The sequence below is a fragment of the Engystomops pustulosus genome, chromosome 9 (assembly GCF_040894005.1).
Source record: "Engystomops pustulosus chromosome 9, aEngPut4.maternal, whole genome shotgun sequence".
NCBI classification, from domain to species: Eukaryota; Metazoa; Chordata; class Amphibia; order Anura; family Leptodactylidae; genus Engystomops; species Engystomops pustulosus.
This window is the reverse complement of record NC_092419.1, coordinates 104,196,035-104,419,211: the sequence shown is the minus strand read 5'-3', so window position 1 is coordinate 104,419,211 and position 223,177 is coordinate 104,196,035. Positions and strand designations below refer to the sequence as shown.

Genomic DNA, 223,177 nt, shown 5'->3' with positions numbered 1-223,177 from the left:
CTGTTATGGGGGCACTGTGGATATCACTGTTATGGGGGCACTGTGGATGTCACTGTTATGGGGGCACTGTGGAGGTCACTGTTATGGGGGTGCTGTGGATGTCACTGTTATGGGGGCACTGTGGGTATCACTGCTATGGGGGCACTGTGGAAGTCACTGTTATGGGGGCACTGTGGGTATCACTGTTATGGGGGCACTGTGGATATCACTGTTATGGGGGCACTGTGGATGTCACTGTTATGGGGGGCTGTGTCTGTCACTGTTATGGGGGTGCTGTGGGTATCACTGTTATGGGGGCGCTCTGTCTGTCACTGTTATGGGGGTGCTGTGGAAGTCACTGTTATGGGGGCGCTCTGTCTGTCACTGTTATGGGGGCGCTGTGGAAGTCACTGTTATGGGGGCGCCCTGTCTGTCACTGTTATGGGGGTGCTGTGGATGTCACTGTTATGGGGGCACTGTGGGTATCACTGTTATGGGGGCACTGTGGATGTCACTGTTATGGGGGCACTCTGTCTATCACTGTTATGGGAGCGCTGTGGATATCACTGTTATGGGGGCGCTGTGGGTGTCACTGTTATGGGGGCACTCTGTCTATCACTGTTATGGGAGCGCTGTGGATATCACTGTTATGGGGGCGCTGTGGGTATCACTGTTATGGGGGCACTCTGTCCCTGTTATGGGGGCACTGTGGGTGTCACTGTTATGGGGGCACTGTGGGTATCACTGTTATGGGGGCACTGTGGGTATCACTGTTATGGGGGCACTGTAGGTATCACTGCTATGGGGGCACTGTGGAGGTCACTGCCATGGGGGCACTGTGGAGGTCACTGTTATGGGGGCGCTGTGGAGGTCACTGTTATGGGGGCATTGTGGAGGTCACTGTTATGGGGGTGCTGTGCCTGTCACTGTTATGGGGGTGCTGTGGAAGTCACTGTTATGGGGGCGCTCTGTCTGTCACTGTTATGGGGGATGTGGGTGTCAGTGTTATGGGGGCACTGTGGGTATCACTGTTATGGGGGTAGCTGTGGATGTCACTGTTATGGGGGCACTGTGGGTATCACTGTTATGGGGGCACTGTGGATATCACTGTTATGGGGGCACTGTGGATGTCACTGTTATGGGGGGCTGTGTCTGTCACTGTTATGGGGGTGCTGTGGGTATCACTGTTATGGGGGCGCTCTGTCTGTCACTGTTATGGGGGTGCTGTGGAAGTCACTGTTATGGGGGCGCTCTGTCTGTCACTGTTATGGGGGTGCTGTGGATGTCACTGTTATGGGGGCACTGTGGGTATCACTGTTATGGGGGCACTGTGGATGTCACTGTTATGGGGGCACTCTGTCTATCACTGTTATGGGAGCGCTGTGGATATCACTGTTATGAGGACGCTCTGTCTCTCACTTATGGGGGCACTCTGTCCCTGTTATGGGGGCACTGTGGGTGTCACTGTTATGGGGGCACTGTGGGTATCACTGTTATGGGGGCACTGTGGGTATCACTGTTATGGGGGCACTGTAGGTATCACTGCTATGGGGGCACTGTGGAGGTCACTGTTATGGGTGCGCTGGGGAGGTCACTGTTATGGCGGCGCTGTGGATGTCACTGTTATGGGGGCACTGTGGATGTCACTGTTATGGGGGCGCTGTGGAGGTCACTGTTATGGGGACGCTGTGGATGTCACTGTTATGGGGACGCTGTGGATGTCACTGTTATGGGGACGCTGTGGAGGTCACTGTTATGGGGGCGCTGTGGAGGTCACTGTTATGGGGACGCTGTGGAGGTCACTGTTATGGGGACGCTGTGGATGTCACTGTTATGGGGGCGCTGTGGAGGTCACTGTTATGGGGGCGCTGGGGAGGTCACTGTTATGGGGGCGCTGGGGAGGTCACTGTTATGGGGACGCTGTGGAGGTCACTGTTATGGGGACGCTGTGGAAGTCACTGTTATGGGGGCGCTGTGGATGTCACTGTTATGGGGGCACTGTGGAGGTCACTGTTATGGGGACGCTGTGGAGGTCACTGTTATGGGGGCACTGTGGAAGTCACTGTTATGGGGGTGCTGTGGATGTCACTGTTATGGGGGCACTGTGGAGGTCACTGTTATGGGGGCGCTGTGGATGTCACTGTTATGGGGAGCACTGGGGATGTCACTGTTATGGGGGCACTGGGGATGTCACTGTTATGGGGGCGCTGTGGAGGTCACTGTTATGGGGGCACTGTGGAAGTCACTGTTATGGGGGCACTGTGGATGTCACTGTTATGGGGGCACTGTGGAGGTCACTGTTATGGGGGCGCTGTGGATGTCACTGTTATGGGGGCACTGTGGAGGTCACTGTTATGGAGACGCTGTGGAGGTCACTGTTATGGGGGCACTGTGGATATCACTGTTATGGGGGTGCTGTGGATGTCACTGTTATGGGGGCACTGTGGAGGTCACTGTTATGGGGGCGCTGTGGAGGTCACTGTTATGGGGGCGCTGTGGATCTCACTGTTATGGGGGTGCTGTGGAGGTCACTGTTATGGGGGCACTGTGGAGGTCACTGTTATGGGGGCGCTGTGGATGTCACTGTTATGGGGGCGCTGTGGATGTCACTGTTATGGGGGTGCTGTGGAGGTCACTGTTATGGGGGCGCTGTGGAGGTCACTGTTATGGGGGCACTGTGGAAGTCACTGTTATGGGGGCGCTGTGGAGGTCACTGTTATGGGGGCGCTGTGGGTATCACTGTTATGGGGGTAGCTGTGGAGGTCACTGTTATGGGGGCACTGTGGGTATCACTGTTATGGGGGTAGCTGTGATACTTACTGGGGTGGCTGTAGCTATTACTGTATCTGAGCTGTTGTACCTTTCCCTACTTTGGGAGCCCTGGGGGTCATTTATCATTAGGCTCCTTGGGACAGTTCTACGTCTTTTGAGCTCCACTGCCATCAGATTGATTAAAGTTATTTGATAAATCTCTTCTGATACTATGGGGGTTGTTTGTCAGAGCCGCATAAAAAGTCCCAAAATTTTATGAAATATTAAAATAAATACTATTAATATTTGAGCAATGTGTCTTATGAATATAAAATATAAGGCTTTGTTCTCTGACCCGATCACAAGTGCAGACCAACTCCTCCTCCCCTCTCACAGCAGAAGTCTCAGACATAGGCACAGATACTGCAGCAGCATCCCCCTCCTCCCCATCTTCTATATACGATTAACATTATATCATAGAACCCAATCTTTCTCCATTGCTTTTAAAGTGTCATTTTTTTGGCCATTTCTCCCTCCTGACTTCATGGAACAGCCTGGTATATCCGCCCTGGCACAGTATATGTATGAATGGCGCTATTTTCTGGCACTGTACTACTTACATCCTCCGCACTAATAAACCACTGAAATTCCTACTTGTCAGTTGTCATGGAGACCAGTTTAGAACAATGCGAGCACCACGTCCCCTTGTAGAAGAAATTATAGATTATATTGGGTGATGGGTTCTATTTATAATGTAACCAGTCCCTGCGATATTGGTGCTACACCTGACATGTTCTTTCCCACTAAATAAGTGTGACCTGGGTTCGAGTCCTTGTCCAACTTGATCTGACTACGACTACGTATGCGATTCCAGGTTAGGACGTGGTAGGCCATTGTTGATCTGACTACGACTACGTATGCGATTCCAGGTTAGGACGTGGTGGGCCATTGTTGATCTGACTACGACTACGTATGCGATTCCAGGTTAGGACGTGGTGGGCCATTGTTGATCTGACTACGACTACGTATGCGATTCCAGGTTAGGACGTGGTGGGCCATTGTTGATCTGACTACGACTACGTATGCGAATCCAGGTTAGGACGTTTTGGGTCATTGTTGATCTGACTACGACTACGTATGCGATTCCAGGTTAGGACATTTTGGGTCATTGTTGATCTGACTACGACTACGTATGTGATTCCAGGTTAGGACGTGGTGGGCCATTGTTGATCTGACTACGACTACGTATGCGATTCCAAGTTAGGACGTGGTGGGTCATTGTTGATCTGACTACGACTACGTATGCGATTCCATGTTAGGACGTTTTGGGTCATTGTTGATCTGACTACGACTACGTATGCGATTCCAGGTTAGGTTGTGTTGGGTCATTGTTGATCTGACTACGACTACGTATGCGATTCCAGGTTAGGATGTGGTGGGTCATTGTTGATCTGACTACGACTACGTATGGGATTCCAGGTTAGGTTGTGTTGGGTCATTGTTGATCTGACTAAGACTACGCATGCGATTCCAGGTTAGGACGTGGTGGGTCATTGTTGATCTGACTACGACTACGCATGCGATTCCAGGTTAGGACGTGGTGGGTCATTGTTGATCTGACTACGACTACATATGCGATTCCAGGTTAGGATGTGATGGGTCATTGTTGATCTGACTACGACTACGTATGCGATTCCAGGTTAGGACGTGGTAGGTCATTGTTGATCTGACTACGACTACATATGGGATTCCAGGATATGACGTGGTGGGTCATTGTTGATCTGACTACGACTACATATGCGATTCCAGGATAGGCTGTCCTTATAGCATAGCACTCTATAGTAGGATAGCTCTGGATCAGTGCCAGAGACTGCTCTATATGTAATCGCCCAGGTATCTTATGGATGTCGTGTAATTTGCTCCGAAGCCGTTGAACCTGAGTAACCTTTGATTGTAACAATGTCAGGTTTTGTTTGCTGAAGTTCAGGAAACTTCTCCAGGTGTAATGTCAGGACTGTAGGGCGTGTGTTACCTCAGAGGAGTCTTATATGACACTGAAGTGACTATAATTTAAAATGGTTTTACTCTGCCATACACAATCCGTATTTTTATTTTCATGGGGGGGGGGGGGGGGGCAGTGACCTGTCAGGTTCTGACGTTTTATAGATGCAACTGTTCTGTACAGTCTATAATGTTGATATGTGTGTGATGTATAAACAGTTTATGAGAAGTTTTTAGGGGTGAGGAGGTGTACGGCTGGGGGAGGAGGTGTAGGGCTGGGGGAGGAGGTGTAGGGCTGGGGGAGGAGGTGTAGGTGTGGGTGAGGAGGTGTACGGCTGGGGGAGGAGGTGTAGGGCTGGGGGAGGAGGTGTAGGGCTGGGGGAGGAGGTGTAGGGCTGGGTGAGGAGGTGTAGGTGTGGGTGAGGAGGTGTAGGGATAGGTGAGGAGGTGTAGGGCTGGGTGAGGAGGTGAAGGTGTGGGTGAGGTGGTGTAGGGTTGGGTGAGGAGGTGTAGGTGTGGGTGAGGAGGTGTAGAGCTGGGTGAGGAGGTGTAGGTGTGGGTGAGGAGGTGTAGGGCTGGGTGAGGAGGAGTAGTGCTGGGTGAAAAGGTGTGGGTGAGGTGGTGTAGGGCTGGGTGAGGAGGTGTAGGGCTGGGTGAGGAGGTGTAGGTGTGGGTGAGGAGGTGTAGGTGTGGGTGAGGAGGTGTAGGGCTGGGTGAGGAGGTGTAGGTGTGGGTGAGGAGGTGTAAGGCTGGGTGAGGATGTGTAGGTGTGGGGGAGGAGGTGTAGGGCTGGGTGAGGAGGTGTAGGGCTGGGGGAGGAGGTGTAGGTGTGGGTGAGGTGGTGTAGGGCTGGGTGAGGAGGTGTAGGTGTGGGTGAGGAGGTGTAAGTCTGGGTGAGGAGGTGTAGGTGTGGGTGAGGAGGTGTAGGTGTGGGTGAGGAGGTGTAAGGCTGGGTGAAGAGGTGTAGGTGTGGGTGAGGAGGAGTAGGGCTGGGTGAGGAGGTGTAGGTGTGGGTGAGGAGGTGTAGGGCTGGGTGAGGAGGTGTAGGTGTGGGGGAGGAGGTGTAGGGCTGGATGAAGAGGTGTAGGTGTGCGTGAGGAGGTGTAGGGCTGGGGGAGGAGGTGTAGGTGTGGGTGAGGTGGTGTAGGGCTGGGTGAGGAGGTGTAGGTGTGGGTGAGGAGGTGTAGGGCTGGGTGAGGAGGTGTAGGTGTGGGTGAGGTGGTGTAGGGCTGGGTGAGGAGGAGTACGGCTGGGTGAGGAGGTGTAGGGCGGGGTGAGGAGGTGTAGGGCTAGGTGAGGAGGTGTAGGTGTGGGTGAGGAGGTGTAGGGCTGGGTGAGGCGGCGTAGGTGTGGGTGAGGAGGTGTAGGGCTAGGTGAGGAGGTGTAGGTGTGGGTGAGGAGGTGTAGGGCTAGGTGAGGAGTTGTAGGTGTGGGTGAGGAGGTGTAGGGCTAGGTGAGGAGGTGTAGGGCTAGGTGAGGAGGTGTAGGTGTGGGTGAGGTGGTGTAGGGCTGGGTGAGGAGGTGTAGGGCTGGGTGAAGAGGTGTAGGGCTGGGTGAAGAGGCGCAGGTGTGGGTGAGGAGGTGTAGGGCTGGGTGAAGAGGCGTAGGACAGGGTTAGGAGGCGTAGGGCTGGGTGAAGAGGCGTAGGGCTGGATGAAGAGGCGTAGTTGTGGGTGAGGAGGTGTAGGGCTGGACGAAGAGGTATACGGCAGAAAATCCTACTGATGCCCTGGTCTAGGGGGGAAATTATTACATCTCTATGAACGTTGAATGCAGCTACACACTGTATGTGACAGGATTTCCCTGCGCTCTATAGATTCTGGCTACAGAAGATGACATGAGTGCGGAGCTGGGAGGATGAATGGAGGCGCAGAGCCCCCCGCTGTGCTGAGCTTGTACAGAGCCGGAGGCCGGGGCACACAATAGCACCATGCTATAGCGGAGACCTGCTCATGTACTGTGCGGCACATACCAAGTCAGCACTGCCACATCAAAGCAATCTACCCCCCACCCCACAATATGGCCGCCCTATCCATCTTTCGATATTAAAACTGTTTTTCTCATCAAAAAAATCCTGATTGTTTCCATGGAGACTTTGTATCTGCTCGCCGACTACTCCATCCTGTTCCCTAGCAACCATCCCCATCTCTTTAGCAACCGCATCACTTGATGGACCACTACACATTAGCCATGAAAATATGAAATTTTCCTAAATTGCAACCCCCCCCCCCCCTAGTCCTGACCTAGTTCTATTCTTATACATATGGGAAGGTTTGTATAGTGAAAGCTTTATTAATCACAGAGATGACAGGAGGACGTTGTGATGATAACACGGGGCCCCTATATTCCCCTGGCCCCTCTGCTACATCGCTGCATTACCTCCCTTATAGAATTTGCACATGACAGGATTTGCCATCACTTTATGATCAGTGACCTCCGGGCTTGTGGTCCTTGTCTGTACAGCGGGGCAGAAACTCCAAACACAACCTGCAATACCATGTATGGGGGCTGGGGGCGCTGCTGTGCAGATGCAGGGAATGGCAGAGCTGTACCGGTGCTACTGAACCTGTATCATCAGGTCCCACACATCACTGTATTAATATACCACTACTAGTATACTAATATTCATACACAGCAGAGCTGAGTGTGTCACCCGGCTCATTTCTGGTCTATCTGGTGATGGGGGTAGATCCCATTAACCCATCATCACCAATGTCTTATCTCAGCGGATTATTACAGTGCACAAGGACACATTCAGCTCTGCTGCATCTCCAGCCGCTATATCCTGTCCATGTACAGGAAGCCCTGACCTGTGTCTTACATGTGACAGGTGAAGGATCCGGCGTGTGCAGGGAGCGGCCGCACCTCTCACCTAGTCACTGACTACTTCACTCCATAACACTTGTCTCCCCCCGATATCTGCTGCCGCATGTCACCCAATGGAAACAAGGTGATTAACAAGCGTACGAGACACAAAGATAAGAATAGCCCACAAATCTGCCCAAAAATAACTACAAATATACAATTCTTCATTAACATGCAATACATGAATAATACATCTAATATCACTACTACCCTATATCAAAGTATAAGAAACCCACCAGAGGGGGAATAAATATCCCCCCAGGATCAGTCCATAATGATCACAGTAAGGTCCAGGCGACAAAACAAGCAAAATGATACAATAAAAGGTGAATGATATATATATACATATATATGTATTCACAAACCTGACACTTGGAAGACACAACACACAAACCTAGTATAGTCCCTGTGTCCTGTAATGTGCAGGACTGTAGGGACTTGTAAACTTAGCCCAAAATATTCAGGCTCTTGACCTGGAAATTTTAAATCCTCCAAAATTAAACCAGCCATCAATGGACACCACACCATGTTTCTTCTTGTGGGTATGTGGGGGGGCCACAACATTTATTTTTAGAGAAACAATGAATTAATTAAATAACCAATAGAAAAAATGCAAAATAGTTGGAACAAAATTCATGCCCATCCGGGCCCTTCGCTTCTTCTTGAGCAAAAACCTTTCACCCGAATGGCGTCAGACGTCATGTGGGCACCTTCATCTCGCCTTCGGGCATGTGAAAATCCGCCAATGCTGTGACATCTGAAAGGAAGACAGAAAGAACAGCCAGAAACCGGAAAACCACCTGTAAACGAAAATTAACCTGAGGGCAAGGGTGGGTGGGCGACTTCACACCGCTCGGTCCTGAGGGCAGAAGGAAAGAGGTACCTCCACATGCCCCCAATGCTTTTAAACCACGGAAGAAGGGGCCAATCGCCTTTTTAGCCGCCTTCTGCACCATCACCGGAAATCCCCTACAGTCTCTCTTCTCTATGCGATTTGGGGCTAATGATGTCTAGTAATCCCAGCTAGGTCCACAGAACACCCTACAAGAATATGGTAGAACACTACACCAGAACCAGCGGGGAGACCGGAGACCAAAGCTGGTGAGGGTGGGAGAGACCCAAAGTGGATATTGTATTTCTTGGAGTTTCTTAATGCGAAGTCGCCTGATCCTGTATGTGACATCATGTGATCCTGTATGTGACATCATGTGCTCCTGTATGTGACATCATGTGATCCTGTATGTGACATCATGTGCTCCTGTATGTGACATCATGTGCTCCTGTATGTGACATCATGTGATCCTGTATGTGACATCATGTGCTCCTGTATGTGACATCATGTGATCCTGTATGTGACATCATGTGATCCTGTATGTGACATCATGTGCTCCTGTATGTGACATCATGTGATCCTGTATGTGACATCATGTGCTCCTGTATGTGACATCATGTGATCCTGTATGTGACATCATGTGATCCTGTATGTGACATCATGTGCTCCTGTATGTGACATCATGTGCTCCTGTATGTGACATCATGTGATCCTGTATGTGACATCAGGTGATCCTGTATATGACATCATGTGATCCTGTATGTGACATCATGTGCTCCTGTATGTGACATCATGTGATCCTGTATGTGACATCATGTGATAATGTATGTGACATCATGTGATCCTGTATGTGATATCATGTGCTCCTGTATGTGACATCATGTGCTCCTGTATGTGACATCATGTGATCCTGTATGTGACATCATGTGATAATGTATGTGACATCATGTGCTCCTGTATGTGACATCAGGTGATCCTGTATGTGATATCATGTGATCCTGTATGTGACATCATGTGATCCTGTATGTGACATCATGTGATCCTGTATATGACATCATGTGATCCTGTATATGACATCATGTGATCCTGTATGTGACATCATGTGATCCTGTATTGGGTTTAGATCATGACTCTGGTCCTCCCCATTTTATTGTGTCAATGTTTTCTGTTTCAAGGAACTGCTTTACCCATTTTGCTGTTTGATGGGGGCTTTGTCCTGCATAAAAATTGTTGGCTGATTGAGACATGAACATCAGGAAGTAACCACGTGTTGTTGAAGAAGGTTCTGATACTTTCAGTCACTCGGCCATATAGCTGTATGAGATGTCCAACCCCTGCTGCAGAAAACATTCCCCAAACGAGGACACTTCCTCCACCTCCTTTCACTGACTTCTTTACACACTTTAGGTTCAGACTTTCCCCATTTCGTTGACAAACTTAATGGGGCACATTTACTTACCTGGTCCTGTCGCGATCAGACGAGGATTCGGGTGCCTGCATTCCTGCATTCGTCGCTTCTGCCCCGAGGTCGGCCGGAGTTCACCTTCTTCTTCTTGGCGCATCTGAGTGCTGATCTTGCGACACAAATCCTTTTTTAAATTCCGCTGTTTGTCCGAATCCGTCGAGTTGTCCCGCGGCCACGCCCCCCGATTTCTGTCGCATGTAAGCCGGCGCCGATGCGACACAATCCAATCGCGTGCGCCAAAAACCCGGGGCAATTCGGTGCAAAACAGTAATAAATGAAACTTTCTGAACTGTGGGGCTCTTCTCCTGTGTCCACACAACATGAGTGGAGCCTTCGGATTCTTTCTGGTAGTGAGAGGTTTGATCACTGCAGTCGGCTACACTGTATAATGAGACAGATCCGTACTCTGTCCAGCAATTACCCCGGGAGGTCCTCCGCATTATTACACGCACCTTTTGTCCCTATTTCTCTCCTACAAAAGTTGGGAGGTAAGAACTGTCCCCTTCTCCTGTGGCCATTACAGGTTGTGGTACGTGTAGTCACATAAACATTTTAATTAGCAAATTCCTACCCTAATGCCCCTCACACTGTACAATGCCCCTTCCTGTGCCCCTCACACTGTACAATGCCCCTTCCTGTGCCCTCACGCTGTACAATGCCCCTTCCTGTGCCCCTCACACTGTACAATGCCCCTCCCTGTGCCCTCACGCTGTACAATGCCCCTTCCTGTGCCCTCACGCTGTACAATGCCCCTCCCTGTACCCCTCACACTGTACAATGCCCCTTCCTGTGCCCCTCACCCTGTACAATGCCCCTACCTGTGCCCCTCACACTGTACAATGCCCCTACCTGTGCCCCTCACGCTGTACAATGCCCCTCACGCTGTACAATGCCCCTTCCTGTGCCCCTCACCCTGTACAATGCCCCTTCCTGTGCCCCTCACCCTGTACAATGCCCCTTCCTGTGCCCTCACGCTGTACAATGCCCCTTCCTGTGCCCCTCACACTGTACAATGCCCCTCACACTGTACAATGCCCCTTCCTGTGCCCTCACGCTGTACAATGCCCCTTCCTGTGCCCCTCACACTGTACAATGCCCCTTCCTGTGCCCCTCACACTGTACAATGCCCCTTCCTGTGCCCTCACGCTGTACAATGCCCCTTCCTGTGCCCCTCACACTGTACAATGCCCCTCCCTGTGCCCTCACGCTGTACAATGCCCCTTCCTGTGCCCCTCACACTGTACAATGCCCCTTCCTGTGCCCCTCACACTGTACAATGCCCCTTCCTGTGCCCTCACGCTGTACAATGCCCCTTCCTGTGCCCCTCACACTGTACAATGCCCCTTCCTGTGCCCCTCACACTGTACAATGCCCCTTCCTGTGCCCTCATGCTGTACAATGCCCCTTCCTGTGCCCTCACGCTGTACAATGCCCCTTCCTGTGCCCTCACGCTGTACAATGCCCCTTCCTGTGCCCCTCACACTGTACAATGCCCCTTCCTGTGCCCTCACGCTGTACAATGCCCCTTCCTGTGCCCTCACGCTGTACAATGCCCCTTCCTGTGCCCCTCACGCTGTACAATGCCCCTTCCTGTGCCCCTCACGCTGTACAATGCCCCTTCCTGTGCCCTCACACTGTACAATGCCCCTTCCTGTGCCCCTCACCCTGTACAATGCCCCTACCTGTGCCCCTCACGCTGTACAATGCCCCTACCTGTGCCCCTCACGCTGTACAATGCCCCTCACGCTGTACGATGCCCCTTCCTGTGCCCCTCACCCTGTACCATGCCCCTTCCTGTGCCCCTCACCCTGTACCATGCCCCTTCCTGTGCCCTCACGCTGTACAATGCCCCTTCCTGTGCCCCTCACCCTGTACAATGCCCCTTCCTGTGCCCCTCACGCTGTACAATGCCCCTTCCTGTGCCCCTCACGCTGTGCAATGCCCCTACCTGTGCCCCTCACGCTGTACAATTCCCCTTCCTGTGCCCTCACGCTGTACAATGCCCCTTACGCTGTACGATGCCCCTTCCTGTGCCCCTCACCCTGTACAATGCCCCTTCCTGTGCCCCTCACCCTGTACATTGCCCCTTCCTGTGCTCCTCACGCTGTACAATGCCCCTTCCTGTGCCCCTCACCCTGTACCATGCCCCTTCCTGTGCTCCTCACGCTGTACAATGCCCCTTCCTGTGCCCCTCACCCTGTACAATGCCCCTACCTGTGCCCCTCACGCTGTACAATGCCCCTCACGCTGTACGATGCCCCTTCCTGTGCCCCTCACCCTGTACCATGCCCCTTCCTGTGCCCCTCACCCTGTACAATGCCCCTATCTGTGCCCCTCACGCTGTACAATGCCCCTCACGCTGTACGATGCCCCTTCCTGTGCCCCTCACCCTGTACCATGCCCCTTCCTGTGCCCCTCACCCTGTACCATGCCCCTTCCTGTGCCCCTCACCCTGTACAATGCCCCTTCCTGTGCCCCTCACGCTGTACAATGCCCCTTCCTGTGCCCCTCACGCTGTGCAATGCCCCTACCTGTGCCCCTCACGCTGTACAATGCCCCTTCCTGTGCCCCTCACGCTGTACAATGCCCCTTCCTGTGCCCCTCACGCTGTGCAATGCCCCTACCTGTGCCCCTCACGCTGTACAATGCCCCTTCCTGTGCCCTCACGCTGTACAATGCCCCTTACGCTGTACGATGCCCCTTCCTGTGCCCCTCACCCTGTACAATGCCCCTTCCTGTGCCCCTCACCCTGTACATTGCCCCTTCCTGTGCTCCTCACGCTGTACAATGCCCCTTCCTGTGCCCTCACGCTGTACAAGGCCCCTTCCTGTGCCCCTCACCCTGTACAATGCCCCTTCCTGTGCTCCTCACGCTGTACAATGCCCCTACCTGTGCCCCTCACGCTGTACAATGCCCCTTCCTGTGCCCCTCACGCTGTACAATTCCCCTTCCTGTGGCCCTCACACTGTACGATGCCCCTTCCTGTGCCCCTCACGCTGTACAATGCCCCTTCCTGTGCTCCTCACGCTGTACAATGCCCCTACCTGTGCCCCTCACGCTGTATAATGCCCCTTCCTGTGCCCCTCACGCTGTACAATTCCCCTTCCTGTGGCCCTCACACTGTACAATGCCCCTTCCTGTGCCCCTCACCCTGTACAATGCCCCTTCCTGTGCCCCTCACGCTGTACGATGCCCCTTCCTGTGCCCCTCACGCTGTACAATGCCCCTTCCTGTGCCCCTCACCCTGTACAATGCCCCTACCTGTGCCCCTCACACTGTACAATGCCCCTCACACTGTACAATGCCCCTTCCTGTGCCCCTCACGCTGTACAATGCCCCTTCCTGTGCCCCTCACCCTGTACAAGGCCCCTACCTGTGCCCCTCACGCTGTACAATGCCCCTTCCTGTGCCCTCATGCTGTACAATGCCCCTACCTGTGCCCCTCACGCTGTACAATGCCCCTTCCTGTGCCCCTCACCCTGTACCATGCCCCTTCCTGTGCCCTCACGCTGTTCAATGCCCCTTCCTGTGCCCCTCACCCTGTACCATGCCCCTTCCTGTGCCCCTCACACTGTACAATGCCCCTTCCTGTCTGTGTATAAGCTGCTGCTCCTGCTGTTCCCGCACTCTTCCCGCCAGGCGGCGCCTCCCCCCGGTCACGTGGTGCGGCTGGTAGTCGGAGCACGTAGCGCAGGTGCCGGTTGCCATGGAGGCGGCGCCGCTGCGGTTACTGTGGAGACGGCAGGTATAAGAGGGCGGGGCGGGGGCGGGGCTGTCAGTCAGGTGTCGGCAGGTGATGGAGTCGGTGCCGCGCTCTCTGCTGGCGCTGTCCGCCCTGTGCGCGCTGGGGGCCGGGGCCGGGGCTCTGCTGCTGCCCCTCCTGCCTCTCCTGCCCCGGGCCCCGCTCCTGGCCGCGCTGCTGCTGCCGCTCCTGTGCTGGGGCTGGCGGGCGCTGTCCCGGCCTCTGGAGCTACTGCGGAGCCCGGACGATGTGGGCTACATCCCGGAGCCCGGCCGCAGCCGCGCACACACCGCCAACATGGTGCGGAGGAGGCGCAAGAAGGGAGACCTACCCCCGGTGTACCCCAACGGCTGGTACCAGGTGCTGGACACCCACCTGCTGCCGCCCGGGGCCGTGCACAACACCTCGCTGTGCGGTAAGTACTGCCCAGAGCAGTGTCAGCCGGGGGTGCATGTGTGTAATACAGGCGAGGAGGGGTGGCCGGGGGTGCATGTGTGTAGTACAGAGGAGGAGGGTGCAGGTGGTGTCCCAGGTGTGCATGTGTGTAGTACAGAGGAGGGTGCAGGTGGTGTCCTGGGTGTGCATGTGTGTAGTACAGAGGAGGAGGGTGCAGGTGGTGTGCATGTGTGTAGCACAGAGCAGGAGGGTGCATGTGTGTAGCACAGAGCAGGAGGGTGCATGTGTGTAGCACAGAGCAGGAGGGTGCATGTGTGTAGCACAGAGGAGGAGGGTGCAGGTGGTGTCCCGGGTGTGCATGTGTGTAGTACAGAGGAGGAGGGTGCAGGTGGTGTCCCGGGTGTGCATGTGTGTAGTACAGAGGAGGAGGGTGCAGGTGGTGTCCCGGGTGTGCATGTGTGTAGTACAGAGGAGGAGGGTGCAGGTGGTGTCCCGGGTGTGCATGTGTGTAGTACAGAGGAGGAGGGTGCAGGTGGTGTCCCGGGTGTGCATGTGTGTAGTACAGAGGAGGAGGGTGCAGGTGGTGTCCCGGGTGTGCATGTGTGTAGTACAGAGGAGGAGGGTGCAGGTGGTGTCCCGGGTGTGCATGTGTGTAGTACAGAGGAGGAGGGTGCAGGTGGTGTCCCGGGTGTGCATGTGTGTAGTACAGAGGAGGAGGGTGCAGGTGGTGTCCCGGGTGTGCATGTGTGTAGTACAGAGGAGGAGGGTGCAGGTGGTGTCCCGGGTGTGCATGTGTGTAGTACAGAGGAGGAGGGTGCAGGTGGTGTCCCGGGTGTGCATGTGTGTAGTACAGAGGAGGAGGGTGCAGGTGGTGTCCCGGGTGTGCATGTGTGTAGTACAGAGGAGGAGGGTGCAGGTGGTGTCCCGGGTGTGCATGTGTGTAGTACAGAGGAGGAGGGTGCAGGTGGTGTCCCGGGTGTGCATGTGTGTAGTACAGAGGAGGAGGGTGCAGGTGGTGTCCCGGGTGTGCATGTGTGTAGTACAGAGGAGGAGGGTGCAGGTGGTGTCCCGGGTGTGCATGTGTGTAGTACAGAGGAGGAGGGTGCAGGTGGTGTCCCGGGTGTGCATGTGTGTAGTACAGAGGAGGGTGGTGCAGGTGGTGTCCCGGGTGTGCATGTGTGTAGTACAGAGGAGGAGGAGGGTGCAGGTGGTGTCCCGGGTGTGCATGTGTGTAGTACAGAGGAGGAGGAGGGTGCAGGTGGTGTCCCGGGTGTGCATGTGTGTAGTACAGAGGAGGGTGGTGCAGGTGGTGTCCCGGGTGTGCATGTGTGTAGTACAGAGGAGGAGGGTGCAGGTGGTGTCCCGGGTGTGCATGTGTGTAGTACAGAGGAGGAGGGTGCAGGTGGTGTCCCGGGTGTGCATGTGTGTAGTACAGAGGAGGAGGGTGCAGGTGGTGTCCCGGGTGTGCATGTGTGTAGTACAGAGGAGGAGGGTGCAGGTGGTGTCCCGGGTGTGCATGTGTGTAGTACAGAGGAGGAGGGTGCAGGTGGTGTCCCGGGTGTGCATGTGTGTAGTACAGAGGAGGAGGGTGCAGGTGGTGTCCCGGGTGTGCATGTGTGTAGTACACACCGCCAACATGGTGCGGAGGAGGCGCAATAAGGGAGACCTACCCCCGGTGTACCCCAACGGCTGCTACCAGGTGCTGGACACCCACCTGCTGCCGCCCGGGGCCGTGCACAACACCTCGCTGTGCGGTAAGTACTGCCCAGAGCAGTGTCAGCCGGGGGTGCATGTGTGTAATACAGGCGAGGAGGGGTGGCCGGGGGTGCATGTGTGTAGTACAGAGGAGGAGGGTGCAGGTGGTGTGCGTGTGTGTAGTACAGAGGAGGAGGGTGCAGGTGGTGTCCCGGGTGTGCATGTGTGTAGTACAGAGGAGGGTGCAGGTGGTGTCCCAGGTGTGCATGTGTGTAGTACAGAGGAGGGTGCAGGTGGTGTCCCGGGTGTGCATGTGTGTAGTACAGAGGAGGAGGGTGCAGGTGGTGTGCATGTGTGTAGCACAGAGCAGGAGGGTGCATGTGTGTAGCACAGAGGAGGAGGGTGCAGGTGGTGTCCCGGGTGTGCATGTGTGTAGCACAGAGGAGGAGGGTGCAGGTGGTGTCCCGGGTGTGCATGTGTGTAGCACAGAGGAGGAGGGTGCAGGTGGTGTCCCGGGTGTGCATGTGTGTAGCACAGAGGAGGAGGGTGCAGGTGGTGTCCCGGGTGTGCATGTGTGTAGCACAGAGGAGGAGGGTGCAGGTGGTGTCCCGGGTGTGCATGTGTGTAGCACAGAGGAGGAGGGTGCAGGTGGTGTCCCGGGTGTGCATGTGTGTAGCACAGAGGAGGAGGGTGCAGGTGGTGTCCCGGGTGTGCATGTGTGTAGCACAGAGGAGGAGGGTGCAGGTGGTGTCCCGGGTGTGCATGTGTGTAGTACAGAGGAGGAGGGTGCAGGTGGTGTCCCGGGTGTGCATGTGTGTAGTACAGAGGAGGAGGGTGCAGGTGGTGTCCCGGGTGTGCATGTGTGTAGTACAGAGGAGGAGGGTGCAGGTGGTGTCCCGGGTGTGCATGTGTGTAGTACAGAGGAGGAGGGTGCAGGGGGTGTCCCGGGTGTGCATGTGTGTAGTACAGAGGAGGAGGGTGCAGGGGGTGTCCCGGGTGTGCATGTGTGTAGTACAGAGGAGGAGGGTGCAGGTGGTGTCCCGGGTGTGCATGTGTTTAGTACAGGGGAGGAGGGTGCAGGGGGTGTGCATGTGTGTAGTACAGAGGAGGAGGGTGCATCCAGTGTGCATGTGTGTAGTACAGAGCAGGAGGGTGCGTCCGCCGTCCCGGGTGTGCATGTGTGTAGTACAGAGGAGGAGGGTGCGTCCGCCGCACCGGGTGTGCATGTGTGTAGTACCGAGGAGGAGGGTGCGTCCGCCGCACCGGGTGTGCATGTGTGTAGTACCGAGGAGGAGGGTGCGTCCGCCGCAACGGGTGTGCATGTGTGTACTACCGAGGAGGAGGGTGCGTCCGCCGCACCGGGTGTGCATGTGTGTAGTACAGAGGAGGAGGGTGCAGGTGGTGTCCCTGGGGTGCATGTGTGTAGTACAGAGGAGGAGGGTGCATCCGCCGCATTACTCTGTTATATCTATTTAGCTGTAGAACTGGCATCAGGGAGGAGCCGGGGCGAGTGTTTGGACCGGGGCTCGGTGTAGCAGAGTGGAGTTTGCTGGGTACATTAGCAGGTTTGTGCAGGAGACACAGTGGTTAGGAGTTTGCTGGTTGGGTGCAGGTAGCAGCTGATCTCGGTATGACACAGATGTAGCAGAGCTGAGTTGTGGGCGGGTCTATATAATGGTCACTATGAGATGTGCTGGACGCGGCGACCGGTCAGACGGTCATTACAGGAGTCGTTGCCTAAGAGACGGGATCCAGATGTGAAGATAACGGAGTAACTGACCGGTGTAGCAGAGTGGGGTGTGTCACCTGCGCAGCCTCAGCACTACTACATCCAGAATGGGTCCATCACCTGCACTCTGGGTATAAACTGGCATATAAGTAGTTAAAGGGGTCCAAGAGTTGTTTTGGGGGTTTGTGTGATGCTAGAGTGTTCCCAAGTCTTGGGTGGGGGTGCATGTTATGTAAGGTGGGAGTGGTGCCCCCTGCCTGTGCTGGGTGTGAGGGTCCGGTCAGGGTGGGAGTGGTGCCCCCTGCCTGTGCTGGGTGTGAGGGTCCGCTCAGGGTGGGAGCGCTGCCCCCTGCCTGTGCTGGGTGTGAGGGTCCGCTCAGGGTGGGAGCGCTGCCCCCTGCCTGTGCTGGGTGTGAGGGTCCGCTCAGGGTGGGAGCGCTGCCCCCTGCCTGTGCTGGGTGTGAGGGTCCGCTCAGGGTGGGAGCGCTGCCCCCTGCCTGTGCTGGGTGTGAGGGTCCGCTCAGGGTGGGAGCGCTGCCCCCTGCCTGTGCTGGGTGTGAGGGTCCGCTCAGGGTGGGAGCGCTGCCCCCTGCCTGTGCTGGGTGTGAGGGTCCGCTCAGGGTGGGAGCGCTGCCCCCTGCCTGTGCTGGGTGTGAGGGTCCGCTCAGGGTGGGAGCGCTGCCCCCTGCCTGTGCTGGGTGTCAGGGTCCGCTCAGGGTGGGATTGCTGCCCCCTGCCTGTGCTGGGTGTCAGGGTCCGGTCAGGGTGGGAGCGGTGCCCCCTGCCTGTGCTGGGTGTGAGGGTCCGCTCAGGGTGGGATTGCTGCCCCCTGCCTGTGCTTTGTGTCAGGGTCCGGTCAGGGTGGGAGCGCTGCCCCCTGCCTGTGCTGGTTGTGAGGGTCCGGTCAGGGTGGGAGCGCTGCCCCCTGCCTGTGCTGGGTGTGAGGGTCCGGTCAGGGTGGGAGCGCTGCCCCCTGCCTGTGCTGGGTGTGAGGGTCCGCTCAGGGTGGGAGCGCTGCCCCCTGCCTGTGCTGGGTGTGAGGGTCCGGTCAGGGTGGGAGCGCTGCCCCCTGCCTGTGCTGGGTGTGAGGGTTCAGTCAGGGTGGGAGCGCTGCCCCCTGCCTGTGCTGGGTGTGAGGGTCCGCTCAGGGTGGGAGCGCTGCCCCCTGCCTGTGCTTTGTGTCAGGGTCCGCTCACGGTGGGATTGCTGCCCCCTGCCTGTGCTTTGTGTCAGGGTCCGGTCAGGGTGGGATTGCTGCCCCCTGCCTGTGCTGGGTGTGAGGGTCCGGTCAGGGTGGGAGCGCTGCCCCCTGCCTGTGCTGGGTGTGAGGGTCCGGTCAGGGTGGGAGCGCTGCCCCCTGCCTGTGCTGGGTGTGAGGGTCCGGTCAGGGTGGGAGCGCTGCCCCCTGCCTGTGCTGGGTGTGAAGGTCCGGGCAGGGTGGGAGCGCTGCCCCCTGCCTGTGCTGGGTGTGGGGGTCTGCTCAGGGTGGGATTGCTGCCCCTTGCCTGTGCTTTGTGTCAGGGTCCGGGCAGGGTGGGAGCGCTGCCCCCTGCCTGTGCTGGGTGTGACGGTCCGGGCAGGGTGGGAGCGCTGCCCCCTGCCTGTGCTGGGTGTGAGGGTCCGGGCAGGGTGGGAGCGCTGCCCCCTGCCTGTGCTGGGTGTGAGGGTCCGGGCAGGGTGGGAGCGCTGCCCCTTGCCTGTGCTGGGTGTGAGGGTCCGCTCAGGGTGGGATTGCTGCCCCCTGCCTGTGCTTTGTGTCAGGGTCCGGTCAGGGTGGGATTGCTGCCCCCTGCCTGTGCTGGGTGTGAGGGTCCGCTCAGGGTGGGAGCGCTGCCCCCTGCCTGTGCTGGGTGTGAGGGTCCGGTCAGGGTGGGAGCGCTGCCCCCTGCCTGTGCTGGGTGTGAGGGTCCGGTCAGGGTGGGAGCGCTGCCCCTTGCCTGTGCTGGGTGTGAGGGTCCGGGCAGGGTGGGAGCGCTGCCCCCTGCCTGTGCTGGGTGTGACGGTCCGGGCAGGGTGGGAGCGGTGCCCCCTGCCTGTGCTGGGTGTGAGGGTCCGCGCAGGGTGGGAGCGCTGCCCCTTGCCTGTGCTGGGTGTGAGGGTCCGCTCAGGGTGGGAGCGCTGCCCCTTGCCTGTGCTGGGTGTGAGGGTCCGGTCAGGGTGGGAGCGGTGCCCCCTGCCTGTGCTGGGTGTGACGGTCCGGGCAGGGTGGGAGCACTGCCCCTTGCCTGTGCTGGGTGTGAGGGTCCGCTCAGGGTGGGAGCGGTGCCCCCTGCCTGTGTTGGGTGTGAGGGTCCGCTCAGGGTGGGATCTCCCATTATAGTAACCTTTGTCCCACTCGTTCCTGCAGAACCTGTTCCTGGATGTCTCAGGAATGTCGGGTTGCTGCAGTTTATTCTGCGCTGAGGTCTCGTATCTGGTGGAACCAGTTTGTGTTGGGTGGGAGGGTGGTCGCTGGAGGTACCTACCCTGGGGCAGTGGTAGCTTGGAGAGAACTCTTGTAGTCCCCCTATATACACTCAGCAGTGAGGTCCGGTGCCCTCCATGGTGCTGGCGCTGACCTCCAGCCCTCTGACCTGTATAATGATGCAAAGTGAACTTCAGCACCGGCGGGTAAACACCTCCGTCTGCAGTCACAGGATCTGTGCCAACCACACCCGGCGCTGTGCACTGCAGGACATGGCATATATGTACCTGCCACGTCTGGGGGTGCACATGTGCCTCTGCATGGCAGAGCTGGTACTTGGGGGCAGAAGATAAGTGACCCGCTGACCTCTACACGGAGGGCTTCATGACTGACTCCTACCACTAGGGGTATGGAGCCGACCCTTAAGGGAGGTAGTGGGAAGGATCAGTGGTGTATCCTCACACATGCACCCTCAGCTTAGCTGTGTCTGCCCTGCTGGCACCCACCTCGCCTCCGCTCTGACCTACCTACACCTGACCCTGTGCTGAGGAGATGGAGGGGGCAGATCTCATCTCAGCTTCACTTGTGGAATATTTGGCATCAGGCCCCATCACCTGCCTGGTGTGGTCTGTGGGTGACCACCCAGAAGGGGGCGCTGTCCTCTTGGTATGCACTGCTCTCATTCCAGTTATTGCCCCCCATGAGCTGTACAGCGCTGTGGAATATGGCGGTGCCATAGAAATAGTTTTGATGGCATCTTGTGTCCTGATTAGTCGATGTGCTTGTCTTGCAGGTGAGCAGCTGGCCGTGTACCGCACCTTGGAAGGCAAAGTATACGCTGTGGACGCCTACTGCCCTCACCTGGGCGCCAATCTGGCTGTGGGAGGCAGGGTGGTCGGCGACTGCATTGAATGCCCCTTCCATGGCTGGCAGTTCCGGGGCGAGGATGGCAAGTGTGCCAGGATACCCTATGCTGAGAAAGGTAAGACCCCCCCCCCCACTGACAGACGTGTGGCCACTACGTGAGTAGACGGCCTGTGCACACATCTTTCTATTAAAGGGGAGGTCCTCCTCCATAGAGATGCTGGTTTCGGGTGCGTGCTCTGTAGTGGGGGCGCGGCGGTCCCCGGGTCGGGTGCGTGCTCTGTAGTGGGGGCGCGGCGGCCCCTGGGTCGGGTGCGCGCTCTGTAGTGGGGGCGTGGCGGCCCCCGGGTCAGGTACATGCTATCATGATGGCTTCATGGTGCCATGTCCTGACCGCTTCCGTCTTCTCACAGTCCCAGAATTCGCCAAGGTGAAGACGTGGCCGTCCTGCGAGACTAACGGCATGGTGTTTGTCTGGTATCACTGCGATGGCATCGAGCCGACCTGGAGCGTCCCGGAGCAGGAGGAGATCACCAGCAAGGAGTGGATCTACAGGGGGCGCACCGAGCACTACATCAACGCTCACATCGAGGTGAGGAATGTCCCCTGCACCGGCTCTGCTATGTCCCCGCTCTAGGAATGCGGAGCAACTTTTGTGTTGGTTCATGGATGTGAAATTGGTTGAGAACTGAGAGCAATTGATGGTGTTAGGACGCAGAAGGCAGGTTTGGGGACGACTGGGAAGTCCTGGTGTTCCTGGTCTCCAGTGGTCAGTGACCCTCATCTATCCTCTGATCACAGGAGATCCCCGAGAACGCAGCAGACATCGCCCACCTCGCCTTCCTCCATGAGCCCGGATTACTGAGTGGTGTGGACCTCCGATACACAAAGTCCGGGATCTGGGATTTCTTCAAGCACACGTGGAAGGTGAGAGGGGATAAGGGAGCGGTCATATTGTTGTAGTGATACCATAGGGACCCTGTCTGTACGGGAGGTCATCACAGAGTTTGCTGATTCCAGGTGCGGTGGGAGCCAGAGCCGCCCCCCAACAAGCACTGCTCCCAGATGTTCGTGCAGCACGCCTCGCTGGTCTTCGGGAAACACTTCTCCCTGCTGGATGTGGACGTCGTCGCCCGCCAGGTAAGATCTGTAGATCCACGGGGGGAGGGGGGGGGGGGGTTGATTGTATTTGGCATCTGAATATGGCAGCCTCTGAGGAGCCCTTGGGTTCCCCTATTAGGTTACAGGTTGGGTCAATCCTGCAGCCTCTGCAGATGACTCTTCTATGGCTCTCGGGGCCCGGCAGCAGCTCTCGCCCTCTTACAGTCATACGGCTACGGCCTGACGTGACTTCTCTGTTGGTCATGGGTTGAGGTTTTAAGGTCGCTGCATCCAAGATGATTGTAGGAGGAGAGCAGGTATCATGTGTCCCCCATAGCGCCCTCCTCTGGCTTGTTGCTCACAGCTTGTCCATCCCTTCGGCAGGTCGGTCCTGGTATCGTGCTCCTGCAGTTCTGTCATTCCTTCCTGGGTCGGGGGATGATCGTGCATTGTGTGACACCGGTGGAGCCGCTGCTGCAGAGGGTATCGCACAGCATCTACTACCAGAGGAATATCCCTGCCATTGTGCCCAAGTTCATCCTGAAGGCAGAGTGCATCCAGGTAGGTGATGGTGCTGGTGGCCATGGACCCGGGAGAGAGGAAGACATAGAACCTAAGTTGTCGTCTCGGTTTCAGTTTGAGCGCGACGTGATGATCTGGAACAACAAGAAATACATCTCCAAGCCGCTGCTGGTGAAGGAGGATGCCGCCATCCAGAAGCACCGCCGCTGGTATTCCCAGTTCTACAGCGAGAACAGTCCCAAACTGAACTTCCAAGAGGACGGATTGGATTGGTGAAAACGTATTAAAAAGCAAACAATGTGACAGGCGGCAGAGTGCGATGTGACCTATTTATTGTTTTTACATGAAGCTTAAAGACTTCTGCACTGTACACACCACCACTAGGGGGCGCACCAGCGTGGACACACTATTGCAATCCTTAGTGGGCGGCTTTTTGTGCCTGGAAGGCTTTTTTCCTTTTGCTCAAAGTGCCTTGTATCTTGTAATGTGTGGAACAAAGACCACGTCTTCCTCCAGTACTACTGCAATGTGCCACAGGGGGGGCGCTTCCTGGTCTGCGATGCTCCCAATAAACAAGCACTGGACTGAAGTATTGTGGGTAACAGACATTACCAAGCATCAATCGGTTCAGACTGGAAACTACTTTAATGTAGGGGCGGGGAGTGGGGCCAGGAGGCCACACCCCTGAGGAACTCTAGGAATGTACACTGATGGAGGATAGCACTAGGGGTGGGTTTTTTTTTTTAATTCAATTAGGATTAATTTGTGCCATACATCAAAATGTGCCTTGTCTTCTCTTTTTTACTTGTTGTAAATATTTATTATGTGGTTGAAATATAAGCAAGGACTATGCAGGGGGCGGAGTCAGTCTCCTTGACTGGATCAGGACTAATCCCAATAGGAAAACACGGATTGTGTCCTGGAGTCGCCGCTCCACTCAACAATAAAGACTGTTTTAAATCTGACCAATGTGATTTCACTATAGATGATTGGAGGGATAGTCCGGATGTTACGGCAGGCTCCTACAGAGCCCATCCTGATGGTGACACAGAAAAGGGTGTGAAAGTAATAAGAGGTAAAGCAAAATATCCAATATAATAACATGATGCAGTCCCTGCACGAGGGAGGGAGATGTAATAATCAGCAAAAGTTCTATAAAAGTCATTATTTGTATCCACACACTAAAAATACAATGTCCTCCTAGAGGGGGCGGGGCGCTGTGCTGGAAGAAAAGTTTTAATTGGCAGCGGCTTTGTTACATTTTGTTGCCAGTTATAGGCGATGATTTTGTGATTATTTGCAATATCAGACAATCCCTATGTAATGGGCAGGAAGTCTCCTCTGTGTATAAATGTTTTGAAGTGTCCAAAGCCTCCGGCAGCAGGTTGTCTGATTGATGGCCAGAAAGAGAAGTCTGTGATTTCTAGAGTTTTGTACCTTTTACAACCTCACAAACTCCTTGTAGTCCCCCAGGTAGGTTGGTCACACCCGAAAGAGAAATGCAAGAGAGAAAAGGATAATGAGAGAATCTCCATGGGTAATTGTTTCATCACTTCAGCAGGAATTGTTTGCCAATTCATCAACAGGTAAGGATTTGTCTCATATGTTGTCTCAACTTTTAAGAACGTTTGAAATGAAAGCCGACTCTGCAGATTTCCCTCTACTGAGAGCACGTGGAGTGGACAGAGAAGGGTCCACAGAGTATTTTAGTGATGATAATAAGTTAAACTTATTTGGATCTGATGGGAAACATTGTTTGCACAATGACTTACATTTAGTAAAGTGTTTGCACCCGTTTTCTGTCTGACTTTGCAGTGAAAAGTGTGAGCCGCAGTATGTAAAGAAATCAGTGAAAGGGGCTGGAGGAAGTGTCATGGTTTGGGAAATGCTTTCTGCAGCTATTTGGTAGAGTGGATGCAAGTTTGTATCAGAACCTTCTTCAACAACATGTGGTTCCTCCCTCAATAAGCAGTACAATGGCCCCAGTCACACAGTAACAAAGTTCTGGTAAAGACTGGAAGAAGAGCGGAGCAGATCCCAGCAGAGAGACTAGTGAGGTCCTGTGCTCTCCCTTCTGATTAGTGACTGCTGGGACCTGCAGAAAATGTCATTATTATCCTTCTCGGTGCTCCAGTCATCGCTGTTCTCTAATAATCATCACATTTTCTGCAGATTAAAGTTTTCTGTTGATTCTTTGGTAATTGTGTAATATTCTAGAGACCTGGTGACCCCTTCCACATCAAATGTTCAGCAATGGAGATGACCTATTCCTGAGTATCAGGTGATCAGACCTTGTGCTACAAATCTCATCTTCAGTGAATAATGTTGACAAATTAAAAAAAATAAAAAATTCCCTGGCAATGATAGAACAGGTTTTAGTAAAATATTACTCATCGGGATATGAGGTTGCCAAAATTTAATTTGAAATAATATTTGTATTTCATCGTATTATAACATTTTTAACAAACATTTATTTCACAATTTTTGTCCAAAAAAATGTTCCTCTCCCCCTCCCCCCCCCTTCGGTGCAGTATTGCTCGCGGGTCACATTCTGTCTGCACCACAAAAAAAAAAAATTTGTAAAACCGTACCTCCCCCCCCCCCACGTGTACAGTGGGTGGAGTCACAAGCATCGGCGCGGCCGGACGTCGCCTGTAGAAAAATATTGTGTCACTAAAAAAAAGTATAAAGAAACGCACACGAGCGGAATAGAGAAATATCACAGCAAACGCAAAGGGTTAAGAAAAATCCGGTAATACCTGTAGAAAATCCGCGGCGAGGTCCGGAATCGACTCCCACTCTTTACAACCACTTTATCTTTTTTTTTTTTTTCATCCTTGAGAAATTCCTTCACATTAAACTTTATTAACATTTGGATACAATTTAAACAACAAAAGTAAAAAAATAAAACTATTTTTCTTAGTCTTTCTTTCTTCACCCCCCCCCCCTGCACTTCTATCTATGTAGTATCTTCCCTCAGGTTTAGTACAGGGGATGAATATTTACAGGTTCCCTCTATATCATGGAGTCACCAATGGAGAGTCAGGTGGGCGATGCCAGTGCACTGCGATGCTATAGGAGAGTTGGGGGGAGGGGTCAGATCACCATGATGCCATAGAGTTAGGGGAAAGGGTCAGAGCACTGTAATGCCATAGGAGACACAGGGGGAGGGGGTCAGAGAATCGTGATGCTATAGTATAGTCGGGGGGGGGGGGGGGTCAGTGCACAGTCATGCCATAGGAGAGTCAGGGGGGAGGGGTCAGAGCATTGTGATGCTACAGGAGGGAAGGGTCAGAGCACTGTGATGCCATAGGAGAGTCAGGGGGAGGGGTCAGAGCATTGTGATGCTACAGGAGGGAGGGGTCAGAGCACTGTGATGCCATAGGAGTCAGGGGGAGGGGTCAGAGCATTGTGATGCCATAGGAGAGTCAGGGGGAGGGGTCAGAGCACTGTGATTACATGGAGTTATTCTGTACTCAGGTTGTAGCGAAGTGTAAGAAAATGTGGTTTCTTTTTCAAGTTAAAGCTCAGCAGTAAATTCACATCAAGTTCTGGGAATTTAGAAAGAAATATTTCGGCCTCTCTGTGGTGCCCTTAGAGGGGGCCGTACAGAACCAGAGAGAAGAGGGTCCCTGTGCTGGGGGTGACACCACCTCCATGTCCTCCTCTGTGCGGCTGCTCTGGCACAGGCTTGGATTATTTATTATATATTGCATTTATGTGTCTATCACTTTATACAGTTTTAGTAAATATTTTTTATCTTTCTATAATGTACTGACATTTCCATAGGTTTATATACATTTCTACAAAAGAACCTGTCAGCAGCTATGACCATGCAGAGTGCAGCCAGTGTTATGTATTGTCCCTGCAGAGATGTGTAATCAGACCGCTGTGTATGTTGTTAGTAGCAGCAGGACTGTGAAATATGGATTTATATTCATATATTTGGGGACATGTCCTCCTCACACTGCTGTGCTCCGCAGCCCCTAATCTGTGTTCTGAGGGGCTGCTACAGTTTTTACTGAAAAGGGGACAAGCTATGTAACAGTTCAATGCAGGGAGTACAGAGCACAGCAGTGTGAGGATAGGCCACCAGTACAATCCTGGAATACAAATCCATATTTCACAGTCCTGCTGCTACTTACAACATACACATCTCTCCAGGGACAATACCTGACACTGGCTATATGGTGACGCCTGCTGACAGGTTCCCTTTAGTCCAGTACATGGAGACAGGGAATCAGTACAAGAAACAACAAACTTGTATTTTAATGACAACAAAGAGAACGTGTGACTGTGAGGTAAATACAAAGTAGATTCATCAAACGGTTTGTAATCAACTAAAAATACCCCAAAAATTGTATCCAGGTTTTTTTTTCCCTAAGAAAAGACGGGCCGGGCCCTTTGGTTCCATATAATCATCAGCTTTGGTTCTATCAGTTCTGGGGGAAAAGTAACATTTGGCTGAATGTGCAGAAGAAATTGTAAAACCAGAAACTGCTAAAATATGTAAAACATTCATCCTACAGGGACCGGCGCCGCAGTGTGTAATACCGGACACGGCCACTACTACACGTACAGCGCCGTACAGTAACTAGTGACGAGTAATACCGGACACGGCCACTACTACACGTACAGCGCCGTACAGTAACTAGTGACCCAGTAATACCGGACACGGCCACTACTACACGTACAGCGCCGTACAGTAACTAGTGACCCAGTAATACCGGACACGGCCACTACTACACGTACAGCGCCGTACAGTAACTAGTGACCCAGTAATACCGGACACGGCCACTACTACACGTACAGCGCCGTACAGTAACTAGTGACCCAGTAATACCGGACACGGCCACTACTACACGTACAGCGCCGTACAGTAACTAGTGACCCAGTAATACCGGACACGGCCACTACTACACGTACAGCGCCGTACAGTAACTAGTGACCCAGTAATACCGGACACGGCCACTACTACACGTACAGCGCCGTACAGTAACTAGTGACCCAGTAATACCGGACACGGCCACTACTACACGTACAGCGCCGTACAGTAACTAGTGACGAGTAATACCGGACACGGCCACTACCACACATACAGCGCCGTACAGTAACTAGTGACCCAGTAATACCGGACACGGCCACTACTACACGTACAGCGCCGTACAGTAACTAGTGACGAGTAATACCGGACACGGCCACTACCACACGTACAGCGCCGTACAGTAACTAGTGACCCAGTAATACCGGACACGGCCACTACTACACGTACAGCGCCGTACAGTAACTAGTGACCCAGTAATACCGGACACGGCCACTACTACACGTACAGCGCCGTACAGTAACTAGTGACCCAGTAATACCGGACACGGCCACTACTACACGTACAGCGCCGTACAGTAACTAGTGACCCAGTAATACCGGACACGGCCACTACTACACGTACAGCGCCGTACAGTAACTAGTGACCCAGTAATACCGGACACGGCCACTACTACACGTACAGCGCCGTACAGTAACTAGTGACGAGTAATACCGGACACGGCCACTACCACACGTACAGCGCCGTACAGTAACTAGTGACCCAGTAATACCGGACACGGCCACTACTACACGTACAGCGCCGTACAGTAACTAGTGACGAGTAATACCGGACACGGCCACTACCACACGTACAGCGCCGTACAGTAACTAGTGACCCAGTAATACCGGACACGGCCACTACTACACGTACAGCGCCGTACAGTAACTAGTGACGAGTAATACCGGACACGGCCACTACCACACGTACAGCGCCGTACAGTAACTAGTGACCCAGTAATACTGGACACGGCCACTACTACACGTACAGCGCCGTACAGTAACTAGTGACGAGTAATACCGGACACGGCCACTACCACACGTACAGCGCCGTACAGTAACTAGTGACCCAGTAATACCGGACACGGCCACTACTACACGTACAGCGCCGTACAGTAACTAGTGACCCAGTAGTACCGGACACGGCCACTACTACACGTACAGCGCCGTACAGTAACTAGTGACCCAGTAGTACCGGACACGGCCACTACTACACGTACAGCGCCGTACAGTAACTAGTGACCCAGTAATACCGGACACGGCCACTACTACACGTACAGCAACTAGTGACGAGTAATACCGGACACGGCCACTACCACGCGTACAGCGCCGTACAGTAACTAGTGACGAGTAATACCGGACACGGCCACTAGGAGTCAGAGCCGCTCCCATCCGATACCAACCATCAGATTCCTAACTTTTTGGTTCATCTTTAAAATATCTTAACATTTACATAACTGGGTTGAGCCGGATTTCTAGTGGGGAGAGGCTGACGCGGCTCTTGTGTGGGGACAACCCGAGCTGTCAAGGCGATCGCTTAAAAAGAAAAGAAAATATTAATAATATGGAGAGCGCCTTTAAGCTGGGATCTGATAGATTTATGATGGATAAAGTCCGAGGTCAGTAAACGTCTGCTTTATTAGGTGCAAATAATCAGTGGTACTGAGCCCCTCCCCACAGGAAACGGTACATGAGGTAACAACTTACCCCCGGCGAGGGGAGGGGGCTACTAGAGGTAGTGTCAGATGTGCAGCACTACTGAGGTGGGATGTGCTATTACAGTGGTGGTGCTGGTGGGGGGGGGACTATGGAGTGAACGGGTTAATAAGAGATGGGTTAGAGAAAAACCAGCGCCTCCCGTGCTCACAGACTGTATGCGGTATTTACTTCAATGGAGTCAGCTGCAGTACCAGAAACAACCTGAGGACAGGCGGGGGCGCCGCTTCTGGAAGAAGTCGTCTTGTACAATCTCTTTTTGTCCAGGATTTTGATACCCGCAGGTCAAGTCATCAAATATCTGATCCGTCGGGGTCCATCACCCGACCCCCACATAAGCAGAGGGAAGTGGCCGTGTGCTGTAACAAATGAAGTGCCTGTAGTTACAGGGCCCAGCCACTAGGAGGCATCTCTGACTGGGTCCGGGTGTTGGCTCCGACCACTGATCACATATTGATAAGCCGGACCTGTATTTTTACCAAGTATCTGCAATACCACACACGGCCTATACACCAGGGGGGCGCGGTTTAGATTCCAAAACTTTTTTTTTTTTTTTTAAATATAGTCCTGGAAATCCCCTTTAAGTGAAAACAAATCCCCAACAGTCCTACAGCCCTTCCCTGGCAGGCGAGTGCCCCCCGCCGCGCCATATTGTGCTACAGTGATCGTGTATATTGCACCGACATTCAGACCTTTACATTCCAGACCATTCAGAAAAAAAAAATATACAATTCTAAAAGTTAATGTTTTTGTTTCAGGAAACGGGAGCTGCAACGTGGGAGGTAACAGGACAGTCTATACAGTAGTCTAAAAAAATACAAGGACCAGACTGGGGAACTGAGAGAAGTTTTTTTTTTCTCGTTTTTTATCCTCACAGTTTCGTGTCCCCTTCTGGTTTTTATCTCCTTCCGCCGATAATTATTATTTTTTATACACCATGTCTGATAATAAGGCCCTGCCAAAAAACGTGAAAAATAAATAGTTACTATATGTAGAGAAAAAAAAACAAAAAAAAAACCAAACTGGATCTTCAAGTGACTTTGGAGTCAGCTGCCGGGAGAGAACAGTCGCCATCGTCCGTGGGAAATCCAGAAAATCCTAAAACACAAAGCACTTGGTTCCTAGCGTTTTCCTTGTTGAGGTCCACAGTGTTTTCAGCATAAAATCCTTTGTCATTCACTACATTTTTTTTGGAACAGTGTTTTAAAAGTAGTCCAACCCGAAAACCACGGGCGCCTCAGAGCATGTTGGACTTGAGGAACATGACTCTGTTCATGTCTTCGGGGCTGAGCAGTCTCTTGCGCTTGATTAGTAATGTCTGTTCGCACATGTTGACGCACTCGCTCCGCGCCCCCACCGCGGGCACCGCCAGCAGCCAGAAGGCCAGCTTGGAGAGGTGCATGTGTTTTTGGGAAACGGACGACCAGTACTGGAAGAGGTCTGGAGTCACTGGGAAGAGAGGTTCCTGTAGATAGTCGTAGACTTCGCTCTTCCCCAGCCGATCCTCTTCCTGCACTTTGGTGGGGTCGGTGGATTGTCTCGGTTTTTTGGCTGGAGCTTCGAACTCTATCTCCTCGACCCCGTCCCTGACCTCGTGGATGAGTTCGCAGACCTTACTGATGATCTCCTCGTGCTGATACGGAGGAACGGGTCGGAGCTTCTGCTGAGGGTCCAAAATCATGGCGACTTTGTGTGCAGACTCCACCTTAAAGTTCTCCTTCAGGGCCTCGAGGAAGAGGTGGCAGAGCTTGCTGATGACCCCGGCGTCGTTGGCCTTGGAGGTGAAGAGCTTCTCCAGCCTCACGTAGGTGGGAAGGACCAGCTGGAGGGTCGGCTTGCGCTCGTTGCTGAGCTCGATAACCGCTTGCTTCACCGGGGCCAAGATGGCGGCTAGGTTACTCAGTAGATGCTTGTTGAGGTTCTGGATGATGTTGAGTTTTTTCGCCCGGCTGTAAAATTCACAGATTTGCTCGTAGCGCTCGTGAACGAGCAGCAGGGAGTCTGTGACCGAGTTCCAGCACGGGGGAGGAGAGCTCTCCTCCAAGGAGCCGAAGGTCTCCCGAGCAATCCCGCTGGAGCCCGCCAGCTCCTCGGTGACGTTGAGCAGCTCGATGACCTCGTGCATGTTCCGCGCCTGCAGCGTGCGCTTGTTCAATACGCTTTGTACCACGGAGTTCAAGGAGCAGGCGGAGCAGCGCAAGCAGGTCCCGACCTTGGAGAAAGCGGAAGAGTTGACCTTGCAGTCGGTTACGTAAACTGTCCTGATCTCCGACATGACAAACTCGGAGAGGACGTTCTGCACCCACTGGTGGATGAGGTCGCCGCTGTCTCTACTATCCACGTCCTTAATGCCCAGCACGTAGCGCTTTATCACATTGCCCTCCGCCTGATACGCGGTGAGGATGTAACACGAGTCAGGACCTACGCTCTGCGAGTGGCAGGTGACCCCTATGCCCAGGCAGATGTTGCTTCCCAGGGCGCAGGTCACCTTCACTTTGACCTGGTTGTACATCCGTGGCAGATGCTTCAGCGCCAGAGTGTTCATGTTACCCAGGATCTCATTGACAGAGAATGAGCCGTAGCGGGCGCCGGTGTCCACCAGGGTCTGCGCCAGCTTCAGGAAGTCCTTGCCATTGACCACGCTCAGAGCTCCCAGGTCGGCACACATGACCCGCAGGAGCCTTTCCGCAATGTGTTGCCGCTCCTTCTCGGGGATGGAGTTGTTCACGGCCGGCACCGGGGCAGAAGACGCTGCGGCTGCTGGAAGATGAAGAAGGAACAAGGGTCATGTGATGCCAGACACTGGAGGTCACACTACAAGAAGGCAACACCTACCACTACACACCTATTTAGGGGGCAAGACATGAATAGGGGGTCCTAACGACAAATACGGCTGTAATAACCATAAGGTAGAGCTCCAGGTCCGAGACCGACCCATCTACTAAACCAACAGGATCTCATTTATAACCATGTAACAGCGAACTGAAGCAATGCTGCACCCACAGGACCTGCAGGTCCACATGTGTATAACCCCGGGGGCTCCCGAAGTCCTGCCTGGGAGTTATAGGCCACGCCCTGACCCACTGATGTGCAGGAAGGAGCAGAGGGTGTGTCTAAGTTTTAGATGTCCAGTGCTGAACAGAGGGTATGTCTATAAGTTACAGGCCACACCCCTCACCACCGATGTCCACGGCATCCGCAAGGCAATCCACAGGGCACGCCCCCCTCTCCCCTCATGGCCATCCACAGGGCACGCCCCCCTCTCCCCTCATGGCCATCCACAGGGCACGCCCCCCTCTCCCCTCATGGCCATCCACAGGGCACGCCCCCCTCTCCCCTCATGGCCATCCACAGGGCACGCCCCCAGTTCCCTGATCCTATAAGAATACATGATCACATATGGCGCACGTACTGTTATTCGTGTTGTTTCTTTGGGGTTGGGTCTTCCAGTTCTCCTCTGTGGGCGGCAGTGACCGGGCCTGGGTGGTTGGGATGTTATTCTCATTGTCAGCTGAAGAGAAGGAAAGGAGAGAAATAATTGGAATGAAAAATTTATTCTTAAGAGAAGATTTGCAGGTAATCGGGTTATTGGAGCCACAGACCCCAGGATAAACAAAGCCACCACAGAGATGATAAGGCGGAGGAAGGCGTGAGATGTCCTGCCACAAGCCGTCCTGGTGTTATAGATCCTCTCCACCAGAATGTATACCAGGAAAATCTGATTAATAAAGCCAGATCAGATGACCCCGCCCCCTGCTCAGGGTAAGGAGGCCCCGCCCTCTTCTCTGCCATATTAATCAGATTTTACCATACATAAGGGAGGAGCAGAAAGCCGGGATGTACAAGTACAAGCAAATGACAAGGAATCTGCAAGTATCTCACCAGCATGGGACTGCATGTGCTCCAGGAGATTGTTGTAAAACTGGAACTGAATCCCGCATGCCCCACAAGTGTACGGTTCTGCGAGAAAACAATTTGGGGGTTTCAAAAAGAATTCTCACAATGCAACGCCCTTATATCGGTCACAGACGAGAGTCTCCCAATCGTTATCCAACATGGTGGGAAGGCCCCTTGAAACACCCTTGTTTCTCTGAAGACTCCGGGATGTGCCAGACATCGGGGAGTCCTGTATGAGAGCTGACACCATCTACACAACCAGTCACACCTAAGTCATGTCCTCACAGGCTTCACCTGTGCCTTCAGAGCTTGTCTGCGCGTCTCTTCCCATACACCATGTGCTTCATACCTACCTGCACAGCACCAGGGGTCGCCATGTGGACATCCAACACCTGCACCTTATCAGTGGAGACCTGTGAGGCCCCATACACATCAGGGACAGGGGCCCGGCTGACAGTACACTGAGGTGCATGCAGGGGCCAACACTTCAATGCTGAATGTTTACATTGTAACCTAAATTCTATACATTTTTGCCTTTGTCCTTTTCACTAGTAATGAAAATTTGGGTTTGTTTCATCGTTATTTCATGTTGTCTTAGTCTGGTTTCTGCTTTTGGCTCTTCTGCCCTTCAGGTCCCCACAAAACCAATGTCCATAATCTCTATTTACCTTCTCCCTTTATTGGGTTCCCCCATCAGACTGCTGACGAGAAGGGGGGGGGGGGGGGGGATCAGTAAGGTGTTACACAGGTTCGGAATTACAATGGTAGCAGCCGCTATGGGGCCCGCAGTGTCAGGGGGCCCCATCATCCAGCCCTAAAGAATGAAGGATGTGCACCATTATATATATTATGCTGCACATTGTACAAATATGTGATGTATATATGACGTATGGTTTGTATATACTCTATGTGTGTATATATGCTGTACATCTGTATATGGCACTGTCGCTATATACTGTATATGTGTGTATGGTGTGTGCTGTATGCGTGTATATGTGATGTGTATATGCTCTATATGAGTGTGTATGTGTGTGTGAGTGAAGAACTATATGTTTATGTATATAGGTATATAAATGTGTATATATCCAGAAGTCTGCTATGGGCCCTGCCGCTCCTAGTTACGTCCCTGTGTGTATGACAGGAGGACGCCTTTTCTTCTGCATGGGCAATATATAATAGATGGGTGGACGTATGTGACCGGTCATATCACCGGCATGACCTACCTATGAAATCTATGGTGGTGCAGCTGAGGACGCCTGTGATGTGCCTGGAGACACGGGAGAATCAGCGCTATTATGCAATGTTATACTTGGCTGCTGACGGTTATCTGGGGGGGTTGATCCTATCTCCTAATTCTGGGAAGAGCAATTATATGAGCAGCCTGGGGGTAGCGCTCTAATATAGAGAGATAAGAGCGATAAGCCCAGGGTCATACAGGTATAGCTGACAGATAACTTCATGTCATGTGACCGCGAGCCTGTGCCAGGACGATCATGTGATCGCCATGAGGTGGCACAGCACCCGCCTCATCCTCCATTACCAGCAGAGGACAGGCCGGCATAAGATGTACATTGTCTGGTGTAAGAGGAGGCCACGCGGATGGCACCAGGGCGCTGCACCTACCTTCTACTTTACTGCTCTTCTCCTCCTTCACAGACTTGTTGTTGGTTTCTTCCTTAATTTTCATTTTCTTCTTCCACCCTTTGCCTTTAATATGAAAAAAATGTGAATTTTACACAAAAACGTATGGACAGAGACTCGTACACAGACGTCTGGGGCATCGGAGGGGCTGGACACGGGATACAGGCAGACACTGACCTTGCATGAGCGGGAAGGAGCTGGAGGTCATAGGACTGGTGGCTTCTGAAATGACAAGTGACATTACACATCATGTCCATCATCAGGGATCAGATCCCACCCAGGGGGGGGGCCAGGACCACCCAGGCCAGGCAACTGTAGAGATTACAACTTATTACACAGCTGGGACAATGAAGCCTTGGGGTCAGGACGTAACATCCAGCCTATAGATGGTGAGGACCCTCTAAGGACTGATAATTCCTGGTGAGCGGGTCGATGTGGAGCCAGGGAGCGCCCATCCCTCCACCTGCATCCGCTATCAATATCCAGGGGTTATAGATTAACTAGCACCCGCACCCCCACCCTCCGGGAGAGCACAGGTTACTGGGTGATACTGGCTGGATAGATCACGGTCACTCATATGTGTCTGTGGAGCTCCATCCGGTGGCAGTCCCTGGTATAGCAGTACATGTATGTGTGGTGTCTTACCCTTCTGCCAGTTAGTCAGGCTGCTGCCTCCGGCGCTGCCACCCACCATGTCCGACATCCCTGCGTGTGTCCGACTGGAGCCGGCTGCTGGAAGAATGTAGAGGAGTTCACATCTGCACACGGGGCTCCTTGCATCACTATTATTTTTGATGAACTATATGGTAAGACACTGGGATACAACTGGTGCCGGAAGAGTCAGCAGTCAGCGTCATGAAGCCAACACCTCCGGCCCAGCTGGGATTAGGAACCGTAATACTCTATTAGTGGCGTCTTACAGCAGAATAGTGAATGCAGCTCTGGAGGTGTCTGATGCCACTCACCGCTCGAGTGCTGCGAGTTGCTATTGGTCTCCTCGTAGTTGTTGGGCGGTTTCCCTTCTACATCCTGGCTGAATGCACTTTCTACAAAAAGAGAAAAAAATAAAGAAAGTTGTCATGTGGATAACCCCCATCATCCTCTACTGATCAATCTCAGCACCGGGGGAGGGGCGCTTGAATTCTTGGTAATAACAAAGCCCCCTATAGAAATGTCTTAATTGTAGGTATTAGGAAATTCCGGTAGGGGGCTCCTGCACCCCACAAAGGGTCCACAGGGCCAAACAGTTTCTTTATGCCAGCAGCCACCACTAGGGGGAGCCCGCTGCATACACTACACACTGGGGGTCATTTACTAAGGACCCGATTCGCGTTTTCCCGACGTGTTACCCGAATATTTCCGATTTGCGCCTTTTTCCCCTGTATTGCAAAACCCGACGGATTCGAAAAAACACCGCATTTAAAAAAAGAAATGTGTCGCTTGAGACGCGCTTACCCTCACTTGGTCCGGCCCGGTGAACTCCAGCGCGTTTAGATGCTTTTCAGTGCAGCAGCGCCACCTGGTGGACGGCGGAGGAACTATCTTGATGAATCCCTGTGCAGAGAACGCGCCGCTGGATCGCGAACGGACCGGGTAAGTAAATCTGCCCCATTGTATACCAGAAGCTCCTTAGCTCCCCCTGGTGGTGACATTTCATACCAGAGACAAGGAGCCTGCTAGAGCCTCCAGGTGTAAGATGCAATGTGCACATGGGGTGTCACATAAGCTGTCCCTGCACTTGTGATCTGCATACAGCGCCCCCTAACAGAGGGTAAGGTAACTGCAGGTGCATCCTCTGCATAGAGGTTGATGATTATACTCACTGATCGGGGTGTGCAGAGCCACGTGCTCCTGGTACGGGGTGTAATATTTGTACTGCTTCCCGCAGAACTCGCACATGTAATTACCGGTTTCTACAGAAGACAAAAAAACAGCGATGATTCCACATCACTTCCAATACAGGCGTCACATCCTCCGATCACATCCAGAGCTGCCCCAGCTAGCCTCCAGCACAGGTCTAAGATGTGTAAGACATGACCCCCTTAAGAACTCTGCTGGGACCCCGGCTACATAGAAACCAACTGCAGCGCCTCCACAGGTGAAAGGAAGCATGACACGTATCCAATGGCTTTCTGTGTATGTGGGGTCCTCCAGAGAGAGGGGGTCCTGTGTATATTCTCATCAGGTGCTGCACACCGATAGGAGACCTCAGACCTAAAACTGGAAGCCACTTACCCAGCAACAGTCACAACATATCTGCCATGCACAGCATAGGAGGGGCCTGCTGCCGGAGTCCCAGCACAGAAGAATGAGGGTCCTGTGTTCCCCATTCACAAGGTCTATGAGGGCGAGGACTTTGCTCCATTATCTCTGGAGGTGCTGGGACCCACAATTCTGTGTTGTGGGATCCAAACCCAGATGAGAGTCTCTGGAGGAGCCGACATGTGTCCATTACACAGACCACGGAGAATATAAAGTTATATAGACATGGAGATCCAGATAGAAGACGTCCCCTCATTTTACAGAACTGACGATGGGCAAACTAGGGCACAATTCACATCTGACCAAAGGAGGGAAGAAAAGCAGGAAATGTTCAAAGTAGGGACAAGTGTGTGTGTCTTATGGCTCTCACAGCACAGGGTGATAACTGCAGCTGCATCCCCCACCTTGGTGTACAGGACACATGCAGCTCCTCATTCTCTCTGGTGCACAGGACATATGCAGCTCCATCCCCCTCCTCCCTCTCACTGGAGTACAGGACACATGCAGCTGCATCCCCTCCTCCCTCTCACTGGAGTACAGGACACATGCAGCTGCATCCCCTCCTCCCTCTCACTGGAGTACAGGATACATGCAGCTGCAACCCCCTCCTCCCTCTCACTGGAGTACAGGACACATGCAGCTGCATCCCCCTCCTCCCTGGTGTACAGGACACATGCAGCTGCATCCCCCTCCTTCCTGGTGTACAGGACACATAAAGCTGCATCCCCCTCCTCCCTGGTGTACAGGACACATGCAGCTGCATCTCCCTCCTCCCTCTTATTTTAAACCCAATGTATTTTATGAGATGGATAGCAATAGATGTCAAGGAACAGAAAGAAAGCAAAAGGGTCCTCTCTCCCTGGTGCATAGGACACATGCAGCTGCATCCACCTCCTCCCTGGTGTACAGGACACATGCAGCTGCATCCCCCCTCTCTCCCTGGTGCATAGGACACATGCAGCTGCATCCACCTCCTCCCTGGTGTACAGGACACATGCAGCTGCATCCCCCCTCTCTCCCTGGTGCATAGGACACATGCAGCTGCACCCCCCTCCTCCCTGGTGTACAGGACACATGCAGCTGCATCCCCCTCCTCCCTGGTGTACAGGACACATGCAGCTGCATCCCCCCTCTCTCCCTGGTGCATAGGACACATGCAGCTGCATCCCCCTCCTCCCTGGTGTACAGGACAGATGCAACTCCATCCCCCTCCTCCCTCTCACTGGAGTACAGGACACATGCAGCTGCATCCACCTCCTCCCTGGTGTACAGGACACATGCAGCTACATCCCCCTCCTCCTTGGTGTACAGGACACATGCAGCTGCATCTCCCTCCTCCCTCTTATATGAAACCCAATGTATTTTATGAGATGGATAGCAATAGATGTCAAGGAACAGAAAGAAAGCAAAAGGGAGGATATTCCACAACATATACAGAGTTGCCAGATTTTATACATTCATTCTAGTTATATATAGATACACTGATTGGTGTGCATGTTGTATACAGAGGGCTCCTCCAGTGTGGGTGATATCTATAGGTCCTGTCTATGTATCTATATGACACATGGTCGCCTTCTGAGTTATACAAGCCCCTACCAGTAACATACTATATAGGTTTGTATATATACACACTTATAGGTTTAAAGGGGACGTCCTCAACAGAAAGAAAGGAAATAAAAACACACAAGAAATGAAATAAAAAGTATCTGCATGTGTCCTGCGCTGAACTCCACAGCCTGAGCATGACCTCTATACACAGGGAATAGGGACAGTAAGTAGAATCACTGACTGGTGGGAATCATACTTGGACCCAGTTTGACACATGGCTCTAGGTCCTCTTCTTTTATGTCCCCTGACGTTACCATCATATGGATATAGGTGTCTAAAAAAACAAACAAAAAAGAAAACTGATGAAGAAAATAAAAAAAAAAAAATTATAAAAAAATATAAAATACAGAATGAACTTGACTCCCCCCTCCCCCCGTCTTTAGGCAGAGGATTACAGAACTGCAGATGTCAGCAGCCCTCGTCACAGCACACGCTCTGTGTGTATGAGGCCTTAGTATTCCCACACACTTCTCCTGACGGCCACAAGATGTCAGCAGAGAGATTGTATCTGTGTATATTTCTGTAGCTCTTCCTCATGTGGGGAACAGACTCCTATAGGACGCCCCATAGCACTCTGAGGGGGATCAACCATTTCATAGGGGTCACCTAAGACTGTAGGGGATATGTTATCCAAAGGATCTAGGGACCCTGACACCGCTCCCCTCCATGTAACTGAATAATCTAATGGACATGTGTCTTAAAGATCAGGAGAGCGGCGCTGTGCAGTTATACCTGTGCGCGTCATCTGCCAGCGTCATTACACAGGGGAATGGAGAGACACAGAAGCCAGGAGAGGCTGTGGGAGCGTCAGCAGGTAAGTATTTGTGACTGCTAGCTATTGCAGGACGAGCAACGGGGGGCGGGGCAGGCGCTGCGACTACCGGGGGCAGGCGCTGCGACTACTGAGGGCTGCGACTACCGGGGGCAGTCACGGCACTGCGACTACCGGGGGCAGTCACGGCACTGCGACTACCGGGGGCAGGCACGGCACTGCGACTACCGGGGGCAGGCACGGCACTGCGACTACCGGGGGCAGGCACGGCACTGCGACTACCGGGGGCAGGCACGGCACTGCGACTACCGGGGGCAGGCACGGCACTGCGACTACCGGGGGCAGGCACGGCACTGCGACTACCGGGGGCAGGCACGGCACTGCGACTACCGGGGGCAGGCACGGCACTGCGACTACCGGGGGCAGGCACGGCACTGCGACTACCGGGGGCAGGCACGGCACTGCGACTACCGGGGGCAGGCACGGCACTGCGACTACCTGGGGCAGGCACGGCACTGCAACTACCTGGGGCAGGCACGGCACTGCAACTACCGGGGGCAGGCACGGCACTGCGACTACTGGGGATCACTGTGACTACGATTCATAGCAGGAGCAGAATTACAGTTTAGTAACAACGAAGATAAATGTATGGTTGGGGGTCGCCATAACATGAGGATCTGTATAAAAGGGCTTCAACATTAGGAGAACCACTGATCTAGGGCTCTGATCAATCACCCTTCTAGTTCCTCCCCTGCTTACAGCTAAATGGAGATGAAACCTACTTGAGACACAATACATGAAGATGATGAGATGGGGCCGATATATATGTAACAGCACAAGGACAAAGACACTTCACAACAGAAAAATCCGGAGCAAGTGGGAAAATAATAGCAGAAAAATCCTGGATTCTGTGCAGCAGAAAAAAAAAATATATACATTTAAATGCCGTATATATAATGCACCGGACAACAAAACATTATAGACATTGAGAAAAAGAAATGTGCTGCAAAACGAAAGATTATAAAATGTGTCAAACTAAACCTCAGGAAAAGAAAAAAAAAAAAAAACAAGGAAAAACTGTAATGGAAAAAAAAAGGGAACTGGACAAAAAAAATTATTGCAATATTATTATACAATATAATAATACAAAAAAAACCCCCAAAAAACTGTAACTGCAGCACAGAATAAAGACAAAAACCGAGATGCGTCGCTAAATAAAAGTTGTAAAGAAAAAAAACTGTAGAAATGTTCTCCCTGATATATAGACACAAACTATGTACACTCACCGGCCACTTTATTAGGACACCTGTCCAACTGCTTGTTAACACTTAATTTCTAATCAGCCAATCACATGGCGGCAACTCAGTGCATTTAGGCATGTAGACATGCTCAAGACAATCTCCTGCAGTTCTCCCGAGCATCAGTATGGGGAAGAAAGGTGATTTGAGTGCCTTTGAACGTGGCATGGTTGTTGGTGCCAGAAGGGCTGGTCTGAGTATTTCAGAAACTGCTGATCTACTGGGATTTTCACGCACAACCATCTCTAGTGTTTACAGAGAATGGTCCGAAAAAGAAAAAACATCCAGTGAGCGGCACTTCTGTGGGCGGAAATGCCTTGTTGATGCCAGAGGTCAGAGGAGAATGGGCAGACTGGTTCGAGCTGATAGAAAGGCAACAGTGACTCAAATCGCCACCCGTTACAACCAAGGTAGGCAGAAGAGCATCTCTGAACGCACAGTACGTTGAACTTTGAGGCAGATGGGCTACAGCAGCAGAAGACCACACCGGGTTCCACTCCTTTCAGCTAAGAACAGGAAACTGAGGCTACAATTTGCACAAGCTCATCGAAATTGGACAGTAGAAGATTGGAAAAACGTTGCCTGGTCTGATGAGTCTCGATTTCTGCTGCGACATTCGGATGGTAGGGTCAGAATTTGGTACAACAACATGAAAGCACGGATCCATCCTGCCTTGTATCAGCGGGTCAGGCTGGTGGTGGTGGTGTCATGGATCCATCCTGCCTTGTATCAGCGGCTCAGGCTGGTGGTGGTGGTGTCATGGATCCATCCTGCCTTGTATCAGCGGCTCAGGCTGGTGGTGGTGGTGTCATGGATCCATCCTGCCTTGTATCAGCGGCTCAGGCTGGTGGTGGTGGGGTCATGGATCCATCCTGCCTTGTATCAGCGGGTCAGGCTGGTGGTGGTGGTGTCATGAATCCATCCTGCCTTGTATCAGCGGGTCAGGCTGGTGGTGCTGGTGTCATGGATCCATCCTGCCTTGTATCAGCGGGTCAGGCTGGTGGTGGTGGTGTCATGGATCCATCCTGCCTTGTATCAGCGGGTCAGGCTGGTGGTGCTGGTGTCATGGATCCATCCTGTCTTGTATCAGCGGGTCAGGCTGGTGGTGGTGGTGTCATGGTGTGGGAAGTATTTTCTTGGCACTCTTTGGGCCCCTTGGTACATCGCCACAGCCTACCTGAGTATTGTTGCTGACCATGTCCATCCCTTTATGAGCACAATGTACCCTGTAACATCTGATGGCTACTTTCAGCAGGATAATGCGCCATGTCATAAAGCTGGAAGCATCTCAGACTGGTTTCTTGAACATGACAATGAGGTCACTGGACACAAATGGCCTCCACAGTCACCAGATCTCAATCCAATAGAGCATCTTTGGGATGTGGTGGAACGGGAGATTCGCATCATGGATGTGCAGCCGACAAATCTGCGGCAACTGTGTGATGCCATCATGTCACTATGGACCAAAATCTCTGAGGAGCTTCCAGCACCTTGTTGTATCTATGCCACGAAGAATTGAGGCAGTTCTGAAGGCAAAAGGGGGTCCAACCCGTTACTAGCATGGTGTACCTAATAAAGTGGCCTGTGAGTGGATATAATGACCCCCCTAAGTCGTGCTGTGTGGTCACCATGGAAACGGAATGTTTTCGATACATTTTAAAGGTCTCCCATCAAAATGCATCCTGATAAACGCGGGACATTACTCATGGATCCTGTTGTATCTCCTTATTGGTGTTATCCGTGGCCTCCTTTTCGAATTATGAGCCTGAGGGGCTACTGGGGTGTCATTAGAGCCCATCTGTGTTGTAGCTTCATGGGCTGTTACACTGTTTCAATTCCCCCTTGGTCCTCCAGCCCCTTTGTGCTGCAGCTTTACAGACTGTTACACTGTGCAGGAGCACAGTGTAATGGTCTGTGAAGCTGCAGCACAAAGCGGCCATGGTAGCAGCCCCAGATCCCTTTTGGCTCATTAGCATAATGATAAAAGTTGATTTTAGAAGGAAGGAGAGGCCACGGATAACACACATAAGAAGATACCACAGTCACAGTGCCTGGATCTATGGGTATTGTCCCTGTGGAGAAAAGCAGGCAGCACTGCAGTGTCCAAATCCAACTAAAGGTGAGTTTTTTTTCATGTGTGACACACCTCACCTTTTACTGGATGTGGATACTGCAGAGTTGTCTGCTCTTCTACACATATATACTCAAGGCCTTGCTGGGACCACTAGGGGGCAGAGCTGTACACAAGTGTACGCAGGCCGCCCTCTAGTGGTGACAGTAGGCAGAGGAGAAGGATTTACATCACAGTGCACTCACTATCAGAGACATACAACTGGTAGGCGGGGCAGTCATTGAGTAGGACCGCCCACTGGACTCCTGAAACTAGAATGAAGTTCAGTTACACTTTAGATTTCCAGGAGGGAATGTTCCCTTTAAGGTATAATAATGTAAGAATTGGGAGGTGAGAGGGCTATGAGGACCTCCTACCTCTGAGCGCTGGATACTTACCATCCACGGCATGTAAGTCTCTGTGCTCCTGGAAACAGCTGTAATATTTGTACTTTTTGCCACAGACGTCGCACGTGTAGCGAAAGTTGTCTGCAAGAATGAAAATATGTATATGCTAGCACGGTCAGATGAATGACGGGACAGGCGCACAACAACATAGCGAGAGACAGGCGGGGGGAGGAGCCTAGCACCGTGCTTAACCCTGCCCCCAATCATGTGACTTAAAGGGGAACTAGAGAAAAGGAGAGGTCTAGTGCCCCCCCACTGGTCCATGCAATGGTATAGAAAAACTCACAAGTAGTTTGTCCGTAAATATGGCCGCCACTGCCAGGGAGCTGAACCTATGGCGGTCATAGTGGTTGTCACCATTGAAGGTCAGAGGGGAAAGGGATTTATACGCATGAGGAGACATGGCATGAGATGAAGCAAGCGGATACAGTACATGTAATATTACACAGGATGGCGCCGTCTACACCTCATATACATATACACACATACACACTATCACAGGGCCTTGCAGAATCAGGAGCACTCAGGATCAGTACAGGATAAGTAATGTCATGTATGTACACAGTGACTGCACCAGCAGCAGAATAGTGAGTGCAGCTCTGGTGTACAATACAGGATGTAACTCAGGATCAGTACAGGATAAGTAATGTCATGTATGTACACAATGACTGCACCAGCAGCAGAATAGTGAGTGCAGCTCTGGGGTATAATACAGGATGTAACTCAGGATCAGTACATGATAAGTAATGTCATGTATGTACACAGTGACTGCACCAGCAGCAGAATAGTGAGTGCAGCTCTGGAGTATAACACAGGATAAGTAATGTCATGTATGTACACAGTGACTGCACCAGCAGCAGAATAGTGAGTGCAGCTCTGGGGTATAATACAGGATGTAACTCAGGATCAGTACAGGATAAGTAATGTCATGTATGTACACAGTGACTGCACCAGCAGCAGAATAGTTCGTGCTGGCTCATTCCGCTGTGAACTGCTGACGGGTGTGGTTGTCTGTGGCTGAGCTCCTGCACCACCTGGTGGAAGACCAATCCACCCAGGCCTGCTCTCTCCTCCCCAGGGAGGGAGTGGGTTTTCTGGGATGAGTGAACCAGGCAAATCCCAGGCTTCTGCCTCTCGGACCAGGCCGGCGGGGGGCAGGAAAAGCCAGATACCGGCCAACATGGAGGGGGTGAGAAGATCTGCCCGGACCCAAGGACGCAGCGATGTGACCTCGGCTGCCACCCCCAAGACCCAGGGAAGCCGCAAGGTCTCCGGAACACAGAAGATCAAGGCAAGTAACATCAGCCTGAGTGCTCCTCCTGGAAAGCTGAGTGACTGTGCGGGAAAGTTGGGTGGTTCAGCTGGAAAGCTGGGTGCTCACGGAGGTGTGCAAAAAGCATGGGGAGACCTTAAGACCCGGGAGTCTGCTACCATCTATGGCTCCCGGATTGCTGAGCACCTCCGTGAGTACGAGGAAGCTGGCAAGGCGATGAATAGGCTCCAGGAGGAGATACGCGAGACCTTGGCCCTAGCGGGGGTGGCTACACAGAAGAAAAAGTCTGATCTTCTTAACACCATTGACAGACTAAAAGCCGAGGTCACCGCTCTGCAGGAAAAACGACGGTTGATCCGGGAGCACAGCGGTCCGTTCAGGGAAAAGTTGGAGAACGACGCCAGATTTGAGGAGATGCGCCAGGAGAAGCTGAGAAAGCTGAAGGGGCTTCAGATCCAGGCGGATGAAGGCGATGATGAGGAGGAGGAGGAAGACCTGCCGTGTCCGTCTGGTGGCCTGCGCCAACACCAGCAGGCCTCGCACGACAGGCTGCCTGCAGAGCAAGCGCCATTACCATCAGGCTGCGGCTCTGCCAACCTGGAGGAGGAAAGTGATGACAGCGGCCAGGGGGGGGCGCTAATGGCTCAGATCCGTCAGCTTGAGTCCCCAGTTCACCTCCAGAACTTCTCCTTCGGCGATGATATGCCAGATGACGACCTAAAGAGAAAGAAGAGAGCCAGGAAGATCAAGGCGTCTCAGGAGGTGAATCTGGTGTTTCGTCCCCTCCCTGTTCCCTCCGGGCGGGCAGCAGTGCCAGCCTGTCGTGTAGGCCCCGTTACCCAGCCCAGCACGAATCCTGCAGTGGACTCGGTGCCAGGGTGCGGGGAGATTGCAAAGCCACGTTCCATCATGGCGCAGAGCACCAGCCTTGTTTGTAGTAGCAAGGATGGTGCAGGGAAGGCATCGGCCCGAAAGACCGGACAGTGAGGGCGATCCAGCAGGTCCTGGTACTGTGCGCTGCCCCCCAGTGGGGGGGGGGTGGCCCGGTGCCAGGGGCAGTGGCGGTGGCTCCTGTGGCCCCTAGCGCTGTGGCTGTTGCTTGCTCCGGTAAGCAGCGGCAGTGTGATGGGGCTGCTGGGGCTTGTGGTGCAGCGCCTCCCAAGCGTCCTGTGCAGCCTGCAGGAAAGGGCACAGGAAAAATATTATTTTGCATTGGGTCATCAGACCCAGGAGATGGTAACAAGAGACTTTCCGGACTTCATAAAGATAAGAGACCTCATGCATCTAGTGAGCAGCGGTGCACAAACATTAAAATAGCTGGTCAACAAGGGGTTAATGCCAATGAGGCAGAGGGCACAAGTAAGATCGGGGTTGGAGCTGCCTCTTCTCAGGCTGTATCAGCTATGGAGGTGGCTCTACCCCCAGTGTCCAGTGACGCCGAGGCAACCCCAGGTCCTCCTGGCCCAGCTGGTGTGAGTGATGCAGGGAAGCGAGGCAGTAATGTACATAGTGTGGTGAATGTGGGGGTGGTGAATGGTGATGGGGGGGATCCTGGTAGGAGTGCTGGTCCATCTGCACCCCCAGTGGTGGCCACTCCCATAAGGAGCTATGCGAGTGTCACCGCTGGGGCAAGTGGGGTTAACTCCTTGTCTCCTGACTCTGGGAATAGCGTTTTGCAAAGGCGTCTTCTGGAGGCTCTCAGGAGAGGGGAAAAGTCAATCACTGTAGAGGGAAGAGAGGTTGATCTGTCCTTCTGGACAGACAGGCATGGCCTGGCAGCCTTCCAAGAGAAAAGGGGGGGAGAGACTGTATGGTCTTTACCCACAACTGGGCCCGGAGCTGCCCGTAGGAATGTGGTTCGTCTTCGCTGGAGGGGCAGTGACGCATGCCCACCCAGGTCAAGGGTGGTGGAGCTCCTCCTGAAGATGAACTTCAGGGCTAGTGACATCTTTGCCCTGATACACCCTTATGGTACTCCGGAGTTCGATGTCAGCTTTGTCCGGCCGGAGGGCTTAGAGCTCTTCTGGTCGAATTATGAGCTGGCAAAGAACGAGCCTGGCTGGCGAGACTTTGCTGTGCAAGCAGTGTCTCGCCAAAACACAGTCAAGAAGGTGACCGTTTTGACCCGTAACGAGTCACTTTCTTGCATGGACATCATGACTTGGCTCAGTCGTTATGGTGAGGTTGTACAGGTACCTCAGAAAAACCGTGATGAATTTGGCATTTGGTCTGGAGCCTGGACCTTCATGATGAAGTTGAAGTGTTCAGGCGGCACAGTCGCCCACATTCCTTCTTCAGCCTTTCTTGGGCGGGACAGAATCCTGATTTTCTACCAGGGGCAGCCGAAGGTCTGTCACAGGTGCGGTGACCCCACACACTTTAGCGCCAGCTGCCAAGTGCAGAAGTGCGCTTTGTGTGGTGGGCTAGGTCATCTCGCTGCATCCTGTAAGGACATTAGGTGTAACCTGTGTGGTGAGCTCGGTCACCCTTTCAGCCGTTGTCCTCGCTCCTTTGCCAATGCGGTTGTGACCCCAGTGGAGGAGAGCCATGAGGTTGCTTCTGTTGGGGAAGGTACCAGCAGAGGTGGAGGAGCTGAGGGGCCTGTGAAGAAAAGCAAGAATAAGTCACCTTCTCAGTTAAGGCGGCTTGAAGCCAGACAAAAAGGGAGAGACCTGGGGAAGCCTCAGGTTGCTGGGGTGACCCTTGGTCCTTCCTCAGAGGCTGGTCTTGCTACTGAGGCCCTGAGGGATGATGAGTTGGATGAGGAGGTCAGGAGGATGGAGCGCGAGAAAGGTGCCATGTCCTCCACGTCCTCCCATTATGAGAGTATGGATGAGGATAACAGGATTTGGCTAGAAAATAAGCGCAAGCAGAAAAAGAAAAAACGCGGCCGATCTAAGGTACCTAAGGAAGGGAAAACTTCCTCCCCTCTGGTTGAGCTTTCCAACCGGTTCCTCACCCTCGATAAGATCGCCTCCTCGGAAGGAGAGGCTGAGGGTGGGGTTCTGGAGGTGGCGGCGGAGCAGCCTGCAGGGGGCGCCGAGTCTCTATCCTCTGGGGATGCTGGGTCCTCAGAGTGGGAGACTGACTCAGAGTCAGGAGACAAGGACGAAGGAGAGGGTGGTCCGGGTGGGTCCTTGGGGGCCAGTAATAACATGGACACCTCGATTTCATTAAAGAGAAGTTGCCCCAATTCTGAAGGGAAAAGGGAAAAGGCATCATCTTCAGAGGACAGTAGGGGGAAGGGAAATAGTAAGAAAAAAGCCGTCTAACTCAATCACTCATGATGGCGGCACCCACTCCGTTGACGCTGGCGTCCATTAATGTCGCCAGCATTAAATCTGATGCGGCTAGATTTGCGGCCTTTGATTTTCTCGGCCGTGTTGAAGCCGACATTTTATTTTTGCAGGAGACCAGGCTGCCAGATTTGGCGGCCGTGTTTAAAGCTAAGAGGGAATGGAGACACGGGCCTTCCTATTGGTCTCTTGCGGCCGAGCCGTATAGCGGAGTGGCGGTACTATTTACCGCACTGGTAGAATGCCGACGAGTTATTGAGTTAGAAATGGGGAGGTGCCTGATCCTGGATGTCCTCATGAAGGGACAAGAACTTCGCCTAATTAACATCTATGGTCCCCAGTCCAAGTGGGACAGGAAGTGTCTCTTTATGAGGATCAAGCCCTACCTTTTTACAAGTCGGCAGGTGGTCTTTGGAGGGGACTTCAATGCTGTCACGAGGTCCCAGGATAGGGGAGGTTCCAGAGACAAGCTGGCTTATGATAGCGTCGCTCTTAATAGCATAGCCAGTGAGGCTCGCCTGGTGGATGTCCACATCCGGCACACCCCAGGTCACACGGGGTTCACCTATTATAGGGGTAGCTGCAGGTCTAGAATAGACAGGTTTTATTTAAAGGAGGAAGCCATTTCTTCAGCAGTGTCCGTTGTTGAGGTGGAGTTCTCCGACCACTGTTTAATTTTGTTTTCTCTGAATGTTACAGAGACCCCCCGGATGGGAAGAGGCTACTGGAAGCTCAATTCGTCTCTCCTGGAAGAAGCGGAGATCAGACAATCCTTTGAGGACTTTCTTCAGAGCCAGGTACCATTGCTGGGCCTTTGTAGCAGTAAGTCAGAGTGGTGGGAGATGCTCAAGAAAAGGGTGGCGAGATTCTTCCGCCAGCTCTCGAGCCTCAGGAGCCTGGACAGGTACCGCCTGTATCAGGGCCTGAGGAGGAAACTCGAGCATCTCGTCTCGACTGGGGGTAGTCGTGAGGACATCTCCAGAGTGAAATCCTTGCTGAAGAGGTGTCAGTACGATAGACACGCATCTTTGGTTTTTGAGAGGGATTACGGGAAGTACCGCTCGCCCGACCCTTACAGGAACTGCAAGATGTCAGTGAATGGTAAAGTTGTCACAGGACTGGTTGACAGTACGGGATCCCTGAAAAGGTCCAGATCGGGGATCCTGGAGGTCGTCAGATCCTTCTACTCGCACCTCTTGGGCAGGAAGGATCTAGATCGGGATGTGATGTCGGCTTTCCTGGCAGAAACTGTCCCTGAGCCAGGAGTAGACCCCTCTCTTGATGTTTTGACAGAGATGATCAGGGAAGAGGAAGTCAGCCGGGCGATTGAAGGGCTCGCCCTCAAGAAATCGCCAGGTCCGGATGGCTTAACATCTGAGTTCTATAAGACCTTTAAGGACGCCTTGGTTCCCCTCTTGACTGAGGTATTCAATGAGTGTCTTTCCTCGGGCGCTCTGCCGAAGTCAATGAGGAGGTCTGCCCTGATCATTCTGTCAAAGGGTAAGGACCGATCTCGTATTGAGAACTGGCGTCCCATAGCGCTTCTCAATACGGACAGAAAGGTTTTGGCAAAGGTGCTGTTTAATCGGCTGGTGCAGTTTGCGCCCCGGCTCCTTTCAGGGACCCAGCACTGCTCTGTTCCAGGCCGCAGTACATTTAGTGCTGTGCTTTGTGTCCAGGAGGCAGTGGAGCAGGGCAGGGCTGGTAACTGGAAGGGGTACTTGCTGTCCTTGGATCAGGCAAACGCGTTTGATCGGGTTAGCCACGAGTACCTCTGGTCTGTCCTTCTGAGGTATGGCCTGCCGGGGGAGTTTGTCAATTGGCTAAAGGTTTTGTATGCAGGGGCAGAGAGTTTCCCGCTTGTGAACGGTTGGATTGGCCGCTCTTTTGAGGTTGGGTCTGGTGTTCGCCAGGGTTGTCCTCTGAGCCCACTTTTATACGTGTTCGCGATTGACCCATTCCTTAGGAGGGTTGATCGTGGGCCGTTGGTGGGAGTCGGGATGGACCAGGCGGCACCGGAAGCCACTCTAAGGGTGGTAGCGTATGCTGATGATGTCACCCTTTTCGTGTCCTCGGGAGGGGAGGCGCAATGGGTGATGTCAGAGGTTGACCGCTACTCAGAGGCTTCTGGGTCCAAGATCAACCGGGATAAGTGTGAGAGTCTCTGGCTGGGAGAGGGGGATCCAGGGTTTGATCTCCCGGACACTCTTCCAGGGCCCCAAGATTCTGCCAAAGTTCTCGGCATCGAATTTGGCCAGGGGGATTACCCCATGCAAAACTGGGATGGCAGGCTTAAGATCGCCGCCCAGAAGGTGGACCAGTGGAAGGGTTGGTCTTTGACCCTCAGGGAAAGGGTGAACTTGATTAAAACTTACCTGCTCCCATTGCTGATATATCTGGGCAGTGTGTGCATGTTGCCAGAACCCCTCTGGACTCGGGTCTACAGTCTGTTCTTCCAGCTGTTATGGGGGAATAGGCTGAACCTAATCAAGAGGGAGGTTACTTACCGCACGAGGAGACAAGGAGGGTTGTGTATGGTCAACCCTGTGGTGTTCCTAGTGAATACCTTTCTTAAGATCAATGTAGCAAACCTCTGGAAAGAGAGGGCTCCTCCGTGGGTATACTCCTGCAGGGGATGGTTTTGGCCTTTCTTCCAGGAATGGGAGACAGGAGGGCGAGTGAAGGATCTTCGTACACCGCATGGGCATCTTCCGGCTTACGCTACCCCGGTTCTGAAGGTGATTCGCCGGTGGGGTCTGGGAATGTGGGAGATCAGGACCATGTCAAGGAAAGTCCTTGACAAAAGGGTTCTGTTGACCCATTTCCAGAAGCCTCTGGCCCTCAGGGATTGCCCAAGTCGGGATCTGGGGGTGGGTTTAGGTCTTTTGAATTCCATCAGGATCCCCTTGAAGTTTTGGGACTTGACTTGGCGCTGCTTCCATGGAAAGCTGTGTGTGAGGGACAATCTGAAGTGTAGGAGCTCTGAGGAAAGGGGTTGTCCCCGGGAGGAGTGCGGTGGCCTGCTGGAGAGCATGGACCACTTCCTGCTTCAGTGCCCCTTTAACACAGAGGTGTACAACCGGGTGGGCGCTTCCATCCATTGGCCCGGGTTGGCCGGTCTCTCCTATGCGGAGTGGGCCTATGGAGCATTCAGAGGCCTGGGTGCCCGGGACCGCTGCACGTTATTCCTAGTCAGTCTAGTGGTCAGGTACCACACGTGGAACGCACGGTGTTTAGTATCGACGCAGCGTAAAATCCTCCCTGTGGATGATGTGGTTAGGAACATTCTGGGTGACCTGGTGAAGGTGCGCTCTCTGGAGTATGAGAGGCTGGGCACGGGGAGGGCCTCTCTCCTTTGGAGGGGGTTCTCCTTTAGTGTCCCTTAGTCTGTCATCTCCACTCCTGGTGTTGGGGCTGATGCTGCACAGTAGATTTTTGTTTTGTATCTGAGCGTGTAGTGATGTTGGGCTTGCAGGCGCCGAACCTGGGCTTTATGTGGTTTGGTTTTGTTATGTTGATTTGTTTAATGTGTTTGTATCTTGTGTACAGTGTGTATATAGTTATATGTAGTTATAGTTCTTGTGTATATAGGCTGGTTGGTTTTGGGGTGTTGGTGTTAGGGTGTTAGGTTGGGAGGGGGGTGGACGGGATTTGGCTATACGATCCTGGGCACTGGTCTGGACTATATAGCGCAAACTTTGGACGTTAGACCAGTGTCTGGGGGGAGGGTGATGGGCGTGGGATTTAGTTAGTTATATTTAATGTTTTTATTTCCTGTTTTATGTCTTTTTTTTGTTGTGTATTCTTTAGTTATTTATGGGAAAAAAAAAATATATATATATATATAAAAAAAAAAAAAAAAAAAAATTATTTAAAAAAAAAAAAAAAAATTAGGTGGTGGGACTGTGTGAGGGTTTTGGTTGTTCTCATGCTGAGTGTGTGGTGTGTGTGGCTGGGCCAGGAGGTTTTGTAAGTTTATTTTCGATTATATTTGTTCTTTTGTAATTCTTTTGCCAGAAGTTATGGCTTCATTTATGTTTATTGTTGTTATGTTTTTCATTTTTATATAAAATAAAAGATTTACAGGATGTAACTCAGGATCAGTACAGGATAAGTAATGTAATGTAAGTACACAGTGACTGCACCAGCAGCAGAATAGTGAGTGCAGCTCTGGAGTATAATACAGGATGTAACTCAGGATCAGTACAGGATAAGTAATGTCATGTATGTACACAGTGACTGCACCAGCAGCAGAATAGTGAGTGCTGGCTCATTCCGCTGTGAACTGCTGACGGGTGTGGTTGTTGCTGCTGAGCTCCTGCACCACCTGGTGGAAGACCAATCCACCCAGGCCTGCTCTCTCCTCCCCAGGGAGGGAGTGGGTTTTCTGGGATGAGTGAACCAGGCAAATCCCAGGCTTCTGCCTCTCGGACCAGGCCGGCGGGGGGCAGGAAAAGCCAGATACCGGCCAACATGGAGGGGGTGAGAAGATCTGCCCGAACCCAAGGACGCAGCGATGTGACCTCGGCTGCCACCCCCAAGACCCAGGGAAGCCGCAAGGTCTCCGGAACACAGAAGATCAAGGCAAGTAACATCAGCCTGAGTGCTCCTCCTGGAAAGCTGAGTGACTGTGCGGGAAAGTTGGGTGGTTCAGCTGGAAAGCTGGGTGCTCACGGAGGTGTGCAAAAAGCATGGGGAGACCTTAAGACCCGGGAGTCTGCTACCATCTATGGCTCCCGGATTGCTGAGCACCTCCGTGAGTACGAGGAAGCTGGCAAGGCGCTGAATAGGCTCCAGGAGGAGATACGCGAGACCTTGGCCCTAGCGGGGGTGGCTACTAAGAAGAAGAAGTCTGATCTTCTTAACACCATTGACAGACTTAAAGCCGAGGTCACCGCTCTGCAGGAAAAACGACGGTTGATCCGGGAGCACAGCGGTCCGTTCAGGGAAAAGTTGGAGAACGACGCCAGATTTGATGATATGCGCCAGGAGAAGCTGAGAAAGCTGAAGGGGCTTCAGATCCAGGCGGATGAAGGCGATGGCGATGATGAGGAGGATGAGGAAGACCTGCCGTGTCCGTCTGGTGGCCTGCACCAACACCAGCAGGCCTCGCACGACAGGCTGCCTGCAGAGCAAGCGCCATTACCATCAGGCTGCGGCTCTGCCAACCTGGAGGAGGAAAGTGATGACAGCGGTCAGGGGGGGGCGCTAATGGCTCAGATCCGTCAGCTTGAGTCCCCAGTTCACCTCCAGAACTTCTCCTTCGGCGATGATATGCCAGATGACGACCTAAAGAGAAAGAAGAGACCCAGGAAGATCAAGGCGTCTCAGGAGGTGAATCTGGTGTTTCGTCCCCTCCCTGTTCCCTCCGGGCGGGCAGCAGTGCCAGCCTGTCGTGTAGGCCCCGTTACCCAGCCCAGCACGAATCCTGCAGTGGACTCGGTGCCAGGGTGCGGGGAGATTGCAAAGCCACGTTCCATCATGGCGCAGAGCACCAGCCTTGTTTGTAGTAGCAAGAATGGTGCAGGGAAGGCATCGGCCGAAAGGCCGGACAGTGAGGGCGATCCAGCAGGTCCTGGTACTGTGCGCTGCCCCCCAGTGGGGGGGGGGGGGGGGCTGGCCCTGTGCCAGGGGCAGTGGCGGTGGCTCCTGTGGCCCCTAGCGCTGTGGCTGTTGCTTGCTCCGGTAAGCAGCGGCAGTGTGATGGGGCTGCTGGGGCTTGTGGTGCAGCGCCTCCCAAGCGTCCTGTGCAGCCTGCAGGAAAGGGCACAGGAAAAATATTATTTTGCATTGGATCATCAGACCCAGGAGATGGTAACAAGAGACTTTCCGGACTTCATAAAGATAAGAGACCTCATGCATCTAGTGAGCAGCGGTGCACAAACATTAAAATAGATGGTCAACAAGGGGTTAATGCCAATGAGGCAGAGGGCACAAGTAAGATCGGGGTTGGAGCTGCCTCTTCTCAGGCTGTATCAGCTATGGAGGTGGCTCTACCCCCAGTGTCCAGTGACGCCGAGGCAACCCCAGGTCCTCCTGGCCCAGCTGGTGTGAGTGATGCAGGGAAGCGAGGCAGTAATGCACATAGTGTGGTGAATGTGGGGGTGGTGAATGGTGCTGAGGGGGATCCTGGTGTGAGTGCTGGTCCATCTGCACCCCCAGTGGTGGCCGCTCCCATAAGGAGCTATGCGAGTGTCACCGCTGGGGCAAGTGGGGTTAACTCCTTGTCTCCTGACTCTGGGAATAGCGTTTTGCAAAGGCGTCTTCTGGAGGCTCTCAGGAGAGGGGAAAAGTCAATCAATGTAGAGGGGAGAGAGGTTGATCTGTCCTTCTGGACAGACAGGCATGGCCTGGCAGCCTTCCAAGAGAAAAGGGGGGGAGAGACTGTATGGTCTTTACCCACAACCGGGCCCGGAGCTGCCCGTAGGAATGTGGTTCGTCTTCGCTGGAGGGGCAGTGACGTATGCCCACCCAGGTCAAGGGTGGTGGAGCTCCTCCTGAAGATGAACTTCAGGGCTAGTGACATCTTTGCCCTGATACATCCTTATGGTACTCCGGAGTTCGATGTCAGCTTTGTTCGGCCGGAGGGCCTAGAGCTCTTCTGGTCGAATTATGAGCTGGCAAAGAACGAGCCTGGCTGGCGAGACTTTGCTGTGCAAGCAGTGTCTCGCCAAAACACAGTCAAGAAGGTGACCGTTTTGACCCGTAACGAGTCACTTTCTTGCATGGACATCATGACTTGGCTCAGTCGTTATGGTGAGGTTGTACAGGTACCTCAGAAAAACCGCGATGAATTTGGCATTTGGTCTGGAGCCTGGACCTTCATGATGAAGTTGAAGTGTTCAGGCGGCACAGTCGCCCACATTCCTTCTTCAGCCTTTCTTGGGCGGAACAGAATCCTGATTTTCTACCAGGGGCAGCCGAAGGTCTGTCACAGGTGCGGTAACCCCACACACTTTAGCGCCAGCTGCCAAGTGCAGAAGTGCGCTTTGTGTGGTGGGCTAGGTCATCTCGCTGCATCCTGTAAGGACATTAGGTGTAACCTGTGTGGTGAGCTCGGTCACCCTTTCAGCCGTTGTCCTCGCTCCTTTGCCAATGCGGTTGTGACCCCAGTGGAGGAGAGCCATGAGGTTGCTTCTGCTGGGGAAGGTACCAGCAGAGGTGGAGGAGCTGAGGGGCCTGTGAAGAAAAGCAAGAATAAGTCACCTTCTCAGTTGAGGCGGCTTGAAGCCAGACAAAAAGGGAGAGAACTGGGGAAGCCTCAGGTTGCTGGGGTGACCCTTGGTCCTTCCTCAGAGGCTGGTCTTGCTACTGAGGCCCTGAGGGATGATGAGTTGGATGAGGAGGTCAGGAGGATGGAGCGCGAGAAAGGTGCCATGTCCTCCACGTCCTCCCATTATGAGAGTATGGATGAGGATAACAGGATTTGGCTAGAAAATAAGCGCAAGCAGAAAAAGAAAAAACGCGGCCGATCTAAGGTACCTAAGGAAGGGAAAACTTCCTCCCCTCTGGTTGAGCTTTCCAACCAGTTCCTCACCCTCGATGAGATCGCCTCCTCGGAAGGAGAGGCTGAGGGTGGGGTTCTGGAGGTGGCGGCGGAGCAGCCTGCAGGGGGCGCCGAGTCTCTATCCTCTGGGGATGCTGGGTCCTCAGAGTGGGAGACTGACTCAGAGTCAGGAGACAAGGACGAAGGAGAGGGTGGTCCGGGTGGGTCCTTGGGGGCCAGTAATAACATGGACACCTCAATTTCATTAAAGAGAAGTTGCCCCAATTCTGAAGGGAAAAGGGAAAAGGCATCATCTTCAGAGGACAGTAGGGGGAAGGGAAATAGTAAGAAAAAATCCGTCTAACTCAATCACTCATGATGGCGGCACCCACTCCGTTGACGCTGGCGTCCATTAATGTCGCCAGCATTAAGTCTGATGCGGCTAGATTTGCGGCCTTTGATTTTCTCGGCCGTGTTGAAGCCGACATTTTATTTTTGCAGGAGACCAGGCTGCCAGATTTGGCGGCCGTGTTTAAAGCTAAGAGGGAATGGAGACATGGGCCTCCCTATTGGTCTCTTGCGGCCGAGCCGTATAGCGGAGTGGCGGTCCTTTTTACCGCACCGGTAGAATGCCGACGAGTTATTGAGTTAGAAATGGGGAGGTGCCTGATCCTGGATGTCCTCATGAAGGGACAAGAACTGCGCCTAATTAACATCTATGGTCCCCAGTCCAAGTGGGACAGGAAGTGTCTCTTTATGAGGATCAAGCCCTACCTTTTTACAAGTCGGCAGGTGGTCTTTGGAGGGGACTTCAATGCTGTCACGAGGTCCCAGGATAGGGGAGGTTCCAGAGACAAGCTGACTTATGATAGAGTCGCTCTTAATAGCATAGCTAGTGAGGCTCGCCTGGTGGATGTCCACATCCGGCACACCCCAGGCCACGCGGGGTTCACCTATTATAGGGGTAGCTGCAGGTCTAGAATAGACAGGTTTTATTTAAAGGAGGAAGCCATTTCTTCAGCAGTGTCTGTTGTTGAGGTGGAGTTCTCCGACCACTGTCTAATTTTGTTTTCTCTGAATGTTACAGAGACCCCCCGGATGGGAAGAGGCTACTGGAAGCTCAATTCGTCTCTCCTGGAAGAAGCAGAGATAAGACAATCCTTTGAGGACTTTCTTCAGAGCCAGGTACCATTGCTGGGCCTTTGTAGCAGTAAGTCAGAGTGGTGGGAGATGCTCAAGAAAAGGGTGGCGAGATTCTTCCGCCAGCTCTCGAGCCTCAGGAGCCTGGACAGGTACCGCCTGTATCAGGGCCTGAGGAGGAAACTCGAGCATCTCGTCTCGACTGGGGGTAGTCGTGAGGACATCTCCAGAGTGAAATCCTTGCTGAAGAGGTGTCAGTACGATAGACACGCATCTTTGGTTTTTGAGAGGGATTACGGGAAATACCGCTCGCCCGACCCTTACAGGAACTGCAAGATGTCAGTGAGTAGTAAAGTTGTCACAGGACTGGTTGACAGTACGGAATCCCTGAAAAGGTCCAGATCAGGGATTCTGGAGGTCGTCAGATCCTTCTACTCGCACCTCTTGGGCAGGAAGGATCTAGATCGGGATGTGATGTCGGCTTTCCTGGCTGAAACTGTCCCTGAGCCAGGAGTAGACCCCTCTCTTGATGTTTTGACAGAGATGATCAGGGAAGAGGAAGTCAGCCGGGCGATTGAAGGGCTCGCCCTCAAGAAATCGCCAGGTCCGGATGGCTTAACATCTGAGTTTTATAAGACCTTTAAGGACGCCTTGGTTCCCCTCTTGACTGAGGTATTCAATGAGTGTCTTTCCTCGGGCGCTCTGCCGAAGTCAATGGGGAGGTCAGCCCTGATCATCCTGTCAAAGGGTAAGGACCGATCTCGTGTTGAGAACTGGCGTCCCATAGCGCTTCTCAATACGGACAGAAAGGTTTTGGCAAAGGTGCTGTTTAATCGGCTGGTGCAGTTTGCGCCCCAGCTCCTTTCGGGGACCCAGCACTGCTCTGTTCCAGGCCGCAGTACATTTAGTGCTGTGCTTTGTGTCCGGGAGGCAGTGGAGCAGGGCAGGGCTGGTAACTGGAAGGGGTACTTGCTGTCCTTGGATCAGGCAAAAGCGTTTGATCGGGTTAACCACGAGTACCTCTGGTCTGTCCTTCTGAGGTATGGCCTGCCGGGGGAGTTTGTCAATTGGCTGAAAGTTTTGTACGCAGGGGCAGAGAGTTTCCCACTTGTGAACGGTTGGATTGGCCGCTCTTTTGAGGTCGGGTCTGGTGTTCGCCAGGGTTGTCCTCTGAACCCACTTTTATACGTGTTCGCGATTGACCCATTCCTTAGGAGGGTTGATCGTGGGCCGTTGGTGGGAGTCGGGATGGACCAGGCGGCACCAGAAGCCACTCTAAGGGTGGTAGCGTATGCCGATGATGTCACCGTTTTTGTGTCCTCGAGAGGGGAGGCGCAATGGGTGATGTCAGAGGTTGACCGCTACTCAGAGGCTTCTGGGTCCAAGATCAACCGGGATAAGTGTGAGAGTCTCTGGCTGGGAGAGGGGGATCCAGGCTTTGATCTCCCGGACACTCTTCCAGGGCCCCAAGACTCTGCCAAAGTTCTAGGCATCGAATTTGGCCAGGGGGATTACCCCATGCAAAACTGGGACGGCAGGCTTAAGATCGCCGCTCAGAGGGTGGACCAGTGGAAGGGTTGGTCTTTGACCCTCAGAGAAAGGGTTAACCTGATCAAAACTTACCTGCTCCCATTGCTGATATATCTGGGCAGTGTGTGCATGTTGCCAGAACCCCTCTGGACTCGGGTCTACAGTCTGTTCTTCCAGCTGTTATGGGGGAATAGGCTGAACCTAATCAAGAGGGAGGTTACTTACCGCACGAGGAGACAAGGAGGGTTATGTATGGTCAACCCTGTGGTATTCCTAGTGAATACCTTTCTTAAGATCAATGTAACAAACCTCTGGAAAGAGAGGGCTCCTCCGTGGGTATACTCCTGCAGGGGATGGTTTAGGCCTTTCTTCCAGGAATGGGAGACAGGAGGGCAAGTGAAGGATCTTCGTACACCGCATGGGCATCTTCCGGCTTACGCTACCCCGGTTCTGAAGGTGATTCGCCGGTGGGGTCTGGGAATGTGGGAGATCAGGACCATGTCGAGGAAACTCCTTGACAAAAGGGTTCTGTTGACCCGTTTCCAGAAGCCTCTGGCCCTTAGGGATTGCCCAAGTCGGGATCTGGGGGTGGGTTTGAGTTTATTGAATTCCATCAGGATCCCCTTGAAGTTTTGGGACTTGACTTGGCGCTGCTTCCATGGAAAGCTGTGTGTGAGGGACAATCTGAAGTGTAGGAGCTCTGAGGAAAGGGGTTGTCCCCGGGAGGAGTGCGGCGGCCTGCTGGAGAGCATGGACCACTTCCTGCTTCAGTGCCCCTTTAACACAGAGGTGTACAACCGGGTGGGCGCTTCCATCCATTGGCCCGGGTTGGCCGGTCTCTCCTATGCGGAGTGGGCCTATGGAGCATTCAGAGGCCTGGGTGGCCGGGACCGATGCACGTTATTCCTAGTCAGCCTAGTGGTCAGGTACCACACGTGGAACGCACGGTGTTTAGTATCGACGCAGCGTAAAATCCTCCCGGTGGATGAGGTGGTTAGGAACATTCTGGGTGACCTGGTGAAGGTGCGCTCTCTGGAGTATGAGAGGCTGGGCACGGGGAGGGCCTCTCTCCTTTGGAGGGGGTTCTCCTTTAGTGTCCCTTAGTCTGTCATCTCCGCTCCTGGTGTTGGGCTGAAGCTGACACTGTAGATTTTTGTTTTGTGTCCTGAGGTTATAGTGATGTGGGGCTTGCAGGCGCCGAACCTGGGCTTTATGTGGTTTTGATATATGTTGATATGTTTAATGTGTTTGTATCTTGTGTACAGTGTGTATATAGTTATATGTAGTTATAGTTCTTGTGTATATAGGTTGGTTGGTTTTGGGGTGTTGGTGTTAGGGTGTTAGGTTGGGAGGGGGGTGGACGGGACTTGGACTGTACGATCCTGGGCACTGGTCTGGACTATATAACGCGAACTTTGGACGTTAGACCAGTGTCTGGGTGGGAGGGTGATGGGCGTGGGATTTAGTTAGTTATATTTTATGTTATTTAATGTTATTAATGTTATTTCCGTTATATTCATTGTTATTTCTGTGTTTATTTATTGTTTATTTATTTATGTGTAGTTTGCTGTGTATTTCGATATTAAAAAAAAAAAAAAAAAAAAAAAAATTTAGGTGGTGGGACTGGGTGAAGGTTTTGGTTGTTTTCATGCTGAGTGTGTGTGGCTGGGCCAGGAGGTTTTGTAAGTTTATTTTCGTTTATATTTGTTCTTTTGTAATTCTTTTGCCAGAAGTTATGGCTTTATTTATGTTTATTATTGTAATGTTTTTCACTTTTATATAAAATAAAAGATTTACAGGATGTAACTCAGGATCAGTACAGGATAAGTAATGTCATGTATGTACACAGTGACTGCACCAGCAGCAGAATAGTGAGTGCAGCTCTGGGGTATAATACAGGATGTAACTCAGGATCAGTACAGGATAAGTAATGTCATGTATGTACACAGTGACTGCACCAGCAGCAGAATAGTGAGTGCAGCTCTGGAGTATAATACAGGATGTAACTCAGGATCAGTACAGGATAAGTAATGTCATGTATGTACACAGTGACTGCACCAGCAGCAGAATAGTGAGTGCAGCTCTGGAGTATAATACAGGATGTAACTCAGGGTCAGTACAGGATAAGTAATGTCATGTATGTACACAGTGACTGCACCAGCAGCAGAATAATGAGTGCATCTCTGGAGTATAATACAGGGTGTAACTCAGGATCAGTACAGGATAAGTAATGTCATGTATGTACACAGTGACTGCACCAGCAGCAGAATAGTGAGTGCAGCTCTGGGGTATAATACAGGATGTAACTCAGGATCAGTACAGGATAAGTAATGTCATGTATGTACACAGTGACTGCACCAGCAGCAGATAGTGAGTGCATCTCTGGAGCTCGTTACATCGTTAAGCTCTGTCTGTTGCTGTGAGAGGCTGTGTGCTGCTGCTGCTCTGAGCTCCAGGAATAATCCACCTCCACCTGGGGCCTGCTCTCTCCCTTCCCAGGGAGGGGGTGGGTTTCCAGGCATGAGCCAGAGCGGCAAGCCCCAGGCTCCTGCTTCCCGGGCCAGGCCGGCGGGGGGCAGGGGTAGCCAGGAACCGGCCAGTGCTATGGAGGACTCAGGGGTGAGACGTTCCACCAGGAGTCGTAGTAATACTGCTCCTGCTCCCCCTGAGTCCGGTGTGAGGCGGCGCAGCAAGAACCTGGATATCCATGATGGTGCGGGTGAGAGCGGTCCTTCCGGGGCTGGAGCTATGAAGCGGAGTGCTCACAGAGGTAAGGCTGACCATGCGGGGGGAGGCTGGGCGGTGCAGGGACCCCGGGAGTCTTTGTCCACCTATGCCTCCCGGGTCCAGAGCCACCTCTGTGAGTACGAAGAGGCGACCAAGACCATCAGGAGGCTCCGGGAGGAGCTGCGATGTGCCCGCGCCAGGGCAAACACAGCGCCAAAGAAGCGCAAGACGGAGGTTAAAGGAGAGATTAATCACCTAAAGGCAGAGATTGACAAGCTGACAAAAAGAAAGACCTTTATTTGTGATAACAGCGGACCGTTTAAGGAAAAACTGATTAATGATGACCGATTTGCTCAGATGGCTGATACCAGAGAGCAAAGGCTGATGGGGTTGCAGCCTGTGAGCCAGGTGGAGGAGGAGGATGATGATGATGATAACGAGCAGCAGTTCCCACCTGGCGGCCTGCAGGAAGATCAGCAGGCCTCGTGCAGTGGGCCCCCTGCAGGACAGCCAGCAGTAACACCTCGCTCGGGGGAGGACAGTGACACCGGCAGCCAGGGAGGGGCGCTCATGGCGGAGATCCGGCTGCTCGAGTCCCCAGTGCGCATGCAGAACTTTTCGTTTGGTGATGAACTCCCAGAGGAAGCCGCTGGGGGGAGCAGCCGGAGGAAGAGTAAGAAGACCAGGCCAAAGCAGCAAGAAGAGGTACGTTTCATCTTTACCCCCCTCCCTGTACACCCCCCCGGGCAAAGCGCAGGGTCAGCTCACTGTGCAAGCCCTGCTACCCAAACCCCCCCGAGTTCTGCAGTGGACCCGGTGCAAAGGTGCAGGGAGATTACAGGTGTGACATCTGATGTGGCGATGGGCTCCGTCTCTGTTTGTGGTAACAGTGGGGGAGCAGGGGAGGCATCGGCCGCAAGGCCGGACAGTAAGGGCAGCTCGGATGTGGCGATACCAACAAAATCCGGTGCTGTGGTGCGTCCCCCAGTGGGAGGGGGGGATAGCCCGGCACTGGTGGCAGCTTCCGGTGCCTCGGTGCCTCTTCGTGCCTCGGCGCCTCTTCATGCTGTCGCTGCTGATCACTTGGTTATGGGGCGGCGTCAGTGTGGAGGGGTCGCTGAGGCTGAGAGCTCAGGACCTCCCAAACAGAAAGTACTGTTTTGTGTCGGTGTTGGGGATAATGATAATTCTGTGCAGACCGGAGATCAGCGGCGCCTCACACCGGCTAAAGAGCAGCGGCGATTGTTTCCAAGCCCCAGGAAAAGCAAAATAACATCTGCTACCGATGATGCGGAGGGCACAAGTGTGACAAGAGTTGGGGTCCCCTTTGGGCGATGCTCTGCGAGGGGACCCCCGTCCCTTGTGCCCGAAGATGCGGAGGTGGTCATGTCCCCTGATGTTGGTGCTGGTCCAGCCAGTGTGAGTGGTGTCAGTAATGTTGTGGTGGCTGGTGTGAGTGGAGTGAGTGGTGCAGAACCGTTACCAGTTATGGGAGTGAGTGATGGAGTGACTGGTGGTGCGAGTGGCATGGAGGTGGGTAGTATTAATGTGGTGGGTGCAGGGGTTGGTCCGGTTGCTCCCCCAGTGGCGGCCCCTATTAAGAGCTATGCCAGTGTCGCTGCTGGGGGAAGTAGGGTTCCATCATCCTCGTCTCTGGGCTCTGGGGACGGCTTTTTGCAACGGCGCCTCCTGCAGGCCTTACAGAAGGGAGAAAGGACGACCAATGTAGCGGGGCAGGAGGTTGATTTGTCGTTTTGGATAGAGAGGCACGGCCTGTCTGCCTTCCGAGAGCAAAGAGGCAGGGAGACATCATGGTCGCTCCCGACAACCGGGCCGGGTGCTAACCGTAGGAATGTGGTCCGTCTTCGGTGGCGTGGCAGTGATGTGTGTCCCCCTCGGGCACGGGTAGTTGAGCTGCTGCTGAAGATGGACTTCAAGGCGGCTGACATATTTGCCTTGATCCATCCCTATGGTACATCTGAGTTTGATATCAGCTTTGTTCGGCCGGAAGGGCTTGAGCTCTTCTGGTCCAACTATGAGCTGAGATACAACGAGCCCGAGTGGCGGGACTTTGCTGTGCAAGCAGTGTCCCGCCAGAGCGAACTCAAGAAAGTGACCGTTCTTACCCGTAACGAATCACTATCTTGCTTTGACATCATGACCTGGATGAATCGTTATGGAGAGGTACTGGGAGTACCCGAGAAAAATAGAGATGAGTATGGTATCTGGTCAGGGGCCTGGACCTTCATGGTGAAGTTGAGGCGTTCAGGTAACTCAGTCGCCCACATCCCTTCATCAGCCTTCCTGGGGAGGGATCGGATCCTGATCTTCTACCGGGGGCAGCCTAAGCTGTGTCACAGGTGCGGTGACCCCACACATTTCAGCGCAAACTGCACCGTGCAGAAGTGTGCGTTGTGTGGGGGTGTCGGCCATCTCGCTGCATCCTGTACAGGGCAGATTAGGTGTAACCTGTGTGGTGATCTCGGTCACCCATACAGTCGTTGTCCTCTTTCCTTCGCTAATGCGGGCTCGACCTCAGCGGATGAAAGCCATGAGGCTGAATTTGCTGGGGAGGGGACTAGCAAAGGCGGAGGAATGGAGGGGCCAGGGAAGAAAGACAGGAAAAAGACGCCAGCCCAGCTAAGGCGTCTAGAGAAGCGTCAACAGGAGAGAGAGCGGGGGGAGTCTCGGGCTGCTGGGACAACCTCTGGCGCTCTCCTGGAGACCTCACCTGTCGCTGAGGCCCCAGGGGATGATGTACTGGATGAGGAGGTCAGGAGGATCGAGAGAGAGGAAGGTGCCACGTCCTCAGACTCCTCCCATTATGAGAGTATGGACGAGGATAATAGGGCGTGGCTAGAGGAAAAGCGTAAGCGTGGCGCCAAAAAGAAGAAAAAGGGTAAAAAGAAGGGAGGTGTAAGATCTTCTCCCACCCTGACTAAGGTACCCAAGGAAGGAGCAACCGACCCCCCGCTGGTCGAACTTTCAAATCGATTCCTGGCCCTGGATGGAGCCTCTCCTGCCGATGGAGGGGCTGAGGGTGAAGGGCCAGAGGTGGCGGAGCCTGCAGGGGGTGCCGAGTCTCCCCCTGGGGAGTCAGGGTCCTCAGGAGGGGAGACTGGCCCAGAGTCTGGAGACGAGGATGAGGGGGCAGGTCCTGGATCTGCCCCTGAAGCATCAGAGGTGCGGGAGATGGACACCACAATATGTCTAAAAAGGGGGTGTTCATTTCCCGAGGGTGGTGGTAAGATGGGTAAAAAGAAAGCCGTCTAACTCAATCACTCATGATGGCGGCACCCACTCCGTTGACGCTGGTGTCCATTAATGTCGCCAGCATTAAGTCTGATGCGGCTAGATTTGCGGCCTTTGATTTTCTCGGCCGTGTTGAAGCCGACATTTTATTTTTGCAGGAGACCAGGCTGCCGGATTTGGCGGCCGTGTTTAAAGCTAAGAGGGAATGGAGACACGGGCCTTCCTACTGGTCTCTTGCGGCCGAGCCGTATAGCGGAGTGGCGGTCCTTTTTACCGCGCCGGTAGAATGCCGACGAGTTATTGAGTTAGAAATGGGGAGGTGCCTGATCCTTGATGTCCTCATGAAGGGACAAGAACTTCGCCTAATTAACATCTATGGTCCCCAGTCCAAGTGGGACAGGAAGTGTCTCTTTATGAGGATCAAGCCCTACCTTTTTACAAGTCGGCAGGTGGTCTTTGGAGGGGACTTCAATGCTGTCACGAGGTCCCAGGATAGGGGAGGTTCCAGAGACAAGCTGACTTATGATGGCGTCGCTCTTAATAGCATAGCCAGTGAGGCTCGCCTGGTGGATGTCCACATCCGGCACACCCCAGGCCACGCGGGGTTCACCTATTATAGGGGTAGCTGCAGGTCTAGAATAGACAGGTTTTATTTAAAGGAGGAAGCCATTTCTTCAGCAGTGTCCGTTGTTGAGGTGGAGTTCTCCGACCACTGTCTAATTTTGTTTTCTCTGAATGTTACAGAGACCCCCCGGATGGGAAGAGGCTACTGGAAGCTCAATTCGTCTCTCCTGGAAGAAGCGGAGATCAGACAATCCTTTGAGGACTTTCTTCAGAGCCAGGTACCATTGCTGGGCCTTTGTAGCAGTAAGTCAGAGTGGTGGGAGATGCTCAAGAAAAGGGTGGCGAGATTCTTCCGCCAGCTCTCGAGCCTCAGGAGCCTGGACAGGTACCGCCTGTATCAGGGCCTGAGGAGGAAACTCGAGCATCTCGTCTCGACTGGAGGTAGTCGTGAGGACATCTCCCGAGTGAAATCCTTGCTGAAGAGGTGTCAGTACGATAGACACGCATCTTTGGTTTTTGAGAGGGATTACGGGAAATACCGCTCGCCCGACCCTTACAGAAACTGCAAGATGTCAGTGAGTAGTAAAGTTGTCACAGGACTGGTTGACAGTACGGGATCCCTGAAAAGGTCCAGATCAGGGATTCTGGAGGTCGTCAGATCCTTCTACTCGCACCTCTTGGGCAGGAGGGATCTAGATCGGGATGTGATGTCGGCTTTCCTGGCTGAAACTGTCCCTGAGCCAGGAGTAGACCCCTCTCTTGATGTTTTGACAGAGATGATCAGGGAAGAGGAAGTCAGCCTGGCGATTGAAGGGCTCGCCCTCAAGAAATCGCCAGGTCCGGATGGCTTAACATCTGAGTTTTATAAGACCTTTAAGGACGCCTTGGTTCCCCTCTTGACTGAGGTATTCAATGAGTGTCTTTCCTCGGGCACTCTGCCGAAGTCAATGAGGAGGTCTGCCCTGATCATCCTGTCAAAGGGTAAGGACCGATCTCTTATTGAGAACTGGCGTCCCATAACGCTTCTCAATACGGACAGAAAGGTTTTGGCAAAGGTGCTGTTTAATCGGCTGGTGCAGCTTGCGCCCCGGCTCCTTTCGGGGACCCAGCACTGCTCTGTTCCAGGCCGCAGTACATTTAGTGCTGTGCTTTGTGTCCGGGAGGCAGTGGAGCAGGGCAGGGCTGGTAACTGGAAGGGGTACTTGCTGTCCTTGGATCAGGCAAAAGCGTTTGATCGGGTTGACCACGAGTACCTCTGGTCTGTCCTTCTGAGGTATGGCCTGCCGGGGGAGTTTGTCAATTGGCTGAAAGTTTTGTACGCAGGGGCAGAGAGTTTCCCGCTTGTGAACGGTTGGATTGGCCGCTCTTTTGAGGTCGGGTCTGGTGTTCGCCAGGGTTGTCCTCTGAGCCCACTTTTATACGTGTTCGCGATTGACCCATTCCTTAGGAGGGTTGATCGTGGGCCGTTGGTGGGAGTCGGGATGGATCGGGCAGCACCGGAAGCCACTCTAAGGGTGGTAGCGTATGCTGATGATGTCACCGTTTTCGTGTCCTCGGGAGGGGAGGCGCAATGGGTGATGTCAGAGGTTGACCGCTACTCAGAGGCTTCTGGGTCCAAGATCAACCGGGATAAGTGTGAGAGTCTCTGGCTGGGAGAGGGAGGTCCAGGCTTTGATCTCCCGGACACTCTTCCAGGGCCCCAGGACTCTGCCAAAGTTCTCGGCATCGAATTTGGCCAGGGGGATTACCCCATGCAAAACTGGGACGGCAGGCTTAAGATCGCCGCTCAGAAGGTGGACCAGTGGAAGGGTTGGTCTTTGACCCTCAGAGAAAGGGTTAACCTGATTAAAACCTACATGCTCCCATTGCTGATATATCTGGGCAGTGTGTGCATGTTGCCAGAACCCCTCTGGACTCGGGTCTACAGTCTGTTCTTCCAGCTGTTATGGGGGAATAGGCTGAACCTTATCAAGAGGGAGGTTACTTACCGCACGAGGAGACAAGGAGGGTTGTGTATGGTCAACCCTGTGGTGTTCCTAGTGAATACCTTTCTTAAGATCAATGTAGCAAACCTCTGGAAAGAGAGGGCTCCTCCGTGGGTATACTCCTGTAGGGGATGGTTTCGGCCTTTCTTCCAGGAATGGGAGACAGGAGGGCAAGTGAAGGATCTCCGTACACCGCATGGGCATCTTCCGGCTTACGCTACCCCGGTTCTGAAGGTGATTCGCCGGTGGGGTCTGGGAATGTGGGAGATCAGGACCATGTCGAGGAAGCTCCTTGACAAGAGGGTTCTGTTGACCCATTTCCAGAAGCCTCTGGCCCTCAGGGATTGCCCAAGTCGGGATCTGGGGGTGGGTTTGAGTTTATTGAATTCCATCAGGATCCCCTTGAAGTTTTGGGACGTGACTTGGCGCTGCTTCCATGGAAAGCTGTGTGTGAGGGACAATCTGAAGTGTAGGAGCTCTGAGGAAAGGGGTTGTCCCCGGGAGGAGTGCGGTGGCCTGCTGGAGAGCATGGACCACTTCCTGCTTCAGTGCCCCTTTAACACAGAGGTGTACAACCGGGTGGGCGCTTCCATCCATTGGCCCGGGTTGGCCGGTCTCTCCTATGCGGAGTGGGCCTATGGAGCATTCAGAGGCCTGGGTGGCCGTGACCGCTGCACGTTATTCTTAGTTAGTCTAGTGGTCAGGTACCACACGTGGAACGCACGGTGTTTAGTATCGACGCAGCGTAAAATCCTCCCGGTGGATGAGGTGGTTAGGAACATTCTGGGTGACCTGGTGAAGGTGCGCTCTCTGGAGTATGAGAGGCTGGGCACGGGGAGGGCCTCTCTCCTTTGGAGGGGGTTCTCCTTTAGTGTTCCTTAGTCTGTCATCTCCTCTCCTGGTGTTGGGCTGATGCTGCACTGTAGATTTTTGTTTTGTGTTCTGAGGTTATAGTGATGTTGGGCTTGCAGGCGCCGAACCTGGGCTTTATGTGGTTTGTATTTATGTTGTTCAGGTTTTATTTGTATTCTGTTTTCTTTATGTTATGTTGTATATATTGTATATATTGTATATAGTGGGGTTTGGGACACAGTGTTAGGTTGGGAGGGGGGTGATGGTGGTGGGACTTATGAACGACCCTGGGCACTGGTCTGGACTACTTAACGCAAACTTTGGACGTTAGACCAGTGTCTGGGGGGAAGGGGAGGGTGCGGGCGAGGGATTTAGTTTAGTGTAGTGTTGTGTGTATTTGTTATTATATATTTAAAAAAAAAAAAAAAAAAAAAAAAAAAAAAAAACACGGGTGTGGGGTGGTTTGTTATTAGAGGGTGTGGGGTGGGTTTATGTATATTTATAGTCATTTATGTTTATTTGTGGGTGTGGCTTGTCTTATTGTTTATTGGTTTAGGTTGTGATAATCGGTTGGGTGGGGGTTGTGGTATTTGGTGTTATTCATTTCGGTGTATTGTAAGTTATTGTTTTGCTAGGAGTGAATGTGGCTGGACCAGCAGGTAAGATTGTATATATTGTATATTATGTTTGGTTTGTATTGTTATGTTTTTTACTTTTATATAAAATAAAAGATCTACAGGATGTAACTCAGGATCAGTACAGGATAAGTAATGTCATGTATGTACACAGTGACTGTACCAGCAGCAGAATAGTGAGTGCAGCTCTGGGGTATAATACAGGATGTAACTCAGGATCAGTACAGGATAAGTAATGTCAGGTATGTACACAGTGACTGCACCAGCAGCAGAATAGTGAGTGCAGCTCTGGGGTATAATACAGGATGTAACTCAGGATCAGTACAGGATAAGTAATGTCATGTATGTACACAGTGACTGCACCAGCAGCAGAATAGTGAGTGCAGCTCTGGAGTATAATACAGGATGTAACTCAGGATCAGTACAGGATAAGTAATGTCATGTATGTACACAGTGACTGCACCAGCAGCAGAATAGTGAGTGCAGCTCTGGGGTATAATACTGGATGTAACTCAGGAGCAGTACAGGATAAGTAATGTCATGTATGTACACAATGACTGCACCAGCAGCAGAATAGTGAGTGCAGCTCTGGGGTATAATACAGGATGTAACTCAGGATCAGTACAGGATAAGTAATGTCATGTAAGTACACAGTGACTGCACCAGCAGCAGAATAGTGAGTGCAGCCCTGGAGTATAATACAGGATGTAACTCAGGATCAGTACAGGATAAGTAATGTCATGTAAGTACACAGTGACTGCACCAGCAGCAGAATAGTGAGTGCAGCTCTGGGGTATAATACAGGATGTAACTCAGGATCAGTACAGGATAAGTAATGTCATGTAAGTACACAGTGACTGCACCAGCAGCAGAATAGTGAGTGCAGCTCTAGAGATTAAATACTATTACAAAAATAATAAAACAAAGTAAAAATAAAATTGCCATGAATAAATATATAGTAAATTGCCTCTAACATTGTTTATGATTATAAGTGTGACCTTTTTTTGCCCATTCGTAGAATTCAGTTTTGTAAAATGAGGACCATTCTGATTACAGATGCCGGAGTATTTTTAAGCATAGAACATCATCATCGGTTTTATCTAATTGGGAATCATTGACTTCTGGTATCATAGAAAGGAGAATTTTCTCTTTGCAACAGCATCAGGCTTGTGGTTCTGGGAGCTACAGGAGATACAGACAGATAGTTGGGAATATAAGCTGCAGTTAAAGATCCAATTCCTGCCTTTTATTTACCTGTCCTTATTTCTGTATCTCCTCATTCCGTAGCTCATAGGACCACAAGCCTGATGCCATTTGAAAGAGAAAATTGTCTTCTTTAATCTAGTACAAGAACCAAGGTTAAAGCTGCTACAGAACGCAAGATATAGGGGTCTAAAGTGTCGCTCCCCTTTAGCACCTGATGAACAACTGAACCCAAAATGTTTCAACATTTTGACACCAAAAGTTCTAGTGTGTGGTGCACACTGTATAGTATAGTATATTATATACACAGTACATACACAGTACAGTATATACACAGTACATACACAATACAGTATATACACAGTACACCAGTGACCAGTCCAGTACACTCCAATGTAGAGAGTCCGAAGACCCCAGCAGCTGTACACATTACAAAACATTACCCCCACCAGAGGAGGAAGGGTATATAGGTATATACTTACTTCCCTGTGCAGCGCCCTCTACAGATGCAGCTTCATTGTCTAAAGGTAATGTAACACAAAACATTAATGTACAATTAAAAATAGACTGAATTATACATTACGTGCATTCACTGTGTGGGGAGAGGGATAACATAATAAAATACACGCTGCAGTACTGTGACTGACCACTAGGGGAGCTGTATATATACAATTCTCTATGAGAAGGTTAATCTTCTATATGTGGCTGCAGTACTGCCGCTGACCACATGAGGCGCCCCCCCAGTGTTGTGTCCTTGTATGTATCCTGCTGGGATGTATCTTCCGATGCGGCGGCCATAGGTGATCGCTGTGAAGACGTCTTTAGGAAGCGTCTGAGAGCGCGTCTTCATCTGCCGCCTCAAAGTGTGGATCTTAAAGCAATCTATTAGCGGGTTTGAAGATAATCTTTTTGATGTAGCGAGGTCCATTAATAATCTAAGAGATTCCAATAAAGCGTCTCTCTCATCCCGCTGAAGTCTGGGGCCTGATCGGCTCCTCTCATCACTATCCCCCCCCCCCCTCCGCTTTTATCTCATTATTGGGAGATGGGATTTAATTACACATTTTAATCACTGCGTATCGTGTGCGCCTTCACAACACAACGTCCCCGCTCCTGGGGGGCACCACGTATCCTACAATGGGGGGCCGCCATAATAATAATCCCCCTAATACCTATAATCAATACATTGATCCCTGGTGGTCTGGGGTATAAGAAGGATTAGTACATTGATCCCTGGTGGTCTGGGGTATAAGAAGGATTAATACATTGATCCCTGGTGGTCTGGGGTATAAGAAGGATTAATACATTGATCCCTGGTGGTCTGGGGTATAAGAAGGATTAATACATTGATCCCTGGTGGTCTGGGGTATAAGAAGGATTAATACATTGATCCCTGGTGGTCTGGGGTATAAGAAGGATTAATACATTGATCCCTGGTGGTCTGGGGTATAAGAAGGATTAATACATTGATCCCTGGTGGTCTGGGGTATAAGAAGGATTAATACATTGATCCCTGGTGGTCTGGGGTATAAGGATTAATACATTGATCCCTGGTGGTGTCTGGGCTGTACAAGGAGTGGATTATTTCAGCTATGAATATGATTGGTGAAGCATAGCCCCGCCTCTGAGATCCCCATGGCTCCGCCCCTTCCTGCTATCCTCTGTAATTATGTGTGCAGATAACGAGCGGTGGGTGACTTTCTTGTGACCTCCAGCATGAAGACGCCTGATATTTACCTATATGCGCCCGCACGTGTGTCTGGAAGCAGTTGTAGTATTTGTACTTTTTCCGACAAATTCCACATTCGTAAGAACCTGGAAGTTTGAGAAACAAGAGAATATAAGGAAAGGGATATTCTGGATCAGCAGCCGGCGACCCCTCTGAGCATGGACTGCTCCAGCTCCGGATCCCCCCCCTCACCTGGAGAAGATGTGCTGATCCTGGGAGGGATGTTCCGGGGGCGGCTGCCACTGCTCCACGAGGCGTCCCTGCTCATGGCCGCCGCTTGTCTCTCCGGAGAGTCTTTACCTGACGAGGAAATAAAATCACAGACATTTGGTCCCTCAGCCGGGGAGGTCCTGGACCCAAAAGTAAATCTGGTCCTTGCTATAGTGGAAACAAAGGCCCAACAAGTGTGGTCGCCGGTCCACTCACCAATATTCTGCTGGTTCCGGTTCTCCCCAATGACCACGCAGATTTCGGCAGGCACCTCCTCGGCGCCATCTTCCATCTTGTTCTTGGCGGCGTTCTTGGCCTTCTGTTTCCACAGCACCGGCTGGAGAACCTCCTCCGCCTTCTCTTTTTTGACGGTCACATCTTGCGTACTCATTGTCCACGATCTTTGGAATGGGATCTGATAGTGCGGTTCTCCCGCCCTGGACCGCACGCTCCCTGGAAACACAGAGGAGGATCCGGATTAGGAGGGAAGGAGAACTTTACATAACTTCTGGGGGTGGAGGAGAACGTGGCGGCTGTCAGAATCTGTGCCACCAGTGATGTGGCTTTAGGGTCAAAGTTTTGACCATTCCCTAAGCCATAGAAGTCATTGGCCACTCCTGACCCCTCTAGCTATACCCTTCTTTCCCCAGTCTTCTCCCTTACCCAAGGAGATGCTTGATCCTCGAGTGGTCACTCCCAACCAACTACGGTGAGGGGACAAAAGACCAGAGGGACACCAAAGCGGAATGTTTATACTGGGACCAAGAGTCTTTAGCCATGTCCCTGCGTGTCGCTCCTGTCCATGCCCAGTCTACCCGAGCTTGAGCAGTGACTGGAGACATCAGCCATGTTTTACCAATCATATACAACCCCTTTGAGGTATTTCCGCTCATACTTTTCACATTTCTGGGCCAGAGGTAAGTGATGAAACCTCAGGTAATGATGTGGTCGGCTAATAATGAAGGCGCGGCCTGTGATGGCCATAACTAATAACCACGACCTGGTATCAAGAAGAAGGTCTAACCCGTTAGTTGTTTGCCCTCTAACTCCTACTGTAGATGAAAGGTCGTCTCCTCAATTAAGTGACGTGAAGGTGGGATCACCAGGTCGCGCAGGTTCGGCTGTGCGACCTGGACACATAACAGCCAATCCGTCAAACTGATGCCCCTAATTACGAGCCATGGCCATGTCCCCCGGCCAATCATAGCCATAGCCAGTAGCTAGGGACCTCAACTTGACAGATTGTGTCCAGATCCTGCAGCCGAACCCAAATGTCTGGTCCACTCATCTCTAACCATAAAGCTACAAAGAGAGCCCAACCCTCTGGAGGACTCATAACAATTTATCGGCTGGGGGGGGGGGGGTGTCTATATGATGTGTAGACGTTCTGTCGTTGACCCCTTCAGTAAATCCATTTTGTTTTACTCTTTTCCCAACCCCCAACAAACAACTATAAACAGTGGGTGAATCCAGAAGGAAGTGTTCAGTATCCCTGCAGCACCCCCGCAGGTGAGATGAAGTATTACAAAAGGTCTTATTACAAGGGTTTCTCAGACCGTAATAATAATAAAAAAAAAAAATCTAAAAAAGTTAGAATGGATAAAAAAAAATTGTAAAGAGTCCCTTAAAGGTGCATTCGAAATTCTCTTCTACCAGGTCCCTCTGCACATGGAAAAAATTAGTGAAACGTGCCTCAGATACATTTGAGTGAGATCCAGAATTAGGGACAGATCGTGTCTATAATACATCTCAATGGGATCGATGTTGGGCCATTGAGGTACCAATGCCTAATTTTTTGGGGGTGACATATTTTAGAACTTTGTAACATTCTTCTTTATATGGGGAGGCACAGATGATACCCCAGAGGTAACACAATGAAGCTTGAGAGCACCTCCTTCTAGATGATCCCATATTAGGGAGAGACCTCCTCTAAAAACGTACCTCCACGTCTCTGCAGGATTGGGGAAGGCTGCGGGCGGACAGGAGTCCCTACGTCATTAGAGCGGCCATATTTGTAATTAAAGAAGGCTCAGATCCCTTAAAATATCCTTCCTCATTAAGGGGGCAGTAGGGTGAAATGTCTTAAAATAGGTTCTTGGTAATGGAGAATATGGATAAGGTCTAAAAAACGAATGTTGTGACCCCATTAAAACATTCCAGTCATAACCTGCCATAAAAACACTCGTCTCAATCTTGTCTACTCATGAAGACCCCTAAATAAGTACAGTATTTTCCGGACTATAAGGAGTATAAGGCGCACCATCAATAAATGCCTGCTAAAATGTCTAGGTTCATATATAAGGCACACTGGACTATAAGGCGCACCGGATTATAAGGCTGAATGATCAGCAGCGGGCAGACCTGTGCACAGCTCAAGGCAGCTGTTGTCTGTAAGTACGGTTCATGTATAAGGCGCACTGGACTAGAAGAAAAATACGGTAATAAATAAAAAATACAAGAGCGGCACAATCTTCCCGTTCCCTTATAGCGCCCTGCGGTGTCTGTCGCTTCCGGAGCCCATTTAGGAATCTAGTCATTATTCCGTACACAATGGAATATTCAGACGCGGACACCAATGATTTCTAGTGGAAAAAATTTCAAAGAGCTGGAGGGAATTTTCCACTGATGTATATTTCTGTCAATTTAATTTTTTTTTTCCATTTCTAGAAGTTCCAGTCTAGGAGGGAAAAAAAAAAAACAGCAGCAGCAGCACGGAAAAATTTGGATGAAATATTTTGCATGAGCAAACGACTCAAAAAAAAAAAAATATATTATATGATATGTGGTTAAGAAAATCGTATGCAAATGATATAAAAAAAAAATTGTAAAGAACAGATCAGGTTTTTTTAAAATTTATTTATAGAGGAGTCAGTTTTCAAAAAACGTAAAGTAGGACATCGAAAATACAACTAAACCGCTTTGATATTAGACTTTAAATTACCATGTATACTCGAGTATAAGCCTAGTTTTTCAGCACAAAAAAATGTGCTGAAAACCCAAACTCGGCTTATACTCGAGTTAAAAAAAATAGGTTTTACCAGGTTTTTGTGGCAAAATTAGGGGCTTCGGCTTATATTTGGGTCGGCATATACTCGAGTATATACGGTAATTCAAAGGAGAAATAAACTTTTTACAATATTTGCCAAGTCAATTGTTTTCCTTTTGTAAAGTTTTCTGCAAAAAAAAAAAAAAACCCTCAAAACTAAAAGATAACAACATATAGAACATTTTGTTCTTGTGATGATCATATTTTCTTTATTGATTTTATATGTTCAAATTATTAGGAAATTAAAATAAAAAAATTTCCATTTATTGCAATACTAATACTTTACGGAAAAATTTTTTTAAAAAATATTTTTATAAATTATATTTTATTTTTAAATTATATTATAAAAAAAATTTAGTCAGTAAAGCCTCCATGTAAGGAGCCCAAGTATATAAAAAAAAAACCATTTATATGCAAAATATTCCCCTCCCCCGAAAAAAAAAAATTCTGAAAAAGAACAGATGCATTAAAAAAAAAAAAAAAATCTATAAAACTAATGTAATTTTCCTAAAGGCCACCCCACCCCCTTGCCCATTGTCCGCTAATTTCTCCCAGTGTTGTGATGATAATATATGCGCGGTGTGAAGCGTGGGGAGGGGGTGGGGGGAAAGGTCGCCTATTTTCTTTGCGCATTTTAATAATCCTAATTAATTTAGATTGGAACATATCATTATTTCTCCGGTATGAATATTTATAAAACTCTATGGAGAAAAGATAAGGAGCGATCAGTCACCTAGGAGGAGAGGCTGGAGAGAAAAATAATACAAAAATACCTACCTAATTCATAAGAAGAATCCCCAGCCCAGCTCAGAATACTGTATACATGACCTACGACCCGCCATCCAGGTACAGGCCACCACACGTATACTCAGTCAGGCTCCTCCCCTTTGCATCGCTAGTATTTTACTTCCTGTAGTGTCTCAGCCAATCCAGGCGCATCATGAATAAAGTGGCAGTTACCAGAGCGGCTGCTTCTGCACCACAAAAGGACACCATCCAGGGGCGTAACTAGGAGAGACAGGGCCCCGGAGCGGATTTCTTATTGGGGCCCCCGACCCCCTTAGAAAATATACATTCATATACACACATTTCTATACCTATACCCACACATTTGTGCACTGGTATATACATTTATACACTATCACAGTAGCTGCTGACCACATGGGGGAGGTACACAGCAGGAATAAGAGATGAGTGATCCCTATTCCTGTCATTGTGCTCTCCCCTCCCTCTCCCCCAACATTTCTTATCTGAGCTGTTGATTCATGCTGTATACTGTGGGAGAGGTGCAATGTGCATACTATGGTGCACATCCTCCATTCTCTAGTGTGGCAGGGTGGAGGCCGGGCCCCCTGACACTGCAGGCCCCATAGCAGCCGCTAATGCTGTAGTTACACCCCTGACCACATCAATGATAGTACTTCCAAGCCTCCCCATACCGTACTACAGAGTTATATGGATGACTCCAAGTGAATACAATACAGGTCTTAAAGGCATTAAAGGAAATCTATTTAGCATCTTTAATGGCAATCCCTTTAAAGGAAATCAGAATCCATCCTGATAACCCAGGGACATTACTCATAGATCCAGGCACCGGGACTGTGGTATCTTCTTAAACCTGTTACCCATGACCTCCTTCCTTCCTTCCAAAATCAACTGTTATTATGCTAATGAGTGGCAGCTGCACAGGATGTTATAGTATACAGGAGCGCTTCCCCCTCCCACTGTGTGAGATTACATTAGTCAGAAGGAGGGGGCAGTGCTGCGGGACAGACAGTGTAACAACCTGTGAAGCTACAGCATATAGGGTCTCTGGTAACGCCCCCAGCAACCCTTCAAGCTAATTAGCATAATATTAAAAGTTGATTTTAGAAGGATGGAGACCATGGATAATAAATATAAGCAGATACCACAGTCCCGGTGCCTGGATCTATGAGTAATGTCCCGGGTTTATCAGGACGGATTCTGATGGGAGATTTTATTTGAAGGGGTTTGTGATGGGGGAAGTTGGTAGACTAAACACACACACAAAAAAAGAAAAAAAAAATAGAACACATATATACCCCACTCTGGCTCCAGCAGGAATTTGGCACAGGGTCAGGGGCCCCACTTCATCCAATGAGTGGTCTCCTTAGACCAAGGGACAACACAGGAAGTGAAGTCCCCAGGAAAAATGGAAGCAAGATCCAGAATCCAAGGAGGCCATTTATTGGATAAAGCGGGTCCCATGAACCCCACAGAACTTCGGATCTGGTGCAAAGCTTGAAAACAGAAGCACCAGGACGACATTGAAATCAGGATCTAACGCAGGGCAAGTATACAGAATTTTTTCGGACCGGAGTATAAGGCGCACCATCAATAAATGCCTGCTAAAACGTCTAGGTTCATATATAAGGCGCACCGGATTATAACTATGTATCACCAGCAGGTGGCAGACCTGTGCACAGTTCAAGGCAGCTGTTGTCTGTAAGTACGGTTCATATATAAGGAGCACTGGACTATAAGGCGCACTTTTGATTTCTGAGAAAATCAAAGGATTTTTAGTGCACCTTATAGTCCGAAAAATACGGTATGTCATTTTTTTTTTTGTCCCCTGGACCAGTTGTGGGTTTTCCATCTTCATGTTTCAGCACACAGTGGGAGGGGGAAGTGCTCATTGTAACAGCCAGTGGATCTGTAGCACGGAGGGGATCTGGTAACACCCCAGGAGTCTTTCAGGCTCATTAGCAAAATATTAAAATTTAAATCTCCTTTAAAAATAGGGTGGTCTCACAGATACAAGCCTGATGATACTACTAAGGACACAGGGACATGATAGAGGGACGCCCTTACTAAACCAGAAACAAGAACATTTCATTCCTACTGACTCACTCCAGGTAACTCCTCTTAAAAACAAAATTTTATACCATAAACAAAACATTTCCTGTTGCAAATTTACAAGTCAGATATCATACGAAGAGGCGCATTTTTCTATGACAGCAATTATTTTATCCTTTTTTTTTTTTTCTTTTATAATTTCCTTTTTTTCACCTTTAAAAATATATATATAAAAATAAATGTAAAAAAACCTGCATGTAAAAATTGCGCCCGCATCACAAATTCATGTAACGAAAAGAAACGGGTCTGCTACAATTTTTTTTCCTCCTCGCCGATGATTCTTACAGAATAAAACCTTTTTTAATTTAAATGCTAATGCACTGAATTAAATTTTAATAACAGAGGAAATTGAAAAGCCGAGCAGGAATATTGGAAATAAATCCAGGCAGAAACAGCAGAAATTAAAAATTCTACTATGTGGGATGACGGCTGTTAAGCTATTTTATAGGATTACATTTTTTTTTTTCATTTTTGAAAGCAGAAGAAAAAAAAAAAAAAAACCCGGGATCTTGCTGACTGCGGAGTATTAAATCCACGGAGCGGTGATTTATTATACTCCCCTCCCAGGGGAACAGGGCCTCTCTTTCATGTTGAAATATTTCATAAATTTCAAGACAGCATAAATTCTTAATTTAGAGTTATAGAGGTCACATTTAATGTACTCATGAAATTCAGAAATATTAAAGGAATATCAACCATGGAAGATTCAGGGGAAGATTTCCCATAAAAAAAAATAAAAATTACCCGCACAAAGCCATTTACATATATTTATTGGATATTTACGGAAACCTAATTTTAGTGTTTGCCAAAATTAAGTAAAATTGGAATCGTCTATTTTGCGTCTTTAATGGAAATCTCCCATCAGGATAATCCAGGGACATTACTCATAGATCCAGATCTTATATTTCTTATCCATGGCCTCCTTCCTTCTAAAATCAAACGTTAACAATTGTGTTTATGAGGCTGAAGGGCTTCTGGGAGGTGTTACCAGAGCCCCTCTGTGCTGCAGCTTCACAGGCTGTTACACTTTCTCCCCCTCTGCTTCCTCAGCACATCCTCCTCCTCCCTGTACCCGGATGTAAAATTACTGCAGCAGAGGAAGTTTCAGCAAACAGTGATAGGGTGCTCCTGCACACTGTAACAGCATGTGAAGCTATAGCATGGAGGGGCTCTGATTAACACCCCCAGGAACCTTTCAGGTTCATAAGCACAATTTTAAAAGTTGATTTTAAAAGGAAGAAGGCCACGGATAACAAATATATTCCGATTGTAGATGATTTCCTTTAATACCGTATATACTCGAGTATAAGCCGACCCAAGTATAAGCCGAGGCCCCTAATTTTACCACAAAAACCTGGGAAAACCTATTGACTCAAGTATAAGTCGAGGGTAGAAAATGCATTGGTCAGAGCCTCCCCAGTGTATAACCTGCCGGACCCTGCCCCATAGTATATAGCCGCGCCTGCCCCCCATTACATAGCCAGCCCCTGTCCCAGTATATAGCCAGCAGCGGGGGAAGCCAGAAAGGTGAGTTTTGATATATATTTTTTTTTACTTGAGTATAAGCCGAGTTTGGGTTTTCAGCACATTTTTTGCACAGAAAAACTAGGCTTATACTCGAGTACATATGATACTTTTTTTTTTTTTTTTTATACATGCAACCAATCAATAAGAACTGTAACAATTTGACGGAACGAGTTGCAGGAAACTGCAGTTTTATGGTCACCAATATAGACCAGTCTGTGATAACTTGAAAGCCCTGATGCCCCTTTTAGTTGAGATGAATGTGGCTGCACTTTATGTACATGCTCAGCAGTGAAGCTCCTCCTCTACAGATCAGAGGAATAAGGCACTGGGAAGGAATGACCACATTAATCTCAGCACTGCTAGAGCGACCAGGAAAACAGCCCTGGTTAGAGCCACGATTGGCTGATGCAGTCATGTGGGTAAACGGGAAAATCGCCGTTGCAGACATGTGGTACTGGAGTTATCTTTTGCCATTTGGTCTTGACTTTGACCAGAATTCACTGGCCCCAGACAGACTCTACCGTCAATGAGGGTCGGTCAGGAGCAGATAAAGCCACAAATGAGTCTAAACTCCCCAAACATCAAGTTCCCAGGTTTTGAAGACCTTCACATCTTCTGCAGATCTTCTACTACAATCCAGGGGTCGGAGACCACAACGTTAGAGGCAGAACTAGATGTTTGTACAGGCAGTCCCCGGGTTACATACAAGATAGGTTCTGTAGGTTTGTTCTTAAGTTGAGTTTGTATGCAAGTCGGAACTGTATATTTTATCATTGTAACCCCAGTCAAAAATGTTTTGGTCTCTGTGACAATTGGATTTTAAAAATGTTGGGTTGTCATAAGGATTATCAATAAAGCTTCATTACAGACGCCTGTGATATCTGTTACAGCTGATTATTGTATCCTAGGACTAAAGTACAGTAAATTACCAATATCCAGAGGTCCGTTTGTAACTAGGGGTCGCCTGTAAGTCAGGTGTTCTTAAGTAGGGGACCGCCTGTACAGTAAAAGTTTCCCTGGATGAATCAAGAATCAGTTTACAGATCAATATAAATCAAAACAACATAACAAAATGTAAAAAAAAATAAAAAAAAAAATACTGTAAATGAATTTGAAAAACTTGTTAATTTTTAGTAGATTTTTTTTTAGGGGATTTTTTATGGCTTTTAATGAAGCTCTTGTCTGCCGCCGCCGCCTCGCTCCCTCTGACAAGAATGATAGGAATTTTAGCTTTGGATGCCAAAGGGAACAAAATTTAAAAAAAATACAAAATCTGACATTTGTAGAATACTGGTAGGATCCAGGCGCCCGCCGCCGGCGCACAGTCCGCATTTTTATTTGCTAAATTCCTTTCAAACAGCAAATTCCTCAAAAGCACAAAAAAAAAAAAAAAACCTTCAAAAAGTTCAAGAATGTGCGAGAAAGAGAAAAATCTGGAGGAAATAAGTGAAATACTGTCTGGAGGGTCAGGGCTGAAACAAGGACTACTCACCCCATCATCCTCCCTCCTGGCACTGTGTGGGCAATATTTTTTTTTTTTCTCAACTGAGAAAATTTGTGATAATTTTATTATTTTTTTTTACCTTCCCTGTTTAAAGTTTTTTTTTTTTTTTTCCAGAAGGAGAGCACGGATCACAGATTTTTATCATCCCTTGAAGTAGTATCAAGTCCATAAGCTCAGAGACGGTCGATGCCGGCAAATTTCGGTGGGTTGAGGTGACAATTTATTGGAAATTTGGCCCATATTGGAAAATAAAGGGAGCAAGGAGGTTGAGATTGAGGAAAACAGAGGAAGTGGGCGCTCTATCCTTCATTTGAAGAGGGTCCCAGTGGTTAGACCCCCCCAGCACCCCGGCATTTCCAGGGCTGTTCTTGAGAAGTCAGTGAATATCAGATTAGTCGGAGGTCTGCCAATAAGTTTTGGTAGTGGTCAGAGTCCCGTGTGATCACTGTCGGGGGTTACAGAACCAAGCACTGGGCTGTACCGTCAATTCCGATGAATTCGATTTTGAGGGCCTACCCTAAGAGAATGGCCATTTCTTTATTATTCCTGGTCAGAACGGACAGATCCCTTCCCCCCTCCCCCTCTGACTGCATCCACCTAATAGTGTTGACTCCCGTAGTCCTCGCTATGCAAACAGCTGCCTGTCAAACACCAAAATCTTCCTGTCAGAGTGAAATGTGGGTCAGCTCATCCCTTGGGCTCATCAGATCTTTATTAATAGCAATGATACCTGCATTATTTTTAGACTAGGCCCCGGCCATACACTGAACCGTCACCCACCTACTCCAGCGCGGAGAGATCGCCTGCTACCTGCTACAACCAATAATGTTAAAATATGTTACCCGTTCTACTCTATATGAAAAACCACAATATCTTTTCGACTGACGGACCAAAAATGTAGCAAAAACTCTGGAGTTGAGTTAAGTTCCTCTTGGGGGATCCTCATCTATGCAGCGTCTCCTGCTCTGGAGGAATTCACAACATATTGATTTGAGTGGATATATTGTAATACCTTATTTCCCCTGCGGGGGCACTGTAGGAAAATTGAACTGTTCCTGCTATCTTCAAATGGCAAATGGTACAGGGACCCCGGTATAGTCTTCTATGTGCGGTGTTCATTTTTTAAGTAGATGCTCTGAGGTCTACGATTACCTGGGCCTCATATTTCCCCGTGTACGAGCTGTAATAATAAAATATCCTCAGAATCTCCCGACATATCAGGTCATCTTACTGTGACACCAGAATAGATGAACTCTTCACCTCCAGCTCCAAAATTAGCCCTGAAGTCTTAGGAGGGGAGATTACCCTGCATCCAGCACGACAGCGGCAGTAGAGTAACTCCGTCTTCTGTCACCGACGTAAACTCCGGAAATACCGGGGAACAGAAGGACAAAGAAATTGTACAAAATTGTGTAATCCATCCCAAAGGAACATTGGAAGTGTCTCTGAACAGAGTGGATCAAAAAAGTTTTTCCCCTACATGAGAGTGAGATCATTAAAGCATGTTCAGTGGTGGTCTGTCAACCTGAGAGGACCACCCAAAATTAGATTGCCAAAAATTGTCCTTTTTAAGAGGATGCCAAGTAGTAGGTTCTAAAGAAGTAGCCAGTATTAGAACTCAGAGGTTAGGGACAGGCCCGAGGAAATCTGGTGGTGCCATATGGTGAAAAATACAGAATATCAACCTATGTCATAGTCAACTGACCACGAAGCTTCTTCATGAAAAGTAAAAATATAACCCAGTCATGGAGCATCTCCCACGGACCAGATTTAACACGATGGATGACATGGTGGGGATGACTAGCGACCACACTCCAACTCACATATACAGTAGGTGGGTGAATTATTTTTTTACCTCTAGGGACTATGTTTAAGGGCAGAAAAGAAATCTCTATCACCATTCCCGGCACGAACATGACACCCATTCTCCCAATCACACAGCTGGCTGGAAACTGCCTACCAAGATCACATTGGAAGTAAACTTGGAAGCAAATCTCCAATGAATCCTAGGATTATTTACAGGAGGCAAAAATCTGGAAGGCTCCGGCCCAGAGCCGTGTCCCAAAACACAATAATCCCCTCAAAACAAATATTTAACCACTAGTGTTTCCTCTCTGGGCTGGTGACTAGAGATGGGCGAATCGATACTAACGAATCGGAATTCGTTCCGTATTTCACGAAAACGTCGATTCGGCACGAACCCAAAAGTTTTCCGGTGATTCTAGAGCTCAAAGTTTCTCTTTTCCTCTTTATTAGTAAATGGCCGCGAGCACAACGTGTTACATGGGGCAGAAAATTCTGGGAAGAAGAATGGAACACCCCCGATCACATGTACAGATCTGTAAGCCAATCAGAGACCGGCAGGCTTATGTGATGTCACAGCCCTATAAAAACAGACGGCCATTTCCAATCTCGGCATTTCACACTGCATGTGCCGTCTCTAGCGTCCAGCTGCTTGTACTCAGGAGCTGCTGGAGTGATTTTTGCTCCAATTCCAGGTTGTCCGTTTTGGGGGATCAGTATACCCCAAATTTCAGTTCCTTTTTTCGTTGATGAAGTTAATAGCAAGAAATCCGTGTCAAATCCACATAGTTGCTGGAGTGATTTTTGCTCAAAGTCCAGGGTGTCCGTTTTGGGGGATCTGTATACCGCAAATTCAATAGTTTTTTGTTGCTAAAGTTGATATCAAGAAATCCGTGTCAACGCACAGGTCGCAGAACAGTAAGGGAACTTTGCAGCAGGCGTGACTTTGTGAGGGCAGAAATGCCGGTGTCATCTAGCGGCAGTGTGTTGATCAACGTCCCAAAGGTTGTCGATTGGTTGAGTAGGTCATCCACTTCCTCCCAAATGACATCTGACAACCCCAGCCAAGAGTCCATGGGTTCGTCAGATACAACCCTTAGTTGGCATGGCCCAGTAGCAGGTCAGCAGCGCTCACCTGTCCTCAACCAGCCTCTGTCCTGTTCATTTCCCTCAGCCAGAGAGCTACTAGGTGGTCTGGGCTAAGCGCCACTATACCGCGAGGACAAAGTCTTTGAAGACAGTCAGCAGCTGCTTGGCAGTGAAGAGGTGGGGCAGACATCCGCTGCTTCGTGCAGTAGGCGGGAAAGTAGAGATTTGGAGAGTGGCACGGGAGGTTATGTTGCACTTGCAAGTAGTCGGGCTGTGCATACTGAGACCATTGAGGAGGATAGCAGTAACAGGGAAACACAAATTGGCACAGCTTTCATGTTTATCCATCAGTGGAAAAAAAAAGATTTGCCCCTTGAGTAGTGGAATCTTCTACTGATCTTAGCAATTCTACCATGAATATAACCAAAGAAAAAAACAGGCAAAGACATAATATTTTCAGTGAAATTGTAATGAATGATTCATGTAGCGCCTGTAATCTTCAGTAGGAGATTTTTTAAAATTCAAATTAATGTAAATTCAAATTTTTCAATTCCGTATTTGAATAACTGGATGTGAACACCCGTAGCACCTTTAGCTACAGTGAGAGGAAAAGTCTTTGGTTTTCCCATTGTTTTTTTTTATTCCTATGTTGAAATCAACATGATTAAATGGATTAAATTCCCTAAGTTTGGAGGACTTAATGCGCAGCTTCCTTCACCCGCCTAGTGAGGAGGGTAGCCGCCGCCAGCAGCAGCAGGGCATGGAGCAGACCCTGCACCAGCAGGTGGTGGCCTACTTGGTGGTGGCACTTTACCACCCCCGGTAGAGGATCCCATGGACTACTGGGCAGCCAAACTTGATGCGTGCCCGCAACTTGTGGAGTTTGCAGTAGAGAAGCTGTCCTGCCCGGCCAGTAGTGTGGCATCAGAGTGGGTGTTCAGTGCGGCGGGGGCCATCGTTACGCCAAGGAGAACCCGCTTGTCCACCCGTAATGTGGAGGGACTTGATGTCAAGATGAATCAGGCTTGGATTGGCCAAGATTACAACACAAATGCATCAGATTAGATCAGCCATGACGCCTCCCTCAAACGTTGAGAAATGAGTCTGGATTCTAACTGATTCGTCATGATTCGGGTCAAATCAAATTTTTTCAGAAAAAAAAACTCGGTGAATCGAATTTTTGAAAAATGCGCCCATCTCTACTGGTGACTACTGGACGGGAATATCCTCAACTATAGTCAACTCTGTAGGGTCTATTGGGACACAACCAAAGGGCATGGAGGGAAAGAAGGTATTAACTGACCAGGACTCTGATCATTATTGCAGTCGAAAATTTACTCCCCTTTAAAAAAAAGTCAACGTGTCCAGTTCTGGTTTCTCCCGATATTTGCCAATAGGGAACAATTGGGAGCCACCTTCAATCAGAAACTAAAATTTGAGGATAGATGTGGCATACCTGGTGCCCTCACCTCTGTTCGGGGCCTACCTTGCTAGTCAAATGGCGTTTAGTTTTTAGTAAGGAGGGTCGCTTTAAGAATCTGACACCATATTACGAACTTGATACATCTAAGATAAGAAAACATCCACGATATGAAAACATTACCGAATCTTTGGAAAAAACTAAAAAAAAAAAAAAAGCAAAATGAAAAAAACCCCCTCCAGATTCTAATTGTACTTGTTCCTGTAATGTCACTAATGTGCAGCTGAGAAAACCCATTTATATGCAAATAAAGAGCTTGTAAAGGACAAGACAGGAATATTCTGAATGTTGCCAAATCATTTGTAAACAATTTCCAAAATGTGCGAGATTGCAGCGCACAGAAAGCCGCTGCGCGCTCTACACAACAGCTGTCAAGTACGCTCCCAGATCCACACCGCTGATGTCTCTTTTGTCACAAGTGCTCCGAGTTGCGACGCAGGAATAGACACAGTAATGCGGCGGACGATGGAGGCGCTGACAGAATTATTCAGAGTGAGAAACTAATCAGCTCCCCACACGGCCCACCCCCACCTCTGCTAGGAGGGGCACGGATACACAGCGATGGACGCAACCTTCATCGGAAAGTGAGGAGACGGCGTACTCTTCGGACTGTGCTACGAGATGGTCAGTGGTAGCGTGGAAAGAGGATTGGGATGTAACTATAAGCGTAATACAGTAGATCAGTAATAAGGCTATGGAGCCAAATCTATCGCAGTGCCGTATGGGGCCCAAAGGGTCTTGTTGGTAGCCCACCATTGACTGTGCCTGTAAGCAGTTGCCCATCGGTCTATATGGAAGATGGCACCAGGTGGTTTATTGGGTTTCATGAGAACAGTAACTAGAGGCCCTTTGGGCTGAATAGAGGCACTAACTTACGGCACAGCCAATGGTGGGCTACCAAGAAGACCTTTTGGGCTCCATACTGCGATAGATTTGGCTCTATAGCCTTATAATACTGATAATATCTACCACTTGCTCTCCATATGGCAGCCATTACTCTATGTATTATGCCAGTAGTTGAGGTCACATCCCATTCTGTTTGCACTATGGCAAACACATTAGGTTGGTGACCTTTTTGTCTGCTGGGTGGACAACCCCTGGCTAATGCTTGTCCACTTAGAAGACAAAAAGGTCACCAACCTAATGTGTTTGCCATTCTACCCAATAAGCCAATAGTAGCTACCATCAAACCCAATGTGCCATATGTAAGGGACCCATGGCCTTTTGGCTCTCCATCAGGTCTCCTATTAGGCCTAATGGGCTCAAGTGACAACCTAGACAGTCCAAAGGATGAATCCTTTTGACTTTAAGGCGGAGATTTATCAGTGCATGTTTTCTGGCGTACAAGCCCTGAAATAATCCCCGTTACTGGTGGGACCTGGCATAGGGTTACACAAGGCGCAACCACCCAGCCAAATACATTAGTAGGTCATTAGTAGGGAACATAATAAATGTCATCCTATAAGTTTGTCCACACTGATCCATCCTAATATTTCCAAATGCCCACATTTAAGATGGGTTACTAAAAAATTCCCACAATATCTGTCCACGGTAAAACGGCTTATACATGAGTTTTATTTTGTTCAGCTACTGAAGAGCATCCAGATCTGACAGCAACTAGTCTTGGTCCACATCAAGGTCCAATCGTGTGACACTTTAGTAGGCCATTGCTAACTGGATATAATGGGCAGCCGGTGTGGACCCAATGGGGCTCATTTACTAAGGGTCCGCGGACCGCAATTCTGTCGGGTTTCCCGAATAATTCCTTTTTGCGCCGAATTTCCCCCGGGTTTTTGGCGCACGCAATTTGATTGTGGCGCATCGGCCCCGGCTTGCATGCGTCACCAATCCATGGGGGGGGGGGGGGGGGCGTCTGGTGCCGTCGGACAACCCGACTGATTCAGACAAATTGCGGAATTTAAAAATTAGATTGTGTCGCAAGATCAAGCACATACATGCACCAGGAAGGAGAAGGTGAACTCCGGCGGATCTCAGCGCAGCAGCGTCACATGAAGGAAATTGGACCTTAGTGAATCGCGGCAGACCTGAATCCTCGTCGGACAACGCACTGCTGGGATCGCGACAGGACCGGGTAAGTAAATCTGCCCCAATGTGTTACCAAACCAGTTTCACTTCGGGCTTCTCTTCAGGGAAACCAGAAGAGACTACAAGGCCACTACGTCTGGTAGTCCCGAATTTGTTGCTACCTAGCATGAGCGTGACACATGGTGCAGGAACGTGGCACAGAGGGTAAGGTATAGAAGGGCTCTGTGGGAAATCCAAGGTCATAGCAGGCAGAACTTATCTCATAGATCTGGGCAACAAGAGACACATCTATCACCAAAGACAAGATTCCAACTTGCCTAATCCGTATCCTCCGAGTCACGGGTCACATTAGATGGTTGGCCAAGGTCAACCCAATTTCCTCTGAAGTGTACGGAGAGTTGACTGCCAGCTTGATACTTATAAGTCTAATCTTCTTCACTACTTGACTTCTGCATCCTCACCACCAGATACTACACGCCCTCGCCTCCCACTCGCCCTCATCTTGCTATTACTGGAGACTGCAGCTCCGTTCCCGGGGAAGAAAAAAAAATAAAAAATCTGGGTCGTCAATTTGCATTTGTGTTTCTGCGGTAATGATATTTGTGTCCGGCTGCCTTATTCTTAGGCTGTGAAAATAATTAATGATGGTCGTAAGACGAGCGTTGAATGGCAGTCACGGCTCGCCGCCGCCACGAGGAAACCTCAAGAGGTAATTTTGAGATGCGGCTTTTAAAAGTGCACCTGTCAACGCGAAATAATATTTTCTCATTTAATACTGTAAAAAACAGTCCGTGCATCAACCCACAAATAGCTATTGCTATAAAAAAAAAAAAAAATCTTTCCTCGTGCAATGTCCAATCGGTAACTTTGAGGCAGACGGAGAGGATGAATAATACCACTTTCCATGTTGATGCAAATTTTAAAAAAAAAAAAGAGAAAAAATGAGATTTTTAACTAAAAACTAAACAAAAAAAAAATGCAAATATCGATCTAAAAATTTAAAAGAACACCATAAATAAAACAAAATAAAAATTGCAATTTTTTTTTATATCCAACAATAGAAAAAAGTAAATACAAATTTAAAATAATTTGTTGATCCAGAAGTAAAACAAATAAATAATTGTGGCACACAAATGTGAGACCTCCACTGAAAAGCAAGTTAGGCCCTATCCCGTGGATAGCACCCAACTTTTCTTTGTGGGAAAACCCCTGTAAGGTTCTCAAGGTTTGAAATAAATTTAAAAAAAAACACTTCCCTTCCCTGCAATTCCTTATCGCTCATTGGGGGTCATTTACTAAGGGCCCGATTCGCGGTTTACCGACGTGTTACCCAAATATTTCCGCCGACTTCCCCTGAATTGATTCAGCACTCAGCCCGGCTCGGTGTATTCCAGTGCGCCACCCGGTGGACGTCGGAGGAACTGCCTTAATAAATCCCGGCCAGACCCGAATCCACCGCAGAGAACGCGCTGCTGGATCGCGAATGGGCCGGGTAAGTAAATCTGCCCCATTGGTCTATTGCACTGCTTCTTCTCCTCTGTATACTGGGGTATGCTGTCACATGACTATAGCAGCCAATCACAGTGGCAAAAAGTTCCCATCACTGGAAAACTTTTGAAATAGATAAAAAAATTCTGAAAAAAAATTATTGTTGGAAAAAAAAACCTTCTGTTGGGATAAAAAAAAAAATTAAAAAAAGTAAGGAAATAAAAACGTAGAATTAGCAGGGAAGGGTTCTGAAATAAAAAAAAACACGAAAAAACTATGGAGCAGTCAGGAAAATGAAGAAAAAAAAATTCCCTGCATCTAAATAATGAGGGACTCTGGTGCCCACTCACAAGACCCCGGCACCGGAGGCCGAGCCGTATAATACTGCACCTCAGGGAACAGGGGGCGGCACCGGCAATATATTCATAAGCAGGTTTTTTTTTTTAATGAAAAAGTTTTAACTGCCAAGTGAAAATTAAATTTAGATGTTTTTTTAAGTTAGTTTCTCAGAAATTTGAGCAAGAACCAAAAATATATAGACACTGACATTACACATGGATGGCGTCCAGATCAGAAAATGAATCATCTATGTAACAACATGAGAAGAGATGAGGTTATCCTGAGGATTCACACAGACCCCCGGTCTCATCCCCCCTATATACAAATATATATACGACGGGTTGTCCAGTGAAAACAATCCACAGGACATGGGCTAACTTGCGGATTGGTGAGGGTCTCAGTGATGGGACTGCCATAGATCACAAGAAGGAGGCTTATGTTGAATCCCGGTTGTACCCCGAAGAATGGAGCAGCCGGTCTAACATGCGCCCTGCGCTCGGCTATGCACATCACCGCCATAGAGATGAAGAGATCGGCAGGGTATATATGCCCGACTGGCTGCTCTATTCATTCATATTTAGTACAATGGACCCTTATCACTGAGAGCCCGCCAAATCAGCATGTACGGCACAATGACAGGGGTGGGGTGGGATGGAGGAGTGTACGGCACAATGACAGGGGTGGGGTGGGATGGAGGCGTGTACGGCACAATGAGAGGGGTGCGGTGGGATGGAGGCGTGTACGGCACAATGACAGGGGTGCGGTGGGATGGAGGCGTGTACGGCACAATGACAGGGGAGGGGTGGGATGGAGGAGTGTACGGCACAATGACAGGGGTGGGGTGGGATGGAGGAGTGTACGGCACAATGACAGGGGAGGGGTGGGATGGAGGAGTGTACGGCACAATGACAGGGGAGGGGTGGGATGGAGGAGTGTACGGCACAATGACAGGGGAGGGGTGGGATGGAGGAGTGTACGGCACAATGACAGGGGTGGGGTGGGATGGAGGAGTGTACGGCACAATGACAGGGGAGGGGTGGGATGGAGGAGTGTACGGCACAATGACAGGGGTGGGGTGGGATGGAGGCGTGTACGGCACAATGACAGAGGTGGGGTGGGATGGAGAGATGTATGGCACAATGAGAGGGGTGGGGTGGGATGGAGGAGTATACGGCACAATGACAGGGGAGGGGTGGGATGGAGGCGTGTACGGCACAATGACAGGGGTGCAGTGGGATGGAGGTGTGTACGGCACAATGACAGGGGGGGGTGGGATGGAGGCATGTACGGCACAATGACAGGGGTGGGGTGGGATGGAGGCGTGTACGGCACAATGACAGGGGTGGGGTGGGATGGAGGCGTGTACGGCACAATGACAGGGGTGGGGTGGGACGGAGGCGTGTACGGCACAATGACACGGGTGGGGTGGGACGGAGGCGTGTACGGCACAATGACAGGGGTGGGGTGGGACGGAGGCATGTACGGCACAATGACAGGGGTGGGGTGGGACGGAGGAGTGTACGGCACAATGACAGGGGTAGGGTGGGATGGAGGCGTGTACGGCACAATGACAGGGGTAGGGTGGGATGGAGGCGTGTACGGCACAATGACAGGGGTAGGGTGGGATGGAGGCGTGTACGGCACAATGACAGGGGTGGGGTGGGATGGAGGCGTGTACGGCACAATGACAGGGGTGGGGTGGGATGGAGGAGTGTACGGCACAATGACAGGGGAGGGGTGGGGTGGAGGCGTGTACGGCACAATGACAGGGGTGCGGTGGGATGGAGGCGTGTACGGCACAATGACAGCGGTGCGGTGGGATGGAGGAGTGTACGGCACAATGACAGGGGTGGGTGGGATGGAGACGTGTACCGCACAATGACAGGGGTGGGTGGGATGGAGGAGTGTACGGCACAATGACAGGGGTGGGATGGAGGCGTGCACGGCACAATGACAGGGGTGGGTGGGGTGGTGGAGTGTACGGCACAATGACAGGGGTGGGGTGCGATGGAGAGATGTATGGCACAATGACAGGCGTCATGTGGAAAACTGTGGGACAGCCTCTGCCCTACAGCTCCAATAAATGGAAAACTTTGTGGCTACAGGTTAGGGAGGGCCCTTTCCTTCTCCAATATGACTGGAGGGAATGGCGGAGGAGTCTGGGATGGAAGAACTAGAATGGACATCGTCCTCTCTAACACTTCTGGCTGAATGGGCAAAAATTCCCAGTTACACCGGAGGCAGATCGGCACAAATGGTCCGGCCCATGGATTTCATCTTGAGGGGTAAAAATCTCATTATCTAAAAGCAAAGATACAACCCAATAAAATGTGAGCAGAGAATGCAATCTATACACCAATCCCAATTAATCTACACCGAGGAAAGTCCCATCCAGAAATCTCCAACAATTAACTTAAAAGTATCCGATTCCTATGGCCGCGCGCCTCGGATCAATGCTATCAATATAAATTAAAGCGCCATCAATAAAGCTGCGGGTTAGCGGCGGTGGCAGCATCATCCGTCGTTGCTACACGGGTATTGATCATTGTTCTTTGTTTCTAGTAACTGGTTAAAGGCTATTGATCCTCCTCCGTACAATCCCAACGCTCTCTTCCGGGGTCATTAAGTGGCTCTCATTCTTTCTGTATTACCAGCTCCGGATAAATTGGGAGATTAGTTACACAAAACACTGGAGAAGATTTAAGAGAATGTGAAGCCGCTGGCTAAAAACAAGGAAAATAAAAATGTAAACACTCGGAGCGGCATGATGTTGGAAACTTTTTGAAATCCCGATTTGTCAGAGCGAACACTGGATCATCTAGACGGATGCCGTCCATCCAAGGGGGCCACACATTCAACAGAATAGTCAAGGCCGTATCCAACTTTCATGTACCGGGAATCTGGACATGAATCTTCAGCATGGATACACATGAAAGCGAAATTACTACAAGTTTCAACAATGTTACAATAAAATGGGGTTACTTTGTCTCCCTCTCGTAAATGAGCATTGTGCAATCTCATACACTCGCTGATTCGGGTCATCTGCGGCTTATTTTTACCCTCTTCGTTGGGGCCATGGTACTCAACAATCCTCCAAAAGAGTTCGACACCAGGACTCTCACCGAATGAAGCCTTAAAACTGTCAAAAATGTGGCGATTTTGACCACATGGAGCCTAAGTGGCATGTTGGAGGAAGCAGATACTTCTACAGAGGGAAGGATAAGAGGCTACAAGCTGCTCCAAGACTACAAGTTGCCCATTCACTACATGAACAATACATTGTGCATCCTTGCAAATCTGTGTTTAGGGCAGAAGACCCATTTAAATCAAATTCTGGGCTAATGACAAATGATTCTGCCCGGAGAAATTATACATTCCTTAGGAGAATATGGATGGATTTCCCTAATATAGATCATCAGCGAAGAGTGAGAGACAATCGGGTAGATGGTTTGGTCACACCACGATCAGCATAAATTTAGTAAAACGTTTAAGGATATCGAGTCTGTTTCCTTCTAAAAGGTTCTGTAAAAGAAAACCCGGCTTTTTTTTTTTTTTTCTTTTTTTTTTTTTTACTTTTAACCATAATTTTTTATTAAGCATTACAAAAAATACAAAAGAGCATTTAGTCCTATGCAATACATTATACCTTATATTACAATAAATCCAAAAACGTTTAGTCTTATGCAGTACAGCATTATTTTACCCTTCTGTGTTACCACAATAAATACATACAGACTAAGTAGCTCCCATATATTGCACAGGGAAAAAATGTTTGTTTATTATATTTTTCTTTTTTCCCTCCCCTTCCTAGAGTTATTAACCCTTCATAATATGGTAGTCAACTAAAGGGATACACTCCCATATCATACAGCGTTATTTTAAATCTCCAGGTTGCTACCCATATGTACATATATAATATGCTCACAATCCCAAAACCTACCCCCCTCCCCACCCCACCCTCCCCTAGAGAGGAGCCGAAGGAGAGAGAGAGAAAAAAAAAAAAAAAAAAAAAAAAAAAAAAAAAAATTTAATTCCATCTTTCCCATCTTCTATTCCATCTCTTATAACTGCCTACCTCTGAGGAGCAGATTTTTTCATATTGCTTAATTCTAAGGGTCAGGTTATACCAATATTCCATTGTTGGAGCTTCTTTACCTCCCCACTTCCTCGCTATGCACACACAAGCTATGTGCATCACCCTCCTAACTGTGTCTCTGTCCCTCTGTTCCAAATTTAATTCATCGGTGAGCCCCAGGATAGAGACGAGTAATGTTGGTTCGAGCCGCACTCGAAGGACTCTCTCAACCTTCCTGTATACTGCTTCCCAATATTGGCTAACCTTAGGGCAATTCCATAATACATGCACGAAATCAGCATTCCGTTGTTGACATTTTCCACAACACGCATCCCCCCTATATTTCATTTTAACCAAATCCTTCGGTGCAAAATATAACCTATGTACTATATTGTGTTGTATTATCTTATGGTTCCAATTAAAGGAACATGTTGCTATGTGCTTTACAACCTGTACCCACCTTCCCTCTACTATTGGTCCTAGGCTGACTTCCCATTTTGTCCTAGAACTATGTGTCATACCCCTAGTGTAACTCTTAATGATATACCTGTAAATCTTCGTGATCAACTTATTTGTACTACTTGCTGTGTGCAGGTAATCGATACATTCGTGACTCTCAATTTTCATGTTCCTCTGCTCGTTCACTCGAGCTAAGGCATGTGCTACCTGAAGATATTTTAAAAAGTCCCCTTTACCTAAGTGAAACAAATTCTGCAATTCATAAAATGTCTTCATCTTACCCTCTACCCAGATTTGGGGGATATGACGGACCCCCCGTCTTATCCAGAAGTGAGGGTCCGGTAAGCCCCAGAGACTGGGCAGATTCCGGTTAAACCATAATGGTGTATCCATTAACAAGCCCCTAACTTTCAATAATTGCTTTAAAGCCTCCCATGATCTGTGCGCTAAATTACAAGTTACCAGCCCCTTAAACCGAGGCTGCAAAAAATAACCGCTTTCCAGTGTCTCAAAAATTGTGATCATTCTACCTTCAGTAAGTTTCACCATACACTCATATAGCCTGTTCTTTTCCCATCCTATTAACCTACTGATCTGTGCCGAAATAAAATAGCCGAAGATGAAGGGTAACCCAAACCCCCCTTCTCCCATCGGTTTGTATAGGTGGATTAGTTTCATTCTGACTTTCTTTCGTCCCCATACCAAATCGTTTATTAAGGAATTAATTAACCTAAAGAAGGAGTCTGGTATCCACATAGGGCTGGCCGACAGGACAAATAGTAATCTGGGGAGCAGGATCATCTTAACCAGACTGATTCTGTCCGCCCTCGATAGGGGGAGTCTACACCAGACGAACACATTCTCTCTTATAGCTTTAATAAGGGGTAGCAAATTCATCTGTACAAATTCATCCAACTGTGCCGAGATTCTGATCCCTAGATACATCAGGGAGTCCTCACTGATCTTAAATCTATTTGGGTCGATAAACCTAGTAACATTCTTATCAAGGGGAAGAAGCTGAGTCTTTCCCCAGTTGATTTGTAGACCTGACCATTCCCCATATTCCTCAATAACCTCCATCACCTTTGGAATGGAGGTGGGGGATTCTCTAAGGTACAATATAATGTCATCTGCATATAGACATACTTTATCGTCTACCCCCCCACATCCTCCTCCCACTATCCCCTTATCCTCTCTTATTCGAATAGCTAGTGGCTCTATAAATAGAGCAAACAGCAGGGGCGACAGCGGACACCCCTGCCTAGTGCCCCTAGTCAACTCAAAGCCGCTCGATTCCTTGCCATTCAGAACAATTTTGGCTCTAGGGGCTTCATACAGGCACCGAACCCACCGGATGAACCCTGGACCGAACCCAAATTGTTCCAATACTTTCCAGAGAAACCTCCACTCCACCCTGTCGAACGCTTTAACTGCGTCCAGAGCCAGGATGGAGCGGAGGTCTCCCTTCCCCAGTTCGATGGCGGCGTAAAGTCTCTGCAGACAGTCCCCTACTTTCCTCCCTGGGATGAAGCCATTCTGATCCCCATGAATCAGAGTGGTGATTACTTTCCCCAATCTAGTGGCCAGCAGTTTTGCCAATATTTTAAAATCAGTGTTAAGCAGGGATATAGGCCTATACGACCCCATATCCAATGTATCCTTCCCTTTCTTGGGGATCAGAACCATATTGGCTTCAGACATGCTATTAGATACCTTCCCTTGCTTAAAAATTTCCTCATACAGTCCCAGTAATCCAGATAAACAAATCTCAGGGTTCCTCCTGTAGAAGCTAAATGGGAGGCCGTCTGACCCCGGGGCTGTATCCCGGCTACAGTTTCGAACTGTCTCTTTCAGCTCTACTAATGAGATAGGGGTGTCCAGGAAATCCTTCTGGGAGTCTGACAATTTGGGGAAATGGATTCCTTTTAAATAGCTTTCCATTCCCTCCTCTATACCGGAGTCAGATGATCTATATATCTCTGAGTAAAATTGGGCGAACTGTTGCACTATCTGCTCCGTATCTTTTCTGGTTACCCCATCTACCCCCCTCACTGCACTCACATAGTTGTTCTTCTTGGGGTCCTGGATCTTATTTGCTAGGAATCGACCGGGTTTCCCCCCTTCCACAAACCCTTTCTGGCCTCTGAAAAAGGATCTATGTTGGGCCTTATTGCTCAAAAGAGCTTGATAGTCTTGTTGTGCACGTAATGTTCTCCTTCTATTCTCCTCTGTTGGAGCTTCTACAAGTTCCTTCTCTAATTCCGCAAGTTTCTGTTTATGTAACTCCTCCTGCCTGTGGAACTTCGACCTCGCTAGCCATATCGCTTTTCGATAGATACCCCGGACAAAGGCCTTAAAGGTGTCCCATACCACCAGCCTATTATCCTCTTTTCCGTTCTTTACCCAAAACTCTTCCATCTCCCTTTTAAGGTCTAGCTGTCCCTCCAAGACCACCAACCAGTGCGGGTTAAGTCTAAAGGATCTGACTGGTTCTTCTTTTCCTTTGATTGTGACCACAATTGGTGAATGGTCTGAGAGTATAATGGGCTCATAAACGACTTTGTGCACCAATGGAATACATAACTGATTTGCCAAACATAGATCAATTCTGGATAGTGAACCATATGATTTACTCATACAGGAGTACACCCTCCTCTGGCCGCACCTACTCCTCCATACATCCAGCCACCCTAGTTCTGCACAGAAGGATGCTAACCGGGATCCCCGGGTCTGGCTCGGGGTTTCCTGCTTCTGCCCACTTAATCTATCCAACTTGGGATCCAGTATCGCATTGAAGTCCCCAATAACCAAAACTGGAGTCTCCTCTCTATCCGAGATAAACTTTACTAGATCACCCAGAATGGTTATGGAGAAAGGGGGAGGAATATAGACAAAGGCCAGGATAACTCTTCGTCCCTCCAAAACTCCATACAGAAATACATACCGGCCCTGTTGATCAATCAGCTTCCCCAACAGAGAGAAGTTAATCTTTTGATGGATTAATACCGTCACCCCTCTAGAATAATTATTCCCAAATGAGTGAAACTCAAAACCCGCCCATCTCTTCTTAACTCTGTTAACTGTATCTTTGGTGAGATGGGTTTCAAGTAAGCATATCATCGCAGGGAGATGTTTCTGTATTAGATCAAATATTGCGCACCTTTTCATTCGGTCACTCAACCCTCGGATATTCCATGACATGATTCTTACCGCCATTTAACCAAGATAAAAATAAAAATTAAAAAAAATTTAAAAAAAAAAAAAAAAAAAAAAAAAAAAAAGGGAGGATATAAACCAACAAAAACAGTTTCCTCCGGCTCCCCTCTCCCCCCCCCCCTCTCCTCCCCCACCCCCCCCCCTTTCCCCTCCCTCCTCCCCCCCCCCCTTCTTCTCCCCCGTAGCCTACCCTTAATCTATACGTAGACCTCTTCGACTCCCTGCGCCATCCTCCCCCAACCCCGCCCCCTCCCAATATCTCAGGTTATCATCGACACCGATATAGCCCTTAGGCTCTCATCGTATTTCAGGAGGTTTCCACCCCCTGGGCTTCTAGCCATTCCGACACTTCTTCCGGACTATCAAAAAACCAGGTTCTATCCTTAAAAATGACTCTCATCTTAGCTGGAAATAGGACTGAGAATTTGATATTGGCTTCCGACAATCTTTTCTTAACTCCCTTGTAACTTGCTCTCAACCTCTGAGTTTCTCTTGCATAGTCTGGGTATATAGATACCCGCACCCCATTTACCATTAATGGTGACTTCTCCCGAGCCTTACGAATGATTGTGTCCCTATCCTGGGAGTTAAAGATTTTTACTAGGATAGCTCTGGGGGGACCCCCTTGTATACCTTTCTTAAAGGGGACTCTATGCGCCCTCTCTAACCCAAAGAAGGGGGAGAAGTTTTCACGTCCCCACAATCCCTCCAACCATTCCGTCATCTCCTGTACCATGTCTGTCCCCTTTTCTCCCTCCGGGTATCCCACTATCCTGATATTACTCCTCCTGGAGCGGTTCTCCAGGTCGGTAACTTTGTCTTTTAGGGATTTGTTGTCTCTTTTCAGGTCCTCTAGCGAAGCCTTTACGCCTCTTACTTCTTGTTCTAATAGTTTGAGTCCCTTTTCTGTGTTTTTAAACTGACCTCTCAGCTTATTCACCTCTTCCTTTACCACAGAAATCTCTGCCAGGGCCCCTCCCATTTGTTCGTTCAGGGAGTCCACTGTATTTTTTAGTTCTTTTACTGTGGAGAGTATCTCAGTCAAAATACCACTGGTGTCCTGGGCTGTCTCAGCATCCTGTGGAGCTGAGTGCTCTGATCCCGAGACACCAGGGTTATCCTCTATCGCTTTCCTATCGCCCTTCTCTTTTCCTGAAGGTTTTACAGGCGATGCCTTCCACATTTTTTCCAGCCCCGTGGACTTACGGGCGCTATTTTTAGGCGGCATCTCTCTTTCCCTTTCTCTCCTATGCTCCCTAGTCTGACTTCTAGTATGCAGTGTTGGTTCTAATAAACTCTAACTGTTATACCCCTGCTTACTCTATATCAAATAAATTGATCCCAAACCGGTAACAGTATAGATACACGCTCTTACGGGTTTTTTTTTTTTCCTTTTTTTTTTATCCTTTTCTTCCCTTTTTCCTTTTTAAATTCCAAGAGAACCAGGGGGGGGATTTAAGACTCACTCAGCAATGGATGTCCCCGTATTCCCTATTATTATGCAGTTAAACACTCAATCCCCTTGTTTAAGCCAAGGGGAGTGTAGAAAACAAGAAAAATTTATTCAGCTCCACATAACCCTAAAGTATAAAGCTTCCACCCAGAGACCTAGTCAGCAGCCTCTGAAGATACCAGCATCAAATCGCGTTATATTTAAGAGTGACGATTAACATAGAGAGGCAGGGGGTAGAATCGGAAGTAAACTCATACAATGATCACAAGGAGAAAATATATCACTTTGGTACAACAGCAAACAGCATCAGTCCAATACCCGTCTTCCTTCCCTTTTTTCCCCTTATGCCCCCCGGTCAGGCTTCTGGTACACGGTGTTAGTTCTCATATACTTTTAACTATTATGGCCCTGCTTAATCTATAACACAAAAAAAGGCCCTTGGCGATATTGCCGTTAGTGCAACGTTTTACAGTTCAAGCTCCTTCAGGACCAGACCCAGCCCACCGATTAGGGGGATCCGTCAGCTAGTCCGTCTGTCACAGCTGACCGTCGACACAAAGACTGGAAGGGGGATTTATTTGAAGCATGCGGTCTTGACTCAGGCCATAGGCGCCCAAGGAGATGAAAGAGGAGAGAGTCTTATCGCTGCGGTGTAAGCAGGTGAGTCAGCGAAAAGTGACGAGCCAATACCCTTCACACCCTCAAAGCGATGTTTCTTTATAGGCGTTTTAACTCAAAAGCTCTTTCTACCAGTGTTAACCAAGTCAGCAACCCCAATATCAGATCTAGGAGCTCTTGAATATAGCGGTTAGCACAAGACGGAGCAAGGATAGATGTTAATTGTTAATTGTTAATACAAAAGACACGTAAGCGATCAATCGGTTGGAGGGTCTCCACTGCTTAACAAAATGTCACTTTGTAAGTCAAATCTCCACTATTACCGAACACCTATATTAGTTCATGCCTTCCGAGGGGTTAATAAAGGAATAAAGATGCTGTAGCATAAAGGAAAAAATTGCGAAGCAAGCAGGAGATGGCAGATAGCAGATAGCAGTTAGTTGAGGCTAGGGCAAGAGCAGGGGGGCAACATACAGTCAGACGATCTCACCAATCCTCCTCACGACATCCCTGCAGGTCTTCCACGTAGAGAAATATTCCGGGAACCGTGCCATGTCGGCTCCCAACTCCCGTAGTAGTGCCTAGCAGGGTCTGTGCATATAGCCGAGGATCTTTTCTTGCTTTTCTTGCTCCCCGCTGCTCACCGGGTGTTCTCCTACCCCTCCTGGCTTCCTGCCCAGCTGTGGTGCCGCAATCCCTCGGTGCCGGTAAACTCCATTAGCTCCCACAGGTGGCGGTAAACTCCATTAGCTCCCACAGGTAGCGGCTCTCACCTCTCACGTCATGCGAGGAACAGTCGGTGGGGATAAGAAAAAGAAAAAAAATAAACCGGTGGAGCAGTGAAGCTTTCGGGGAGTTATAGTCGGCTGACCCACCGGCAATACGGTATAGGAAAAGCTGGGACTCAAGACGTTCCGATGCGGGTACTTGCTAGTCTCGAGTGCCGGAGACAGCTTAGTCGCAGGACCGCCAAACCTCCATCAGATTACGGGCGGGAGCGCTTGGCTGGGGGAGGAGCGTCGCGGCGTGCTTCCTCACATCGCGGCGTCCGCGCCTCTCGAAAACCCGGCTTTTTACGTCATATTAAAGATAAGGATCTCATCTTTCAGATCGCCTCAGGCTTGTGGTTCTATGAGCTACAGAACCGGAGATACAGGCAGCTAAATACATAGTTGGAAATGTGAGCTGCCGATAATGATGCCGTTTCCACCTATTAACTGCCTGGATGTCCAGTTCTGTAGCTCCCAGAACCATAATCCTGATGTGATCTGAAAGATGAGATTCTTATCTTTAATATGACACAACAAGCTTGTTTCTAGGTGCTATGGAACAAAAAAAGAAAAGGATTTCTGAAGTGACCCCGACCGCTAAACTGGACTTATCTCATGTGAAAATGAATTGAGAAGGGTTATATTTGCTCGACTTTGGAGGCGATTTTTTTTAATAGGCAAACGAGTGATATTTCTCATAAAAGAGGGAATTCTAGAAAGGACATTACATATTCTACCAGAGGGGGTACACTAGTTTAGTGAAGTAAAACCTGGTGACAGTTTCAATGCTTCACAGTAAGTAAAGAAGTTCTTGTACAACTCCTGACATACTGGAAGTTGTAGTTTCGTAACAGTTTTAAATTCACCGATTCGTGAATTACCAATCCTAAAATCTTATTAGTAAACAAACTAAAAATGTAATAATTATCAGAAAAAATTTTATCAGAGGAAGAGGCATCGACCTATAAATAGCTGGAAATAATAATTCTTTATTTATATAGTGCACACAGATTACGCAGCGCTGCACAAAGCATGTCATATTGGTCCCTGTCCCCATGGGGCTCACAATCTAATCCCCCTACCAGTATGTTTTGGAGTGTGGGAGGAAACCGGAGGACCGGATGAAACCCACACAAACACACAGAGAACATACAAACTCTTTGCAGATGTTGACCTGGGTGGGACTAGAACCCAGGACCCCGGCGCTGCAAGTCAGAAGTGCTACCCAATCAGCCACCGTGCTGCCCAGATGTAGGCTTTTTGGGGAATCATTTTGGACATCCTCCTGCTCAAGTAAATTGATGACAAGCCCAATTCATGACAAAACCGGCATGAAATTTTACACCTTGTTGCCCAAGATGGGATGTTGTAGAAAACATATGCTTTTACAGATGATCTTGATGTATTTTCCCCTCTCCTCCACTTTGAATAATGATTAGTAATGATACTAAGTAGAAAAATAATAAATCGGAGTGTTCTCTGACTACGACTACAAGTGAACTCATTCCGATTCTCTGCTTCCCCTCCCTGCTGGAGCAAAATGAAACCAAAGATTTCAAGAGTTTCTGTCTAAAGCCTCATAAAAGAGCGATATAGGGCGAGGATTTACAGGTTTACTGCGCTTTTATGTAATATATGGAGGGAGCACATAAAAGAGAGGTTTGATGTGCGTGACCATAAGTTACAGGCAAATTTTTCCAATTATGTATTTTTCAATTAAATTTCTATGTTTTCTTCAAAACAGATTCCGACGAACGTATCATAAAAAAAAGGCATTTTAAAAACCATTAGTGAATAAAGGACCTTGGATTTGACCTCTCTGTAAAAGGAAAGGTCTTCTTAAACTGCTCATATACTACATGGACCCCATATATTAACGCTCACTCATGGCAAGTTAACATACGGTGTCCTGGAGGGTCCATTCATTAAACATACGGTGTCCTGGAGGGTCAATTCATTACCCAGACGGCTCATTGATATCAATAGGAGACGATGTAATGCTTCATTTATCCTGGGGTTGCGCTACAGAGAATCTGATCACCCACATCCATGTTATCTTTGCTCCTCACTTCTATCTAGAGCCACAAATTTTTTGGGTACAATCTAGCTAGGACTTGTAGTCCCCCACCCCCCCCCCCGATGCTGCATTTCCTCGGTTTCTCTGCAGTAAAAGGCCACAACTGCATAAATGAATTTTTAAAGCTATAACCCACAATCCTTGGCTTTTGTGATTAAGGAGATGAAAGATTGGTTTGTCTTCTCAAGCAATTTTTTTTTTTTTTTTTTTTAGCATAAAATTGCAAATATAATTATCTGTGACGGGGTCAAGTCCTGTTCCAATCAGTCTGTTCTACTAAGAGTCTGCAATGGTACGAAAATACTAAATTACCTGGTGGCGTCGGAAAAAAAAAAAATCTCAGCACTAGACGAAATACAGAAAAATGTAACTGGAGGAAAAATTTTAAAAAGCCAAAAAAATAATAATAAAAATGTATTATTTCAAAATGCCTTTATATCTTTGCAACAGGCCATAAAGTGAGATTAGTCTTCCGCACTATTTAGGAGCTTTAAAAGGAAATTTACCATTAAAATCCATTGTGATAAACCTTCCTTCATTTCAGTTCCGTACATCCCAAAGAAGTCAATGGGAAGGTATAAAATACGGGCTATATACGTGCAGCATATGGCTGTGCACCGTAAGCTGCCGTATATACGTGTAGTATCCAGAACCAGTGGGAGGAGCATTCAGTCAGCCAGCCAATAGCCATCCATCCATCATCTGCCAGCCCACTGTATTTTATACGGATACAGTGCAATAAGTTTCCATACTATTTATCAGGATCAGAGTTAGTGGATCCTCTGGACCACCGAGGGCGATGACGTAAGCCGACAACTGGGACCGGACTCTAAGTGGTACCCAGTTTTCACCAGAGCCCGCCGCAAAGCAGGGTGGATATGGCGTGGTACCACAAGTCGTTCCACAGACGCAACCTCGTGGTCAGGGACAGGCAGGAGTTCGAGACAGGCAGCACAGGTTCGGAGTCGGACACATAGCGATAGGTCAGGACAGGCAGCACAGAATCAGAGTCAGGAATGGAATCGAGGTCACAACGGGAAATCTGAATAAACGCAGACAGCTTGGAATACAGCCTACTCTCAGGCATAGAAGCACAAAGATCCGGCAGGGAACGTAGAAAGGGGCTGGAATTTATTAGGGCAATTAGTGGCGCGCTGGCCCTTTAAATTTTACATAGCTCGGCCATTACAAAGATCGCCACTGGGGCCGGGACAGGTGAGACCAGACGCTGGGACACAAGGAGTTACACGGGTGCGCCTGGGATATGGGTCGCAGGGGTACTCATGACACTATTGCACTACGTCCCGTATTCACGGCCAGAATACAGCAGTATACACAGAACAGAAAAGGTCATACGCTGCGGTGCACGAGTCCTTACTTCAGCTGCTACATCAGAAGTAACCCATGGACAGGTGCAATGCAATTTCTGATGGGGGGGGGGGGGGGAAAGGGGGTCATTTACTAAGGGCCCGAATCGCGTTTTTTTCGTAGGGTTTCCTGAAATTTACCGATTTGTAACGAATTGCCCCGGGTTTTTGGCGAATGCGATGGAAATCGGGGGGTGTGGCCATGGGAAAACCTGACAGATTCGGAAAAACCGCCGTATTAAAAAAAATTTTAAAATGTGTCGCTCGACACGCGCTTACCTGCACCCAGGATAGCCTGGTGAACTCCAGTGAACTCCGACGGACTTCAGCGCAGCAGCGACACCTGGTGGACATCAGGCACACTACCTTAGTGAATCGTCGGAAGACCCGAATCAGCGTCAGAGAACGCGCCGCTGGATCACGAATGGACCGGGTAAGTAAATCTGCCCCAATGTGTTTTTCAGATTCTGGACAAACCTTTTAAAAAGCTTTTAACTGTATAAAAAGGTGAAAATTTCACACACACAAATGCACAAAAAACGTGGGGTAAGAAAAATCCCCTTACAAAATAAAAGTTCCCCAGAAATTTAAGACTGGGAGTAAAAAAAACTGCAAAACTTACAACTATATAAAAAGGTCAAAATCGCACATACACACACACAAAAAAAATTCCCCTAAAATATTAGACTGGGTGTAAGAAATACTGTAATTAAGGAAAAGTTATGTCCATTCATAACGACAGATCTGGTGCTGCAGCGAATAAATAAATACTATTCATTTTTAATATATTAAAATAAAAAAGTTAGTTAAAAAAAAAAAGAAAATTCTGAAAATTCTGAATTTTGGTTACTTTTTTTAAGACGGCTGCCTGCAGCGTGCCAGAGGCCATAAACACTGAGGGTCTATCAACCTTAAAGCCAAAATAATGCAGGTTTTTTCAGAGCGGATCCCCTTTCAGTTCCTCGCAGGGGCCTGGGGAGTCTTAGCAGCTTGTGTAGGACTTGCTCCGGTGCCTGGTCTCCAGCCAAGTTTACACATATTCCAAACTTAACATTTTTATTTTCCATGACAATTTTGTATATTAATCCCGGGTGCAGCACAATGGAGCCTTTGAAACGCCGACGCACGGCTCTCGACCTGATCTATTTCTGTCGTGGAATTGTTCGGGATCTGTGCCACCTAGGAGGTGACTGCGCGGAGACGAGAAGGCGGAATGTGGCAACTCGGGAGAAAGGAATTCAGAATGGAATTGTTGGAAAAACTTTTGCCGGGGTTACCCGCTCTGGGGTCTCCAGTGCTACCGTTACCCGCTCTGGGGTCTCCAGTGCTACCGTTACCCGCTCTGGGGTCTCCAGTGCTACCGTTACCCGCTCTGGGGACTCCAGTGCTACCGTTACCCGCTCTGGGGACTCCAGTGCTACCGTTACCCGCTCTGGGGACTCCAGTGCTACCGTTACCCGCTCTGGGGACTCCAGTGCTACCGTTACCCGCTCTGGGGACTCCAGTGCTACCGTTACCCGCTCTGGGGACTCCAGTGCTACCGTTACCCGCTCTGGGGACTCCAGTGCTACCGTTACCCGCTCTGGGGACTCCAGTGCTACCGTTACCCGCTCTGGGCTCTCCAGTGCTACCGTTACCCGCTCTGGGCTCTCCAGTGCTACCGTTACCCGCTCTGGGCTCTCCAGTGCTACCGTTACCCGCTCTGGGCTCTCCAGTGCTACCGTTACCCGCTCTGGGCTCTCCAGTGCTACCGTTACCCGCTCTGGGCTCTCCAGTGCTACCGTTACCCGCTCTGGGCTCTCCAGTGCTACCGTTACCCGCTCTGGGGACTCCAGTGCTACCGTTACCTAACAATATGGCCTGGTACTGTTAAATGTTGCTCACTCTTTGCCTAAATCCTTAGATCAGAAGCATAGATTTAGAATTTCGGAAATTTCTGAATTTTTATAACTTACTGGGGCTTATTTACTAAGGGTCCCGCGGCCGCATTTCAGACTTTTCGAGGATCGCGGCGCTGGAACAGGCATTTAGAAGGGGATTGTGTCGCACACGATCGGATTTTGACGCATCGGCTTTCATGCGACAGAAATGGGGGGCGGGCCGTTGGACGATCCGACTGATTCGGACTGAGGGCGGGATTTAACATTTAAATTGTGTCGCAAGATCAAGTACTTACATGCACCAGGAAGAAGAAGGTGAACTCCAGCGAACCTGAGCGTGGAAGCAACACACGATTTTAGTGAATCGTGCCAGAGTCCATGATCAGTAGACAACGCACAGCTGGGATCACAACAAGACCGAGTAAATAAATGTGCCCCGTTATGTTTGTGGAGTCAATCCATTGTAACACGACTCCACAAAAATGGCCACAGCCTTGGTCTGAACTAAACCTTAGCATGGGGGCATAGATGATAAGACAGAGGAGAACCCAAATGTAAGGATACCATAGCATGGGTGAGGGCAAAAGGTAAACAGGGGTAAGTCAGGAGTCAGGGGTACAGACGGGAGGTCAGAGCAGGTACATACAGGAAAAAGTGCGGTGAAGCCAAAGCCATCGCCAAGAAACGGAACCCAGGATCGGAGAGAAGAAGCCAGGACAAAAAAACCCCCCAAAAAACTGGGTCAAATCAGACAATAGCAGAATGCACATCGTTGAGGAGCCTCTCTGTTTGGGGGGTGGAGGTGTCATAGAGATTGGAGGGAACACATTGGAAATGGGGGTACTGGCCCTTTAAATATTTAGACTTGGCTCCTGCACCTTAGGGCCCAGGGGCCGCTCTATCTGCTGTAGTCCTGAAACCTTAGAATAAGTCACAACACAAATGGGTCAGTGCTTTTAAAATAGAACAATATTTACGAAATTTACAAATTTCTTGTTTTACTTTCAAATTTAATGGAATTTTTTTTTTTTTCCAGAAACCATTTCCTTTTTCTGAGAATGTATATTAGGCAACTGTATAAATATCCCCTCTCGTTACACAGAATATATATCATTTCAGGCCACATTTTGGCACGCGTCTGCCCTGCGCCGGATGAGAATTTATTAGAGCGTTATTTTCCCGAAATAGTTTTCTATAAAATCCCAGAGCGAGATTTATTTCCTCTGGATTGAGCTGACAACGTGATAAAACCCTGATATTTGTCTTATTAGGGGGGCAAAAAAATTCTATTTGTGAAAGATTTAAGGCATGAAGGGGAATTCTTGAGAAAACCATAAAACTCTTCCGCTATCAGTCAGAGGAGCGACGATCTGCAGGCTCATCATCCGCAGGAGAACCTTCGGAATCTGGAAGGAATTCCAATAAAAACAAGCAGAAAAATTCCAATAAAAACTGGAAGGTTATGTACTGAAATTACAAAAATGTAGTTAAAAGTTTGTCGCTCGGCTTTGGAATTTCTTATAATGAGATATACAAAGAAAGACTTTGTTTGCGAAACTTATAACTTGTTCAAAAGAATTTCTCGAGAGAAATAAAAAAAAATAATAAATTTTAGCTTTTAACTATTCTATCAACTTGTTCAACTCCATTTCTTACTTTTACTGTAGCTTTACTTTGCTGACAAACCTGTGGTCATAAACTTTGGTCACATAGTCTGCTGCAATACCAGGCACTGACCCTACACAAGATATGGCACAAATTTTGGTGAGCAGTGATTGCATATGCGCGAAGATTCCGTGGCCGCCGGGGTGCGCGTGGAGGGGTCCCGTGGCCGCTGGGGTGCACGTGGAGGGGTCCCGTGGCCGCTGGGGTGCACGTGGAGGGGTCCCGTGGCCGCTGGGGTGCACGTGGAGGGGTCCCGTGGTCGCCGGGGTGCGCGTGGAGGGGTCTGGCTATATACTAGGGGCAGGCTATATACTAGGGGGCAGGGGGCTGGCTATATACTAGGGGGCAGGCTATATACTAGGGGGCAGGGGGCTGGCTATATACTAGGGGCAGGCTATATACTAGGGAACCAGGGGGCTGGCTATATACTAGGGGGCAGGCTATATACTAGGGGGCTGGCTATATACTAGGGACAGGCTATATACTAGGGGGAAGGGGGCTGGCTATATACTAGGGGGCTGGCTATATACTAGGGGGCAGGCTATATACTAGGGGCAGGCTATATACTAGGGGCAGGCTATATACTAGGGGCAGGCTATATACTAGGGGCAGGCTATATACTAGGGGCAGGCTATATACTAGGGGACCAGGGGGCTGGCTATATACTAGGGGCAGGCTATATACTAGGGGACAGGCTATATACTAGGGGACAGGGGGCTGGCTATATGCTAGGGGAAGGCTATATACTAGGGGAGCAGGCTATATACTAGGGGAGCAGGCTATATACTAGGGGAGCAGGGGGCTGGCCATATACTGCTAGCTATATACTAGGGTGCTGGCTATATAATTGGGGGCGAAAGGGAATGACTAGCTATATACTGGCTGTGACCGATGCATTTGCCGCCCTTTCCTTTCAATGTTTTTGTGGCAAAATTAGGGGCCTCGGCTTATATTTGGATCGACTTTTACTATAATATATATACGGTAAGTCCTGAATCACCCCCGTCTTTATAGTGCGGTCATTAAGAAGTTAAAATACAAAAGTTGCCGATACTAAAACTAAAATTGATCAAAGATAAAAACTGTATAAATGAGGCATCACCGTAATCAGAGTGGCCCAGAGAATACAGACAAAATATTATTTTTTTGTTACGGTGAGTGGTCAAAAAAAAAAAAAAAAATTTAAAAATCTAAAAGTCTAAATGAATGTATTTTTTAAAATCTACAGTTTCTAAATCGCACGTCCATTTTGTTTTAACCCCCTGTGAAACAGTTAAAAAAAGTTAACAGACTTTGTAAAAGTAGTTTTATAAATGGGGTCATTTATAGGGTGTTACTATTATTAAGGCCTCTCAAAGTCACCTGAAAGCCAAGTTGTCCCTCAAAACAGGAGTTTTGGTTTTTTTTATGCAAATGAGAAAGAAGAAAAAACTCAACTAAAGTTCTAAGCCTCAAAACATCCTACAAAAATGAGAGGATAAAAAAAAAAAAAAAAAAAAAAAAAATTTGGGTGCTCTGACCATCTTCATGGAAAGCAGAACATTTTAAACTTTGAAAATGAAGAATTTTTAACAAATTTCCGGGTTTTTTTTTTTGGTTTTCAGAACGAAACACAAAACTTATCACTAAAGCCTTTCCACCAACGCCAAGTGCAATGTGTTACCGGAAAATAATCTCCAAATCGTCAGGATGGGCTTCAGCGTCCTGAAGTTATAACCATCGTGACTCAGGGCAGATTCTAACAATGGCCTGTGGTCATTGAGCTAAACACAAGCGAGAAGGAGGAAAGCGGCTCTCACCGGTGTGTGAAAAATCCTTTACTATGTACAGATAGTGCAGGGCTTGGCCATGGGCCGTTTCGCACCACCTAGCGCTTTCTCAAGCCGTTGACCTTTAAAGGGAACCTGTCACCAGGGCCCTCATTGTCAATAAACACAGGTTACAGAAACCCATTATACCTGCAGTGCACATCTGCCTTTCTGCCTTCTCTAAGCATTTGCATTACTATATAATTGTGTGTTACCTTACCTTGCTCCCTGACAGAATCATCTGTGTAGTCCCAGGGGTTGGGCTTTGGTTTGGATGCATTCCAAAAAACAACACGTGACTTGTCTGTGTTATTCACTCCTCAGCTCTCAGCCCCCACTTTTGTGCTCCTGCACAGCTCCTCCCTCCTGCTCATTCACAGAGGTCACAGCCTGGCAAGCTGACATCACTGGGAGAGGGAGGAGCTCTACAGGAGCCCAAAGGTGGGGCCTAACAGCTGAGGAGTCTGCAGCACAGACATGTCACATGTTGTTTTTTAAAATGCATCCAAATCAAAGCCCAGCCCCTGGGACTACACAGAGGATTCTGTCAGGGTGCAAGGTAAGTTATAACACACAATTATATTGTAATGAAAATGCTTAGAGAGAGCAGAAAGACTTAGTGAAAATGAGGTCCCTGGTGACAGGTTCCCTTTAAGCTAAAAACAAGCGCTTAACAAGGGGTTAAACCCAGCAATAAGAATCTGACTTGAGGTATTGCTTATTGGAAACCCCCACACAAAAAAACCCAAGAAATATGCCGCACCTCCACTGACCCAATTCTCTTAAAAAGCTGAGGCTCGGAGACAGTCGTGGGGGAGATGTATCAAGATTGAATTTTCTCTTCTCCTTTCTCTACTAAACACGATAAAAAAGATGTAAATGCAAAATGAGGACATTACCGGTCCCTTCCGAAACCAAAAAGACTCCTCTGCCAGGTTTGCATTTGGGTTTTTGGGTTCAGGGCCCAGTTTCATAATATGGGTGACATTTATACCAAGGAAAGGATGGGGGGTGGGGGGGGGGGTTATAAAATAATAATAAAAATACATATTTTAGAATCCTGCATATTGTCAATATTTGTGTGGTTGGTGCATTTATCAGACAGAAACTTTTGGATGTTCATGTGCCATTGGGCGAGGGGCGTCCTGACCCGGGGAGCGAGGAGCTCTGACCGTCACATCCAACACAGCGATGAACCCTTAAAGGGGATTACACAAAGAACACACAAGGGGCCCTTTAAGGAATGTTCTCAAAAACTCGACAGGGGAAGTTCCTCAGTGACAATTCTGATGAAATCTGGAAAATTCCAGAGAAAATATTTCTGCAAACAATTTCGAGACTTTAAAAAAAAAAAAAATGAATATTTTTGGCAATTACGTTATCACGAGTCAGAAGAAAGGCGCCATTCATCGGGGACTCGCCGCAGACTATATAATGTACACAGAGATTCGCTTTTCGAACAAATTTTCTTAGATTGACTCATCTCCTGAAATACTCTGCGCTGCTGGACGTCCAGCTCTTTGGTCATAGTGCGGCTTTTGCATTCTCTGCTCATCTCCTGAAATACTCTGCGCTGCTGGACGTCCAGCTCTTTGGTCATAGTGCGGCTTTTGCATTCTCTGCTCATCTCCTGAAATACTCTGTGCTGCTGGACGTCCAGCTCTTTGGTCATAGTGCGGCTTTTGCATTCTCTGCTCATCTCCTGAAATACTCTGTGCTGCTGGACGTCCAGCTCTTTGGTCATAGTGCGGCTTTTCCATTCTCTGCTCATCTCCTGAAATACTCTGCGCTGCTGGACGTCCAGCTCTTTGGTCATAGTGCGGCTTTTGCATTCTCTGCTCATCTCCTGAAATACTCTGCGCTGCTGGACGTCCAGCTCTTTGGTCATAGTGCGGCTTTTGCATTCTCTGCTCATCTCCTGAAATACTCTGTGCTGCTGGACGTCCAGCTCTTTGGTCATAGTGCGGCTTTTGCATTCTCTGCTCATCTCCTGAAATACTCTGTGCTGCTGGACGTCCAGCTCTTTGGTCATAGTGCGGCTTTTGCATTCTCTGCTCATCTCCTGAAATACTCTGCGCTGCTGGACGTCCAGCTCTTTGGTCATAGTGCGGCTTTTGCATTCTCTGCTCATCTCCTGAAATACTCTGCGCTGCTGGACGTCCAGCTCTTTGGTCATAGTGCGGCTTTTGCATTCTCTGCTCATCTCCTGAAATACTCTGCGCTGCTGGACGTCCAGCTCTTTGGTCATAGTGCGGCTTTTGCATTCTCTGCTCATCTCCTGAAATACTCTGCGCTGCTGGACGTCCAGCTCTTTGGTCATAGTGCGGCTTTTGCATTCTCTGCTCATCTCCTGAAATACTCTGTGCTGCTGGACGTCCAGCTCTTTGGTCATAGTGCGGCTTTTCCATTCTCTGCTCATCTCCTGAAATACTCTGCGCTGCTGGACGTCCAGCTCTTTGGTCATAGTGCGGCTTTTCCATTCTCTGCTCATCTCCTGAAATACTCTGCGCTGCTGGACGTCCAGCTCTTTGGTCATAGTGCGGCTTTTCCATTCTCTGCTCATCTCCTGAAATACTCTGCGCTGCTGGACGTCCAGCTCTTTGGTCATAGTGCGGCTTTTCCATTCTCTGCTCATCTCCTGAAATACTCTGCGCTGCTGGACGTCCAGCTCTTTGGTCATAGTGCGGCTTTTGCATTCTCTGCTCATCTCCTGAAATACTCTGCGCTGCTGGACGTCCAGCTCTTTGGTCATAGTGCGGCTTTTCCATTCTCTGCTCATCTCCTGAAATACTCTGTGCTGCTGGACGTCCAGCTCTTTGGTCATAGTGCGGCTTTTCCATTCTCTGCTCATCTCCTGAAATACTCTGCGCTGCTGGACGTCCAGCTCTTTGGTCATAGTGCGGCTTTTGCATTCTCTGCTCATCTCCTGAAATACTCTGTGCTGCTGGACGTCCAGCTCTTTGGTCATAGTGCGGCTTTTCCATTCTCTGCTCATCTCCTGAAATACTCTGTGCTGCTGGACGTCCAGCTCTTTGGTCATAGTGCGGCTTTTGCATTCTCTGCTCATCTCCTGAAATACTCTGCGCTGCTGGACGTCCAGCTCTTTGGTCATAGTGCGGCTTTTCCATTCTCTGCTCATCTCCTGAAATACTCTGCGCTGCTGGACGTCCAGCTCTTTGGTCATAGTGCGGCTTTTCCATTCTCTGCTCATCTCCTGAAATACTCTGCGCTGCTGGACGTCCAGCTCTTTGGTCATAGTGCGGCTTTTGCATTCTCTGCTCATCTCCTGAAATACTCTGCGCTGCTGGACGTCCAGCTCTTTGGTCATAGTGCGGCTTTTGCATTCTCTGCTCATCTCCTGAAATACTCTGTGCTGCTGGACGTCCAGCTCTTTGGTCATAGTGCGGCTTTTCCATTCTCTGCTCATCTCCTGAAATACTCTGCGCTGCTGGACGTCCAGCTCTTTGGTCATAGTGCGGCTTTTGCATTCTCTGCTCATCTCCTGAAATACTCTGCGCTGCTGGACGTCCAGCTCTTTGGTCATAGTGCGGCTTTTGCATTCTCTGCTCATCTCCTGAAATACTCTGCGCTGCTGGACGTCCAGCTCTTTGGTCATAGTGCGGCTCTTGCATTCTCTGCTCATCTCCTGAAATACTCTGCGCTGCTGGACATCCAGCTCTTTGGTCATAGTGCGGCTTTTCCATTCTCTGCTCATCTCCTGAAATACTCTGCGCTGCTGGACGTCCAGCTCTTTGGTCATAGTGCGGCTTTTGCATTCTCTGCTCATCTCCTGAAATACTCTGTGCTGCTGGACGTCCAGCTCTTTGGTCATAGTGCGGCTTTTGCATTCTCTGCTCATCTCCTGAAATACTCTGTGCTGCTGGACGTCCAGCTCTTTGGTCATAGTGCGGCTTTTGCATTCTCTGCTCATCTCCTGAAATACTCTGTGCTGCTGGACGTCCAGCTCTTTGGTCATAGTGCGGCTTTTGCATTCTCTGCTCATCTCCTGAAATACTCTGTGCTGCTGGACGTCCAGCTCTTTGGTCATAGTGCGGCTTTTGCATTCTCTGCTCATCTCCTGAAATACTCTGTGCTGCTGGACGTCCAGCTCTTTGGTCATAGTGCGGCTTTTGCATTCTCTGCTCATCTCCTGAAATACTCTGTGCTGCTGCTGCTCGGTCGCTCAGGTCTGATCAGTCTGTGATCTTTCACCTATCATCATAGGCATGAACAAGCTACTAACGCATCCATCTGCTGAAGTACTCTGCGCTGCTGTTGGTCTGATTAGTCTGTGATATAACACATACTCATCTTTAATGAGTATGACCCGGACATATTGCTGGGTGAACAGAAAATACGGCAAATTGACGCCCCTAGCTACTAGCCATGGCTATGACTGGCCAGGCCCAGCAGCCAATATGGCCGCCAATATGTCCGGATCAGACGGCCTAACCCAAATGCTGAACCCGACCATCGGTTCCGTTCATCTCTACTTATAGTTACGTGAATGACCAAGTCCACAACATGTATTTCTATTCTATTTATACATGTATTTCTATTCCTGAAATACTCTGTGCTGCCAAATCAAATGTTCCATAAAATAAGATAAATGTAAAAAAAAAAAATAATAAAAAATAAAAAAAATATTCAGCTATTGCCATAAAAATAAAATAACAAAACAGTCCTGACACCGATCCAGCACTGGAGCTTCCACAGGTCTATGTTAATAAGCGGGAAGACATGTGACCGCTGCAGCCAATCAGTGTCCTCTGCAGTCATGACATCACTGCTCAGTAACAGGAGCCATTTTTTTCCTTGTTTCCTTAATTAGGGTTTAAAAAAAAAAAAAAAAAAAAAAAATTACAAAATAAATAAAAAGTTATCTCAGTCGTGTCACATGTGGGACGCTCTCTCTCTCCCGTACATAAGGAAAGATAGAATACACTATGAGAGAATTATGGGTTAATGTGGGGGGGGGGTCCCCTATTCAGGACCCATATCTATTAGGGGGGGGGGGGGGGGTGTTACCACAGCTTCTCTGTGCAGTTGCAATGTGCATGAGAAGTGTAACTGCGGTCAATTAGCATAATTGTAAAAGTTGATTTTAGAGGGAAGGAGCCCATGGAAGTGCTGACAGACCAGGGAGAGACTGTGTAACAATCTGTGAAGCCAGATCACTGATGGGCTCTGGTAACGCCCCCAGGAGGCCATCTAGTGTGATCTATGAGTAAGGCCTCTTCCACACTAGCGTTGCGTTTCACGTCAGGGTGCAATGCGTGAAAAACTGACGTTTTTGGCTGCGTTTTTGTTCCATTTTTCCTTGGAGTAATTAGCGTTTTTGCGTTTTTCACGCGCGCGTTGTTAGCGTTTTTTTGCGTTTTCGGCGCATTTTTCACGCGCGATTCAATGGGAGACTCGAGCATTTTTCAAAGGGACCATGGTTTGGGATTAAAATGTGTTATTTAATTGAAAAATAATGTCTTCTGATAAGTTAGCAGATGTATGCAAACATCTGCAATCTATTCTTCACTGTTCCGCGCGTATATTATCTCCCGACAATTTAGCAGATGTGAAGAACAGTGAAGAATAGAATAAAAACAGTGAACACAGTGAACACAGTGAACACAGGATCATTTAAGAGAAAAACACAGTGCAGAACACAGTGCAGAATAGATTACAGATGTTCGGCACATCTGCTTACTTGTCGGGAGATACGCGCGGAACGGTGCGCCCAAAATAGCATGTGAAGAACAATATATATGTGTGAAGAACACATTGCAGATGTTTAAATACATCTGCAATGTGTTCTTCACACACATATATATTGTTCTTCACATGCTATTTTGGGCGCGCCGTTCCGCGCGTATCTCCCGACAAGTAAGCAGATGTGCCGAACATCTGTAATCTATTCTGCACTTTGTTCTGCACTGTGTTTTTCTCTTAAATGATCCTGTGGTCACTGTGTTCAATGTTTTTATTCTATTCTTCACTGTTCTTCACTGTGTTTTTTTAATTAAATGCTCGATCGCGAGCAGGGGAAATAATGTTATTCTGGTCACCTAGCAACCCTTACGTTTAAAACGCATTGCACTCGCATTGCACTTGCAATGATTGCGAGTGCAATGCGTTCTTGATGCATCTCCATAGACTTGAATGGGGCGTGAAAAACGCGCGTGACCCGCAAAAATAGAGCATGCTGCGATTTTGACGCGCGTAAAAACGAACGCAAGCACGCGCGTTAAAACCAACACTAATGAAGAAAGACCCATCGAATACAATGGGACAGAGTGCAATGCAAGTTCTGCGCGTCAAATGCACGCGCAGAACTCGCGCGTGAAAAACGCCAGTGTGGAAGGGGCTTAAGTGTTTCATTCTGATGGCTTATTTTCATTTCAATAAGAAAGCCCTACGCAATTCCTTATTTTACCTGGGAGGGCGCTGCAGGAAATCTAAACACCTGCTGCAGGATTTCCCACAGATCACAAACGATCGCTGGGAATGATCATTAGGAGGAACTTAATAATGAAGCTGTGGATACGGCTTCATGCACAATTTCAGGGGACCCATAACGTTACTGGTAAACGCGTACAAATAATTTAGCAACGTTTTTGTTAATCACAACCTACAAATTTTCAGTCGGGACGTGACAAGGCCGAGTAGATTTAGATCCAACCATTCCGGTGCATACAACTATTTGCAGAGCGAAAAAAATTTTTTTTTGTAATTTTGACTTAAAACTAAAAATAAGTCCAAAAAAATTTTTATGCATATGATAAAATAGATAAACAGCGCCTCTAGTGGTCAGGAGGTTGGTTTCTCACCAGGTCAAAGAGCTAACAAAAAAAATGCCCCTAGTGGTCAGGCAATATCCTGAAACCTGGGCCTGAGCCCCTCGAATAAATACACAAAGTTATAGACATTACGGCCCCGTCCTCCAATGTGTTAACAGCCACAATCCTCCGGGGAATCTGGGACTTGTTAACTTTCACACTCCAAGGCGGAAATTAGGGAGTAATCCAAGTGGAATTTCCCTGAACCAATGGAATTTATTATTTTAGCAAATTTGGGGATTTTTTTTTTAACAGTTTATTCCATGTTCAACTGAGTGAATTTTACTGAATTAATTGAAAAAAAAAAAAAAAAAAAAAAAAACATGACTCCTCACAAAACAACATGGTAATTTTCCCTTCAGAAAGTGGTTTGACCCATGTTTAAAAATAAATGTTTTTGAATGAATTTAAAAAAACAACAAAAAAACATTCATTTCGTTAACATTTGCCTAATTAAGTTTCGACAGGCGGCGTTACCGAGGGCGACGTGATTGACGGCAAATCAATGGATTCAAATAAACATAGAAAAACATGGCAGATGGCGGCTCCCGGAGGAGCAGGTGACAGGGGAACATCTGAAAGCGCAAAAATGGTAAAACAAACAAAAAATAGTAAGGATGAAAAAAACTTTACATCACGTAAAATGTTTTTGGCTTCTTTTTTTTTTTTAAATAAAGTTTTAATAAAGTTGCGCATCACCAACACGATCACGACTTTATACCCATAAGTGAAAAAAAAAATTTTGGAGTAGGGGACGAGGAACTGCACCCAACAGCAAAAGTGCAACCAAACTACAGAGGACGCGGGAAGATTTTCCATGAGAAATTGAAAAAAAAAAATAAAATAAATGAAATATATATTTATATATACAAGTCTGTAAGTCAGGTGTCCTTAAGTAGGGGACTGCCTGTGTGTATATATACCGGTATGTGTGAATGTATAATATATATTATACACACACATACCTGTATATATATATATATATATATATATATATATACACACACACGGTCCCCTACTTAAGGACACCTGACTTACAGACATCCCCTAGTTACAGACAGACCTCTCTGCCCTCTGTGACCCCCACACACAGATACATATAAATAAATATAATAAGAAAAGTGGCAAACAATCCAAAGTCCAGAACCACTGTATCTTTACATAATGTAAGACATAAAAAAAATAAAATAAAAAAAAATTCCTAGCTTGCATAGTTTACATTCAAAGGCAGCAAACAGATATAGAAGATATAGAAGCAAAAAAAAATAAAAAAAATTCAGTCTAACAGATCACATAAAACTATGTAACTGGCAATAAAATAAAAAAAAATGTTTAAAAAAAAATTAAAAACACTAAAACTTGAAAAGTATATGAAAAAAAAAAGATTGCCTGCCAGATTACGCAATGACGTTGATAGTTTAGGATGATTTTAATAAAATAAAAATAAATTAAAAAAATAGAAAACACGTAAAACACTAAAATTTGAAATATATATCAAAATGAAAAAAAAAAACCAAACAAACAAAAAAAAAAACACTCCTTCCCCTGCAGATGATGCGAGGACATCAACCAATTAAAGCTGAATACAACACGACAGGTTCGGTGAAATAGAAGATATTGTGACTGCACGGCATGCGGGGGGAAAAAAAAAAATAAAAAAAAAAATAAATTCTCAATCGACAGCAGAATCAATGTCGATGACACCAGATATAAATCTCCACAACAACTAAACCCAAAAGAAAAGCAAAAAAAAGCAAAAGGATTTAAAAAGGAAAAAAAAAATGACATCACAAAAAGAGAACAGAATCAGCCCAATGCTTTCCCACTTGCAAAATTGAATTCCAATATTTTTTTTTTTTTTAATTTTATTATTTTTTCCTCAGGGTGTTGCCCCCTGCCAGGAGGCTGAGGCTTCCCCCCTGACTCTCTGGTCGTCACCTCGGACACATCACCCTGAGACATCATTTAGCTGCACTTCAATCTTTTATTTTTTTGCAGAAATAATTGAAAATTTTCTGATTTTCTGTGACCAGAAAAAAAAAAAAAAACTACTGCATCGCATCCACATTTCTCACAGCCCTGACAACCTGGGAATCAAGGGCTTTGCATAAAAAATAAAAATATAAAATAAACATAGAACAAATAAATATTTAATAAGTAAAAAAAAAAAAAAATAGGATTTTTTTTAGTTATTAATTTTCGGAATAATCAGGGGGGCAGGGTGGTAGAGTGTGTCTGTGGGGGGGGGGGGGGTCCAGATTCCCAGCACTGGGCATGGGACACACCCTCTCCTCTGCAAAAAAAAAAAAAAAAAAAAATTCTGGAAATGGAAGTTTTGTGAAATTTGCTAGTAATTTCTTGCAGGCAGAGAATTGTTGATTTCCGCCTCTCTCTCTCTCTCTGTGCAGGCTAGGGGGGGCACTGCTCCTGTAGGTGGCGCTGTTTTAATGAAATAAATCAGAAAAAAAAAATTGGTAAAAAAAAAAATTTGAGAGAGAGAAATATGAGGCCTGGGCCTGGCGGAGGGTGCGGGGGCCCGGGGCCGGCATTGGGGGGCGCTATACACACATGTTACATGCACAATCTATCGGAATGGACACAATTAAATTTTTTTTTTTTTTTGCAAAATGCAAAAAATATGTAAAGCAAAAAAAAAAATCTCCGGGGGGGGGGGGGCAGTGCCCGGAGAAGACTGCAGGGGGGCATTGTTTTCCCTGCAGAGACCCCCATAGTCCACAGCTGTGCTGCCCCCTCCCCATGTCCCCGGCAGCAGTGCACACGGGGCGGCTCTTACCTGCGGCTATGGCCGGGGCTGCGGGGCTGTGGCGGCCGCTGGATGCGATGACTCCCGGCTCCTGGAAGCCGCGGCCCGGGAGAGTTGAGCGGATCGGCTGAAGGGGGAGGAGTCTGCGAGGAGGCGGGGGGAGGAGCAGGGGGAGGAGCTCATACACTGCATGTCACCAGCTACTGCGCCCTGTATGTGCCATGTAACATGCGGTGTACACCACAGCTACAGGTGATGTGCAGTATATACTGGTGATGTACAGTATATACAGGTGATGTGCAGTATATAAAGGTGATGTACAGTATATGCAGGTGATGTGCAGTATATACAGGTGATGTACAGTATATACAGGTGATGTGCAGTATATACAGGTGATGTGCAGTATATACAGGTGAGGTACAGGAGACAGGTGATGTATAGGAGACAGGTGATGTGCAGTATATACAGGTGATGTGCAGTATATACAGGTGATGTACAGTATATACAAGATACACAGGTGATGTGCAGTATATACAGGTGATGTACAGTATATACAGGTGATGTACTGTATATACAAGATATACAGGAGATGTACAGTATATACAAGATATACAGGAGATGTGCAGTATATACAAGATACACAGGTGATGTGCAGTATATACAAGATATACAGGAGATGTACAGTATATACAGGTGATGTGCAGTATATAAAGGTGATGTACAGTATATGCAGGTGATGTGCAGTATATACAGGTGATGTACAGTATATACAGGTGATGTGCAGTATATACAGGTGATGTACAGGAGACAGGTGATGTAGAGGAGACAGGTGATGTGCAGTATATACAGGTGATGTGCAGTATATACAGGTGATGTACAGTATATACAAGATACACAGGTGATGTGCAGTATATACAGGTGATGTACAGTATATACAGGTAATGTACTGTATATACAAGATATACAGGAGATGTACAGTATATACAAGATATACAGGAGATGTACATTATGTAAAGGTGATGTACAGTATATACAAGATATACAGGAGATGTACAGTATATACAGGTGATGTACAGTATATACAAGATATACAGGTGATGTACAGTATATACAAGATATACAGGTGATGTACAGTATGTACAGGTGATGTACAGTATATACAAGATATACAGGTGATGTACAGTATGTACAGGTGATGTACAGTATATACAAGATATACAGGTGATGTACAGTATATACAAGATACACAGGTGATGTGCAGTATGTACAGGTGATGTACAGTATATACAAGATATACAGGTGATGTACAGTATATACAAGATATACAGGAGATGTACAGTATATACAGGTGATGTACAGTATATACAAGATATACAGGTGATGTACAGTATATACAGGAGATGTACAGTATATACAGGAGATGTACAGTATATACAGGTGATGTACAGGAGATGTAGAGTATATACAGGAGATGTACAGTATATACAGGTGATGTACTGTATATGCAAGATATACAGGAGATGTACAGTATATACAGGAGATGTACAGTATATACAGGTGATGTACAGTATATACAAGATATACAGGAGATGTACAGTATATACAAGATATACAGGAGATGTACAGTATGTACAGGTGATGTACAGTATATACAAGATATACAGGTGATGTACAGTATATACAAGATATACAGGAGATGTACAGTATATACAGGTGGTGTACAGTATATACAAGATACACAGGTGATGTGCAGTATATACAGGTGATGTACAGTATATACAAGATATACAGGAGATGTACAGTATGTACAGGTGATGTACAGTATATACAAGATATACAGGAGATGTACAGTATGTACAGGTGATGTACAGTATATACAGGTGATGTACTGTATATACAAGATATACAGGAGATGTACAGTATATACAAGATATACAGGAGATGTGCAGTATATACAAGATACACAGGTGATGTGCAGTATATACAAGATATACAGGAGATGTACAGTATATACAGGTGATGTGCAGTATATAAAGGTGATGTACAGTATATGCAGGTGATGTGCAGTATATACAGGTGATGTTCAGTATATACAGGTGATGTGCAGTATATACAGGTGATGTACAGGAGACAGGTGATGTAGAGGAGACAGGTGATGTGCAGTATATACAGGTGATGTGCAGTATATACAGGTGATGTACAGTATATACAAGATACACAGGTGATGTGCAGTATATACAGGTGATGTACAGTATATACAGGTGATGTACTGTATATACAAGATATACAGGAGATGTACAGTATATACAAGATATACAGGAGATGTACATTATGTAAAGGTGATGTACAGTATATACAAGATATACAGGAGATGTACAGTATATACAGGTGATGTACAGTATATACAAGATATACAGGTGATGTACAGTATATACAAGATATACAGGTGATGTACAGTATGTACAGGTGATGTACAGTATATACAAGATATACAGGTGATGTACAGTATGTACAGGTGATGTACAGTATATACAAGATATACAGGTGATGTACAGTATGTACAGGTGATGTACAGTATATACAAGATATACAGGTGATGTACAGTATATACAGGTGATGTGCAGTATATACAGGTGATGTACAGTATGTACAGGTGATGTACAGTATATACAAGATATACAGGTGATGTACAGTATATACAAGATACACAGGTGATGTGCAGTATGTACAGGTGATGTACAGTATATACAAGATATACAGGTGATGTACAGTATATACAAGATATGCAGGAGATGTACAGTATGTACAGGTGATGTACAGTATATACAAGATATACAGGAGATGTACAGTATATACAGGTGATGTACAGTATATACAAGATATACAGGTGATGTACAGTATATACAGGAGATGTACAGTATATACAGGAGATGTACAGTATATACAGGTGATGTACAGGAGATGTACAGTATATACAGGAGATGTACAGTATATACAGGTGATGTACTGTATATGCAAGATATACAGGAGATGTACAGTATATACAGGTGATGTACAGTATATACAAGATATACAGGAGATGTACAGTATATACAAGACATACAGGAGATGTACAGTATGTACAGGTGATGTACAGTATATACAAGATATACAGGTGATGTACAGTATATACAAGATATACAGGAGATGTACAGTATATACAGGTGGTGTACAGTATATACAAGATACACAGGTGATGTGCAGTATATACAGGTGATGTACAGTATATACAAGATATACAGGTGATGTACAGTATATACAAGATATACAGGAGATGTACAGTATGTACAGGTGATGTACAGTATATACAAGATATACAGGAGATGTACAGTATATACAGGTGATGTACAGGAGATGTACAGTATATACAGGAGATGTACAGTATGTACAGGTGATGTACAGTATATACAAGATACACAGATGTACAGTATATACAAGATATACAGGAGATGTACAGTATGTACAGGTGATGTACAGTATATACAAGATATACAGGTGATGTACAGTATATACAAGATATACAGGAGATGTACAGTATATACAGGTGGTGTACAGTATATACAAGATACACAGGTGATGTGCAGTATATACAGGTGATGTACAGTATATACAAGATATACAGGTGATGTACAGTATATACAAGATATACAGGAGATGTACAGTATGTACAGGTGATGTACAGTATATACAGGTGATGTACAGGAGATGTACAGTATATACAGGAGATGTACAGTATGTACAGGTGATGTACAGTATATACAAGATACACAGATGTACAGTATATACAAGATATACAGGAGATGTACAGTATGTACAGGTGATGTACAGTATATACAAGATATACAGGTGATGTACAGTATATACAGGTGATGTACAGGAGATGTACAGTATATACAGGAGATGTACAGTATGTACAGGTGATGTACAGTATATACAGGTGATGTACAGTATATACAAGATACACAGATGTACAGTATATACAAGATATACAGGAGATGTACAGTATATACAAGATATACAGGAGATGTACGGTATATACAGGTGATGTACAGTATATACAAGATATACAGGTGATGATAGGTGTGATGTACAGGATACAGGTGATGTACAGGTGTGATGTACAGGATACAGGAGATGATGGGTGTGATGTACAGGATACAGGTGATGATAGGTGTGATGTACAGGATACAGGTGATGTACAGGATACAGGAGATGATGGGTGTGATGTACAGGATGCAGGAGATGATAGGTGTGATGTACAGGATACAGGTGATGTACAGGATACAGGAGATGATAGGTGTGATGTACAGGATACAGGTGATGATGGGTGTGATGTACAGGATACAGGAGATGATAGGTGTGATGTACAGGATACAGGAGATGATAGGTGTGATGTACAGGATACAGGAGATGATAGGTGTGATGTACAGGATATAGGTGATGATGGGTGTGATGTACAGGATACAGGAGATGATGGGTGTGATGTACAGGATACAGGAGATGATAGGTGTGATGTACAGGATACAGGAGATGTACAGGATACAGGAGATGATAGGTGTGATGTACAGGATACAGGAGATGATAGGTGTGATGTACAGGATACAGGAGATGATGGGTGTGATGTACAGGATATAGGTGATGATGGGTGTGATGTACAGGATACAGGAGATGATGGGTGTGATGTACAGGATACAGGTGATGTACAGGATATAGGTGATGATGGGTGTGATGTACAGGATACAGGAGATGATAGGTGTGATGTACAGGATACAGGTGATGTACAGGATACAGGAGATGATGGGTGTGATGTACAGAATACAGGAGATGATGGGTGTGATGTACAGGATATAGGTGATGATGGGTGTGATGTACAGGATACAGGAGATGATAGGTGTGATGTACAGGATACAGGTGATGTACAGGATACAGGAGATGATAGGTGTTATGTACAGGATACAGGAGATGATGGGTGTGATGTACAGGATATAGGTGATGATGGGTGTGATGTACAGGATATAGGTGATGATAGGTGTGAAGTACAGGATACAGGAGATGTACAGGATACAGGAGATGTACAGGATACAGGAGATGATGGGTGTGATGTACAGGATACAGGAGATGATAGGTGTGATGTACAGGATACATGAGATGATGGGTGTGATGTACAGGATATAGGTGATGATAGGTGTGAAGTACAGGATACAGGTGGTGACAGAGGTGATGTACAGGATACTGGTGATGTACAGGATACAGGAGATGATGGGTGTGATGTACAGGATACAGGAGATGATGGGTGTGATGTACAGGATACAGGTGATGTACAGGATACAGGTGATGTACAGGATATAGGTGATGATGGGTGTGATGTACAGGATACAGGAGATGATAGGTGTGATGTACAGGATACAGGTGATGATAGGTGTGATGTACAGGATACAGGTGATGTACAGGATACAGGAGATGATAGGTGTGATGTACAGGATACAGGTGATGTACAGGATACAGGAGATGATAGGTGTGATGTACAGGATACAGGTGATGTAAAGGATACAGGTGATGATGGGTGTGATGTACAGGATACAGGAGATGATAGGTGTGATGTACAGGATACAGGTGATGTACAGGATACAGGAGATGATAGGTGTGATGTACAGGATACAGGAGATGATAGGTGTGATGTACAGGATACAGGAGATGATGGGTGTGATGTACAGGATATAGGTGATGATAGGTGTGAAGTACAGGATACAGGTGGTGACAGAGGTGATGTACAGGATACTGGTGATGTACAGGATACAGGAGATGATGGGTGTGATGTACAGGATACAGGAGATGATGGGTGTGATGTACAGGATACAGGTGATGTACAGGATACAGGTGATGTACAGGATATAGGTGATGATGGGTGTGATGTACAGGATACAGGAGATGATAGGTGTGATGTACAGGATACAGGTGATGTACAGGATACTGGTGATGTACAGGATACAGGAGATGATGGGTGTGATGTACAGGATACAGGAGATGATGGGTGTGATGTACAGGATACAGGTGATGTACAGGATACAGGTGATGTACAGGATATAGGTGATGATGGGTGTGATGTACAGGATACAGGAGATGATGGGTGTGATGTACAGGATACAGGTGGTGACAGAGGTGATGTACAGGATACTGGTGATGTACAGGATACAGGAGATGATGGGTGTGATGTACAGGATACAGGTGATGTACAGGATACAGGTGATGTACAGGATATAGGTGATGATGGGTGTGATGTACAGGATACAGGAGATGATAGGTGTGATGTACAGGATACAGGTGATGTACAGGATACAGGAGATGATGGGTGTGATGTACAGGATACAGGTGATGTACAGGATACAGGAGATGATAGGTGTGATGTACAGGATATAGGTGATGTACAGGATATAGGTGATGTACAGGATATAGGTGATGATGGGTGTGATGTACAGGATACAGGAGATGATAGGTGTGATGTACAGGATACAGGTGATGTACAGGTGTGATGTACAGGATACAGGAGATGATGGGTGTGATGTACAGGATACAGGAGATGATAGGTGTGATGTACAGGATACAGGTGATGTAAAGGATACAGGTGATGATGGGTGTGATGTACAGGATACAGGAGATGATAGGTGTGATGTACAGGATACAGGTGATGTACAGGATACAGGAGATGATAGGTGTGATGTACAGGATACAGGTGATGTAAAGGATACAGGTGATGATGGGTGTGATGTACAGGATACAGGAGATGATAGGTGTGATGTACAGGATACAGGTGATGTACAGGATACAGGAGATGATAGGTGTGATGTACAGGATACAGGAGATGATGGGTGTGATGTACAGGATACAGGAGATGATAGGTGTGATGTACAGGATACAGGAGATGATAGGTGTGATGTACAGGATACAGGAGATGATGGGTGTGATGTACAGGATACAGGTGATGTACAGGATATAGGTGATGATGGGTGTGATGTACAGGATACAGGAGATGATAGGTGTGATGTACAGGATACAGGTGATGTACAGGATACAGGTGATGTACAGGATATAGGTGATGATGGGTGTGATGTACAGGATACAGGAGATGATAGGTGTGATGTACAGGATACAGGTGATGTACAGGATACAGGAGATGATAGGTGTGATGTACAGGATACAGGTGATGTACAGGATACAGGAGATGATAGGTGTGATGTACAGGATACAGGTGATGTACAGGATACAGGAGATGATAGGTGTGATGTACAGGATACAGGTGATGTACAGGATATAGGTGATGATGGGTGTGATGTACAGGATACAGGAGATGATGGGTGTGATGTACAGGATACAGGAGATGATAGGTGTGATGTACAGGATACAGGAGATGATAGGTGTGATGTACAGGATACAGGTGATGTACAGGATACAGGAGATGATAGGTGTGATGTACAGGATACAGGAGATGATAGGTGTGATGTACAGGATACAGGTGATGTACAGGATACAGGAGATGATAGGTGTGATGTACAGGATACAGGTGATGTACAGGATATAGGTGATGATGGGTGTGATGTACAGGATACAGGAGATGATAGGTGTGATGTACAGGATACAGGAGATGATAGGTGTGATGTACAGGATACAGGTGATGTACAGGATACAGGAGATGATAGGTGTGATGTTCAGGATACAGGAGATGATAGGTGTGATGTACAGGATACAGGTGATGTACAGGATACAGGTGATGTACAGGATACAGGAGATGATAGGTGTGATGTACAGGATACAGGAGATGATAGGTGTGATGTACAGGATACAGGTGATGTACAGGATACAGGAGATGATGGGTGTGATGTACAGGATACAGGAGATGATAGGTGTGATGTACAGGATACAGGTGATGTACAGGATACAGGAGATGATAGGTGTGATGTACAGGATACAGGTGATGTACAGGATACAGGAGATGATAGGTGTGATGTTCAGGATACAGGAGATGATAGGTGTGATGTACAGGATACAGGTGATGTACAGGATACAGGTGATGTACAGGATACAGGAGATGATAGGTGTGATGTACAGGATACAGGTGATGTACAGGATACAGGAGATGATAGGTGTGATGTACAGGATACAGGAGATGATAGGTGTGATGTACAGGATACAGGAGATGATGGGTGTGATGTACAGGATACAGGAGATGTACAGGATACAGGAGATGATAGGTGTGATGTACAGGATACAGGAGATGATAGGTGTGATGTACAGGATACAGGAGATGATGGGTGTGATGTACAGGATACAGGAGATGTACAGGATACAGGAGATGATAGGTGTGATGTACAGGATACAGGAGATGATAGGTGTGATGTACAGGATACAGGAGATGATAGGTGTGATGTACAGGATACAGGAGATGATAGGTGTGATGTACAGGATACAGGAGATGTACAGGATACAGGAGATGATAGGTGTGATGTACAGGATACAGGAGATGATGGGTGTGATGTACAGGATACAGGAGATGTACAGGATACAGGAGATGATAGGTGTGATGTACAGGATATAGGTGTGATGTCAAGAGATCTTCAGGATACAGGTGACACACTGCGCCCATAACTGAGCTCCAACAATTACATTGCTCCACTGCGGAGCTCCAGCTATCACACTGCCCCAATAACTGAGCTCCAGCACGCATTTTGCCCCCCATAACAGAGCTCAAGCAGTCACAGTGCCCCAATGAAAAAGCTACAGCAGTCACAGAGCCCCCTGCAACGAAAATCCACAGTGCCCCCGTGAAAGAGTAATGACTGCACCAGCAGAATAGTGAGTGCACCTCTGGTGTATAATAAAGGACGTAACCCGTTTCCAGAAGCCTCTGGCCCTCAGGGATTGCCCAAGTCGGGATCTGAGGGTGGGTTTGAGTTTATTGAATTCCATCAGGATCCCCTTGAAGTTTTGGGACGTGACTTGGCGCTGCTTCCATGGAAAGCTGTGTGTGAGGGACAATCTGAAGTGTAGGAGCTCTGAGGAAAGGGGTTGTCCCCGGGAGGAGTGCGGTGGTCTGCTGGAGAGCATGGACCACTTCCTGCTTCAGTGCCCCTTTAACACAGAGGTGTACAACCGGGTGGGCGCTTCCATCCATTGGCCCGGGTTGGCCGGTCTCTCCTATGCGGAGTGGGCCTATGGAGCATTCAGAGGCCTGGGTGGCCGGGACCACTGCACGTTATTCCTAGTTAGCTTAGTGGTCAGGTACCACACGTGGAACGCACGGTGTTTAGTATCGACGCAGCGTAAAATCCTCCCGGTGGATGAGGTGGTTAGGAACATTCTGGGTGACCTGGTGAAGGTGCGCTCTCTGGAGTATGAGAGGCTGGGCACGGGGAGGGCCTCTCTCCTTTGGAGGGGGTTCTCCTTTAGTGTCCCTAAGTCTGTCATCTCCGCTCCTGGTGTTGGGCTGATGCTGCACTGTAGATCCGACTGATTTGGACTGAGCGCGGGATTTAACTTTCAAATTGTGTCGCAAAGACAATGCACTTACATGCACCAGGAAGAAGTTGAACTCCAGGGACCTGAGCGGGGAGGCGACACATGCAGGATATCGGGCGCACGATCTTAGTGAATCGCGGTACAGGGCGTTATACACGGACAATGCACTTTCTGTGAACTCCTCCGGACAGGCAAGTAAATGTGCCCCAGTGACTGCACCAGCAGCAGAATAGTGAGTGCAGCTCTGCAGTATAATGCAGAATAAACTAATGAAATGTTTGTAGTACTTTTCAGGCTGTTGTGAAACTACATTTCCCAGCATGCCATGACACCTCTGCGGTATTACAGTGATAATAACTCATCTATCTTGCAGTTTGTATAACACATTGCAATAATTCCATCACATAGAAGTATCCTTGTCAGATTTTTGGTTAGTGCTAAAAGCAGCACCACCTAGTGGCCACCATGCTGTACTACTAATTCTTCAGGATGAATCTCTAATTAAAAAGAGGACCTGTCACCAGGGCCGGCTTCAGGTTTCAGTGGGCCCTTGGGCGACAGAGCCTCAGTGGGCCCCTTTGCAGTCAACTCGCGTAACGGCATGGATTCATTATATACAGCCCAGCCCCATCCTGACCCCCAATACATTATATGCAGACCCCTCCTGACCCCCAATACATTATATGCAGCCCCATCCTGACCCCCAATACATTATATGCAGCCCCATCCTGACCCCCAATACATTATATGCAGCCCCATCCTGACCCCCAATACATTATATGCAGCCCCCGATAGATTATATGCAGCCCCCGATACATTATATACAGCCCCCTCCTGACCCCCAATACATTATCTGCAGCCCCCAATACATTATATGCAGCCCCCTCCTCACCCCCAATAAATTATATGCAGCCCCAATACATTATATACAGCCCTCTTCCCCATATGGATTACATACAGCGCCCTCCTCATGTCCCAATCATTATTAACAGCCCCTATCAAAAGAATAATACTTACCTCAGCCTTCTGCTCAGGTCCAGAGCTTCCCCCTCTCAGTCTTCCTTCTCCTTCCGGCAGCCTCACAGCGCTTCAGCCCGCGGTCACAGGTTCCGCTAGCGTCGCGTTCATAACGCGACGCTAGCGCACAGGGGGCGGGCCTCGACCCGATCGCATCTGGGAGCCAGTGACCGCGGCCATGCAGCACACAGAGCGCCGCTTTACGGCGCCAGCACCCGGCACGGCCAGGTCGCTTTGGACGGGGTTTGGCCACGAGTGGGCCCTCCCAGCTGCTGGGGGCCCCGGCACTTGCCCGGGTTTGCCGGGTGCTGGCGCCGGCCCTGCCTGTCACCCTAAAAAAAATAAAGTAAGAAGCTCTTAGTTCTACCCCAGTATTAGCAGTGTTAAATTGCTAGCTGTATCTGAACCTTCCAATAAAGCTAGCGAATACTGCACGGCCATACACTATAAGCGTGGTTCATACTGCCGTACCCTGTAAGCCTGGTTCATACTGCCGTACCCTGTAAGCTTGGTTCATACTGCCATACCCTGTAAGCTTGGTTCATACTGCCATACACTGTAAGCTAGGTTCATACTGCCATACCCTGTAAGCTTGGTTCATACTGCCGTACCCTGTAAGCTTGGTTCATACTGCCATACCCTGTAAGCTTGGTTCATACTGCCATACCCTGTAAGCTTGGTTCATACTGCCGTACCCTGTAGGCTTGGTTCATACTGCCGTACCCTGTAAGCTTGGTTCATACTGCCATACACTGTAAGCTTGGTTCATACTGCCGTACCCTGTAAGCTTGGTTCATACTGCCGTACCCTGTAAGCTTGGTTCATACTGCCGTACCCTGTAAGCTTGGTTCATACTGCCGTACCCTGTAAGCTTGGTTCATACTGCCGTACCCTGTAGGCTTGGTTCATACTGCCGTACCCTGTAAGCTTGGTTCATACTGCCGTACCCTGTAAGCTTGGTTCATACTGCCGTACCCTGTAAGCTTGGTTCATACTGCTGTACCCTGTAAGCTTGGTTCATACTGCCGTACCCTGTAAGCTTGGTTCATACTGCCGTACCCTGTAAGCTTGGTTCATACTGCCGTACCCTGTAAGCTTGGTTCATACTGCCGTACCCTGTAAGCGCGGTTCATACTGCCATACCCTGTAAGCTTGGTTCATACTGCCATACACTGTAAGCTTGGTTCATACTGCCATACCCTGTAAGCTTGGTTCATACTGCCGTACCCTGTAAGCTTGGTTCATACTGCCATACCCTGTAAGCTTGGTTCATACTGCCATACACTATAAGCTTGGTTCATACTGCCGTACCCTGTAAGCTTGGTTCATACTGCCATACACTGTAAGCTTGGTTCATACTGTCATACCCTGTAAGCTTGGTTCATACTGCCGTACCCTGTAAGCTTGGTTCATACTGCCATACACTATAAGCTTGGTTCATACTGTCATACACTGTAAGCTTGGTTCATACTGCCATACCCTGTAAGCTTGGTTCATACTGCCATACCCTGTAAGCTTGGTTCATACTGCCATACCCTGTAAGCTTGGTTCATACTGCCGTACCCTGTAAGCTTGGTTCATACTGCCGTACCCTGTAAGCTTGGTTCATACTGTCGTACCCTGTAAGCTTGGTTCATACTGCCGTACCCTGTAAGCTTGGTTCATACTGCCGTACCCTGTAAGCTTGGTTCATACTGCCGTACCCTGTAAGCTTGGTTCATACTGCCATACCCTGTAAGCTTGGTTCATACTGCCATACCCTGTAAGCTTGATTCATACTGCCATACCCTGTAAGCTTGGTTCATACTGCCGTACCCTGTAAGCTTGGTTCATACTGCCGTACCCTGTAAGCTTGGTTCATACTGCCGTACCCTGTAAGCTTGGTTCATACTGCCGTACCCTGTAAGCTTGGTTCATACTGCCATACACTGTAAGCTTGGTTCATACTGCCGTACCCTGTAAGCTTGGTTCATACTGCCGTACCCTGTAAGCTTGGTTCATACTGCCGTACCCTGTAAGCTTGGTTCATACTGCCGTACCCTGTAAGCTTGGTTCATACTGCCGTACCCTGTAAGCTTGGTTCATACTGCCGTACCCTGTAAGCTTGGTTCATACTGCCGTACCCTGTAAGCTTGGTTCATACTGCCGTACCCTGTAAGCTTGGTTCATACTGCCGTACCCTGTAAGCTTGGTTCATACTGCCGTACCCTGTAAGCTTGGTTCATACTGCCGTACCCTGTAAGCTTGGTTCATACTGCCGTACCCTGTAAGCTTGGTTCATACTGCCGTACCCTGTAAGCTTGGTTCATACTGCCGTACCCTGTAAGCGCGGTTCATACTGCCATACCCTGTAAGCTTGGTTCATACTGCCATACCCTGTAAGCTTGGTTCATACTGCCATACCCTGTAAGCTTGGTTCATACTGCCATACCCTGTAAGCTTGGTTCATACTGCCATACACTGTAAGCTTGGTTCATACTGCCGTACCCTGTAAGCTTGGTTCATACTGCCGTACCCTGTAAGCTTGGTTCATACTGCCGTACCCTGTAAGCTTGGTTCATACTGCCGTACCCTGTAAGGGTGGTTCATACTGCCATACCCTGTAAGCTTGGTTCATACTGCCATACACTGTAAGCTTGGTTCATACTGTCATACCCTGTAAGCTTGGTTCATACTGCCGTACCCTGTAAGCTTGGTTCATACTGCCATACCCTGTAAGCTTGGTTCATACTGCCATACCCTGTAAGCTTGGTTCATACGGCCGTACCCTGTAAGCTTGGTTCATACTGCCGTACCCTGTAAGCTTGGTTCATACTGCCGTACCCTGTAAGCTTGGTTCATACTGCCGTACCCTGTAAGCTTGGTTCATACTGCCGTACCCTGTAAGCTTGGTTCATACTGCCGTACCCTGTAAGCGCGGTTCATACTGCCATACCCTGTAAGCTTGGTTCATACTGCCATACCCTGTAAGCTTGATTCATACTGCCATACCCTGTAAGCTTGGTTAATACTGCCATACCCTGTAAGCTTGGTTCATACTGCCGTACACTGTAAGCTTGGTTCATACTGCCGTACCCTGTAAGCTTGGTTCATACTGCCGTACCCTGTAAGCTTGGTTCATACTGCCGTACCCTGTAAGGGTGGTTCATACTGCCATACCCTGTAAGCTTGGTTCATACTGCCATACACTGTAAGCTTGGTTCATACTGTCATACCCTGTAAGCTTGGTTCATACTGCCGTACCCTGTAAGCTTGGTTCATACTGCCATACCCTGTAAGCTTGGTTCATACTGCCATACCCTGTAAGCTTGGTTCATACTGCCGTACCCTGTAAGCTTGGTTCATACTGCCGTACCCTGTAAGCTTGGTTCATACTGCCGTACCCTGTAAGCTTGGTTCATACTGCCGTACCCTGTAAGCTTGGTTCATACTGCCGTACCCTGTAAGCTTGGTTCATACTGCCGTACCCTGTAAGCGCGGTTCATACTGCCATACCCTGTAAGCTTGGTTCATACTGCTATACCCTGTAAGCTTGGTTCATACTGCCATACCCTGTAAGCTTGGTTCATACTGCCATACCCTGTAAGCTTGGTTCATACTGCCATACACTGTAAGCTTGGTTCATACTGCCATACCCTGTAAGCTTGGTTCATACTGCCGTACCCTGTAAGCTTGGTTCATACTGCCGTACCCTATAAGCTTGGTTCATACTGCCGTACCCTGTAGGCTTGGTTCATACTGCCGTACCCTGTAGGCTTGGTTCATACTGCCATACCCTGTAAGCTTGGTTCATACTGCCATACCCTGTAAGCTTGGTTCATACTGCCATACACTGTAAGCTTGGTTCATACTGCCGTACCCTGTAAGCTTGGTTCATACTGCCGTACCCTGTAAGCTTGGTTCATACTGCCGTACCCTGTAAGCTTGGTTCATACTGCCATACCCTGTAAGCTTGGTTCATACTGCCGTACCCTGTAAGGGTGGTTCATACTGCCGTACCCTGTAAGCTTGGTTCATACTGCCGTACACTGTAAGCTTGGTTCATACTGTCGTACCCTGTAAGCTTGGTTCATACTGCCGTACCCTGTAAGCTTGGTTCATACTGCCATACCCTGTAAGCTTGGTTCATACTGCCATACCCTGTAAGCTTGGTTCATACTGCCGTACCCTGTAAGCTTGGTTCATACTGCCGTACCCTGTAAGCTTGGTTCATACTGCCGTACCCTGTAAGCTTGGTTCATACTGCCGTACCCTGTAAGCTTGGTTCATACTGCCGTACCCTGTAAGCGCGGTTCATACTGCCGTACCCTGTAAGCGCGGTTCATACTGCCATACCCTGTAAGCTTGGTTCATACTGCCATACCCTGTAAGCTTGGTTCATACTGCCATACCCTGTAAGCTTGGTTCATACTGCCGTACACTGTAAGCTTGGTTCATACTGCCGTACCCTGTAAGCTTGGTTCATACTGCCGTACCCTGTAAGCTTGGTTCATACTGCCGTACCCTGTAAGGGTGGTTCATACTGCCATACCCTGTAAGCTTGGTTCATACTGCCATACACTGTAAGCTTGGTTCATACTGTCATACCCTGTAAGCTTGGTTCATACTGCCATACCCTGTAAGCTTGGTTCATACTGCCATACCCTGTAAGCTTGGTTCATACTGCCGTACCCTGTAAGCTTGGTTCATACTGCCGTACCCTGTAAGCTTGGTTCATACTGCCGTACCCTGTAAGCTTGGTTCATACTGCCGTACCCTGTAAGCTTGGTTCATACTGCCGTACCCTGTAAGCTTGGTTCATACTGCCGTACCCTGTAAGCGCGGTTCATACTGCCATACCCTGTAAGCTTGGTTCATACTGCCATACACTGTAAGCCTGGTTCATACTGCCATACACTGTAAGCCTGGTTCATACTGCCATACCCTGTAAGCTTGGTTCATACTGCCATACCCTGTAAGCTTGGTTCATACTGCCGTACCCTGTAAGCTTGGTTCATACTGCCGTACCCTGTAAGCTTGGTTCATACTGCCATACCCTGTAAGCTTGGTTCATACTGCCATACCCTCTAAGCTTGGTTCATACTGCCATACCCTGTAAGCTTGGTTCATACTGCCGTACCCTGTAAGCTTGGTTCATACTGCCGTACCCTGTAGGCTTGGTTCATACTGCCATACCCTGTAGGCTTGGTTCATACTGCCATACCCTCTAAGCTTGGTTCATACTGCCATACCCTCTAAGCTTGGTTCATACTGCCATACACTGTAAGCCTGGTTCATACTGCCGTACCCTGTAAGCTTGGTTCGTGGTGCCATACCCTGTAGGCTTGGTTCATACTGCCATACCCTGTAAGCTTGGTTCATACTGCCATACCCTGTAGGCTTGGTTCATACTGCCATACCCTGTAGGCTTGGTTCATACTGCTGTACCCTGTAAGCTTGGTTCATACTGCCGTACACTGTAAGCTTGGTTCATACTGCCGTACCCTGTAAGCCTGGTTCATACTGCCGTACCCTGTAAGCTTGGTTCATACTGCCATACCCTGTAAGCCTGGTTCATACTGCCATACCCTGTAAGCTTGGTTCATACTGCCATACACTGTAAGCTTGGTTCATACTGCCATACCCTGTAAGTGTGGTTCATACTGCCATACACTGTAAGCTTGGTTCATACTGCCATACCCTGTAAGCTTGGTTCATACTGCCATACCCTGTAAGCTTGGTTCATACTGCCATACCCTCTAAGCTTGGTTCATACTGCCATACCCTCTAAGCTTGGTTCATACTGCCATACACTGTAAGCCTGGTTCATACTGCCGTACCCTGTAAGCTTGGTTCGTACTGCCATACCCTGTAGGCTTGGTTCATACTGCCATACCCTGTAAGCTTGGTTCATACTGCCATACCCTGTAAGTGTGGTTCATACTGCCATACACTGTAAGCTTGGTTTATACTGCCATACCCTGTAAGCGCGGTTCATACTGCCATACCCTGTAAGCTTGGTTCATACTGCCATACCCTGTAGGCTTGGTTCATACTGCCATACCCTGTAGGCTTGGTTCATACTGCCGTACCCTGTAGGCTTGGTTCATACTGCTGTACCCTGTAAGCTTGGTTCATACTGCCGTACACTGTAAGCTTGGTTCATACTGCCGTACACTGTAAGCTTGGTTCATACTGCCGTACCCTGTAAGCTTGGTTCATACTGCCGTACCCTGTAAGCTTGGTTCATACTGCCATACCCTGTAAGCTTGGTTCATACTGCCGTACCCTGTAAGCTTGGTTCATACTGTCATACCCTGTAAGCTTGGTTCATACTGCCGTACCCTGTAAGCCTGGTTCATACTGCCGTACCCTGTAGGCTTGGTTCATACTGCTGTACCCTGTAAGCTTGGTTCATACTGCCGTACACTGTAAGCTTGGTTCATACTGCCGTACCCTGTAAGCCTGGTTCATACTGCCGTACCCTGTAAGCTTGGTTCATACTGCCATACCCTGTAAGCCTGGTTCATACTGCCATACCCTGTAAGCTTGGTTCATACTGTCATACCCTGTAGGCTTGGTTCATACTGTCATACCCTGTAGGCTTGGTTCATACTGCCATACCCTGTAAGCACGGTTCATACTGCCATACCCTGTAAGCTTGGTTCATACTGCCATACCCTGTAAGCTTGGTTCATACTGCCGTACCCTGTAAGCCTGGTTCATACTGCCATACCCTGTAAGCCTGGTTCATACTGCCATACACTATAAGCTTGGTTCATACTGCCATACCCTGTAGGCTTGGTTCATACTGCCATACCCTGTAAGCTTGGTTCATACTGCCATACCCTGTAGGCTTGGTTCATACTGCCATACCCTGTAAGCTTGGTTCATACTGCCGTACCCTGTAGGCTTGGTTCATACTGCCATACACTATAAGCTTGGTTCATACTGCCATACCCTGTAAGCTTGGTTCATACTGTCATACCCTGTAAGCTTGGTTCATACTGCCATACACTGTAAGCTTGGTTCATACTGCCATACCCTGTAAGCTTGGTTCATACTGCCATACCCTGTAGGCTTGGTTCATACTGCCGTACCCTGTAGGCTTGGTTCATACTGCCATACACTGTAAGCTTGGTTCATACTGTCATACCTTGTAAGCTTGGTTCATACTGACATACACTATAAGCTTGGTTCATACTGCCATACACTGTAAGCTTGGTTCATACTGCCATACACTATAAGCGTGGTTCATACTGCCGTACCCTGTAAGCTTGGTTCATACTGCCGTACCCTGTAAGCTTGGTTCATCCTGCCGCACCCTGTAAGCTTGGTTCATACTGCCGTACCCTGTAAGCTTGGTTCATACTGTCGTACCCTGTAGGCTTGGTTCATACTGCCGTACCCTGTAAGCTTGGTTCATACTGCCGTACCCTGTAAGCTTGGTTCATACTGCCATACCCTGTAAGCTTGGTTCATACTGTCATACCCTGTAGGCTTGGTTCATACTGCCATACCCTGTAAGTGCGGTTCATACTGCCATACCTTGTAAGCGCGGTTCATACTGCCATACCCTGTAAGCTTGGTTCATACTGCCATACCCTGTAAGCGCGGTTCATACTGCCATACCCTGTAAGCTTGGTTCATACTGCCGTACCCTGTAAGCTTGGTTCATACTGCCGTACCCTGTAGGCTTGTTTCATACTGCCATGCCCCGTAAGCTTGGTTCATACTGCCATACCCTGTAAGCACGGTTCATACTGCCGTACCCTGTAAGCACGGTTCATACTGCCGTACCCTGTAAGCTTGGTTCATACTGCCGTACCCTGTAAGCTTGGTTCATACTGCCGTACCCTGTAAGCTTGGTTCATACTGCCATACCCTGTAGGCTTGGTTCATACCGCCATACACTATAAGCTTGGTTCATACTGCCATACACTGTAAGCGCGGTTCATACTGCCATACCCTGTAAGCTTGGTTCATACTGCCGTACCCTGTAAGCTTGGTTCATACTGCCGTACCCTGTAAGCTTGGTTCATACTGCTATACCCTTTAAGCTTGGTTCATACTGCCATACCCTGTAAGCTTGGTTCATACTGCCCTACCCTGTAAGCTTGGTTCATACTGCCGTACCCTGTAGGCTTGGTTCATACTGCCATACACTATAAGCTTGGTTCATACTGCCATACCCTGTAAGCACGGTTCATACTGCCATACCCTGTAAGCTTGATTCATACTGCCATACCCTGTAAGTGCGGTTCATACTGCCATACCTTGTAAGCGCGGTTCATACTGCCATACCCTGTAAGCTTGGTTCATACTGCCATACCCTGTAAGCGCGGTTCATACTGCCATACCCTGTAAGCTTGGTTCATACTGCCGTACCCTGTAAGCTTGGTTCATACTGCCGTACCCTGTAGGCTTGTTTCATACTGCCATGCCCCGTAAGCTTGGTTCATACTGCCATACCCTGTAAGCACGGTTCATACTGCCGTACCCTGTAAGCACGGTTCATACTGCCGTACCCTGTAAGCGCGGTTCATACTGCCATACCCTGTAAGCTTGGTTCATACTGCTATACCCTGTAAGCTTGGTTCATACTGCCATACCCTGTAAGCTTGGTTCATACTGCCATACCCTGTAAGCTTGGTTCATACTGCCATACACTGTAAGCTTGGTTCATACTGCCATACCCTGTAAGCTTGGTTCATACTGCCGTACCCTGTAAGCTTGGTTCATACTGCCGTACCCTATAAGCTTGGTTCATACTGCCGTACCCTGTAGGCTTGGTTCATACTGCCGTACCCTGTAGGCTTGGTTCATACTGCCATACCCTGTAAGCTTGGTTCATACTGCCATACCCTGTAAGCTTGGTTCATACTGCCATACACTGTAAGCTTGGTTCATACTGCCGTACCCTGTAAGCTTGGTTCATACTGCCGTACCCTGTAAGCTTGGTTCATACTGCCGTACCCTGTAAGCTTGGTTCATACTGCCATACCCTGTAAGCTTGGTTCATACTGCCGTACCCTGTAAGGGTGGTTCATACTGCCGTACCCTGTAAGCTTGGTTCATACTGCCGTACACTGTAAGCTTGGTTCATACTGTCGTACCCTGTAAGCTTGGTTCATACTGCCGTACCCTGTAAGCTTGGTTCATACTGCCATACCCTGTAAGCTTGGTTCATACTGCCATACCCTGTAAGCTTGGTTCATACTGCCGTACCCTGTAAGCTTGGTTCATACTGCCGTACCCTGTAAGCTTGGTTCATACTGCCGTACCCTGTAAGCTTGGTTCATACTGCCGTACCCTGTAAGCTTGGTTCATACTGCCGTACCCTGTAAGCGCGGTTCATACTGCCGTACCCTGTAAGCGCGGTTCATACTGCCATACCCTGTAAGCTTGGTTCATACTGCCATACCCTGTAAGCTTGGTTCATACTGCCATACCCTGTAAGCTTGGTTCATACTGCCGTACACTGTAAGCTTGGTTCATACTGCCGTACCCTGTAAGCTTGGTTCATACTGCCGTACCCTGTAAGCTTGGTTCATACTGCCGTACCCTGTAAGGGTGGTTCATACTGCCATACCCTGTAAGCTTGGTTCATACTGCCATACACTGTAAGCTTGGTTCATACTGTCATACCCTGTAAGCTTGGTTCATACTGCCATACCCTGTAAGCTTGGTTCATACTGCCATACCCTGTAAGCTTGGTTCATACTGCCGTACCCTGTAAGCTTGGTTCATACTGCCGTACCCTGTAAGCTTGGTTCATACTGCCGTACCCTGTAAGCTTGGTTCATACTGCCGTACCCTGTAAGCTTGGTTCATACTGCCGTACCCTGTAAGCTTGGTTCATACTGCCGTACCCTGTAAGCGCGGTTCATACTGCCATACCCTGTAAGCTTGGTTCATACTGCCATACACTGTAAGCCTGGTTCATACTGCCATACACTGTAAGCCTGGTTCATACTGCCATACCCTGTAAGCTTGGTTCATACTGCCATACCCTGTAAGCTTGGTTCATACTGCCGTACCCTGTAAGCTTGGTTCATACTGCCGTACCCTGTAAGCTTGGTTCATACTGCCATACCCTGTAAGCTTGGTTCATACTGCCATACCCTCTAAGCTTGGTTCATACTGCCATACCCTGTAAGCTTGGTTCATACTGCCGTACCCTGTAAGCTTGGTTCATACTGCCGTACCCTGTAGGCTTGGTTCATACTGCCATACCCTGTAGGCTTGGTTCATACTGCCATACCCTCTAAGCTTGGTTCATACTGCCATACCCTCTAAGCTTGGTTCATACTGCCATACACTGTAAGCCTGGTTCATACTGCCGTACCCTGTAAGCTTGGTTCGTGGTGCCATACCCTGTAGGCTTGGTTCATACTGCCATACCCTGTAAGCTTGGTTCATACTGCCATACCCTGTAGGCTTGGTTCATACTGCCATACCCTGTAGGCTTGGTTCATACTGCTGTACCCTGTAAGCTTGGTTCATACTGCCGTACACTGTAAGCTTGGTTCATACTGCCGTACCCTGTAAGCCTGGTTCATACTGCCGTACCCTGTAAGCTTGGTTCATACTGCCATACCCTGTAAGCCTGGTTCATACTGCCATACCCTGTAAGCTTGGTTCATACTGCCATACACTGTAAGCTTGGTTCATACTGCCATACCCTGTAAGTGTGGTTCATACTGCCATACACTGTAAGCTTGGTTCATACTGCCATACCCTGTAAGCTTGGTTCATACTGCCATACCCTGTAAGCTTGGTTCATACTGCCATACCCTGTAAGCTTGGTTCATACTGCCATACCCTCTAAGCTTGGTTCATACTGCCATACCCTCTAAGCTTGGTTCATACTGCCATACACTGTAAGCCTGGTTCATACTGCCGTACCCTGTAAGCTTGGTTCGTACTGCCATACCCTGTAGGCTTGGTTCATACTGCCATACCCTGTAAGCTCGGTTCATACTGCCATACCCTGTAAGTGTGGTTCATACTGCCATACACTGTAAGCTTGGTTCATACTGCCATACCCTGTAAGCGCGGTTCATACTGCCATACCCTGTAAGCTTGGTTCATACTGCCATACCCTGTAGGCTTGGTTCATACTGCCATACCCTGTAGGCTTGGTTCATACTGCCGTACCCTGTAGGCTTGGTTCATACTGCTGTACCCTGTAAGCTTGGTTCATACTGCCGTACACTGTAAGCTTGGTTCATACTGCCGTACACTGTAAGCTTGGTTCATACTGCCGTACCCTGTAAGCCTGGTTCATACTGCCGTACCCTGTAAGCTTGGTTCATACTGCCGTACCCTGTAAGCCTGGTTCATACTGCCGTACCCTGTAGGCTTGGTTCATACTGCTGTACCCTGTAAGCTTGGTTCATACTGCCGTACACTGTAAGCTTGGTTCATACTGCCGTACCCTGTAAGCCTGGTTCATACTGCCGTACCCTGTAAGCTTGGTTCATACTGCCATACCCTGTAAGCCTGGTTCATACTGCCATACCCTGTAAGCTTGGTTCATACTGTCATACCCTGTAGGCTTGGTTCATACTGTCATACCCTGTAGGCTTGGTTCATACTGCCATACCCTGTAAGCACGGTTCATACTGCCATACCCTGTAAGCTTGGTTCATACTGCCATACCCTGTAAGCTTGGTTCATACTGCCGTACCCTGTAAGCCTGGTTCATACTGCCATACCCTGTAAGCCTGGTTCATACTGCCATACACTATAAGCTTGGTTCATACTGCCATACCCTGTAGGCTTGGTTCATACTGCCATACCCTGTAAGCTTGGTTCATACTGCCATACCCTGTAGGCTTGGTTCATACTGCCATACCCTGTAAGCTTGGTTCATACTGCCGTACCCTGTAGGCTTGGTTCATACTGCCATACACTATAAGCTTGGTTCATACTGCCATACCCTGTAAGCTTGGTTCATACTGTCATACCCTGTAAGCTTGGTTCATACTGCCATACACTGTAAGCTTGGTTCATACTGCCATACCCTGTAAGCTTGGTTCATACTGCCATACCCTGTAGGCTTGGTTCATACTGCCGTACCCTGTAGGCTTGGTTCATACTGCCATACACTGTAAGCTTGGTTCATACTGTCATACCTTGTAAGCTTGGTTCATACTGACATACACTATAAGCTTGGTTCATACTGCCATACACTGTAAGCTTGGTTCATACTGCCATACACTATAAGCGTGGTTCATACTGCCGTACCCTGTAAGCTTGGTTCATACTGCCGTACCCTGTAAGCTTGGTTCATCCTGCCGCACCCTGTAAGCTTGGTTCATACTGCCGTACCCTGTAAGCTTGGTTCATACTGTCGTACCCTGTAGGCTTGGTTCATACTGCCGTACCCTGTAAGCTTGGTTCATACTGCCGTACCCTGTAAGCTTGGTTCATACTGCCATACCCTGTAAGCTTGGTTCATACTGTCATACCCTGTAGGCTTGGTTCATACTGCCATACCCTGTAAGCACGGTTCATACTGCCATACCCTGTAAGCTTGATTCATACTGCCATACCCTGTAAGTGCGGTTCATACTGCCATACCTTGTAAGCGCGGTTCATACTGCCATACCCTGTAAGCTTGGTTCATACTGCCATACCCTGTAAGCGCGGTTCATACTGCCATACCCTGTAAGCTTGGTTCATACTGCCGTACCCTGTAAGCTTGGTTCATACTGCCGTACCCTGTAGGCTTGTTTCATACTGCCATGCCCCGTAAGCTTGGTTCATACTGCCATACCCTGTAAGCACGGTTCATACTGCCGTACCCTGTAAGCACGGTTCATACTGCCGTACCCTGTAAGCTTGGTTCATACTGCCGTACCCTGTAAGCTTGGTTCATACTGCCGTACCCTGTAAGCTTGGTTCATACTGCCATACCCTGTAGGCTTGGTTCATACCGCCATACACTATAAGCTTGGTTCATACTGCCATACACTGTAAGCGCGGTTCATACTGCCATACCCTGTAAGCTTGGTTCATACTGCCGTACCCTGTAAGCTTGGTTCATACTGCCGTACCCTGTAAGCTTGGTTCATACTGCTATACCCTTTAAGCTTGGTTCATACTGCCATACCCTGTAAGCTTGGTTCATACTGCCCTACCCTGTAAGCTTGGTTCATACTGCCGTACCCTGTAGGCTTGGTTCATACTGCCATACACTATAAGCTTGGTTCATACTGCCATACCCTGTAAGCTTGGTTCCTACTGCCATACACTGTGAGCTTGGTTCATACTGTCATACCCTGTAAGCTTGGTTCATACTGTCATACCCTGTAAGCTTGGTTCATACTGCCATACCCTGTAGGCTTGGTTCATACTGCCGTACCCTGTAGGCTTGGTTCATACTGCCATACACTGTAAGCTTGGTTCATACTGTCATACCCTGTAAGCTTGGTTCATACTGACATACACTATAAGCTTGGTTCATACTGCCATACACTGTAAGCTTGGTTCATACTGCCGTACCCTGTAAGCTTGGTTCATACTGCCATATCCTGTAGGCTTGGTTCATACTGCCATACCCTGTAGGCTTGGTTCATACCGCCGTACCCTGTAAGTGTGGTTCATACTGCCATACACTGTAAGCTTGGTTCATACTGCCGTACCCTGTAAGTGTGGTTCATACTGCCATACACTGTAAGCTTGGTTCATACTGTCATATCCTGTAGGCTTGGTTCATACTGCTGTACCCTGTAAGCTTGGTTCATACTGCCGTACCCTGTAGGCTTGGTTCATACTGCTGTACCCTGTAAGCTTGGTTCATACTGCCGTACCCTGTAAGCTTGGTTCATACTGCCGTAACCTGTAAGCTTGGTTCATACTGCCATACACTATAAGCTTGGTTCATACTGCCGTACACTGTAAGCTTAGTTCATACTGCCATACCCTGTAAGCTTGGTTCATACTGCCATACCCTGTAACCTTGGTTCATACTGCCATACCCTGTAAGCTTGGTTCATACTGCCATACACTATAAGCTTGGTTCATACTGCCATACCCTGTAGGCTTGGTTCATACTGCCATACCCTATAAGCTTGGTTCATACTGCCATACCCTGTAGGCTTGGTTCATACTGCCATACCCTGTAAGCTTGGTTCATACTGCCGTACCCTGTAGGCTTGGTTCATACTGCCATACACTATAAGCTTGGTTCATACTGCCATACCCTGTAAGCCTGGTTCATACTGTCATACCCTGTAAGCTTGGTTCATACTGTCATACCCTGTAAGCTTGGTTCATACTGCCATACACTGTAAGCTTGGTTCATACTGCCATACCCTGTAAGCTTGGTTCATACTGCCGTACCCTGTAAGCTTGGTTCATACTGCCATACACTGTAAGCTTGGTTCATACTGCCATACACTGTGAGCTTGGTTCATACTGTCATACCCTGTAAGCTTGGTTCATACTGTCATACCCTGTTAGCTTGGTTCATACTGCCGTACCCTGTAAGCTTGGTTCATACTGCCATATCCTGTAGGCTTGGTTCATACTGCCATACCCTGTAGGCTTGGTTCATACCGCCGTACCCTGTAAGTGTGGTTCATACTGCCATACACTGTAAGCTTGGTTCATACTGCCGTACCCTGTAAGCTTGGTTCGTACTGCCATACCCTGTAAGCTTGGTTCGTACTGCCATACCCTGTAAGCTTGGTTCATACTGCCATACCCTGTAAGCTTGGTTCATACTAACATACCCTGTAAGCCTGGTTCATACTGCCATACCCTGTAAGCTTGGTTCATACTGCCATACCCTGTAAGCTTGGTTCGTACTGCCGTACCCTGTAAGCTTGGTTCGTACTGCCGTACCCTGTAAGCTTGGTTCATACTGCCATACCCTGTAAGCTTGGTTCATACTGCCATACCCTGTAAGCTTGGTTCATACTGACATACACTGTAAGCTTGGTTCATACTGCCATACCCTGTAAGCTTGGTTCATACTGCCGTACCCTGTAAGCTTGGTTCTTTCTGCCGTACCCTGTAAGCCTGGTTCATACTGCCATACCCTGTAAGCTTGGTTCATACTGCCGTACCCTGTAAGCTTGGTTCATACTGCCGTACCCTGTAAGCTTGGTTCATACTGCCATACCCTGTAAGCCTGGTTCATACTGCCGTACCCTGTAAGCTTGGTTCATACTGCCGTACCCTGTAAGCTTGGTTCATACTGCCGTACCCTGTAAGCTTGGTTCATACTGCCATACCCTGTAAGCTTGGTTCATACTGCCATACCCTGTAAGCTTGGTTCGTACTGCCGTACACTGTAAGCTTGGTTCATACTGCCGTACCCTGTAAGCCTGGTTCATACTGCCATACCCTGTAAGCCTGGTTCATACTGCCATACCCTGTAAGCTTGGTTCATACTGCCATACCCTGTAAGCCTGGTTCATACTGCCATACCCTGTAAGCTTGGTACATACTGCCGTACCCTGTAAGCTTGGTTCATACTGCCATACCCTGTAAGCCTGGTTCATACTGCCATACCCTGTAAGCTTGGTTCGTACTGCCGTACACTGTAAGCTTCGTTCATACTGCCATACACTATAAGCTTGGTTCATACTGCCGTACACTGTAAGCTTGGTTCATACTGTCATATCCTGTAGGCTTGGTTCATACTGCTGTACCCTGTAAGCTTGGTTCATACGGCCGTACCCTGTAAGCTTGGTTCATACGGCCGTACCCTGTAAGCTTGGTTCATACTGCCGTACCCTGTAAGCTTGGTTCATACTGCCGTACCCTGTAAGCTTGGTTCATACGGCCGTACCCTGTAAGCTTGGTTCATACGGCCGTACCCTGTAAGCTTGGTTCATACTGCCGTACCCTGTAAGCTTGGTTCATACTGCCGTACCCTGTAAGCTTGGTTCATACTGCCGTACACTATAAGCTTGGTTCATACTGCCGTACACTGTAAGCTTGGTTCATACTGTCATACCCTGTAAGCTTGGTTCATACTGCCGTACACTGTAAGCTTGGTTCATACTGCCATACCGTGTAAGCTTGGTTCATACAGCCATACCCTGTAAGCTTGGTTCATACTGCCATACCCTGTAAGCTTGGTTCATACTGCCGTACCCTGTAAGCTTGGTTCATACTGCCATACACTGTAAGCTTGGTTCATACTGCCATACCCTGTAGGCTTGGTTCATACTGCCATACACTGTAAGCTTGGTTCATACTGCCATACCCTGTAAGCTTGGTTCATACTGCCATACCCTGTAAGTGTGGTTCATACTGCCATACACTGTAAGCTTGGTTCATACTGCCATACCCTGTAAGCGCGGTTCATACTGCCATACCCTGTAAGCTTGGTTCATACTGCCATACCCTGTAGGCTTGGTTCATACTGCCATACCCTGTAAGCTTGGTTCATACTGCCATACCCTGTAAGTGTGGTTCATACTGCCATACACTGTAAGCTTGGTTCATACTGCCATACACTGTAAGCTTGGTTCATACTGCCATACCCTGTAAGCTTGGTTCATACTGCCATACCGTGTAAGCTTGGTTCATACTGCCATACCCTGTAAGTGTGGTTCATACTGCCATACACTGTAAGCTTGGTTCATACTGCCATACCCTGTAAGCTTGGTTCATACTGCCATACCCTGTAAGCTTGGTTCATACTGCCATACCCTGTAGGCTTGGTTCATACTGCCGTACCCTGTAGGCTTGGTTCATACTGCCGTACCCTGTAAGCTTGGTTCATACTGCCGTACACTGTAAGCATGGTTCATACTGCCGTACCCTGTAAGCCTGGTTCATACTGCCGTACCCTGTAAGCTTGGTTCATACTGCCATACCCTGTAAGCTTGGTTCATACTGCCGTACCCTGTAAGCTTGGTTCATACTGCCGTACCCTGTAAGCTTGGTTCATACTGCCATACACTATAAGCGTGGTTCATACTGCCGTACCCTGTAAGCTTGGTTCATACTGCCGTACACTATAAGCGTGGTTCATACTGCCGTACCCTGTAAGCTTGGGTCATACTGCCGTACCCTGTAAGCTTGGTTCATCCTGCCGTACCCTGTAAGCTTGGTTCATACTGCCGTACCCTGTAAGCTTGGTTCATACTGTCGTACCCTGTAGGCTTGGTTCATACTGCCATACCCTGTAAGCTTGGTTCATACTGCCATACCCTGTAAGCTTGGTTCATACTGTCATACCCTGTAAGCTTGGTTCATACTGCCATACCCTGTAAGCTTGGTTCATACTGCCATACCCTCTAAGCTTGGTTCATACTGTCATACCCTGTAAGCTTGGTTCATACTGCCATACCCTCTAAGCTTGGTTCATACTGCCATACACTGTAAGCCTGGTTCATACTGCCGTACCCTGTAAGCTTGGTTCGTACTGCCATACCCTGTAGGCTTGGTTCATACTGCCATACCCTGTAAGCTTGGTTCATACTGCCATACCCTGTAAGTGTGGTTCATACTGCCATACACTGTAAGCTTGGTTCATACTGCCATACCCTGTAAGCGCGGTTCATACTGCCATACCCTGTAAGCTTGGTTCATACTGCCATACCCTGTAGGCTTGGTTCATACTGCCATACCCTGTAGGCTTGGTTCATACTGCCGTACCCTGTAAGCTTGGTTCATACTGCCGTACCCTGTAAGCTTGGTTCATACTGCCATACCCTGTAAGCTTGGTTCATACTGTCATACCCTGTAGGCTTGGTTCATACTGCCGTACACTGTAAGCTTGGTTCATACTGCCATACCCTGTAAGCTTGGTTCATACTGTCATACCCTGTAGGCTTGGTTCATACTGCCATACCCTGTAAGCACGGTTCATACTGCCATACCCTGTAAGCTTGATTCATACTGCCATACCCTGTAAGTGCGGTTCATACTGCCGTACCCTGTAAGCCTGGTTCATACTGCCATACCCTGTAAGTGCGGTTCATACTGCCGTACCCTGTAAGCCTGGTTCATACTGCCATACCCTGTAAGCTTGGTTCGTACTGCCGTACCCTGTAAGCTTGGTTCATACTGCCATACCCTGTAAGCTTGGTTCATACTGCCGTACCCTGTAAACTTGGTTCATACTGCCATACCCTGTAAGCCTGGTTCATACTGCCATACTCTGTAAGCTTGGTTCATACTGCCGTACCCTGTAAGCTTGGTTCATACTGCCGTACCCTGTAAGCTTGGTTCATACTGCCGTACCCTGTAAGCTTGGTTCATACTGTCATATCCTGTAAGCTTGGTTCATACTGCCGTACCCTGTAAGCTTGGTTCATACTGCCGTACCCTGTAAGCTTGGTTCATACTGCCATACACTAATAGCTTGGTTCATACTGCCGTACACTGTAAGCTTAGTTCATACTGCCATACCCTGTAAGCTTGGTTCATACTGCCATACCCTGTAAGCTTGGTTCATACTGCCATACCCTTTAAGCTTGGTTCATACTGCCATACACTATAAGCTTGGTTCATACTGCCATACCCTGTAGGCTTGGTTCATACTGCCATACCCTGTAAGCTTGGTTCATACTGCCATACCCTGTAGGCTTGGTTCATACTGCCATACCCTGTAAGCTTGGTTCATACTGCCGTACCCTGTAGGCTTGGTTCATACTGCCATACACTATAAGCTTGGTTCATACTGCCATACCCTGCAAGCTTGGTTCATACTGTCATACCCTGTAAGCTTGGTTCATACTGCCATACACTGTAAGCTTGGTTCATACTGCCATACACTGTAAGCTTGGTTCATACTGCCATACCCTGTAGGCTTGGTTCATACTGCCGTACCCTGTAGGCTTGGTTCATACTGCCATACACTGTAAGCTTGGTTCATACTGTCATACCTTGTAAGCTTGGTTCATACTGACATACACTATAAGCTTGGTTCATACTGCCATACACTGTAAGCTTGGTTCATACTGCCATACACTGTGAGCTTGGTTCATACTGTCATACCCTGTAAGCTTGGTTCATACTGTCATACCCTGTAAGCTTGGTTCATACTGCCATACCCTGTAGGCTTGGTTCATACTGCCGTACCCTGTAGGCTTGGTTCATACTGCCGTACCCTGTAGGCTTGGTTCATACTGCCATACACTGTAAGCTTGGTTCATACTACCATACCCTGTAGGCTTGGTTCATACTGCCGTACCCTGTAGGCTTGGTTCATACTGCCATACACTGTAAGCTTGGTTCATACTGCCATACCCTGTAAGCTTGGTTCGTACTGCCGTACCCTGTAGGCTTGGTTCATACTGCCGTGCCCTGTAAGCTTGGATCGTACTGCCGTACCCTGTAAGCTTGGTTCGTACTGCCGTACCCTGTAAGCTTGGTTCATACGGCCGTACCCTGTAAGCTTGGTTCATACGGCCGTACCCTGTAAGCTTGGTTCATACGGCCGTACCCTGTAAGCTTGGTTCATACTGCCGTACCCTGTAAGCTTGGTTCATACTGCCGTACCCTGTAAGCTTGGTTCATACGGCCGTACCCTGTAAGCTTGGTTCATACGGCCGTACCCTGTAAGCTTGGTTCATACGGCCGTACCCTGTAAGCTTGGTTCATACTGCCGTACCCTGTAAGCTTGGTTCATACTGCCGTACCCTGTAAGCTTGGTTCATACTGCCGTACACTATAAGCTTGGTTCATACTGCCGTACACTGTAAGCTTGGTTCATACTGTCATACCCTGTAAGCTTGGTTCATACTGCCGTACACTGTAAGCTTGGTTCATACTGCCATACCGTGTAAGCTTGGTTCATACAGCCATACCCTGTAAGCTTGGTTCATACTGCCATACCCTGTAAGCTTGGTTCATACTGCCGTACCCTGTAAGCTTGGTTCATACTGCCATACACTGTAAGCTTGGTTCATACTGCCATACCCTGTAGGCTTGGTTCATACTGCCATACACTGTAAGCTTGGTTCATACTGCCATACCCTGTAAGCTTGGTTCATACTGCCATACCCTGTAAGTGTGGTTCATACTGCCATACACTGTAAGCTTGGTTCATACTGCCATACCCTGTAAGCGCGGTTCATACTGCCATACCCTGTAAGCTTGGTTCATACTGCCATACCCTGTAGGCTTGGTTCATACTGCCATACCCTGTAAGCTTGGTTCATACTGCCATACCCTGTAAGTGTGGTTCATACTGCCATACACTGTAAGCTTGGTTCATACTGCCATACACTGTAAGCTTGGTTCATACTGCCATACCCTGTAAGCTTGGTTCATACTGCCATACCGTGTAAGCTTGGTTCATACTGCCATACCCTGTAAGTGTGGTTCATACTGCCATACACTGTAAGCTTGGTTCATACTGCCATACCCTGTAAGCTTGGTTCATACTGCCATACCCTGTAAGCTTGGTTCATACTGCCATACCCTGTAGGCTTGGTTCATACTGCCGTACCCTGTAGGCTTGGTTCATACTGCCGTACCCTGTAAGCTTGGTTCATACTGCCGTACACTGTAAGCATGGTTCATACTGCCGTACCCTGTAAGCCTGGTTCATACTGCTGTACCCTGTAAGCTTGGTTCATACTGCCATACCCTGTAAGCTTGGTTCATACTGCCGTACCCTGTAAGCTTGGTTCATACTGCCGTACCCTGTAAGCTTGGTTCATACTGCCATACACTATAAGCGTGGTTCATACTGCCGTACCCTGTAAGCTTGGTTCATACTGCCGTACACTATAAGCGTGGTTCATACTGCCGTACCCTGTAAGCTTGGGTCATACTGCCGTACCCTGTAAGCTTGGTTCATCCTGCCGTACCCTGTAAGCTTGGTTCATACTGCCGTACCCTGTAAGCTTGGTTCATACTGTCGTACCCTGTAGGCTTGGTTCATACTGCCATACCCTGTAAGCTTGGTTCATACTGTCGTACCCTGTAGGCTTGGTTCATACTGCCGTACCCTGTAAGCTTGGTTCATACTGCCGTACCCTGTAAGCTTGGTTCATACTGCCATACCCTGTAAGCTTGGTTCATACTGTCATACCCTGTAGGCTTGGTTCATACTGCCGTACACTGTAAGCTTGGTTCATACTGCCATACCCTGTAAGCTTGGTTCATACTGTCATACCCTGTAGGCTTGGTTCATACTGCCATACCCTGTAAGCACGGTTCATACTGCCATACCCTGTAAGCTTGATTCATACTGCCATACCCTGTAAGTGCGGTTCATACTGCCGTACCCTGTAAGCCTGGTTCATACTGCCATACCCTGTAAGTGCGGTTCATACTGCCGTACCCTGTAAGCCTGGTTCATACTGCCATACCCTGTAAGCTTGGTTCGTACTGCCGTACCCTGTAAGCTTGGTTCATACTGCCATACCCTGTAAGCTTGGTTCATACTGCCGTACCCTGTAAGCTTGGTTCATACTGCCATACCCTGTAAGCCTGGTTCATACTGCCATACTCTGTAAGCTTGGTTCATACTGCCGTACCCTGTAAGCTTGGTTCATACTGCCGTACCCTGTAAGCTTGGTTCATACTGCCGTACCCTGTAAGCTTGGTTCATACTGTCATATCCTGTAAGCTTGGTTCATACTGCCGTACCCTGTAAGCTTGGTTCATACTGCCGTACCCTGTAAGCTTGGTTCATACTGCCATACACTAATAGCTTGGTTCATACTGCCGTACACTGTAAGCTTAGTTCATACTGCCATACCCTGTAAGCTTGGTTCATACTGCCATACCCTGTAAGCTTGGTTCATACTGCCATACCCTTTAAGCTTGGTTCATACTGCCATACACTATAAGCTTGGTTCATACTGCCGTACCCTGTAGGCTTGGTTCATACTGCCATACCCTGTAAGCTTGGTTCATACTGCCGTACCCTGTAAGCTTGGTTCATACTGCCATACCCTGTAGGCTTGGTTCATACTGCCATACCCTGTAAGCTTGGTTCATACTGCCGTACCCTGTAGGCTTGGTTCATACTGCCATACACTATAAGCTTGGTTCATACTGCCATACCCTGCAAGCTTGGTTCATACTGTCATACCCTGTAAGCTTGGTTCATACTGCCATACACTGTAAGCTTGGTTCATACTGCCATACCCTGTAAGCTTGGTTCATACTGCCATACCCTGTAGGCTTGGTTCATACTGCCGTACCCTGTAGGCTTGGTTCATACTGCCATACACTGTAAGCTTGGTTCATACTGTCATACCTTGTAAGCTTGGTTCATACTGACATACACTATAAGCTTGGTTCATACTGCCATACACTGTAAGCTTGGTTCATACTGCCATACACTGTGAGCTTGGTTCATACTGTCATACCCTGTAAGCTTGGTTCATACTGTCATACCCTGTAAGCTTGGTTCATACTGCCATACCCTGTAGGCTTGGTTCATACTGCCGTACCCTGTAGGCTTGGTTCATACTGCCGTACCCTGTAGGCTTGGTTCATACTGCCATACACTGTAAGCTTGGTTCATACTACCATACCCTGTAGGCTTGGTTCATACTGCCGTACCCTGTAGGCTTGGTTCATACTGCCATACACTGTAAGCTTGGTTCATACTGCCATACCCTGTAGGTTTGGTTCATACTGCCATACACTATAAGCTTGGTTCATACTGCCGTACCCTGTAAGCCTGGTTCATACTGCCATATCCTGTAAGCTTGGTTCGTACTGCCGTACCCTGTAAGCTTGGTTCATACTGCCATACCCTGTAAGCTAGGTTCATACTGCCGTACCCTGTAGGCTTGGTTCATACTGCCGTACCCTGTAAGCTTGGTTCATACTGCCATACCCTGTAAGCTAGGTTCATACTGCCGTACCCTGTAGGCTTGGTTCATACTGCCGTACCCTGTAAGCTTGGTTCATACTGCCGTACCCTTTAAGCTTGGTTCATACTGCCATACACTGTGAGCTTGGTTCATACTGCCATACACTGTAAGCTTGGTTCATACTGCCATACACTGTGAGCTTGGTTCATACTGTCATACCCTGTAAGCTTGGTTCATACTGCCATACCCTGTAAGCTTGGTTCATACTGCCGTACCCTGTAAGCTTGGTTCATACTGCCATACCCTGTAAGCTTGGTTCATACTGCCGTACCCTGTAAGCTTGGTTCATACTGTCATACCCTGTAAGCTTGGTTCATACTGCCATACCCTGTAGGCTTGGTTCATACTGCCGTACCCTGTAGGCTTGGTTCATACTGCCATACACTGTAAGCTTGGTTCATACTGCCGTACCCTGTAAGCTTGGTTCATACTGCCATACACTGTAAGCTTGGTTCATACTGCCATACACTGTGAGCTTGGTTCATACTGTCATACCCTGTAAGCTTGGTTCATACTGTCATACCCTGTAAGCTTGGTTCATACTGCCATACCCTGTAGGCTTGGTTCATACTGCCGTACCCTGTAGGCTTGGTTCATACTGCCATACACTGTAAGCTTGGTTCATACTGTCATACCCTGTAAGTTTGGTTCATACTGACATACACTATAAGCTTGGTTCATACTGCCATACACTGTAAGCTTGGTTCATACTGCCATACACTGTGAGCTTGGTTCATACTGTCATACCCTGTAAGCTTGGTTCATACTGTCATACCCTGTAAGCTTGGTTCATACTGCCATACCCTGTAGGCTTGGTTCATACTGCCGTACCCTGTAGGCTTGGTTCATACTGCCGTACCCTGTAGGCTTGGTTCATACTGCCATACACTGTAAGCTTGGTTCATACTACCATACCCTGTAGGCTTGGTTCATACTGCCGTACCCTGTAGGCTTGGTTCATACTGCCATACACTGTAAGCTTGGTTCATACTGCCATACCCTGTAGGTTTGGTTCATACTGCCATACACTATAAGCTTGGTTCATACTGCCGTACCCTGTAAGCCTGGTTCATACTGCCATATCCTGTAAGCTTGGTTCGTACTGCCGTACCCTGTAAGCTTGGTTCATACTGCCATACCCTGTAAGCTAGGTTCATACTGCCGTACCCTGTAGGCTTGGTTCATACTGCCGTACCCTGTAAGCTTGGTTCATACTGCCATACCCTGTAAGCTAGGTTCATACTGCCGTACCCTGTAGGCTTGGTTCATACTGCCGTACCCTGTAAGCTTGGTTCATACTGCCGTACCCTTTAAGCTTGGTTCATACTGCCATACACTGTGAGCTTGGTTCATACTGCCATACACTGTAAGCTTGGTTCATACTGCCATACACTGTGAGCTTGGTTCATACTGTCATACCCTGTAAGCTTGGTTCATACTGCCATACCCTGTAAGCTTGGTTCATACTGCCGTACCCTGTAAGCTTGGTTCATACTGCCATACCCTGTAAGCTTGGTTCATACTGCCGTACCCTGTAAGCTTGGTTCATACTGTCATACCCTGTAAGCTTGGTTCATACTGCCATACCCTGTAGGCTTGGTTCATACTGCCGTACCCTGTAGGCTTGGTTCATACTGCCATACACTGTAAGCTTGGTTCATACTGCCGTACCCTGTAAGCTTGGTTCATACTGCCATACACTGTAAGCTTGGTTCATACTGCCATACACTGTGAGCTTGGTTCATACTGTCATACCCTGTAAGCTTGGTTCATACTGTCATACCCTGTAAGCTTGGTTCATACTGCCATACCCTGTAGGCTTGGTTCATACTGCCGTACCCTGTAGGCTTGGTTCATACTGCCATACACTGTAAGCTTGGTTCATACTGTCATACCCTGTAAGTTTGGTTCATACTGACATACACTATAAGCTTGGTTCATACTGCCATACACTGTAAGCTTGGTTCATACTGCCATACACTGTGAGCTTGGTTCATACTGTCATACCCTGTAAGCTTGGTTCATACTGTCATACCCTGTAAGCTTGGTTCATACTGCCATACCCTGTAGGCTTGGTTCATACTGACATACCCTGTAGGCTTGGTTCATACTGCTGTACCCTGTAGGCTTGGTTCATACTGCCATACACTGTAAGCTTGGTTCATACTGCCATACCCTGTAGGCTTGGTTCATACTGCCGTACCCTGTAGGCTTGGTTCATACTGCCATACCCTGTAGGCTTGGTTCATACTGCCATACACTATAAGCTTGGTTCATACTGCCGTACCCTGTAAGCCTGGTTCATACTGCCATACCCTGTAAGCTTGGTTCGTACTGCCGTACCCTGTAGGCTTGGTTCATACTGCCATACCCTGTAGGCTTGGTTCATACTGCCATACACTATAAGCTTGGTTCATACTGCCGTACCCTGTAAGCCTGGTTCATACTGCCATACCCTGTAAGCTTGGTTCGTACTGCCGTACCCTGTAAGCTTGGTTCGTACTGCCGTACCCTGTAAGCTTGGTTCATACTGCCGTACCCTGTAAGCTTTGTTCGTACTGCCGTACCCTGTAAGCTTGGTTCGTACTGCCGTACCCTGTAAGCTAGGTTCGTACTGCCGTACCCTGTAGGCTTTGTTCGTACTGCCGTACCCTGTAAGCTTGGTTCGTACTGCCGTACCCTGTAAGCTTGGTTCATACTGCCGTACCCTGTAAGCTTTGTTCGTACTGCCGTACCCTGTAAGCTTGGTTCATACTGCCGTACCCTGTAAGCTAGGTTCGTACTGCCGTACCCTGTAGGCTTGGTTCGTACTGCCGTACCCTGTAAGCTTGGTTCGTACTGCCGTACCCTGTAAGCTTGGTTCCTACTGCCGTACCCTGTAGGCTTGGTTCGTACTGCCGTACCCTGTAAGCTTGGTTCGTACTGCCGTACCCTGTAAGCTTGGTTCATCCTGCCGTACCCTGTAAGCTTGGTTCATACTGCCGTACCCTGTAAGCTTGGTTCATACTGCCGTACCCTGTAAGCTTGGTTCATACTGCCATACCCTGTAAGCCTGGTTCATACTGCCATACTCTGTAAGCTTGGTTCATACTGCCGTACCCTGTAAGCTTGGTTCATACTGCCGTACCCTGTAAGCTTGGTTCATACTGCCGTACCCTGTAAGCTTGGTTCATACTGTCATATCCTGTAAGCTTGGTTCATACTGCCGTACCCTGTAAGCTTGGTTCATACTGCCGTACCCTGTAAGCTTGGTTCATACTGCCATACACTAATAGCTTGGTTCATACTGCCGTACACTGTAAGCTTAGTTCATACTGCCATACCCTGTAAGCTTGGTTCATACTGCCATACCCTGTAAGCTTGGTTCATACTGCCATACCCTTTAAGCTTGGTTCATACTGCCATACACTATAAGCTTGGTTCATACTGCCATACCCTGTAGGCTTGGTTCATACTGCCATACCCTGTAAGCTTGGTTCATACTGCCATACCCTGTAGGCTTGGTTCATACTGCCATACCCTGTAAGCTTGGTTCATACTGCCGTACCCTGTAGGCTTGGTTCATACTGCCATACACTATAAGCTTGGTTCATACTGCCATACCCTGCAAGCTTGGTTCATACTGTCATACCCTGTAAGCTTGGTTCATACTGCCATACACTGTAAGCTTGGTTCATACTGCCATACCCTGTAAGCTTGGTTCATACTGCCATACCCTGTAGGCTTGGTTCATACTGCCGTACCCTGTAGGCTTGGTTCATACTGCCATACACTGTAAGCTTGGTTCATACTGTCATACCTTGTAAGCTTGGTTCATACTGACATACACTATAAGCTTGGTTCATACTGCCATACACTGTAAGCTTGGTTCATACTGCCATACACTGTGAGCTTGGTTCATACTGTCATACCCTGTAAGCTTGGTTCATACTGTCATACCCTGTAAGCTTGGTTCATACTGCCATACCCTGTAGGCTTGGTTCATACTGCCGTACCCTGTAGGCTTGGTTCATACTGCCGTACCCTGTAGGCTTGGTTCATACTGCCATACACTGTAAGCTTGGTTCATACTACCATACCCTGTAGGCTTGGTTCATACTGCCGTACCCTGTAGGCTTGGTTCATACTGCCATACACTGTAAGCTTGGTTCATACTGCCATACCCTGTAAGCTTGGTTCGTACTGCCGTACCCTGTAGGCTTGGTTCATACTGCCGTGCCCTGTAAGCTTGGATCGTACTGCCGTACCCTGTAAGCTTGGTTCGTACTGCTGTACCCTGTAAGCTTGGTTCATACGGCCGTACCCTGTAAGCTTGGTTCATACGGCCGTACCCTGTAAGCTTGGTTCATACGGCCGTACCCTGTAAGCTTGGTTCATACTGCCGTACCCTGTAAGCTTGGTTCATACTGCCGTACCCTGTAAGCTTGGTTCATACGGCCGTACCCTGTAAGCTTGGTTCATACGGCTGTACCCTGTAAGCTTGGTTCATACGGCCGTACCCTGTAAGCTTGGTTCATACTGCCGTACCCTGTAAGCTTGGTTCATACTGCCGTACCCTGTAAGCTTGGTTCATACTGCCGTACACTATAAGCTTGGTTCATACTGCCGTACACTGTAAGCTTGGTTCATACTGTCATACCCTGTAAGCTTGGTTCATACTGCCGTACACTGTAAGCTTGGTTCATACTGCCATACCGTGTAAGCTTGGTTCATACAGCCATACCCTGTAAGCTTGGTTCATACTGCCATACCCTGTAAGCTTGGTTCATACTGCCGTACCCTGTAAGCTTGGTTCATACTGCCATACACTGTAAGCTTGGTTCATACTGCCATACCCTGTAGGCTTGGTTCATACTGCCATACACTGTAAGCTTGGTTCATACTGCCATACCCTGTAAGCTTGGTTCATACTGCCATACCCTGTAAGTGTGGTTCATACTGCCATACACTGTAAGCTTGGTTCATACTGCCATACCCTGTAAGCGCGGTTCATACTGCCATACCCTGTAAGCTTGGTTCATACTGCCATACCCTGTAGGCTTGGTTCATACTGCCATACCCTGTAAGCTTGGTTCATACTGCCATACCCTGTAAGTGTGGTTCATACTGCCATACACTGTAAGCTTGGTTCATACTGCCATACACTGTAAGCTTGGTTCATACTGCCATACCCTGTAAGCTTGGTTCATACTGCCATACCGTGTAAGCTTGGTTCATACTGCCATACCCTGTAAGTGTGGTTCATACTGCCATACACTGTAAGCTTGGTTCATACTGCCATACCCTGTAAGCTTGGTTCATACTGCCATACCCTGTAAGCTTGGTTCATACTGCCATACCCTGTAGGCTTGGTTCATACTGCCGTACCCTGTAGGCTTGGTTCATACTGCCGTACCCTGTAAGCTTGGTTCATACTGCCGTACACTGTAAGCATGGTTCATACTGCCGTACCCTGTAAGCCTGGTTCATACTGCTGTACCCTGTAAGCTTGGTTCATACTGCCATACCCTGTAAGCTTGGTTCATACTGCCGTACCCTGTAAGCTTGGTTCATACTGCCGTACCCTGTAATCTTGGTTCATACTGCCATACACTATAAGCGTGGTTCATACTGCCGTACCCTGTAAGCTTGGTTCATACTGCCGTACACTATAAGCGTGGTTCATACTGCCGTACCCTGTAAGCTTGGGTCATACTGCCGTACCCTGTAAGCTTGGTTCATCCTGCCGTACCCTGTAAGCTTGGTTCATACTGCCGTACCCTGTAAGCTTGGTTCATACTGCCGTACCCTGTAAGCTTGGTTCATACTGCCATACCCTGTAAGCTTGGTTCATACTGTCATACCCTGTAGGCTTGGTTCATACTGCCGTACACTGTAAGCTTGGTTCATACTGCCATACCCTGTAAGCTTGGTTCATACTGTCATACCCTGTAGGCTTGGTTCATACTGCCATACCCTGTAAGCACGGTTCATACTGCCATACCCTGTAAGCTTGATTCATACTGCCATACCCTGTAAGTGCGGTTCATACTGCCGTACCCTGTAAGCCTGGTTCATACTGCCATACCCTGTAAGTGCGGTTCATACTGCCGTACCCTGTAAGCCTGGTTCATACTGCCATACCCTGTAAGCTTGGTTCGTACTGCCGTACCCTGTAAGCTTGGTTCATACTGCCATACCCTGTAAGCTTGGTTCATACTGCCGTACCCTGTAAGCTTGGTTCATACTGCCATACCCTGTAAGCCTGGTTCATACTGCCATACTCTGTAAGCTTGGTTCATACTGCCGTACCCTGTAAGCTTGGTTCATACTGCCGTACCCTGTAAGCTTGGTTCATACTGCCGTACCCTGTAAGCTTGGTTCATACTGTCATATCCTGTAAGCTTGGTTCATACTGCCGTACCCTGTAAGCTTGGTTCATACTGCCGTACCCTGTAAGCTTGGTTCATACTGCCATACACTAATAGCTTGGTTCATACTGCCGTACACTGTAAGCTTAGTTCATACTGCCATACCCTGTAAGCTTGGTTCATACTGCCATACCCTGTAAGCTTGGTTCATACTGCCATACCCTTTAAGCTTGGTTCATACTGCCATACACTATAAGCTTGGTTCATACTGCCGTACCCTGTAGGCTTGGTTCATACTGCCATACCCTGTAAGCTTGGTTCATACTGCCGTACCCTGTAAGCTTGGTTCATACTGCCATACCCTGTAGGCTTGGTTCATACTGCCATACCCTGTAAGCTTGGTTCATACTGCCGTACCCTGTAGGCTTGGTTCATACTGCCATACACTATAAGCTTGGTTCATACTGCCATACCCTGCAAGCTTGGTTCATACTGTCATACCCTGTAAGCTTGGTTCATACTGCCATACACTGTAAGCTTGGTTCATACTGCCATACCCTGTAAGCTTGGTTCATACTGCCATACCCTGTAGGCTTGGTTCATACTGCCGTACCCTGTAGGCTTGGTTCATACTGCCATACACTGTAAGCTTGGTTCATACTGTCATACCTTGTAAGCTTGGTTCATACTGACATACACTATAAGCTTGGTTCATACTGCCATACACTGTAAGCTTGGTTCATACTGCCATACACTGTGAGCTTGGTTCATACTGTCATACCCTGTAAGCTTGGTTCATACTGTCATACCCTGTAAGCTTGGTTCATACTGCCATACCCTGTAGGCTTGGTTCATACTGCCGTACCCTGTAGGCTTGGTTCATACTGCCGTACCCTGTAGGCTTGGTTCATACTGCCATACACTGTAAGCTTGGTTCATACTACCATACCCTGTAGGCTTGGTTCATACTGCCGTACCCTGTAGGCTTGGTTCATACTGCCATACACTGTAAGCTTGGTTCATACTGCCATACCCTGTAGGTTTGGTTCATACTGCCATACACTATAAGCTTGGTTCATACTGCCGTACCCTGTAAGCCTGGTTCATACTGCCATATCCTGTAAGCTTGGTTCGTACTGCCGTACCCTGTAAGCTTGGTTCATACTGCCATACCCTGTAAGCTAGGTTCATACTGCCGTACCCTGTAGGCTTGGTTCATACTGCCGTACCCTGTAAGCTTGGTTCATACTGCCATACCCTGTAAGCTAGGTTCATACTGCCGTACCCTGTAGGCTTGGTTCATACTGCCGTACCCTGTAAGCTTGGTTCATACTGCCGTACCCTGTAAGCTTGGTTCATACTGCCATACACTGTGAGCTTGGTTCATACTGCCATACACTGTAAGCTTGGTTCATACTGTCATACCCTGTAAGCTTGGTTCATACTGCCATACCCTGTAGGCTTGGTTCATACTGCCATACACTGTGAGCTTGGTTCATACTGTCATACCCTGTAAGCTTGGTTCATACTGTCATACCCTGTAAGCTTGGTTCATACTGCCATACCCTGTAGGCTTGGTTCATACTGCCGTACCCTGTAGGCTTGGTTCATACTGCCATACACTGTAAGCTTGGTTCATACTGTCATACCCTGTAAGTTTGGTTCATACTGACATACACTATAAGCTTGGTTCATACTGCCATACACTGTAAGCTTGGTTCATACTGCCATACACTGTGAGCTTGGTTCATACTGTCATACCCTGTAAGCTTGGTTCATACTGTCATACCCTGTAAGCTTGGTTCATACTGCCATACCCTGTAGGCTTGGTTCATACTGACATACCCTGTAGGCTTGGTTCATACTGCTGTACCCTGTAGGCTTGGTTCATACTGCCATACACTGTAAGCTTGGTTCATACTGCCATACCCTGTAGGCTTGGTTCATACTGCCGTACCCTGTAGGCTTGGTTCATACTGCCATACCCTGTAGGCTTGGTTCATACTGCCATACACTATAAGCTTGGTTCATACTGCCGTACCCTGTAAGCCTGGTTCATACTGCCATACCCTGTAAGCTTGGTTCGTACTGCCGTACCCTGTAAGCTTGGTTCGTACTGCCGTACCCTGTAAGCTTGGTTCATACTGCCGTACCCTGTAAGCTTTGTTCGTACTGCCGTACCCTGTAAGCTTTGTTCGTACTGCCGTACCCTGTAAGCTTGGTTCGTACTGCCGTACCCTGTAAGCTAGGTTCGTACTGCCGTACCCTGTAGGCTTTGTTCGTACTGCCGTACCCTGTAAGCTTGGTTCGTACTGCCGTACCCTGTAAGCTTGGTTCATACTGCCGTACCCTGTAAGCTTTGTTCGTACTGCCGTACCCTGTAAGCTTGGTTCATACTGCCGTACCCTGTAAGCTAGGTTCGTACTGCCGTACCCTGTAGGCTTGGTTCGTACTGCCGTACCCTGTAAGCTTGGTTCGTACTGCCGTACCCTGTAAGCTTGGTTCCTACTGCCGTACCCTGTAGGCTTGGTTCGTACTGCCGTACCCTGTAAGCTTGGTTCGTACTGCCGTACCCTGTAAGCTTGGTTCATACTGCCGTACCCTGTAAGCTTGGTTCATACGGCCGTACCCTGTAAGCTTGGTTCATACGGCCGTACCCTGTAAGATTGGTTCATACTGCCGTACCCTGTAAGCCTGGTTCATACTGCCGTACCCTGTAAGCTTGGTTCATACTGCCGTACCCTGTAAGCTTGGTTCATACTGCCGTACCCTGTAAGCTTGGTTCATACTGCCATACCCTGTAAGCTTGGTTCATACTGCCATACCCTGTAAGCTTGGTTCATACTGCCGTACCCTGTAAGCTTGGTTCATACTGTCATACCCTGTAAGCTTGGTTCATACTGCCATACCCTGTAGGCTTGGTTCATACTGCCGTACCCTGTAGGCTTGGTTCATACTGCCATACACTGTAAGCTTGGTTCATACTGCCGTACCCTGTAAGCTTGGTTCATACTGCCATACACTGTAAGCTTGGTTCATACTGCCATACACTGTGAGCTTGGTTCATACTGTCATACCCTGTAAGCTTGGTTCATACTGTCATACCCTGTAAGCTTGGTTCATACTGCCATACCCTGTAGGCTTGGTTCATACTGCCGTACCCTGTAGGCTTGGTTCATACTGCCATACACTGTAAGCTTGGTTCATACTGTCATACCCTGTAAGTTTGGTTCATACTGACATACACTATAAGCTTGGTTCATACTGCCATACACTGTAAGCTTGGTTCATACTGCCATACACTGTGAGCTTGGTTCATACTGTCATACCCTGTAAGCTTGGTTCATACTGTCATACCCTGTAAGCTTGGTTCATACTGCCATACCCTGTAGGCTTGGTTCATACTGACATACCCTGTAGGCTTGGTTCATACTGCTGTACCCTGTAGGCTTGGTTCATACTGCCATACACTGTAAGCTTGGTTCATACTGCCATACCCTGTAGGCTTGGTTCATACTGCCGTACCCTGTAGGCTTGGTTCATACTGCCATACCCTGTAGGCTTGGTTCATACTGCCATACACTATAAGCTTGGTTCATACTGCCGTACCCTGTAAGCCTGGTTCATACTGCCATACCCTGTAAGCTTGGTTCGTACTGCCGTACCCTGTAGGCTTGGTTCATACTGCCATACCCTGTAGGCTTGGTTCATACTGCCATACACTATAAGCTTGGTTCATACTGCCGTACCCTGTAAGCCTGGTTCATACTGCCATACCCTGTAAGCTTGGTTCGTACTGCCGTACCCTGTAAGCTTGGTTCGTACTGCCGTACCCTGTAAGCTTGGTTCATACTGCCGTACCCTGTAAGCTTTGTTCGTACTGCCGTACCCTGTAAGCTTGGTTCGTACTGCCGTACCCTGTAAGCTAGGTTCGTACTGCCGTACCCTGTAGGCTTTGTTCGTACTGCCGTACCCTGTAAGCTTGGTTCGTACTGCCGTACCCTGTAAGCTTGGTTCATACTGCCGTACCCTGTAAGCTTTGTTCGTACTGCCGTACCCTGTAAGCTTGGTTCATACTGCCGTACCCTGTAAGCTAGGTTCGTACTGCCGTACCCTGTAGGCTTGGTTCGTACTGCCGTACCCTGTAAGCTTGGTTCGTACTGCCGTACCCTGTAAGCTTGGTTCCTACTGCCGTACCCTGTAGGCTTGGTTCGTACTGCCGTACCCTGTAAGCTTGGTTCGTACTGCCGTACCCTGTAAGCTTGGTTCATACTGCCGTACCCTGTAAGCTTGGTTCATACGGCCGTACCCTGTAAGCTTGGTTCATACGGCCGTACCCTGTAAGATTGGTTCATACTGCCGTACCCTGTAAGCCTGGTTCATACTGCCGTACCCTGTAAGCTTGGTTCATACTGCCGTACCCTGTAAGCTTGGTTCATACTGCCGTACCCTGTAAGCTTGGTTCATACTGCCATACCCTGTAAGCTTGGTTCATACTGCCGTACCCTGTAAGCTTGGTTCATACTGCCGTACCCTGTAAGCTTGGTTCATACTGCCGTAGCCTGTAAGCTTGGTTCATACTGCCGTACCCTGTAGGCTTGGTTCATACTGCCGTACCCTGTAAGCTTGGTTCATACTGCCGTACCCTGTAAGCTTGGTTCATACTGCCGTACACTATAAGCTTGGTTCATACTGCCGTACACTGTAAGCTTGGTTCATACTGTCATACCCTGTAAGCTTGGTTCATACTGCCGTACACTGTAAGCTTGGTTCATACTGCCATACCGTGTAAGCTTGGTTCATACTGCCATACCCTGTAAGCTTGGTTCATACTGCCATACCCTGTAAGCTTGGTTCATACTGCCATACACTATAAGCTTGGTTCATACTGCCATACACTGTAAGCTTGGTTCATACTGCCATACACTGTAAGCTTGGTTCATACTGCCGTACCCTGTAAGCTTGGTTCATACTGCCGTACCCTGTAAGCTTGGTTCATACTGCCGTACCCTGTAAGCTTGGTTCATACTGCCGTACCCTGTAAGCTTGGTTCATACTGCCATACCCTGTAGGCTTGGTTCATACTGCCATACCCTGTAGGCTTGGTTCATACTGCCATACCCTGTAAGCTTGGTTCATACTGCCATACCCTGTAAGCGCGGTTCATACTGCCATACCCTGTAAGCTTGGTTCATACTGCCATCTGTAAGCTTGATTCATACTGCCATACCCTGTAGGCTTGGTTCATACTGCCGTACCCTGTAAGCTTGGTTCATACTGCCATACCCTGTAAGCTTGGTTCATACTGCCATACCCTGTAGGCGTGGTTCATAATAATTTATTGTTCTCTCTATAATCCTGTAACGCCTCATCGCAACTTTCACACTTCAAACCCCTTATCTTTCTTGCTTATTGCTTGCCTTACAGTACTAGTTAACCACATTGGCTTTTTCTCTCGTTTCTCACAGACGTTTTTTTGAATATTTGTGAAAAAGTCTCATTTTTTTGTGTGTGTGTGTGTGTGTGTGGGGTTCTTTTGTCTTTGAGAACATTGTCCCAGTTTATGACTATAAGGTCGTCCCTTCAAAAAGATGACTCACCGTCTATGCAAATGACTCCATGTAAGTCCGGTCATCATCTTTCCTCTGAGCCAGGTCCGGTATATTCATGTCCTTCCTGCTCAGCCGCTCCTCCAGTTCATTCCCATCCTTCAGGAATGAGAGCGACACGCTGAAGATAATTCCTGAGGGAGGAGGGAATGAGGGAGTGGATTTCTCTTCACAAACAACAGTCTCTTTCATTCTTGAGTGAGGGGGGAATGAGGGAGCTGAGCCTTGTACTCGGCTGAAGAGAAAACACAACCCTTGTCTTTCAGGAGGCTGGAAGTGCATGAATTTGCATGGATGGAGAGTCATCTTTATGGAGGGACTGTGGAGCTTTACAGGTATGGGGAGGAACAATATAGGGATCTGAGCGCAGGAGCGGGAGGCACCACGTGTGATAGGACACTTCTAGACGCCAATAACATCTGCAAAGATTTAGGTTTTCTTCAGTATTATGAACAATTTCTGTGTACACAACGTCCTCTATAGGATTCTCCTCAGGGTAGATATATACATAGACCATGTATGGTGGGGGTGGGTATAGGATTCCCCTCAGTGAATATACATGTATATGGGGGTTGTGTATAGGGTTCTCCTCATGGAATATACATGTATATGGGTAGTGTATAGGGTTCTCCTCAGTGAATATACATGTATATAAAGGGGGGTTGTGTATAGGGTTCTCCTCAGTGAATATACATGTATATGGCGGGGGGTGTATAGGGTTCCCCTCAGTGAATACACATGTATATGGTGGGTGTGTATAGGGTTCTCCTCAGTGAATATACATGTATATGGTGGGTGTGTATAGGGTACTCCTCAGTGAATATACATGTATATGGTGGGGGGGGGTGTATAGGGTTCTCCTCAGTGAATATACATGTATATGGGGGGGGTTGTGTATAGGGTTCTCCTCAGTGAATATACATGTATATGGTGGGTGTGTATAGGATTCTCCTCAGTGAATATACATGTATATGGTGGGTGTGTATAGGGTACTCCTCGGTGAATATACATGTATATGGTGGGGGGGGGGTATAGTTTTCTCCTCAGTCAATATACATGTATATGGGGGGGGGGTTGTGTATAGGATTCTCCTCAGTGAATATACATGTATATGGTGGTTGTGTATAGGATTCTCCTCAGTGAATATACATGTATATGGTGGGGGGTGTATAGGGTTCTCCTCAGTGAATATACATGTATATGGTGGGGGTGTATAGGATTCTCCTCAGTGAATATACATGTATATGGTGGGGGTGTATAGGGTTCTCCTCAGTGAATAACATGTATATGGTGGGTGTATAGGATTCTCCTCAGTGAATATACATGTATATGGTGGGTGTGTATAGGGTTCTCCTCAGTGAATATACATGTATATGGTGGGGGGTGTATAGGGTTCTCCTCAGTGAATATATACATGTATATGGGGGGGGGGGTGTATAGGGTTCTCCTCAGTGAATATACATGTATATGGTGGGGGATGTATAGGGTTCTCCTCAGTGAATATATACATGTATATGGGGGGGGGGGTGTATAGGGTTCTCCTCAGTGAATATACATGTATATAGGGGGGGGTGTATAGGGTTCTCCTCAGTGAATATACCATGTATATGGGGGTTGTGTATAGGGTTCCCCTCAGTGAATAAACATGTATATGGTGGGGGGTGTATAGTTTTCTCCTCAGTGAATATACATGTATATGGTGGGGGATGTATAGTTTTCTCCTCAGTGAATATACATGTATATGAAGGTAGGGTGTATAGGATTCTCCTCAGTGAATATACATGTATATGGTGGGTGTATAGGGTTCCCCTCAGTGAATATACATGTATATGGTGGGTGTGTATAGGGTTCTCCTCAGTGAATATACATGTATTATGGTGAGGGGTGTATAGGATTCTCCTCAGTGAATATATACATGTATATGGTGGGTGTGTATAGGGTTCTCCTCAGTGAATATACATGTATATGTTGGGGGGTGTATAGGGTTCTCCTCAGTGAATATACATGTATATGGGGGTGTATAGGGTTCTCCTCAGTGAATATACATGTATATGGGGTGTATAGTTTTCTCCTCAGTGAATATACATGTATATGGGGGTGGGGTGTATAGGGTTCTCCTCAGTGCATATACATGTATATGGGGGGGTTACAGGGTTCTCCTCAGTGAATATACATGTATATGGTGGGGTGTACATGTATATGGCGGTTGTGTATAGGGTTGCCCTCAGTGAATATACATGTATATGGTGGGGGGTGTATAGTTTTCTCCTCAGTGAATATACATGTATATGAAGGTGGGGTGTACAGGGTTCTCCTCAGTGAATATACATGTATATGGTGGTTGTGTATAGTTTTCTCCTCAGTGAATATACATGTATATGGTGAGGGGTGTATAGGATTCTCCTCAGTGAATATACATGTATATGGTGGGGGGTGTATAGGGTTCTCCTCAGTGAATATACATGTATATGGTGGTTGTGTATAGGATTCTCCTCAGTGAATATACATGTATATGGTGGGTGTGTATAGGGTTCTCCTCAGTGAATATACATGTATATGGTGGGTGTGTATAGGGTTCTCCTCAGTGAATATACATGTATATGGTGGGGGGTGTATAGGGTTCTCCTCAGTGAATATATACATGTATATGGTGGGGGGTGTATAGGGTTCTCCTCAGTGAATATACATGTATATGAAGGTGGGGTGTATAGGATTCTCCTCAGTGAATATACATGTATATGGTGGGGGGTGTATAGGGTTCCCCTCAGTGAATATACATGTATATGGTGGGGTGTATAGGATTCTCCTCAGTGAATATACATGTATATGGTGGCTGTGTATAGGGTTCTCCTCAGTGAATATACATGTATATGGTGGGGGGTGTATAGGGTTCTCCTCAGTGAATATACATGTATATGGTGGGGTGTATAGGATTCTCCTCAGTGAATATACATGTATATGGTGGGTGTGTATAGGGTTCTCCTCAGTGAATATACATGTATATGGTGGGGGGTGTATAGGGTTCTCCTCAGTGAATATACATGTATATGGTGGTTGTGTATAGGGTTCTCCTCAGTGAATATACATGTATATGGTGGGGGGTGTATAGGATTCTCCTCAGTGAATATACATGTATATGGTGGGTGTGTATAGGGTTCTCCTCAGTGAATATACATGTATATGGTGGGGGGTGTATAGGGTTCTCCTCAGTGAATATACATGTATATGGTGGGGGGTGTATAGGGTTCTCCTCAGTGAATATACATGTATATGGTGGTTGTGTATAGGATTCTCCTCAGTGAATATACATGTATATGGTGGGTGTGTATAGGGTTCTCCTCAGTGAATATACATGTATATGGTGGGGGGTGTATAGGGTTCTCCTCAGTGAATATACATGTATATGGTGGGGGGTGTATAGGGTTCTCCTCAGTGAATATACATGTATATGGTGGGGGTGTATAGGATTCTCCTCAGTGAATATACATGTATATGGTGGGTGTGTATAGGGTTCTCCTCAGTGAATATACATGTATATGGTGGGGGTGTATAGGGTTCTCCTCAGTGAATATATACATGTATATGGAGGGGGGGTGTATAGGGTTCTCCTCAGTGAATATACATGTATATGGTGGGGGATGTATAGGGTTCTCCTCAGTGAATATATACATGTATATGGGGGGGGGTGTATAGGGTTCTCCTCAGTGAATATACATGTATATGGGGGGGTGTATAGGGTTCTCCTCAGTGAATATACATGTATATGGGGGTTGTGTATAGGGTTCCCCTCAGTGAATAAACATGTATATGGTGGGGGGTGTATAGTTTTCTCCTCAGTGAATATACATGTATATGGTGGGGGATGTATAGTTTTCTCCTCAGTGAATATACATGTATATGAAGGTGGGGTGTATAGGATTCTCCTCAGTGAATATACATGTATATGGTGGGTGTATAGGGTTCCCCTCAGTGAATATACATGTATATGGTGGGTGTGTATAGGGTTCTCCTCAGTGAATATACATGTATATGGTGAGGGGTGTATAGGATTCTCCTCAGTGAATATATACATGTATATGGTGGGTGTGTATAGGGTTCTCCTCAGTGAATATACATGTATATGGTGGGGGGTGTATAGGGTTCTCCTCAGTGAATATACATGTATATGGGGGTGTATAGGGTTCTCCTCAGTGAATATACATGTATATGGGATGTATAGTTTTCTCCTCAGTGAATATACATGTATATGGGGGTGGGGTGTATAGGGTTCTCCTCAGTGCATATACATGTATATGGGGGGGTGTACAGGGTTCTCCTCAGTGAATATACATGTATATGGTGGTTGTGTATAGTTTTCTCCTCAGTGAATATACATGTATATGGTGGGGGGTGTATAGGGTTCTCCTCAGTGAATATACATGTATATGGCGGTTGTGTATAGGGTTGCCCTCAGTGAATATACATGTATATGGTGGGGGGTGTATAGTTTTCTCCTCAGTGAATATACATGTATATGGTGGGGGGTGTATAGGATTCTCCTCAGTGAATATACATGTATATGGTGGGTGTATAGGGTTCCCCTCAGTGAATATGCATGTATATGGTGGGTGTGTATAGGGTTTTCCTCAGTGAATATACATGTATATGGTGGGGGGTGTATAGGGTTCTCCTCAGTGAATATATACATGTATATGGTGGGGGGTGTATAGGGTTCTCCTCAGTGAATATACATGTATATGAAGGTGGGGTGTATAGGATTCTCCTCAGTGAATATACATGTATATGGTGGGGGGTGTATAGGGTTCCCCTCAGTGAATATACATGTATATGGTGGGGTGTATAGGATTCTCCTCAGTGAATATACATGTATATGGTGGCTGTGTATAGGGTTCTCCTCAGTGAATATACATGTATATGGTGGGGGGTGTATAGGGTTCTCCTCAGTGAATATACATGTATATGGTGGGGTGTATAGGATTCTCCTCAGTGAATATACATGTATATGGTGGGTGTGTATAGGGTTCTCCTCAGTGAATATACATGTATATGGTGGGGGGTGTATAGGGTTCTCCTCAGTGAATATACATGTATATGGTGGTTGTGTATAGGGTTCTCCTCAGTGAATATACATGTATATGGTGGGGGGTGTATAGGATTCTCCTCAGTGAATATACATGTATATGGTGGGTGTGTATAGGGTTCTCCTCAGTGAATATACATGTATATGGTGGGGGGTGTATAGGGTTCTCCTCAGTGAATATACATGTATATGGTGGGGGGTGTATAGGGTTCTCCTCAGTGAATATACATGTATATGGTGGTTGTGTATAGGATTCTCCTCAGTGAATATACATGTATATGGTGGGTGTGTATAGGGTTCTCCTCAGTGAATATACATGTATATGGTGGGGGGTGTATAGGGTTCTCCTCAGTGAATATACATGTATATGGTGGGGGGTGTATAGGGTTCTCCTCAGTGAATATACATGTATATGGTGGGGGTGTATAGGATTCTCCTCAGTGAATATACATGTATATGGTGGGTGTGTATAGGGTTCTCCTCAGTGAATATACATGTATATGGTGGGGGTGTATAGGGTTCTCCTCAGTGAATATATACATGTATATGGAGGGGGGGTGTATAGGGTTCTCCTCAGTGAATATACATGTATATGGTGGGGGATGTATAGGGTTCTCCTCAGTGAATATATACATGTATATGGGGGGGGTGTATAGGGTTCTCCTCAGTGAATATACATGTATATGGGGGGGTGTATAGGGTTCTCCTCAGTGAATATACATGTATATGGGGGTTGTGTATAGGGTTCCCCTCAGTGAATAAACATGTATATGGTGGGGGGTGTATAGTTTTCTCCTCAGTGAATATACATGTATATGGTGGGGGATGTATAGTTTTCTCCTCAGTGAATATACATGTATATGAAGGTGGGGTGTATAGGATTCTCCTCAGTGAATATACATGTATATGGTGGGTGTATAGGGTTCCCCTCAGTGAATATACATGTATATGGTGGGTGTGTATAGGGTTCTCCTCAGTGAATATACATGTATATGGTGAGGGGTGTATAGGATTCTCCTCAGTGAATATATACATGTATATGGTGGGTGTGTATAGGGTTCTCCTCAGTGAATATACATGTATATGGTGGGGGGTGTATAGGGTTCTCCTCAGTGAATATACATGTATATGGGGGTGTATAGGGTTCTCCTCAGTGAATATACATGTATATGGGATGTATAGTTTTCTCCTCAGTGAATATACATGTATATGGGGGTGGGGTGTATAGGGTTCTCCTCAGTGCATATACATGTATATGGGGGGGTGTACAGGGTTCTCCTCAGTGAATATACATGTATATGGTGGTTGTGTATAGTTTTCTCCTCAGTGAATATACATGTATATGGTGGGGGGTGTATAGGGTTCTCCTCAGTGAATATACATGTATATGGCGGTTGTGTATAGGGTTGCCCTCAGTGAATATACATGTATATGGTGGGGGGTGTATAGTTTTCTCCTCAGTGAATATACATGTATATGGTGGGGGGTGTATAGGATTCTCCTCAGTGAATATACATGTATATGGTGGGTGTATAGGGTTCCCCTCAGTGAATATGCATGTATATGGTGGGTGTGTATAGGGTTTTCCTCAGTGAATATATACATGTATATGGTGAGGGGTGTATAGGATTCTCCTCAGTGAATATATACATGTATATGTTGGGGGGTGTATAGGGTTCTCCTCAGTGAATATACATGTATATGGTGGTTGTGTATAGGATTCTCCTCAGTGAATATATACATGTATATGGTGAGGGGTGTATAGGATTCTCCTCAGTGAATATATACATGTATATGGTGGGTGTGTATAGGATTCTCCTCAGTGAATATACATGTATATGGTGGGTGTGTATAGGGTTCTCCTCAGTGAATATACATGTATATGGTGGGGGGTGTATAGGGTTCTCCTTAGTGAATATATACATGTATATGGGGGGTGTATAGGATTCTCCTCAGTGAATATACATGTATATGGTGGGTGTATAGGGTTCCCCTCAGTGAATATACATGTATATGGTGGGTGTGTATAGGGTTCTCCTCAGTGAATATACATGTATATGGTGGGGGGTGTATAGGATTCTCCTCAGTGAATATACATGTATATGGTGGGGGGTGTATAGGATTCTCCTCAGTGAATATACATGTATATGGTGGGTGTGTATAGGATTCTCCTCAGTGAATATACATGTATATGGTGGGTGTATAGGATTCTCCTCAGTGAATATACATGTATATGGTGGGTGTATAGGGTTCCCCTCAGTGAATATACATGTATATGGTGGGTGTGTATAGGGCTCTCCTTAGTGAATATACATGTATATGGTGGGGGGTGTATAGGATTCTCCTCAGTGAATATACATGTATATGGTGGGTGTGTATAGGGTTCTCCTCAGTGAATATACATGTATATGGTGAGGGGTGTATAGGATTCTCCTCAGTGAATATATACATGTATATGGTGGGTGTATAGGATTCTCCTCAGTGAATATACATGTATATGGTGAGGGGTGTATAGGGTTCTCCTCAGTGAATATACATGTATATGGTGGGTGTATAGGATTCTCCTCAGTGAATATACATGTATATGGTGGGTGTGTATAGGGTTCTCCTCAGTGAATATACATGTATATGGTGGGGGGTGTATAGGGTTCTCCTCAGTGAATATATACATGTATATGGGGGGGGTGTATAGGGTTCTCCTCAGTGAATATACATGTATATGGTGGGGGATGTATAGGGTTCTCCTCAGTGAATATATACATGTATAATACATGTATATGGGGGGGTGTATATGGTTCTCCTCAGTGAATATACATGTATATGGGGGGGGGGTGTATAGGGTTCTCCTCAGTGAATATACATGTATATGGGGGTTGTGTATAGGGTTCCCCTCAGTGAATAAACATGTATATGGTGGGGGGTGTATAGTTTTCTCCTCAGTGAATATATACATGTATATGGTGGGTGTGTATAGGGTTCTCCTCAGTGGATATACATGTATATGGTGGGGGGTGTATAGTTTTCTCCTCAGTGAATATACATGTATATGAAGGTGGGGTGTATAGGATTCTCCTCAGTGAATATACATGTATATGGTGGGTGTATAGGGTTCCCCTCAGTGAATATACATGTATATGGTGGGTGTGTATAGGGTTCTCCTCAGTGAATATACATGTATATGAAGGTGGGGTGTATAGGATTCTCCTCAGTGAATATACATGTATATGGTGGGTGTATAGGGTTCCCCTCAGTGAATATACATGTATATGGTGGGTGTGTATAGGGTTCTCCTCAGTGAATATACATGTATATGGTGGGGGGTGTATAGGGTTCTCCTCAGTGAATATACATGTATATGGTGGGGGGTGTATAGGGTTCTCCTCAGTGAATATACATGTATATGGGGGTGTATAGTTTTCTCCTCAGTGAATATACATGTATATGGGGGTGGGGTGTATAGGGTTCTCCTCAGTGCATATACATGTATATGGTGGGGGGTGTATAGGGTTCTCCTCAGTGAATATACATGTATATGGTGGTTGTGTATAGGATTCTCCTCAGTGAATATACATGTATATGGGTGGGTTGTGTATAGGATTCTCCTCAGTGAATATAAATGTATATGGGGGTGTATAGGGTTCTCCTCAGTGAATATACATGTATATGGTGGGGGGTGTATAGGGTTCTCCTCAGTGAATATACATGTATATGGTGGGGGGGTATAGTTTTCTCCTCAGTGAATATACATGTATATGGTGGGGGGTGTATAGGGTTCCCCTCAGTGAATATACATGTATATGGTGGTTGTGTATAGGATTCTCCTCAGTGAATATACATGTATATGGGGGGGTGTATAGGGTTCTCCTCAGTGAATATACATGTATATGGGGGGGTGTATAGGGTTCTCCTCAGTGAATATACATGTATATGGGGGTGGGGTGTATAGGGTTCTCCTCAGTGAATATACATGTATATGGTGGGGGGTGTATAGGGTTCTCCTCAGTGAATATACATGTATATAGTGGTTGTGTATAGTTTTCTCCTCAGTGAATATACATGTATATGGGGGTGGGGTGTATAGGGTTCTCCTCAGTGAATATACATGTATATGGTGGGGGGTGTATAGGGTTCTCCTCAGTGAATATACATATATATGGGGGGGTTGTGTATAGGATTCTCCTCAGTGAATATACATGTATATGGGGGGGGGGGTGTACAGGGTTCTCCTCAGTGAATATACATGTATATAGGGGGGTGTATAGGGTTCTCCTCAGTGGATATACATGTATATGGTGGGGGTTGTATAGGGTTCCCCTCAGTGGATATACATGTATATGGTGGGGGGTGTATAGGGTTCTCCTCAGTGAATATACATGTATATGGTGGGGGGTGTATAGGGTTCCCCTCAGTGAATATACATGTATATGGTGGGGGGTGTATAGGGTTCCCCTCAGTGGATATACATGTATATGGGGGGCGTATAGGATTCTCCTCAGTGAATATACATGTATATGGTGGGGGGTGTATAGGGTTCTCCTCAGTGAATATACATGTATATGGTGGGGGGTGTATAGGGTTCTCAGTGAATATACATGTATATGGGGGGTGTATAGGGTTCTCCTCAGTGAATATACATGTATATGGTGGGGGGTGTATAGGGTTCCCCTCAGTGAATATACATGTATATGGGGGGTGTATAGGGTTCTCCTCAGTGAATATACATGTATATGGTGGTTGTGTATAGGATTCTCCTCAGTGAATATACATGTATATGGTGGGTATATATAGGGTTCTCCTCAGTGAATATATACATGTATATGGTGGGGGGTGTATAGAGTTCTCCTCAGTGAATATACATGTATATGGGGGGGGGGGGGGGTGTATAGGATTCTCCTCATTGAATATACATGTATATGGTGGTTGTGTATAGGGTTCCCCTCAGTGAATATACATGTATATGGTGGGGGGTGTATAGGGTTCTCCTCAGTGAATATACATGTATATGGTGGTTGTGTATAGGGTTCCCCTCAGTGAATATACATGTATATGGTGGTTGTGTATAGTTTTCTCCTCAGTGAATATACATGTATATGGTGGGGGGTGTATAGGGTTCTCCTCAGTGAATATACATGTATATGGTGGGTGTGTATAGGGTTCCCCTCAGTGAATATACATGTATATGGTGGGTATGTATAGGGTTCTCCTCAGTGAATATACATGTATATGGTGGGGGTGTGTATAGGGTTCCCCTCAGTGAATATATACATGTATATGGTGGGGGGGGGTGTATAGGGTTCTCCTCAGTGAATATACATGTATATGGGGGTGGGGTGTATAGGGTTCTCCTCAGTGAATATATACATGTATATGGTGGTTGTGTATAGGGTTCTCCTCAGTGAATATACATGTATATGGTGAGTATGTATAGGGTTCTCCTCAGTGAATATATACACATGTACATGGGGGGGGGTGTATAGGGTTCCCCTCAGTGAATATACATGTATATGGTGGGGGCATATAGGGTTCTCCTCAGTGAATATATACATGTATATGGGGGTGGGGTGTATAGGGTTCTCCTCAGTGAATATACATGTATATGGTGGGGGTGTATAGGGTTCTCCTCAGTGAATTTACATGTATATGGGGGTGTATAGGGTTCTCCTCAGTGGATATACATGTATATGGTGGGGGGTGTATAGGGTTCCCCTCAGTGGATATACATGTATATGGTGGGGGGTGTATAGGGCTCCCCTCAGTGGATATACATGTATATGGGGGGGGGTGTATAGTTTTATCCTCAGTGAATATACATGTATATGGTGGGTGTGTATAGGGTTCCCCTCAGTGAATATACATGTATATGGTGGGTGTGTATAGGGTTCCCCTCAGTGAATATACATGTATATGGTGGGTGTGTATAGGGTTCTCCTCAGTGGATATACATGTATATGGTGGGTGTGTATAGGATTCTCCTCAGTGGATATACATGTATATGGTGGGTGTGTATAGGGTTCTCCTCAGTGAATATACATGTATATGGGGGTGGGGTGTATAGGGTTCTCCTCAGTGAATATACATGTATATGGTGGGGGGTGTATAGGGTTCTCCTCAGTGAATATACATGTATATGGTGGGGGGTGTATGGGGTTCTCCTCAGTGAATATACATGTATATGGTGGGGGTGTATAGGATTCTCCTCAGTGAATATACATGTATATGGTGGGGGGTGTATAGGGTTCTCCTCAGTGAATATACATGTATATGGTGGGGGGTGTATAGGGTTCTCCTCAGTGAATATACATGTATATGGTGGGTGTGTATAGGGTACTCCTCAGTGAATATACATGTATATGGGGGGGGTGTATAGTTTTCTCCTCAGTGAATATTCATATATATGGTGGGGGGTGTATAGGGTTCCCCTCAGTGAATATACATGTATATGGTGGGTGTGTATAGGGTTCTCCTCAGTGAATATACATGTATATGGTGGTTGTGTATAGGATTCTCCTCAGTGAATATACATGTATATGGTGGGGGGTGTATAGGGTTCTCCTCAGTGAATATACATGTATATGGGGGGGGGGGGGTGTATAGGGTTCTCCTCAGTGAATATACATGTATATGGGGGGGGGGGTGTATAGTTTTCTCCTCAGTGAATATACATGTATATGGGGGGGGGGGTGTATAGTTTTCTCCTCAGTGAATATTCATGTATATGGTGGGTGTATAGGGTTCCCCTCAGTAAATATACATGTATATGGTGGGTGTGTATAGGGTTCTCCTCAGTGAATATACATGTATATGGTGGGGGGTGTATAGGGTTCTCCTCAGTGAATATACATGTATATGGTGGGGGGTGTATAGGGTTCTCCTCAGTGAATATACATGTATATGGTGGGGGGTGTATAGGGTTCTCCTCAGTGAATATACATGTATATGGTGGGTATGTATAGGGTTCTCCTCAGTGAATATATACATGTATATGGGGGGTGTATAGGGTTCCCCTCAGTGAATATACATGTATATGGTGGGGGGTGTATAGGGTTCTTCTCAGTGAATATACATGTATATGGGGGTTGTGTATAGGATTCTCCTCAGTGAATATACATGTATATGGTGGTTGTGTATAGGGTTCTCCTCAGTGAATATATACATGTATATGGGGGGGGGGGTGTATAGTTTTCTCCTCAGTGAATATACATGTAATTGGGGGGGGGGGGGGTCTATAGGGTTCCCCTCAGTGAATATACATGTATATGGTGGGTGTGTATAGGGTTCTCCTCAGTGAATATACATGTATATGGTGGGGTGTATAGGGTTCTCCTCAGTGAATATACATGTATATGGGGGTGGGGTGTATAGGGTTCTCCTCAGTGAATATACATGTATATGGTGGGGGGTGTATAGGGTTCTCCTCAGTGAATATACATGTATATGGTGGTTGTGTATAGGATTCTCCTCAGTGAATATACATGTATATGGTGGGGGGTGTATAGGGTTCTCCTCAGTGAATATACATGTATATGGTGGGTGTGTATAGGGTACTCCTCAGTGAATATACATGTATATGGGGGGGGGGTGTGTATAGTTTTCTCCTCAGTGAATATACATGTATATGGGGGGGGGGGGTGTATAGTTTTCTCCTCAGTGAATATTCATGTATATGGTGGGTGTATAGGGTTCCCCTCAGTGAATATACATGTATATGGTGGGTGTGTATAGGGTTCTCCTCAGTGAATATACATGTATATGGTGGGGGGTGTATAGGGTTCTCCTCAGTGAATATACATGTATATGTTGGGGGGTGTATAGGGTTCTCCTCAGTGAATATACATGTATATGGTGGGGGGTGTATAGGGTTCTCCTCAGTGAATATACATGTATATGGTGGGGGGTGTATAGGGTTCTCCTCAGTGAATATATACATGTATATGGTGGGTGTGTATAGGGTTCTCCTCAGTGAATATACATGTATATGGTGGGTGTGTATAGGGTTCTCCTCAGTGAATATACATGTATATGGGGGGTGTATAGGGTTCCCCTCAGTGAATATACATGTATATGGTGGGTATGTATAGGGTTCCCCTCAGTGAATATACATGTATATGGTGGGGGGTGTATAGGGTTCTCCTCAGTGAATATACATGTATATGGGGGTTGTGTATAGGATTCTCCTCAGTGAATATACTTGTATATGGTGGTTGTGTATAGGGTTCTCCTCAGTGAATATATACATGTATATGGGGGGTGTATAGGGTTCTCCTAAGTGTATATACATGTATATGGGGGTTGTGTATAGGGTTCTCCTCAGTGAATATACATGTATATGGGGGGTGTATAGGGTTCCCCTCAGTGAATATACATGTATAGGGGGCGTGTATAGGGTTCTCCTCAGTGAATATACATGTATATGGTGGGGGGTGTATAGGGTTCTCCTCAGTGAATATACATGTATATGGGGGGGTTGTGTATAGGATTCTCCTCAGTGAATATACATGTATATGGTGGTTGTGTATAGGATTCTCCTCAGTGAATATACATGTATATGGTGGGGGTGTATAGGGTTCTCCTCAGTCAATATACATGTATATGGGGGGGGGTTGTGTATAGGATTCTCCTCAGTGAATATACTTGTATATGGTGGTTGTGTATAGGATTCTCCTCAGTGAATATACATGTATATGGTGGGGGGTGTATAGGGTTCTCCTCAGTGAATATACATGTATATGGTGGGTATGTATAGGGTTCTCCTCAGTGAATATACATGTATATGGTGGGGGGTGTATAGGATTCTCCTCAGTGAATATACATGTATATGGTGGTTGTGTATAGGGTTCCCCTCAGTGAATATATATGTATATGGTGGTTGTGTATAGGGTTCCCCTCAGTGAATATACATGTATATGGTGGGGGGTGTATAGGGTTCTCCTCAGTGAATATACATGTATATGGGGGGGGGGGTGTATAGGATTCTCCTCAGTGAATATACATGTATATGGTGGGGGGTGTATAGGGTTCTCCTCAGTGAATATACATGTATATGGTGGTTGTGTATAGGGTTCTCCTCAGTGAATATACATGTATATGGTGGGTATGTATAGGGTTCTCCTCAGTGAATATACATGTATATGGGGGGGTTGTGTATAGGGTTCTCCTCAGTGAATATATACATGTATATGTGGGGTGTATAGGGTTCTCCTAAGTGTATATACATGTATATGGTGGTTGTGTATAGGGTTCCCCTCAGTGAATATACATGTATATGGTGGTTGTGTATAGGGTTCCCCTCAGTGAATATACATGTATATGGTGGTTGTGTATAGGATTCTCCTCAGTGAATATACATGTATATGGTGGGGGGTGTATAGGGTTCTCCTCAGTGAATATACATGTATATGGTGGGTGTGTATAGGGTTCTCCTCAGTGAATATATATACATGTATATGGTGGGGGGTGTATAGGGTTCTCCTCAGTGAATATACATGTATATGGTGGGTGTGTATAGGATTCTCCTCAGTGAATATACATGTATATGGTGGGTGTGTATAGGATTCTCCTCAGTGAATATACATGTATATGGTGGCTGTGTATAGGATTCTCCTCAGTGAATATACATGTATATGGTGGGTGTATAGGGTTCTCCTCAGTGAATATATACATGTATATGGTGGGGGGTGTATAGGGTTCCCCTCAGTGAATATACATGTATATGGTGGTTGTGTATAGGGTTCCCTTCAGTGAATATACATGTATATGGTGGGGGGTGTATAGGGTTCCCCTCAGTGAATATACATGTATATGGTGGGGGTGTATAGGATTCTCCTCAGTGAATATACATGTATATGGTGGTTGTGTATAGGATTCTCCTCAGTGAATATAAATGTATATGGTGGGTGTGTATACGGTTCTCCTCAGTGAATATATACATGTATATGGTGGGGGGTGTATAGGGTTCCCCTCAGTGAATATACATGTATATGGTGGGTATGTATAGGGTTCTCCTCAGTGAATATATACATGTATATGGGAGGTGTATATGGTGGTGGGGGTGTGTGTAGGATTCTCCTCAGACACATAACTGCCGCGCTTCTTCTCCTTCAGGTTATTCGTATTACGTCATCGTTGTGTTGTCCACGCCCTCCCATGACGTCACTGCCGCCCTCTCCCTTCTCTTTGGCTCCGGGAGGAACCCTGTGACGTGTGACTGACGTCCCTCTCCACCAATGGCGTGCCGCGCTTCCTCGTTCCCCGGAGACCTGGGCGCAGGAGGGGGCGGGACCGGGACGTGCTCCGTGTGACATGGCGGCGGCGGCGGCGGCTCCCAGCACCGGGTGAGTGAGAACGGCCGAGGTGTGACGTCACCGCACATTCCTCAACGGCAGCGGGGCATGCCGGGTAGCGGCGGCGCCTCATAACTGCTGTAACGTAGTAACACGTCCTATAGCGTGTAACTACCTGTATATACTGTAATAACACGTCCTATAGCGTGTACCTACCTGTATATACTGTAATATCCTGTCCTATAGCGTGTACCTACCTGTATATACTGTAATATCCCGTATTATAGCGTGTACCTACCTGTATATACTGTAATATCCCGTCCTATTGCGTGTACCTACCTGTATATACTGTAATATCCCGTCCAATAGCGTGTACCTACCTCTATATACTGTAATATCCAGTCCTATACCGTGTACCTACCTGTATATACTGTAATATCCAGTCCTATACCGTGTACCTACCTGTATATACTGTAATATCCAGTCCTATACCGTGTACCTACCTGTATATACTGTAATATCCCGTCCTATAGCGTGTACCTACCTGTATATACTGTAATAACACGTCCTATAGCGTGTACCTACCTGTATATACTGTAATATCCAGTCCTATACCGTGTACCTACCTGTATATACTGTAATATCCAGTCCTATACCGTGTACCTACCTGTATATACTGTAATATCCAGTCCTATACCGTGTACCTACCTGTATATACTGTGATATCCCGTCCTATAGCGTGTACCTACCTGTATATACTGTAATAACACCTCCTATACCGTGTACCTACATGTATATACTGTAACATCCCGTCCTATAGCGTGTACTTACCTGTATATACTGTAATATCCTGTCCTATAGCGTGTACCTACCTGTATATACTGTAATAACACGTCCTATAGCGTGTACCTACCTGTATATACTGTAATATCCAGTCCTATACCGTGTACCTACCTGTATATACTGTAATAACACGTCCTATAGCGTGTACTTACCTGTATATACTGTAATATCCCGTCCTATAGCGTGTACCTACCTGTATATACTGTAATAACACGTCCTATAGTGTGTACCTACCTGTATATACTGTAATATCCCGTCCTATAGCGTGTACCTACCTGTATATACTGTAATATCCCGTCCTATAGCGTGTACCTACCTGTATATACTGTAATATCCCGTCCTATAGCGTGTACCTACCTGTATATACTGTAATATCCCGTCCTATAGCGTGTACCTACCTGTATATACTGTAATATCCCGTCCTATAGCGTGTACCTACCTGTATATACTGTAATATCCCGTCCTATTGCGTGTACCTACCTGTATATACTGTAATATCCCGTCCAATAGCGTGTACCTACCTGTATATACTGTAATATCCAGTCCTATACCGTGTACCTACCTGTATATACTGTAATATCCAGTCCTATACCTTGTACCTACCTGTATATACTGTAATATCCAGTCCTATACCGTGTACCTACCTGTATATACTGTAATATCCCGTCCTATAGCGTGTACCTACCTGTATATACTGTAATAACACGTCCTATAGCGTGTACCTACCTGTATATACTGTAATATCCAGTCCTATACCGTGTACCTACCTGTATATACTGTAATATCCAGTCCTATACCGTGTACCTACCTGTATATACTGTAATATCCAGTCCTATACCGTGTACCTACCTGTATATACTGTAATATCCCGTCCTATAGCGTGTACCTACCTGTATATACTGTAATATCCCGTCCTATAGCGTGTACCTACCTGTATATACTGTAATAACACGTCCTATAGCGTGTACCTACCTGTATATACTGTAATAACACGTCCTATAGCGTGTACCTACCTGTATATACTGTAATAACACGTCCTATAGCGTGTACTTACCTGTATATACTGTAATATCCCGTCCTATAGCGTGTACCTACCTGTATATACTGTAATAACACGTCCTATAGCGTGTACCTACCTGTATATACTGTAATATCCCGTCCTATAGCGTGTACCTACCTGTATATACTGTAATATCCCGTCCTATAGCGTGTACCTACCTGTATATACTGTAATATTCAGTCCTATACCGTGTACCTACCTGTATATACTGTAATAACACGTCCTATAGCGTGTACCTACCTGTATATACTGTAATAACACGTCCTTTAGCGCGTAACTACCTGTATATACTGTAATATCCCGTCCTATAGCGGGTACCTACCTGTATATACTGTAATATCCCGTCCTATAGCGTGTACCTACCTTTATATACTGTAATATCCCGTCCTATAGCGTATACCTACCTGTATATACTGTAATATCCCGTCCTATAGCGTGTACCTACCCGTATTTACTATAACAACATGTCCTATAGTGTGCACCTACCTGTATGTACTGTAATGACGCGTCCTATAGCCTCTACCTACCTGTATGTACTGTAATGACACCTCCTATAGTGTCTACCTACCTGTGTGTAGCAGAATAACCTTATAATAATCCACAATTGGCTCATTCCAGACTGTGCATCCCTGCTACTTTACTATTAATTGTTCACACTCCTCTTTCCTGCAGATAGTGCACAGCACGGAGCCTGCGGATAGGAGCCCACAGAGGTGAGGGTGGTTTTTGCAGCATGCTGTAAAGCATTGACCTGATTATTATCCATCGGCTTCCTCATATATAGGCGTCTGAGCTCCCAATCCACTTTATGATATGATTGTAACCACCAGAGGGAGCTGAAGAGTTTACTGGATAATGTATGATAGAGTTCTATGTGCAGACAGTATGTAGGACACCCCTGAGCTCCCTCTAGTGGTGCCTGCAGGTAGGGAGCACCCAAGGCTGCAGATACTGGTGACAACTAAAGTAATTTTCTGATCTTCTGTGGTCCGGAAGAGAAACTACAACTCTTAGCTTACCTGCAGCTATCAGGGCATGCTGAGTGTTGTAGTCTCTGAAAACATGGAGTCTTCTGACCACTGGGGGACCACTGACCTATTACTAGAGAAGAACATCACCTATGTATGTGTATAGTCTAAAGGGAACCTGACAGCAGCTGTGGCCATACAGAGTGCATCCAGTGTCAGGTATTGTCCCTGAAGAGATGTGGTGTACGCTTTGTCTATGTTGTTATTAGCAGCAGGACTGTGATTTTTGCCTTTATACTAAAGAATTGTAGTACTCCCAAGTGAACTGGGGGGGGGGGGGGTCCTCACACTGCTGTGCTCTGAGCAGCCAGTGTTATGTATTGTTAGTAGCAGCAGTTCTGTGAAATATAGGTCTATATTGGAGGTTTGTACTGGGACAGAGTGAGGACAGGCTCCCAGTGCACTTGGTCAAGCTACCATCCTGGAATTTTAAATCCATATTTCACAGTCCTGCTTCCCAAGGGACAATTTTTTATACTGGCAGCAGAGAGCACAGGGCGCAGCAGTGTGAGGACATGCACTTGAAATAGCTACCATCCCCTGAAATATAAATCCATTTATCATGGTCCTGCTGCAGGGAGCATAGAGAACAGCAGTGTAAGGACATGCCCCTACACATACAATCCTGTAATAGAAAATCAACATTTTGCAGTTCTGCTTCTACGAACACTTACAAAAGAATAATTACACTACTACTACTAAATACATACACAGCAGTCTGATTACACTCATGTCTCCAGGGACAGTACATAACACTGGCTGCCAGGATCCCTTTAATGGTGTGAGGTCCCCTTTAAGCGCTGTGTGGTTGTCAGGCTGTTCCCCATCTCTCCACCTCCCACTTTCCCTCTTGTTTTATGACTCCCCTCTCCTTCCATCTGCTGCAGTATTGTTCCAGCACATGGCCCTCTCCCCTGTGTGAGCGATGCAGCTCGATATAAAGCGGCGGGTGGTGGGTGATCGGGGCGAGGGAGACGGCAGGCGGAGGTCCTCATTTCTGGGGGAGATCCGGAGGTCCTCCCGCCGCTCCTTCTCTAAGCCGCGCTCCTTTGTCTGCAGAGTCCCGATGAAGCGCTCTCATACCCCGCCAGGCAGCGTGGCCAATGGCGCCCTGCGCTCTCTGTCCCAGGAGCTGGGCAAGGGCAGCGCCGTCATGTTGTCAGCCGCCGTCCTGGAGCTGCCCAGTCCAGGGGGACGAGGAGCCACACACCACGACGGACACAGGGGATCCCAGAGCGAAGCCCCCCCTACCGAGGGCAAATCCGGCACCGTCAAAGTCTATCTGCCCAACCAGCAGAGGACAGTGGTGAGTCTTATCTGCTGTATGTGTGAGGGGAGAGACGGAGGGGTGCCAGGGGGTTACATATATGGTAGATATATGGGGGATGGATAGATAGATGGATATGAGAGAGATAATATATATGGTAGGGGATAGATAATAGATAGATGTGAGATGAGATGGATATTAGATATATATGATAATTAATAGATATGATAGATGTGGATAGATCATTTATATATGATGGGGATAGATAATAGATATGAGATGGATAATGGAAATATATGATAGATGTGGATAGATGATAGATATATAGGCGACAGATAATGGTTATATATGATAGATGGGGATAGATACTAAATATGGGATAGGTAATAGATATATATGATAGAAATGATAGCTGGGGATAGATAATAGATGTATATAATAGGTAATAGATATGATAGATATATGATAGGTAATAGATATATATGATAGATATGATAGCTGGGGATAGATAATGGATGTATATGATAGATAATATATATATATATATGATAGGTAATAGATAGATATGATAGATGGGGGACAGATAATGGATATATATGATAGATATGAGATACATATGATAGCTGGGGATAGATAATAGATGTATATAATAGGTAATAGATATGATAGCTGGGGATAGATAATAGATGTATATAATAGGTAATAGATATGATAGCTGGGGATAGATAATAGATGTATATGATAGATGGGGATATATACTAGCTGGACATGTGACAATGGATACAGTGATGCACTTGTGTCTTTCCTGTGTCTCCAGGTGAATGTGCGGCCGGGGATGACGGTGTACGACTCCCTGGATAAGGCTCTGAAGGTCCGAGGTCTGAACCAGCAGTGCTGCGCTGTGTATCGCCTCCTGCACGGGTAAGTCCGGGGGGCGCAGGGGTCATCATTGAGGTGTGTGCAGGGGCTGAGCCTGGCTGATGCAGCAGTGTGAAGTTTGTTGTGTAGCAGAGCTGTGTATCTTGCACAGGACTGCAGATTAACCCCCTGGTTACCCTGTGCGATCACGATGCCGCCCCTGTAGAGGAGATGCTACATGTGTGCGCCTGTCTCCCTACCAGATGGGCCGGTGTCAGTCAGCGCAGTCTTGGCAGCGCCATCCCCTCACACTTCACTCTCAGTATGGCTGTTCCTTGGATGCGGTTATGTAACGCCATACTGCGGCAGATCCTCGCGCTCTTCTGTCTCCTCCAAGACGCCATCACTGGCAGGGGAGACGCCTTGTGTCTTAGTGACAGGAAGAACTATCATAGGGATGCATCTTGGAGGGTTGTCAGCTGTACCCTGTGATTGCCAGTTTGAATGCCATGTAGTGATGCCCAGAGGTGTCATCACCCCCACATATTAGGAAGTGCTGTGTTAACCCCTTGCCTCCTGCTCTCATCCCACAGACGTAAGACCCTGACAGACTGGGAGACGGACATCACGCCGCTGGTGGGAGAGGAGCTGATGGTGGAGGTCCTGGCCGACGTCCCCCTGTCCATGCACAATTTTGTGAGTAGGCTTTGTATGACTCCCCTGTATCAGCCCCACCTCCGTCTTCTCCTCTCTTCACTTTCCCACAATCCCTTGCTGCAGGTGCGGAAGACTCACTTTAACCTGGCCTTCTGCGACTTCTGCCTCAAGTTCCTGTTTCACGGTTTCCGCTGCCAGACCTGCGGCTACAAGTTTCACCAGCACTGCAGCAGTAAGGTGCCCACCGCCTGTGTGGACATCACCAAGCTGCCCAAGTAAGTGCCCGTCCTTACAGGGGCCGAGGGGCTGCTCAATACTTCAGACAGCGGTGTTTGAGATGTGTAATAGGACCACTGTGTACGTTGTTAGTAGAAGCAGGATTGTGATATATGAATTATTATTCCGGGATTTCAGCTTTTCCAAGTGTTCTCTGCTCTCTGCAGCCAGTGTTAGGTATTGGAGGTATGTGCAATCACACCTCACACTGCTGTGCTCTGTGCTCTCTGCAGCCAGTGTTATTTACTGTCCCTGGAGAGATATATAATCTTACATCACACTGCTGTGCTCTGTGCTCTCTGCAGCCAGTGTTATGTACTGTCCCTGGAGAGATGTGTAATCAGACCTCACACTGCTGTGCTCTGTGCTCTCTGCAGCCAGTGTTATTTACTGTCCCTGGAGAGATATATAATCTTACATCACACTGCTGTGCTCTGTGCTCTCTGCAGCCAGTGTTATGTACTGTCCCTAGAGAGATGTGTAATCAGACCTCACACTGCTGTGCTCTGTGCTCTCTACAGCCAGTGTTATGTACTGTCCCTGGAGAGATGTGTAATCATACCTCACACTGCTGTGCTCTGTGCTCTCTGCAGCCAGTGTTATGTATTGTCACTGGAGGGATGTGTAATCATACCTCACACTGCTGTGCTCTGTGCTCTCTGCAGCCAGTGTTATGTATTATCCCTGGAGAGATATGTAATCATACCTCACACTGCTGTGCTCTGTGCTCTCTGCAGCCAGTGTTATGTACTGTCCCTGGAGAGATGTGTAATCAGACCTCACACTGCTGTGCTCTGTGCTCTCTGCAGTCCGTGTTAGGTATTGTCCCTGGAGAGATGTGTAATCAGACCTCACACTACTGTGCTCTGTGCTCTCTGCAGCCGGTGTTATGCATTGTCACTGAAAGATGTGTAATCAGACCTCACACTGCTGTGCTCTCTGCAGGCAGTGTTATGTATTGTCCCTAGAGATATATATAATCAGACCTCACACTGCTGTGCTCTGTGCTCTCTGCAGCCAGTGTTATGTATTGTCCCTGCAGAGACATATAATCGTACCTCATACTCCTGTGCTCTGTGCTCTCTGCAGCCAGTGTTGCTGTGCTCTGTGCTCTCTGCAGCCAGTGTTATGTATTGTCCCTGGAGAGATGTGTAATCATACCTCACACTGCTGTGCTCTGTACTCTCTGCAGCCAGTGTTATGTATTGTCCCTGGAGAGATGTGTAATCAGACCTCACACTGCTGTGCTCTGTGCTCTCTGCAGCCAGTGTTATGTATTGTCCCTGGAGAGATGTGTAATCATACCTCACACTGCTGTGCTCTGTGCTCTCTGCAGCCAGTGTTATGTATTGTCCTTGGAGAGATGTGTAATCAGACCTCACACTGCTGTGCTCTGTGCTCTCTGCAGCCAGTGTTATGTATTGTCCCTGGAGAGATGTGTAATCATACCTCACACTGCTGTGCTCTGTGCTCTCTGCAGCCAGTGTTATGTATTGTCCCTGGAGAGATACGTAATCAGACCTCACACTGCTGTGCTCTCTGCAGAGGAGGCGGGCGGGTGTAGGGTTCGCAGAGGCGGATGTGGGGGCGGGCGGTCATAGTGTTGGGGCAGGCGGGTGTAGGGTCGCGGAGGCGGTCACACAGAGTTTGTGGTGTTCCTATGCACAGGGTCTGGATTTCGGATCTGCATAGAAGATGCTACCAGGGTTGTGGGGTCCTGCTTCCTAATCCGGGTTGTTTGCTTGTTGTTCCTCAGATCAGTCGGCAGTTATCAGGATTATGCCATGTATCCCGATCATTCCCCCGGCATCATCCATGAACCCTACACCCCACAGCCATCCAGGTAACGACCCCCCATCGCATCCTCTTCATGTCTCCGCCATTCTCTGTTGATGTCCCTGGTTCCCACCCCATTCCATCTCTCCCTCCAGCAGCCCCCGGACACAGCACGGAGCTGCTTCCTTTTCATTCCCCAGCGAGGGGCACAGCACGGAGCTGCTTCCTTTTCATTCCCCAGCGAGGGGCAACCCCTGCAACGGCATCGCTCCACCTCCACCCCCAACGTTCATATTGACAGCACCACCGGTCCCGTGGATAACAGCATTATTGAGGTACCCTGTCAGGAAGGGGGCGCTGTGCATCGGCTATAGAGGGGTGGAGACAGTACTGTACACGGGGGTCTCATTCATTATGGGTAATACCACGTTTCTCCTCTAGTGGCCTCTGCAGGAGTAATGTGACCCTTTATGGTTCCTCCAGGTGATCACTGGGGATTATCATAGTGAAGATGAGCTGATGGGTGGGCCAGTGTGCTGGTTGTAGGACCACCTTGAGGGGTGTCTTAGGTAAAGACATTTGCTATCAGTCACCAGGGTGTGCGCTATTTATTAGGATAGGTCAGTATGGATCAGTATGTGAACCCCACACCGTCCAGCCCTCGGTATAGGAACCACCCCCTGTAAAGCAGCCATACTGGGCAACTGAGGGCACAGTATACAGGTAGAGGTAGGGGGCGGGGGGCTACCAGTCATGGACACGGCCGGCCATATACATCCATTTTCAGACATCATTGTCCTCCTCCTCCTCCTGTTATCCATTGATTTATAAACAGAGGTGATATATTATAATGCTATTATGTGGTAGTGGGTTTTGGGGGGACTGCATAGTAGCCTCCACTGCCCCTCCCCCCTTTATAAGGAGCAGACCCCTCTGACAGGTCATGTAAGGTCACTCATTGTCACCTTCTTCTTCTTCTTCAGGAGGCCTTGAGGAACGCCGCCATCTCCCGTGAGTTCTCCTCCTCCTTCTCTATCCCCTATGTGTGCTCCCTCCCTCCAGCGCCCCCTTCTGCCTGTGAATAACATTGCAACTTATGTCTGCAGCCAAGGATGGACCCCCCAAAACCGCCGCCACTCTCGGCAGCAAGTCCCCACAAGCCAAGTCCCCCGTGGAGGCCCCGAGAGACCGGAGGACCTCGTCTTCTGACGATAAGAAGAAAGTGGTGAGTGACTGGGAGAGACGACCTAGATCAGGGGAGGAGCGATGGCCACTTACTGGGAGGGTTATATGTGCCTTATCCCCTGTTGGGGGTCTCATTGAAGTCTTTGGGGTGCTGACCAGGGTTGCTCCTGCTCTCCATAGACTTCTATGATGTGACGGGGACACCCAGCAGTCCAGTCCCCAGTACAGGGGAGCTTCCCCCCATATGACCCCGGTCTTGTCTATTCTCCTCTAGAAGCAGCTGGGCTACCGAGACTCCAGCTACTACTGGGAGGTGAACTCCAGCGAGGTGATCATACTGAAACGCATCGGCACTGGATCCTTCGGCACAGTGTACAGAGGCAAGTGGCACGGAGACGTGGCCGTCAAGATCCTCAAGGTGACCAACCCCACCGCAGAGCAGATCCAGGCCTTCAAGAACGAGATGCAGGTTCTCAGGTGAGAGCTGGACCCCCGGCTATGAGTGACCCCTCCCAGGTATAACGAGGCTAACACCTTCCCCTCCTTCCCTACAGGAAAACACGTCACGTCAACATCCTCCTCTTCATGGGCTTCATGACCAAACCCAACTTTGCAATAATCACGCAGTGGTGCGAGGGGAGCAGCCTGTACCGACACCTTCATGTCATCGAGACCCGCTTTGACGTCTTCCAGCTGATCGACATAGCGCGGCAGACGGCACAGGGGATGGAGTAAGTAATGGACCCTCTCCCCGGGCCCTGGGCGTCCCCCACAACCAGCAGTGCATGGGGCAAACTAAAGGGCTTCGATTTACAGTGATGGAGCGCCACCTGCTGGCTGGTCCGCAGAAACGCAGAGCTTTAAAAAAAAAATTCCCTTTTTTTTGTGTTTCAGCTACCTCCATGCGAAGAATATCATACACCGTGATCTGAAATCCAACAGTATCCTTAAAGTGGTTTAACAGTTTCTGTATATTTATGATCTAGCCAATACCTTATCACTAGAGGTCTGACACTTGGGACCCCCTGCATTATCTATGTAGTGGCGGAGCTGTGTTACTGCAGCTTAGATCCCATTCACTTGAATTGGAGCTGCAGTTTCCCAGTCGGCCACAGCATGGAAAATGGCGCTTGTACTTCTGGCTTCTCTCACAGAGGCAACTAATTGGTGGTGGTCCTGATTGTCAGACCCTTGCAGATCTGAATGAGTGTAGCCAAACCCCTTTGTCACATAGCCACACCCCTTTGCTGCATATCTTAAATAACGCTCTTTAAGGGGACACGCTGCACTCCAGAAACATCTTACAATGTGGCTGCTTATCACCATTAATGGGGCTCTCACCTATGCTTGATTTCACACACTTTTGAGCTCCTGCACAACTCCTGCTCCTGCACAGAGCTCACAGCCTGGTGAGCTGACATCAGTGGGGGAGGGAGGAGCTGTACAGGAGCACAAAGGTGGGGGCTGAGAGCTAAGGAGTCTGCATCACTGACAAGTCACGTGTTTTTTTTTTTTAAATGCATCCAAACCAAAGCCCATCCCCTGGGACTACACAGAGGATTCTGTCAGGGTGCAAGGTAAGTCATAACACACAATTATATAGTAATGCAAATGCTTAGAGAGAGCAGAAAGGCAGATGTGCACTGCAGGTATAAAAGGCTTCTGTAACCCGTCTTTAGTGAAAATTAGGTCCCTGGTGACAGGTTCCCTCTAAGGGCGTTTCATGGTGTAGCATTGTCTGTAATAAGTGTTTGTTTTCCCTGCAGCACCTGATGTATTAGACCTCTGTACCTCCAGTGTAATACTGGGAAAGAAGAGACAAAAACAAAAGGCAAAAAACGAGAGGACGGCGCCTCGTGTATTACTGTGGGATTGGAGAAATTTATCGAAAAAAACGTCACAGACGTCGTTAGGGGGGAATGGGTGCGTGTTACACCTCCCCCCCCACGAATTGCGCTCACCTTTAGTGCGCTTAAATAGCGCATGAAAATATTACAGTAGCTGCCCAACAGCTTACCGGTATAGGCCCGTCAGGGCGGTTACACCGGTAAAGTCATGCACGGGATGGGGTTTGGATAAACCGGAAAGAAAGCTGGCACGGCGCTGTTGTAAAGAGAGACTTCTGTAGATTATAAGTTTTATTTTTTCCAAATAAGAGTAGACGCGTTTCGGGCGGGAAGCCCTTCCTCAAGTACAATATGGAAAGTAGTTTCTAAGCAACATTAAAAAAATGACATTGAAAGAAATATTCAGAATATACTTAAAAAAATATAATAATTATACATAATCGTCCATATAAAATGAAAATATCAGGGAACATAAATATCAGGGAACATAAATATACATATATAAAAACAATGATGTTAGTAGTAGTAGTAACCATAATGATAATAAAACATCGTTTATAAATGCCTTGAAGTTATTATATATTATAGTTGTAGTCATACTAAAAAGATAAATAGAATGAGATCAATAATTAATATATATAAAATATATAAAATAGACAATAGTGGTGGCAGTGTGGGCCAGACTCTATAAAAAATCATATAAGATCATACTGTAATTCATAGATGGAGAATGCTTCATAGGTAAGAGATCTGTCATACTATAGGGATGTGGCTATTATCGTTCAGCGCAATGTCAGATCAGTATCATCAACCCCTTGGGGTGTGATTAGATCGGATAGTGCATGATAAAGTTACTTACGGTGGCTGGGTTCTGAGTGGATGGATCGTAGAGACGCCAGCGCGCATCACACACAGACTTCTGTGTGGCGCGCGTATAAGCGTTCGATGGGCGGAAGTAGGAGGTAAGAAACCGGAAGTAGACGGCTGGAGCAGAGCGTCGCGTTGTCAAGGTGACCAGCCGAGGTAGGAGTCACAGTGACAGCGCTGAGAAAATTGTAGATAGATAGTGGAGAACTTGGATGGAATGGTAACTAATTAATTAGCAGGTGGTTGTTGGAATAGTGTAGGTAACCATACAAACATTAGTAAGTGGAATGGAGGGAACATAAGAAGAAGGATGAATTGAGAAGTATCGTGGAATTAGCATATATGAAGAGAGAGATAGGGCAGTGTGCATATCTCCTGGAAATGAGAGAATGAGCTGATCATCTCGGATCTTCTAATGTTTCGTTGAGTCCGTTGGGCATCAGTGTTTTGAGTTTGAAAATCCAGAACATTTCACGTTGTCTTAATTTATTAAATCTTGAGTGGCAGGAGCTGTCTATCTGTTCTATAGGGGTGACACTGAAAGCTTCCATATTGCAATCGTGTATGGCAGCCGCATGTCTGGACACACTATGTTTAGGAAACCCTTTCTGGATGTTTGACCTGTGGTTATTCAGTCGGCTTTTTAGTGGTTGGGTAGTTCTACCTATATACTGTAGCCCACAAGTGCACTCTATGAGATATATTATAAAGGATGAGCTGCAGTTAAGGAAAGAGTTAATGGGAAAGGATTCATTTGTAATATTTGAGTGAAAGGTTTTCTTCCGATGTGTGATGGAATGGCAACATTTGCAGAGAGTATGTCCACACTTGTACGATCCCTTAATGGTGGGAAAAAGGGATGTTTTAGGTTTGTTGGCGTAGTTGTTTAATTTCCTCAGACGGCTGGGTGCTAATGTATTGCGTAATGTGGTGTTGCGTCTATAAATGAATCTGGGGGTTTTGGACAAGGACTTGCCTAGATGTGGGTCAAGAAGTAATACATTCCAATGTTTATTGAAGATTTGTTTGATCTTTGACGAATGTTGGGAGAAAGTAGAAATAAAATTGGATGTGAAGTCTTTTGACTCTGAGCTGTCCTTTTTGGTCTTAGTCTTTCTTTTTTTGTCTAAACAATCTATTTGGTTAACTAGCTCTGCTTTTGTTCTGGAATCTCGGATTAGTTGAGTGGGATAGCCCTTATCCTTAAATCTCCTGGCCAGTTGGTTGGATTGATCAGAAAAATCTTTTGCAGTGGTGCAATTTCTTCTGAGTCTCTTGAATTGTCCGTAAGGGACGTTCAAGAGCCATTTTTTGAAATGAGCACTGGAAAAATCAAGATAGCTGTTACTATCTACAGGTTTAAAAAAAGTACAAGTGTTTAGAACGTTATTCAAGTTCGGGAAAACTTCGATGTCAAGGAACTCTGCTTTGTCCTTAGTTACGGTATGTGTAAACTGGAGACCCCATGGGTTCTTGTTTAAGTCATGTATGAGGGTATTAATCTCATCGAGTGAACCGTGCCATATAATGAAGATGTCATCTATGAAGCGTTTGTACATTTTGCACTTAGCAAAGAGGGGATGTAGGTAGAGAAATGTTTCTTCTAAATGGCCAACAACTAGGTTGGCAAAGCTGGGTGCAAATTTAGTGCCCATGGCCGTCCCTTTTGTTTGAAGGTAAATATCTGACTGAAATGAAAAGTAGTTGTGGGTCAATATAAATTGTATAGCTTCTAAAATAAATGAAATTTGTGAGGGTAAATTCCGAGGGTCTTTCTCCAAAAAATATTTGATAGATTGTATTCCACAGTTGTGATCAATATTAGTGTATAGAGAGCAGATGTCCATGGTGAGGAAATAGTAGGTATTTTGCCAGGGGTAGTTCAAGGTGGTGTTGATGAAATCCGTGGTATCTTGGATATAAGAACTCAGATTAAGAACGTATTCCTGCAAGAAGAGATCAATATAATGGGACAAATTTGAAGTGATGGAATTAATACCCGCAATAATAGGTCGACCTGGGGGATTGGTGATGTTTTTATGAACTTTTGGTAAGTAGTAGAATAACGGAGTAGTTGGTTCTTGTATTGAAAGATATAGTAATTCATTTTTGTTTAGAATGCCCTCACCGTGGCCTTTTTTGAGGAGTGTTGCTAGCTTCCGGTTTCTTACCTCCTACTGCCGCCCATCGAACGCTTATACGCGCGCCACACAGAAGTCTGTGTGTGATGCGCGCTGGCGTCTCTACGATCCATCCACTCAGAACCCAGCCACCGTAAGTAACTTTATCATGCACTATCCGATCTAATCACACCCCAAGGGGTTGATGATACTGATCTGACATTGCGCTGAACGATAATAGCCACATCCCTATAGTATGACAGATCTCTTACCTATGAAGCATTCTCCATCTATGAATTACAGTATGATCTTATATGATTTTTTATAGAGTCTGGCCCACACTGCCACCACTATTGTCTATTTTATATATTTTATATATATTAATTATTGATCTCATTCTATTTATCTTTTTAGTATGACTACAACTATAATATATAATAACTTCAAGGCATTTATAAACGATGTTTTATTATCATTATGGTTACTACTACTACTAACATCATTGTTTTTATATATGTATATTTATGTTCCCTGATATTTATGTTCCCTGATATTTTCATTTTATATGGACGATTATGTATAATTATTATATTTTTTTAAGTATATTCTGAATATTTCTTTCAATGTCATTTTTTTAATGTTGCTTAGAAACTACTTTCCATATTGTACTTGAGGAAGGGCTTCCCGCCCGAAACGCGTCTACTCTTATTTGGAAAAAATAAAACTTATAATCTACAGAAGTCTCTCTTTACAACAGCGCCGTGCCAGCTTTCTTTCCGGTTTATCCAAACCCCATCCCGTGCCTCCAGTGTAATGCAGGGGTTATGCTGCTCCTTATAACCCACTTTCCAGTCTGTTCCTGGACAGCAGCCCTTCCACCTTTTTTAACCCTAAATTTCCTCCTTAACTGGACCTTAAGATATCTTTCTACACGAGGGGCTCACTGTGAAGATTGGGGACTTTGGGTTGGCCACAGTCAAGACGAGGTGGAGCGGATCGCAGCAGGTGGAGCAACCTAGTGGTTCCATCCTATGGATGGTGAGTGGCTCAGTGCACTCTGGTTGCTGGGTGCTCCCCGGGGCCGAGTGCATTTTGGTATCTTGGTCCTCCTCGGGGCCGGGTGCACTCTGGTTGCTTGGTGTTCCCCAGGGCCGGGTGCACTCTGGTTGCTCCCTGGGGCCGGGTGCACTCTGGTTGCTCCCTGGGGCCGGGTGCACTCTGGTTGCTTGGTGTTCCCCAGGGCCGGGTGCACTCTGGTTGCTCCCTGGGGCCGGGTGCACTCTGGTTACTCCCTGGGGGCGGGTGCACTCTGGTTACTCCCTGGGGGCGGGTGTACTCTGGTTACTCCCTGGGGGCGGGTGCACTCTGGTTGCTTGGTGCTCCCTTGGAGCAGGGTGCACTCTGGTTGCTCGGTGCTCCCCTGGGCTGGGGACACTCTGGTTGCTCGGTGCTCCCTTGGAGCAGGGTGCACTCTGGTTGCTCGGTGCTCCCTTGAAGCCGGGGACACTCTGATTGCTGGGTGCTCCCCGGGGCCGGGTGCACTCTGATTGCTGGGTGCTCCCCGGGGCCGGGTGCACTCTGGCTGCTGGGTGCATCCTGGGGCTGGGTGATCCCTGAGGCTTGGTGTCGTGTCTCTCTCATGCTCATCTATTGGATCTCTGTTCTAGGCCCCGGAGGTGATAAGAATGCAGGAGAACAGTCCCTACAGCTTCCAGTCAGATGTCTACGCCTACGGGGTGGTGCTGTATGAGCTGATGGCCGGATTGTTACCATATGCAAATATCAACAACAGAGACCAGGTGGCAACCACAGACTGTTGGGACTTGTAGTACTTCTTAGGGGTTTCCCATCTATCTTTATTATCATGGACCCAGTAGTCTCCAACTTTATAATCACACACCGGGGGCTGCAGTAGGTGCTGGGGGTACATAATGTGTATGAGTGGGTCATGTGTTTCTAGAAAGGGAATGTGTCGCTGAATCACAATCTCATGTTATTTCCTGCTCTGCAGATCATCTTTATGGTCGGCCGCGGATACCTCAGCCCTGACCTCAGCAAAGTCTCCAACAACTGCCCCAAAGCCATGAAGAGACTCCTAGCAAACTGCCTGAAGTTCAAGAGGGAGGAGAGGCCACTGTTCCCACAGGTAATACTAACACCCCAGCAGAATAGTGAGTGCAGCTCTGGAGTATAATACAGGATATAACTCAGGATCAGTACAGGATAAGTAATGTCATGTATGTACACAGTGACTGCACCAGCAGCAGAATAGTGAGTGCAGCTATGGGGTATAATACAGGATGTAACTCAGGATCAGTACAGGATAAGTAATGTCATGTATGTACACAGTGACTGCACCGGCAGCAGAATAGTGAGTGCAGCTCTGGTGTATAATACAGGATGTAACTCAGGATCTGTACAGGATAAGTAATGTCATGTATGTACACAGTGACTGCACCAGCAGCAGAATAGTGAGTGCAGCTCTGGTGTATAATACAGGATGTAACTCAGGATCAGTACAGGATAAGTAATGCCATGTATGTACACAGTGACTGCACCAGCAGCAGAATAGTGAGTGCAGCTCTGGAGTATAATACAGGATGTAACTCAGGATCAGTACAGGATAAGTAATGTCATGTAAGTACACAGTGACTGCACCAGCAGCAGAATAGTGAGTGCAGCTCTGGTGTATAATACAGGATGTAACTCAGGATCAGTACAGGATAAGTAATGTCATGTATGTACACAGTGACTGCACCAGCAGCAGAATAGTGAGCGCAGCTCTGGGGTATAATACAGGATGTAACTCAGGGTCAGTACAGGATACGTAATGTCATGTATGTACACAGTGACTGCACCAGCAGCAGAATAGTGAGTGCAGCTCTGGGTTATAATACAGGATGTAACTCAGGGTCAGTACAGGATAAGTAATGTAATGTATGCACAGTGACTGCACCAGCAGCAGAATAGTGAGTGCAGCTCTGGGGTATAATACAGGATGTAACTCAGGATCAGTACAGGATAAGTAATGTCATGTATGTACACAGTGACTGCACCAGCAGCAGAATAGTGAGTGCAGCTATGGGGTATAATACAGGATGTAACTCAGGATCAGTACAGGATAAGTAATGTCATGTATGTACAGTGACTGCACCAGCAGCAGAATAGTGAGTGCAGCTCTGGGGTATAATACAGGATGTAACTCAGGATCAGTACAGGATAAGTAATGTCATGTATGTACAGTGACTGCACCAGCAGCAGAATAGTGAGTACAGCTCTGGGGTATAATACAGGATGCAACTCAGGATCAGTACAGGATAAGTAATGTCATGTATGTACACAGTGACTGCACCAGCAGCAGAATAGTGAGTGCAGCTCTGGAGTATAATACAGGATGTAACTCGGAATCAGTATAGGATAAATAATGTCATGTATGTACACAGTGACTGCACCAGCAGCAGAATAGTGAGTGCAGTTCTGGAGTATAATACAGGATGTAACTCAGGATCAGTACAGGATAAATAATGTCATGTATGTACACAGTGACTGCACCAGCAGCAGAATAGTGAGTGCAGCTCTGGAGTATAATACAGGATGTAACTCAGGATCAGTACAGGATAAATAATGTCATGTATGTACACAGTGACTGCACCAGCAGCAGAATAGTGAGTGCAGCTCTGGAGTATAATACAGGGTGGAACTCAGGATCAGTACAGGATAAGTAATGTCATGTATGTACACAGTGACTGCACCAGCAGCAGAATAGTGAGTGCAGCTCTGGAGTATAATACAGGATGTAACTCGGAATCAGTATAGGATAAATAATGTCATGTATGTACACAGTGACTGCACCAGCAGCAGAATAGTGAGTGCAGCTCTGGGGTATAATACAGGATGTAACTCAGGATCAGTACAGGATAAGTAATGTCATGTATGTACACAGTGACTGCACCAGCAGCAGAATAGTGAGTGCAGCTCTGGAGTATAATACAGGATGTAACTCGGAATCAGTATAGGATAAATAATGTCATGTATGTACACAGTGACTGCACCAGCAGCAGAATAGTGAGTGCAGCTCTGGGGTATAATACAGGATGTAACTCAGGATCAGTACAGGATAAGTAATGTCATGTATGTACACAGTGACTGCACCAGCAGCAGAATAGTGAGTGCAGTTCTGGAGTATAATACAGGATGTAACTCAGGATCAGTACAGGATAAGTAATGTCATGTATATACACAGTGACTGCACCAGCAGCAGAATAGTGAGTGTAGCTCTGGGGTATAATACAGGATGTAACTTAGGATCAGTACAGGATAAGAAATGTCATGTATGTACACAGTGACTGCACCAGCAGCAGAATAGTGAGTGCAGCTCTGGGGTATAATACAGGATGTAACTCAGGATCAGTACAGGATAAGTAATGTCATGTATGTACACAGTGACTGCACCAGCAGCAGAATAGTGAGTGCAGCTCTGGGGTATAATACAGGATGTAACTTAGGATCTGTACAGGATAAGTAATGTCATGTATGTACACAGTGACTGCACCAGCAGCAGAATAGTGAGTGCAGCTCTGGGGTATAATACAGGATGTAACTCAGGATCAGTACAGGATAAGTAATGTCATGTATGTACACAGTGACTGCACCAGCAGCAGAATAGTGAGTGCAGCTCTGGGGTATAATACAGGATGTAACTTAGGATCTGTACAGGATAAGTAATGTCATGTATGTACACAGTGACTGCACCAGCAGCAGAATAGTGAGTGCAGCTCTGGGGTATAATACAGGATGTAACTCAGGATCAGTACAGGATAAGTAATGTCATGTATGTACACAGTGACTGCACCAGCAGCAGAATAGTGAGTGCAGCTCTGGGGTATAATACAGGATGTAACTCAGGATAAGTAATGTTATGTATGTACACAGTGACTGCACCAGCAGCAGAATAGTGAGTGCAGCTCTGGAGTATAATACAGGATGTAACTCAGGATCAGTACAGGATAAGTAATGTCATGTATGTACACAGTGACTGCACCAGCAGCAGAATAGTGAGTGCAGCTCTGGGGTATAATACACAGTGTCACTCAGGATCAGTACAGGATAAGTAATGTCATGTATGTACACAGTGACTGCACCAGCAGCAGAATAGTGAGTGCAGCTCTGGAGTATAATACAGGATGTAACTCAGGATCAGTACAGGATAAGTAATGTCATGTATGTACACAGTGACTGCACCAGCAGCAGAATAGTGAGTGCAGCTCTGGGGTATAATACAGGATGTAACTCAGGATCAGTACAGGATAAGTAATGTCATGTATGTACACAGTGACTGCACCAGCAGCAGAATAGTGAGTGCAGCTCTGGGGTATAATACAGGATGTAACTCAGGATCAGTACAGGATAAGTAATGTCATGTATGTACACAGTGACTGTGCCAGCAGCAGAATAGTGAGTGCAGCTCTGGAGTATAATACAGGATGTAACTCAGGATCAGTACAGGATAAGTAATGTCATGTATGTACACAGTGACTGCACCAGCAGCAGAATAGTGAGTGCAGCTCTGGGGTATAATACAGGATGTAACTCAGGATCAGTACAGGATAAGTAATGTCATGTATGTACACAGTGACTGTGCCAGCAGCAGAATAGTGAGTGCAGCTCTGGAGTATAATACAGGATATAACTCAGGATCAGTACAGGATAAGTAATGTCATGTATGTACACAGTGACTGCACCAGCAGCAGAATAGTGAGTGCAGCTCTGGAGTATAATACAGGATGTAACTCAGGATCAGTACAGGATAAGTAATGTCATGCATGTACACAGTGACTGCACCAGCAGCAGAATAGTGAGTGCAGCTCTGGGGTATAATACAGGGTGTCACTCAGGATCAGTACAGGATAAGTAATGTCATGTATGTACACAGTGACTGCACCAGCAGCAGAATAGTGAGTGCAGCTCTGGGGTATAATACAGGGTGTAACTCAGGATCAGTACAGGATAAGTAATGTCATGTATGTACACAGTGACTGTGCCAGCAGCAGAATAGTGAGTGCAGCTCTGGAGTATAATACAGGATGTAACTCAGGATCAGTACAGGATAAGTAATGTCATGTATGTACACAGTGACTGCACCAGCAGCAGAATAGTGAGTGCAGCTCTGGTGTATAATACAGGATGTAACTCAGGATCAGTACAGGATAAGTAATGCCATGTATGTACACAGTGACTGCACCAGCAGCAGAATAGTGAGTGCAGCTCTGGAGTATAATACAGGATGTAACTCAGGATCAGTACAGGATAAGTAATGTCATGTAAGTACACAGTGACTGCACCAGCAGCAGAATAGTGAGTGCAGCTCTGGTGTATAATACAGGATGTAACTCAGGATCAGTACAGGATAAGTAATGTCATGTATGTACACAGTGACTGCACCAGCAGCAGAATAGTGAGCGCAGCTCTGGGGTATAATACAGGATGTAACTCAGGGTCAGTACAGGATACGTAATGTCATGTATGTACACAGTGACTGCACCAGCAGCAGAATAGTGAGTGCAGCTCTGGGTTATAATACAGGATGTAACTCAGGGTCAGTACAGGATAAGTAATGTAATGTATGCACAGTGACTGCACCAGCAGCAGAATAGTGAGTGCAGCTCTGGGGTATAATACAGGATGTAACTCAGGATCAGTACAGGATAAGTAATGTCATGTATGTACACAGTGACTGCACCAGCAGCAGAATAGTGAGTGCAGCTATGGGGTATAATACAGGATGTAACTCAGGATCAGTACAGGATAAGTAATGTCATGTATGTACAGTGACTGCACCAGCAGCAGAATAGTGAGTGCAGCTCTGGGGTATAATACAGGATGTAACTCAGGATCAGTACAGGATAAGTAATGTCATGTATGTACAGTGACTGCACCAGCAGCAGAATAGTGAGTACAGCTCTGGGGTATAATACAGGATGCAACTCAGGATCAGTACAGGATAAGTAATGTCATGTATGTACACAGTGACTGCACCAGCAGCAGAATAGTGAGTGCAGCTCTGGAGTATAATACAGGATGTAACTCGGAATCAGTATAGGATAAATAATGTCATGTATGTACACAGTGACTGCACCAGCAGCAGAATAGTGAGTGCAGTTCTGGAGTATAATACAGGATGTAACTCAGGATCAGTACAGGATAAATAATGTCATGTATGTACACAGTGACTGCACCAGCAGCAGAATAGTGAGTGCAGCTCTGGAGTATAATACAGGATGTAACTCAGGATCAGTACAGGATAAATAATGTCATGTATGTACACAGTGACTGCACCAGCAGCAGAATAGTGAGTGCAGCTCTGGAGTATAATACAGGGTGGAACTCAGGATCAGTACAGGATAAGTAATGTCATGTATGTACACAGTGACTGCACCAGCAGCAGAATAGTGAGTGCAGCTCTGGAGTATAATACAGGATGTAACTCGGAATCAGTATAGGATAAATAATGTCATGTATGTACACAGTGACTGCACCAGCAGCAGAATAGTGAGTGCAGCTCTGGGGTATAATACAGGATGTAACTCAGGATCAGTACAGGATAAGTAATGTCATGTATGTACACAGTGACTGCACCAGCAGCAGAATAGTGAGTGCAGCTCTGGAGTATAATACAGGATGTAACTCGGAATCAGTATAGGATAAATAATGTCATGTATGTACACAGTGACTGCACCAGCAGCAGAATAGTGAGTGCAGCTCTGGGGTATAATACAGGATGTAACTCAGGATCAGTACAGGATAAGTAATGTCATGTATGTACACAGTGACTGCACCAGCAGCAGAATAGTGAGTGCAGTTCTGGAGTATAATACAGGATGTAACTCAGGATCAGTACAGGATAAGTAATGTCATGTATATACACAGTGACTGCACCAGCAGCAGAATAGTGAGTGTAGCTCTGGGGTATAATACAGGATGTAACTTAGGATCAGTACAGGATAAGAAATGTCATGTATGTACACAGTGACTGCACCAGCAGCAGAATAGTGAGTGCAGCTCTGGGGTATAATACAGGATGTAACTCAGGATCAGTACAGGATAAGTAATGTCATGTATGTACACAGTGACTGCACCAGCAGCAGAATAGTGAGTGCAGCTCTGGGGTATAATACAGGATGTAACTTAGGATCTGTACAGGATAAGTAATGTCATGTATGTACACAGTGACTGCACCAGCAGCAGAATAGTGAGTGCAGCTCTGGGGTATAATACAGGATGTAACTCAGGATCAGTACAGGATAAGTAATGTCATGTATGTACACAGTGACTGCACCAGCAGCAGAATAGTGAGTGCAGCTCTGGGGTATAATACAGGATGTAACTTAGGATCTGTACAGGATAAGTAATGTCATGTATGTACACAGTGACTGCACCAGCAGCAGAATAGTGAGTGCAGCTCTGGGGTATAATACAGGATGTAACTCAGGATCAGTACAGGATAAGTAATGTCATGTATGTACACAGTGACTGCACCAGCAGCAGAATAGTGAGTGCAGCTCTGGGGTATAATACAGGATGTAACTCAGGATAAGTAATGTTATGTATGTACACAGTGACTGCACCAGCAGCAGAATAGTGAGTGCAGCTCTGGAGTATAATACAGGATGTAACTCAGGATCAGTACAGGATAAGTAATGTCATGTATGTACACAGTGACTGCACCAGCAGCAGAATAGTGAGTGCAGCTCTGGGGTATAATACACAGTGTCACTCAGGATCAGTACAGGATAAGTAATGTCATGTATGTACACAGTGACTGCACCAGCAGCAGAATAGTGAGTGCAGCTCTGGAGTATAATACAGGATGTAACTCAGGATCAGTACAGGATAAGTAATGTCATGTATGTACACAGTGACTGCACCAGCAGCAGAATAGTGAGTGCAGCTCTGGGGTATAATACAGGATGTAACTCAGGATCAGTACAGGATAAGTAATGTCATGTATGTACACAGTGACTGCACCAGCAGCAGAATAGTGAGTGCAGCTCTGGGGTATAATACAGGATGTAACTCAGGATCAGTACAGGATAAGTAATGTCATGTATGTACACAGTGACTGTGCCAGCAGCAGAATAGTGAGTGCAGCTCTGGAGTATAATACAGGATGTAACTCAGGATCAGTACAGGATAAGTAATGTCATGTATGTACACAGTGACTGCACCAGCAGCAGAATAGTGAGTGCAGCTCTGGGGTATAATACAGGATGTAACTCAGGATCAGTACAGGATAAGTAATGTCATGTATGTACACAGTGACTGTGCCAGCAGCAGAATAGTGAGTGCAGCTCTGGAGTATAATACAGGATATAACTCAGGATCAGTACAGGATAAGTAATGTCATGTATGTACACAGTGACTGCACCAGCAGCAGAATAGTGAGTGCAGCTCTGGAGTATAATACAGGATGTAACTCAGGATCAGTACAGGATAAGTAATGTCATGCATGTACACAGTGACTGCACCAGCAGCAGAATAGTGAGTGCAGCTCTGGGGTATAATACAGGGTGTCACTCAGGATCAGTACAGGATAAGTAATGTCATGTATGTACACAGTGACTGCACCAGCAGCAGAATAGTGAGTGCAGCTCTGGGGTATAATACAGGGTGTAACTCAGGATCAGTACAGGATAAGTAATGTCATGTATGTACACAGTGACTGTGCCAGCAGCAGAATAGTGAGTGCAGCTCTGGAGTATAATACAGGATGTAACTCAGGATCAGTACAGGATAAGTAATGTCATGTATGTACACAGTGACTGCACCAGCAGCAGAATAGTGAGTGCAGCTCTGGGGTATAATACAGGATGTAACTCAGGATCAGTACAGGATAAGTAATGTCATGTATGTACACAGTGACTGTGCCAGCAGCAGAATAGTGAGTGCAGCTCTGGAGTATAATACAGGATGTAACTCAGGATCAGTACAGGATAAGTAATGTCATGTATGTACACAATGACTGCACCAGCAGCAGAATAGTGAGTGCAGCTCTGGGGTATAATACAGGATGTAACTCAGGATCAGTACAGGATAAGTAATGTCATGTATGTACACAGTGACTGTGCCAGCAGCAGAATAGTGAGTGCAGCTCTGGAGTATAATACAGGATGTAACTCAGGATCAGTACAGGATAAGTAATGTCATGTATGTACACAATGACTGCACCAGCAGCAGAATAGTGAGTGCAGCTCTGGGGTATAATACAGGATGTAACTCAGGATCAGTACAGGATAAGTAATGTCATGTATGTACACAGTGACTGCACCAGCAGCAGAATAGTGAGTGCAGCTCTGGAGTATAATACAGGATGTAACTCAGGATCAGTACAGGATAAGTAATGTCATGTATGTACACAATGACTGCACCAGCAGCAGAATAGTGAGTGCAGCTCTGGGGTATAATACAGGATGTAACTCAGGATCAGTACAGGATAAGTAATGTCATGTATGTACACAGTGACTGTGCCAGCAGCAGAATAGTGAGTGCAGCTCTGGAGTATAATACAGGATGTAACTCAGGATCAGTACAGGATAAGTAATGTCATGTATGTACAGTGACTGCACCAGCAGCAGAATAGTGAGTGCAGCTCTGGGGTATAATACACAGTGTCACTCAGGATCAGTACAGGATAAGTAATGTCATGTATGTACACAGTGACTGCACCAGCAGCAGAATAGTGAGTGCAGCTCTGGGGTATAATACAGGATGTAACTCAGGATCAGTACAGGATAAGTAATGTCATGTATGTACACAGTGACTGTGCCAGCAGCAGAATAGTGAGTGCAGCTCTGGAGTATAATACAGGATGTAACTCAGGATCAGTACAGGATAAGTAATGTCATGTATGTACACAGTGACTGCACCAGCAGCAGAATAGTGAGTGCAGCTCTGCGGTTTAATACAGGATGTGATATTTCCGCTTCTCTCCTGTAGATTCTCTCTTCCATTGAGCTTCTGCAGCGAGCTCTCCCAAAAATAGAGCGCAGTGCGTCTGAACCTTCTTTACATCGAGCGGTCAACTCCGAGGACCTCAACCCCTTCCTGATCAACACTCTGCGCCTGGTTCCTCAGTGAGTGGCGCCATCTATCGGCTTCCTGTAGATGGCAGTGTCTGGTGCAGGGGCCCCTGTCTGCGCTCTCCTCCCCTGGTACTTCTCTCCCCCCTCTCCTCTCCTCAGCTTCTGTACTGGACTCCTGTGCTGAGCTGCTTCTGATTCCTGGGTGATCGGACTCCTGTACCGGCCGCACGCTGCTACTATGTGGAAACCATACTGTAACGGAGGAGGTGCCAAGCTCCTCCCCCAATGCACCGCATCGGATGAACACTGGACTATGGTGGGACTGGAGATGCTGCAGGTTATCTGCCATTGTGGGACGATAGGAACCAATCAAATAAACCGTTCACTGAGGCCGAAAATGATTTTCCATGAACCAATCATAGTATACAATGCCCCTCCCCCTTCCTCGGGCCCCGCCTCCTGCACATTAACTCTTTAGAGACTGACGTGAACCCAAGCGGGGAAGATATTTATTTCTACATGTGCCTGATCCCTCCTCTCCCAGAATCTTCTGCAGTCTTTTTTTTTTTTTTTTTGTGGGGGTTATTTTTTTCCGTTAATTTGGGAAGAATCGTTTGTAAAGACATAAGAAAAAGGAGAGAAGTGAAATTATGGAATAATTATTATTATTATTTTTTTTTTCTAGCATCAATCTCGCTTTGTCATGTGTTTAAAGTCGCCCGTCTTTTTGCTGGCGCTTTGTGGGTGGTGAGGAAGGGGTTAAATTGAGCCTGGTCAATGCTTGAGAACCGTACGGTGAGGGAACGGATCGCAAATCGGAAATGCAATGAATATAAAGGATGTGTAATATATATAGTTTTAAATAAAATACGTTTTGGTGTAATTTTTTTTTTAAACTGCTTTATTGAACAGAAACATGAAATGAATGTACAGCTGCATTATACACAATTATTTGTACACAAAAAGAAAAGGATTGTGACAGTAATTGAAACACTTTCTTCCAGTAGTTGCTCAATCATTCTACCACCCGCCTACCCTACAGCATGTGTGTCTCCATAGCTGTGGTTTGCTGTGTTACAGTAGTATCCTAGGTATACGCCATGTCATAGTACAATGCAACCAGATGAACATTACAATGCAAACAGAACATTACTTGCCGGGGATTCTGGTAACTCTGGATCTGTAGGTGCCGTTAAAGTATTCTTATATTATGGCCGTTTAGTTAATAAGGTTTGAGCCCCTTCAGTGAGCTCTAGTCTGAGTGCCCCTGATCTATTCCCCAGGGTCCGGGGTGTAGTGGGCCCACACCTTTCGCTTCATGCCCAAGTAACTTATCAGCGATGGGATAGACATTGTCAACCTGCAGATTGTTCTTCCGCAAGTATTGCCCTGAGTCTATGAGGAGAATAGTGTGTCTCACCCGAGTCACACCAAGTACCCCAGATTTGGCCGAACTTATCTGGACAATTCCTGTGTTTGTATAAAACTGCCTCATAGGGAAGCATTTGATTGATTTGTGCTTTCCACATTCGTGTTGTCGGCGTGTTGGGGTCATACCACCGGAGCGCTATACATTTTCTTGCTATGAATAATGTTTCCCGTAGGAAAATGCGGTGATAATGTGTCCAGTCTTCTTCTGATAAGACCCCCAGGAGGCACACCTCAGGTACACATGGGACCGTCAGGGTAATAAGTCTAGTGAGAAAATCTGTAACATGTTTCCAAAATCTTGCTATTGGGGTACATTCCCATATCATATGCATGAAGTCGGCTTCCAAGGAGCCACATCTAGGACAGGCAGTGGAATGTACCCGGCCCATTTTCTGCATGCGGACCGGAGTGAGGTATGCCTGATGGAAAATATATAATTGTGTCATACGGTTATTTATGGACGGGGACACTTTGGTGTGAGAAGATAATAATTCGGAGTCAATCTCCTCCGAGGATGATCGCATGAGTTGTTTCCATCTGTTCAAAGTGCGCGGTTGGCAATGCTCCGCCTTTTGCGTAATCAGATGGGTGTATAGAGCCGACACCAAACCCTGTGGACCCTGAGTTCTATATATTCCTATGAGTGGATATTTAGATATCTGTGGTGGACCGTGTGGGAATTGTGATTCTAGGGCGTGCCGGAGTTGAAGGTACCTGTAAAACCTTCTCTGGTCCAGTTCAAATTTTGTTTTCAAGTCTGAGAAAGAAGCCAACACCCCATCAGTGTATAAGTCTGCTGAAGTTTGTATTCCTGCTTGTCTCCACCCCTCGGTGTCTTCCAGAGATATTAAATGTGATAGCGCAGAGTTCCCCCATAAAACCATTTTGGCTATGGTGTCATTAAAGTGTGTAAGTTGCCTTGCCCTTTTCCAGACTTGTATGGCTAGCCTGTGGATGGGTAGTAGTGAAGTTTGTAATCTGGCAGTACCCTCCAATATAGACCAGAAGGAAGTGAGCCCTAAATAATGACTTAAGTGGTGTTCTGAATTGGGCAACGAGCCTGGGATTACCCAATGATATAGGTATTGCAGCTGACCTGCTAAATAATAAAGATAAAAGTCAGGGAGCGCCATGCCGGCCATCTCTTTAGGCCTTTGCAGTGTTTGTAAACTGAGTTTTGATCTGGAGTTCCCCCATATGAATTTGGCGGTGTTGGAGTGTAGTTCAGAGAAAAACCTCTTTGGAACTGGCACCGCAGCGTGCTGTAGGATATACAAACATTTTGGTAATATGATCATTTTCACTAAGTTTATGTGGCCAGCTACTGAGAGGGGTAAGGACTTCCACGCATTGTACTTCATTCTAATGAATGCCAGTAAGGGGTCAGTAATATGCCGTAGGGTGTGTTGGTGAATTTTAGTAACTATTATTCCTAGATATTTAAACTGGTTGACTACTTTGAGTCCTGACAGAGTTTCAGGTCCTCTCCAGGGGGAGGCACCCAGGGGCATGTACACTGATTTGGACCAGTTTATCTGTAGGCCGGAGTAGGAGCCGAAGGTGTTAATGATGTCCATTGCTCTAGGGAGCGAGGCTGTTGGGTTAGAAAGGAAGAGAACCATATCATCAGCGTAAAGGCCGACTCTATCTTCCCTGCTGCCTATTGTAATCCCTGTGTACCCCGGGTCTCTTCTTACATTGATAGCTAAAGCCTCTATCGCAAGAGCGAAGAGTAGAGGGGATAATGGACAACCTTGGCGAGTCCCTCTATGCAGATGGAATTCTGGGATGAGGGAGCCGTTCAGTAGTAGTTTACTCTTTGGCGTTTTATATAGGATGGAAATCCATTTGCGAAAATTTGGGCCAAAATTAAATCGATTTAGGCACTCCATTAGGAATGGCCATTCTACAGAATCGAACGCTTTAACTGTGTCTAATGATGCTAGTGCCCAGTCCTCTCCACATCTTTGCCCAATCTGAGCAATTACCTGCACCCTCCTTATATTGTCTGTAGTGGACCGTCCGGGCATGAAGCCAGACTGATCATGATGGACAAGTGATGATATGATCTTATTCAATCTGGTCGCCAGGACCCGGGTGAGAATCTTGTAATCTGTGTTGAGTAATGCTATTGGTCTATACGACCCGCATTCTAAAGGGTCTTTGTCTGGTTTCAGTAATACTACCACAGTGGCCTCCGAAAGGGAGTCTGGTAGTTTCCCTCCCCTAAAGGATTCAGTATACATTTCTAGCAGTTTAGGATACAATAGCTCTTTGTACTTGCTGTACACCTCTTTTGGTAGGCCATCGGGACCTGGGGATTTATTGTTGTTTAGGCCGTCTACTGCCTCCTCCAATTCCTCTAGTGTAATGGGGCCCTCGAGACTTTGAGCCTGTTCGCTGGTTAGTTTAGGGAAGAGGGTACCTTCCAGGTAACTTGCTATTTCTCCCGGGGTCCTGTTCAGGGAAGATGCATATAGGTCAGAATAGAATTGGGTAAATCTGGATGCTATGTCAGTCTGGTTCTGCAAAACTATTCCTGCCTCTGACCTGATTTGTAGAATGGGAGGGGAAGACGAGTTCTGCTTAGCTACATGGGCCAGGAGTTTGGCTGACTGGTTCCCATATTCAAATGCAGTCTGCTTATAATAGAATAATTTGGTGTTGGCTCTACTTGTTAATGCATTTATGTACAGACGCCCAGTATGTAACCACAGATCCCTGTTCTCATCTGAGGGGTGTGCAATGTAATTCTGTTCCAGTGATTCTGCAGCTAGATCTGATACTTTGCGGACAGCCTCCCTTTTTATGTATTTAATAGAGGATTGCAGGCATCCCCATAGAAACACCTTCAGAGCTTCCCATTGCATTTCCCCAGACCCAGCCCCGTGGTGAGCTTCCAGGAAAGACTGCAGCTGTGCCGGTGTATTGTCATGTGGCCCAATTAGCCCTAACCAGAAGGCATGTATCCGGAGTTTATGGGCCGCCGAATGGTTTGTGCCATGGATGACACATAGCATAGGGGAGTGATCTGATGTCCCCCTGGGCAAGTATCTAATATCCTTTATACGAGTGGACAGTGCTACCGTCCCTACAATGTAGTCTATGCGTGACAGGGAGTTGTAGGTTGTGCTGTGACATGAATATACTAGGTCTGTTGGGTGTAAGTGTCTCCAAAGGTCAACCCATCCCATTTCTTTAAGGAAGGGGTCTAAGATATTTGATGCAGGTGGTGGTGGTTGATTCGGCTGTGTGCGGTACTTGTCTTGAGAGGGATGTAGTAACATATTAAAGTCCCCCATGCAATACTGTTCCACAACAGTAACTTGTGGAAATAAAGAACAACTGTCTTAGAGCCGGCGGCTATAAAGCCGTGGTGCTGTATGGTCTAACCAAGTGGCTAGTGCCTTGGGGATACCCTCACCAATGAGTGGAACTAGTTGGTGATGGGTATATGCCCCTCCGTCCCTCTACCTTGTAGCCCATAGTATTATGGGAGTCATCCCACCTCTGCATGTTAATTTGAAACCGCTCTTTACAGCCTGTGAAACATTTACTAAACATATAACTAAAAGTGCACGAAGTGATGTGTTATAGTGCAGGTCTGGGACCAAACTATATTTAGACCTGTCCTGTAGTCTGTAATTTCTTCACTTTGCCATTTAACGGGGTGGTGATCCTCTCTTCTGCCGAAGCCACTGCTCTGCCTCTCCCGGGGATGTGAAGAACACAGCTCGGTCTCCGTCCGCCACTTGCAGTCTTGCGGGGTAGATCATGGAGTAAGGAATATGTTTGTCTCGTAGTTTGCGCTTCACCTCCGTGAAGGTAGCTCTCCGCTTTTGTAATTCCATGGAGAAGTCTGGGAAGATGGAGACTTTGGTGTTGTCCACTCTAATTTCTTGAAGGCGCCGGGCTAACTGCAGGATCCTATCCCGGTCTCTGCTATTCAGGAATCGTGCCAGGAAGGGGCGAGGTGGAGATCCGGGTTTCGGAGGGCCCGCAGGCACCCTGTGTGCTCTTTCTACAGAGAATGTAGAGGAGAACTCTGCATCGGGGAACAAATTTTTCATCCATCTCTCCACGAACATCTCTGGAGAGCGACCCTCTGCCCTCTCCGGGAGCCCAATTACTCTTATGTTGTTACGCCTCAGTCTATTTTCTAGGTCAACTGCCTTTTGTTTCATCAGGTCCGAGGCTGTAGTGAGACCTGTAATGGCGTTGGAGAAGGGTGCTGTGCGATCCTCCACCTGGGATATCCGCTCTTCTGCATGCTGTACTCTCTCTCGTAGGCTTTGCATATCTTGCCTTAGCAGGCTGACATCCATCCGCACTTCGTCGCACTTACCTTTCCTGTAAGGGAACTCTTGCAGGCATCGATAGCAGAAAGGACCTGGTCAGTCACTTGTTTCAAAGTAATCTCCTCCGTCGATTCCTCTGTGTCAGAGGAGGCATTAGAATTTTTAGTTGTTCTCTTCAGGCCACCACGTGGGGGCAGGGGCGACTTTGGGGGTTCTGTCATTTCAGTCCTGGCAAATTCTTTCAGTCTCTCCGCTGCACTGGTTTTGGGAGGACTCATGATGAGTGTTGCCTGGGGCTGTCTTGTCCCCGGAGCTTGCAATGTTTAATTGAAAAATAAAGCAAGTATCGGATTGTCCTTTATTGTGAAGAGCTTTGATATGGCTTCAGAGGAAAGTGGTTAATTGGGGATCCAAAGGTTAAAACTTATTCTATGACAGAAGGCTGTTCTTGCAGGTTATAGCAGAACACATCATTCAGGAGCCTTTAGTGTGGAAGGGTGCAATTCTGCAATGTGACCACTAGATGGCGATGATCGTGCTCTGTAGCTCCCGGAGCTCCGCATGAATGCCGACTCACACAGGAGGCTGCGAGGTGTGTGGGGATTATGGCACCGTTCCAGCACTTTAGGGGTTATATTCTTCTGTTCCTGGGGTGCTGCCCTGCTCCCCTTCACTGTCCCCGGGCTCCCTGTTATATATTTCTCTGGATGGAGGTGCGCTATCTATTCTCCCTGGCTCCCACCTGTGAAGCACATGTAGCGGTGCAGGTGCTGTAAATCGCCCTGCTAACGGGTGTCCCCCTCACTCCTCTGCTGGACCCTCCAGGTGGATGTGCGCTCCGTGCAGCTGCTATATTATGTGCAGTGTCTGCACCTGCTGCTCCTCACCTCGTGGCGCGGTACAGAGAAGCCTTGTTCCCGGGTGTAGGTCTGACCCAGGCTTTTTGGCTCCAAAAGGTGTCCCTGGTGCACAGGGGACCACCTCTCTCACCAGTTGTGGCTGGAAAGGTAGGATGTTCAGGATGGTGAGGGATCGGTGTGGAGCTCACTTAGATGCGTCTGGCCATGTTGGCTGCTAGCCACGCCCCCTCTTGGTGTAATTTTTAGGGTTTTTTTTTATGTTTTTGCCCCCGTTTCCTACTCCCTGATCAGACGTCACCAGTGCGTATATCCCAAGCAAGTGCGAATATGGAGACTGCAGGTAGTGTTATGTATTGTCCCTGGAGAGATGTGTAATCAGACCTCACACTGCTGTGCTCTGTGCTCTCTGCAGCCAGTGTTATGAACTGTCCCTGGAGAGATGTGTAATCAGACCTCACACTGCTGTGTGCTTAGCTCTCTGCAGGCAGTGTCAGGTATTCTCCCTGGAGAGACGTGTAATCAGACCTCACACTGCTGTGTGCTTAGCTCTCTGCAGGCAGTGTCAGGTATTCTCCCTGGAGAGATGTGTAATCAGACCTCACACTGCTGTGTGCTTAGCTCTCTGCAGGCAGTGTCAGGTATTCTCCCTGGAGCTGTGTAATCAGACCTCACACTGCTGTGTGCTTAGCTCTCTGCAGGCAGTGTCAGGTATTCTCCCTGGAGAGATGTGTAATCATACCTCACACTGCTGTGCTCTGTGCTCTCTGCAGCCAGTGTTATGAACTGTCCCTGGAGAGATGTGTAATCAGGCCTCACACTGCTGTGCTCTGTGCTCTCTGCAGCCAGTGTTATGTATTGTCCCTGGAGAGATGTGTAATCAGACCTCACACTGCTGTGCTCTGTGCTCTCTGCAGGCAGTGTCAGGTATTCTCCCTGGAGAGATGTGTAATCAGACCTCACACTGCTGTGTGCTTAGCTCTCTGCAGGCAGTGTCAGGTATTCTCCCTGGAGATGTGTAATCAGGCCTCACACTGCTGTGTGCTTAGCTCTCTGCAGGCAGTGTCAGGTATTCTCCCTGGAGAGATGTGTAATCATACCTCACACTGCTGTGCTCTGTGCTCTCTGCAGCCAGTGTTATGAACTGTCCCTGGAGAGATGTGTAATCAGACCTCACACTGCTGTGTGCTTAGCTCTCTGCAGGCAGTGTCAGGTATTCTCCCTGGAGAGATGTGTAATCATACCTCACACTGCTGTGCTCTGTGCTCTCTGCAGCCAGTGTTATGAACTGTCCCTGGAGAGATGTGTAATCAGGCCTCACACTGCTGTGCTCTGTGCTCTCTGCAGGCAGTGTCAGGTATTCTCCCTGGAGAGATGTGTAATCAGGCCTCACACTGCTGTGTGCTTAGCTCTCTGCAGGCAGTGTCAGGTATTCTCCCTGGAGAGACGTGTAATCAGGCCTCACACTGCTGTGTGCTTAGCTCTCTGCAGGCAGTTTCAGGTATTTTCCATGGAGAGACGTGTAATCAGGCCTCACACTGCTGTGCTCTGTGCTCTCTGCAGGCAGTGTCAGGTATTCTCCCTGGAGAGACGTGTAATCAGGCCTCACACTGCTGTGTGCTTAGCTCTCTGCAGGCAGTGTCAGGTATTCTCCCTGGAGAGACGTGTAATCAGGCCTCACACTGCTGTGTGCTTAGCTCTCTGCAGGCAGTGTCAGGTATTTTCCATGGAGAGACGTGTAATCAGGCCTCACACTGCTGTGCTCTGTGCTCTCTGCAGCCAGTGTTATGAACTGTCCCTGGAGAGATGTGTAATCAGACCTCACACTGCTGTGTGCTTAGCTCTCTGCAGGCAGTGTCAGGTATTCTCCCTGGAGAGACGTGTAATCAGACCTCACACTGCTGTGTGCTTAGCTCTCTGCAGGCAGTGTCAGGTATTCTCCCTGGAGAGATGTGTAATCAGACCTCACACTGCTGTGTGCTTAGCTCTCTGCAGGCAGTGTCAGGTATTCTCCCTGGAGCTGTGTAATCAGACCTCACACTGCTGTGTGCTTAGCTCTCTGCAGGCAGTGTCAGGTATTCTCCCTGGAGAGATGTGTAATCATACCTCACACTGCTGTGCTCTGTGCTCTCTGCAGCCAGTGTTATGAACTGTCCCTGGAGAGATGTGTAATCAGGCCTCACACTGCTGTGCTCTGTGCTCTCTGCAGCCAGTGTTATGTATTGTCCCTGGAGAGATGTGTAATCAGACCTCACACTGCTGTGCTCTGTGCTCTCTGCAGGCAGTGTCAGGTATTCTCCCTGGAGAGATGTGTAATCAGACCTCACACTGCTGTGTGCTTAGCTCTCTGCAGGCAGTGTCAGGTATTCTCCCTGGAGATGTGTAATCAGGCCTCACACTGCTGTGTGCTTAGCTCTCTGCAGGCAGTGTCAGGTATTCTCCCTGGAGAGATGTGTAATCATACCTCACACTGCTGTGCTCTGTGCTCTCTGCAGCCAGTGTTATGAACTGTCCCTGGAGAGATGTGTAATCAGACCTCACACTGCTGTGTGCTTAGCTCTCTGCAGGCAGTGTCAGGTATTCTCCCTGGAGAGATGTGTAATCATACCTCACACTGCTGTGCTCTGTGCTCTCTGCAGCCAGTGTTATGAACTGTCCCTGGAGAGATGTGTAATCAGGCCTCACACTGCTGTGCTCTGTGCTCTCTGCAGGCAGTGTCAGGTATTCTCCCTGGAGAGATGTGTAATCAGGCCTCACACTGCTGTGTGCTTAGCTCTCTGCAGGCAGTGTCAGGTATTCTCCCTGGAGAGACGTGTAATCAGGCCTCACACTGCTGTGTGCTTAGCTCTCTGCAGGCAGTTTCAGGTATTTTCCATGGAGAGACGTGTAATCAGGCCTCACACTGCTGTGCTCTGTGCTCTCTGCAGGCAGTGTCAGGTATTCTCCCTGGAGAGATGTGTAATCAGACCTCACACTGCTGTGTGCTTAGCTCTCTGCAGGCAGTGTCAGGTATTTTCCCTGGAGAGATGTGTAATCAGCCCTCACACTGCTGTGTGCTTAGCTCTCTGCAGGCAGTGTCAGGTATTCTCCCTGGAGAGACGTGTAATCAGACCTCACACTGCTGTGTGCTTAGCTTTCTGCAGGCAGTGTCAGGTATTTTCCATGGAGAGACGTGTAATCAGGCCTCACACTGCTGTGCTCTGTGCTCTCTGCAGGCAGTGTCAGGTATTCTCCCTGGAGAGATGTGTAATCAGGCCTCACACTGCTGTGTGCTTAGCTCTCTGCAGGCAGTGTCAGGTATTTTCCCTGGAGAGATGTGTAATCAGCCCTCACACTGCTGTGTGCTTAGCTCTCTGCAGGCAGTGTCAGGTATTCTCCCTGGAGCTGTGTAATCAGACCTCACACTGCTGTGTGCTTAGCTCTCTGCAGGCAGTGTCAGGTATTCTCCCTGGAGCTGTGTAATCAGACCTCACACTGCTGTGTGCTTAGCTCTCTGCAGGCAGTGTCAGGTATTCTCCCTGGAGAGATGTGTAATCAGGCCTCACACTGCTGTGTGCTTAGCTCTCTGCAGGGAGTGTCAGGTATTCTCCCTGGAGAGACGTGTAATCAGGCCTCACACTGCTGTGTGCTTAGCTCTCTGCAGGCAGTGTCAGGTATTCTCCCTGGAGAGACGTGTAATCAGGCCTCACACTGCTGTGTGCTTAGCTCTCTGCAGGCAGTGTCAGGTATTTTCCATGGAGAGACGTGTAATCAGGCCTCACACTGCTGTGCTCTGTGCTCTCTGCAGGCAGTGTCAGGTATTCTCCCTGGAGAGATGTGTAATCAGACCTCACATTGCTGTGTGCTTAGCTCTCTGCAGGCAGTGTCAGGTATTTTCCCTGGAGAGATGTGTAATCAGCCCTCACACTGCTGTGTGCTTAGCTCTCTGCAGGCAGTGTCAGGTATTCTCCCTGGAGAGACATGTAATCAGACCTCACACTGCTGTGTGCTTAGCTTTCTGCAGGCAGTGTCAGGTATTTTCCATGGAGAGACGTGTAATCAGGCCTCACACTGCTGTGCTCTGTGCTCTCTGCAGGCAGTGTCAGGTATTCTCCCTGGAGAGATGTGTAATCAGGCCTCACACTGCTGTGTGCTTAGCTCTCTGCAGGCAGTGTCAGGTATTTTCCCTGGAGAGATGTGTAATCAGCCCTCACACTGCTGTGTGCTTAGCTCTCTGCAGGCAGTGTCAGGTATTCTCCCTGGAGAGATGTGTAATCAGGCCTCACACTGCTGTGTGCTTAGCTCTCTGCAGGCAGTGTCAGGTATTTTCCCTGGAGAGACGTGTAATCAGGCCTCACACTGCTGTGTGCTTAGCTCTCTGCAGGCAGTGTCAGGTATTCTCCCTGGAGAGATGTGTAATCAGGCCTCACACTGCTGTGTGCTTAGCTCTCTGCAGGCAGTGTCAGGTATTCTCCCTGGAGAGACGTGTAATCAGGCCTCACACTGCTGTGTGCTTAGCTCTCTGCAGGCAGTGTCAGGTATTTTCCATGGAGAGACGTGTAATCAGGCCTCACACTGCTGTGCTCTGTGCTCTCTGCAGGCAGTGTCAGGTATTCTCCCTGGAGAGATGTGTAATCAGACCTCACACTGCTGTGTGCTTAGCTCTCTGCAGGCAGTGTCAGGTATTTTCCCTGGAGAGATGTGTAATCAGCCCTCACACTGCTGTGTGCTTAGCTCTCTGCAGGCAGTGTCAGGTATTCTCCCTGGAGAGACGTGTAATCAGACCTCACACTGCTGTGTGCTTAGCTTTCTGCAGGCAGTGTCAGGTATTTTCCATGGAGAGACGTGTAATCAGGCCTCACACTGCTGTGCTCTGTGCTCTCTGCAGGCAGTGTCAGGTATTTTCCCTGGAGAGATGTGTAATCAGCCCTCACACTGCTGTGTGCTTAGCTCTCTGCAGGCAGTGTCAGGTATTCTCCCTGGAGAGACGTGTAATCAGACCTCACACTGCTGTGTGCTTAGCTCTCTGCAGGCAGTGTCAGGTATTCTCCCTGGAGAGATGTGTAATCAGACCTCACACTGCTGTGTGCTTAGCTTTCTGCAGGCAGTGTCAGGTACTCTCCCTGGAGATGTGTAATCAGGCCTCACACTGCTGTGTGCTTAGCTCTCTGCAGGCAGTGTCAGGTATTTTCCATGGAGCTGTGTAATCAGACCTCACACTGCTGTGTGCTTAGCTCTCTGCAAGCAGTGTCAGGTATTTTCCATGGTGAGATGTGTAATCAGGCCTCACACTGCTGTGTGCTTAGCTCTCTGCAGGCAGTGTCAGGTATTTTCCATGGAGAGACGTGTAATCAGCCCTCACACTGCTGTGTGCTTAGCTCTCTGCAGGCAGTGTCAGGTATTCTCCCTGGAGCTGTGTAATCAGACCTAACACTGCTGTGTGCTTAGCTCTCTGCAGGGAGTGTCAGGTATTCTCCCTGGAGAGACGTGTAATCAGCCCTCACACTGCTGTGTGCTTAGCTCTCTGCAGGGAGTGTCAGGTATTCTCCCTGGAGAGACGTGTAATCAGCCCTCACACTGCTGTGTGCTTAGCTCTCTGCAGGCAGTGTCAGGTATTCTCCCTGGAGAGACGTGTAATCAGGCCTCACACTGCTGTGTGCTTAGCTCTCTGCAGGCAGTGTCAGGTATTCTCCCTGGAGAGACGTGTAATCAGACCTCACACTGCTGTGTGCTTAGCTCTCTGCAGGCAGTGTCAGGTATTTTCCATGGAGAGACGTGTAATCAGGCCTCACACTGCTGTGCTCTGTGCTCTCTGCAGGCAGTGTCAAGTATTCTCCCTGGAGAGATGTGTAATCAGGCCTCACACTGCTGTGTGCTTAGCTCTCTGCAGGCAGTGTCAGGTATTTTCCCTGGAGAGATGTGTAATCAGCCCTCACACTGCTGTGTGCTTAGCTCTCTGCAGGCATTGTCAGGTATTCTCCCTGGAGAGACGTTTAATCAGACCTCACACTGCTGTGTGCTTAGCTCTCTGCAGGCATTGTCAGGTATTCTCCCTGGAGCTGTGTAATCAGACCTCACACTGCTGTGTGCTTAGCTCTCTGCAGGCAGTGTCAGGTATTCTCCCTGGAGAGACGTGTAATCAGGCCTCACACTGCTGTGTGCTTAGCTCTCTGCAGGCAGTGTCAGGTATTTTCCCTGGAGAGATGTGTAATCAGCCCTCACACTGCTGTGTGCTTGGCTCTCTGCAGGCCGTGTCAGGTATTCTCCCTGGAGAGATGTGTAATCAGCCCTCACAATGCTGTGTGCTTGGCTCTCTGCAGGCAGTGTCAGGTATTCTCCCTGGAGCTGTGTAATCAGACCTCACACTGCTGTGTGCTTAGCTCTCTGCAGGGAGTGTCAGGTATTCTCCCTGGAGAGATGTGTAATCAGACCTCACACTGCTGTGTGCTTAGCTCTCTGCAGGCAGTGTCAGGTATTCTCCCTGGAGAGATGTGTAATCAGACCTCACACTGCTGTGTGCTTAGCTCTCTGCAGGCAGTGTCAGGTATTCTCCCTGGAGAGATGTGTAATCAGACCTCACACTGCTGTGTGCTTAGCTCTCTGCAGGCAGTGTCAGGTATTCTCCCTGGAGAGATGTGTAATCAGACCTCACACAGCTGTGCTCTGTGCTCTCTGCAGGCAGTGTCAGGTATTCTCCCTGGAGAGACGTGTAATCAGACCTCAAACTGCTGTGTGCTTAGCTCTCTGCAGGCAGTGTCAGGTATTCTCCCTGGAGAGATGTGTAATCAGACCTCACACAGCTGTGCTCTGTGCTCTCTGCAGGCAGTGTCAGGTATTCTCCCTGGAGAGACGTGTAATCAGACCTCACACTGCTGTGTGCTTAGCTCTCTGCAGGCAGTGTCAGGTATTCTCCCTGGAGAGATGTGTAATCAGACCTCACACTGCTGTGTGCTTAGCTCTCTGCAGGCAGTGTCAGGTATTCTCCCTGGAGAGATGTGTAATCAGACCTCACACTGCTGTGTGCTTAGCTCTCTGCAGGCAGTGTCAGGTATTCTCCCTGGAGAGACGTGTAATCAGGCCTCACACTGCTGTGTGCTTAGCTCTCTGCAGGCAGTGTCAGGTATTCTCCCTGGAGAGATGTGTAATCAGGCCTCACACTGCTGTGTGCTTAGCTCTCTGCAGGCAGTGTCAGGTATTCTCCCTGGAGAGATGTGTAATCAGACCTCACACTGCTGTGTGCTTAGCTCTCTGCAGGCAGTGTCAGGTATTCTCTCTGGAGAGATGTGTAATCAGACCTCACACTGCTGTGTGCATAGCTCTCTGCAGGCAGTGTCAGGTATTCTCCCTGGAGAGACGTGTAATCAGGCCTCACACTGCTGTGCTCTGTGCTCTCTGCAGGCAGTGTCAAGTATTCTCCCTGGAGAGATGTGTAATCAGGCCTCACACTGATGTGTGCTTAGCTCTCTGCAGGCAGTGTCAGGTATTTTCCCTGGAGAGATGTGTAATCAGCCCTCACACTGCTGTGTGCTTAGCTCTCTGCAGGCATTGTCAGGTATTCTCCCTGGAGCTGTGTAATCAGACCTCACACTGCTGTGTGCTTAGCTCTCTGCAGGCAGTGTCAGGTATTCTCCCTGGAGAGACGTGTAATCAGGCCTCACACTGCTGTGTGCTTAGCTCTCTGCAGGCAGTGTCAGGTATTTTCCCTGGAGAGATGTGTAATCAGCCCTCACACTGCTGTGTGCTTGGCTCTCTGCAGGCAGTGTCAGGTATTCTCCCTGGAGAGACGTGTAATCAGGCCTCACACTGCTGTGTGCTTAGCTCTCTGCAGGCCGTGTCAGGTATTCTCCCTGGAGAGATGTGTAATCAGACCTCACACTGCTGTGTGCTTAGCTCTCTGCAGGCAGTGTCAGGTATTCTCCCTGGAGAGATGTGTAATCAGACCTCACACTGCTGTGTGCTTAGCTCTCTGCAGGCAGTGTCAGGTATTCTCCCTGGAGAGATGTGTAATCAGACCTCACACAGCTGTGCTCTGTGCTCTCTGCAGGCAGTGTCAGGTATTCTCCCTGGAGAGACGTGTAATCAGACCTCACACTGCTGTGTGCTTAGCTCTCTGCAGGCAGTGTCAGGTATTCTCCCTGGAGAGATGTGTAATCAGACCTCACACTGCTGTGTGCTTAGCTCTCTGCAGGCAGTGTCAGGTATTCTCCCTGGAGAGATGTGTAATCAGACCTCACACTGCTGTGTGCTTAGCTCTCTGCAGGCAGTGTCAGGTATTCTCCCTGGAGAGATGTGTAATCAGACCTCACACTGCTGTGTGCTTAGCTCTCTGCAGGCAGTGTCAGGTATTCTCCCTGGAGAGATGTGTAATCAGACCTCACACTGCTGTGTGCTTAGCTCTCTGCAGGCAGTGTCAGGTATTCTCCCTGGAGAGACGTGTAATCAGGCCTCACACTGCTGTGTGCTTAGCTCTCTGCAGGCAGTGTCAGGTATTCTCCCTGGAGAGATGTGTAATCAGGCCTCACACTGCTGTGTGCTTAGCTCTCTGCAGGCAGTGTCAGGTATTCTCCCTGGAGAGATGTGTAATCAGACCTCACACTGCTGTGTGCTTAGCTCTCTGCAGGCAGTGTCAGGTATTCTCCCTGGAGAGACGTGTAATCAGACCTCAAACTGCTGTGTGCTTAGCTCTCTGCAGGCAGTGTCAGGTATTCTCCCTGGAGAGATGTGTAATCAGACCTCACACAGCTGTGCTCTGTGCTCTCTGCAGGCAGTGTCAGGTATTCTCCCTGGAGAGACGTGTAATCAGACCTCACACTGCTGTGTGCTTAGCTCTCTGCAGGCAGTGTCAGGTATTCTCCCTGGAGAGATGTGTAATCAGACCTCACACTGCTGTGTGCTTAGCTCTCTGCAGGCAGTGTCAGGTATTCTCCCTGGAGAGATGTGTAATCAGACCTCACACTGCTGTGTGCTTAGCTCTCTGCAGGCAGTGTCAGGTATTCTCCCTGGAGAGACGTGTAATCAGGCCTCACACTGCTGTGTGCTTAGCTCTCTGCAGGCAGTGTCAGGTATTCTCCCTGGAGAGATGTGTAATCAGGCCTCACACTGCTGTGTGCTTAGCTCTCTGCAGGCAGTGTCAGGTATTCTCCCTGGAGAGATGTGTAATCAGACCTCACACTGCTGTGTGCTTAGCTCTCTGCAGGCAGTGTCAGGTATTCTCTCTGGAGAGATGTGTAATCAGACCTCACACTGCTGTGTGCATAGCTCTCTGCAGGCAGTGTCAGGTATTCTCCCTGGAGAGACGTGTAATCAGGCCTCACACTGCTGTGCTCTGTGCTCTCTGCAGGCAGTGTCAAGTATTCTCCCTGGAGAGATGTGTAATCAGGCCTCACACTGATGTGTGCTTAGCTCTCTGCAGGCAGTGTCAGGTATTTTCCCTGGAGAGATGTGTAATCAGCCCTCACACTGCTGTGTGCTTAGCTCTCTGCAGGCATTGTCAGGTATTCTCCCTGGAGCTGTGTAATCAGACCTCACACTGCTGTGTGCTTAGCTCTCTGCAGGCAGTGTCAGGTATTCTCCCTGGAGAGACGTGTAATCAGGCCTCACACTGCTGTGTGCTTAGCTCTCTGCAGGCAGTGTCAGGTATTTTCCCTGGAGAGATGTGTAATCAGCCCTCACACTGCTGTGTGCTTGGCTCTCTGCAGGCAGTGTCAGGTATTCTCCCTGGAGAGACGTGTAATCAGGCCTCACACTGCTGTGTGCTTAGCTCTCTGCAGGCCGTGTCAGGTATTCTCCCTGGAGAGATGTGTAATCAGACCTCACACTGCTGTGTGCTTAGCTCTCTGCAGGCAGTGTCAGGTATTCTCCCTGGAGAGATGTGTAATCAGACCTCACACTGCTGTGTGCTTAGCTCTCTGCAGGCAGTGTCAGGTATTCTCCCTGGAGAGATGTGTAATCAGACCTCACACAGCTGTGCTCTGTGCTCTCTGCAGGCAGTGTCAGGTATTCTCCCTGGAGAGACGTGTAATCAGACCTCACACTGCTGTGTGCTTAGCTCTCTGCAGGCAGTGTCAGGTATTCTCCCTGGAGAGATGTGTAATCAGACCTCACACTGCTGTGTGCTTAGCTCTCTGCAGGCAGTGTCAGGTATTCTCCCTGGAGAGATGTGTAATCAGACCTCACACTGCTGTGTGCTTAGCTCTCTGCAGGCAGTGTCAGGTATTCTCCCTGGAGAGATGTGTAATCAGACCTCACACTGCTGTGTGCTTAGCTCTCTGCAGGCAGTGTCAGGTATTCTCCCTGGAGAGATGTGTAATCAGACCTCACACTGCTGTGTGCTTAGCTCTCTGCAGGCAGTGTCAGGTATTCTCCCTGGAGAGACGTGTAATCAGGCCTCACACTGCTGTGTGCTTAGCTCTCTGCAGGCAGTGTCAGGTATTCTCCCTGGAGAGATGTGTAATCAGGCCTCACACTGCTGTGTGCTTAGCTCTCTGCAGGCAGTGTCAGGTATTCTCCCTGGAGAGATGTGTAATCAGACCTCACACTGCTGTGTGCTTAGCTCTCTGCAGGCAGTGTCAGGTATTCTCTCTGGAGAGATGTGTAATCAGACCTCACACTGCTGTGTGCATAGCTCTCTGCAGGCAGTGTCAGGTATTCTCCCTGGAGAGACGTGTAATCAGACCTCACACTGCTGTGTGCTTAGCTCTCTGCAGGCAGTGTCAGGTATTCTCCCTGGAGAGATGTGTAATCAGCCCTCACAATGCTGTGTGCTTGGCTCTCTGCAGGCAGTGTCAGGTATTCTCCCTGGAGCTGTGTAATCAGACCTCACACTGCTGTGTGCTTAGCTCTCTGCAGGCAGTGTCAGGTATTCTCCCTGGAGAGACGTGTAATCAGACCACTAGCTATACTGTTAGTGGCAGCAGGACTGATATATAGATTTATGGTCCTGGAATATACTGGGTTGTGTCCTCACACTGCTGTGCTCTGTGCAGCCAGTCTTAGGAATTATCCATGGAGAGATCTGTATTCCAGGATTGTAGCTTCTCCAAGTGCATTGGGGGTGTTTCCTCACACGTCATAGCTTTAGTTTTCTTCTGCGACATAAATCCGTATGTCACAGTCCTGCTGTTACTACAACATACATAAAGGTATGATTACACATCTCTGCAGGGAAACTGGCTGCACAGAGAACAGCAGTGTAAGGACATTACAGCTACAATCCTGGAATGTAAATGTATAGTTCAGAGCCCTGCTCCTAATAACATACACAGTGGTCTGATCTCTCTAGGACCCGTACCTGACACTGGTCACATCCCCATGTCCTCACACTGCTGGGCTCTTGGCTCTCTTCATTTGACTAATCCACACTCTCTTCTCTGAGAGATTGCTGTAGTATCTAACCAGAAGAATCCTACTACAGCACTTATACTGTCCTGATCTGGATGTTAGTGCCTGAATCTGCTCGACTACAGTCCTTATTTGTTATTCAAATGTTGTGATGGATTTCACCACTAGGGGGCGCAGTGTGCACAATATCCTGTCCTCTCACATAAGTATAGGAGAATGTCACACACCACAGCAGTGCAGAGGATGTCAGGACAAGTATATACACACCACAGCAGCGCAGAGGATGTCAGGACAAGTATATACACCACAGCAGCGCAGAGGATGTCAGGACAAGTATATACACCACAGCAGCGCAGAGGATGTCAGGACAAGTATATACACCACAGAAGTGCAGAGGATGTCAGGACAAGTATATACACCACAGCAGCGCAGAGGATGTCAGGACAAGTATATACACCACAGCAGCGCAGAGGATGTCAGGACAAGTATATACACCACAGCAGCGCAGAGGATGTCAGGACAAGTATATACACCACAGCAGCGCAGAGGATGTCAGGACAAGTATATACACCACAGAAGTGCAGAGGATGTCAGGACAAGTATATACACCCCAGCAGCGCAGAGGATGTCAGGACAAGTATATACACCCCAGCAGCGCAGAGGATGTCAGGACAAGTATATACACCACAGCAGCGCAGAGGATGTCAGGACAAGTATATACACCACAGCAGCGCAGAGGATGTCAGGACAAGTATATACACCACAGAAGTGCAGAGGATGTCAGGACAAGTATATACACCCCAGCAGCGCAGAGGATGTCAGGACAAGTATATACACCCCAGCAGCGCAGAGGATGTCAGGACAAGTATATACACCACAGCAGCGCAGAGGATGTCAGGACAAGTATATACACCACAGCAGCGCAGAGGATGTCAGGACAAGTATATACACCACAGCAGCGCAGAGGATGTCAGGACAAGTATATACACCACAGCAGCGCAGAGGATGTCAGGACAAGTATATACACCACAGCAGCGCAGAGGATGTCAGGACAAGTATATACACCACAGCAGCGCAAGAATTTAACAACATCAAGAATTTACACTCCCTAAAATGCCAAAACAAAAACCGTGACATATTTGGAAAATAAAAAGCTCCTATTCTGTCAAAATCAAATTTTTCCAGAAATCACCACGTGAACAAGAATAACTTTTAAGTTGATACAAGTTACCATCACGAAATAAAAGGGAATAAGAGAGAAAGTGTGTTCTTAGATAGTTCTGGATGGAGAAGGGTTAAAAACATGAATATTAGTTGATATTATCCCTTCTCAAAATGTAATAACATATAAAGTGAATATTTCCATTATCTGTGAGGTGCAGCAGCTCCTGTGTGCAGCAAATTCTCCCTGCAGCCTGATGGCTGAGTATCTGGAGGGGGGACACTTCAGGGGGCTGTATCTCTGGCTCTGTGACACCTAGAACCTCACTTCTTTTTATCTATGTCACATACACCACAGCAGCGCAGAGGATGTCAGGACAAGTATATACACCACAGCAGCGCAGAGGATGTCAGGACAAGTATATACACCACAGCAGCGCAGAGGATGTCAGGACAAGTATATACACCACAGCAGCGCAGAGGATGTCAGGAGAAGTATATACACCACAGCAGTGCAGAGGATGTCAGGACAAGTATATACACACCACAGCAGCGCAGAGGATGTCAGGAGAAGTATATACACCACAGCAGTGCAGAGGATGTCAGGACAAGTATATACACCACAGCAGTGCAGAGGATGTCAGGACAAGTATATACACACCACAGCAGCGCAGAGGATGTCAGGAGAAGTATATACACCACAGCAGCGCAGAGGATGTCAGGACAAGTATATACACCCCAGCAGCGCAGAGGATGTCAGGACAAGTATATACACACCACAGCAGCGCAGAGGATGTCAGGAGAAGTATATACACCACAGCAGTGCAGAGGATGTCAGGACAAGTATATACACCCCAGCAGCGCAGAGGATGTCAGGACAAGTATATACACACCACAGCAGCGCAGAGGATGTCAGGACAAGTATATACCCCACAGCAGCGCAGAGGATGTCAGGACAAGTATATACACACCACAGCAGCGCAGAGGATGTCAGGACAAGTATATACCCCACAGCAGTGCAGAGGAGGAGAAGTATGTACACCACAGCAGCGCAGAGGATGTCAGGACAAGTATATACACCACAGCAGCGCAGAGGATGTCAGGACAAGTATATACACCACAGCAGCGCAGAGGATGTCAGGACAAGTATATACACACCACAGCAGCGCAGAGGATGTCAGGACAAGTATATACCCCACAGCAGCGCAGAGGATGTCAGGACAAGTATATACACCACAGCAGCGCAGAGGATGTCAGGACAAGTATATACACCACAGCAGCGCAGAGGATGTCAGGACAAGTATATACACCACAGCAGTGCAGAGGAGGAGAAGTATATACACCACAGCAGCGCAGAGGATGTCAGGAGAAGTATATACACCACAGCAGTGCAGAGGATGTCAGGACAAGTATATACACCACAGCAGCGCAGAGGATGTCAGGAGAAGTATATACACCACAGCAGCGCAGAGGATGTCAGGACAAGTATATACACCACAGCAGCGCAGAGGATGTCAGGACAAGTATATACACCACAGCAGTGCAGAGGAGGAGAAGTATATACACCACAGCAGCGCAGAGGAGAAGT

At 48.0% G+C, this 223,177-nt stretch overlaps 3 protein-coding genes across 12 annotated transcripts; 2 read left to right on the top strand and 1 right to left on the bottom strand.

The window, feature by feature from the left end:
* The first annotated feature begins 13,658 nt into the window (after positions 1 to 13,658).
* Positions 13,659 to 23,311, top strand: LOC140077724 (cholesterol 7-desaturase nvd-like). 2 transcript variants are annotated; one of them, XM_072125143.1, is made up of 7 exons: positions 13,659 to 14,050; positions 20,653 to 20,841; positions 21,137 to 21,315; positions 21,525 to 21,650; positions 21,744 to 21,863; positions 22,209 to 22,385; positions 22,461 to 23,311. In XM_072125143.1, the coding sequence occupies exons 1-7, from the start codon at positions 13,690 to 13,692 to the stop codon at positions 22,620 to 22,622; spliced, it is 1,314 nt and encodes a 437-aa protein (XP_071981244.1). In that variant the 5' UTR covers positions 13,659 to 13,689; the 3' UTR covers positions 22,623 to 23,311. The 2 variants fall into 2 exon arrangements, with proteins under 2 accessions (XP_071981244.1, XP_071981246.1); XM_072125145.1 differs by lacking the exon at positions 13,659 to 14,050 and adding an exon at positions 15,661 to 15,785.
* A 4,453-nt stretch (positions 23,312 to 27,764) lies between these two features.
* Positions 27,765 to 162,415, bottom strand: ZNF618 (zinc finger protein 618). Of its 7 annotated transcripts, none has more exons than XM_072125136.1 (15): positions 162,293 to 162,415; positions 71,016 to 71,252; positions 70,782 to 70,889; positions 70,598 to 70,675; positions 69,343 to 69,381; positions 42,909 to 42,998; positions 38,512 to 38,604; positions 36,284 to 36,373; positions 35,426 to 35,506; positions 35,106 to 35,192; positions 34,638 to 34,682; positions 34,443 to 34,526; positions 32,805 to 32,882; positions 32,335 to 32,433; positions 27,765 to 31,682 (listed from the first exon to the last, which is right to left on the bottom strand). In XM_072125136.1, exons 2-15 carry the CDS (start codon positions 71,188 to 71,190, stop codon positions 30,160 to 30,162), a joined length of 2,670 nt encoding a protein of 889 aa, XP_071981237.1. In that variant the 5' UTR covers positions 71,191 to 71,252; positions 162,293 to 162,415; the 3' UTR covers positions 27,765 to 30,159. The 7 variants fall into 7 exon arrangements, with proteins under 7 accessions (XP_071981237.1, XP_071981238.1, XP_071981239.1 ...); XM_072125137.1 differs by lacking the exon at positions 162,293 to 162,415 and adding an exon at positions 117,011 to 117,151 and having other exon boundaries at positions 35,106 to 35,189; XM_072125138.1 differs by lacking the exon at positions 162,293 to 162,415 and adding an exon at positions 117,011 to 117,151 and having other exon boundaries at positions 38,527 to 38,604.
* Positions 162,416 to 177,569: 15,154 nt separating this feature from the next.
* On the top strand, positions 177,570 to 203,398 carry ARAF (A-Raf proto-oncogene, serine/threonine kinase). 3 transcript variants are annotated; one of them, XM_072125128.1, is made up of 18 exons: positions 177,570 to 177,712; positions 180,237 to 180,277; positions 181,652 to 181,898; positions 182,677 to 182,780; positions 183,311 to 183,413; positions 183,498 to 183,649; positions 185,407 to 185,493; positions 185,585 to 185,635; positions 185,677 to 185,761; positions 186,410 to 186,437; positions 186,533 to 186,651; positions 186,886 to 187,088; positions 187,166 to 187,342; positions 187,506 to 187,552; positions 192,365 to 192,483; positions 193,113 to 193,244; positions 193,457 to 193,591; positions 202,438 to 203,398. In XM_072125128.1, the coding sequence occupies exons 3-18, from the start codon at positions 181,659 to 181,661 to the stop codon at positions 202,576 to 202,578; spliced, it is 1,923 nt and encodes a 640-aa protein (XP_071981229.1). In that variant the 5' UTR covers positions 177,570 to 177,712; positions 180,237 to 180,277; positions 181,652 to 181,658; the 3' UTR covers positions 202,579 to 203,398. The 3 variants fall into 3 exon arrangements, with proteins under 3 accessions (XP_071981229.1, XP_071981227.1, XP_071981228.1); XM_072125126.1 differs by having other exon boundaries at positions 177,571 to 177,712; positions 185,582 to 185,635; XM_072125127.1 differs by lacking the exon at positions 177,570 to 177,712 and adding an exon at positions 177,760 to 177,801 and having other exon boundaries at positions 185,582 to 185,635.
* The last annotated feature ends 19,779 nt before the right edge of the window (positions 203,399 to 223,177 follow it).

Excerpts from the sequence above, each read along its gene's own strand:
- LOC140077724 (XM_072125143.1), top strand. The coding sequence starts at position 13,690 with ATGGAGTCGGTGCCGCGCTCTCTGCTGGCGCTGTCCGCCCTGTGCGCG. Across the intron at positions 14,051-20,652 it reads GCACAACACCTCGCTGTGCG|GTGAGCAGCTGGCCGTGTAC; the intron begins GTAAGTACTGCC and ends CTTGTCTTGCAG. Across the intron at positions 21,316-21,524 it reads ACATCAACGCTCACATCGAG|GAGATCCCCGAGAACGCAGC; the intron begins GTGAGGAATGTC and ends CTCTGATCACAG.
- ZNF618 (XM_072125136.1), bottom strand. The coding sequence starts at position 71,190 with ATGAGTACGCAAGATGTGACCGTCAAAAAAGAGAAGGCGGAGGAGGTT. Across the intron at positions 36,374-38,511 it reads TCCAAGTATGATTCCCACCA|AAACCGGTAATTACATGTGC; the intron begins GTCAGTGATTCT and ends TGTCTTCTGTAG. Across the intron at positions 34,527-34,637 it reads CTCCTTCCCGCTCATGCAAG|GCAAAGGGTGGAAGAAGAAA; the intron begins GTCAGTGTCTGC and ends TTCATATTAAAG.
- ARAF (XM_072125126.1), top strand. The coding sequence starts at position 181,659 with ATGAAGCGCTCTCATACCCCGCCAGGCAGCGTGGCCAATGGCGCCCTG. Across the intron at positions 181,899-182,676 it reads CCAACCAGCAGAGGACAGTG|GTGAATGTGCGGCCGGGGAT; the intron begins GTGAGTCTTATC and ends CTGTGTCTCCAG. Across the intron at positions 183,650-185,406 it reads GACATCACCAAGCTGCCCAA|ATCAGTCGGCAGTTATCAGG; the intron begins GTAAGTGCCCGT and ends GTTGTTCCTCAG.